Source organism: Lynx rufus, unplaced genomic scaffold (assembly GCF_022079265.1).
Source record: "Lynx rufus isolate CCGP_SWC_20201006 ecotype Redwood Valley unplaced genomic scaffold, mLynRuf1.p SCAF_5, whole genome shotgun sequence".
NCBI lineage: Eukaryota > Metazoa > Chordata > Mammalia > Carnivora > Felidae > Lynx > Lynx rufus.
Window position 1 is genome coordinate 85,304,377 of NW_025814867.1, and position 288,358 is coordinate 85,592,734.

Consider the following 288,358-nt stretch of genomic DNA (forward strand, 5'->3'; position numbering starts at 1 on the left):
CCAGCTAACAAGTCCAGAAGGAATTAGAGAAGTAGTCAATCACTGTGCCACCAGTGACAGAATGGGTGACACCAACAAGTCCATGGAGGCCACAGCCACTGGATGAGAGGCTATTGGGGAACAGGACATTTGCACAGTCTCAAGGACCTCCCCACACATTAATTATTATTCACAAAGGGAAAGGAGACCTTTCCATTAGAGATTTGGCTGATTCACCTTAACCAAGTTATTGAAGTCAGTACCACCAGAGTGGGACCGGATCACATCACTGGCCTCCAGATGTGATACGAAGGTAAGGACCCATCACCAGCTGTGTTCACATGGATCTAATCCGAAGGATCGAGACTGTGGGCCTCTACAAAACAGCTGGTCCAGGAGGCTGCATGTGAGGGAGGCGGTAAGTTCAAGGAGCAGGGCCTCGCACGGGCCCCCAGGACAGGACCGTGTAAGCCCTGAGGACTTGCAGAAGTCCTGGCGAGGGTACCGGGCCTCACGGGCTGTGGGCCAGGGGGTACAGGGCAGCTTTGTTTAGATCTGAGAAGACAGCTCTCAGCTGACCTCAGGGTTATTCCCAGGATGCCCTGGCTTCCTCTAAAAGGGTGTCTTAGAGCCCTCCAAGAGTGAGTGCTGAGGTTGTCGGTTCCGGTCGGGGCCTGCCTGCCCTCGGGGACAGGTGTGGACTCTGAGGCTGCTGGATGGGCCCTTGGTCGCCCCCTGAGCACCTCTTCAGCTGGAACAGCTGACACAACTCACATGAAAGCTCCACATGTGCCTCTAACCCACTTGCTCACCCCAGCCGTTGGCTAGCCGTGGAAGATGAAACTGGACCTAGAAGGCTTTCTAAGGTGACCCTTTGTTCCCAGCCCCATGTCCCCTCCCCCCACAATTCTGATGTCTGGAATTTGGAAGGAAAATCTGATGCACTCACATTCAGGCCCGCCAGCATTGGGCCTTTGCAAGCTTTGGGTTTTGTTCACATTCTTTCGGTCTTCTTAGGTCTCTTTCCTATGCTGACTCTATGATTATTCCTCTGCATGGAAACACGATAGACACAAGTCTTTTTCTGATGCAGGAGAGGATATGCTAGGACCCCATGTCATGGCTGAGGGCAGAGGTGCAGGGGAAAGGAGGCCAGTCTAATGGAGTCTCATGGAGGCTCTTGCAAGCAGCCGCCTTCACCAGTATCCAAGAAGCCTGGCCTCCCTTGCTGGCTCTCTGGGAGGCTCCTGGCTAGGGTGGGGAGATTGAGACACAGGGCCTGGACTATACTCTGGGGGTGCAGCAGCCTGCTCTGTAGAGAGGGCACTGGATTTGGAGTCAGGAGCTAGGGGTCCAATCCTGTCTCTGCTTCTGGCTCTCAGACCCTGAAGGGATCATTTCTCTCCTCTGCTCTCTCTGTTGGTGAGGCAAGAAGGTTGGGCTGGTAAGGTAATATATAGAATAGAATAATAGAATAGAATTATTATATTATATTATTTTATTTTATATTATTTTTATTAGGTATTTTATTACATATTTGTGTTTTTATTATATATTATATATAATCCTATGATTTATATCATATGACTTATATGATTATACATGATTACATGAATGTAATATATATTATTATATGATATATGATGTTATATCGGCGCTCTCTGGTTTTAAATTGTGTTTTTTATTCTATGTCAGTTTCTTCTGATGCCCTTGGCCCCAGCCCTGATTCTGATCTTGGGGAACAAGTCAAGCAGGGAGGCCCCCACCCACCACCTCAAACCTAGCTAGCCATCTTGCTGTCACCTGGGAGGCTGGGCACCTCTGAGGGAAACACGACTCCAAAGGCCCTGACAGGTCGTGCAGGTCTTTACTTTCTGGGTGGGTCAGGAGGTGACCACACATGACCTAGAAAACCACGTAAAGGCCCTTCTCACCCACCTACTTCCCAAGCCTCCTAAGGGGCAGGACCAGTGCCTCCCAGTCTCTCAGGCTCCCTCCCAGCTTAGCCCGCCAGACCTCTCCCACACCCCTCCCATGCGCCCCTCCCAACAACCCCGACACCGCACCTGCTCATCTTTCCCCTCTACCAGCTAGGTCTTTATTTATCCATGTGGCTACCCATCTTTCTTAGGTAAGGGGTCTTCCTGGGTTCCCCTGTCCCTAGAAAGCAGGGAAGGAGAAAGGCTGGGGACTTCAACACTTGCACTCACTCAGGTGCAAGGTGCAATCCCAGCGTGCACCTGCTCTGCCCGAAACCCCACCCCCTCCTCCATCCCCTTCAAAAGGGAGGAGCTCAGGGTTAGCCTGACTTTGTCATTTCAGCCCTGATTGCAAAGCTAGCAGTCAGCACACGGGGGTTCTGCACTGTCCCGGCTTCTGTGTGACCTGGGCAGGTCCTTTTCCAGAAGGCCGCATCTTTCCCATCTGCAGAATGTGAGGGCATTAAACTAGAGGAGTCATTCTCAGAATGTGCTCGCCAGAGCAGCCACAGCAGCACCTGGGAGCTTGTTAGAAATGCAGATTCTCAGGCCCCTCCTTGGAGCCACTGAATCAGAAACTGTAGGGGCTGGAGTTCCAGCAATCTGTTTGAACACACCCTCCAGGTGATACGAGTTTGAAAACCCCTGCACCAGAGGACATCTGATGAGTTGCTCAGACCTCCTTTGGAGAGGGACTGCTTCCCATCCCTGCTGCAGGGAGCACCCCAGAAGCCAGCCCCCCACTCTCAGCCCTCACGGGTTTGGCCTGGCCTGAAGAAAACTGTGTGGAGGAAGGTCTCGCCTCCTTCCGGGGGCATCCCACAGTAGGTGAGTGATCCACTTTAGGGGTGTAAGTGTTAGTTCCTCACCCCAACACGGGACAATGCTGCAGGGTGCCCCCTGGAGTCAGCTGAGGCCTCAGCTTCTTCCTTTATGCCATCCTGTGTCCTTCCTTTCCCTCCCACAGGTGTTGGTCCCAAGAACTCCCCAGTGTGCGTGTGCCCTTCGTGCTGATCCCGGGGTCCATCTCCCAGACAGCCCAACCCACAGCAGCCTCAAAGGGCCCCGACTCTGAGTCACCTTCAGCACCAGCATCTTTATCATGATGGCCGTGTGTTGGCACTCCCTGTGTGTAGAGCTCAGTGCTGAGAACCCCAGGTGCGTCCTTCCATTCGGTTCCTGAGACCGCCCTGGGATCTGTCTTACAGGTGAGGCTCAGAGAGGCAAAGGTGAGGGTCCTGGCTGCTCTGCCTGGTGCCAGTACCACTCTCCATCTACAGAGTTTCTATCTACCTCACCTCCTGTCTCCCAGGGATGCCCACACACACGAGGATCAGTAGGATCAAGTGGGGGTGCACAGAAAGAGGGGTGAGGAGCAGGGCCCCAGAAACTCCTTGAGACACTCAAGGAAGTGCTGAGCTGACCACAGGCTTCTCACAGTAACCCCAGAGCCAGCAGCCAGCTCAGGAGCCACAGCCGTTCTCCAAGAACAAACAATCTCTAATACAAGGCCGACTGTGATCGGTGCCAGGAACCAGAAAGGGGAGGGGCACAGAGAACCCGGTGGGGTGTGGAGGGATATCTTGGAGGACAGCAGACCCACCCCAGGGAAGAGCAACTACGTGGTGAGCCGGGAGTGTGGGGTGGCAAGGGAGGAAGGCCACAGCCAGCCCACAGAGCAGCCACGGCTCAGACGTGAGCCAGAGCTGGTCATGTGGCCGGAGCCCCCTAGCCCTCCAGGGGCAGCTGTGCCGGGTGGCTGAGTGGGGGAGCTCCATGGGTACGGAGGGCTTGCCCGGGGCCCAGAAGGCAGCAGGAACAGCGGCAGCTCTTACCCAAAAAAGGGAGAATGAACACAAGAGAAGCCCAGGCCTCCCTACCCTCCTGGGAGACGCACAGTGGAGAGGAAAGGGCAGAGGCCTCAGAATCAGGCATTCTGGGCCACATCTCTGTTCCACCACTCGCTGGCTATGTCATTTTGAGTGAGTAACATCTCTAAAACCTCATATTCCGTGTCTATTAAATGGGTGTAATATATCCTCCTTTCAGGGTTTTGCAGTAGGTTTGTTTGTTTATTTATAACATTTATTTCTTTTGGGGGGATGGGGAAGGGCAGTGAGACAGAGACACAGAATCCGAAGCAGGCTCCAGGCTCTGAGCTGTCAGCACAGAGCCTGATGCAATGCAGGACTCGAACCCACGAATCGTGAGATGATGACCTGAGCCAAAGTCAGACGCTTAACCGACTGAACCACTCAGGCACCCCTGTATTAGGTTTAAATACCATGATATATGTAAAAAGCACCTGGAACAGAGTAGGCCCATGATGTTTGTCATCAGGTTCCAGTTTACCCTGTGGCCAGTGGCTTAGAAATTAACATGAAATGACCACATATACCCCTAGAATCAGGAAGGGACCCTCCATGCACAATGTTCTTACCCATCCTTAAAGATACTCCAAAACAGCAATTTTTTTAATGTTTATTTATTTTGAAAGAGAAAGAGAGAGAGAGAGAGAGAGAGAGTGAGCGGGGGAGGAGCAGAGAGAGACGGAGGGGCAGAGAGAATGGGAGACAGAATCTTCCAAGCAGGCTCTGCACTGTCAGTGAAAAGCCTGAGGCGGGGCTCGAACCCACAAACCGTGACATCAAGACCTGAGCTGAAGTTGGACGCTCAACTGACTGAGCCACCCAGGCGCCCCCAAAACAGCAATTCTTTAAAAAGGAATCTGTAGTGAAATAAACTTGGGATGTCCTAGAATAAAAATAAAGCATGGTTCTCTCCTGCAGGACTTCTCAGGAGCATTAATACGCTGAGGAGCACTGTGAATCTCCAAGAAAGGGACTCAGTGTGGGAACCGGGTTTTCCAAACATTTGCCCAAGAAACCTTTTGACTTCTGACCACAAATCCTTCTTCTTCTTTTTAAATAGCTATTAACATGTTCTGAGAGATGCTGATCTAAGTTCATTCCATTCCTTTACAGATGGCAAATTGAGGCCCAGAGTGATAAATTAACATACTCAAGGTCACACAGAAATAGAGCTGGGTTCCTCACCAATTCAAGGAGTCCAGAAAATGGTGGGAAGTATTTCCTCCCAGCTGCCTGAGCCCGATGGGGGAGGATGCTAGCAAGTAAGAGGCGGCCTGCCGTGCTTCTGGGGTGCAACCAGCCCACACAATACCCCACTGCTCTCTCATTAGCTCCCGGTTAGGCTGGTCCCTTCATAACCTGTTGCACCGGTGTCTGCCTGAGTTTCTCACCAGCAACTTCTGTATGATCTGAGCTGGGTCCCTAGCTCCTCCCTCAGCCCAGCTGCCTGCAAAGTTTCCATGAGAAGGAAAAGTCATCAGGGAGGAGCAGTTGCTACCAGCCTGTACTGCTGGGGGTAGGGGTGGGGGGTGGCAGAGAAACGGGCAGGGGACAGCTTGACGCGAAGGCCACTTAGGGGCATGGACGGGAGAACGAAAGGTATCTTCTTCCCTCTGCATGGAATGCTTCTCTTGCCCCGGCCATAATTAGGTGGAGATGCCCCACTTCTCAAGCAAGCTGTTCGTTTTCCAGCTCAGGCAAGACCGAGCAGATGGATAATCCTGCTCAGCTAAGAACAGACATTTGGCAGCCCCGAGTCCGGCCGTCCTCATGCTGCTCTGCTGTTCATACACCAGGAACGCAGTCTTTAGGCTCCAGTGACTGTCAGAAAGGGAGGGGGCTTCCAACCATACAGCCAATTATCCAGCCAGCCAGCCAGCCAGCCATCCATCCATCCAAAAGAAATCTGCTCCCTTTATTACTCCCTCTCCCTTCCCAACCACACGTGTGGCTTCGTCTGAGGACTGACCAGCACATGGACCAGACCACGAATCAAGTCCCTGCACAGCCTGTGTTTCCACTAAGCCACTTGATGTCACCTCTGAGGCTGGCCTGCCGGTGCCCCTTCCCAGAATCTCTCCCTTCCTGGCACCTCCGCTCACACGTGGGAGGCCCAGTGCGGCCTCGGGCAGCACTTCTGACAGAACACTCGGATGAACCCTGGAAGGGGAGGACGACAGGGGGAAGGGTGCTTGTGGAAGGGTTTGCACAAGATCCTGGTCCTACAGTTGTTCATAGACAGGTCTCCTTCCTGGAAGAGGAACCTAATGGGTTCCTCTAGAACCGGGACCTGAAGATGCTCAGGTATAGAGAGTGAATGGTTCCCAGCGGGGTTAGTTGTAGAGAAGAGGGAGGGAAACGGGCTTGGGAATCCAGAACCTCAGGAACACGTAGGTCAGGCCATCACACCTCCTTTCATCTCGAGCCTTCTCCCAAGAAGCTGTGCAGCCTCTGCTGGCACACCTCCTGTGACGGGCAGCTCACTACCTTTCTAAGCAGCTCTTTCCCACTCCTTCTGTGCTTCAGCGTCCCCCACCCAGGTCCGACTCAGCAGGGCCATTAGAACATTTGAGGGCATCCCCCAACCAGACCCTGGAGATTTTATGCAAACCAATCATCACAGGAAGCGTCAAGTCCCTGGAATTCGTTAAGCTTGATGAGAGGAAGAACGTGAACGCCAGATATTCATTAAATGGGGACACAGAGGGAGCTTTCCTTCCATGAGTGTTTGCTTCTGGGCCTCCACCCATTTCCCCCAAATCTGCCCTAATGCTAAGCCCTCCCTGTTGCCCAGTGCTCTCCCATCCACCCCTCCCTTGGCCCTTACTAAGATTCTGTAAGATGGACAACGCTGGGCCTGTCTCCACCCTGCTGTCTTGTTCCCCAAACCCACTGGTGTCATTTTTTCTTCCCTGGGAAGGCGTGGCCTGGTTTCCATGTATTCATGCAGTCGAACAACAAAGATTCAACGAGCACCCACAACGTGTCGGGCACTGTGTCGGATGCTGGGACCACGAGGAGGCCAGAGACCCACCTTCAAGCAGTACAGAGGCTCCAGGCAGAGCCAGATGATGGAAGAGGCAGTAGGATTACAGGGGTGTCTATGCGACAAAGACCGGGGCCTCGTGTGACCCTGTCTCAGCCTTTGTGGCATCCGATGAAACATACCCTGGTCGTCACGACTACACAAAACAGCAAGGTCAGTCTGTATCTGTGTTACTTGAAAGAGTAAAGGTGATCCCATCCACAGCCCCAGCCACATTACGCTCTCTGCAAAATGCCCTCATGCCTGTACATTACAGCCCTTCCTGCTCGGAGACCCTCCCTCACGACTCTTCTTAAAACAGGCCCTCGCACTTCTCTTTCCTTGCCCCCTCCCCTGTCATCCAGCCTCACGGCCTCCGGCCAAGGGGCCCCTGCCTCCCTCGAAGGCCAAGCCAGGGGTTATCAGATGTTCCCAATCAGAGGCCCCAGGAGCCCAACACTCTGGACCCTTCCGGCCGCTCAGGAGACAGAGCTCCCTGCTCAGTGTGACTGCTTTCTCTGACAAGAAATGCTTGCCACACGAAACTCCACCGTGTTGCAGAGGGATGCACAAGTGTGGCCTGCGATAGGGGAGTCTTCCCAGAGGAGCAGGAGGTGGGAAAGGAGAGGGGAGGCCGTGGCAGGAAGGGTGGCCCAGACAGGGCTGCACGAGAGTCTGCGCTCGTTGCGGGAAAACACGAGGACCCAGTAGTTGCTCCTTCGTCCTTACAGCTTGTTGAAGAGGACGACTGGATCTGGATGGAAGAAGGTCTTCTCATGAAGGCCCATCACACAGACTCAAGTCAAGCGGCTGCTCTTTGCGCTTCATACAATTCCCACTTCCTGGTCTTTCGACACCCAAGTGGCTTCGACCACAAGTTTCTGACTCCCCTGCCTGAGAAGATCAAGGGCAATCACCCAGACCCCACTTGCTTCACCCAGACAACGCCTGGAAGGCTGCCGCTCCCCTCGGTGACTCCCTAGAACCTGATGATGCTGACTGGGCTTTTAAATGTTCATTTCTCCCTAGGCCTTGAATTTCAGACTCTGGCCTGCTTCCTTTCTGCTACAAAGGAGGCAAGTAAGGTCAAGAAACAGAAAGCAACTTGCTCAGGGTCACACAGCAGTGACAGGGCAAGGGTGAAAATCCTAGTGATCTGAGTCCCACCCAGATGCTGGATGGAACAGTAAGTGGTAGTTTATATTTACCCCCAGAGCTCAGGGAATCCCCTCATTTCCAGAAAATGGTAGTTCCCTGTATTTATCGTTGTGATAGCCTTCATGAGTTGGGACTGTAGTCCATGAACTGGGACCAGAGAATATGTTATCTCATTTAGTCCTCACGATGGCCAGCAGATGGGTGTGACTGGGAGGCTCAGAGAGGGCAAGTATGTTCCTCAAGGCCACACAGCCACATTCTCTCTCACCAGGGGCACATATCTTAGGGTTCTTGTTGCATTCTCCAGAAGGCATCGCTTACCTCTAACGTGGATCCCAGGGTACCCCTCTGGATGCAACCATGGCCCCTCTCAGAGTTCTTACCCACGGCAGTGAGAGACCACCTCACTGTGTGAGAACTTCTGTCGGAGTGGGAACTCACCCACCCTCTTCACCACTGTGGCCCCAGAATTCAGCCCAAGGCAAGGGTAAATATCTGTGACTTGCACAAATGAACAGCGTCACAACTGGGGTGTCAGCTCAGGTGCCCCTCCTCCAAAGCCCATGCTCTCTGCACAGAATTCCTATCTTTTCCCCTATAGTGGGCAGTAGGCAACCCCCGTGGAGACTCACAACCTCCACAGCTCTGCAAGGGCAGATGTCCCCTTATTTGGTGGGGCTCTTGACCTCTGGAGACCACCTAACCTGTCTGTCCAGGTGGCCAAGGTCCTGCTCCTTCCTGCTGAGTGGCGTCCCAACAGCCTGTCAGTGTGCCCCGGGATCTTATGTCCAGGATCTTATGCACAGATCCTGGAAAGGGCAGAGTCAGATCGGCCATGGGACTCGTGTGGGGATCTGAATCTAGAGGGAAGGGACAGAAGATAGGCCTGGCCCCCTATAAACAGATGACCTCGGGGCGCCTGGGTGGCGCAGTCGGTTAAGCGTCCGACTTCAGCCAGATCATGATCTCGCGGTCCGTGAGTTCGAGCCCCGTGTCGGGCTCTGGGCTGATGGCTCAGAGCCTGGAGCCTGCTTCCGATTCTGTGTCTCCCTCTCTCTCTGCGCCTCCCCCGTTCATGCTCTGTCTCTCTCTGTCCCAAAAATAAATAAACATTGAAAAAAAAAAATTTAAACAGATGACCTTCCCTGATGCAGGGCCAGTCCCAGTGGCAACACCAGTGTCATCATGGAGAGGTAGCACCCTGCACAGGGAGCCTTGGCTTGGGTTCTTGCTCAGGGAAGGGTGCCTGGAAATCTGGAAGAGGGCAGAGCTGATGCAGGAAATGCCCCTAGAGGAGAACTTTGAGAGAAAGAACAGAGAGTAGTTCAGAGAAGCCTGGAAAGCCAGGAAAGAAGATGCAGAGGACAGCAGTAAGTCCCTGGCCTTCCATGGCAGATGCTCTGATGTGCTGCCCAGACCCCCTTCAGGGGCCAGACCTTATTTTCCTCGGAGTGCTGCTGTGGGGGCCCAGAGCTGAGGACCTGCCCAGGAGCTACCCTGCCTGAAGGGAGCTGCCTCCTCCAAGGGCGCCCTCTCCCCAGGGAAGCCCATCCCCAGTGACTAGACAGGAGCTGGTTGAAGCCCCAGCTCCCAGGCTCCAGCCAGGGCTCCTGGGCAAGGCTGCCCCAGCTCTGGGACTCTGCGTGGGGCCGGCTGAAGCCTCTTGTCCTGACCGCCTCGCCTCGCAGCTTGGCTCCTCCTTGCTTGGTCCTGCTCCCCTCCTCCCCCACAGAACACCTCCCAGAAAGCCTCCTGCACATAAATCTCCATCTTGGAGCCTGCCTCCTGGAGACGACAGAAGCCCACGCAGGCACCAGAAAGGGATGCCCGGAGGGGATGGTTGTTGTGGCTTCCTGGATTAGAGGTCAGGTTAGTTCCCCTGACAGGTGGGATGGGATGAGAAGGACACGAGTTTGCCAAGAAGCTGCCCGCCTGTGACCGTACAAAAGGTCCTGCACTTTTCATAGCACGTGTGCACTTATCGTTAGAAGACTGTATTTCTGCCACCCCCCTCGCTCAGACTGTTGCATGAACAGGAGAGGAGCTGTACATCCCGACAGCATACCCCCAGAGCACAGAGACTCTGCACGTCCCTGGCCCCTGGCCCTGTGCCATCCTGTGCATTGGGAAGTGCCAGGCCCGGGCTGGACGAGGGTTAGAGGTATGGGAGAGGAAGACTCCAGAGAGAGGGCCAGATGCCTTCATGGAGGAGCACAGGATTCTACACGTGGGGAAGCCTGGGTGTGATCCCAGACGGCAGGACTCAGGTTGGCCACAAAGCCTCCCATGGCACAGCATAGGACTGGGGACCAGCTAACACGCAAGGGAGAAGGGTGTCTAGGGTCTCAGAAGGACTCTCCTCTGTGGGTTATCTCATCTACTGCTCACAGCCGTCCTGGGGGCCGCAAGGCCCGGAGCCAGCTGACCTCTCTCCACTTCACAGACACACCCCCCCACTGGCCAAGGCCAATGTCGTACCACTCACACAGAGAGCAGCCCCAACTCAGCCACACGTTTTGGAGGACCCCCATAGGATCACGGGTCCACGTGTGTGTCCATGCACAGAGACGTGAACATGAGCACAGTCATGCAGACAAAGTGAGGCCTCATTCTGGTGAGAGTGGGGAGGGCGCTCTGGGCCCCACTCAGGCAGAAACATGGGTATGTGTGCACCTTACGGTCCAGCAGCGTTATTCCTGGATATACCACACAAAGCAATGCCTACCAGGTCCACAAGGAATAGGACAAAGTTGCTCACAGCGGGGTCCTTTGTGTGGGGCTGGGGTGGAGTGAGGAGGCAGGTGGGGGGGGGTCATGTGGGTGCCCGTCAGTGTGGACGACGTTGGGTAACCTGGTGAGAACACGTGTGGGGCCGCAGGCAGCCCTCACGTGTGTACATGATAAGGAGGATGGATCTGAGAATCTTAGCGCCGAGTGGAAAAGAAAGAGCAAGAGAATCCCAAGTTACCCAAATTAAAACACATGTACACAAAACAATAACACCATTTTGCACAAACACAGAAGACACACAGAAAACACATGAGGATGTCTATCAGGGGCTGGGGGTAGGAGACGGTGATAAATGGGAATAAATGAAACGACAGGCCTCGTAGGCAGCAGTGGTGGGAATAGGTCACGTGCTGAGGGGTGTCATGAACTCACCCTCTATGCCTGAGGTGGGAAGTGATGGTGAGGAGGACATGGCAGAGCAGGTGAAAGGCACATATTGAGAACTTCCGGCCTCACTCACAATCCACACTGGACAGACCAGGCTCTCTGCACCTGGGGGACCTGTATGCCCCACCTCAGTGGGTGCTGGGGGACAGGCAGAGGTGATGGCACAGTCCCTGCCCTCGAGGGACTCACAAGTCAGTACAGAAACTGGTGGAGACTCTCAAGCTGAGACTGGGGCTTCTCTGCATGTTCTGGAAGCTGCCCAGAGTGAAACAGGAGGAAGGAAGAGGGTTGAGTGGGAGCATCTTGCTTCTTCCACAGACACCCAGGTCTCTGCTGTCTGCAAGGCCCTGTCAGGGAGGTGAGGCCACTGGCTCCGCACAGCCCAGAAACACCCCTGGCTCCCTGCTCCTGTGGTCCTGCTCAGGGCATGGGGCCAGGAGAGGGGACAATCGCAGCAAATCCTACCTGTCAGGGAAGGCATGCAAAGGCCCTTCCAGCTAAGAATGCATGGCACTTGGTGAGGTTGCTGACTGTCTGTAGGGGGCGGACACATTTCCAACAGACTGGGGGTACACCTGGAGACACTCTGGGAGCACAGCCAGCCCCAGTTAAAGAAGCCTTCACTCCAGAAGGTTTTTTGGCCTTTGCAAGTACCTCAGGGAGTGGCAGCTCCACCAGGCCTCCCGACTGGGGGCTCCAGACTCAGTACTGCCCAGGGTGAGGCCTGTGGGGGCATGGGACCATCTACAAAGTGGCTCTGTCTGGGAGGCTCTTTGGGAGACAAATAAGACAAAAGCTAAGACAAGGCTTCAGCTGTCATTGCTACCAGGGGGCTGTAGGCAGAGGCATGGGGCTCGTGGATGGCAATGAGTTTCTCTGGATTTAAATACCTCCCATAGTTTGTCTGCATCCCTCAGTTTGCCTGTTCAGACTCCGGGGTAAGTTGCACTAACTATAACTTGCGAGTGAGTCTCCCTTTGAATGGTCATAAATTCCAAGTTGGTAAATGATGAGATCTGGAGGTCTTGAGTTTGATTTAGACTCCCTGTCACATGCACGTGTGAACAGAGACGGATGCATACAAATGTGTGCCGGGGGCAGGGAGGCTGCTTGGAGATCTAGTCCAATCCTGTAGCCCCTTGTAGCCCAGTTGGGAAGGGTTTATCCAAGGACCCCTGACTTCCTGATCACGGGCCTCTCCAGAGTGGTATGGCCAACAAAAATATCAGACCGCCTACAAACAAGAGTCTGGTCATCCACTGGGCTGAGGGAGGTGCCACCAACACATTTAACGTGCCCCAAACGGCTGTCATTTGTTTTTTAAAAGGATATTTTAAGTGGTAAGAATCCTCTTGTGTCTACGTATTATTTATCTGCTTGCCAAGACCTTACCATCAACCTTCCTCCTACAACACTACTTTGAGGGAGCTCTTGTTACCAGTGTCTCAAAGTGGGGAAAGAGGTGAACTTGGATGTCCCAGACTGCCCAGGTGGTGACAACACAACATGGATTCAAAGCCAGGCCTCTGCCTTAGGTGTGAGGCTCTCTCTACCATATCACCCTGCCTGCTTGGAAATTTCTGCTTGCCCTGCCAAACTCCACCTTCAGCCAAACCTCTGGGCCCTGCATGTGGACACGAGCCAGGAAGTCTTAGTATGAGCAAGGGTTTGGCCTTTAGTCAAAGCAGGGGCTGCGGCACAGCTAACTTGCTCCCTTAGCCCGCAAACTCCTGGTGCACTCTGGCTGGGGGCCCACTGACCCAGCACGCTGCTCTTTGGGTTGATGAGATGCTATTGAAGGGGATGCTGTAGCGAGGCTTTGACACACATGTAAGAATAAATCTCTTCCACAAGCCCACGAGCTTTCCAAAGGCCAAAAGATAATAGAATCAGAAATGAAAGCAGAGGCTGGAGATGCTATTATTAGGTCACTTTTATTTAGAGAACTAGGGCATCCATAGGGAAAGTTGAAAACCCAGAGCCTACTTAGCCGAGATTATGTTTTCTTACGGTCAACGGTAACCAGGGCCAACCAGGAGTAGAATAGCCAGGGCGACACTTACCTGTAATTACCTGTGGCAGCGGCTACAATTTAATAGCATTTATTGTTTATTACAAAAGTAATTAACATTCAGAAATACAGAAATAAATAAAGATGAAGATAGAAAGCACCTTAATCCTTCCTAGTTCCCAGAAACGTTCTTTTCAGTCTTCTGTTTTACTCCTTCCTATAGGCATATATATGCTCTGCAGTGAAAGTTTTCATCACACAAATTAACCACAGCACAATTGGTTATGTCTGTACTACAATGATGATAACAGGATTCCAGTGATGAACCGGCCCTCCAAGATCTGTCCAAAAGTGGCTCATCGTACAGCACAGGAACGCCCGTTGGCTCTGCTGGGCTGGCTGGACTTCCCGCTGGGTGTTATTTTGCTGTTCACCAAGGCCACTGGTGACAGAGGAAGGGGGAGCTCCCGAGTAGGTGAGCTCAAAAGTAAATGAGGAGATTTGACTTGGCCTTTGCCCATTTTGATCAACCAGTTTACTTTTTCTTTGTAATAACAGAAGACTCTCATGGCTACAGAAACATGTGAATTATTGAAATTGATGTAGGAAAAATACCTTTGTTATTCTGAGTCTAAAATTCTTTAGCATTTTATCTTTTTCCCATTGAAATAATTTTTTTTTATGTGATGTTTGAAACATATGGGTTTTAATTAAATATAGCAGAACAGGTTCTCTTTTTACATGTACACATACACACACATATGTAATCTTACAATTAAAATGAGGATCACACTGTACATATAATCTTACATTTTGCATTCTTAACAGTACATTGTAAGCATTTCCCAAGGCATTAGATATTCTTTAAAGATATGATTTTAATGCCCACATTATTTTATTCCTTGGATATAGCATACATTATTTATCCCCTAGTCAACACTGGAGGTTGCTCCTGGTTGTTCTCTATTAAAAAAACTCAGTGTGATAAATAATGACTCTCTGTCCACATCTCTTGCTATTTTCTTACAATAAATTTTAGAATTTGAATTGCCTTCATGAGGTTTTCATGAGTATTATCAAGAGCATACATAAATCCCCCAATACGATGCACACAGCAGGCATTCAATAACTAGTAGCTATAAATAGGAAGTCGAGTACCTAAGAGAACAGACCAGTTCTGTCAGAGCAGAGTCAGGAGAGGGACACGCTCCACTTCGTCAGGGGATGATGTAACCGGGCAGTCTGGGCTAGGAAAGGTGAGAAGGGAAGGGACTGCCTTTGCTCCCGGGAGCAGACGGGCCCGCCTATACCCAGAATGCAATGGTTCTCGAGTGACACAGCACTGTTACCCTCCCTGCTCCCGCCTCAGACACGCTCCCCCGTGGTCCGTGGTCTGCAGTCCACAGTGAGCACGCTTAGCTTAATCATGTGGACTTGGGTGGAGGGGGGGGGAGGGCGGGCGGCTCTGAATGACACTGATTACACTCTTGATTCGGAACCTTCAGGTAGCAGTAAGCTGTGATCAGAGAACAAACAGCATAATCATTGTGTTCTCAAATGATTTATTAGCTGTTCTCACTCATGGTGAAAAGAAATAAAAAAGTAAATGAAATTGAAATAAAAGGAGATGAAAATCTAACAGCAGTTCCCCCATCCCGAGGACCTCTGCTAGAGTAGACAAAATGGACCACCAGGGGCTTCATGTCTGCATCTTACAAGGGAACTCATTCAGAGAAGAGCCTAATTTTTTCTAAGGTACAGGATCTGATATGATACAATAAGAAAGTCACAGGATGATTTTTTTAAGCAGAGACTGAATGCTTATCAGCCTATGAGCGGCACCCCTTCCGGGCCACACGTTTATGCACATACACTGCTGGGCTCCTCTTTGGAATGAGTCTTTCCCGTCCAGACAACTCTACTGCGTGTCCTTGGGGGTGGCCAAGCTCTGTTCTTTGATGGCGGATCTGATTTCTGAGCACAGTCTGGTCACCTGAAGCCGGCTTGGATGAATAAGGGATAATGAGGTTCTGTGATGTAGTTGGGAGAGAAAAGCTGTGGAGGCTGAAATAATGAGCCCAGTTTTCTCATGTGGGCCACTGCTGGCCATAAAGGCTCTCTCCCCGCAGAGGTGGTGACCTTTAAACCTATACGAGGTAATGTGGGCATCGCGGGAACAAGCACACAGCCTCCCAGGGTGCACATGTGGAAGGCTGATGTTGATTTGGATGCTTAAACTCTGGGCTGGCTGTTAAAACCCCGGCTCACTCGTTCAGAGCTCCCTGGGATCTACAGCAGTACTGTTTTGTTCTTTTCTGCAAAATGGAAGCTTGTTAATGTAAAATAAATGTATATTTGGTCTAAAAAAGTCCAGGCATTTCCATTCTTTGGGGGCTAAGGGCACAGAGCGCCATTTTCTTTCCTTTCTTCTCTTTAAATGCCCGCTTCCTAGCCCAACGGAAGATGTCTATGTGTTTGCCCTCCACGATGCCTGGTACCCTGGAGAGAAAAGGCCCAAGCACCAGCAATGTGTAGGCCAGGCCTCACCGGGTGGCCTCAGGACAACAACCTGTGGGGTGGGACAGCTGCAGCTGTCATCACAAAGGACATCCCCATGGAGAGTCAGACGCCACCCTGGGGCCTGTAACAGAGGCACCCCTTTGCTTCCAGGAGATCCAGAGATCCGAGGGCATGGCAGACGAGAATGTACCTAGGCCTCCGGGATAGGGGTGTTGCAGTTCCCATGGTAGATCTTGACGTGGCCCTCACACCGGAAGTAGGCTTCAAAGACGTCACTGTAGCCGTGGTCCCTCCACCAGGTGCAAAGCTGCCGGTTCCAGGTGCAGTCCAGCACGTGGAAGAGCTCGGGGTGCTCCATGCCGATCATGGTAAAGAAGTCCTGGTCCCCGAGGTGGCCGCGGAAGTGGTACTTGTCAGCCAGCTGCTGCACCTGCGAGGGTTCCAGCAGGCGGCCGTAGAGGGGGGACTGGCGCATGGCCTCCAGGTTCAGCAGCATCACTCCGCTGTTGAAGCCGGGGAGCCCCTCGGGGGGCGGGCTCCCAACCCGGGTCTTGGGGTTCTCATGGCGGAACTGCCAGAACGTGTGCCTGGGAAGGGGAAAGAGAGCAGATTTAACCTGGTTTGGGTGGGTGAAACAGTCTGCCGGCCCTATTTTCCTGGGGCTTCACAACCAGCCTGGAGGGAGAGGCCATTTTCACTCCAGTTTCACAGCTACGAAAACTGGGCAAGTCTGAGGTTCAGAATCAGCATCGTGCGGTGCACTCTCCTTACTGCAAGCCTCGTGGTCTTCCCATCAGCCTCTGCTACTCCAGGATGACGTCATCACGAGCGTTTGTATAGGACTTAGCAAGCAGCAGGCACTGCATGAAATCAGCTTATTTACTCCCCACCATAGGTGCTCTGTGGGATGGTATGGTACTTCACAGCTGAGGAAACTGATGCACAGAGAGCTCTATAGCTTGCCCAAAGTCACACAGCTAGTAAGCCGCTGCAGAACCAGGGACTAAATAAACCCAGGCATCTGTCTCTGAAGTCCACTTCTTAAGACAGAAATGACCCAGATAGAGCTAGCTTGCTTTCTTTCTTTCTTTCTTTCCTTCCTTTCTTCCCTTCCTTCCTTTCCTTTTTTTTTTATTTATTTATTTTGAGAGAGAGACAGAGACAACATGAGTGTCTCTCTCCATGAGGGGAGGAGCAGAGATCGAGAGAGAGAGAGACAGAGACAGAGAGAGAGAGAGAAAGGGGGATGCCAAGCAGGCTCTGCACTGTCAGCATGGAGTCTAATGTGGGGCTTGAACTCCCAAAACTGAGAGATTGTGACCTGAGCCAAAATCAAGAGCCAGACCCTTAACCAACTGAGCCACCCAGGCACCCCAGGCAGAACCTTCTAACCCCTTGTCTTTGACTGTGATCTTGAAAAGGAGAGGAGAGAAGTGGGGAGGAGTGCTTCTGAATCTGGCGAAGAGGTAGGAAGCTAACTGCAGGCTGAAACGAAATAGTTTTCTGCTTTAGAACAAGCCTCATTTATTGAGGCCCCAAGCCTAGCACTTCTGAAAGGGTGGACAGGGGTTGGAGGCTTGAAACAGCTCTGGGCACAAGGAAATGGCTTAGGATGAAAAGTGGCTACAGAATGGCCAGGTAGAATTGTGGCTATTTTAGAGAGAACATCACCTCGGTGTCCGTTTTTCTCAAGGCGGGTTTAGAAATCTGACCTAGGCCTACGGTTCATGGGGTGTTAGAGCCAGAGGGACCCTTCTAGGTCCTCTATCCAAATGCTTCCATTTGGAGAAGGGAAGACAGATCCAGACACCTCCTTGTGGGTGACAGGGTTAGAGTGCTGGCCACTCTGTTCTCCAACCCCCTGAAGTGCCTGTGCAAGTTCCCGTGCGCGCTGCAGGGGTGGGCGGAAGGGGGAGGCGGAGAGGGCCCAGGCTCCTGTCCCCAGATGCACAGTCAGCAGTGGAGCCCACGGCTGGCAGGAAGGAAGAGAGATGGCAGGCCCTGTGTCATGGGCAAGGGGCAGGGGAGCATTCCACATCAGACTACATCCCCCCTATTCTTACTAGCCCCACTCCTTCCCCTCAGAGTCCTCAGGATGGGGAACGTGTCAGGGAAAACCAAGTCTGCCCCCAGCCTGGAAATACCACCCCCGGGCCTGCCAGAGGTCACTCCCCCGACCACTCACAGGGCAGGATCTGTGTGGTGAAGCGGACGGCGCAGTGGAAAGAAAACCAGGGTCCCGGCCCACAGTGGCTGCAGCGATCCATTTTCCAGTTCCCACACATTTCTGCATGTCTGGGAATGGAGAGCCCTTCCTTGAGGTCTCGCATATCACAAAGGGCACCGAGAGTTTGATCCTGGTGAGGGGAAAGCGCTCCCCTTGGACATTCTTACAAGTGGAATAACAGGTCTATTGTTTGAATTTTGCCATAATTGGACTATGAGTGGAACAGAGGTCTGGCGCCTGCTTGATGATAACAACCTTGGCAAAAATAAGCTTCTAGAGCAAACGGAGATGCTGCAGCCCTTCTAGCCACAAAAGCCTACAGTGATGGGATCGCGGGGGCAGTGGAATGCAGTCTAGCAACTTTGTCCATTTTACCATATTTCTTCCAAATGGTTAACTTCAGGTCCAGGAGCAAGCCAGCTAAGCTTCTACCAAACGAAGCTTACATGAGGGGCTCTGGCCCCGTGTGAAACGGCCTAACGGGGTGGGATTGCCAATTCCTCACCTGCCACAGCACCATGAGGACGGCAGAGCCCTCTTACACTCCCCACCTCGGCTCCTAGGGACACAGGGACATTACTGCCTGCATTCCAACAGCGAGGGGAGAGAGGTTCTCAGGGCGTCAGGGGCAGGCCCGACTTGAATATGAGGCCTCGGATCCCTAAGGCCCCTTTCACTTTTGCCTCAGATTCCACAGGCTCGAGTTTCCAGGAGCAGCATTTGGAGCTCAATCTCATTTCTGAATTTGGCGGACATACCCAAGGCCACAGGCTCTGGGGACCAGGCCAACAGGTGATGCAGAGGTTGCTGGTGCTTCACTGACCGGAGGTCAGCCCCGAGAGCCTCTCTGAGGGGGGTCAGAGAGTGCCTCAGACACTCACCTTCCTCACAGGGCCTGGGGCTGGCCGCATATATTCACAGGCCACTGCCAGTGGTATGTGCTGAGGCTGCAGGAAACCTCTATATGAATGTAGGTATCTGGTTCCAAGTCCTGGAGCTTCCAGAAGTTTCTCAGATTAAGTTCTAAGCCCATAGTCCAGCCATGTTGCCCTGACTCGTCATCTGGACTTGGGCCTCTATGGAGGCTTGTTCCCATCCGCCACTGTCACCTGGAGACCCACATTAGAGGGGATAAGATTTCTTTCCCTTCAGGGACGGCTTCAAACTGCAAAACAAACCCCTGTGCAGATGGCCCATTGTAAATACTGAGTCTTTCTAGAAATCAACAAGCCTTGTTGGGGAAATGACAATTAAGAACCTTCAAGCACATTCTCCCAGTTATGGGCAATGAATTTCCTAAATTTTTTCTAGTGAGTATGTCCTAACTAACAATCATAAAAAACATTATTAAAAATGAGTAAACTAGTTTTCATGAAGAAAACCCGTATTGATGGAAAGAAGTATTTGAAATCATTTTGAAAACAAAGTCATTTCCTCTCTCAAGTCCTTCCCTGTTGATCACCGACAAAGTCACTCCAGCAAGTCTCTCAATAAGAGAGCCTGGCCGGAGAACCTAAAGTTCACATTCCCTGCAAAAGAAACACGTTCATTGTCACAAATAACCCTTTCTCCTCCCACCATCCCAAATCACAGACTCTCTTGCCCTGCCTATCTCTCCATGATTTTCTCCTGGGCTGGTCTTTCTTAGCTAAGGGTCAGAGCTTTCCACTTTCACTTTCAAGACGGGAGAAGCAAGGATGGGAACATACAACGAGCCTGGACAGTCTGCATAGAGCTCCCTAGGAAGGTTCTAGAAGACCCTGCTGACTCAGGCTGAGTTCAAGCTCTAGGTTCCCAGGTAAGGAAGGCTCCATTTTCTGAGATTTGTGAGGACAACAATGTCTATGGCACCTCTCCTCACTGTGGCTCACCCCTTGAGTGTTCATCAGAGTCAAGGGCAAAGTCACTAATGAGCAAGCAAGGCTGGGCCCCTTCCCGGAGGAAGCATACTGTCTGGATGCTGTCTAATCAGTGAAGGCTGGAATCAGGAAACACTACTCCCTTTATGCCCATGCTTGTGTACCAGGACCAATTAGCTTTTGTTTGACTTGGAAGGGGCCCTGTTTTCCAGTCCTCTGAGAGGAAAGGCCAGGAGTGAAAAGCAATGTTCAGTGATAGCCCAGGGTTCCATCCACCCCAGGTCCTGTGAGGTGACAATTCTGGGTGATGTGGGGATGATTTCAGAGCAAGGACAATGTCTCTCAGTCCTATCTTGGGCTGAAGTTCTGGGAGATGGGCACAGACTCTTCAGGGAGGGAGGGAGGGAGGGAGAGAGAGAGAGAGAGAGGATCCCAAGCAGGCAGAACAGTGCGGAACCTAGTGTGGGGCTCAAACTCATAAAGCGAGAGATCGTGATCTGAGTCAAAATCAAGAGTCGGATGCTTAACCGACCGAGCCACTCAGGCACCCCCACCATGAAGCTTTAAATGGCCATTTTCCTGGGGCATTCCTTACTGCCAGGAGTATAGCTGACCCTTATCAGGATCCCTTGCTAGCAAGTTAGGTCTCTAGCTTTGCTGTACAGAAATGTTCCCAAAGTCACACGGACTTTTAGCGGTAGGACCGAGACGAGAGGGACCCCTCCGGGAACCACCAGCCTACCCGAACCTGAAGACACATAAAGACTCTTAGCTCATGTTCCTTTTTTACAAAGGAGGATGCTGAAACTCAGAAATGACGCTGTCCATAGTCACACCGCTGAAAAGGCAACCCCACGATCCCAGGCTAATCATTTTCCTTTTCCACAAATGCCTCTGCTCAGAAAAGGCAACCGCTCCTTCCCAGCCCTAAATGAGCCCTGGGGCAGGTGGGGCGGTGCCACTTAGTGCCAGCCTTTCAAGAAGCGCAGAGTTCACGCTTTCCCACCTGGCAGGGACTACCTCTTCCAAGCTCAACACGCCTGCACCTGGAAGGGGAGCTGGGCACCTAAATGACTGACGGGCCTTGCTTGGGGCAGCAGGCTGGAAGGCATGTGTTCGCCCTTGTTTGCAGGACCTCACAAGAAACATATGTTTGCTTTCAAAGACCAGCCCTGTTTGTGGGCCAGCAACTGGGTTTCCAACCACAATATGCCCAGAACTGAGAGAGGAAGACAGGGCAGGGGTTGAGGCAGGCGGCACCTGGGCAAAGCCAGGAGTGTCGGAAGCAGACTGCCCGGCAGGAGAGCCACACGGCAGGGGTTTGCTGGGGGCCCTCCTCCAGAAGGCAGTGGCACTGGGGCCTTCCACTTGCCTCTCCCTGCACCAGAGGCATGAACACAGGCTCCTCTGCAAACTCCTGGCATTTCTGCAGCATCTGCCCCACTCTGAGAGAATGAGGGTTCACGGGAGTGAGATGAGCAGAGGATGGTCTGGGGGACAAGGGGAGAGCGACAGGGGTTCCTATCTGTTAAGCATACCTCCCCACCATCTGTGTGTTTCGGATGCCATTCTGGAGCCTTTCGCTGGGGGAGGAGGTCACAACAGCGCACTGGGGTAGGTATAACATGAGCCAAATTTTCTAGAGGGCAGACTCTTATGACCTGAACGACGGGCTCGTCAGTCTTAACTACAAGATGCCTGAGCTCTCTGCTGCAGTCTGCTAGGGCTGCCCTAACGAAGTGCCACAGACCAGGTGGCCTCAACATCAGCCGATCCTCTCCAGTTCTGGAAGCTGGAAATCCAAGATCCACATGTCAGTAGGGCTGGTTCCCTCTGAGGGTTGAGCAAGACCCTGTTCCACGCCTCTCCCCAGGCTTCTGGTGATGTGTTGGCAATCTCTGGCTTCCTTTAGAAGCATCGCCCCAATATCTGCCTTCATCTTGACATAGCATTCTTGCTGTTTGTGTGTCTGTGTCCAAATCTCCCTTTTTAAGATATTAGTCATACTGGGTTAGGGGCCTACCCACTCCAGTGTAACCTCATCTTAATTACATCTGTGACGACAACAAGGTCGCAGTCTGAGGCACTGGGAATTAGGACTTTGGCATATAAACTGGGGAAGGGGGCATACACTCCCCAACAGTGAAGATGAAGGAAAACAGTACGTCTTATTTTCAGCTGTGTTCTCACTGTCCGGACGAGGAGGGCGCCTGTGCAGTCTGGAGAAGCCCTCAGCAAATTCCCTGACTCCCGCTACTCCCAGTGAGCCGAGACAGGCCATCATGACAGGCTGGGTCACGTCTGTCCAGAAGGGTGAGAGAGGTAGGGAGGAGGTAGATGTCTGCAGCTGAACACACAGGTTGTAGGGAAGAGCAGAGCGATTCAGAAATGTGGGTGTGGGTATGGTGGTGGGGGGTGGGTAAGAGCTTATGTAACACCAGTTGGCCAGCAGAGAGATGCCCGAAAGTCCACAATGTCTCCTAGTTCTTAGGGAGCCGTGCAGGAACACCAGACAACACGCTGAGTTGAGAGAATAATCAATCAGCGATCATTAACGGAGCACCTAACGGACCCTGATACAATGGCCAGTAGATCATTCTTGCAAGGAAGAAACCAGTGGTCTATCAAGGAGATGAGACCCTGATGTGAATACACCAATACTGCAGTCGTGAAATGAAGTGAGATGAAGGGGTCTGCATCTGGAATCAGGAGGCCGGGTAAGGGCAAGCTCTACAGACCCCTGGGCCTCTCAGGGCTTTGGTTTGCTCAGCAAGGGCATGGAGATGGTGGGGGGTGAGACCCACAGGGCTATAAATGGGACTCTAGGAGCAAATGTGTGCACAAACCATGCCCAGCACCATGCCCCTGAGAAGTGGCCCTGACTGCCACACAAGGGCAGACACCCCACCCTGCCCAGGCTCCTCTCATGGTGTGATGATCCTTAGAGATCAACCCCCGTCCACCTCGCCAGCCAGAAACCATCTGGAGGCTTCTGTTGTGATATGGTGATATGGCTTCCTGCTTCATGAAGTCTAGAATAAAGGTGACTAACACTGTCTCATTCCCAAAGCTGCACCAGTTATGACCAGTCTTCACTGCAGGACGCAGCAGTGGAATCATGGAGGGCAGACATCCCTGCCAGGAAGGCCTCTAACTTGCCACAAGGTGGCCCTCCAAATGCCCACAGTCGTCCTTCCTCCCGGAGACCTCTGAAAGGGCTGCTGGTCAGCCAGAGGCCTCCCATGGCAGGGCAGAGCCAGAGTCCCAGGCTGCCCACTCCCCCATGCCCACAGGAGGGTGGGATGCCCTTCTCTGAAGGGCCAGTCTCTCCTCTCATACAGCCAAGGAGCATGCAAGGGCCCACCCACCACTGCCCAGGCCCAGTCTGCCTCAACATCCCGGCCACATGGGCTTCTTCCCACACTTGCTGCCCCAGAGCTGTGAACACAGGTGGGTGGGCTGGGGAATTCATGGTCACTCTCTCTGACAAATAGCTCCAGAGCACGATGTGCCAGAACTGGTTTAGGCCCTGGATGGCTGCATGGGGCGGGGGGGTGTGGAGGCTGGGGAGGGACAAGGGACAGACAATGGAGGAAGGGGCACTGGAGGGTTCAAGCAGGCAGAGGGAGCTCAGAGGGGCTTCATGCCTGGGCTATTTCATGCGTGATGGACACTAACAGCCAGGGCAAGGCTAAGAGGATAAAAGGGGAATGACCCATTCAGTCTTGAACAGATGCCAGCGGGACCTGGGGCTGGATACAGGTCACAAGCGCAGAGTGTGAAGCAAGCATGACAGAATTCTGGAGAGTTCCAACATTTTGGGGATGGAAGAGGAGGAGCCAGGAGAGATGTAGAACCTTGGAGTAGCCCAGCTACCTGTGCCCCACACTGATGGCCTGAGCAGCCCGTACCGACTCAGGCTGTGGGCCATCCATCTGCTGTGGGAATCCCCGAGGAGCCATGCAGACCTCCAGCTGGGCCTGTGGGCTCTCTGTGCTCATTCCAACCTCCCGTCCCCAGCCCTGTGACCTAGTCTGACTGTCCCCAAACTTGCTCCCCCTCCCACTCCTCCTCATCCCTAACCAATCCAGTGGGTCTCCAGGCCTTCTCTCCCTAGATGCAGCCCTCCAAACCCTTTTGCTGACATCAACTGCCCATTCTCTGCTTCTCATTCACTGATCTGGACAGAATGACACCTCAAACAGTACTAAGTATCTCAGCCCCCACCCTCCCCAAGCAGAAACCAATCATGCCGCCTCCTCCCAGGCCTCCTGGGAGCAATGCACACTGCCTCCCCACCCCACCTCCCACTTCCAGAGCAGTTGTCCCCTATCCATCACAGCCTGAATCCTCCTTGCCCCCTCGCTCGTCGCCATGCCCACCACCCAAACCCTCTTCCACTTGCTCCATCCTTAGGGGCACCCTCAATAATTTCAATGGTCATGATGATGGCCTCACCTTGGTGTCATGGTTCTTCAAACCCCACCTGAGCTACCTACTCAGTTCTCCCTCCGTGAACCTTGCCACCAGAAGGCACTCTGCTCCAGTGACAATGGGAAGCTGGGATAGGTCCCCTCTGACTGCATCACCCTGCACGTACCCCCACAGAACCAACTCGCCGGCTCCTTGGGAATTTCTGGGGCCCACCCCTCCTTATTCTCTAGATCATTAGTTTCCCTGGATCCTCCTGGCTCCCTTCCCACCCTAAACTGCTCCCATTACTGGGGTCATTCTCACTGCATATGAGAATATGGCAGTATTAAAAGCTGCAGAGGATGGGAACTTGGAAATGCTATAGGAGGCAACAGACTTTGACAGAGGTGGGTGATACACACCAAGGAGCTGGACACTTAGCACTGGGGAGAATGTGGACAGGATGGGAGTCTATACGCCGAGGGAAAGGAATGTGTATGCCAGACTAAAGAGGGAAGAAATGGGGGCGCCTGGGTGGCTCAGTCAGTTGAGCGTCCGACTTTAGCTCAGGTCACGATCTTGCAGTCCGCGAGTTCGAGCCCCGCGTCGGGCTCTGGGCTGATGGCTCGGAGCCTGGAGCCTGCTTCCGATTCTGTGTCTCCCTCTCTCTCTGCCCCTCCCCCGTTCATGCTCTGTCTCTCTCTGTCTCAAAAATAAATAAACGTTAAAAAAAAATTTAAAAAGAGGGAAGAAATGTAGGGGGAGTGGCAGTGTGGGTACTTTGAGGAATGATCATCATGATGATGGCTAATAGGGAGTACTTACTGTGTGTCAGCTCCTATTTTAAGTCCTCAAATGCATTGATTCATTTAATGTCTATGACACACAAATGAGGTAAGTAGTATGATCTCCATGTTATAGATGAGCAAAATATGGTAGGGAGATATGAAACATTTGCTTATGGTCATAGGAGCCAGGCAGAAGAGTTTACCAAGAAGTGGGAAAACCCAGGATACATCTGAGACTAGAGAAGGGACATAAATGAGAAGATGCAGGTTTTGAGTCAGGAATAGGGGATACTGAGAAAGCTCAGTTACGGCGAACTCTAAACCTTGGGAAGGTAGGAGGTGAAGTCACCTATGGAGACAGAGGGCCTTGGGTACAAATAAGGGTTTGAGAGAGAGAAATGGTTTACGAGGGCAATGAGGAATCAATAAAAGCTGGATAAGGGATTTGCCTGTGTATGGAAGGTACAAGTAGAGTCAGGAACCCTGGGATTGACAACCAGAATGTGTTATTCTTCTTTATGACTTTAGGGCCTGGTGTGGGTATTTGGTTCCTAGCAGGCCCTTGAGAACTGTTAAGTTTCAAATGGATGAATGGACAGATTAAAGAATGAGTGGACAAAGGAAATCAGATGGCAGAAATTTAAAAGAGGAGAATGGTGAGTGAAGGTGGAGGGACAATGGTTCAGAAAGGCAGCTGGGGGAGAGTGTGCCCCAGGCCCTGTGAGCTACAGCCACAGGGGTCTTCACTGGGGGTAGCCAGGTCTCAGTTGGGCAGAAAAAAATTTTCATCTGTCCTTCAAAGGTTCTTCCAGCTGGTAGGAGAATTAAAGCGACATGAAACAGATTAACAGGAGAAAATCAACATTAATTTTGTACAAACGGGAACTCTACATGCTTGAGAGGCTCAAAGACAGAAAGGTTAAATGAGGTATAGATGCCATCCTGAACTAAGGAATGGGATAGGGGCCTGGGGCTTCAAAGGGGAGGAGGGCAATTCATAGGGCAATAAAAAGAGCAGATGTTTGGTAATCAGATGTTTGCCCTGCCATACAGATGGATCATTCAGATAAAATTTATGTCCAGTAATAACTCTTATTCTGGGAAAGACTCCCAATTTAGATTCTTCTAGGTAGGTAAGAGAGGAGCAAAAGTTTCTCTTGAGCCTGCAGGGTCTCAATTGCCTTCAGCTCAAAACAGTCTACACACCAAAGTGGCACATTTGGAGAAGACTTGTTCTGAACCCTTGTATCTCTCTCAAGGGAAAGACAGAGAAAGTGATATTATACATGGAAAATCCGATAGACTCCACCAAAAGTCTGGTAGAACTGATACATGAATTCAGCAAAGTCGCAGGATACAAAATCAAGGTACAGAAATCAGTTGCATTCTTATACACTAATAATGAAGCAACAGAAAGACAAATAAAGAAGCTGATCCCATTCACCATTCCACCAAGAAGCATAAAATACCTAGGAATAAATCGAACCAAAGATGTAAAAGATCTGTATGCTGAAAACTATAGAAAGCTTATGAAGGAAATTGAAGAAGATACAAAGAAAAGGAAAAACATTCCGTGCTCATGGGTTGGAAGAATAAATATTGTCAAAATGTCAATACTACCCAAAGCTATCTACACATTCAATGCAATCTCAATCAAAATTGCACCAGCATTCTTCTCGAAGCTAGAGCAAGCACAAAAGGCCCCGAATAGCCAAAGTAATTTTGAAAGACCAAAGCAGGAGGCATCACAATCCCAGACTTTAGCCTCTACTACAAAGCTGTAATCATCAAGACAGCGTGGTATTGGCACAAAAACAGACACATAGACCAATGGAATAGAATAGAAACCCCAGAATTAGACCCACAAACGTATGGCCAACTAATCTTTGACAAAGCAGGAAAGAATATCCAATGGAAAAAAGACAGTCTCTTTAACAAATGGTGCTGGGAGAACTGGACAGCAACATGCAGAAGAATGAAACTAGACCACTTTCTCACACCATTCACAAAAATAAACTCAGAATGGATAAAGGACCTGAATGTGAGACAGGAAACCATCAAAATCCTAGAGGAGAAAGCAGGAAAAAACCTCTCTGACCTCAGCTGCAACAATTTCTTACTTGACACATCCCCAAAGGCAAGGGAATTACGAGCAAAAGTGTACTGGGACTTCATGAAGATGAAAAGCTTCTGCACTGCAAAGGAAACAATCAACAAAACTAAAAGGCAACCAACAGAATGGAAAAATATATTTGCAAATGACATATGGGACAAAGGGCTAGTATCCAAAATCTATAAAGAGCTCACCAAACTCCACACCCGAAAAACAAATAATCCAGTGAAGAAATGGGCAGAAAACATGAATAGACACTTCTCTAAAGAAGACCTCCAGATGGCCAACAGGCACATGAGAAGATGCTCAACGTCGCTCCTCATCAGGGAAATACAAATCAAAACCACACTCAGATACCACCTCACACCAGTCAGAGTGGCTAAAATGATCAAATCAGGAGACTATAGATGCTGGAGAGGATGTGGAGAAATGGGAACCCTCTTGCACTGTTGGTGGGAATGCAAACTGGTGCAGCTGCTCTGGAAAACAGTGTGGAGGTTCCTCAAAAAATTAAAAATACATCTACCCTATGACCCAGCAATAGCACTGCTAGGAATTTACCCAAGGGATACAGGAGTGCTGATACATAGGGGCACCTGTACCCCAATGTTTTTAGCAGCACTTTCAACAGTAGCCAAATTATGGAAAGAGCCTAAATGTCCATCAACTGATGAATGGATAAAGAAATTGTGGTTTATGTACACAATGGAATACTACGTGGCAATGAGAAAGAATGAAATATGGCCCTTTGTAGCAACATGGATGGAACTGGAGAGTGTGATGCTAAGTGAAATAAGCCATACAGAGAAAGACAGATACCATGTTTTCACTCTTATGTGGATCCTGAGAAACTTAACAGAAGACCATGAAGGAGGGGAAGGAAAAAGAAAGAAAGAAAGAAAGAAAGAAAGAAAGAAAGAAAGAAAGAAAGAAAGAAAGGTTAGAGAGGGAGAGAGCCAAAACATAAGAGACTCTTAAAAACTGAGAACAAACTAAGGGTTGATGGGGGGTGGGAGGCAGGGGAGGGTGGGTGATGGGCATTGAGGAGGGCACCTGTTGGAATGAGCACTGGGTGTCATATGGAAACCAATTTGACAATAAATTTCATATTAAAAAAAAAAAAAAAAAGAAATGCTGGCCCCAGGAGCCCAGGAATGTGTATCTGTGATGAGGTGCCAGTGTGACAAAGACTATCAATGAAGGGACCCAGATGGTAACCTGACCCAAAGTTGCCCACAGCCCTCTGGATAGTGCCCTTCCTGGTACTGGCCCTGGAGACCCCAGGCCTCCAAATATAAGGTCCTGTACATCACTGCTAGGATGAAGCTCAAATCTGTGGGAAGCCCTAAGACCTAACCAAGAATCTGTAGGGTCTGCAGCCAGCAGGCTGGGCTGCTGAGGACCCACGAGCAGTTGGCCTGGCATGGGTGGTCAGGCCCCAGCTTAGTTCCACAATCCTGCCCTTCCTCTGAGCTGAGGCAGAGGGAGGGACTTTCATCAGGATGAAGACAAAGCCAGAGAGTTATCTTCAGAATCGGCTCATTGCCCCCAGCAGGCCCACGGCACTAGGAACACAGGAGAGAAGTGCCCAGGACACATGCTGGGGTGCTTTCCAGGACAGTGAGCAGAATGCAGGCAGAATGTAGTAAGGAAAACAGAGAGCAGCATGTGCAGAATTTAACCTTGTGTCCGCAGTTAAGCTCAATCAATCCAGCTCAGCGCCCTTCACCCTCGCAGAGGGGGGCGTTCCAACCCAGGAGCTGGACGTTGGGGAGACTACGTAGGCATCGCTGACCCAGGCACAAAGGCAACTGAACTGCAGCAAAATGTGTTACTTCTCAAGCCAGAAAAAATCTGTGTGCCTTTCCATCTCATTTAAGCCAGCTCTACCTTGGCCTGCCCCTGTTTGCTGTCCCATACATTTGTGACACGGGTCTCGGTCAAAGGTAAAAACGATGCTTGGCTGGTTGGCAATTGACAAACATGGGGGACCTCCCACTTGTCAAGCAGAGAGCAAGGATACAGAGGGCAAGAGCCCTTCGCAGACTCATTGTGTGAGGGACTCACCAGGGATCTTGTTAAAATGCAGAGTCTCATTCAGAGGCTGCATTTCTGATAAGCTCCCAGGTAATGCTGAGGCTGCTGGCCCAAGGATCATACCCAGAAGGAAAAAAATGGTAATTTTGTTATTTTTATAAAGAGAAGAAAACCACGAGAGTAGCAATGATATCACTTTATCCTGTAACGGCCATAAAACAGGTACACAGATTGCCTCTTACGGATTTTATACAAACTTTATGCTGATACTTTTCTGTACCTTCTCACTTTACCACAGGGGGAGGGTGCAGGGAGGGTGAGGAACCACTAGGGAAATGTTTCCTGGACGCAGCATGTTTACTGTGTCAGGAGGGAGGGCCCAGTTCTGCCACCACCTTCTATCCCAGGGATTAGCAATCAGTCTGGAGTGGAGGGGGAGGCAGGGCAGGGAAACAGGTATACAGTAATTTTCCACTGCCTTGAAAATGGTACCTGTAGGTACACCATGGGGTTAAGAATGTAGGTTTTGGGAGCACACAGTCCAGGGTCAAATCCTGGTCCTCTGCTTACTAGTCCGGAAAAGGTACTAAAGCTCTCTGTGCTCCGGGCTTCCTGTATAGAAACAGGGTTGCTGGAAGGATTTTATGGGACAACACACGGGATGATGGAAGCCATGGACACACATCACACTCGGTGAGAAGCAATGTGGTTCTCTGCAGTGAACACACACCAGCTTTCCCCGCCTTGTCTGTGGCAGGCAAGGGGCCAACAACCAGTAGTGTGACCTTGGGCAAGTCACTTCCCCTCCCAAGGCTGCGGTTCCTGCATCTGCTTTTTTTTTTTTTAAGGTTTTATTTATCGTTGAGAGAGAGCATGAATAAGGGAAGGGCAGAGAGAGGGGGAGAGAGCATCCAAAGTGGGCTCTGCACTGACAGCAGCGAGCCCAATGTGGGGCTCAAACTCACAAACCAAACTGTGAGATCACGACCTGAGCGGAAGTCAGATGCTCGACGAACTGAGCTACCCAGGTGCCCCACTTCATCTGTCAAATTGATTAATTAGCCCTAGGGTCCTTTTCCATTCTGAAAGCCTATAGTTCTATGCCCAGGATGATCACCAAACTCCAATAATTAATCTTTCTTTAAATGTAGCACCAGTGTGTGAGTACAAGTGGATTTTTTTTTAGTTACCTGCTTTTGTTTCTAAAAGCCATTTCCATGTGTCAACAAAGCCCCATAATCTGGGTATGCTGACAGCCTGGCAGAGTCCGGGACTAATGTGCAAGACCACTCTGATCCTTGGGTACATTCTGACCTCTGCTTGAGGCTGGCTCAACATTTAGTTCTTGCTCTGAGACCCACCCTTGGCCATGGTGACGATGCAGCCGCTGGGAGCACGGGGCTTGTGAAAGAGGCACACAGAGAGCTGGCTGGGCTAGCCGTGTCCTCTAGCCCAGGGAGCCCTGAGGTGGCACCCCATCACCCTCTGCCTCCTGTGCCACTTGGACCCCCTACGACTCCATGATGCTCATGATGCACAAAGACTGTTCTTGACTTTTTTTTTAATTTTTTTTTTTAACGTTTATTTATTTTTGAGACAGAGAGAGACAGAGCATGAACGGGAGAGGGTCAGAGAGAGGGAGACACAGAATCTGAAACAGGCTCCAGGCTCTGAGCTGTCAGCACAGAGCCCGACGTGGGGCTCGAACTCACAGGCCCTGAGATCATGACCTGAGCTGAAGTCGGCCACTCAACCGACTGAGCCACCCAGGCGCCCCTGTTCTTGACTTTTTAAGCCTCTCCTCACCCAAGGGCAGTGTATTAGAGGTCATCTGTATAAACAGAGCACACCTGAGCAAAACATACCTGGCCTCCAGCCCACCCAAACATCCAGCTTGCTCCCAGCCTGCCCAGCGCCCGCGCACAGCTAGTGGCACCTCGTGCCCTGAAGCCTCGTTGCATGGCACTCCACTGCATTGCCTTCACTTTTTTTTTTTTTTTAAAGAAGGGGAAAAAAAGAAGGAAATCTACAAAACAATTTGTCCTCCCGACAGGCCAGCTTAGATCACAATCGTGCTGGGCTGGATCACGGAGCAAAAGTACCAGGGATTTATCTAGAACTGTCTGATTCAGAAAACAAGCAACGCCTCAAAGGTGGCTTGGAGGCTCAGCTGCTCCCCGTGCCTCAGTTGCTAGAACTGAGGGTCCCCTGGTCTCTCAGCATGCCGCAGGTTTCAGTCAAGATCACAGGCCTGCAGTCTATGCAATTCCAGGCAAGGGTCCAGTGGGTGAGCGCAAGGGAGTGAGGCCTGGGCTCCAATCCCAGCACTGCCCCTTCCTAGAGGTGGGGCCTACAACCGCTTAAGCTCTCCGACTGTGGCCATCTGTAAAACTGAGAGAATGAGACCTTTTCTAGGGCCCATTGGTTGAGGCTTTAACAAGTTAACGTATGCAGAGTGCCAGGGGAGAGCCTGGCACATTTATTACCTCAAGAAGTACTTACTGAACACCTACCAGTGCTAGATACGGCTGTAGGCCCTGGGAGACAGCACCAAGTAGGAAAGAAACTGACTCCTACCCTCATGAGCTCAATCAGGGAGGGGCTGGGGAAGCAAGATGCACACCAGCCAATAGGCGATAATGACTCCAGGGGACCAGAGATGGCACAAGAACACGGACCTCAAAAGAGAGACTCCTTACCCAGTCTTGGGGGGTTCAAGAAGGTTCTCTGGAGAAACCGGCATCTAAGCACAGACTTGAAGTGAAGAGGCAGGCAGGTGAAGACAGAGGTGGTAGTGAAAGGACACCGGCATCGTTGGGGGTGAGAGGGGCGGGGGTTGGGGGTGCGGGGCAGGGGCAGGGGCCAGACCAGGAGGGGCCCGTGAGGAAGGTCAGGGAGACGGACCTTGATGCCGAGGGGAACAAGGGGGTTGAAGCAAGGCAGTCTGTGTATGAGGATGGTCGCTGGCTGGGGTGGGGGTAGCTGGGAGGAGGCAACCAAGAAGCGGGAGCGGCTGCAGGGCCCCAGGGGAGCAAGGTGGTGGTGTCAAGGATGGGGAGGATTCAGGAGATGTTCGGCAGTGTCGGGTGTGTGGCTGCACCGGAGGACTGACCGATACAAGAGATGGAGGAGGGCAGGGAGTCCCGTGCCTGGGTTTCTGTCCTGAGCACTCTGGGTGTGGCATAAATGGCAACGGCTACTTTAATCATCATCACGGACTTTTGCATGGTGACGCTGGCCAGTCACTTCCCGTCTCCCACCTGTACAACGGAGAGACCTTCCCAGCTCAGAGAGGCTGTGGCTCTGGTTCCTGACATCACGCCACCCATAACCACCCCAGCACCAGCACCATGGAGCTCACTCTCGCCCTGGCGCATTTCTCCAAACGGAAGACAGGCTGGGAGGATGGGGAAGGGGACAGCTCTGAGATGCTGGCCAGTGTGGCTCTGTCACAAGCCACACTTCTTTCTAGATGGCTTGGAGCAAATGTGTCTTTCCCTTGCTCTTTCCAGACAACAGCCAACCTCGCCGTCACCCCGGGGCAGGTGAGCCCTTCTCTGCCCCTGCTGCATCACGCTTATTTCCTAGGGAGAATTTCTCCCCCGCTTCAAACTGAAAGTGATCCCCTTAGCCCCTCCTTTGGCCCCTTCTGCTTAAGTCTCTTTTCTATGCCTTCCAGACAGTTCGCCAGAATCTCTGCAGTGTCTGCAGTGCTCTTTATAAAGGCATTAAAGAATCAGAACAACCAGCCTACATATTTAGCACTCTCTTCAGGTGTCCATGCAGGCATGCCTGGGGCCGCCTGGACTTCTGTAACTTCTCAGCTTTCTCTGAGTACTGGGGCCTGGGCTTAACCAGAGCAGCCAACCTGGATTTGTATGAACGTGAGGAGTGGAATTTGTAAAAACCAGACAAAAGTTGGCATTCAAATTAGATGCTAGTCCGAGCCACTACCTGAGGAAAGTAATTAGGAGCCTCTGAAAAGAACAGCAGTTCTGTCAGACACTACTCCTGGAGCCATACTTCTTCTAGAATATTCTCTGACTGGTCAAGGGGTAGCCTCTCCTCCTTGAGGGTTCCCAACCACCCTCTCTTCTGCCTTTGTCCCCACGGCAGTGCCAGACCACTGACTGAGGAAGCTGTGTCCTGACCTGAACCACATCCGAACTACTTAGGCACTTATCGTCACCCACCCACGCCTCCAAGAGGCACCCACCCCCGAAATCCCGGAACCAGCAGAGAGGGGATGAGCTGCTCCACTCTTTGCTCCACATGGAACCTGCAGGGCTGGCTTAACGGGGAGGCTACAGTTTTCCAACTTGGTCCCAGCCTAAGAAAAAGCAAGAAGAAACTTCAGTGTGGACACACCCTAGGAAGGAAGCTCAGAAGAAAAGAAATGAACCAGCCCAGGAGAGCCAGGCCAGGCCAGGCCGCATGACAGCTGTGTCACCAGCCGGCTCTGCCAGCCTGTCAGCACTCTGCTTAAACCCACATCCATGTCCCTAGGCAGGCCGGCGTCCTCCGCACTCCCGTCCTGTCAAGGCCTCCTCCCTCACCACCTCTTGCCCGAGACTAACAGACACCTGCCCACATGTACACAGGCCCGGAGTGGCCCAACCAGGTCTCCTTGCCACTCACTCTGTTTAGACACAAACGTGCAGGGTTGCTGACACAGGAAATGACTACCTGGCTCAACCCCCACACCTCCTGCAGAGCCAGACCCCTCATGGGATCTTGGGAAACTCACCAAACCGAGCTCTGCAAGCTCCATGCCCTCCTCCTCAGAAGGGCATCCCAGAAGCAAATGTCTCACTGAGCACACTCTGAGTTGACTGCGTCTCCCGCAGCCCGTCTCTGGGCATGCAGGGACCTGAGGCCTGTGCAGGTGTCCACTCTCCCCATCTTCATGCGGTCTGCTTTTCCACACGGGCAGGAACCTCGAGGCTGCATCATCAGGGGCCCCTCTCTATCCAGACAGGGAAGGTGTCTGTCTGCTGATGCCATTCTGGCTAGAATATGCTGCTTCTCCTCCATGACAGTCCTGTGTCGCTCAGCTCAAGCCTGCCTCTAGGAAGGTTTTCTCAGCCACCCCACTCTTTTCCACTTCCCCTCGGGCTTCTCTCATACAGGAACTGTGCCACGGGTGGCAGTGCTTCTCGAACTTTCTTGTACACACCCAACTCACGTCTGGGATTCAGCAGATGCGGGAGTGGGACCCTGCGCTTCTGGAGAGCTCTCAGGCAATGCTGATGCCACGTTCCGCTGGACGCATTTTGGGTGGTGAGAAGGCAGAGGGAAGAGCGAGGACTTCTGAGTCAGTCAAAAGTCAGTCCAGCTCCACTGGAACCAGTCAACACAGCCCCAAAAACTGCCGTGAGGAGCACACGGCGTCACGCAGTGCCTGGCGGTCCCTGGAGTCCCAGGCGTTCACCAATGCACTTTCCCTTCCTTCTGCTTCAGTTCTCTTCCTGTGGTCGTAGGGAACGGGGTGCCTCAGGAGAGACAGATTGCTAGAGAAGTCCATGAAGTAACTTAGGAACACTGTCGCTCATGGCAGGTGACGGATGATGAGAGTTCTGTTCTTCCTCTCCTTCTGTGCCCGGTCCTGGGTCTGGCGCATAACCCGTGCCTGCATGATGGGGGAGGGGGTGGGAGGGCCCGAAATCCTGTCTCTTGGGCCAAGGGTCTCCACATCTAGTTCTGAGTGTTTGTGTGCATGATGCTGGGGAAGGGGTTGTTGGGCAATTCCTCGGGCGACTTTGTTAATCTGGATGTCTGTGCGTGAGCAAGGGCAGCTGCTCACACAAGGGACGGACCACAGTGGAGCAAGAGCCTGCAGGGGGCAGCCAGCCCCGAGCCCTGTGCATGCCCTTCAGTGAGTATGATTCCCACGGCAGGCCAGCAGCTCAAGAGAGGAAAGCTAGGTGCTTTCAGAAGCTGCACTAACCAGTCTGACTGGGAAAGAACCATTTAGCAAAACCCTTCCTCCCCAGTCCTTTGCCTGGCCTGTAGGTACTCAAGCAGCTTCAGAGAGGGTCTTGCTTGTTTCCAGGGAAAGGCTAGGGACTCAGGGAACCCCACTCAATACATAATATCTAGTAGTGTTGCTTCTAGGGTCTAAAAGCAAAGGCAAGAGAAAAAATGAGACCAAAGGCCAACCTGTCTTTAGCAAGGAGGTCTACATCCTGACGCCCCCACCCTCCCACCCCCACCCCCCATACAAAAGCAAATCCCTTTGGTCTTACTAAGAAAATTATGGTGTTTCAACATACTGTAGGGGATGCCTGTTGAGCCTGGGACCACCTAGGGGACACTGGGGAATCCCTCTGGCATGGTCCCAGGCCACATCCAGCATGGAGGGACATATGTGGCCACAGAGGCAGCACCATATGTGATGGTGGTACAAATGTGGAGCTCGGAGGGCTCTGTGTGGGAGAGGTGACACGTGATCCCCAGAAACCTTGCTCTGTTCCCAGAGCGCATCCCCAACACCCACACGTACACACATAGACACATACATCTTCTCTGCCTTTGGGAAACTGAAGTTCCACTTCCCAGCTAGTTCTGAGTCCTCCCTCCTTCAGAAAGAGGAAGGAATTTGTAAGGAGGCCATTCCCTTTTCAGCTCCAGCCCTTCCCCACGCCGTGGTAACATTTCACACACCTATTTAACAAGCAGGGTTGAGGTTTCTTTTAACCGGTACTTAAAATCAGAGCACAGAGACAAGTTTTGTAAAGCTTGGTTTTCATAGAGGATAGCTTTTCTTCTCTGGGTTAAAAAAAAAATGAGAATCTTGATGGAAACCGCAGGCACCCACATAAACAAGTAAAGCCCACTCAGCGTTCCGAATTCAGATGGAATGTGAGGCTCTTTCGCCTGAGGTTAAAAAGAATTCAAACTCGCACAATTTGTTTCCAAACTTAAGAAGAAAAAGCAGGTAAAGATGCCAAGACTGTGCTGTGAACTCCGAGGCTGCACTAATTTTTACCTCGCCAGGCTCCTGAGAACAACGTCTTCCTATTTCTCTGTTCTTGTCTTCAGAAGAACAGGAAGTACAGGTGAGTTAGTTTTTATCTGCCCCTAAGGTCCAGGCTCCTATAGCAGGACTGTCGTAACTTCGGGGTGGAGACAGCCCCTGGAACGAGTCTCAGAGCTGAGCTGATCATGATGTAAACATAAATACATATACACATAAACACACATCCGCACTCACACGTACACACATACATGCATACACTCATACATATGTTCGCACATATCTACACACATACCTACACCCACACACATACACAAACATGCATACACCTATACACACATACACTCACACACACATACACACTCATCACACACATACTTACACACACACATACATCCATACTGGTCGATGACATTTGCTGGATGCTTAGCGCATGCTGGCCGCTTCTAAAACTATTTACATGGATTATCTCATTTCATCCTCACAACTCTGATGCAGTTACAAAAAAGCACTAGTCACGGCGAACGCTTATAAGGCAGCTCACGCCAGCACACGTAAGCGCTGTTTTAAGCACTCTACACACTACACACCTTCACAAGCTTGTGAGAGAAGCACGTTATTATCCCCATTTTACAGACGAGGAACCCGAGGCATACGGAGGTGAAGGGATTTGGCCAAAGCCGCTCAGCCAGGAAGCGGGGAGGCCTGGGTTCAAATGCAGACAGCCTGGCTCCAGAGTTCCTCTTAGAACATCGTCTTCCACCGCCCCTGTGAGTACCCGGTGACCACCTGCTAAGACAAACACAGCCCAGGGCATCTGCTCTGCCAGGCGGTCCTGCAGCCCCTCCTGCTGCTCCTGAATCAGTGTGGGGGTACGGACGGAGAACAGACCCTCGCATATAACCTCACACGGAAAGGTCAGGTGGGCAGAAAGAGCGCTTTACCCCAAATGCTCCAGACAGAGGAAGATGGGGCTACTGAGGCAATCAGGAAGGGCAAATGGAGAGTACAACCTCACCACGAACGAGAAGAAAGGACCAGCAGAGCCCCAGAGGCCCTGCGGGAAGCGCAGTGGGGGAGGAAGAGCGTGCTCTGGGGCCTAGAGGCAGCAAAGCGGGCAGAGGGGTACACGTGTACGCCTGTAGCACAGGCAAATGCACAGGGACTGAAAGTATACTAGACGGTAGCAGGGGCTTGGGGGGCGGATGGGTACGGAGTTTCTGTTTGAGTGATAAAAATATCTGGGAAACAGAGAGTGGTAACGGGTGCATTTTGTGAATTAACAAATGGGTGAATTAATTAACGAGTGCAATGGAATTAACACCAGGGACCATACACTTAAAAACAGGGGCGCCTGGGTGGCTCAGTCGGTTAAGCGTCCGACTTCAGCTCAGGTCACGATCTCACGGTCCGTGAGTTCGAGCCCCGCGCCGGGCACTGGGCTGATGGCTCAGAGCCTGGAGCCTGCTTCCGATTCTGTGTCTCCCTCTCTCTCTGCCCCTCCCCCGTTCATGCTCTGTCTCTCTCTGTCTCAAAAATAAATAAATGTTAAAAAAAAAATTAAAAACAGTTAAAATGGCAAATTTTATGTTATATATATTCTACCACAATTTTTTAAAAAAGCGGTAGAGGAGAAGCCACTGGGCCCAGACCCTGACCTCCCGCTGAGCTCAGGTGACAGAAGTGAGTCCCTTCTTCCTTTAGGGAATCTGACAGTTGGAGCCCTCGTGCCTCGTGATAGAATCACATGGACAGAAAGTCTCGCGCTCTGCCTGCATTCCCAACGCCACCTGCTCTGGGGAGGCTCCCGGGGCCCCTCTGCTCCTGGGCTGGTGGTCTCCAAGCCACCTTGAGGCCTTCAGTCCCCACAGGGCTGTGGCTTCCAAGCTCAGACCACTCTGCAGTCACAATTTATCTGTTTTCCAAAGTTGTACATGCCAAAGGAAAAACCGTGGCCGCAGCATACTGTATAATTAACGTGGAATGTTCTGAGGGAGTCGAAGACATGTGGGACAGAGGTCAGGTTCTCAAGCAACATGGCTTTCTGTTTAGGAGGGACTGTTTTCTCCTTCTCCCTTCCCAAGAGACAGAAGTAATAAAACTCTGAGAGATAAAGAAAGAAACCTGTTCGGCTTCAAACATACAAAGCAGAGTCTGGTGCAGGTACACGGATTCACATCTGGGGCAACTGGACAGGCCGTGCTCTGCCCCCATTGTCGCCCCAGGCCTCGTGACGAGAGAGACACATTCAGCCCACACCACTGAAGCAAACCCCCGTCCAGTCCATCTGGGCTGCACTGGCCGTTTGGACACAGTCAAGCTGCTGAAATAAAAATCCGTTCCTTATAACAAACTGGTCCATAAGTCCCTTTCCTTGTGCAGTTTAGCAAAGACAGAACCACGTGATGAACTAAACGCAGTAACTGTAGTTGATATCTTGTTCAGTGTAGGGGTTCTTACGAAAAATTTATCTATTTTTAAGTTGTAGCTTTGTTAATACGGGGGGGGGGTCTGTTTCTCACTGAACACCAATGGAAGAGGGAAGAGAAAAAGTCTTCTGTCTATACTTAAGAAGAAGACAGACTAAATAAAGTACAGTAAATAATTCTGGGGAATCTGGAATTTACAAGTCCTACAAAAAGCCTTCTGAGATCTTACATTTGGAACGAATCTCCCCACTGCCTTCGTTCCTGCTGCTTCCTACAATAGGCTATCACTCCTTGCAATGAGTGCAGGTCATGCAATGACAGCCAGGTCTGTCCCCTTGTCTCTCCCACCAACCCACGGACATCTGATGGACAGGTGGACAGCGCTGGTTTCCTATGCATGTCTGGAACTCCTGCCTACACACTAGCGTGGGCTCTTGTCTCAGGAAGTGTGACCTACATGGGATGGAAGTCAGTTACAGCTTGGCATTTTGACTTCCAAGGTGACAAGACAGATTGATCCAGCTAGGACGAGCAGGTGTCCAGAGTCTCCCACCCTGACACTGAGGTGACACCATGCTCCTCATTGCCTACTGAATTAACTCCAACTCCTCAGCATAACACATGAGACACCTTGCGATTTGGCCCCTATCCCTGTCTAACTGCATTGTGGCTGTGAGATTTACAATCATCCCATGTGCCCCTCTGTGCTATTAACCATGAGCCCTTGGAGGACAGGGAACATGTCCTTCCATATCTGAGTCCCTGCTGCCCTGCCCAGTGCCTGGGACAAGTCAGGGACTCAGTTCACATCAACTAAAGTAAATTCTAGACAGGTATACCCTCACCACCAAATAGTGAGGATAAAACCTGCCTTTTCCAAGACACCTAGGCTCCACATTCGGCCAAACAGCCAAGGCCCTTGCCGGTGTCTCTGAAGGTTGCTGGGAGCAGCCCCTGCCTTGGTGGGGCAGCCCAAGGCACCTCGCAGCCCATGGCGGGGAGGCTACCACCAATAAACACCATGTTATCTTCAGAGCCTGCCTAGGCCACGTGCCAGTGCTGTGCCACTTTTTAGAGCTGGGACGTGCACCACCTGACTGAACATAATCTACTTAATTACTTTCCAGCACAGACATAAACACTGTAGCCACACTGCTGCCTTCACCAAAGCCACTCAAACCACATTAGGAAAAGACAGAACCTCCCTGGAAGGTTAGCATTTATATTCTCAGGGCACGGCCATGGTGAAAGTGGGTAAAGGAAAAACAAAAACGAAAACCCTTCTGCAAAACCATTCCCTTCCCATTTACTAATTTTTCCAGATCTGTATGCAACTTCCATCTGCTTTAAGTAGACATTTTAAAACATTAATTAGCCCCCGGCACACTCCTTTTGTACGCTATACATTTCAGTGAGATTTGGGCAAAACAAAGCGGCTGCTTATACGTGTACCTCTGATTAACATATTTTCTGAATGAAAATGAGAACACCTGGCTCTCTATGAAGATGAAATATATGAAATTGGGATATGTCGGACAACATGGCTGGCAGCTCTGAGTCCCTAATTTCCCAATAGTGAGGTTAGAAAGAATGTTTTCTGATTTTGCCTAAGTTCTTCATCTCTAAGGAACGAAAAAGCATGGCTCCACTCACAGCCAGCACCTGACGGGGAGGACAGGGGCTAGGCACTGTCAGTGTCGTGGGCAGTAGACGGAAGGTGTAGCTGGAATCCTATGTGGAAACGGGCATTTGAGGGGACAGAGCCTGGGATTCGGGGACATGAGGCTGGGCCTCCCTTCTCAATGCTGGTCACCTAATGGTTTGGTCGCCAAGAAGAGGAGTGAAGACACACAGCGCCACCCCAGCGGAAGTATGCGTCATTTCCGGAATCGTTAGAGGTTGCGTGGGCCTATGTCATACTTGCTCAGGGCTCAGAAAGAACCGGTCCAGGTGAGGCGAGAAGGGAGTTGAATTTAAAAGGGAAGATGTTCTATGCCTTTTAAAGGCTGTTGACATTCACCGTCTCTGTGCCTTTACCTAGACCCGATAAATGGGGGGAGAGGCAATGCTCTGAGACTTTGGGGATCCATCAAGGGGAAGTTGCTACAAGGGAATGGTGATTCAGGCCTTGGGCAACTAGGGAAAAGAAAGTGACCAATCCAAAAGGCATCCTCTGACCTCACAGAATAAAAGCCCCCCATAATATCTCAGGAGAAAACCAGAGGGGGGTCGAACAGGGCCCGCACGGGATGACAGCCCCTGATGTTCCTGCCCAAACGTGTGCGCTCACCGGCCTCCCAACAGAGTACAGAGGTCTGACGCTCGAACAGCTCACCGTCCCAAGTCTGTTGCTTGGAATTCGGAGCACATTTTCCTGTAACTATCCCCTAACGCCGTCTCAGCTTCCTTCTATACATTCAACACAAATGGACCTAGGGTTTAGAAGGGGACCCGTAGTGAAAGGAAGAGGGGCACACACACCTGTGAAGCTGACTGGCCAGAGCAGGGGTGCTCAGGGCCCATCCCAAGAGGACGGCCCCCCGGAGAGGAAACCGGAGCTCTGGAAACAAACAGAAGCACAGGGAAGCGACTGAAAGACAAAGGAAGTACTAAGCCGAGGGGACGGTTCTGTCCCAAAAGCTCCTTCGCTGAAGTCCCTTCTTCTCACCAGATGAGTCTTCTCTAAAATGAGTCACTTCTCAGGTGGGAACAAAGGCAAGCTGTTCCCTTGAGGCCAGCAGAGGGGGTGTGGACACAGTGGCCGGCTCCCACCGCTCGTCGCAAAAGGACATTTGTGACTCAGCTGTTCAAGAACATAATGCACAACCGCGTGCTCACCGAGCAGGATCAAAACCTCGAGTGTCTGGGCGGCCTGGCAGTGATGTGAGCGCGGGAAGCTGGCTGGGGGAGGCCCGGGTCACACAGACCCGGGGAGCACGGAACGCCAAAACAGGCTGCTCAGCTCGGGCTGTGGGCCTCGGACAGAAGGCAGGCCTAACACTGTCCTGACTTCTGCATTGTAAAGAAAAGCTGTGGAGTATCCTGGTTTTAAATGGTGGCAACTAGTACACATTAAACAAAAAGTGCTACAGGAAAAATAAGCCATTCTTCGACCTGGTCTGTTGGATGCCAGTCTGCAGCCCCTTTTCCAGAGTCTTTTACAGTCATAAAAGCTGTTTGGTTCTTTGGTCCCCAAATCTAGCTGCAGGCCAGAATCCCTTTGGACTTAGGTTCAAAACACACATTTGGAGGCCCCATCCTAGAGCAACTGACTCCTCCTGGGAGTAGATCTGCATTTGGAGAGATGCCCTGGGTGGTCACAGTGTGGCTGCACAGACATTTGGGGACCACTGGCTACTTTGTAGTTCTAACCTCCTTGTATTCACAAGTTTAACCATACTCGCTTTTGTCTCCTACTTCTAGTTCATAATGATGAAATAAGATTACAAGAATGATAAAACGGTAACACCTGGGGCGCCTGGGCGCTCAGCAGGTTAAGCCACCGACTCTTTATTTCGGCTCAGGTCACATTCTCATGATTCGTGGGTTTGAGCCCAGCACTGGGCTCTGTGCTGACAGCGTGAAGCCTGCTTGGGATTCTCCCTCTCTCTCTCTCTGCCCCTCCCCTCCTCATGCTCTCTCTCAAAATAAATAAACTTAAAAAACACCAAAATTAGAATATCACAAAAGTATTAACCAAGGCATCTAAAACTTCCCCATGGGGAAAAAACAAAAGCCAGTATGGAGGGTCTTGGGACACAGCTGGTGTCAAGTGTATAAAATTGTGTCTTATCTAAAAGATTTATAAAGGGGTGCCTGGGTGGCTCAGTCGGTTGAGCATCCAACTTCAGCTCAGATTATGATCTCACGGTTCACAGGTTTGAGCCCTGCATTGGGCTCTGTGCTGACAGCTCAGAGCCTGGAGCCTGCTTCAGATTCTGTGTCTCCCTCTCTCTCTGCCCCTCCCCTGCTCACACTCTGTCTCTCAAAAATAAACAAACATTTAAAAAATTTAAAAAATAAAAGATTTATAAAGCTTTAATATTCTACTCTATAATATAGCCATATGTGTTTTAACATACCAATTTCCCTGCTACTAAATCTTTGAGGGAAATGGACTCTTCAGGGAGATGCAGTACGTTATTCCTGTGATTTGGAGGGTCCCAAGGACTCCCCAAATACAAGTGTCCCCAGGATATTTACCAAAGCTTGGGAAGCACAGACTTATACCTAGATACCATATTATTTCATTTGATCCAAGCCCAATGGCAAAATGCCACATGAAGTTCACAGGAAGAAGGGTATAGCAGACTTCTATTTAAATTCCTTTTCTTTAAAAAAAAAAAAAAGGCATTGAGTGTGTGTTATAAATGTGTTAGGTGGGGAAGAAAAATAGGACATAATAACAAGAAATCATTCTCTAACACAAAGCTTTAAAAGGTTAATGGCTCTAGAGTGGTTTGTTTATATTTTTTATAAAAAGAAGTAGTCAAAGAATATTAAGCACTTAAATTACTCTAAAGGCCCTGCTCCTCAAGGCAGCGAGGGCCACAGCTGGAGGATTTGCTCTCTGTGCTGCTCTGTGGTAGGGGCAGCTCAGACAGCTCCAGAAACCACAGTCCATCCCTGGAAGCTCCAGCCAAGTGTATGCATCCATGTGCACACCCAGGCCTCAGAGCAGTGACAGGGGGACCCGTTTCAGCCATCACCTGGAGTCAGAGGATCAGTGAGTGCCATATACACACTGCACTCAGAGTTCTGAATGCAGAGACCCTGAATGCACCTGCGGGTCATTCTGCCACTGTCGGTGAAGTTTGAGGAAACCAAGATATTCCAGTCTTGCTGGGCTTATCCTATCCTTCCTTGGTGACATCGTCAACTGTCACCAGCATTTAAAATCAAATGGCTTTTAACCTAATACCATTACTTCTTAATGAGCTTAAAGTCTTACCTTTTCCTGGAGTAATTACCTTTCAGTAAGTGTGAGAATGTCTGATTAATTTCAGGCAGCATTTCACTGATGTGTAGCATTTGACTATTCGAAAGCCATAGATGCTGACAGCTACAGAAAAGGAACTTTTAAATTAAATGTGGGCTCTCTTTGTCAAGTGTCCAACTTGTTGTCATTAATAAAGTGATAAACAGTCAATAAAATTACTTTATATTATCACTGTGAGAAAAATAATAAAATCTCCTTGTAGAAGTCAAATATACACTCATTCCATCATTCATTAATGTTAAGGGCAGAGAAGTGCTCTTGCTGTATTCTGCACCCCCATCCTTCCCCCAAGAAGGTCTGGCCCCAGCTTGGCTTCAAACACACCCTATCTCAAGGGATGAGCCACTTCCCCTCTCGGATCCTCAAAATGGTGTCTAAATCTCATCGGGTGGAACGTTCCAGAGCTCAGTGATTCTAAGACGTTGAGGGGAAGGAGCCCAGAGAAGATTCTCCCACCTGCATGCAGCCCTGGATGTGACCCAGGTGAGACCCCTGCTGGCGAGGTGTGAAACTGCACCCACCCAGGAGGAGAGGATAGGCCAGCACCGGAGGGGTCTAGGATCCTCTCAGCAGAAAACTTCAGAGGGTGGCCACCCAAAGGAGTCAACAAGTGCCAAGTCCTCTTTCTACTCTTTCACCACTGTCTTCCCACTGCCACCTCCGCCTCAGGTTACAATGCACTATCCATGGGCAACCGAGGGGCTGGGCAGCCTCCATCCTGAGAGGGGAGACAAACCATCAGCGCTCCTAGGCCACAACTAAAGTCTCCAAAGTGTCCCCTAGGAGGGAGGGGAGGGAGAGGAGGGAGGGAGAGGAGGGAGGGGAGGGAGAGAGGAAGGAAGAAGACACTTGGAGCCCTGGACATCTGGCCAGGGATCCCACAGACGACAGATAAACTGCTCCTGGTGATAATAAAATCAGAGGCTCCTTAGAGTCTTTTTCTGTTGCTAACAGGATTAAAAAATAAAAATAAATCCCAAACGCACAGAGGCTCCCTCCCCCGCGTTGTGCAGAGAGCATTTGTTTTGTTTTGCCTAGACCGACCTTCCATTTACAACTTTTATTCAATGAGACTAAAAGCTGCCTCCAAACTCCTTTCAAAAGGAAAAGGGGGTCCACAAAGTGCCAGGGGGCAGCACTAACAAAAGCAACCAGTATCCTCCCCACCACTAACCCCTTCTCAGTGTCTCCCACCTCCAGCAAATGATCGAGGTCTAGCAGCATGTTACCCTCTCAGCCTCAGGAAACAGGAAAATGGAAATGTGAGCAAAGAGAAACCACAGAGGGACGCCCACTTCCACCGCCAGCTGCCCACCAGAGACAATTCTATGTAGGTCACAAGCCACTGTAACACCACTCACCTCTCACACGGGGCGGAGCTATGTCACGCTGGACGGGAGGTGAAGATGCCCCTCCCCCAGCTCACCTGGTTTCAGCAGACCTCCACACACCGCTCCCCAGCTCCCCACGTTGGGGGGGGGGGGGGGCGCGGGCGGCCCTGTAGAAGGAGGTGGCGGCCTGCAGAGGGCCCCAGTCCCAGTTCTGGGCAGGGCCAACCACATTATTTTGCTCTTCCGTCCATTCTTGTTTTTCTTCATTAAATATAACTGCACATATTAAAACCAACCAAATACAAACACTAATTAGAAATGCAAAGCGCTACATTTACAAAAGCATACCCACCTCGCAAGATATAAAAAGAATCTTAAGAACTAGGTATATCGGAACCTTTCTCAAGAACCCTCCACTGTTATCAAACTGCTGACTCTAACTCCTGTTTTACTTAATTGAGATTAGTAAAATACTTCCCCCTTTAAAAAAAAATCAATTTCTTATTCCGAAATACATGTTCAAAGTGAAAAGGCTGAAAAATTTTACACAAACCATAAAGAAAAAACAGCACCTCCATACAGTTTAATCAGTCTCTCACACACACGGAGCTGGAACTTGGGTAGTTGGGTATTTCAGCTTAGGAAAGCCAACTGGAGACTGTCCTCTACAACGTGCTACTATTCAAGTCATTTCCTGGTGTTGACTGATAATAACAGTTAAGGCAGCTACCACCCTGGGAGCCAAGCACTGTGCTCAGAGCTTTACCTATATCTTCTTTACTTCTGACAACCACTCCAAAGGTACTATTATTATTTCCAAGACAGTGAAGTCTAAAGGGAGTGAAGCAACTAAAAAATGGCAGTCAGGATTTTAAATCACCCGTGTTCGTCTGCCCCTAAACTCATGCTCTCTGCATTACAACGGATCCTTTTCATTTTTTGCAGATCTCCACTCTAGAAGAGGAGCACAATTTTTAAGAGGAAGGCCCACGTGTAGTGCCTCTACACAAGAGGCCAACCCCAGGCAGTGCCCTTCACTATGTAAAGAGTTCCCATTCACCTGAGCACCTCAAGGAGCATGCTGTGAAAAGCTGGTAGGAACCAGGCCAGGCTCTCCCCGGCCAAAGGGTGTGGGTGGGCAGGGTTGAGTGGGAGCTCGCTAGACCTGCTTTAACACACTGGATGGCTTCGATGACAGAGATTTATTGTCTCACAGTTCTGGAGGCTGGGAGTCTGAGAGCAAGGTGCTGGTAGGGTAGATTCCTTCCGGGGGCTACAGAGGAGAATCTGCCGTACATCTCTTGCCAGCTTCTGATAGTTTGCTGGCAATCATTGATGCCCCTCAGCCTGTAGAAGCAAAGCCTGAGCTCTGCCTTCATCTTCTCATGGTGTTCTCCCCAGGGGTCTGTCTGTGTCCAAGTTCCCCCTTTTTATAAAGATACCAGTCATAATGGATTAGGGTCCACCCCACTGAACTCACTTAACTAATTATATCTGTAATGACCCTATTTCTCAGTAAGGTCACATTCTGAGGTGCTAGTGGTTAGGACTTCAATACATGAATTTGTGGGGGACATAATTCAACCCATAATAGTGAGTGAGAGAAGAAGTGAGGGTAGGGAGAGAGGAAAGGGAAAGAGAGAGGGAGGGGAAATGGAGGAAGAGATTAGAGAAGGGGGCAGGCTGGGCTACTTTTGGATGGGGTGTATGTACTCCCTCCAGGTAGGACAGTTTTCCAGGTGTGGGTGGGGCCCAGTGATGCTTATAAAGAGGCACCTGTCACTGTGAACATCTGTAAGCAGTAGGTAAGGGACATGCTAATCGTGACCAAGTTTGAATACCACGGTGCCAACTCTGGCCTGCCCACCCACCCACCACCACTGGTAGTGACTCCCAAATCATACAGATTTATACAACAGAATTCGGCTGCCTTCAAGCTGGTAAGGCTATGAGACAGGCTTCTAATACATGCTGTCCTCAGAGAGCCCTGGGGCAATATTACCTGTTACAACAGAATAGGGTTTTTGTTTTTTTTTTTTTTAAATATAAACTCAGCTTAAATACTTAAAATAGAGGTAAGGTGTCCTCATTCCAGGCTTCCTAGGGGAAAATATGTAAATATAAGACATCATTTGCTTGCCCCAGTGGTGGAAGCTTGCTTCAAATAGAGCGTGCATGTTATATATGCAAAATGTACATTAAGATGGGCTGTAAATGCCTTAGGAACTCATTTCTTCTACAGTTTACTTGGCATTACTGTCACTGCGTAAATCTGCTGTTATGCAAATGATGTGGGTGCTAATATCAATCAGTAAATTGGCACACCAAATCAGCTCAAGTGAGAAAAGGATGGTTTTAATTATTCTTAAAAAATTTTTTTTTTAATTTTTAATGTTTATTTATTTTGAGAGAAAGAGAGACAGAGAGAGAGTGAGTGGAGGAGGGGCAGAGAGAGAAGGAGACACAGAATCCGAAGCAGGCTCCAGGCTCTGAGTGGTCAGCACAGAGCCCAACGTGGGGCTCAAACTCATGAGCTGTGAGATCATGACCTGAGCCGAAGTTGGACATTCAACCGACTGAGCAACCCAGGTGCCCCAAAGATGGTTATAATTATTCTTAAAGCCAACAAGGGGCGCCTGGGCGGCTCAGTCGGTTGAGTGTCCAACTTCGGCTCAGGTCATGATCTCACAGTTTATGAGTTCGAGCCCCACGTCGGGCTCTGTGCTGACAGCTCGGAGCCTGGAGCCTGCTTCCGATTCTGTGTCTCCTTCTCTCTCTGCCTCTAACCCACTCGCATTTTGTCTCTGTCTCTCTCAAAAATAAATAAACATTAAAAAAAAAAAACCAACAAGACCATTTCTGACAAAGAAGATAACCCATGGGGACACAGACCTCGGCTGGGAGGGAGACCTGCAGAGCACCCACAGGACCAATGGGCGGAAAGCGGGAAAAGCCAGGAGAAAGGGACAGAAAAGGGCTCTGGGAATCAGATAGGGCAAGAGGGAGCCCTGCAGCTGGTGGGCAAGGAATGCTATGAGGAAGGCATGACTGAGTTGGCCGTGAGAGACAGAGAGGATCTCTCCAGGTGGAGAGGGGTGAAGAGACATCCCCTGGTGGCCGAGACAGCACAAGCAAAGATAAGAAGGTAAAAGCGTGGCATAGCCTCAGGGGACCGTGAGCGTCCAAATTGGCTAGAGCACACTGAGATAGTCACAAGGGCCCTGAGTGCCAGGCCCCAGGGATTGAAATTCAGAATACAGTCCAAGATTCAATTAAGCAATCAGGATGATGATCTGTTGTAGAACCATCTCCGCGTTCTGCTCCATAATGGTGGCAACTTATCATCCTGCAAAAATGGTGCCCCATTCTGAATGCTCTCCAGGAAAGCTGCAGGGGACGGTTACCTTCTCTCTCGTCCACATGGAGCCCTGAATACAGCTGCTCTAACTGGTTTCCCCAAAACTGAGGGTCCAGGGACTGACAACTTCCTGGAGAGCTGGGAGATGCTGAGAATCACGTCTCCTAACTCCTGCCCACCTTGAATCTCTTCTTATTTCACTCCACATAATATGTAAACCGTTTTGAGTACCCCCTCTGCTGAGCCAGGCTGAGAGGACTCTGTTCAGGACACCCAGAAGACGTGCATGGCCCAGGGCCTGCGACAACTCCTGAATTCCATTTCATCCCATTACAAATGAACACACGCCTTACAGGCACTAAATGCCTGGCCAGGTGAGCAGCCACAAACTAATCGCCCCACCCTGACCAACAGCCTCCCACACCCACAAAACTGAGAGTGCTCCCGTGGGCCCCTTGAGGCCCAAATCACTGTCATTTCCCTAACACCTGAAACACATTCCCCCCTCAACGCCCACAGACAGTCTTATTAAGCAACCATGTCATGAGCAAGAAAAAGTTCTTGCTAAAAACAGTGCTGGGAGAAATCCCTTTAACATGTTTAACCACAAAGACCAAGATTGGACAAGGAATCCTAATGACCCAAAATAAATACCATCCAAGGTTGAGGCGAACATGACTTAGTACGGTCATATTTCCTGCACTCTACCAAGCTTGTCACTCTCGAATCAGGTAAAACTAAGTGAACATAAAAATAAAAAGCTTTCAGAGCATTCAGGAAGGGAGCAGTATCTTATGTGCTTAGAGAAGCAGGAAGACACGAAGGGACACCGTGGTCTCCTTGCTAGCCTGGTGCAACCACATCTGCTGGGAGGGGGGAACCTACTCCAGAGAGGGGCTGCTCCCTGCAGAAGGCACAGAATCCCAGTCTGGAGAGAAACCGAGGTCTGGCCTCCAGGCAGTCATTCTCTTGGGCTGGGTGGAGGCTGAATTTTGCCAGCCAAAGGTACCTGGGGTGGAAAGAGGGAATGTCACTGCCCGTTCAGAAGTCACAGTCACCCTGCACCCAGATGTCTTGCTGCAGCTTCCTGGGTATCAGAAAAGCAAGGCAACGCCAGCAGCATCTCATCCAGCTCTATAAGCCCTGGACCTCCACTTAGGGTGTCCACCCTTCAGCTTCCTGGAGATTCCAGAAGCAGCTGTGAGGTAGCAGCAGCTGCTCCTGTATGATCTAGGAGTCATTCAAAAGGCCCAGCCTAAAACCTGCCCCTTCAGCTCCTTCAATAATACTATAAGCACCTAATCCCAACATTCAACCCCTTCTGCTGAAAATACCTGGAGTGGTTTCTGTTTCCCGCACTAACCTCTGGTTCATAAACTACCCCATAAACCAAGGAAGCTCAAATGCCACAGGAACTGCAGTAGAAGTGCTCCTAGGAGCACTGCTATTTAAAGGAGCACCACACAACTCACTTTGTCAAGTGGGGACCAGTAAGTCCACAGTGAGGCTCTGGAAGAAGGTTCTGCATGTGTCAACTTAGAGCTGAAGCAGAGGGGAGGCGGCAAGAGGGGCATGTCTGAGTGGCAGAAGAGGTGGAGGTGGGATGGCAGAAGGTGCATCCAAGTGGGCCAGGACCAGGGTGCAGTTACCCACAGGGTGACTGGTAGTGTTTCCTCAGAGCGTGGGAGAAGGTCCCATGGGGGAAGTGTGGTGGAAAACCGGAGAAGTTGAGGTGGTGGCCAGGCTCAAGAGAGAAAGGTTGAAGCCAGGTGACAGAACCAGGGACAAGGAACTGGGGCACAGGAGGTGGTGGGGAGCTGAGAGTCATGGCAGCTGAAGCATTTGTATGAAGCCACAAATGGAACTGGGGTAGATGGAGCAGGTCGTTCACTGCTGTGGGCCTGCTGGGACCATAAGGCTTGGGGAGAACCAGCTGGATCTGGGGATACTGACTGTTCTTAAACTGAGGTGTCCCCATCACAGGGAGGGGGTGCAGTATTCTCTTAGGTGACACGCACGAAGAGACCCAGGATCAAGGGACAAGAACTCACCTTACTGTGAGCTGACTAGATCCACTGGACTGATCTATCGACACACCTAAAACATTCACAACTGCAGTGCGACTTCTAGGCAAGTTCTACTAGATACTTTCTCTCCCAGCTCTAATCAGAGTGCTTTAGGCCAGTGCTTCTCAAACTTCAGTGTGCAGACCAATCACCTGGGGGTCTTCTGATTTAGTAGGTGTGGGGTGGGGTCTAAGATCCGGCAGACCATGCCATGAGTAGCCTGACTTTAAGCTTCATAAACATCGGTCAAGATCTGACCTACTTACAGATGCGTTACTAAGTGCCACTCTTGCCAAGCGTCTGCTCCCTACTACACAGATGCAGACTTCACATCAGTAAGAAGTAACTTGCCCAGGGCCAACAGCGGAGATGTCACAACTAACCCACAGGCCAGCCTGTCAGCTCTCACCTGCTTACAGCTTCATTTTCTGCTTTCCCCTCACCACTACCCTGGGATCCCTGGGGGAATATGACATAATATCTCATTTCCACGGGCTCTCAAAACAGTGCTGCAGGGAGGGGCGAGGGGAGGGGAACAGAAAACCAACCATCACCAGGACCAGGTGAAGTCTGTTATGGAAACACCCTTGCTTGCTGGCTGAACCAGCAGACGAGAACAACAAGGGTCCTGTTGGTCCCATCCCCCGGGATCCTGGAAGAAAAACAGGCAAAGGATAAACGGGTGACTCATGGAAGAGCAATGCAAATGGCAGACAGTCATACAAGAGGACGCCTGGACTCAACGGGAGTCAGAGAAACAAAAATCAAAGCAACAATGAGGTATCACGGTCTACCCATCAGACTGACTAGCACCAACGAGGGAGTAACAATGCTGTGGGTATGCGGGAATGGGTACTCTCATCAGCTAACAGGAATTGGAAACATCTACCAAAACTAAAAAATACCATACCCTTCAGCACTGCACTCTTACTCTTGGGAATCTGTCTCTAGGAAATAAAAGTGGTAGGTCACAAGGAGGTTTATAGAAGCTTATGGAGGTCCTTCTCTACAAGTAAAAAAACCTGAGACAAAGTGAATGCGTATCAGTATGAGTGAATAAAATATGGACCGTCCCTTCCATGGAATAAAGAGAATGAGTAAGAGGCATTTGAGTTGACTTGGAGGGACTTTTCCATGAAGTATGGATGAACAAGAAAAGCACTATGTAGTAAACATGACTAACATCCCACTTTTATAAAACTGTGTCTTATTTTAAAAAGCATGTACACATATTAATGTTTATGTGTGTGGTAGAACTGTATAATTCTTACAGAGCATAAACAGAAGTATGGAAGGGTTCCAAGTGATCACAATGAGTTATTTAGCGTGGTGCTCAGCCAGGAAGCAAGGGAAACAAAGAAAACAAAACCCACGCAGGCAGCCCCACGCACACGCAAACACACACCCCCATCCCTGCGCTGACGAATGATGAGAAGGTCACAGTGTGGGGAGTCCTCACTCTCCTCCAGTCCACACTTCCAACTCACAAGGCTGCTGGAAGGGAAGACTACCACTCTGCCAGTCTGCTGTTTTCAGCAAATGGCTCCCATTGCCCACAAAGTATGAATCTGGACGTTTGATGTCATACATTCTTTCCTCTATCAGGAATCCACCGGAAGTGCCACCAGTCATGACGGCCAAACTGCACTGAAACTCAGTTCTTCTCTACAGAAATCACTGAGGGGCCCTTTTTGCTACCATCATCATCACTACGCAGGAAAACTAAGGCTGAGACCAAAAGCATGGGTCCCACATGGCAAGGGTGGTCAGGGGCCTCCTCTTTCCCTGGTCCTTTCATCTTTTGGAGTGCCTCCCCAGGACCCCGTTCTGGATTGGCTCAGAAATTCTCATTTCTCCCTGGGGGCAGCTGTCTCTAAAGGACACTGGGGGTGGGCGCGATCACAGGCCAAAAATATAAAAGGAAATGATCATCTCATTCCCCACTCAGGACTAGAGTTACCATTCCCTGAACCCCATGTCACAGCCTGCCCATCAGAGGAATGGAACTTTGCAGAGAAAATTCACTCTGCTCAGGACAACATACTCTATTTTCTGTTTCTTTTACTGGATTCCTTTTTTTACATTGTGCTGAACTTCAGCCCCTTAGAGCGTCTACTCTCAGGTGTAAGTCCTACCCTCCGGAGCCACAAGGAACAAGTGTATTTCCTCTCTCACATGAGGACAGCGATAATGCCCCCTGCTCCCCCATGTTTTTTTCTTATCTTGACTAAACATCCCCATTTCCTTTGACTGGTGCTGAGCATACATCTCAGGAATTTCCTGACGGCAGGTCAAGTTGTTACTCCTCCAGCGCAACACGATGATCTTGAGAGGATACGTAGGGAAAGACCCCAAATGTCCAAACCCTTCGAAGGAACAACTCTGTATCATCTCTAACAGGAGAAACCTGAAGGAGAATCGGGCAGCATGGGGAGGAAGGCACTTCCAAAGCCCTCCCCATTTGCCCAAGAGCCCTGCTCTAAAGGATGTGAAAAGAAGCCCGCCACTGGTGTTCTGACACAGAGTAGGGCCCAGCTTCCACGCCCAGCTCCAGACACTTGTCTGGCCGTGACTTACATAAGAAGGGCCGTGTAGATTAAAGACGTGGCAGGAGGAGTGGGGAGATGCAACTGAGTCGTGTGTCCTCGAGAAGGCAAGTGAACATCTTGGCTCCCCTACAAACATCTCTGAAGGGCGATGGGCTGTGGTGGGGCACAGTTCCGAATGAACCCATTCAGAATTAGAGAGACCTGGGCCTGGAGTGTTAGAGCCCCAGTCCTGGAAATAGCTTTTGAGGGCGAAGGCAGTAGTGGGTCCACAGTGTTTTACAATTTCCAAAGAAGTTGAGGTAGTATGCTTTCAAATTTAGTGCCTTGAAAAAAGAGTCTTAGTAGGGTTCTAAGGAGGCCCTGTCAGTTGTCAGCTGAGCAACACTGGATAGGTCATTTCTCTGCTTCGAACCTGGGTTTTGTCTCTGAGAGCATGGAGATAACATCTATATAATGAAACAGAAATAAAGGTCCGATAAGGGACATTACTACCTACGTGATGGATTGCCACACAGAGAGGACTTCACTAATCCCCCTGAGGGTAGGCAACTTAAGGTGGATCTGGAAAGAGAGTTGCGTAGCTAATAACAAGGAGGCAACTTCGCTATCACTGGGTCATAGCCACTGAGCCACTTTTCCCAACCAGATGAAAAGAACGGTTTCGGCCTAGAAACCGAGTGAGAACTAAAGGCTATTACCAGTGTAAATACGCCCCACACGGAGGAGGAGGGGGAGCCTGACGCTGGGGAGAAGGCTCCAGAGACATTCCACAACAATCAGCTGGAGGCTCCCAAAGGAGGGGAGGCCAGCTCCCCCGCTCCCCGGAACAATGCTGAGTCTCCCGAATGCCTCTTTGTTCCATACGGCACAAAGATCACAAACATTTTTTAACCACCCTGTGTTTTCCTAGCTGTTTTGTTCTTTTCTCAAAGGTCCTAAGATCACAGAAAGGCTTCCAAGCACAATAGCAGATAAACCTCCTCTGTGCAGTTGAAGCAACAACACTGAGGGTTTCTGGCTGAGGGAGGGAAGGCCGGGAGAGGGGCCAGGGGCTCTGTCCCCATGCTCCCCCTGGGACGGGAAGTTCCCACTGCGCCCGTAGGATTCCTGTGGGATGACTGGGGCACTTGCTGCATTTCCCCAGGATCAGATTCCAGTCACCGCTCACGTGGTCTCTCTTTTCCCTTCAAAAACGAGGAGCTTAGATTTCTACCTTCTAAGGCCTACCCCAAGGCCTCCGGGAGGGATGGTCTGATTGAAGACGGGCACAGCCCAGATGGACAGCGCAGGGCCTCACCCCTCCCGCTCTGACGCCATAGCTGTCCCATCATCCTGGGGTGTCTTCCCTCCAAACGCCACTACTGCCCCTCTGTTGCTCAGATGCCCCCCCCCCCACCAGGGGCCACAGGGAGGGTGGGCTTGGGAAAGAGTTTCACACTGTGTGTGGAATCCTAGTTCCACCACTTCCTGGCTTGGAGGCTGGTATTGGGTGAGTGTGCAACCAATCTGTGCTGCAGTTTTCTCATCTGGAAAATGGGGGCGATACTAATAATGACTTCACAGAATTGTGGTGACGATTAAAGAACATTCCACACAAAGTCCGTAGCAGGGTGCCTGGCACAGGATGCACCCCAACAGGCGTTACCATTAGTACCGACAGAGGCTCAGATATCTCCGCATTGCTATTAGCACGAGCATCACTGTTACTTCATCGTTCTCAGAGGAGTCGGGGTCCACGAAAAGCACTTAGTAATTGCTAAAGCCAAAGCTAGCACCTGCTTTCATCGCTCTGGTCTCTTTCAGGATTTCTATTCTCTGTGGCTCAGTAAGTGAGTGCCTACTAGGTGGGGTCCTGGAGGGGAGGACAAGGTGAACCCTCTGCCAGCCTTCAGGGTGCTCATGGTACTAAAAGGCTGCAGAGAAGGGGGAGGAGTGAAGCCCCGGGATGGCACAGCTCCTCACACCATGTCCTTTCTCCAGCCTGTGTTCCAGAGTCAGGGCCCTCGGGACTTGCTTCCCAGAGCCACCCCCCTCCCCCATGGGGCCTGGGCGGTGCTCCCCTGTTTTGTGGCTTACAGGCAGGGTTGTGTGCTTTGCCAGGGGGTGGCCAAGGCTGAAGCTGGCCTACTGCCGCCTCCTCCCTTGAGCCCCTCCCCTGTGGCCTGAACACCAGGCCACCAAGCACTCTTAGCTCAGCTAGCACCTGTCCTTACAGACACTGCACTTACTGGAAGTCTCAGTGTTACATACAGGCCTTGGGAGTCACCCAGAGGATCTAAGACCACCAGGACAACACGGGACTGTCTTTCCACCTAAGGGAATGGGCAACCCTCCTCTCAGGCCAGCCTGGGCCCAGTCTAGCTGCATCTCCCTAAGACCCTGGGCGGAAATGTGGACAAGCACTACCCCAGCTTGATACTTAAAATACAAAGTTAGGAGAAAAGAGGCTCCCTCTAGTGCAGGGAAGAGGCACAGAAAGCCTGGGTCCCTGCGTCCAGCACAGATGAAGCGACATTCGGGACTGCCTACCTTGCCCCGTCTCTGCTCCTTCACCTCCCCTGGGCCCTCACGCCCCCGAGACCCCATGCAGCACAGTTGCTCTGGGCTTTAGTTCCTCTGCTGAAGAGCCCCTGAAGGCTGCTTGGCTACACAGCCTCCACTCACTTCCCCATCTTATCTGTTCCTACACACCTCACCGTAAAACTTCCATCGGCCACACTGGAATGTTCTCTGCCCCTTAAACCTACTCCATACTTTTCTAACCACTGGGGTTTGGAGCTATAAGACACACTGGTCCTGCACTGGAGAATGACACCCCAGACCAGGACGGCTGAAGGCTCTGCAGGAAAAACGGGGAAGGGGTGCCCGGCAGCCTGTGCTTCATCCTAGCTCTACCATCAGCCGGCCCTGTGACCTTGGACAAGGGCCACCCCCTCTCCAGGCCTTCATGTCATCATCTATAAATAGTGGGTGCTGGGCCCAGTCATCTCTAAAAGGACTGGTAGCACTGAGACTCCATGAGGAACCCCAGCCTCCAGGGCCTTAGACTGCCATCGCCCCACTCCACACAGATGGGAAGTGGGCTGACCCCTGCCCCTGCCCCTTCTCTCCAGGCTCCGGGGGAAGGTAGAAAAGCCATCTCGTATCTAGCCAGAAAGTGCCCTACGTCCGAGCACCCCATAGCCAGACCCAGCAGAGTCTACGACAGGGTGTGAAGGGCTGGTTCCAGTGGAGCGTAGTCAGTCCAAGGGGAGAGGGAACTAAACAGATGACAGCCAGCACTAATCACCACAAATCAGCAGAGAGGCTGAGAGAAAGAGGGAGGAGGCCCCGGCCCTTTCACTTCCACCTTATCGATGGCACACGACAAACCGCAGGTCTAGCAGCCAGGACAGATGTGCTACCCCTGGCATCACAGAGCCACAGAAAATGCATCTGGTGTCCGAACCTCACGGTGCCTGGGACCGTTTGCAGCACTCCCAGAAGGACGCGTGCTCGCTGTGCTCTGAGTGCACCGTGACAGGTTAGAAAGGACATAGGGCTGTGAGCCAGGAGGCCTGGGTACTGGGCCAGCTCAGCCTCGGACCAGCTGGGTGACCTTGAAAGAGTCACTTTTCTCTGGTCTCATTTTCCTACGCTGAAGAATGATGGAGTTGGATGAGATGATTTCTATGTTCCCGGGCAGCTGTGACATTCTGTAATTCTACTAAATGGGAATGAGAATCAGATCTAATCAGCTAGAACTAATTCAACCAATATTTTTAGGTACCTCTAACTTGCAAAAAAAAAAAAAATCCTCTATTTTTTTCTGAATGGCTGGGATGATACAGAGCAGCCTTGGAGAGAAAAGAGTGGAGGGGGCCCACCGACCTATCACAGCAGGCGAGAGCTCCGTCACCCCAGCACAAAGGGCTTGCCAGCAACCTGCTGTCGGTAGCCATTCCCTAGAGCCTCGCTGCTGGCAAGCCCACCGCCTCTGAGCTGACAGAATTAGAGTGGGATTAACCTGTATCAATCTTCCCTCTTCCAACTGATGAGGCTTTGGGGATTCTGGGAAAGCACAGAGATACCACTGCCTGAGTCATTAACATCTGTAACGTATCAGAGAACTCTCCCTGGGACATCTCCGGAGGCAGAAGACAAGTGAGTCCCAAGGGCTGGAGGGCCAGGGTCTGAAGAAGCTCGCCAGCTGAATTATTAATGGGACTCTGAATACGGCTCAAGTTTCCCATGACAGATGGTTTTGCGAGCTGATCGTTCTGAGGCCAATTAAGAATGATTGTGGATTCTGAGGCAGTGGCACCACCAGTGAGCGTCTTAAAATGTCTCCAGAACCTGCTGCAGGAAGTGCAGTCAGCCGTCTCCCTGGACACTGGTGTGATAATCACAAAGGAGGAAGGAGAGCTGAATGCCGCAGGGTCTGAGGCCACCGCCCCACACAAACTTCTGTCTCCCAGCCCAGAGCATCACCAGAGCCCTGATGACAGAGGGCTAGAAAAGGTCTCTGGCCCAGCTGGTTCCATGGGGTCTCAGAGCCTCAGGAAAATGGGTACCATGTGAAAAAAGGGATCTGGGTTCAACAAGGCTAGGCCAGATTGTGTACTTTAGGACTTCTGAGGACCTTTAATGTGCTCCGGGAACCTAGAAGAGGAAAATAAAATTTATATATTTATATAAAATAATCAGTTCCCCAAACTTATTTCATCATGACATCCTTTTCTCCAGGACATCTCCTGGGATTGGTATTCCATGGAACTCACCTTAAGAAGTATGGCCCTAGACCACAGCCCTTGTTTTATAGATGAAGAGACAGAGGGCCAGAGTGGTCCCATAGTGAGACAGAGCACACAGTCCTTCATACTAATCAGTAATGTTCCAGGTGCTTTAGGGCAAACTCCAAGGCTTTCTCCAGGAACTGACAAGATAGCTGGGGACTGAAATGCTTCTGGGAAAAGAATGGGTATGGGTCCAGGCCCTAGGACCCACCTGGAGGGCAATGGTTTGCAATAACAGCAGGAGAGAGCCCTGAGACCTTCTGGCTTGGCACAGAATAACACTTTTGTTTTCCTGATAATTATTTGCTTAATGTTTTTATTTCTCCCCTGCTAGACTATGAACTCCACGGTGCAGGGACCACATCTGTTTTATTCATGAATGTGTCCCCAGCCCCTGGCACAGGGCCTGCCAAACAGACAGCACTTGGCAACTATCTGCTGACTGATAGACTAACAAGCACATGCCTTAATATCTACTTCCAGGAATCCAAAACACCTTCAAAATGAGCCCTCTTGTTTCCAGATGCAAGAGCCCTGTGGAGAAACAGACACAAAGCATTCCTCGGCACTGTGGGGCCGTCCCTGTCACTTGGGGATGTGGTGAGCCAGGCTCTAGGGGTCTCGGCTCATACCAGAGCTGACCAAAGTATGGAAGCGGCTGACTCCAGAAAGGCTGGAGTCTGAGCCAGCACTGGAACCACTTTTTCTGGATGTAAGTCACATCTGCATTTCCTATCAATGATGTAGGGTGAGCAAGGCAGCCATGAGTTCTGTGAAGTATGGAGGAGAAAAACAGATGCAGTATGAATAAATGGTATCTCAGCTTATTTTAGGCCAACCCGGGATCCATTCACTCATTACACATTTACTAAGTAGTTACTCACTAGGGGGGTTAAAAGAAAAAAGAAAAACCTGGTGCCTGCCTTCAAGAAGCTAATAGCCTAGAGTGAGATAAAAGATGGGTAGAGAAATAACCACATAACAAGGAAGGCAGTGTTATCAGAGATACACGGATCAACTCTTCCTCAAGAACAGGATACACAGCATGATTTTGACAGAAAGTTGCAGAAGTATTAAATTTGGGTCCTGAAAAACGATGCTTTTGGCCTCCATTTCTCCCGAAACTTTGACCAGAACAGTCCCAGAAAGGTGAGGGACAAGGTGAAGGGGAGGACCGCACAGACCCGGGCTCCTTTCATTCCCAACTCTTTCCTCTGGGGCTCAGGAGTGAGTCAGGAAGCAGCCCGTGGAATGGGAGCGTCTTAAGCAGGAGTGTCCACAGAAGGCAGGTGGGGGGCGGGGGGGACATGCAAGCTGGGGTGGGGTGGAGGACGAGGGGCAGAGCTCAGGATGAGAAGCAGAGGACTGCAACCGCCATCCTCCCGGCCACCTGATTCAAACCTCTTGAGGTGGGTGTGATCCCCAGGCAGGGCCCCAGCAGTCAAACCCTGGGTAGTGCCAGATGGCCCCCAAGCTTCTCCATGCAAGTCTTTCCAACAAAGTGAAGAAACCACACTGCTGTGCAGCTGAAATCTCGCCTGAAATAAACTAAGGTGTCCATGATCAGAATCTGCAGCCGGGAGTGGGATCAGACCAAAAGGCCCTGGGTGGTACCCATCTTGTTGGGGGGGGGGGGCAAGCCCCAGCATGAGGAAAGTTCCAGGAGTCACAGCAGATTCTGTCCACACGCCCCAGTCAGACGACAGCGTGACTAACCAGGAAAGTGGGCAGAGGGCGGTGTGGGCAAGACAAAGGGAGAGCCCAGTCCGTGAGTTTTTTTCTTTCAGTCCCCACCACAACAGTGTCTTCTGAGAAGGGATACCAAATATAGGAGAGTTGCTTGCTTCAGCTTGGAAGGATGTCTGGAGATAGAAATGGAAATATGGGGGCTCCTGCTCCTTGAAAGTTTAAAATAATCACTGGGGCCCCTTAGGCTAAACCAAGGGTGGCCTTTATTATGCATATGAACACTGAGCACCCCTGAATGGGACAGACCCAGGGGAAAACAGGCCTGAGGGGGGCCAGGTGTATAGGTCAAAGGGACACTTTGACCTTGGTTTTCAAGAACTGAGTACACTTTCTTGGCCAAGTGGAACCCTAGGCTGGACAGGGAAGAGAAGGGCCCTTCCTAGAACAAAGTGCTCTTAAGCAGGGGCACGTCCACGGTCCCAGCCAGCCCTGTGGTGGTGGGAGGGTTGGATTCACAGTTCTCTGTGGTTTGGTTTCTGCCTGTATCTGACCAAAGTACTATGGGATGTGGGTGGGGGCATGATTTGGAGCAGAGCCTGAGAAAAGATAGCTTGTGAGGTGATCCTAAAAAGGAGAAGAAGGGAGAAAGAGACAAAAAAGAAGGAGAAGGCGACCTAAGAGTGCGTTATCAAGAGCTGCTGTGAGGCATGGGCGCTCACTCCAGCCAGGACCCAGACAGATGGGCAGATGCCTCCCGGAACGGCCCTCCAAACCAAATGGATGCAAGGTTGGATAGAGCACTCACCCCCAGTTCCCGTGCCCCACAGGTGAGGGCTGCCTGGAGGCGGCTGCATTCAACACCCCTTCCCACTTCTGGGCTGGTGGTTGGGAGGGGTCCCCAGGGCAAGTCAGCAGCTCTCACAGGACTCACCCCAACTGCAGCTGAAATGGGAGCTGCCCGAGGGTCTCTGACTCGGGCACCACAGGCTTCTGCCACAATCCGTATCACACGTTTCACTACATATATATATATAATATAAATATATATTATATATAATATATATATTATATTTATATATTATATTTTATATATATTTATATTATATAAATTGTATATATATTACACATATTATATATACATTTATATTATATATTTATATATGTTTATATATATATATATTTTCTCTTTCCTGGCCTCAAAGAAGCTAACTGCTGAGCTAAATCTTCAAGCAAAGCAATTAAAATCTCTTCCTTTTTACTTGCGCTTCCTACGTCTTTTAAACCTTTTATTCATTTATTTTTTTATTTTTAACATTGCCTAGCTCTCCTTTGTTAGATGCTGCCTTAAAAATCTTTGCCGAGTACATGGGGGCTGAGGTAAAATAAATATATACACAAATGAACAAATCAATCAATACATACAATTTAAATATAAACAAACAAATCAATAAACACAATTTAAATGAATCAACTAAAGCATGTGAATTAAAATTTTGATTCAAGCAAGTTCACGACAACCCTTGAGACCACTGAGAAAGCCACCGGGGAGCACCACAAAACCACATCTAGGGATCATTGCTCAGCAAATGAAAAATCCCAACAGTGACAGACAGCCACATCTCTCACTCACACACACACATTCAGACACTCCATAAGGTTACTTTTGAATTCCTCTTTGTCACACACCTTCCCTGAGCAGGCCATGTGCTTTTCTTTTTCTTTTCTGTCTTTCAAGCGAGGCGTGTTCTACTCCTAATTCACGACGTGCAGCCTGAGGCGGGGCAGGGCCCACAGGAAGCCACAGTAGCAAGGCAGCAAAGAGGTCAGGTGTTTATCCATCCACCCACCCCCATGGCACTGGGCTGGCCTGTGGATGCAGACACGGAGAGAACTGAGTGCCCTTGCTAAAAGCGGGACAGAGGTCATCTCCTCGTTGGAAAACGAGCTGGGTCATTCTGCTCTTCGTTCACTCCGTGAACATCCACGGAGACCATGTGGCAAGCGTTGTGTCGAGTGCTGGAGGCATAAAGGTGACGAAAGACACAATTCCCGCTCTCCAGGAAGGAGCTCATGGGTTTGGACTGGACCCACCAACTCTGACATTCCTCAGTGCTGTGATGGCCTTGGCAAAGACCCCACAGGACAGAGCGAGTACCAGGGAAGGAAGCACGCGGGGACGGAATGTCCATGCTTGAGAAGGAGGGCAGACAGGGAAGCAGCAGCCCCCTGCAGCATCCCTCCTCCTGCCCTCAGTCGGATGCCACACTGTCCTCGCTGGAGAAACACAGTTCAACGACAACACCGTGCCATCTGCTGCCGCGGCCCCTCAGAAACCCTCATTCTGTCCTGGTCGCCCAGTGGAAAAAAACGCTGTATATCTGGTGGGAGGGGACTTGATTTTCCTGTTTGGATGTGACGCAGTGAACATGCCTTACAGCTCAGGGGCCGAAAACCCTGACAGAGCGGCAGAAAGCGCCCTTTCAGCTTCCTGTGCACCACTCTGCAACTCAGGTGTGACAGCCAGCAGCGGGGCCACGTTACAGAAAGTTCTCCCTGTGGATCTTCTGAACTAGGCTAAGAAATTAAATGAAGATGGCACCTGGGTGGCTCAGTTGTTAAGCATCTGACTTCGGTTCAGGTCACGACCTCACAGTTCGTGAGTTCAAGTCCCAAATCGGGTGAGCTCGAGCCCTGCTTTGGGTAAAACACGAGCCCCGGGTGAGCCCCACTTATTTCTTTCTCTTTCTTTCTCTCTCTCTCTCTCTCTCTCTCTCTCTCTCTCTCTCTCTCTCTCTCTCTCCCCCCCTTGTGGGATTCTCCCTCTCTCTTTGCCCCTTGCTGACTTGCGCTCTCTCTCTCTCTCAAAAAATTAAAATTAAATGAAGAGGGCCTGAGAAGTACAGGTGGGGAGAAATGTGAAGTACCGGGATGGGCATCGCCTTCTGGAAGAGCCTCTGATTCAGAAAAAGCCTTTTCCAACACGGCTCCCCAGTAAACGCAAATGTTCAGAGATTCGTGCTCGAAAGAAAGGCTGTGGGAAGGCGGCCACAACACCAAAACCGAAAGCTATGCTCCTAGAATTCTCTAACGGCGGACAGATGACCAGAAACAAATTCTGAAGCCCCTCTGAAATGACCGCGTGTAAATCATTGAAAGGAGTGACCATGCAGATGTGTCATCTCCCACCATGAAGGACGTTAGAGCATCAGAGCTGGAAGGGAGCTTGAAGAGCAGTAAACCCAGCCCCTCGTACAGACAGTTAGTGAACCTGGAGTTCAGAGGAGTGAAACAGTCTGGCGTGCAGGAGCCCAGGGCCCACGAGGACCTGTGAGCTGTGACAGGGCCAGTGAAGGCAGACTGCGTGTGGCCACGCTGCTGGGTGGTGGCTGATTCAGGAACACCTGTCACTTTCTAGCACGTGGTCCAGGAATGGTCGCTCGCTGTGGCTCCCCCCCGGAGGTAAAGGGCCAACCAACACCCCTGTATCTGCCAGTGCCTCCTAGCTCACAAACAGGCATCCCTGCCCACTAGGGTCTCCAAGCCAGAACCCTGAGTGGCATCCTTGACCTATAGTGCCCTCATCCTCCTGCCACTTCCCCCTCCTTAAACCTCATCCCCACCCCAGGCATTCATGTCTTCACTCCTCTGCAATCTGATCTCCATCATGCAGCTAACTTGACCTTACAAAAGGGAAAGTGAAACCAAGCCTCCCCACCCACTACAAGATAAGTCCAGATGCTTTGTGTGGCTTACGAGGTGCTCTGTGCCTGATTCGCACCCTGCCCACCCTTGGCACCCTGGATTAAACTCTCACAGTTCCCCGAAGCACCCCAATACTGACCATGCAGCTCTCCTGACCAAATGTTCTTTCTTCCTGGCCAACTCCTGCTTGTCTTCTGCTAAGTCACCTCTTTCTGAACCCTTCCCTGATTACCCCTGTTTGAGTTCAGGGCCTCTCCAATGGGTCAGCCGAACCCCCATTATAATACGGTTCTATTACTTCTTACTTGAATGTTTTCCCCACTGCACTGTAAGTTCCTTGACAGGAGAAACTTTTATTTCTGTCTCTTCGGAACCTAAAACACTGGTACACAACACATGTTTGCTATGAAAGAATGACTGACTGACTGACTGACCGACTGAAGGAAGGAAAGCAACCACCAACACTAAAAGATGAGTGAGCTGTCTTGTCCCGGTGGCCAACAAAGAAATACAAATGCAGGCTGAGTCATTTTAATTCTCTGGGAAAGTAAAAGGGCAACTAAATCATAAAAATGAAATAAAATTCTTCATCCTTAAAAAAAAATGACTTTATACAGATCTGTCAGTACTTACGCTTCTTCCATTCTGGAAAAACTACCATGCGGGGGGAAGGTGGCGGGCTACCGGCAGATAGGGATAGCATTAAAAGATGTCTCCTTCTGTGAAAAACAGACTTTAGCACACACGTTGAAGTGTATACTTACACCGCAGCAATATAACTTCTCTTGCCCTTATTTTTTTGGATAACAGCTTTATCGACATATAACTCACCTACCATACAATTCACCTATTCAATGGTTTTTAGTATTTCAGAGTTATGCAGCTATCACCACAATCAATTTTAGGACATTGTCATCACCTCAAAAGAAACCCCATGCCTTTCAGCCATCACACTCACGAGCCTCCCAAACCCAACTGCCCAGTGCTAAGCAACCACCTGGGCCTGTTCTGGACATTTCATATAAACGGAAGCATAGACTATGTGGTCTTTTGTGACTGGCTTCTCTCACTTAGAATAACATTTTTAGGTTCGTCCAGGTTGTAGCACGTGTCAGAACCTCACTCCTTTTTATAACCAAATAATATTCCATTATATGGATATACCACATTGTATCTATCCATTCGTCAGTAGACACGTGGGTTGTTTCCACTTGTTGGCTGTTGTGACTAACGTTACCATGAACGTTCTCGTTACCATGAACATTCTCGTACAAGTTTTTGGGCAGGCATGTATTTTCAGTTCTGCTTGGTGTATACCTAGGAGTAGAATGGCTGCATTGTATAGTAACTTGTGTTTAACTTTCTGAGGAACAGCCAGACTGTTTTCCAGAGGGACCGTACCATTTTACGTTCCCACCAGCAGTGCGTGAGGGCTCCCACTCCTCCACATCCTCGCCATCACCGTTACCACCTGTCCCTTGTTACAGCCGTGCCAGTAGGTTGTACCATCTTACTGTGGTGGTGAGCTGCATTTCCCTGCTGACGGAGGAGGTCGGGCATCTTTTCGTGTGCTTTTTGGCCATTTGTACACCTCTCCTGCCTTTCTTCCAGCCCCAGCAAGTACTCAGTATAATGCACTCAATTCCCAGGCGCTCCAGGTAGGTCTCTGGGTCCCTCTATGAGGACTGCTGGGTACAGCTCCAGCATTCCCACCAACAGGTAGGACTCGCCCACTAGCACCTTCGGAGAGGATTCTGGAGCTGACTTTGAGGTGACAATGATTCTACGCAATAGACAGGGACTGTGCAGCCTGTCATCTTCGAGAAACTGCTAGGTGAGGAGGGGCTGGGAGTGTGAAAGGTACAGAGATGAATGAGGATGGACCTTGCGTGCCTTCAAGGACTTTGCAATCAAGCTGTGGAGACACCAGAGCAAGAGTAAATAAATGCTTGAACGGGGCATAAGCAAGGAGCTCTGAGAACAAAGGCAAAGGGAGATGTGATTCCAGCTTAGGGGGTGGAGTGAGGATCGGGGAAGGGCTCCTGGAAGTAGCTGTGCTTGAGCTCAGCTTATAAAACAGGAGGATTTCAAACAGCAGGAGTTGGGGAAAGGCATCCAAGCTAAGGAATCAGCATGCGCAAAGCTTTGGAGGCAGGAAGAGGGGGGTGGAAGCAAGAGGCAATCTGGGGCACCAAGCTCAAGGCCAGCACCTTTGAGACTCTGAGCAAATGCACCAATGTCCACACGTGGTTCAATGTGCATACAGTTTCAGGGTGTGGGGAGGGAGGGGAATGGAGAGAAATGGGTCTGAAAGATTGGGTTGGAGCCAGATCAAAGGGGGCCTTCACAGCACACTAAGTGTGGCTTTGTCTCCCAAGCTACAAGGAAGGAAGGAGGGCAGGGCTCAAAGGCTGCAGGATCCCCAAGGGTCTGCACAGCTCGGGACCTGCAAATGCAATACCACAGCCAGGCCTGCAAGTTCTGCAGCTGGCAACATTTGGGTGCCACCCTTCAGATATGCCACCCGGCCCCCTTCCCTGCGGCCCACGCTCAGAAATGGACACAGAAAGTGTTCTTCCTTATGCTGACCTGTCCCACCAGCCTGTCCTTCTCCACTACTGAGAGGAGCAGCCTCTCTGTCCCGGGCAACCAAAGTACCAAAGAGCCAACCCTCGCACTGCTCAATCACCCTACAAGCAGCATCTGAACCAGCTGTAGGTCTCTTCTGCCCCTCCTTCCCCACCCCCATTCATTTCCAAACACACAGTCTTTACCCATGAAAGGGACACACAGGCCACTGTCAGCAGGGCCTGAGCTCTGACTCACTGTCTGCAAGGCAGGTGGAGTTTTCAGTCCCAGTCCCACGTTTCCTCAACATGTTGCAGGCAAGAGCAGGCCTTGGCTTTGCAGCTAGCTGTCCCAGAGCAAGCTTAGACGTATAGCACTTGGCTGGCTACAGCATGGCTATTTTTGCACCTACAGCAAAATGTACACATCAACAGTCACAAAGAATGGCTTTGAATCTGCTGCAGCAAGAACACGCGTCTTCAGAAAGCTCTACTCCACCTGTAAGAAGACATTTTCCCCACTCTCTTTCCTCCGCTGTGGCCACAGGTCAATGGTGCAGCAGTGGTCTGAACTGAGAAATGAGAACCTCCTTCCAAGGAGACCGTTCCCTGAGCACGAGGTGGTTAGGGCTCGGGTGGCAGAGCAGGATGTGGAGGACAAAACTCTACAGTAAGTGTTTACCAAGGGCCCCAACACACGCAGGCTATTTTCACCACAAGGGATACAACACTGCAACACAGTAAAGAGAATACTGGACTATGTTTGAGGCCTGGCTCCTCCATTTTCTAGTTTTGTGACCTTGGGCAAATTCTGTAAAATGGGGACACTATCCCTCCCGGCTCTCCCCTAAGGGGCTCAGTGAGCGGATGCGGCAATAAAGCAGCAGCCCAGGCAGGCCGGTCAGCATCTGGGAGGGCCATCAGGAAGATGCTGGAAGCCGGCCGGTGAGACTGGGGGAAGCCTGGCAGGGCCTCACTCTTAAGCAACTAAGGAACCCAATGGAGCCAGGGCAGCAGAAACTCAGGAATGGAGGCCAAGGCCAGAGCCCGGCTGTTGGGCCAGGAGGCTAGAGGCTGAGGTCCTTCCTGGTGCTGCTGTGGGGGCCATGTCTGTACCCTGAGTCTGTAGGGCCTGGGTGTGAAGGGGGTCAGAGAAAGGTTGGAAAGGGCCAAACATGCACGAGGCCCCTGGGCCAGCTCACACTGAGAGGAGAATGCAGATGTGGGGAGCTGAGGTTTTAAAAGCAGCTGGCTTCAACTTCTCTCTCCAGGCTCACTCCCCACCCCCACCTCGTGCAGCCCTGCTCCAGCCAAACTGCCCCCTTTCTCCGTCCTAAACCCAGCCCTCTCCGGCCTCTGCCTCACTCCAGCTGTTCCTTCTGCACAGAATGGCCTTCCTACAATCTCAGCTTCAGGATGCCCCGTTCTCTCCCGCCCCAATCCTTCACGGTCTTCACCTCAGTAGCCCTACGGGGCAGCAGGTCTGTGTCTGATTCTTTCTGAATCCCCAATGCCCAGCGGTGCCTCAACAGAGCGGGCCCCCACCAGGATTTGCTAACTAACACACACCGGCAATTCAACTGTAAGGAAGAGATAGTAAATGAGTCACACAGGTCCTTGGCACCTGTCATGTGACCACATATTCCAGGTCAGAGCATCAGCCCTGAGCTGGGCTGAGCCGTGGCTCAACACTGGGGCCCCCCAGGGAATGGGGCGGCATCCCCTACAGGTTAGTGAAGAGGATGCCTGTACACCCTGAAATGCCGAGCGGCTGACTCTCAGGGGCTATGCTGCCAATGTGTGCCCTCAATCCTGTGTTTGAACAGCTCCCATGTCACCAGACCCAATGCTTCCTTATCCTCTGAGAAATGCTGACCCCTCTCTGCGCCCCCCCCCCCCCACAGCCCTCAGGAGACAGATTGAGAGTCTCACAGGTGACTATGTCAAGTCGTGTCAGGAGAGTGTTCCTTCTGTAGGGGCTGGACAGTCACAGAGAAGGACAAGCCTGGAGCCTGTCAGCACCAACATGCACAGCCAGGGACAGGGCAGCACAGTGATCGGGAGTGGGTTTGAACCCAGGTTTGAACTCAGGCTCCCCATTTACAGGCTGTGACACCCTGGGCATGAGTTTTTGCCTTTCTGTGTCTCTGCTTCCTCACCTGTAAAATGGGCATGAAAACAGTATTAACTTCATGGAGCCAGAATTAAACATCAAGCACTATGACGACTGCTTGGCACATGATATATAGTCATTAAGTATAAATTCTTATTATTCTTCTTATTATTACAAAGTATATTTCTGTTCTCCATTAATTTAAACTGCAACAGAGGAGGGGCGCCTGGGTGGCTCAGTCGGTTGAGCGTCCGACTTCAGCTCAGGTCACGATCTCACGGTTCATGAGTTCAAGCCCCGCGTTGGGCTCTGTGCTGACAGCTCAGAGCCTGGAGCCTGCTTCAGATTCTGTGTCTCCTCTCTCTGCCCCTCCCCTGCTCACGCTCTGTCTCTCTCTCTCTCTCAAAAATAAAGATTTTTAAAAAATAAAAAATAAATAAACTGCAACAGAGGAAAACAAAATTTTGGAGGCACTAACAACATCAGCCTTCACTGGGGAGATGACACATGAGCCTTCCTGATGCACCATGTCAGAACTTGAAGAGTCAAGAAATGATGTCACATCTCCCCACTATTTGTTCACTTGGGAGATTTGCAGCTGACTCCCACCATCCAGGAGAGCCTGATGAAGTTGAATGCTTCAAGCCTAGTAATAAACATGATCTTCTAGAAATGTATGCAGCACTTTAAGGTTTACTCAGATCTTTTTTTTTTTTTTAATTTTTTTTTCAACGTTTTTTATTTATTTTTGGGACAGAGAGAGACAGAGCATGAACGGGGGAGGAGCAGAGAGAGAGGGAGACACAGAATCTGAAACAGGCTCCAGGCTCCGAGCCATCAGCCCAGAGCCCGACGCGGGGCTCGAACTCACAGACCGCGAGATCGTGACCTGGCTGAAGTCGGACGCTTAACCGACTGCGCCACCCAGGCGCCCCTAGGTTTACTCAGATCTTTAAACATCTCTCTGAGACACACGAAAAAACTAAAGGAAGATTTTAATTCAGTTTGCTTAATTCCATGCATAATTCTGTTTCTCTCAAACTGGATACTCTGATGAATGGGATTTTCTAGCCAATAAGGACACAAGCAGCCACTTTCTATAACCCAAGCCTTCTGTTTGAGTTCTAGAGAAACAGGCGGCCGCCAGGCTGTAAAGCTCTGATGAGGAGCACAAAATTCATGAATGACACTAGTGTCACAGCAGCCGCATCTGCAGGTGGACAGCTTTGCCAGCTCTGTGGAAGGAAAACAAGGGTAGGACTTTTCTCCCAAAGTAGGAAGTAGTAAGAAGGAAAAACGCTGGCACATCCAACAGGTGTCCAAGAGTTAGGAAGGAAACGTAGGCAAACATGGAAAAGTTGTCCCAGAAGCATCGGCATCTATCGGACCCTAAAAGAACGTGCCTGCATCAGGCCAATTCGGGTTCAGCCTCACATGATAATGTTCCATATTTCAATCACCTTGGCTAGGAAAAACAAGCACAGGCAGGAAAAACAAGGGCTCTCAGATGCATATTCTTGGTGGACAGTTACTAGGATGCATTGTACCTTTTGGCACAACTGTTTTACGTATTTTGCAAATACTCATACACAGCATTCGTGCCAGATGCTGTGCCAGGCACTTGACAAATACTAACTTATTCAATCCTCACAACCCCCAACCTCGTGAGGAAGTTTCTGTTTTACAGAGAAAGCCAGCACACAGTAAGATCAAGCAGGCAGCCCAAGGTCATGCAGGCAGTAAGTGCCGAGCAGGCATTCAAACCCAGGCAGTCTGACTCCAGCTCGTGCTCGCAACCTCGTCACTCTGCTGCCTCGTCTCGTCAGTCACCCTCAGCCCAGTTCGGAGAGACAGGAAGGAAGTGACCCAGCTTCCCCCGGCCAAGAGGCTGGGCCCTTCCTCTTGGCAAGTGCTAGGACCCCTGCTCCCCAGAACCTCCCAGCAGGCCAGGCTCTAAGGGCCCTGAAAGCCATCACAGAACGGTAAGTTCCAGTTTTTCAAAACCCCTGGAGATCATCCTAGGTATACACTGGAGACATCTAGGGTTTTAATTCATTTTTATTCCAATAAAAAGCTTAATTTTTAGGTGACAATAGAAGCAGTATGTTCTCAAAGCAGCCATAGAGAAATCCACCCAAAGCTGTGATCGATGCCCCATGGTCATGAACTCCAGCTGTCAGGAAGCTCCAGGCAGCAGAGACCCTTAGAGCCACCAGATGTGAAAACGCACTGCCTACACTTGGCAGGAAACCCAGAAGGTACAGGCCACCACCTGGGTTGTCGGGAAGAGGGAAAGGGCAGCTCTTCGGTGCACCGTGGTTTGGAAAAGACTGACACATCTTCTGTGTCCCTCTTAGAAGTGCTAACACCCATCTTACAGTGGTTCTGCGGTCTGAGATGGCCAAGCCATCCCATCAGCCAGGAGCAATGACAGAGCCACAAAGAACATCCTGTTTTTCCTTCCTATGGAGATGGGAGAAGACAAACGAGGAGGGAAAGCAGGAGCATGTGGTCTGTGTGGCCACATCCTGGGCAGTCACTGCCTTCGAGGATTCGCCAGGTGGCTCCCAACACACTCCAACATTTCCTACAGATACTGGCTGTCCAGAAGCTTTCCTCTTCTGTCTCTTTCTTCTTCTCACAGCCCCAGACACCCTGAAGACTGGGCTGGTCCCTGTGCCCTGAACATGACCCCTGCTGATCACTGCATTTCACTTCTGAGCTGTGTGCCCAGGGCAAGGCTGGGGACTGGGTTCTGCTGTGAGTTTGCACGCGCTGTGTCTCTGCACTGGACAAGGTCAGCCCTCAGGAGGCTGGATGGGACTCAGGGAAAGCTATGAACTAGGACCCTGGCTCCCCAGGTAAGAAATGTGCGTATGCACAGCCTTGCTCCATAGAGGCCTCTTCTTCCTGCCTCTTGGTGCCTGCACCGAGAGGGAAGCCTTCCACCCAGATTTCCAACTTGCTGACGTTCAGAAGTGGAATGCCCTTCCTTGGGGGAAGGAGAAGGGGTGTGTGTGAGGAAAGGGCTATTAGCCCACACAAAAGATGACTCAAAGGAAATGAGAGCCTCTCTGCAAATCTCAGTATCTGAAGGACTTTTGTGGGGGAAGAGTACATACACATATTCCATGTGGCCCCAGAGTACAAATGTGGGGGAAATGGATAAAAACCACAGAGAAGCTGATTGTTCAAATTTTTAAAAAATTTTTAAATGTTTGTTATTTTTGAGAGAGAGAGAGAGACAGACAGACAGACAGAGACAGAGCGTCGGCAGGGGAGGGGTAGAGAGAGAGGGAGACACACAATCTGAAGCAGGCTCCAGGCTATGAGCTGTCAGCACAGAGCCTGACGCGGGGCTCAAACTGATGAACCGTGAGATCATGACCTGAGTTGAAGTCGGATGCTTAAACGACTGAGCCCCCCAGGTGTCCCTAGTTGTTTAAACTTGATATACAGAAAAACATTTCAATGAACCTGTCCAAAAATAAAATAATGGGCTTCTTTGGAAGTGACAAGTTCCCCATTGCAAGAGGTGATCAAGCTGAGACCTTGAAAGTCAGGGATGCCCTTAAATGAGAAAAGATGCCCCTAGATGTCTCTCCTATCTCTGGTATTCTGCAATTATTTTCACAGAATCTGTAACTGTCTGTTAAGGTTAGGAAAGATATTCCAATCCATCCTTCTCATTTTATAAAGGAGGAAACCAAGGCTGACAGAGAGATTGTGACTTGACTGAAGCCAGCCAGCTCTGTCTCTCCATCTCCGCACTGAACAAAACTATTCAGAAAGATGAGGAATGCTTGTCCAGGATTCCCGTAAGAGGACAGAGGCAAAGGGCAGATGGTTCTTATTTCCAAGAGCTGATAACACACTGCCCATCTCCATACAACCCTGGGGACCCCAGACTGGCCCTGAACCCAGCCCTGAGGCTCAGCACCAGGAGGCTGAGACTCATGGGAAAGACACTGTGGTAGAAATAGGCTGCTTCCGCAATAAACGGCAGGATAGGATTTCTGTAAGTTAAGGGGTAGATACCAAAACTCATCAGATTCAAAGAAATCCATTGTATATGTTTCCTATCATCTCAGGGGGATGTTGGATGGACAGACGGATGGATGGATGGATGGCAGGGAAGGAAGGAAGGAAGGAAGGAAGGAAGGAAGGAAGGAAGGAAGGAAGGAAGGAAGGAAGGAAGGAAACCATTACTTTAACACTTCTATGACCATAAGAGAAATTTTAATCCAAGTCAGGCTGCAGACCTATGAGAAAAAAAAAAAAAAAAAAAGGAAGCCCATGCCCTCTAATAACTAAAACTATTCCCCCTCTGGCATACAAGCCCTGAATAGCCTGGCTGGACACAATTCACACTAAAACCTACACAACTAAGGTTCCCCAGTGATCAAAAACCTGAAGAAACAGTCTGATAACAGACACTCACAAGTCTGTTTCATTACACACTCATCACAGCCTCCAGGGACGTCACTGTGCTATGAGGAAAAGTGATAAAACCATTCCGCTGGAGGGACCTGCACACGTTGGAGATGAAATCCAGCCTTTCCCAAATGTGACTGTGGACTGGGAGGTAGGAGGGCAGTTTGCATGGGAGTCAAACCCCAAGGCAGGAACTCAAGTGCTCTTCAATGTCTTAACGGAAAGACTGGGATTGCCTGTAACACGCAAGCATATTCTATGAATCCCCAGAAAAGGGGGACTAAGTGACCTGGGCTGTGAGGTGGCAGAGCATGAAGCCGCAAAACCTCTCCGGGCTGACTGTTTCATAACTCAGGAACTATAAAGGCAAGGGCTAGGAACCATCCAGTTAGGATCGCAGGTGCTTGGAGGACAGGCAGGGCACTAGGGCCAGGGACCCAGTCCTAGTCCTGACCATGTGACCCTGGGCAAATCTAACCTACGAGTACAGACTCTTTAGCAAAATGGGGATAACACTACCTGCCTTCCTCCTTTACTGAATTAGTAGGTTGAGCAAATGTAAAAGTTTGTCAACAGTTGAGCACTGTTCAAGCCTAAGGGAATGCAGTACCGTTCAAACCGCTGGCAAGAGCAAAGACGCTAAAATGGGAAATAATGGCCCACAGCCTGCAAGGCACACCTGAGATGCTCAGGTATCAGCCATCAGCACGTCTGTCAAAGGGTGTGGAGACGTCACGCTGGGACAAGAAAGACCAAGCGGAGGCCCAAGAAAGTAAATAACTTATTCTTTGCCTCTGCAACAAAGTGGCAGATCTTAATCACAACAGTCTGGATTCGGAAGACAGGTTCGCAAAACGAGAAAAGACCCTAGAGAGCAAGTCATTAGACTTCAAGTCGGTCAAGTCGCATGAGGCCGTCCATAAGCTTAGGCTCAGTTGCGGCAGCCCCGGGTCATCCCGCACAATTACCGCACGCTGTGGTGCCCATGTGCTGCGGAGAAAGTGCTCTCATCGACGGCTTGGAGAAGGTGGGGCACAGAAGGGGCCCCAAAGTGGCAAGAGCAAGTGGACAGAGACAGATGGAGGGGTGTAGCACTTCTGTGGCATGCCATGGACTGACACACAGGGACAGGCCCATTACAAGGAGAAGCCTGAAACGCTTTAAAACTGGTGCTTCAAAAAATCCTTGACGCCATATCCCTGTAAACTGTTTTCAGTTTGCAAAATCTATAAAACACTACTCACAGTCGGCTCCTATCTGGCCACTTTCTACACCTTTGCCATTGGGCTTTCCACATTGGTCTTCTGCACCACAGAATAGAAAAGCAAAGTCATGTTTTTCATCACGGCCAAGGGCATGCACTGGCCTATAAACTGTGAAGAGGAAAGCCAGTGGCAGCTTCATATAAGGCAGGATGCGGCCTCTTCCTGCACGGCACACTCCCTTTCCAAGTCAGGACAAATTCCTTCTGGTTTCTAAAGCTGCCCCCCCACCCCACCCCTCACCAATGCTCTATGGCAACCTCTCTGTGTTCTGGGAATATTTTCCACAACTGACCAGCACCATGGGAAGATATGGGTTGTAGAGGACAGGGAGAAAGGGAAAGGGCAGAAAACTCTCATGAAGCCCCTCTGTACCTGGTGTTGTGCAATGTGTATATGACAGCATTTCATTCCCAGCCATTTACTGAGGACCCACAAGGACTTAGGCCAGTGATTCTCAAACAGGGGAAAGAGAGAAGGCACAAACTCCAGCTTCAGAATCACCAGGCAGGCAAATGCATCCTTTCTGCCTGCATTGTGACATGTGAGTTACGTACCTCGAATATGCCATGAAGGGGGCAACAGAGGTCACTTTATAACCAATATGCTGGAGGCAACCTCCATTCCACAGATGAGGAAACTAAAGCTTTAAAAGGTTTAAATATGTTATGCAAAATAATATGGCCAGTAAGTGGTGGAACCAGGAGTCAACCCACCTTCGATTTCAAGATTAATTTCCCAACATTCTAGTCTACCTGCAGGGTGCAATAAGGGCATGTATATTCCCAGAAAACTAAATGACTGGGCTTTATCCCTATGGGTACAGGCCAGTTCCCCCTACTTCCTCTTGATCCTTCATGCCATTATTTAAAAATAACCATGCCTTAAAATCCCAAGCTGTTCTTAGAAAACTAGAGCTTGGTGACAGCTGGAGGAAGGGCTCCAGTTCAAGGCTCCAGGCTTCACTTGTGAGGCTGGGATGGAAAAGACAATATTTTATTGTCTCTTATTGTCTTTTATTGTCTTTATTGTCAAAAGCCCTGTCCCCAAAGGATGCAGAACCCTGCTGGGGAGAAACACACACATAGGAAGCATCTGTCCTCTAAGTCACGACCTATTGAATGATCTCAGGGCAGTCAGTGCTGAGGAGCAGGGGTTATGGCTAGGAACAAGGAAGCCCTCAGAGGCTTTCTAGAAATGGTGGCCTCTCACTGGGCCTCAAAGGATGAGTAGGGCAAACGGAAGGGCAGGATGGAGGGAGAGCACCCTAGGCAGAAGGGACAGCATACCCCCAGGCCACATGTGTGAATGAGCACCTGTCTGGGAGACAGCTGGGGGTTCGGTGCAGCTGAAACAAAAGGTACAGGGGAGCTGGTGGGAGAAGGTGAAAGGTGGGAGCCGAGGGAGGGCAGATTGCAGAGGTCCCTGAGTGGTGCGCTAAGCAGCAGGTGGTCTTTAGAACTGGCACAATGCCTGGCATAGAGTAAGTGCTCAAAAAAGTATGAGAGAGTGAAGTCTCGTCAGTTAATTTGAGGATGCGGACAGGGTAGGGTGTGCCTTGACTGTGGAAAACGCATTGCTGAGGGGCGCCTGGGTGGCTCAGTCAATTAAGCGTCCGACTTTGGTTCCAATCTTTGATCTCGCAGTTCATGATTGCGTTCTAGCCCTGCGTCAGGCTCTATGCTGACAGCTCAGAGCCTGGAGCTTGCTTCAGATTCTGGGTCTCCCTCTCTCTGTCCCTGCCCCTGCCCTGCTCATGCTCTCTCTCTCAAAAATAAATAAACCTTTAAAAAAAAAGAACTTATGTATGTATGTAGGTGTGTGTGTGTGTATTTTTTCTTTTTAAAAGAACACATTGCTGAGACTGTGTCCAACACGAAATGAAACAAAGCCAAGTGAACAGTCTGAGGACAAGATGAGGAGCTTCTGAGAGGCAGAAAATGGTGTGAAGTGTGGAGGGCCCCTGTGTCAGAATGAGCAATGAAAAGGAAGCAAGGTCTGGAGGTACCTCTAAGTTAAGGAAGTGCAGCCACAGACAATTTTATAGGGGCTTCTATAGGGTGCTCCGGCCCTCAGCTGCAGTGGGGACAGCTCTCCAGACTCTTGAGAGCAGACCCCATGGCTTACCAACCGAGACTGGCATGGAGTAGAAGGGCCCTCAACAAATGCCTGTAGAATTCTTAAGAGTGGAGCTGTTAGTCACCAAGTTAGCTTGGATAAGCTCAGATGTGCTAAGGTAAGGGGACAAGGGCCACCTCCCCCCAAAACACCCCAAACTGAGGCCCAGCTCATGTTAACTGTCTTCTTCATCTTGCCAATTCCAGGGCCAGGCCACAGGGGCAAATCCTCAATGGGGGTCTGAGTTTCCAATTCCATTCCCCTCCCAGAGGTGGGCTGGGCTGGGCTGGGCTGCCTCCACCTACAGGTGTAGGCTGATTTCTCCCAGACAGGCCCCCCGCCAGCTTCTGGAGGTTCTTCTCCAGACGTAAGCATAGGTAACATTTCCTGGAGCCCCACACCCTTGCCCGGGGAGGAGAGCCCTCCCTGCAGAAGGTGGCTTTAGGCCCTCTGGAGCGCACAAAAGCACACGAGTCAGCCTCTTCCAGTCACAGGCTGAAGGGGCGCAGCCCTGGTCAAGCTCTGACGTGCAGTTAATGGCCACTAAAGGCAGCTCTTGGGAATTTCTGAGACCAGCCAGAAATCAATGGTGAAAACAAAGCATTTACACTTCCGAGAGGCAGTGGCCTCACCTCCACTTCTTTCCCTTGATTCCTTCTGCATGGAATTATGGCCAAATCCCACTGGTGAGCTCTCAAAAGTAGCAAATTAGTCCCTACATGGTGTTAACACCACCCCGCAGAGAAAGCCTAATCTCCCCATTTGACGCGGGGCCAAATTACAGCTCGTGGGCTACCACGGATCACCAGGAGATGTGGGGGGCAGGCGTGGTAAGATGCATTTATAGTCACGGGGTGCTTTACTCTTCACCTTGAAAGTCCAGTCGAAGGCCAGATGGCAGCCCGATAAACCTTTTTTTAAAGGTTTATTTATTTTTGAGAGAGAGAGCATGAGCAGGGAAGGGGCAGGGACAGAGAGAGGGAGACACAGAATCTGAAGCAAGCTCCAGGCTCTGGAGGCTTTGGGCTCCAGGCAGCCCAAGAATGATTCGACAGCCCCCTTCCTGGTTCTAACAGATGACAGGCCCAGATACACTGCCCACCCAGCAGTATCTCAGGCCCCAGGGACCTCAGCCTTTCAGAGCCGCCTTGCCCTGCCCCAGCCCCTGCCAGTCCTCTGCCCTCCACCCTTCCCTGCTCTGTGCCTCCAGCTCAGGGTGATGACATGTCCTCGGGTGGCCCAGGACACTGCTGGTTTACACTTGTCCTAGTGTGACTGTTAACAGCATCCCCTTTCTACACTCCAAGTGTTCTCGTTTAAACAATAACCTGATGGTGAAATTAAATGGTCACCCCACCCGTACTTCCTCCCAGGACTACTTCTCATGATGTTTACCTTTACTTACCACAGTCAGGCAGATCTAGAAAATGGAATCTTAAGTGGTAGGGCCTAATTCAGACTGCACACATCTCCCTTCCCTCCTTCTCTTCCTTCCTTTAAATTTCATCCCCAATTTTCTTCCAGAAGGAATTTCTCTTAGCTCGCAAAGATGCCAAAATGCATCCTATAAAGAGCCACAGGCTTGACACAGGTATACCGCAAATTTGGCTCTCAATTTTCTATTAATCAAATGAAGAAAAGGGCATCTAATTCGTTGTACAGAAGGAAACGCCATTAATCATCCAGGAGAAATACAACTGTTTGTGCCTTGCAGAGCAGGGAGAAGGGTCTCCAGATGGGCCGTCAAAGAGGCCGCTCTGCACGTCATTCGCAATGTCCTTACTACCACGCCTGAGCAGAGAGCAAGGGTGGGGGGTTGGTATCTCCGTGGGTCCAGCCCTCCCCTGGCTCGTTCACGAGGCAGCACTGAACAAACAGAAGGTGAGGTGAGGCAGTGAATGTATGGCAGCCAGGCCTCTCCTGTCTCCTTGCCTCTTCCCTTTGGTTTCTCTCCCTCCTTTCCACCCTGTCTAGACCTTCAATCTCCTAAAAGCATCTTCAGACACTGAGAGTAGTTTAAAGATGTTCTAATACACAGTAAAGTTAAAAGTAGTTGCTAGTTCTGATAAATGCTAAGTCTGGGAATCTTTTTATTTTCTTCCAAAATTATATTTCTGGACCAGAATTATGCTTGGCCTTGACACTTTACTATTCAGTAAGTCTGAGGCTAGTGAGAGAAAAACATCTGATGGAATTTTGAATTACCAATAAAAATTAACTACTTCAAGTGATAGGAGAAAACCCTTGATAAAAACAAAGTTTAAGTACCCAAAACTCGCCATCAGCATCCAAGGACCAGTAACCAAAGTCTTTGGAAGATCCAGGCCAAACTTGTAGAAGCATTTGGTCAGTTTTTGCCTCAGTGAACTTCTTTCCTTTTCTTTCACAATCCGTTTTTAAATCTTCAAATACTTGTATTATCTCCTGGAGGCATTTACCTGAAATTAAACTGCTACAGCCTGTATCCTGAGTTTCAGATGGCCTCTTCTTGTGCCTGTGACAATATACTGCATTCACTGAATGATCCCCTTTTGAGAGCCTACCTGATATCTTCTCATTTTACACTTTTTAATAAAACTCTTCACCTCCATATGGTCTTGAATATGATACGGTGTGTGGACTGGAGACTGAGGCTCCTCTGGTCTGTTCTGTGCAGGTGATGGGGGTGGGGGGGGCACCTGTATATGCAGCTGGTCACATGCAATCCAGATACAGCATTTCACCCACAAATGCCTCCCAGGTTCTGGCAAGCCATTTCTGTCTCCTGGGGACTCAGAGACCATGACTGTCTCCACTCCGTTTATACAAAAGCGTATGGCCTGCTCATCTGTAGGATGCCTTTAACCTTTGACAGCAGCTGAAAGAATGTGAGGCACGAGTGAGTAGAGAGGTGGCCTGAATGACCACGATAACACCATTATCTTCTCAAACCCTGATGACATTTTGGCAGGAAGGAACAAGCAGAAAAAATGGCGATGCCTCTCCTCTGCTCTAGTTATTCCTTCTAAAAAACGATTCATCTTTATGTCCTTACCTTGCTTAGAAACTATTTCCCAGGCTCCCTGAAAGCTGAAAACGAAGGAACTACAGTTACATGAAGAACATGAAAATCTCATTCGCTGCCAAGCCACGTAGAGTGCTAGGATTATATTGCCTTCTTTACGGTTCCAAATTCATGATACTTGGGTCAAACCAGGTAAGATGGTCCTAGAGTCAGGGGAAGGGTTTCCCCTGCTTATACGCTGTGCAGATACTAGGTGTCATTTTATTAAGGGTGGCAGTGTTTCCTTACAGGGAATCAAGTGGAACCAGAGAAGTAGTCAAGTGCACCAGGACCTTACACCACACTGACTGACAGTAATGAGGCCCCATGAGCATCTCGAGGACTTCATATTTCTGAAAGTCCGTCAGGACCAGCAGCTTCATAATGAGTGCTCATCTACAGCAGCCAGGACCAAAAGGCAAATTATTATACAAAAAGCAATTCTGGTTCCTAAAAAGCTTCCTCTTTTACAAATGATAGAAAATTCTCAAAGACAGAGACATTTAGGAAACCTGGGTCCCTGGATCATAAGTGTTCCTATGGGCAGCTCCTTGATACTAGGGTCGATTCTGCTACTTCTAAACGGAAGATCATAGGGGTTCTCTACGGTCAACAGTAAATGACGCATTTAAAGAAATCACCCAATGCAGGAGCAGGAGGTAAGGTGTTCATTTCAAATCCAGTAAAAACTTGACATTTCTGTAATGGCTAATTCTGCAGCTAACCGGAGGCAGGGGAATAGGGGCTGAATATCCGTTTCACTTCGGTCACCTGCAGGAAGGCAGGCATGCAACTGACACGTGTACCCAAAGTGGCCATGGAGCCATACTGTAATTCCCCTCACACACAGCCAGTCATGCCTAAGTCAGTCCTTTCCACATTTTCCACATGCTGCCTGTCACAGAAAGTCCCTCTTCTACATATGCCACTGTGATTCAACTATGCTATTTTGCTTTTTTCCCCCCAAGAAGATGCTTACAGATCAGTCTTTTTTGCTGCCTGGATTGCAAATGAGGATCTCTCAATGAGATGTTTATGTGGCAAAAAGGAACAAGTTCTGGTAATGCAAAAAAAAAAAAAAAAAAAACCTGAGAAAGCGGGTGTGCTTTCAGAGAAGGGAAGCCCCTCCCATGTTCAACCAGGACGTCATCTTAGCCTGAACACAACATCTTTGGCAGCCTGTCTCCCACGGCCTTCAGCGGGCATTGGACACTCACAGCTCACCCAGCAGGGCACAGCCGTCACAGAGGAAACACAATTCCGCTTCAGTGCTTCTGCATGCGTCTTCTTCCCTTTAAAACACATGTTCCCAATGGTGTGATTAAAAAATAACCGCCTCAGAGTAGGTATTTTTATCTCTAGCATGGGGCAGGTATCTCCCTCCCCTTTTATTAGGAATTCCGGGCCTCCAGATCCCATGGGCTATGCCAAAGAGTCCAGCCTGCCGACTCCCAGGGAGTGAAGAAACACTCAGCTTCTTTATCAGGCACTGCTGTATAAGGTGGCAGCTTTTTTTCTCTGTTACTCAGATTGAACCGTAATAGAAACTGACAGGTTCAATCTTGGTTACTTAAAAAAAAAAACAACACACACACACACAAGAACAAGAACCAAGAAATTCATTTTCAGGTGTCTGAGGGAAGAAGAGAGGCTACTACCTGCAGTGATGGTGGTGGTGGCACTCTCTTACAAAGCAGAGCTTGACGCCTACTGAACAGAGGACCTGGATTTATTTATATCAGCGTAAACCCTTCCAGACAGAAGTAGTACAGTAACATCCTGACACAAGACAATCTGGAGAGAGATGGAAAACGCTGGGTGGCTAGATGTGAGAGACGGGTCTGTCCATCTCCCTCCCTCATACAAACTGATTTCAGACTGAGGAACCTGAAGACAAAATGCCACTATGAGTTCACACAACCCTCCTCAGCTCCAGACCCAGCAATGGCAGATAGGATGCTTTAAAAAAAAAAAAATAGATTAAAAATAAATAGATTTAATCTATTTTAATAGATTAAAAATACAGATGCAATGGTAGGCTGTCTGGGATTTGTTTCAAAATAACAGAGAAAGCAAGGAAGGCAGAAGTGAAGAGGTGGCTGGGAGTAGAGATGAAACAAGACTGGCTGAGGGCTAATAATTATTGAGGCTCCTTGAATGTTGTAACATTGAAGCACCCAGCATCCTACATGATTCTGTCTACTTTTGTATATGTTGGAAGTTTTCCTAAGTGAAAAGCAAAAGCAAAAACACAAACGCGCGCACACACACACACACACACACACACACACACACACACACACATATACACCTATATACGTATGCATATGTACATACATACATACATACGTATGTATATATGCATACGTATATAGGCATATATGCATATATGCTGGGAGACTAGCAACGCTTCATATAGGAATACCGAGTTAGGTATAAGGATGGCCAAGATATACTGGTAAGTGAACAAAAAAATAAAAACGATGCACAAGGGTATATAAAGTATGAGTCCACGGATACACACACACATAGATGTTGATAAATTTGTAGAAAATCTCTGGAAAAATAATCCTCACATACTTCTTGGATTTTTAATGAAAATATTTTTATATAATGATTTTTTTTCTAATTCGAGGAGTGCAGCATGGGAAAAGACGTAGTAGGGTTAAAAAACAAGATGAATATCTCCAGGAGAAGAAACGGAACCCAAACCTTGTTAGCGCTCAGGGCTAGAGGCGTGGGCTGAGTTCAGAAACAGGGGGTGTGGCCAGCAGTTCGCCCTCTGCAGGGCACTGAAATACCCGGGCAGGGGAAAGAGGCCGCCAGGCTCACACTGGGAAGCAGGGACTGGGGTACCTGCCCTGCTTCCCCGCTGCAACCACAGCTGCATCTTCTGTGTGCATACCTCCCCGTCTGAGCTCTCGGATTCCCACAGAGGCATACTAAAACTTCCCTCCTTCGTTGTGGACTAGTTGACTTCTTGCAACACTGTTCTGTTTTGCAAATCGCCTGTATTGTTTAGAGTATACGGCAGAAGTATAAAGACGTGCCTGCACAGATACTAAATTCATAGGACTGATTTCCTCAGGGGAGGCAGGGAAGGAGGGGAAGCCAGTACCAACATCCCAGCTAGGAGTCCAGGAAATAAAGTATCAGCCCCTTTGTCTTCCAGAAAGGTGGGGATGACTTACACGGCAGGGAATTCCTCAAACACAGGAAGGGAGTTTAGATGCTGAGAAGCCAAAATATTAGCACTAATTATGCTAAGTTATCAGCTGCTCCAATTTTACGCATAAGGATACTGAAGCTCAGAAGTTAAGGGACTTCCTTTGGGTCACACAACTAGTAAGTGGCTAAGCTAGAACTGGATAAAACGCCCAGGACCACTAGGGAGTGCTACTCCATGCCAGGCACTATAAATATACTGACTGATTTAATCTGCCATTCAACTCCACCATATGTAGTATTATACAGTGCTATAATCCCCATTTCTCAGCTATAGAAACTGAAGCTCAGAGAGGCCAAGAGACTTGCCCAAGGTCACACAGCTGTGAGTGGCACAGGTGGGGCCATTCCACATCCTCCTCTCCTACCTCTGTGCTACCTCTGTGCTAAGTCTTCACTTCCTCCCCACTCCCCTGAGAGCCCTTCACCAGTCCTAGGAATGGGATAAGGCAGCCTGCAGATTAACTGGACATTTCCACTCCAGCATCTGGAAGGAGGCGAGGCTGGCACAGATGCTATCAATTAAAACCATGTGACCTAAAAAGGTGAAAGAGTGGACACTATTAAAATACTTAACACAAAAGCAAATTCCTGCCTGGTGGTGCCTTATCAGCAGCTGACAGGATTAGCCTGCTGCTTCCATCTCATGGTGGGTTTGGGCTCAAACAAGCACACAGCTGGCCTGTGGAGCCAACAGAGAATGAACCGGAAGCCAGTGGCCCCCACCAACAAAGCTCCCATTCATCAGCTCCTCAGGTGGCCAGCTCCAAGACAGAAAGACCATAACCAAGGGCTGTGACCCCAGCTACACACACACACACACACACACACACACACACACACTCTCTCTCTCTCTCTCTCTCTCTCTCTCTCTCTCTCTGTCGTACACATTCTCTCTCACACACACATTCTGTCAGACACATTCTCTCTCTCACACACATATTATTTGTCTCTCTCTCTCTCACACCACACACACATTCTCTCTCACACACATTCTCTGTGTCTCTCTCTCTCATACACTCATTCCAAGCTCAGCAGGAACCCTGTGGCCTGAAGCTAAACCACTGCCAGGCCTCCTAGCTCCAGCGACCTCCCCAAAGGGCCCAAATCACAAGCAGGCCTCTAACTCCTGTGGAGTGGTGACCTCAGGCCTGGTGCCTCATGGAGACTTTGAGAGCTGCCTCCTTCCATCCCTCACTTACTCACCCTGTTTTCCTCACAAGCTCCCACTCCTGTAACACTTTGTTCCTGCTCACTCGAGGATTTTGTAGAAAAGCCAGATCACCCCCTTCTGCTAAAAAGAGAAGGTTCTCACTCTTGGGTAGGGGTAGAGCCGCCAGGTTTAGCGAAACAAACAAGCAAGCAAACAAAAAACAGGGCATCCAGTTAATTTAAATTTCATATAAACAACAAATAGTTGTCTTGTGTACATATGTCCCCATGCAATATTTGGGGCATACGTACACAAGACAATTATTTGTTTATCCGAAATCCAACTTAAGTGAGTGTCGTGTGTTTTAACTAGTATCCCTGCACGGTAGGGGTGGGGTAGAGCGAGGGTATCCCGTAGAAGAAATCGCCTTGAAAAGAAAACACACAAAGGCGTGGTGAGGACTGAGGGAGGAGGGTAAGCAAGTGCCCTTGACTGAGGGCCTCTCTCACTCCAGAAACTTTCATGCATGTTGTTCCATTTGAGTTTTTGGTAATTCTGGAGATATACGTATCCCTACTTACAGATTGAAAACAAAACAGAGGGCCAGAGCATCCAGTAGCTTGCAAAGCATCACGTGGGTAATTCATGAAAGGCAGGGACTATATATAATCCAGAGCTTCTGAGTATAACCCGAATGCTTTTTCTTCCACGTCAAGCGGCTCTGCCTGCTGATACCCACTTGTAATTTGTACGGGCTGTACATAAAGAGGGTCCAACAGTTTTCTTTACTCTTCGAATACATTCATCAGGAAGCAAATTCAAAATGGCATCCTGGACTAACACATATTTGCAAAATACAGTGGTCTATTTACAGAGACCATTCTGTTGACAGAGAAAGCAAAAGCCTCTTCCCTCCTTTTGGCCATGTATCCCAACTAAACACATCACCCATGAGGACCTGTCCGGCAGTCTAGTTCTCTTGACAACGAGGCAGAGAAAGGGTCAGGGCAGGACTGTTCCACCCAAAATGGCCACGACTCCCCAACTTTCAGGTGAGAAGGGTCATGGAACATCTGACTCAACAGAATCCTGACGGGGACCCCGGAGGAAAAGGTTCCTCTATCGCCATCCTAGCATCCCACAATCCATCATTTTCCAGAACACATGGTGGGGTTAATGTATATTTGGGGCAGCGGGAGAACTGAAAAACAAAACAAAACAAAACAGCTATTTGTCAAATGAATAGTGAGAAATACATTTCCCTCCCCTCTCCTCCAAGCTTCTAACGTTCATGGCACACAATAGAGGGGAAACAACCATAAAAATGACTTAAGATGTGCCCTTTTGAAGTACAGTAACTGTCAGACAAGTGACTATAAAAACAACACAGTTGAGGAGATCCAAATTTATTTCTGCTTAGTGAATTTCCAGATCAAAAACATACTTGGTTAATCAGTCCAGTTTTGCTTTTGTGCTGTTTCGTTTCTAAATTTTCCTTTCTTTTCATAGACGCTAGCTGATTTTGCTTATGGCAAAAACCTTGCCCACCTCACACTCTGCCACTTGGGGAGGCCACGTGGTTGTGGGAACTCCCACCACCTCCTGGTTTCTGGAGGAGGGCTAGGGAAGTGGCAAGTGCCCACAGGGGTGGGTGACGGCCAAGTCCAGACAAGTGAGGCTGAGGCTGCCTGCCCAGGGGAAGGGCCCAGTTCCATCCGTCCTTGTGTGGACGCGGTTCACTCGCCGCCCTTCCATTCCCCCCTTTCTTCTCCCACTCCCTCCCCACAAGCACACACACCCAGGCACAGGCTCCAAAGGTGCAAACAACTAACACTTGCTCTTTGGGGGCAGTGGAGTCTCCAGTTTTCTTGTGGAAGACAGCAAAAAAAAAAAAAAAAAAATCCACACTCCACCCCCCACCCCTCACACCCAGCCAGCACCAAGCCATTCCCAGCCCCAGCACGAGACTGCAAATATTCAGAGGCAATTACCCAGAGCCAGTAGGGCGCACATTCGTGCAGGACAGCCGTTTGCAGACTTAATTATTAGAGGCTTTACAAACATTTCAGCTGGGGAGGAATGGAAGGGGAAGGTGGGAGCACCAAAAGGAGTTTTCATTTCTGCTGATTTGAGTGCACGAGCCCTAAGGACAGGGCAGTTTGGGCCTCTTTCAGCAGCCCAGCCACAGAGGTCTGATTTTCCTCAGATAATTAAAGACTCCGAAGGTGAGAAAAATTCAATTTCATTTTGGATCTAAAATCTCTCAGAGATTTCTTTTGAGAAGTCCAGACAATTAAATTGATTTAAGTTTCACGGTTAATAAAATCCTAGATCTACAAAAAACATAAATTCTGGCCAAAACGATATAAATGCGATCACGTTTCCATGTATATTACATGAGAAGATTCCAGATCAGGCCTTGAAGGTATCACTGCTCTGACTGCATTTAAAAATGAGCCTGGTACAAGTATCCAGGAGACCCTGGCCCCAACTGAGCAGTGAGGAGCCCCCCCCCCCCCGACCCCCGCAGCAGACAGGCAGCCTCAGGACTGAGGAAAGACACTGAGGAAATGGTGAGGGGCAGGAGAGAGGGATCACAGTGCCAGAGCCAGGGGCGGGAAGTCTAGGAGCACAACTGCTCCTGTTCTCAGATGGGGGAACCCAGGCCCTGTGCACAGGGATGAGCACACAGGACTTTGGACTCAGTCCAGTGCTCCTTTCCAGCGCCTCCAGTTGTGAAATGGAGAACCACTGACATAAGATACACCTTGCGTGAAGGTGAGGGAATGAGGCCCGGAGGCTGCTAGGAGCTGGAAGTGGCAAGTGTTTGCCCAAAGCCTCCCCGAGTACTAGGCCCTGCTTTGTGATGGGGCGGGGGCGGGGGGCACCGTGGGAGAGGATGACGTCAGGGCGAACAGCCCACAAGGCCCAGGGGTTATCAGCCCTCTCAGAGGCCTCGCAGGAATTTCCTGTTATGTGATCTGCGTGTTGCAAATAACCACAAGCAAGCAGGCTGTCACTCTTCCCCTCTCTTTTAGGGGAAGCACGGGCTCTTGGGTCACCAGTCGCCTGTGCTCTGCAGCTCTCCAAAGGCGGCATGGCTCCAAGAATGTCCACAGGGAGCCAGCGGGAGGGGATGCGCAGAGAACAAAGAGCGGGCCAGCCCAGGGACGGTGAAATCCCAGCTCCAAGCAGCTCGGTTCTGGGGGTGCTCTGGCTCTGCCCAGAGGAGGATCAGTCAGTGACCTGGAACTCTCTGGATCCAGAACCACGGGTCTAGTTTTTAACGAAAACTTGTACGTGCTTTTGCCTCTCCTCTCCTTTGTTTCAACTGTAAGATGTATAGTACACACACAGGACGACGCGCAACCCCGCGCACGGCCCCCGTGGCAGAGGACTGACACCACACTGAGGCACTCCAGAGGCAACCTCCACCCACGTCCTGCTCCCCACCCCTCCCCCACCCCACCCTCTCCAGAGGGAATGCCGTGCTGGCTTTGGGGATCAGCATTTCCTTGGTTTTCCTTATAATTTGGGCCACATGGTACGCATCCCTGAAGATTACAGTTTAGTTTTGCCTAGCAGTGTGCGTAGGTACCACGTGCTCATTTTTCGTTTTGTGTAGGACTCACTCGGATGAAGGTATTTTATTTATCCATTCTGCTATCTACGGCATTTAAGTCATTCTCAGTTTTTGGCTACCACACACAATGCTGCAATGGATATTCTTGAACATGTCTCCCGGTTCGCAGACGCTGGGGTTTCTCTATGACGCGTGCTTGACAATGAAGCCGGGCACAACACAGAATGCGTTCTTCACCGTGAGCGGGGAACGCCAACCTGTGTTCCAGAGCTGTGCTGCCTTTGCCTCCTTACAAGACACTGAGACTCTGCTTCAACAGAGGAGCGGTCACTGGTAACCGAGAGGCCAAGAAAACCTAGTTCATCATCAGACTGGCAAGTTAAAGCCATATCCTGATACCTCCCTCTGTAAGGCAAAGCCCAAGATTTTAAAATTCTGAGCTTAACCACAACCAACAACCAAAACAGCTCCCCTTTCTACAAGAAAAATGTCACACACTCCCCAAAAAGAACGAGGCAGCATCTACGGCTTTGGAGCGGACCCACCTGCCCGCACTGTTGACGACAGGCAGTAAGTACAAATGTGTCTCTAAGAGATTAAGTGTAGAAAGACTGTCTACCAATAAATCCCAGTCTGAAGTGGGTAGCAGGAGAGGGGAAGGGGACAAGGGGTGGAGAGGGTCCTGGAGGCCACGTCCCCTACAACTGCCACATACCTGTATACTGGCTGCATCTCTCTTGCTATGCCAATGACGGCGCCTGGCAGGAAATTGTCAAACTCCTCAAACAATTCCCGGATGTTGGTCTTGTACTTCAGGTCTAGGTCCAGCTGAATTATCCGCAGGATCTCTGGAGGAAAGAAAAAGAAAACAATAAGACACAGACACACATCCTGGGAGGCTCAGCCACTGACAGAAAATGAGTGGAAATTGCAGAAACAGGTAGTGGATCATTCTTACAGTCACTGAATGATGCAAAGTTATGGCTGGAAACAGAGGCGCTTCATCCACCAGCAACCCACTCCGCATGAGAAGCCTTCGTAAACAACCACTCCACCTTTCCTTCCAATCGCAGGCAGGCATCTTGTCTATAACTCGGTGACCATGTGCCCTACTTCAGGCCCACTGTCCTGGTGTCATTGTCAACAGCACACCACTTCATTCTCAAAAGATCTAGCACGGAGCATACAGGTGTTTCTCTTTGGGGCGCAGCTGGTAAACGACCCACAGGAGAGAGAGCTGAAAACCCGCCCTTATTAGCACGTTCTGCAAACGTAGTGTGTCAGGCTGGGATGCTGACCCAAAGGGGAACAGCTGAAAGACTTCAGATACTGTTTTTATTCCACTGGCTGAAAGACAAAGTGAACTATAATTAGACAAACTGAGTCTCACAATTACCTGGCACATAAGCTCTGTTTGTTTCTGTTGCCTCCAGATGACTCAGGGCGAGAGGGGAGGAGGGAGGCACTGGCTAAGTTCTCTCCTCCTTCCCCTACCAAGCCTGACTCAGCGCCTGTGCCAGCAGGGGACCGGACCCAGCTGATGGGCCTCTGCCCCCCACCCCAGGAGTGATAGCAGGTGACTGAAACCAAGAGGGGAGGAACCAGTGCAGACATGAAATGGGAGGGGCTGCAGGGGCTCCAGAGAGGGGGCGCTCAGGGTCAGATGATGGAGGAGAGAAAGTGCTCTGCACTGAGGAGGAGGCCTGAGGTGGGAATTGGACACGAAGTGCAAGTTCCAGCTTTGCTGCTGATTAACTCTGTGACCCTGGGAAAATGACTTGTTTAAATCCTAGCTGTCTCATTTGTTAATGTGGGGGTGATACACGGGCCTCGGGAGGCTGTGGTGCCGGGAAGAGGAGAGGACAGATGGGAAACATCTTGTATTCAGGCTGCAGAGGACTGCAGGAATCCAGGGTCTGGAGAGTAGGGAACTCACTGATGCCTGATGCAGTCAAGGGAGACTTCATGGAGGAGGGAGACTTGGGCTGGGCTGTGAACTATGGGCATGCCTGGGCAGCCGAGGCACACTAACACCCATCCGGAACATGAGGCTCCCCCCAGGACATGACAGCTGTCTGAGCACAGGCTTCCCGAGGAAGCCCTCTGAAGACAGGGACCCTATCTTTGGCATCTCGGCCTCCACCCCTTCATAGGGCAGGCCTTGGTGGTCAGTAAACACTCAGGAATGTTTGTGGAATTCAATAGCCATTCTCGAAATTAGTTTATGAAGAAATCACAGCTTATGATTCCAGAAAAACTGATTCATTTGTTCTTGTTCTCTTTTCCTTTGTGGCACAGGAAAAAAAAAAAAAAGACAAAACAAAACAAACAACACATCAGTTGACGTTTGACGTGAGCGTTCTGAAAAAAATAAGTTACACTAGGTGAGACCCCAGCTGCCCAGGCCGGAGGAAAGTAAGGGGGCACCAAAGCCACGCCTCTCTGGCCCTGTGGGAAGGGGATGCAGGAAAATGAGCTCACCCAGCCATGGAACACGGCTGCCTGCCTGGCTTCACACTGCCCATCCCCACACGCCAGTGAGTAAAACTGCTGCTCTCCCTCCTGCACTAAAAACAGCAATAACAACAACAACAACAGAGAAACCAGGAAAGGTGACGACTCGGGGCCTGCGGTCGGGAGGCCCTTGTGTTGACGTCGCTGTCTCCCAGAAAGCTGCCTTAAACTAGGAGTGGAGAAGAGAGACAGACCACGGGGCAGAGCCTCAGGGCACCCGTTGCTTTCAGAGGTGGCCCTGGGGAACAAAGACACAGTACCTGATGGGGACCTTAGGGAAGGACACTGTGTCCCAGGAGAGAACATCTAGGAATGAGAATCGTAGCCATCAAGAAGTCATGGTGAGGGGGTGCACACACACCCCGTCCAGCCACTTTTCTTCCTCCCTCCCTCCCTCCCTCCCTTCCTTTCCACTTCCTGTGCCCCAAGCTCCTACATCCAGGGTCTCAGGTGGTTCTTACACACAGTAGAGCAGAGCACTTAATGAGACAGGGACAGGAGGGCACCATCATTCTGAGGAGAGAAACCACATCATGACAGGTTCTGCCGAGGAAGGTGGTGGAAGGGAACAAGGGCGTTTGGCCGAAAGATGGGGAGGCCTCAAGGATATATGGTGGAACTTCTGTGTGGTATTGACAGGGCTATGCAAGAAGGGGAAATGTCATCCTCATGGCTCCAGGGTGTACTTCCAATGACACCAGTGACAGTCACATGGAAGCACCCACCCTTTCTGCGAGTGGTTTTTAAGTACCCAATATTGCACAGGCACTTAGCTTACTTCTCATAACCACCCAACGTGTTGAGTTATTCCTATGTTCACATGAAGAAACAGCCTTAGGAAAGTTAAAAACAACAGCCCAAGGTCCCACAATAAACAAGTGCTGGAGCTGGGGTCTGGCCTTTGGTCAGCTTCACATGAAAGCCCAGCACGCTCTTTCCAGTTGACCCTGATTCCCCTCTGATCAGAGAGAAGCTCCAGGGAGGCAGATCTGGCACCCCCTGCCACCATAGAGGGGCACAGCGAAGTGCCAAGGACCTTGACAGACAAAAAGCGGAGCAACAAGCTGGCCAAATGTAGAACGTAAGGGAAGTCCTCTACATGCAAATAGTTCCGCTATAATTAAAGAAACTCCCAGTGGTGGAGAGGCCAGTCAGCTGGTCTTCCTTGAGAGTCTACCACGTGCTATGTGTACCCCTTGGTCTTTCAAGGCCACCTAAATCCAACCTATTCTGCGAAGTGCAGCCCGAATGCCTCCTTCCCTCCCCTGCCTGGACAGGCCCCGGTCAAAGTCATGGGCATTGCCACCTGGGTACCTGCCTCCCCATCTTTGCCAGAGTGAGTGTTCCTTGAAGGTGGGAATGTGCTGGGAGAGTGGAGTTCAGGGGCATCAGATGTCTCCTGAAGAGACCCAGCTCCTTCATTTTGGCAGAGCCCTGGCCTTGTCTTAAGAAGCCCATCAAAAAATCTAAGTACTTTCCCTGCCCTTTAGGGACTGGCTGGGGTAAAGCTGGAAAAGGCCATGTGCGGCCCTGAGACATAGGAATTTGAGATGTTTTTATGGTTTTATAACTCCTCACTTGTAAGGTACCTTATTTTACTATAAGTTGCTAATACTTCTTCCAAGAGGGACTTCACCAAATAAGTTAACTGGTTAGGAAGGGAAGAGGCAGCACGAACGGACTTCTTCACACTGATGTGAAAGGACTGACCCAGTTACTACTCTTTGGGCTGAGGCAGGAGGACACTCCCTTCTGTTCTGAGAGCCGACAGCCCTCAGAGCAACCTGCAATGTCATGCGGGCATCTATCCAGACGGTTATTCTTTTATGTGATTTTGAAATAAGATGCCAAGTTGCAAATGTCACTGCTGGAAAGAGGAAGATGCTTACTAGGAAGGCTGGAATGGACTGGGGTGAGATTCTCTTAAAGGGCCCTGCTCCTCTGGCCTCTGGTCCTTGGTGTCGTCCTCTCTCTGTGGGAACTGCATGGCTGGGGCAGGGGAGGTGGTATCTATAATGATGAAAGGCTCTTCTAAGGATGAAATAAGATGGATACATGGCAGTGGCAGCAATGGTGACGGCCCAGAGGGGATGCTGGCTGGAGGACGGCTGTAATGACAGCAGTTATGACCACTGAGATTTAAGTAATAAATGGGTGAGATAACTGACTCCAAAACAAAAAGGAGATGAAATCTATAAAGCATGGGAAAAAGCGTCTCAGAAAAGGGACTAGACATCTACAAAACTCAAAACAATGGCCAGCGTCCAGGCTGGGTGAATGTCTGCCATGTCAGAATCCTGTGAGAAAATGGTTAAAAAAAAAAAAGGGCAGAATAATCTAGGATAACAGATCTGAAAGAAGAGCAAATCTACCCATTATACAGATGGAGAAACTGAGGACCAAGGATGACACGGGACTTGTCAGGGGTCACACAGTTGAGCTAAGTGGCAAAGCTGGTCCCAGAACTCAGGTCTTCTGATTGCCTAGCCGATGCTCTCATGTCAGTTAGTGCCCCCCACCCTCTACCCACTCCCAATTTGGGCCATAAACTCAAGAGCAGAAAACACTGTGGCCAAAATAATATGGCCCAAAGGGCTGTGTGCAAGACTTGCCAGGCACCCAATACAAGCAGCTCATGGAGGACGTGCATACCATACCATGAAAACGGAAACCTGAAGATAAATAGTCGCAGCTAAAGAAAGAAGAGACCTCCATGATCCACATACTTTATAGCCAGCTTTTGGAAAACTGCTCTCCATATTCTCACATTAACATCAGGCAGGGATGTCAGAAAACAACCAAAGCCAACAAATCTTTAAATTTCTCTAAGAACACACCTTGAGTCGCACATTCAAAGGGAGGCAGAAGCCTGACTTAACAACAGGAGTCACCCATGGAGACACAAGCTCGGTGCCTGGTGTGAGAACTACAACAGCCAGTAGTAAAACACTGTCCCCCCACCTCCGCTGGTCCACCACCCAGTCATCTTCTGTTCTAGCTGGACCTGTTCACTCCTGGAAACATGTTTGCTGCGACATCCAGTTAGTTGGAAGATGAGCCATCCAACCAGCCCCTCAAACTTGCCAATCTTGTCATGTATGTGTTTAATCACAAAACCAAGAACTGAAGTGCATCATTTTCTCAGATAGAAGGAAGCTTGCCCATGTGTCAGGAAAAGTCCTGTGTGGCATGAGGGATTTGAGGAACATGATCCTCAGATGAGCACCAGGGCCGAGGCAGGCTGGCCAGACCCCTCAGTAGATGACAGAATGCAGAGGAACTCCCAGCAGTGTCCCTTCATGGATCAGCATTCAGGACTTTGAACACTGGTTTCCATGGGGGACGGTTGTTGGCAAGAGATCAGACAGGCTGACCCGGGCCATTTCAGGAAATGGAAGAATTGCTGTATCCTGGGTATAGAAGGCGGTTCAGGGGTCCTGGCTGAAACCCCCAACCACAGGACTGATAAACATCTGACAATAAGACAGGAGACATTAGTATATGTCAACTCAAAGTGGGAAAGGATGCTAAGGATCTAGGTGGGGTTTTTGGTCTGAGACCTTTTTCCACTTGAACTGCAAGGGGGTAAAGTAGTGGTATCATCTTCACAAGGGGCCACATCCACTCACCTCACTCTCTCATGCTCCCATTGCAGGCTAACAAAATGGTGCCACTCGTTTCTAACAGGTTAGAAAAGGAAAGATGGGACTAGAAGTGCTGGCTACAAATGCAGCTTTCAAGACCTAGACCATTACCATCACGACCACCCTGGCCCTGGAGAGCACGGAGGAAGTAATTGACTGCCCAGGTGACTGTACTCAGGGTTCAGGAGGCCCAACCCGGCTGCTGGCGCCTGAGGCCCCGAGCACAGCCTGGCTGAGCCAGAGGGTCCATTCCTCTGCTCCAGTGCACGGCAGAAGACAACATGCGCGGCCTTAGAACCAGCTGGGCGCTTCCCAAGTCAACATTCCCCCGTGGAAAGGCTTGAGACAGCTCATCATCAGCCTTCAATTAAACCAGTCACAAGGCATGTCATCTGACCATGGATGGAATTACAACCCAGAGTGAGTAATTAATGATACCCAAAAACAAACAAAAGGGGAAAAGAAGCCTCTTTTCCACTCCCCTCCCTTCTCCTAGCCCCAGAAGTAATTCCTGTTAGATGCATCCTAACACACACAGAACAACACACGACAAAACAGATCAGGGAATTATGAAAAGACAGACATGCTTGGGTAAGCACTGGGCCTACCATCCTGCACAACGAACGGGCCTTCTCCGAGGGGGCAGATTGACTGTGCAAGTGCCTCCTTTCTCCTTCTGTCTTGAAAAAGCTTCAGAGCTTTCCAGAGATAAATATTTATAACACATCAGAAGGCTTTCACCTCAGAACACTACCCCTAGCTTTCCATTAGCCAGGAGAGGGTTCAGGGAGAAGGGGACACTGTGGCAACCCGAGTCTGTGAGGTGTCATGAGGCGGAGAATCTGGAAGCAGCTGCTTGGAAAGGAAGCTTGATTTCTCACTGTCTACTTGGAAACACTGCAACAATTTGCCACCTGTTTTATCCTCCTCTGGTGCTTCGTAATGGCTCCTCGGAGGCACATCTGGCCTGCAGGAGCCAAAGGCCGCTGAGAGGGGTAGGGACCCCCCCCCCCCCCCCCCCGCCAACGGTAAGAGGCCCACGGCCCAGGCCCAATCCTGATGTGCCGCACCAGCCACGCCAGACTGGCTGCTCCTGCTGTACAGGGTCTCGGGCTGTGATGGAAGACTGGCCACCACAATGCACAGACCCCAGCGGCGCCCCTGAGGGCGTCTGTAGTTGACAGTGGCTGTGGTGATTCTCAGACCCAACAGAGAACTTGGGTCTCTTCCCAGCTGGGCCTTTCCCTGTCCCTCAAAGCCCCCCTCTCCACTCCTTTCGCGGCATAAGGCCCAGCTGCAGGATGGCAGGCTAACTATGGGAAGAGCTGCCACCAACGAAGGTGGGACATGCCAAGCGTCCAAGGCCTTGGGTACAGACTCCTGGGGCTCCTCCAGCCTGGTCACACGGTCCCTCCTGAGGAGCAGAGAGATGGTATCCGTGTGCCAGGCCATGACGAGGGCTTTACACTTACTGAGCCAGTTCATGAACCTCTGCTTCACTTCTGCCAGGCGGCCATTAGGACCTCCTGTGTTCAGATGAGAAACCAGAGGCAGAGAGAGTATGGGCGACTTGTCTAAGGCAACCTAGTGAGGAAGCGTCAGAGTTGAGATCACAGACTTCCTCACCCAACAGTGCGTTTGATCCATCACACACGGGTTTCCGTGTGTGTCTTCACACACAGATGTCTGAAAAGCCTTCAGACGTCCCTGAGGCCCTTTTAAAATCTCCCTATCTTTAAACATATGAAATGCTGCCACATCAAGGATGAAAACATCAGACAGCTCCAGAGCACCCCGGTACAGTGGCTGGGGCTTCTGTGGACAGAGAAGGGGTTCCCACCTTCCACAACCACCTCCCTCAAGACCCTTACCCTCAGTGAGCTGAAAAACTATTGGAGTTCCCTTCCATTGAGCAGAGGCCAACGGAGAAACTTCGGTGGGGGGGGGGGGGGGGAGAGTTTCACGCCACAAAAGTTGAAAGGAAGTTTTCAATGACAATAGCCAACAGGCAGAAAATGTATTATAATCATTTAATCATCCAAATGCTCTGAGATTGGTATTATGATTTCTGCTTGACAAATGAGGAAATGAAGAAGTATGGTAATCAAGATCACACAGCTGGAAAGTGGCAGGGCTGAGACTCACAAGGGAATGCTGGGCTCTAAAGCCCATCTTGCTCTTCACCACCCCCCCCACCCCTCCCCCCCCCCCCCCCCCCCCCCCCGCCCAGGGTGGCCAGGACACAACAGGCTGGACCCTGCAGACGCTGCTCAGCCAGGAAGTCCCTGACTCTCCCCAGGCTGATCTCTGTTTTCCACATCAGCAGCCTGCACCTACCTCTGGGGGAGGAGCGAAGGGAGGAAATGGAGTTCCTGCGAGTGATTTATACAACCTGTTAGCAGCTCTGGTAAAAGGTTTGGGGGCCAAGAGGTTGAAATTAATGGCCACAGTCAGTTTTATGCATTAGCTATACAACAAATTCTTTCTTCCAGCCCTACTCACCCCCTCTCAAAATTAAGCATGGAAAAGTGAGTGTGAGCTATGGCTCCGTGCTCACATTTTTTATAACTATCAGCTCCTGTTTTGTGGACAAAACAAATTATTATGAAAAGGCACAGTTTTTGCTTTAGCAACAGTGTAACATGAGCCTCCTCCCTCACCCCTAGTGCCTTCGGTGACTAGGTATATAAATCATATCCTTTAGGATAGGACAGAATTTATTTCCAACTTGGCTGAAAAACTTTAGGGACGTATGTAATATACGACAACACATATAACACCTGGTCTCAATTTTCCTCTCACTTCTACTGCCAATATGAAATTATAGCTCATGTATCTTTACGAATTTTAATCTACAGAGGAAACTGAATTTTGGATTTGGAAAGCAGAACATCCGCCTTTCTTTCCTTTCTATGGCATGGATGTCCGTGGCCCCCGCTGGCCTCTCCACAGCTTCTAGCTCTCTGGGGTCTGCTAGAAACTTGATTTTTTATCTGCAAAAGCTTAAGCCCTGCTTCCTATTTGGGGCACGACCACATTCTGGCTTTGTTCACCAACACGGAGACTGACGCCAGGTCTCTGCTCTTCACCAGGAGCCTTTTTTCAAAGAGCCCTGGGGATGGCAGCTGGAGAAAACAGTCCTCTTTGGGCAGAAGTCACAGGTGTTTTCTGAAAATAGTGATACACTGACCACTAGTCTACCCGAACGCTCTCACGGCTCAACTTTCCAAACTGCTCACTCTGAGGTTCTTCACCGGAATTGTGGGGGCCCCTGTTTCTAATCTCATCTGCCCTCACTCTTTACCTCCCCCAACCACTCTCTCCCTCTTTCTCGCATTTGAGCCCAGGCCACACCTATGGATTCAGTGTAAAATTAGGAAAACTAGGGGCATCTGGGTGGCTCGGTCAACTGAGCGTCTGACTTTTGCTCAGGTCACAATCTCATGGTTCATGAGTTTGAGTCGCGCATCAGACTCACTGCTGTCAGCCTGTCAGCACAGAGCCCACTTTGGATCCTCTGTCCCCCTCTCTGCCCCTCCCCCGCTTGCACTCCCCCAAAGGAAAAGTAACAAAGGTTTTATTCCACTGCCTGCAGCCCCCATCCCCATGCCAAGCTCTGACACACACTGGTGCCTCTGGCCCAGCCAGCTTGTCTGGGCCTGGTCACCGCAGCCTGCCCCTTAGGTTTATGCAAATGACAATGGCAATAACAGGACTGATTCCTTGTATTTTTATGGCACATAGCAACATGCAAAGTGCTTTCCCAACTCACAAAACTCTTTGCTATGCTTTAGCTTGTTTAAACCTTACAACAACCCTAGGGGGCAGGGGCATCCATGTGGGTTGGGTCCAGCTGCATAGAACAGAAGATGTAAAGTAACAATGGTTTGAACACACAGAAGACTAAAGCTAAGTCATCCAGGTGTGGTAGGGCCACTTCATGAAGCTGTCAAAGGTCCTGGCTCCTTCTACCTTTCCGTTCTATTATCCTAGACCTGGTTTCCATTCTCAAGGTCACTGCATGGTGCCAGAGAGCTACTGGGGCTCCAGGCAACAAGGGGGAAGAAAGGGAAAGGTTCCCTCCCCTTACCCCCTGCAATGAGGCAGACCCTTTGAACAACTTTCCTGGAAGTCCCTAATTTAGTCACATGGCCACACCTAGCTGCAAGGGAAGCTATGAAATTATTTTACGGGGCATAATGCTGCACCCAAATAAATGGGATTCGCTTATAAATGAAAAAGAAGGGGCACCTCAGTGGCTCAGTCAGTTGAGCGTCTGACTTTGGCTCAGGTCATGATCTCGTGGTTCGTGGGTTCGAGCCCCGCGTCGGGCTCTGTGCTGACAGCTCGGAGCCTGGAGCCTGCTTCGGATTCTCTGTCTCCCTCTCTCTCTGCCCCTCCCCCACTTTTGCTCTGTCTCTCTCAAAAATAAACATTAAAAAATAATAAACAAACAAACAAACAAACAACTGAAAAGGAAGAGAATGGACACAGAGCAGCAACTAGCAGTACTTCCACAGCTGGCACACAGTAATTCCACTCACTTGACAGGTGAAGAAATACAGGCCCAAAGGATTAGGCTTTGCTAAGCTCACATCATCAATAATGGCAAAACAGGAACCAAGCCCGTGTCCTCTGACCCATGTGCACACACCTCTTCCCTGTTCAGGAAGCCCTCTCGCCGCTGGTGAGCTCCGGCCGCACTCCCGTCCGCCCACCTTCCAGACCTCCGATCGGCCCTCACCGGCTCCTTGCTGGCCACCCCTGAGAGTGTGCCCGCCAGGGCAGGGCTCCTCCATCACTGGCTTCACTCGTCACATCCAGGCCGGCTCTCCACCCTGTGTCCCAATGTGTCTCTCGGAATCCAGACACAGTCACGAGAAAGGTGAACCACGCCAGAGACAGTCAGACCCCAGACAGCAGGGCAGGCCCTCCAAACGGTCTCCAGGACGCCACAGGAGTTCTGTGAGCACGACACCTCGCTTGGGGGGCACCACGCGGGGGTGGCTGCCACCTCCTCACCCTGTTTCTGGCGGCAGGCCTCTCAGGCGCCCATTCTGGCACTGAGAGCACACTTGACACGCACTGCCTGGTTGTGTGCTGGGCCAGAAGGCTGACCAAGGGTCCCTGGTGACGACACCCACGTGAGCACAGACCATCCTGCTGTCAGCGTCCTAGCACTGCGGCCATCTCTTCCACGTCACTAATGAAACGGTTTCTGTATTTTGGCAGTTCCTCCCAGGATGGATGATGAACCCATTACTCCTTCCTGGGCCTGAACGTCCTGAGCCCTTTTCACCCAGTGGACTCACCCTCCTCTCTGTGGGGTCCTGCAGCCTACCGCTACCCAGGTCTCCCCCACCCCCTCTGCAGCGAACGCAGCAGAAGGACCTGCAACCACGGCTGAGACGCCGCACGAGGAGGGTAAGTGCGATCAGGGGAAGAGCCAGCTGCCCCTCTCGGAGAAGCAGCAGCCCGGCCGCGGGCACACGAGCAAGTTCTCCCAGGACCGCAGGGCAGCCGAGGAGAGAGCGGCCCCACGTCATTCCTTGTGCCCAGAAATCCACATCGCGGCAACTGTTGAAGGGAAAAACCAGTTTCTCTGTGTTAGGAGCCCAGAAATACCTTTTTGAGGCTTATATGCAAAGAACTACCCATTCCCTTACTTTTTGCAGCAGGAGAAAAAAAATATGGTTTTAATTTTGGGGGGAGCAACACCTGTGGGCCCGTGACAGTTTGCAAACTGACTTGGCCAGTGGTCAGATAGCTTTTCAGGTTTCTTGTCTCCTGAGCCAGGCCTCTTGCCAAAATGTCATGTTATTTTATTGATTCTTATGCTACGTTAAAAAAAATGATCTATCATCACCTATAAAATGAGGTTCCAAATGCCACATACTGTGCTAAGCATTTTTATGTATTTTACCTCATTTAATCTTTACATGTAAGGATTACTGTCCCTATTTTATAGACTCTCCCACCAACACAGTGGTGTTTCAATGCTTTCACCCCTGTTTACCAAGGTTAAGGGGAGCCTCGCAGGAGCCTAAGTCTGCTAAGAATTACCCGAGAACCTGAGGAAGCCACAAGACTCCATTCTAACTTCCATTTAAAACACAAATCTGGGGCCACCTGGGTGGGTCAGGCAGTTAAACATCCGACTCTGAGTTCGAGCCCCGCATCAGGCTGTAAGCTGACAAGTGGAGCTTCTTTGGGATTCTCTTTCTCCCTCTCTCTGCCCCTCCCCCGCTGCACTGTCTCGCTCTCTCAAAATAAATAAGCTTTTAAAAAATTAAAAAAAATAAAACACAAATCTGCCTTCCTATGGAGCAAGGGTGCCTGAGAAAACCCCCTTCCTAACCTGTTCCCATCCCAGACTCTATAACCAAAAAGATTCTGTCTTCCAAACTGTACCTAAGCACTAATTAATTCATTTCTGTTTTAATTAAATCTTAATTTCATTTAATTACCTAGTTTCTATTTTATAATTAAAATTTAAGTCATTTGTTTTAATTTTTAATTAAAGACATAAAATATAATGCCGAACTGACATAATTGTAGATGAAATTAAAAAAAAAAAAAATTAGGCCTAAATATTTCAGTGTGTATTTCCTAAGAAACTTCATGACAGCACAACTATCAGGACCGGGAAATTAACATTAATGCATCACTACCGTTTAATTTATAGTCCCATTCAAAATCTGTCAATTGTCCAAAAACAAAAACAAAACTTCTGGTCTAGGATGGAATATAGTTGTCACATCTCTTCCGCCTGACGTAGTCCCTCGGTCTTTCCTCATCTTGTGTGACCAGGGACGATTTGAGGAGTACAGCCCAATTATTTAGTAAAATCTCCCTCAACGTGCATTTGTCTAATGTTTCCTCGTGATTAGATTCAGGTTATGCATCTCTGTCAAGAACACCACAGACGCAGTGCAGTGTTCTTCTTGCTGTCACATCAGGAGGCACAGCATGTCAATTTGTCCCATTACTGATGACGTTAATTTCAATCGTAAAGTTACCGTTTGTTCTTTGTAACAACAGCATTATGTGGGGAAACGTTTTGAGACGGTGAAAATATCCTATTCCCGAACAAATTTTTGCCTGCTCTGGTTCAGTATCCATTGATTCGCCTCACCTGAATAAATTATTACTATAATGGTTATCACCAAATGGTGACTTTCCAACGCCTTCATTCCCTCTACGTTTATTAGCTGACATTCTACTGTAAAGAAGAACTTTCTGGCATCCCTGCTTACAACAGGTCGTGCCGGGAAAATTCTTCCCTGACTGGAAGGCTTCGGGGTCGCCCGCCACAGGGGCACTGGACAGGGGAGCATCAGGATTGCTGGCGGTGTGACTTCAGATCCATCCTCCAAGAACCCAGTGGGAGGTGGGAGGGGCGGGAGGGATGGAAAATGACCCTCTTGGAAAACCTCCAGCGGTACCACGCTAGAGGGCCCTTGTGCATTCTTACAAAAATAAGTAAGTGAATAGACAGACTAGTTGGACATGACTGCATATTGCAGATAGTTTCAGAAGGCGACACCACCCCACCCTGGCTTTCCTCTATTTCGTAAAACAAGTAATGCATGGGCTCTACCTTATTTAATGAAACGTGAATTTAAGGACTTAAGGCAAGTGTGAGTAGACAGGGCACTGGAGTAGAGGCCTGGCTCACAGGTCTGACTCTGCCGCTATGTCCAGCCTTGGGCAAGCCACCTCCCATGTGGGCATCAGTTCTCCCAGACTGTAAAGATGAGCGGGTTAGGACACACATCCTCCAAGACCCCCACCCCGGCCCTACCACCCATGATTCTGAACAGAGGTGGCCCTTTTCCCTCACTCATAACCCATCGGCTGTTCTCAGAATAGCACATTTATCAGGCACAGGAGATAGGCCTCTCTGTGTTGACCTCAGCCATGCCAAGCCAAACAAGCCATAAAGTCCCTACTGCGTGCCGATGTACTATGACAGTGTGGAGGAGGTTCAGAAATGAATGCCATTGTTACTAGCCTCAAAAACTGCAAATCTAGTAGCATTTTCATTATATATTCTCTGCTGCCGCCACTACTGCTTCCAATCCTCCTTACGAGCATTCTTCACGGTGATAAGTATTACCATATGAAACTAACATTTATGTAGTACCTACTGTGTGCCACACACTGGATTACTTAAAAAAAATTTTTTTAATGTGTATTTCTTTTTGAGAGAGACAGGGACAGAATGTGAGTGGGTTAGGGGCAAAGAGAGGGAGACACAGTATCCAAAGCAGGCTCCAGGCTCCGAGCTGTCAGTACAGAGCCCGACGCAGGGCTTAAACTCACGAGCTGTGAGATCATGACCTGAGCCAAAGTCGGACGCTCAACCGACTGAGCCACCCGGGCGCCCCACACTGGATAACTTTTAAATCTCCCAGTTCCCATTTAACAAAGGTGGAAAACTCAGGTTTATAGTAGCCACAGAACTTGCCCAAGGTCACTCAGCTGGTGAGTGACAAAGCAGGAATGCACATCGGGCCTAAGTGGTTCCAGAGTCTGAGTTCTTTCGCCTCCACAGGCTCCCTTTAAACACGTTTGCTTCGAAATCCACGCATACCCCATGCCAGTTTATCTGTTGCTGATAACAAACCACCCCAAGAGTTAGCATCTTCAAATACTGTATGCTTATCCCTCATGGATCTGTGGGTCAACTATGCTTGGCTGGACGGTCCTCACGTGGGGTCTCCCTTGTGGAGACAGTAAAATAGCAGCTGAGGCTGCAGCGTCAGCCAAAAGGCTGGATGACCACATGACTCATGCTGCTTATCGGCAAAGAGCTCAGCTGGGGCTGTCAACCAAAGCGCTTTCCTGTGGGCTCTCCCTAGGGTATTGGCTTTGCCCGGCGTGGCAGCTGGATTCCCAAAGGGGAGCCTGCCAAGAACAAGTGTTCCGAGAGACCCAGGCTGATAGTGCACGGCTCCTAGGGACCGAGCCTCAGAAGTCATGCTACGTCACTTCCACAATATCCTATTTGTCAAAAACAGGTCACCGAGCCAGCCCAAATTCAAGGGAGGGAACTGCACTAAGCTGTGACTACTGGGAGGCATGGCTGCTTTGCCTCATCCCACCGTGGCATTACAGATTATTTAAATTTCTTTATGGTAGTCTACATCTCTACAGTACATATGTATTCTTTTGTAATCACTGAAATGAATTAATATTCTAAGACATATAATATTATAATATATAACATGATTATCAGTATGTCAAATATACACAAAGTATTATTGATGTATTTATATGTGTATACACTGGAAGAACTGGAAGAAAATGTGCATTAAAAAAGTTTTTTTTTTAATGTTTATTTTTGAGAGAGAGAGAGAGAACGACCAGGGGAGGGGCAGAAAGAGAGGGAGACACAGAATCCAAAGCAGGCTCCAGGCTCTGAGCTGTCAGCACAGAGTCTGATGCAGGGCTTGAACCCATGAACCGCCAGATCGTGACCTGAGCCCAAGTCGGAGGCTTAATGGCCTGAGCCAACCCAGACGCCCCAGAAAATGTGCATTTTTTAAAGTACTTTTCATCTTCTCAAAATGGACATGTATTGCTTTTAAATTAAAAACATTTTTTCAATTAAAAACATTCATTAAGGGATTAACTAATCCCTAATTAACTACCTCATAGAATATACCCATTTTATGGCAACACATATCAGATTTAAGGTATTTGCCATGACCTTTAGTTTTTTTTAGGATTCCTTCTCAAGGTGGCTAGAGCTACCCATTTTTATAATCTGTATCCTATAATCAAGTCTATCTAGAGATATCTGCCTCCCTCTTACTTCACCACAAGGTAGCTTTCTGGATTTCCAAATGCATTTTTTTTTTTAAGAAAAAGGAAAGAACAAGCTGGGAGTTACTCTCATTTGATGTTTTTTCCTGTCATTTATGTAAGTGTACTTGTGCTACATTTTCCACATCTCCTCTTGCCAAACACCTCTTCGAAGTTCAAGGCAAATGCAGGCACTTTGGAGATCTCAGCAGCTGAGAAAAAACCCTCGAGTCTACTATGAGGAGTCTTTCTCTCAGTCTTTTTCTCAGCTCCAGGCGTGAGGAATCCAAAAAAAGACAGACCAGCCTTAGAGATATACAAAGACACAGGACCACAACCTGGGATGTACAGTCAACCTTCTGCAGCAAAGGGGATAGCCTGAGGGGGTAGGCAGAGCAAGTCCCTCCAGTCAGGTAAGTGACGGTAAGAACCTCCCTGTGGAAAATGGTGGCTGAAGGCAATAAAGCTAGGGCATCTGAACCCAACTCCAAAAGCAGGCAAGGGGCTTCCGTCTGAGTCACAGCACCAAAAGACAGTGGTGAGCGTGCACTGAAAACTTCTGGAATTGAGTACAGAGAAAGAAGGAAACACGGGCAAGAGGTGTCAGGAGTGGGACTGAGTTCTGACAGCCCCGCCTTCCCAAAGGAAGGCAAGTTCTGACCAGCCAAGCCCTGGGATCTGCTACCAAGCCCACAAGCATTAGCAGCTCTGGGAGCCTAAGAGGCTGATTTGTTGAGTCACTCAGCACTATTTTTACCCAGCCACTTTCCAACCATAAACCCACATTTCAAATTTCATTGTTTGGGTGGATTAAGAAATTTTGACTTGGCCTTTCTTGTGGTTTAATTTCCTGCGTGCCTGTATGAGGGAAAAACTTGAGCATTCCTATGGAAACATGATATTTGGACCTTTTCTTGGCAGGATAGTGTCCACAGTTTTGGTGTCTCGACTGTTCTCCAAACCTACATTGCTCAGCAGAGAGGCCTTGACCTGTCCCGTTCTCCCCTCTATTGAGGCAGATAGTTTCCCACATGGCAGTGTAGATCGTCTGGCTACCGGAATACTAGGTCAGGGCAAATTTGTTTATGAATATTCCACTCCAATATTAAGAGACAAAGCCGTCTCTGTGCAATTCACATAACAGTCAATCGTGACCTTATTAGTCATTAGTGATAAACACCCAGGTACTGAGTTCGATAACTGTCAGTGACAGAAGAATTGAACAAGCTTAAAACGATCGCCAAATGATTTCAATTATAAAGTGAGGCGTGACTGTGTGGTCATAGGAACAAGAAACACATACCAGAAGAAAAAGGAATGTTCCTTTTCTGTGGAAGCCAGGATGAGCCCTGTTTTCTTTTTAAAACACTTTCACCTCCACTCACATCTGAAGTACAGTTGTGATGCCTGGTAACTTCCATTCCTTTGATATAAACAGTCTCTAAAACCTCAGGGTCTTCCTGAAGACCAAAACTGCCAAAAACACTTTAGCTCAGGCAGAGCTGTGACTTTCTGTTCAAAGATGGAGCCCCCTTTCCAACAGGAAAATCTGGAACTGCACCAAATTTGCCTTCTGCATCTAATGAGAGCCTTGACGTGCTATAGTAAAAGCAAAAAAAAAGTCAATGTTGCTGGAAGTAAACCACTCAGGAGTAGACACGCCCCCTGAAGCTGGCAGTGTGAGCAGAACCCTGCGTTCTCTCCTAAGTCCAAGGGCAGCACCACAGTAGGCACAGCAACCACACACGAGCCAGCAACGCACTGCACAGTTCTGAGACACAGGACACCTTTCCTGTTCATGACGGACAGCTGTGCATTCTTTTGATCATCCAACAGATATTTATCAGCCCCCTGCTATGTGGCCGGTGTTCTGACCACTGCAGATAGAGCAGGGAAGACAGCCCAGGGACCTGCTTCCATGTCACTCACAGTCTGGTCTGGACAAGATGACTTCACACAGCAGGAAATGCCGGGGGGGAGAAGAAGCAAGCTGAGCAAGGGGGTGCAACAGGATATGGTGAGGGGCAAGTGAAGTTGGGAAGACCGAGAACACCTTTAAAACAAGCAGCATTTGAGCTGAGACGTGAACGATGGGGAAAGAGAAATGCCAAGATACAGGGGAACACAGAGCAAAGGGAGCCACTGGTGAAAACCCAGAGCTGGCCTTGAGCCGAGTGAAAGAGGAGAGGGAGGTGTAAAAGTCATGGCCGGAGCATTCAGTGGGCAGACCTGCCACAGGACTTGAGCAGGGCAGGAGGGTGAGCTGATTAGGCAACCTCCCCCCACCGCAGATGGCACCTCTCTCCCCAACCAGGTGTCCTGGTATCTGATGTGATGTGCCCCTCAGGCACCCTGGCTCTCGGGGCTGTGCTCTTAGTGGTGACGATGTTCAACTTGAGAGACATAACAGAGCTCCCATCTAGGGAGCTGCTTCTCTCCGTCACCTAAGTTTTGGGAGGCTGGGGTCCAAAGACAGAGGATGTGGCCGCTGCTCCTCAAGGAAAACCATACCAGGAAGGCATAGGGACATAGGCCTGCTCTCCTTCCCCAACACCTCCCTGTCATTATGGCCCGGTTCTGGTCCTGGCCTCAGCTCTCCTTTGTGCCATCACCAAAACAGTTCCTTTCCTCCCACCAGCTGGGCTGGGAAAGCCACACCAATCAGGGCATAAAAGGGTAAAAAAGAACACTCTGGGGCCCCTCCCCCCACCCCTGCTCAGCCGCATGTTAATACACAAGAGGAACCGGGTTAACGATCATCCAGTGCAGGGACAGCAGAAAAGTGGCCATAAAAGTACTCTGTGCAGCCTCGCGGCCAGCTGTAAAGATGCAGGGTGGGAAGGTGGGGCTGGGGGTTAATTAATTCAATTTTCATTCAATTATTAGTTGAATAAACATATAATATCTGACTCTCTGATTAGGTGAAGCAAAACAAGGTCTCTGCCAATCAAAGTGCTTACAGACTAATGATGGAGATTAAATACAAGCCACCATCACTCGAGGAAGCCCGTGGTGCATTTCCGGGGTGCAGGGGCAGTGCTGTGGGCGCAGCGAGCAGGCAGACCTGGAGGAGACTTGGTATTCGCTCGGGCCTTGTCTCCGTTAGCTCAGGCCACCATAACCAAATATCGCAGACTGGCTACCTTACACAAAAGAGGGTGATTTTCCCACAGTTCAAGAGGCTGGAAGTCCACAATCAAGGTGCTGACAAATCCACTTTCCCCCGAGGGGTTTTTTCCTGGCTTGTAGACCGCGGCCTTTTCACAGTGTCCCGCAGGCCTTTCCTCTACGCTCGCTCAGAGAGAGCACTCTGGCATCTCTCCCTCTTCGATACAGGGCATCAGTCCCATCTGACGAGGACCCCACCTTTATGACTTCATTTAACCCTAAGATCCTCCCAAAGGCCCATCTCCAAAGACCACCATCTTGGAAGTTAGGCTTCCACATCTGAACCTGGGGGGGGGATATGCAATTCAGTCCATGTCAGGCTTTGAAAACCTGATATACACCAGCATTTTTTCTCTGTGGGAAATGGAATTACAGGAGAGCCTGGCATCAGCAAAGGCAGGGCCATGTGAGCCTAGGAGAGCAGAAAGCTCTGGGAGAGCAGACAGCAAGCCAGGTTGGCTGTGGTAAAGGACTTATAAGGGGCTCAGGGGGCAGGGGGTGAGGCTGGAAAGGTGGTCTGGGGGCAAATTATGGCAGGGAATCAGGGAGCTGCTGAGTGCCCTGTGAAGCCCTCCCAAGTTGTGTGGAGGGGCCAGGCTGAGGGGGGAGACAAAGGGCAGTCGTAATAGTCGGGACAAGAGAGGAGGAGGCTCTGAATTAAAGCCATGGTTCAGACAGAGAAGCTCAAGCTTTTCTGGGACTGGCTGACCAGAGCCCAGCCTGGGTGGTGGGGAACAAAGCTGAGGTCCCCATATGCAGGGCTGCTCTGGGCACCAAGAATGTGCCTGAGTCCCATGGACAAAAACACTCCCATGTTCTCCTGCTGCCCGGCGAGGAGGTCTGGGCACAGCACGGCATGGCACTGCCCTGCTAGGAGCTGGGGCCACATACGGTCACTTGTGGCTACAAAGGGCTGGGGCCCCAAAGGGAGTATCCACAGGTCAAAAGTGTGGGCTCTCTCTGGGTGCACTCAAGTCAACTGCCCCTCATCTGATCGGCCTCCCCATGGGCTGCCCTGCTCCCTCTGACTCCCGGGATAGAGAAACCAAACAAAGAATAGAACCAATGCTTCCGAAGCCGCCCCCGGCCCCACCATCCACGGGCCCCACAGAAGGGCAGCTCCTTTGCCCATGCTTGGACGGGAAAACAAGAGGAGCTGCCGGAGGTTTTGGAACTGGACACACTCTGGTGACCCCACAGACCACATTCCTAATTCCTCATCAGCATTTCTGGCGAGGCCAAGAAGCCGGTGTGGCTCGCAGGGTCCCTGGCACACGTGGTCAGCCTCACTGAGTCCCCTGAGTCCACTTCCTCGTCTGTGGAACAAGGGGCCAGGCCTGGGGGTCCCTCAGACCCCTTCCGGTTCTAATCGGAACCAACCACCAACACAGTACATACACGGGGGGGGGGGGGGGGGGGCCCACTGGCCTTGGTGGTACCCAATGCCAAATGACTGTGAGTCTTCTAAGACCTGGCAAACAACAACAACAACAACAACAAAAACCCACTTCCCAGGGTACATCTGACATGTGTCTAAAAAACTGGCATGAAACTATATTTTTATTAGCTGAATCCTATTTTCTCAGTGACTAAAAGCATCATTTCAAAGCTCTTTCATTTTCCTTTCTGATTTTCAAAGGGCCAGAGCTTCCTATTTCCCCAAAGTTCCTTCCTCCCACCATCCCCACCACGGCAGTCAAGCAACAGGGTAAAAATTCGGGCTTCAGGGAATCAAATTTAAAGGAATCTCTTTGGATGAAGTGAGCTTGCATTTGCAAAGCAGGCACTGCCCTGCTCCCCACCAAGCCCCTGCTCCTGCCACAGAGTCACTCCTGTTCTCTATCGGAGGCCACAACCCCCCTTTCCCTGGAGGACAGTCACCAGATGTCACTCCTGAAATGCCTCTCACAGGTGACGAGCCCACAGAACCTGTGTCAGCGGAAGCACTGCTGGGCACAGCCTTTGGCTTCCTCACTCTGCAAGGGTATAGTCACTGAGCTGGTGGCTGGACAGGAAGCCCACTGCACAAGGAGGTCATGAGGACATGCAGACATTTCTCTGGTGATTTTTTCTTTTTTTTTTTGAGAGAGAGAGAGCCAGTGGGGGAGAGGGGTAAAAGGAGAGAGAGGAGAGAGCGAGCAAGAGAGAGACAGAGAGAGAGAGAGAGAGAGACAGACAGACAGACAGAGAGAATCTTAAGCAGGCTCCATGCTCAGTGAGGAGCCCGAAGCAGAGCTCAGTCCCACAACCCTGGGATCGTGACCTGAGCCGAAATCAAGAGTCAGATACTCAACCAACTGAGCCCCACAGGCACCCCAATCATCTTTTTTTAATGAAGACTATGGATCATCCCATGTCAGTGTCATATAAGCCAAGTCTCACAGCAGCCAGGAAATCCAGCCATGCCATCAGACGTCAAGAAACCATCACACTCTCCACCCCATTTTGTATCAAGTCCCCAAACCCTCAGCAGATGCGCCTTTCACTTCCCTCCACAAGGGGCTAAGGAGAGGGATCGTGGCATGAGGACCCTATGGACCAAGTCCAAGGACTTGCTAGGCACCCCATTGTTTTCTTCTTAGGACTTCTCACAATTTTTAATTATACATTTATTTGTTTATTTACTTATGGTCGGTCTCTATGAGACTGTAGGCTCTATGAGGGCTTATAATGTTAGCACCCAGTACCAGGCCTGGCACATTCCACAAGTATTATTGTTTTGTGTTTTTTTTTTTTTTAACGTTTATTTATTTATTTTGAGAGAGAGAGAGAGGGAGGGGCAGAGAGAGAGGGAGAGAGACAATCCCAAGAAGGATCCACACTGTCAGTATAGAGCCCAACTCAGGGCTCGATCCCATGAACTATGAGATCATGACCTGAGCTGAAATCAAGAGTGTGATGCTTAACTGAAAGAGCCACGCAGGTGCCCCCCCAACTACTGTTTTTAAAAGGAGGAAATACAAGACTCTCCCAGAACCAGATTCACTTGGAAGGACGCTATCTAGTTAAGGAACTGAGTGTCTCATGGGGGCAACTAGAAAAACAGCTATTTCACAGAGCAATCAGGGCTGTGCTCTCAGGGACACAGAGACAGACAGAAAATGCTGCTGGAGAGAAGGGTGAGGCAAGGAAACCTAGGAGCTAATCTTCAACCTAAGTACTTAGGAGACAAGTGGCAGGACCTTATACGTAAAAAGAGGGCCCACGAGTCAACAGAGCACAAGGCAAAGCCCACCAAAGGGAAGAGTGGCCTGGAATGCTGGAGCAGGATCCTGGAGGCCTGGCCAGACCAGTGGTGCTGGGTGGTAGGAGCTGCGTCAACTTACCAACCAGAATGTCAGCATTTCAAATTTTTACAAGCAGAGTAGCCACGCGGTGCGCATGGACTGAGCACCAGCCCTGTGGGCAGGAACAGAAGGCACAGCCATCAGGATACGTGTGGGAACTGGTGAGACTATCTGACAATCCGGGGGAAAGTGGGGGAGGAAGAGAAGTCCAAGGTGGGCTCTTTGCTTCTGGCTCAGGCAACCTATGATTTGTCAAGCTAGGGAAAAGGCAAACTTAGGAGAGGAAGACAATTGGTTTCCTGATGCACGTTGACTTTGAGGTACCTATGGGGCATTCAGATGGAGATTTCTAGGACCGGTCCTAACAGAGACTTTCTTTTCTCTTTTTTTTTTTTTTTTTAATGTTTTATTTATTTTTGAGACAGAGAGAGACAGAGCATGAGCAGGGGAGGGGCAGAGAGAGAGGGAGACACAGAATGCGAAGCAGGCTCCAGGCTCCGAGCCGTCAGCACAGAGCCCGACGCGGGGCTCGAACTCCCGGACCGTGAGATCATGACCTGAGCCGAAGTCGGACGCTTAACCGACTGAGCCACCCAGGCGCCCCAAGAGACTTTCTAAAAAGTAGGTGTCAGGCCGACTTGGAGGTAAGAACACTGCTAGTGCTCACCTATGCCCCGTTCTCCTGGCTCCTTGTGGTCAGGTGGCCACTAGCCAGTTCCTGGATAGTGGACTGCGATGGGTGTAACTTCTGTGCTGTAACAGTAAAAAGCCACTGCACAACCCCATCCGCTCTTCCCCTGTGAGCCATGAGTCCCAAGTGGTGTACAGGATGGAAGCGGCCTGGACCCCTGGGATGTTGCTTGAAAGGAAGCCACCCTAGAGCGCCATATACCCGAAGTGAAATTTGCTTAGAGGGGGGAAAACAGGTATGAAAGCACTGATATTTCAGGGCGTGTTTGTTACCGCAGCCCAGTCCAGCCTAGCCTTACTGATGCAGATGCTGTCAGCACATAGGTAGTAGCTCAGTCAAGGCCCAGATAAGGCGAGCATGCAGAATCTTTTATCTACCCCCACACCTGAAAGATAGGACATCATTATAACAATGGGACCACACTCCAGTAATGACCCGTAATGGAAGAAAGGCACTCTTGCCCCACCCTGGGGTGCATTTCACAATCTTGGTTAGAGGGGGGCTACACAGGATGTTTAAATCTCCTCCAGGTAACTCTGGTATCTGCTCGATCTTCCACCTCCCTTGATCTGAGAGTAACTGAGACGAAATGTGGAGAAGCAGATCTTGAAGATGAATCTCAGTTCTGATACTCAGTCTCAAACACCACAATCCACGCATGGGAACCATCAATGCGTACCACCTCGGACACCGTGGGATTATTCGATTAGTTCATCACGTCTGTCAAGCTCCCTCAGGGTCTCCAGTTGCTCGCGTTTGGAGATACACCAATGTCGGAGAGGCTAGAGAAGCGGAGTATGACATTAGTCTGTGTCACACAACAGCCTACGTGCACAGACTCCCTTATGCTTACCTAGGGACTCTGAACAGGCGAAAGGCAGAAGTTTGCAGCTGGAATCGACAATGTGAATAATAACGTAGTCAAAAGACGCAGAAGTCACTGTTCCCATAGCAACACTCCCTACCTCAGAGAACACATACCCACAGAGTCTGCTGAAATGGGATTTGAGTCATAGGACACGGCCACTCAGGAGCAACGGGAGGGAACTCCGGAACCCCTGCGTGGGAACTGATCCCCCAGGCCTGCTGACACGGCCAACGTCCCTGTGCAGCACACGCACAGCGCATCAGCACATCCAGCTCTGGGTCCCGCTCATGAAAGCTCTGTCCCTTCCTCAGGCCGCAGGGGGTGTCCTCCTGCCAGACCCCTCATCCTCATAGGCTTTCCTGGCTGCCCATGCAGAATTACTCGCTCCCTCCCACTATTTTTTACATATTTCTACCGTGTCCACAACAGAATCCCATCAGTAGTTTCTCTGTCTGTGCCGCTCGCCAGGTGGTCTTACCTTCCTTTTATCTCCAGCCCTGGGAACAGGATCTGAAGAAGGACCTCAATGGCAAGATGAACTCAAATGAATGAATCCGGGACTCTCTCTTCAGAGTTGTTCTGTTAACTGTTTCCACTGAGGATGCATTAGAAGATGCAGAAACTCACTGACCAGCTTGCCAAGGTCATGCAGCAGAGACACAGAACAGCAGCGTGATACCATTTTTCGACATTTCACTACTGACAGCTTTCAGGCCCCATGCCTCCCTCTTCTCCTTCTGTCCTGAAACCTGGGCAAGCTGCTGAGAAAGCCTAGGTGCTCCCCTCTTGGGTGCCAGCAGGAAGTCCAAGCCAGGGAGCCCCAGCCTACACAAACCCTGACCCTGACCCCACCCCTAATCACCATAAGAGCCCCAGGCTGGTCTCACTTCCCTACTCTCACAAGTCATTTCCAGACCAGTTTAGGAAGCTTGCCCTGCTGGCCCCAGGAAGTCTCATTATGTGATCTATCACCCACAGGTGGGGGGCAGGGGCAAGGATTGCTGTAACCGCAAGCATCTCCACCGGGATGCAGGCATCAACTACAAACTGACATGCAGCCACATCAACAGAGGTATGGTACCTCATTCGTGGAGGGGAGAATATCGCCGTACACCCTACACTCCAGCTTGCACCTGTCCCTCTCAGGACACCCAGCTCAGAAGTATTACCGTGTTCAAATCTGAGCCCCGTACATTAAGGGGAACAGAGATGGACAGTGGCACACCCAAAAACAGGCATCTGGATCGTGTGCAGTCTAGAAGTATTTCCTGTGGGGAACACATGAGGAAACTGGGGCTCTTCCCCCTGACTGAAAGCTGCCTTTGAGTTTCTGAAAGGAAGGAACTAGCCTTCTTCACTGAGGTTAAGAGTTGGCACAAGCATCAACAGATAAAAGCAGGTTTGGGACAATGTAAGAAAGAAGTTTCTGGAATCAAAACATGTCCGAAGATGAAAGAGGCTGCTTCATGGCGGCGGCAGCTCCCTGCCATAAGGAGTCCCAGTGGGTTGCACTGGATAATCTCCCTCTCCGGGGTCGCCACAGAGGAGATTCGAGAACTGACGAAGGGGTTGCGCCTTCGAGTTTTCCCCTACCCTGAAATTCTCTGACCCAATTCAACAGCTCCAACAACTCCCTCATCTCCACTAAAAACTGTGGTGTTCAATAGTTGGACCAGAAAAGGATATGGAAGTTTAAGGATGGGTTCGCAGTCACGTTCTATTTAAGCTGAACCTGAATGCCGGCCAAAGAACCAGGGAGCTGAAGAGATCTGTGTGTGCGGCCACGTGTGGAGAGTTGGGGTATGGGGACGGTGATGAGACACAAACTCCAGAAGGGGCACTGTTAGGTTACAAATTTGTAATCAGTCCCAAGAAGCAGAAACGAACTAGTCTGGCACACCCAGAGGAAAGCAGTTGCTAACTGGGGACTCAATTTCATCCTTCCTGTGAGGGAAACATTTAAAGGTGATTTCCCAAATTTCACTTAGAGTAGTAAAAATGTGGCACAAATTGAAAAGCAAGCCACAGTTACCAAATGATTTCCTGAGTGTGGCTTCTGCCCAGGAAGCCCCGTGTCTACACCTCCGTGCTGTGTGACTGGAGTGTGCACCTCTGAGAATACCTTCTCTGTGCTCCCCACGTTGCACCCCACTTCCCCTCTCCCCCCTGTTTTGTCTCCCTCACACACAGACCAGGACTCCACGCTGCAGACAGAGCCAGACTGGGTGAGGTGGAGTGACAGAGCCACTGGCGAGGGACAGTGACCTCTGAGCGGCATCGCAGAGTGATCTGGGGCTCCAGGGGTCCCCGGGAGAGCAATCTTGACCTTGCAGTGGCAGGGGGGCAGCAGAAGAGGTGCAGAGAGGAGAGGTGGCCATGCAGCACCTGGGAGGGTCTGGGCCTGATGGGCACACATTCACCTCTAACTCTAGATCCCCAGGCCTGCACACTGAAGCCAGGGCATGGGAGTGACACAGACAGTCCCTCAGTAACCGTTTAGGACACTTCCACCCTGCAGACCTGGCTGGTCAGGGCCAAGAAGGAAGGCGTCCCAAAGATCCGCAGATGATTTATCCCTCTAGTCTATCCCTCTGGCCTGCCCAGTCCCCAAGACTTATTTCCTTTGGCTGCAGCCTCCCCCGATTCCTGAGCTGTTTCCTGCTGCTTTTCTCATCTCATCATCCCCTTGAACAGTTTCCTGTTCCTTTTTCTTTCTAAGGGGGCTGCTCCTCTTCCTGGCTCTGTAGTCCTTGGAAATAAGCAAACAAACAGATAAGAGTCAGCCTCTGGGACCAGCCCCGGCAGCCCCTCCCGGCCCCAGTGCACAATATGGCCCCGTCTGGCCAACAGGACCAGGTGGCAGTGATGACCAGCGGCCGGAGCAGCAAGCGCCACGGCAAACGTGACTGGGCTCACACGCCGACAGCTCCACCCACACTGAGAGCAGACTGGAAAGGCATCCACTGCTCCCTCGCCCCACAACTGCACATCTGCTCACCAGGAACAACGGCAAAACAGGATTTCTCTTTAGGAGCAACTACGAGAACCCTATTGCTATCATAGGACTCTGGTCCTAAGAGGTTTCCAAAGATGAGGTGGTCTAAGACCTGTAGCTGTAAAAAAGTCAGTGACATGCTTCATCCCTGCTTGGCTAAGGAGGATTGACCACAAATCAAGATATGAAATGCCCAATTGATTGCAAAGAGTTCAATTTGGACAAAAGATGTGGAGGCAGAGAGTATGGGGCGGGGAGAGAAAGACATGGTTAAGCTGGGGTAGAGGCTTCCCCAGTGGGCCACAGGCAGTGAACAGAGTCTGGCTATGAGCCAGCCATTTAGAACTTAGAGCCTATTTTTCTCCACCAGAAGAGAAATAAAGGTGTTAGTATATTTCAGAAAGCAATGCTTGAGAAAGCTTTGTTTTTGCTTCCCCCTCTCTGGTAATGATGGCTAAGTAAATGATAGCTCACTCACCCTTTCTGTGCCGGCTGCCAGGCTGAGGGGCTCCTTCCACAACCATGCGTGTCTTTACGTTTTTTTTCTGAGGCCTATGCTTTCATTTGCTATATATTTAGCCATGGTCCAAAGTCTCTGTTTGTTTGGGTTTTTTTTTTTTTTTTTTTACTATTTATTTTTGAGAGAGAGAGAGAGAGAGAGAGAGAGAGGCGAGGCATGAGTGAGGGAGGGGCAGAGAGAGAGGGAGACACAGAATCTGAAGAGGCTCCAGGCTCCGAGCTGTCAGCACAGAGCCTAATTCAGGGCTCAAACCCACAAACTGCAAGATCACGACCTGAGCTGAAGTCGGACACTTAACCGACTGAGCCACCCAGGCGCCCCTCTGTTTGTTTTTATTTTTCTAACTTTGTGTTTTTAATGAACACCTCAGATTGTATGAGGAAGTAGGAATGAGGCAGAAAAATAATAAATATCAACAGTAATAGTACACTAACATCATTTGAATATTTACCAAGGGCCAGATACCGTTTTAAACTCCTCCTGTATAGAAACTCATCTGGTTGTCACAACAACCTTGGGGAGAGGGATTTTATTATCATCCTCACTTCACAAAGGGGGAAACTTGGGGCCTGGAGTGGGGAAGTGCCCACAGGCAGAGCTAGGGTTTAAACCAGTGTGGCTCTCCTCCACAGGCTGTACCCTTACCTGTGCCAGTGTACTTGGAAACGGGAGGGAAAGACGAATGAGTTACCTAATTACCTCACAGATTAAACTCTGGCAAAATTCTGAGGTTAGCACCAAATGAGTTGCAGTGTTTTTCTCGGTAGCCCTGGTCCTCCAAGCTCTCCAGCGAAACACGCTATTCCAAACCCACTTTCTAAGAGACACCCTACTTCTCCAGTCCAACTCCAGACTGATATGACTAAGAACGGCCACTGGCAGACTTCCCACCTTGTGCCAGATGCTGTGAAGGGCACGTTCACCCATTAATCCAAATCCTCGGATTCCTAATCATCCTCTTTCCAAGTACCGTGTAGCGACTCAACCAGGTGTATGCCCATGGGCAAGTCGCTTAACCTCTTTGTGCTGGATTTTTTTCACACTTAAGACAGGAAAACTATGGTACCCACTTTCCTACCTTACGCAGTGGCTGTGTGGATTAGGGGTTAGCATCGCAAAGCACTCAGAGTGGTGGCCGGCATCCAGTAAGAGCACGGCTAGTGTCAGCCATTGCTGCTGCTCGGTTAGTGTCACCGGACAGTGAAGCAGCCTGTTTACTGAGGCAGTTCAGGTACAGTAGCTTCTACCATGCAAAGGACTGGAGGGGCTCCTGGGTGGCTCAGTCAGCTGAGCGTCAGACTTAGGCTCAGGTCACCATCTTACTGCTTGTACGTTTGAGCCCCGCGTCGGGCTCTGTGCTGACAGCTCAGAGCCTGGAGCCTGCTTCTGATTCTGTGTCTCCCTCTCTCTCTGCCCCTCCCCTACTCACGCTCTGTCTCTCTCTCTCTCTCTCAATGATAAATAAACATAAAAAAAAAAAAAGGACTGGAACGTAGCATCTCATCTCCGTTCTAAAGGTTTTAAATCTCAAACCACTCTCCAAATCAATCAATTAGCCCTCTACTCTCCTGGCCACCTCACTGGATGAGCGGGATGTGTTCCTCCCGCTGCCAAAAGCTTGTAAACAGTTCTGCAGAGAAAACATCCTGCTTGGTTTGCACTCTCCTTCCCCCTCCTGGAAGCCTAGTGATAAGCCAAGGTCTGCTTTCACCATCAAGAGGCAAAGATCTTAATACAAAAAGTCACTGGTAGAAGGAAGGAAATTAAAAAAAAAAAACAAAAACCCAAAAGACCTCGCATTTTTCATCCCTTTATGTGAAATTTATTTTTTCCTCCCCACAATAACAACAACTACTTCCCTATAAAAGGTCAGAATTTAAACTCTTAGGTTGGGGCTGCCAAAGCAACTCCCGAAACCCAAAAAGATTTCCTGAGAACCTTCTAATGTGCCTGGTGCTAAAGCCTGTATCAAAGACAAAAGAATTTCAAAATCTAGAGAGAGAATAGACAAAATGAACTACATTCCTAAAGCTTCTGTCATGTTCTCATGTACTTCATCTCCTTTATTTTCTATAAAATCCTGTGAGGTACAAACTATTATCCTCACTTTATAAATCAAGAAACTGAGGCTCAGGCATGATAAATAAATGAAGTTCACACAACCAGTCCACGGCTGGGATGTGGTTCAGGCTCGGGAATTCCAACTTCATCACTATTCCCACTGAACTCTTGGGACTCTGGCTAGGACTGGTCTGCTCCTGGGCTCTCAGAGAAATTGGCTTCCATCTGTTGTTGTAGCCACTGGAAGAAGGTCAAGTCATTTCCAGGAATCCAGGGGACTCAAGTCCCTCCAGACTGGGGTCAAGGCTTTGCTATGGTTGTGAACGAGAAGAAAGTGAAATTACCACAGGGCCCAGAACCCAACTACTATTCACCCTGGTCCCCAGGAAAGGGGTAATTTGAAACCACCTTCAACCCCATCCCTCAACACTCCAAGGCTTGAAGGGAACTAGTATGAAGGTTGAATGGCCAGAAAAATCTTGAAGGCCTGAGACTTCCCAGGGTGAAAGAGCTCTGTAAGACATCTGATTTGGGGAAAGGAACACTGTCCCAAATTCCAGAATGAAAATCTGTTGGAAGACAGGCTGAGTTATCTTCTAAAGAGGAGTGGGGCACCTGGGTGGCTCCTTCAGTTAAGTGTCTGACTTCGGCTCAGATCACGATCTCGCAGTTTGCGGGTTCAAGCCCCCGCATTGGGCTCTGTGCTGACAGCTCAGAGCCCGGAGCCTGCTTCCGATTCTGTCTCCCTCTCTCTGACCCTCCCCCATTCACACTCCGTGTGTGTGTGTGTATGTGTGTGTGTGTGTCTAAAATAAATATTAAAAAAAATTTTTTTTAATAAAGAGAAAGAGAAACAAAAATAAAAACGCATGTGGCCTAGTTTGTGCCTAGTTTCCTGGTATATACGAATTCATTTAATTCCCTTAATTGCCCTATCAGGTCCACCAGCAACAGTCAGACCAAGATACACAGATGAGCCCTGCACTAAAGCCACCTGTGTAGATCTCTGCCTACGTTCTTCCATTCCCAGTGAGTTAATTCAGTGCAATGGACAAGCATGGTCATTGCTTCACCTTTACAATGACAGACTGCATGAGGTTTTCAGACAACACCTTCCAAAACACGTTAAGTGCAGAATGAAGAATGGTCCTTAGCACAATGTGTGGAGCCCTCCGTATTTCTGATTTCTTTCTGGATTTCAAACTGTCAAACACCATCGGATCATAGCAAGGGGCTAACAAAATGGTATCCATTTTCCCTGCCTTTGCCTTTAAATTAAAACATGATTAAAATCCCAACATTCCTGGGGCGCCTGGGTGGCTCAGTCGGTTAAGCATCCAACTTCAGCTCAGGTCACGATCTCGCGGTCCGTGAGTTCAAGCCCCACATCGGGCTCTGGGCTGATGGCCCGGAGCCTGGAGCCTGCTCCCGATTCTGTGTCTCCCTCTCTCTCTGCCCCTCCCCCGTTCATACTCTGTCTCTCTCTGTCTCAAAAATAAATAAACGTTAAAAAAAAATTTTTTTTTTAAATAAAAAAATTAAAAAAAAATCCCAACATTCCTCACTATCATCATACCCTCAGACCAGCTTAAGAAATGGCCTCTTAATTCTGGAGGTTAGGAAAACCCTCAAAATGATTCGGAAGAACTCCTACTCCCCATCCCCAGGAAACCTGATGAGTGTGTCTGATCCAGGTCTACTTAACCAGAAATAAGGTCACTCCCTCTTCGTGTCCCACTGGACAATTAACACAACCCCCTCCCCATTCCCACACAGCCCGTAAAACTTCCAATATTCAAATTAGCACAGACACTGTGGGTTGAGAAAACATTCTGGGAAATTACTGATCCTCTAGGAAGTGCCTTCATTTAATCAGTCAAGGAAAAAATCTGAAGTTCCTCCATCATGTAAGATCATTCTTATCTCCACCAATAAAATGGGCTACATGAAAAAGAAGACTTTTATAGTTTATCCCTATGTCTTAATCCTTTCAGTTTCAATCTCCCCCAGTGATGGCATTTTATATGGGTCACTTTACAGACAGCACAAGTCAGAAGTCGTAGCAAGGAGGGCTTGGCATCCTGGAGGTCTACTCTTTCGCAGGGCAGTGACAGCCCCACAGATGACTTCCCTCCAGTTAAACAAAAAAGGTGGGCAAAAAGGAAGAAAGGATGAGGTGCGCTGGAGTATTGAGAAGAAAGGTCTGTTTTGTGAAACAGAGAACAATCAGGGTTTGGGAATGCTCAGTGTCTTTGAGCTTAAATAAAGAAAGAATGGAAAAAGCAGCTTGGCTGGGGAATGTTCCATCATGATAATCTGATTAGCGGAACATGAACGCTGAGCACATCTGCAGTGAAATGGGGGAGGAATAACGATGCCAAAGGGACACACCCCAGAACCGACACCACAAAGACAGAAAGACAAACAGAAAACAAGCTGCTGGTATCTTCTGGTCCTGCTTCTGGAGCAAAACTGTGGGCTGGACAGGTTTTTGATCCACGTTTGTTTTTTCACTTTGACTTCTGAAGTCCCTGAATGAGCATGGGTAATGAGGTCAATTTGTGCTGATTTATAAAATTAGTTTTCTGACTTTACAGCTGTGGCACAAATTATATTAGCCCTCTACTCTGAGGTCCTGTGGTTTCTGGAATTGGACTGACCTGGCCAAGGTGACAAGTCAACCCACCCTCTGGATGCCAAGGACCCAGTGGAGATGTGGCTTCACTTTATTCCTTCAGGTCCTTCCTGGCTGTTGAAAGTGAGCCCGAACTCTTATTCTTCTAAAAGGGTTTCGCATACCCATCCCTACACCTGGAAACCCACCCCTGCTTCCACGATAAGCCGTGACCCACCCTTCTCCCCGTACCTCTTCCCAACCACTTCCACTCATGACCTCCTGACTTCCCAGTGAAGGCCTTCTCCTCCTTCAGCACTCTGGCTCTGAAGATTTGGCTAGAGCCTCCCCACTCCACCTCTACACCTGCCACGGTGTTCAACCTCTCCTCTCACTGAAAAATCCTAACCACTTCTCTCCTAGAGTCCTCGGCTGCCTTCTGGTACATATTAAGTTGAAAACCACCGCTGCTTCCCAGACTGTCAATCTCCTCTTCAAAACCTTCCAGAGCTGGCTCCCCCACCACAACCCCAGAAACACAACTCTTTGCTGGGCTTCGGTGCCCTCTGTGGGGATCCCTCAAGTCCAGGCCACACTCTTGGGACCATCCCACAAAAGCATGCAGGAAGAAACACTTGAATCACTAGATGAAAATGCAAACCAATGTACTCCCTTGCTTCAAACTCCATCAGCAGATGCGAATCCCACTGTCCCCAGGAGAAAGTCCCTAGTCCACTGCACAGCCCTTGATCTAGCCTGGCCTCACCGTGCCCGCCCCAAATCCCTAGTAACACAGCATCTGTGGTTCCCAGGCGCTGCCCTTATCACAACTGTTATTAATTAACTGCTTGTTCAATCATCTGATTAATGTCTGTCTTCACTATACAGTCCATGAGGACTAAAACCGCATCTGCTTTCCTAACCCCATATCCCTAGCACTTGGGGCAGGGTTTGATTCACTGGTGGAATTCAGTAAATCTTTGCTGAATGAATGAGGGAATGAGGTGCTGATGACAACTCTCCGTCTACCTGAGTCCTCTTACTGGCAATATAGGCTGAAGCTTGGCTCTTGGCCCCCTCCCCCAACTCTCTCTTCTGTGTTCCTTCTATAGATAGCTGCCTCCACAGCCATTACCTCCATTCAATATTTTCAGGAAATTGAAATGTAGTGCCATGAGGAACCGTAAGAATATAGTCAATCAATCAGAGAGGCAATCTCCCCCTAATATCTCGCTCTAACATTTACGGGAATGACTTAACCAAGAACTGCAACATATAGAAGGAGAAAGAAATGGGATTCTGCCTCTGGAAACCATTCCTCTAAGCTCCTTTGATTTTAATTGCTTTGCGTGCAAATGGAAGTAGAGCCCCAGTTGATTGAAACTTTTTTCATTTGCAGCCAGAAGTGAATGATGCAGGCTGCATTCCAGTGAACATGCTCTTAATATTATAGGAAGACTTGGGGCTAAGGACATGCCTAGACATGATTAACAAAGTTGTGCACTTGCAAATTAGATGAATGCCAGGAAATATTTAAAACTTTCCTTTCTTACTAAATACATCAAAGACATGTCCTTGTTTATGTCAACCTTTTCCCCCAATTTAAAACAAAAACAAATCCTTTCCCTCTGAGAAAGGCTCTACTAAAGAAAGTCACTAGGATATGAAATGCATCCCAAGGACAGAAGTTTAATGCCTTATGTTCCCTTGGCTCCAAATTCAAATGTAAGAGTAAACACCTGAATCTCGGAAAGGTCTGATCCCAGAGATACCACTTCTAGACAGAAAAAAGTCTAAGGGACTGAATAAATTAGTTTACCTCCCAAAGGTATGGTCAATAGGAATAGTCTCTAGTCAGCTAACCACACATGTATGACTTGACCTTTACTCCTTGGGCAAGGAAATCCAGGAAGCAAGGCTGAAGCAATCCTCTGTGCTGGCTGGAGTAGGCTGTGGAGCAATCGCGACCACAGACAGGGCTTGTGTATTCCAGCCAACAGCTATCTCTGATCTGTGAACCGTCTTCTGTAGTTTCCTCTCATTTCCTGAGCTGGGCAGACCATGACGTAAGGTATGCTGGCCCTAGGGAGCTCTCCAGAAACCCAGACTCCGGTAAAGGCCCTGGTGAGATGAGCTATGCCAGGTACTTTCCAGACCAAGAGCCAAAGGTGCCTCCTGGGTGCACATGATCTCCCCCATTTTAGATTCTCAAGAATCTGAAATGCTGATCAGCAGCGCTAGGGCCCATCCAGCTCAAGGTTCAACAGCTAAAAATCCTTGCTGTCGTTTCTGTCCATTGAGTACTATCAGAATCATTGAATCTTGGGGTTGAAGGGGAAAAATCTCATTCAATCCCCACTCCAATTGTTGATTTCCTTCCACAATCAAGCTTGCGTAAGCATCAAGCATTACTCAAACATCTTGGGATTTAACTTGACAGGGACATCTCAGAACCAGGAGGTGCCATTGCACTAGGCTGCATCAGGCTGGCCCGAGTCCAAGCTCTGCTCTAGCTTTCAGATGGGAGATCTTGAGTCACAACTTCTCCCTGAGCCTTGCTTCCCTCACACAATGAGACTAAACAGTCATGATCCTCACACCCATTAAGCATTGCTACATACCAGTCAACATGCTGAGTACTTTACATTGATTAGGAAATTAAAGCTTCCCCAAAACCTTATGAGTTGTGTGCTGTTAGTCCCATTTTACATAAGAAAACCAAGATCTAGAACATATGTGACTTGTCTGCTAAGCTACACAGACAAAGGAGCAATCTCTGGGAATCCAGTCTTAAAAATAAACAAATTAAATTAAAAATACTAAGCAAAGACAAAAGTGGCCACACGCTGGAGTTGAGACATTTCACAGATTTATCCCAGGCAACTCACTCAACAAAGAAATAAACAAAATATAAACAACAACCATAATGGGAGAAATAACAAAAACCAGAGTTGCTGCAATATCAACATGTTCAGTTTCCAAAAAAAAAAAACCATGAGATATGCAAAGAAAGCGTGACCCATACTCAGGGAATCTAACAATTAATAGAAATTATTTTTTAATGCACCCAGATGTTGGATTTGGCAAACAAAAACTTCAAAGCAGATATTATAAATATGTCCAAAGAACTAGGAAAAAATCATGTAGAAAGAATTTAAAAGTATGATAACAATGAATCAACAAATATTTTCAATAAGGATAAAACAATTTTTTAAGAACCAAATGAAAAGGGGTGCCTGTGTGGCTGAGTCAGTTAAGTATCTGACTTTGACTCAGGTCATGATCTCACAGCTCATGAGTTTGAGCCCCGCGTCAGGCTCTGTGCTGACAGCTCAGAGCCTGGAGCCTACTTCGGATTCTGTGTCTCCCTCTCTCTCTGCCCCTCCCCTGCTCATGCTCTGTCTCTCTCTCTCTCAAAAATAATAAATAAAACATAAAAAAAAAAAGAAGAACCAGATGAAAACTCTAGAGTTAAAGAGCTCAATAATGAAAATGAAAAGCTACCAGAGGAGCTAACAGAAGATTCAAGATGGCAAAAGAAAAATCCTGTGAACTTGTATATAGAAAAATAGAAACTATCCAATTTGAAGAATAGACAGAAAAAAATTGCATACAAATGAACAGAGTCTCAGAGACCTGTAGGACAATATCAAACATACCACATATGTACAATGAGAGTCCCAGAAGAAGTGGACAAGGAAAGACAGAAGGAAAAAAATATTTGTAGAAATAATGACTAAAAATTCCTTGAATTTGATTAAAGAAAAATCTACACTTGCAACAAGCTCAACAAACTCTAAGTATGATGAATACAAAGAGATCTACACCTAGAAAAAGCATAATTGAACTCTCAAAAGACAAAGAGAAAATCTTGAAGGCAACGAGAAAAAAAACTCATGTACAAAAGAGCCTCAACATACTAGTTCACAAAACAAATCTCAAAAAAAACCTCAATAAATTTAGAAAGTCTGGAATCATATCCAGTATGTTCTTTTAAACAAAGTAGAGATTAACAATACAAAGAAACTTAGGAAATCTCCAAACATTTAGAAATTAAACTACATACCTCTAAATAACCCACTGGTCAAAAAGAAATGAGAAGGGAAATTAGAAAATATTTTGAACTCAATGAAAACAAAAACATTCTATATCAAAATAAGTGGGATACAGCTCAAGCAATGTTTAGAGGAAAATATATAGCTTTAAAAGCCCATATCAGAAAGGAAGGCTCCCAAAAAATAACCATATCTTCACCTTAAGAAACTAGAAATAGAAGGGCACCTGGGTGGCTCAGTTGCTTAAGCGTCCAACTCTCGATCTCAGCTCAGGTCATGACTGCACAGTTTGTGAGATTGAGCCCCTACTTGGGATTCTCTCTCTCCCTCTCTCTCTGCCCTTCCCTTGCTCACTTGCTCTCAAAATAAATAAATACACTTACAAAATTAAAAAAAAAAAGAAACTAGAAACAAAAACAACTAAAGCAATCAGAAGAAAGGAAATAAAAAAGATTAGAACAGAAATCAATTAGAGAAAACAGAAAAACACTAGAGAAAGCAAAACAAAAAAAAAGTTGATTCTTTGAAAAGATCAACCAAACTGACAAATCTAGCTAGACTGATGAGAGAGGCGCCGGTGGGGGGAGGGGGGGAGGGAGGGAGGGAGAGAGAGACACAAAGGAGACACACATTAAAAAATAATGAATGAAAGAAGGGACACCATTACCAATCCTACAGAACTTTATGTCACTAAATTACACAACTTAAATAAAATGGAAATAAATGTATAGAAAGACATAAATTACTAAAACTGACCCAAGAAGAAATAGATCTATAACAAGAAACTGAATTCATAATTTAAAATGTTCCCACAAAGAAAAGCAGAGGTCCAGATGATTTCACAGGTGATTTTTTTTTTTGAAAGAGAGAGAAAGGAGCAGGAGAGGGAGAGAGAGAATCTTAAGCAGGCCCCACGCCCAGCACAGAGCCCAACCTCACGACCATGAAAGCATGACCTAAGCCGAAATCAAGAGTCAGATGCTTAACCAACTGAGCTACCCAGGTGCCCCCTCACAGGTGAATCTTATCAAATATTTAAAGGAAAGAGAAATAAAATCAATCCTTCACAAAATCTTTCAGAAAACACCAGGAAGGAACACTACACAACTCATTGTATGAGACCAAAAATAATACAAAAAAAGAAAAAAGAAAATTCTAATCCTTTAAATTTTTTTTTTTTTTACTTTTGAGAGACAGAGAGAGAGAAGGAGAGAGAGAGAGAGAGAGAACAAGCAGGGGAGGGACAGAGAGAGAGAGAGGGGGAGACACAGAATCCAAAATAAGGTCCAGGCTCTGAGCTTTCAGCACAGAGCCTGATAAAACACAGCCAAGTGCGGATTTAGCCCAGGAATGCAGGGTTGGTATACCATACAAAATTAAGTAATGCCGTATTAATAAAGGACAAAAACCACTGATCATCTCAATAGATAAGACAAAAACTCTCAATAAACTAGGAAAATATAGAAATTTCTTCAACCATAAGGTTATCACAGTTTCTTAAAACCTGTAGCCAACCTTCATTCTCCTAATACTGGGAACCAGGGCAAGGATGTCTGCTTCAGCCACCCCCATTTGACACTATATTATACTTATAGCTAGTGAACACTGAATTTAGACCTAGACAATACAGTAAAAAATATTTGTCATCATCATCTAATGAAAGGCATCCAGATTGGAAAGGAAGAATTAAAACTGTTTTTATTCACAGATTACATGAACCTGTATGGTAAAAACCCCAAGGAATCCACACAGAACAAGTGTTAGAACTGGTCACCTCCCAGGCACCTCTAAATACCACATTTGGAGGTTAGAATTTCAACATAAGAATTTTGGACAGACACAAACATTCGGTTCACTGCACCTGAGAATCTACTCGAGACATATGAAAACATATGTTCACACAGAAACCTACACATGAATGTTCATAACAGCATTATTCATAATAATCCCAAACTGGAAACAATCAAAATGTCCATCAACTTGTGAAGACATGAACAAAATGTGGTATATCCCTACAATGGAATACTGCTTAACAATGAAAAGGAATGAACGTGCTACAATCTGAACAAACCTTAAAAAGATGATGCTAAGTAAAAAAAATCCAAAGGGAAAAGATTATATATTATAGGATTCAATTCATATGAAATTTTCAGAAAAGGCAAATTAATGGAGAAAGAAAGCAGATCAATGATTGCCGATGGCTAAGGGTGGGAGCAGGGATTAACTGAAAACAAGCACAAACAAGGATCACTTTCCAGAGTGATGGAAAGGTTCCAAAACTGGATTGTGGTGAGAGTTGCATAACCCTATTAATTTACCAAAACCATGAAACTGTGCATTTGTAATGGGTAAATTTTATGATATGTAAATTGTACCTCAACAAAGCTGTTTGGGGAAAAAAAAACAATGAATATAAAAATTATTTTAAAAAATTGTTTTAATGTTTATTTATTTTTGAGAGCGAGAGAGACAAAGCATGAGCAGGGGAGGGGCAGAGAGAGAGGGAGACACAGAAGCTAAAGTAGGCTCCAGGCTCTGAGCTGTCAGCACAGAGCCTGATGCAGGGCTCAAACTCACGTACTACAAGATCATGACCCGAGCTGAAGTCGGATGCTTAACTGACTGAGCCACCCACGTGCCCCAAAAAACTATTTTTAAATCATAAACTGTAGCAGCTGCTATCACATTGGTTATTGATGCTGTGGTCCTGGGCCTTTCCCATTGGGAACTCTCCATTGATAAACTTTGCTACGGTTCTCATAAATGTTCTCTAAAATGAATTTATATAAATCACTTAGAATAGTGTCTATATCTTAGTAAACATATAAATGTTGGCGGGGTGGGGGGGGAGGTGGTGACTGGATGGCTCAGTTGGTTAAGCATCTGACTTCAGCTCAAGTCATGATCTCATGGTTCGTTGAGTTGTAGCCCCGTGTCGGGTTCTGTGCTAATAACTCAGACCCTAGAGCCTGCTTTAGATTCTGCGTCTCCCTCTCTCTCTCTCTGCCCCTCCCCTGCTCATGCTCTCTGTCTCGCTCTCTCTCTCTCTCAAAAATAAACATTAAAATAAATAAATATTATTGTCATTATTATTATTATTAATGTCACAGGGCCTTGACGTGCCCTGAGAAGGTGGTCCTGGGTCTTCTAGAGGTGGCCATTATGGACTCCTTCCCCAGAGGTCTCAGCCAGCCAGAACTGCTTCTAGAAAGGACCCCACTGAAAAGTGGCTATGCACTTCTTCCACTGGAGAGAGGCTCTTTCAGCTTAAAAAAAGAAAAAGACCCTCTTTGTCTTATTTGTTCCTTTGTTCTTGGAACCATCCAGATACCTGGGGGAAAGGCTACTCCTAGTATATTATTAATGAAAGAGGTTTAAGAATGACAAGACTTTTGGGTCCTGGTCCCTCAACTCCTGAAGTATCCTTTCTCCCACCCCACCATCTCCACTCACATGGCTCTCTGGAACAGCTGTGAGGGGCAGGGTGGTGCTCTGCTGAGAATCCTGCCTTCCCTGCACCGCAGATGGAACCTCCCCCCGAGCAGGCTCAACCCCTCTGGTAGGCAGGATTTCAGCAACCCCAGCCCCTGCTGCAGGGGTCTAGACTCCGTCTTCAAAGGTATCTAGGCTACTTCAGTGGGTCAGGGTCTTGACATGACTTCAGAGTTACAGTCCTCTTTCCTCCTCACTGAGCTGAGCAGCGTGTGGCTGAGGCTATGCCTCAATTTCCTCACCTGGCACTTACTGGTCCCTCCAGCCTGCTTTCCCTTCCTCAGGAAGCTGAACCCCATTCCCTATAAAAGGGGCTTGGCCAAAAAGGACCCTAAATGCTGGCCTCTCAAGCCACTCAGGAGGCTGCCACACCCTCCAGAGCAGTGTGAACAGAACTTTCTACAATGCAGTGTGGTAGCTACTAATCACATTTGGCTATTGAGCACTTAAAATATGGTTACTGGGACCAAGGAATTGAATGTTTAACTGTATTTACTTTTAATTAATTTAAATCTAAATGGCCATATGTGACCCACTGGATATGGTATCAGACAACAGAGCTCGGGAGCTGCTGGCAGCTGGGGTGGGTGCTCCCTAACCTCATGCCACTCACCCAGTCCCATTCTCCCACAGCACACAAGGGCCCCACTCCCTCTGCATCCCTGCCAGCAACCCCTGCTGTACAAATACTCCCCCTGGGGCAACGCGTGTGCTCACAAGAGGTCTGAGGACCACTCCTGCCATCTTTCAGCAACACAACCCATGGAAAATTAACACAGAGGGAGAGACCACAGAGACGAGCCAGGCCTGTGAACCTGCAAACATCTACACAAACGTGAAGGATGGGAGAAGCCTCTGCTTTGTCTTTTTAAGTCTGAATAAGTAACCTGCTCCGAATTTGGTCATAAGTTCACCACTACGGTAAGAGTCAGGCCCAAATTACGTAAAACAAAATTTAAGAGTCTCATCAGACAGGTGTAAAGGGAGATTATCATAAAACGTTTGTAGGAACTAAGGTAACGAGGAATATCTGAGGAGATGAAACTAAGGTGGCTATAGTTTCAAGTCACTAATAGTCACTTCATGGGAAAGATTTTTAAAAGAAATAGCCCATTTGAAGACAGACAGGGGAGCTAGTGGAAGAAAAATCCTTTGCTTTGGGACTGGTATGTCCTTTTAAAAGCCAGGGCTGGTCAATTATCTCACAGCATAACCACCTTGGATTGAAAAAAAAAAAAAATCAATACATATCCAGGCAATTACTTTCTGCACCTCTTGCTGCTGAACTGGCAGCAAGTTTTCACAGCTCAATTAGCTTTTAACTTAAAACACTAGCCAGTCTCTATTTTTATTTGGGATATTTATTCATAACAAAACACGATACTATTTCAAATTGTTTTAGAGAATCTGCAAAGAACAGACTGAGAGGCAAATATAAATGGCATAGTATTAAATGCTTTAATTCTTTGATCCAGTAATCTTACCATGATGGTTATCCCTGGGAAACAGTATTCAAAAGGAAAAAACTATGCACCTAAAGATGTTCAAAAGCATAACTTAAAATGGCTAAAATTTGGGGCGCCTGGGTGGTTAAGTCGGTTAAGCATCCAACTTCAGCTCAGGTCGTGATCTTGTGGTTCGTGGGTTCGAGCCCCACATCGGGCTCTGTGCTGACAGCTTGGAGCCTGGAGCCTGATTCGGGATTCTGTGTCTCCCTCTCTCTCTATTCCTCCCCTGCTCACACTCTGTCTCTCTCTCTCAAAAATAAATAAACATTAAAAAAAAAAGTTTAATGGCAAAAATTGAAACAATCTACACAAATTACATGTTCTACAAAAAAGGAAGTGATTATATATCAACTTTACTCAGGTTCACACTTAGGTTCACACTCCAGAGAAGCTACTCGTCAAGGTCACTGATGACTTTCCACATTGCTAAATCCAGCCCTCACTGTACTTACTTACATCAGCATTTGACCCAGATGATCACTCTCCTCTCCCTCTCTAGAAATGTTCTGCTCACTTGGCCTGGCTTACTCCCCTCCTAACCAGGAGCTTATAGAAAAGCAAACCCAGAGGCTTCCTCCAAGGGCCCTGAAGGCACTAGACTCAGGAGGAGCTTATACTAACCCCACCCACCCATTACCTGCCACTCAAGTTGGAGAGAGAAACCAAGCTGAGCAGTGCTTGGCTCCTGTGCTAATCACAGGCTTCACCCTCAGCTTTCCCTTGTCCGTAAAATGAGATGAACCAAAGTGTGACTAATTCATAATGGCAGGTAATCCAATAAACATTCAACCGGGGGCTTGGAGATATCCAATATATATGTCAGGTTCACCCAACTGTGTCTGGCCTGGATTATGAAAACGAGTTGCATTTCCTGACTGTGGCACAATTGTTGAGGAAAACATCCCAAACTAAGGAGGTAGTATTTGGTAAAGGTGATTCACAAAAAGGATGAGTAATATGAAGGAGGAAGTAGGCTCAAAGAGAGAAATCATCCAACATGAAACTTCTGTTCCCACCTGGAGTTTTAGAAACGAGTCAATAAGGAGCAAGCCACCCAGGTGCTTCATCCTGGGAAAGCCAAGTGCTTGAAGAAGGTGTTCTAGGCCATGATGACCCCACAGTAAGAAAAGGTTATCAAGTGCTGGGCCAGGGCCTGGGTGTCCGGAGATCTGGGTTATAGGGATGCCCCAACCTAAGCCACACTAACAAGCACAGTGACAGCAAGCACTTAAGTTTTAACACTTGTTACAAGTGCCTGGTATCATCTGAGCACATTACTTATATGAACTCAATTAACTCTCACAAGCAGATACGGTTATTTTCAGTTACTAAGTGGCAGAACGACATTCAAACCAAGGCAGTGTTGTTCCAGGGCTCTCAATCATTATGCGATACATAATAAAATCTTGAAGCACAAACACCCCCGTCATCAGAGAAAAGTTCCATGGTGTTCACAAGGGCACAGCATCCTCAGTTCATGAAAGCCAGTTCGTGGAAGTGACTCTTCCATCACGGGAAGCAAAATATCCTGTTCCATCTCCACTGAGTACATTGATCACCACAGAAATTTGGACAAAAGCTGCAGAGTCCTCAGATGGAAGTGCAAAAACCAATTATCAAGTTAATGAGTAAATACTGGCAGGCATTTTGCAAGGCACACTGGAAAAAACAAATCTCGATAAAAATCAACAGATGTGGGCTTGCTGCTTGGAAATAAATTTTGATCAGCTGCATTACCAGGGACTGAAATTCATCTGCAAAGTGAATGAAGAGCTGGGATCCGTGGCTGCTACTGGGGTGGGAGCAGCGTGGGATGGGAAGAGCAGGGCCCCCAGAAGAGGCCTCAGCAGCACGGGAAGAGGAATCCAGATCAAACAAGCATAGCACCTGCTCTCTTACCAGTCTGCTCAGGGTTCCCATCACCACCTTGGAACTCTATGTACCTGGAGAGAGAACTTATCGTTTCTTTCTTTTTTTTTTTTAATGTTTTATTTTTATTTATTTTTGAGAGAGAGAACAAGCGGAGAAGGAGCAGAGAGAGAGAGGGGGACAGAGGAAGAATCCGAAGCAGGCTCCGCACTGACGGCAGCAAGCCAAACGCAGGGCTCGAACTCACAAACTGTGAGATCATTACCCGAGCGGAAGTCGGACACTCAACCGACTGAGCCACCCAGGTGCCCCAAGAGAGCTAATCATTTCTTTTTTTTTTTTTTTAACGTTTATTTATTTTTGAGACAGAGAGAGACAGAGCATGAACGGGGGAGGGGCAGAGAGAGAGGGAGACACAGAATCGGAAGCAGGCTCCAGGCTCCGAGCCATCTGCCCAGAGCCCAACGCGGGGCTCTAACTTGCAGACCGCGAGATCGTGACCTGAGCCGAAGTCGGACACTTAACCGACTGAGCCACCCAGGCGCCCCGTGAGAGCTAATCATTTCTAACAAATCTTTAGGAATGCATCCAACAAAATCCTGCATATGTGTAAGATCACTTATGACAAGAAAGTAATTGTAGCATTGTTTCTAAGCACTAAATTTGGAAATAATCTAAAGGTACATCAACAAGGGACTAGTTAAATTAAATACTCTGCAGCTTTAAAAAAAAAATGAGTCACCCCTAAACACACGGATTTGAAAGTACCAGTGGACTTATTGTGAAGTGAAAAGTAAATAAATAAGGTGCAGAACTTTCCCATCGAGTTGAGAACTTAATCGCAGGGGATGAGGGTAAGAAGACTTATTTCCTCTGTATATCCTTTTGTGTTTTCTGAATTTTGTACCATGTGGAGGTGGTTGCAAATAAGACAAAAAAATAAATAAATTTTAATGAGTTTCATCAATGTGGTAAACCTATATGTACCGAGAGCTAAATGTCTATCATTTATTAAGTGGGAGGAAAAAACAAGTTGCAAGTCAAACTGTAGAGTTTAATCCCATTTATAATAAAAGAATTTGTTGTATGCTGGCATATGTTTGTTCATAAATGCATAGAAAAAGGCCTAAAATTAAACATAATCTATTTACAGTGCTGAACCTTGAAGAGGGGAGTAGAATTGGGGTAGGAAAGAAGGAATGAAGGAATTTGTTCACTGATTACCATTACACATCTGCATTTTTAAGATTTTTCTAATTGACCACCCATTACTTTTTATTTTGATTACTATGTTCCTTATTTCTAAAAGTTGTACTTGGTCATTTTTCAAATATGCTAGATCACTTTTTACAGTTTCCTGAAGGTATTTTCAGACTTGTCTTTTGTTTCTTTAAACATGGTTACCATACATTTAAAAAAAAATGTTTTTTTTTTCTTAATATTTGAGAGAGACAGAGAGCAAGTAGGGGAGGGGCAGAGAAACAGAGACAGAATCTGAAGCAGGTTCCAGGCTCTGAGCTGTCAGCACAGAGCCTTAGGCAGGGCTCGAACTCACGAACCCATGAGATCATGACCTGAGCCGAAGTCGGACGTTTAAACAACTGAGCCACCCAGGCGCCCACCATACATTTTTTATGATCAGTATCTGATAAGTCCAAACCAGTTTTTGCTGGTTCTCACTCATTGCCCCATTTTTCTTTGTGCTTCGTTATTTTTGGTTGCGCAACCATTCATTGTCCTTGAAAGTTATTTATGAGAACATTTAACTAAGTTCCTGCAAGATTTGTGAATCACCTGACCCCCTTACCCTGGTAGAGAGTGCGGGCCCTGAGTCAGGCAGTCCAAGTTCTGGTCCAGCTCCTCAGTCAGGGCTGTGCCTTGGGAAATCTACCTGATGCCTCTAGGCCCAGTTTTCCCCACCTGTAAGGTATGGAATTATACCTCCCTCTGGGCTTACAGGGGATAAGACAGTACATACAGTAAGGCACTCAGCAAATGCCTGGCACAAGGTGAGTCTTCTCTAACTCGTGGCACTATCACAATAACATTTTACAATAAGGATATGACCAAAGGAGATGGCAGTGAAGCTATGGAAAGAGGGAGGGCAGGCGAGAGAGAAAAACTGGGAACAGGGGGGTCTCTCCCAAAGGAGCCAGTAAGCTCTGTAGGGCCCAGAGCCATGGAAGGTACACCTAAGCACTTCTCATAGGTGACCTAGTCCATGGCCAGTGTTAGTAAAGGAGTTACAGGATATAAGAAATGAGTTAAAGGGACTGCGTGATGAAGAATGTGCCCCCCTGGGCCCTCAGAACCTCCATGCTTGATACACTGATGGTGACTGCCCACAGAAAGGCTACTGCTCAATTACAGGGGCCCAACTTTGCCACCAGAGTGAGAGCCTCACTCCCTGAAATTCACTAGTGCCCCACCCCAAAGGGTAGAGACATGTCAGGGACAATGAGACAGACACAGCTAGCAGGCTCCAGGTAGAACAGCCCAAAAGATACCTCTGGCTGACCTCTGGCCACAGTTCTTGCTCATGCATAGGTCTTGCATTAACATGAACACATATGCCAGGGTCCAACCACTCCTGAGCCTTCTCCTACCTGTTACTGATTAACTGAGTGGCTTGTATCCACCCCTGCACCTCCCTGAAAACCCTTCTGGGGTCCACGTATCCTTCACAAGAGCATTAGACACAATCCCAATCCCAGGCCTGTGATTGACAGCAATGCAAAAAGGGAGCATGCTGACACTAGAGAAACCCCACAGAAGTAAATCTAACAAAATAAAAATCTCATTTTCTATAACACGAAGAACAGAGCTCTAGCAACCACTCAGCATTTAAAGTCAGGTGCAAACAGCCTAACATCCATTCTCTTTGCTGTGTTGGTGTCTCCCCAGCATGATTCCTCTGCATAGCGTCTGGGTTTGTTTTTTTTTTTTCCTTTAAGTCTATTACCTATCCCCCCAGCTCCCCTCTGCAGTATGCTGGGACTGTTATTCTTAATGCTGATGAGGCTGGGAGGCCAGGTAACTGCTGTGCTTCTTGTCTGAGGTCACCAACGAACCTGGGGACATCTGTTTCAGTCCCTGGAACACAGGCTGCCACCAATGTCGGGGGCATCAGTCAACAGCTCAGCAAGGGAGAGGGGAGGATGACGACAACTGAGGGAATTACTGTCGTGTTAGACACAGCACAAGGGAGGAGACAAGGAAAGTGCTTTTAAAAAGCCTCACATTGTTATTTCTAATAGAACTTGGAATTTGCTGCACGCAGTGAGTGCTCTAGAAAAATGTCATCATCTGGAGTAAGTGTGATAGGGACCTGTGGTTAAACGGCCAAGCACACACACACATGCTCTCATACCACACATGCTGGCCTCTCCCCGTTCTGGTCAGAACTGCCTGCTGGCCAGGAGAAGGAAGAATGAGCAGGTCCTAGCAGCCAGTGTGGTCATGTGGGAACCTGCCTGGGGGTGGGCAGAGACTAGGGTCTCCCGGGTTGCTTAGGTACCTGAGTATCCCAGTCCTGCCCTTTTAAAAGCCAAGCTGGGCCAGCCTGACCTGCGGCTACCCTGGTGACCCAGCCGCCTTGAGTGACCCAGCCAGGCTAGAAAACACAGGGGCAGACAGTCAATAAACATCTCCAGGACTTCCCTAAGGTGCTATGATGCCACTATCAGATACCCTCGCCAAAGAGTAGCACCGATAGTCCCAATTAGGGACAATTTATAAAGCAGCTTCACGTCTATCATCTCAATCGTGCAAGACAATCTGAGCACAAGTTTTTATCCCCACTTAGTAGATCAGGAAACAGAAGCAAAGGGAGAGGGGACCCACGGATTTAAGAGAGACTCAGGAAACACACCTCGCTGGTGGGCATGTAAAACGGTACAGCCACTCTAGAAAACCTCGGCAATTTCTTATAAAACTGAACATGGAACTTTAAGACCCAGCTACTGTACTTTCAGGCATTTACTCCAGAAAAATAAAAATTTATGTTCATACAAAAACTGGTACACAAATGTCATAGCAGCTTTAATCAAAAGAAACAAAAACCAGAAACAACCCAGATGTCCTTAAATGGGTGAATGATTAAACTGTGGTATATCCAGACCACAAAATACTACTCAGCAATAAAAAAAGAATAAATTATTGATACGTGCAACTTGAATGATCCTACAGAGAACTATATTGAGTGAAAAAAACCTAATCCCAAAAGATTATATACTTTATGATTCCATCTATATAACATTCTTGAAATGACTAAAGTATAGAAGTGGAAAACAGATTAGTGGCTGCCAAGAGTTGGTAGGGGTGTGGCTATAAAAGGGCCACATGATAGATCCTTGTGATGGACATGTTCCATACCTTGACTGTATCAATGTCAATATCATGGTTGTCATGTTGTATTATAGTCTTGCAAGATGGTACCATTGGGATAAAGTGGGTAAAGGATCTCTATATTATTTCTTACAACTATGTGTTAATCTATCTCAACATCAAAGTTTAATTTACAAAGAGAGAGAGAGACTTCAGAGACATATAGCCTTTCTCTGGATCCTGATTTGAACAAACCAATCAAAACACATTTCTAAGACAACTGAAGAAGAACGTGAACACTGCTTGGATATTAGATGACAATAAGGAATTACTGTTAATTTTGTTCAACATAATAAAGATACTGTGTTTATGTTAAGAGTACTTACCTGTCTAAAATACTTATCAAAGTATTTACGAATAAAATAATAATATCATAAATGGTAATTGCATTGAAAAACGCAGGGTTGAGGGAGAAAGGGGGTGGATGGGAGTAGAGATAAAATTTGAGCTGATAATTATTGACGCTGGGTGATGGGTACGCAAGAGTTCATTACACTAGTCTCTCTACTTGTGTATATATTTGAAATTAATAAAACGTGGGAGAATAATTTTTAAAAAGTCCCATACAGGATACTCAGTACCTTGCTTAAGGCCACAACATCAGTAAGAGAAATGGGATTTTAACCCAGGTCTTCAGACTCATTTGTCAGAGGCTGAGGCAACCTCTTTCTGGAAGGGCCATTGAAGGCAGGGCCCATGATTAAGCTTGTGAGAAGCTGGCCCAGCAGACTTTCAGACAGCACAGCTCTCAGGAACACAGGGCCAGGCCTGTGACCCCCGAGTTGTCATTCTCTAACCAGTATATCTGATGCTCAGCCTCACACACAGGTGACAGTGCTGTTGTAGAGGCCACCAGGGCCTTAAGAGACCCAGTCTTCCTCAGAGACACTACACGTGAAACTGAGCAGGAGGCTCGAGCAAATAACAAATCCTGCCCTTCTTCAACTGAAGATATGGAGGTTCTCAGAGGCCATCCAAAATGAGTGCCAAATCTATTCCACTCTATGGAAAAAAGACAGGCCTTGCTCAAATACACATCCTTCTCAAAGCAGTCCCCAAGTCCCTTAGCCAAAAATGTGCCCTCCTTTGTACTCCCACAGCTCTGTGCTTATATGCCCCCTATATCAGTTATCTATTGCTGAATAACAAGTTAACCCCAAACTTAGCAGCTGAAAACAACAAACATTTATTATCTCCCAGTTTCGGAGACACAGCTTAACCAGATGCTGCTGGCTCACAGGCTGCGATCACCTCACAGTTCATTCATGGGGCAGCTGATAGGCCTCAGGTCCTCTTGGCAGCTGGCCAGAGATGTCAATTCTTTCCCAGGCAGGCCTCTCCACACGGCAGCTCCTAACCCAGCAGCTGGCTTCCTTCAGAGCATGGGACCAGAGAGAGAAAAAAGGTATCCAAGGTGGAAGCCATAGTCTCTTAGGACATAATCTCAGAATTGTTAATGCCACCCCTTTGCCATATTCTGTTCAATAGAAGCAAGTCAATAAGCCCAGCCCACAGTCAAGCGAAGGGCATGAACGCCAGAAGGTGGGGACCATAAGATGGCCCTGAGCCACCTTAGAGGCTGTCTACAACACCCTCCATGATGGATAGTAGTTGTAGGACAGGAATTTCTAATTCTTCCACTAGAAAATGAAGTCATGAGAGCAACACCCACATCAGATCTACTTTTTTTCCCCCCCTGTCGGATGGGAGGTGGAGATGACTGCACCTGAGAGCACAATCACATGCTGGTCCACGTCCCACACGCTTCCTGAAGAAGCAGGCCCAAGTGGCCGGGTTGGTACCACATGGTCCCACCTGCTGTGGTCCCAGCTGAATGGATCAACAACAACAAAATCAATAATTTATGGCCTATGGACAGGCCAGAAGAGCCTCTTTCAGGATTTGAAATGGAAAATACTAAGAGATGATGCCTGATATGGGGAATTCATAACAAACCAAAGCCCAATGCAAGCTTCAGTTCCATGGGAACAGAAAAAAACACGTTTTTAAAAAGCAGCTATAGAAAGGAGAACATGGAGAAGCACAGACAGAAACAAAGATACCAACAGAAAGAGGGAAGGAGAAAGAATCACCAAAACGGACAGGTCCCCAGAGCTGCCCCAGGTTTCATGCCTCTTGTCCCCAACCCTTCCATAATAATCCCTTCTCTTGTGTTGACTCGAAAGAGTCTCACTTTCTCATAAGGGAAGAGAAGGGAAAGAAGAGACAGGGGAGGAAGAAAAGCAGGGAAGGAGGGCATCCAGAGGTCACATCAAGTCAGGGCCAGGAGGCTTGCAAAAGAAGGAATTCACTTAAGGTCAGCCACCAGACTGGCCCAGTCAGAAGCTCACGGCTGCCCCAGCATTATGAGTTCCCCAAACTTCACTGCTCTGTGACTAATGACTATAACGGACAAATTTTATTACGTGTAGATGGTGCTTTAAAAAAAAAAAAATCAACATTGTATGTGACTGTCCCAACTCAACGCAGAAGGAAGACTGTGACCCACCACACCCCATGTCCCACTCACCTCAGGAAGCAGTTATGTCCCAGAGCTTCAGACATGAGTGAGATTAGGGTAAGAACCGGCTAAGCCTGGTTAAGGAGTCAGTCCTGAACAAAGGCAAGAAGGTGTGAAGGAGAGAAGTCGAAAAGCCAAGCCGAGGCTGAAAGCAAGGAGGCCCATGACAGCTCCCCTGGAGACAAGCAGCTCCTAAAAGAGCATTTTGTCACCAGAACACCAACCCCTCGGGGCTGAGTCTATTCACTTAGTGGAATCACTTGGCTGCTTAGAGTTTGTATCCACATCTGATGGGAATCCTCCTCACCCATCCCCCAAGCCACTGAGATTTTATAAGAAGTTAGGGTTCACATCAGATCACATGCCCGACTTAGGACTCTCATGGGGTTTTCACACCCCCAAAGGACCAAGCAGAGGCCACCCCGCTGACACTCTGGTGCTTGCAGAGCCTGCCCTCCGGGGGCCCTGTGATCAGGTGCAGGGGGGAGGCCTTCCAGGCCAAAGGAAGCACTAAGCAAGCCCGGGAAGTAGGACAGCAGAGTGTGCGCATTTGACCGAGAACAGTTAAGGCAGCCACTTAGGCTGGAGCACAAGGTAGACGTGCAGAGCAGCAAGAAACGATGCTAAAGGAGGGAAAACAGGCCAGGCAAGAGGAGTAAGGTGTCAATCTCTGCAGCTCTCCCTCTGGAGGTGCAGGCAGAGCCAGGAACATCCCCCCAAAGGATCTCCAGAGCCACAGTAAGGGGTGGGGAAAAGAAAGGAAGAGCAGGCCCAAGACTCAATTCAAGGTGGTTAACCAATAGGCCCTGGTCCTCATTAAGTACACACATGGCTTGAGGAGAGAAATAGAGTACTCTCCTGCCAGGGAACCATGGGCAAAGGCAGGACAAAGAAAAGATGCACGCTTCGTGTCAACCCCAGAGGTGCTTGGTGAGCACACTGGACTGAGGGATTGGGGATCTCACACTGTTGAAGAGGCCTCCGCCCAGGCTGAGACCCAGGATGCCAGCAAACCCCTCGCCCAGGAGGCTGATTTCCTGGTATAGCAGATGATGCCCTTCTCCTCCCTGACCCTCAACTCCTCGGCCTTCAAGGCTGGCATGAACCGGACTCATCCTCCTCAATGAAGCTTCCTCTCTGAATTGACGGAACTGACAGTATCTGGTCCATTCTCCATGCAAACAACCCCACACGATCTCCCTTAAGTCCAGGCCCAGGGCGATAGACCGGGACCTCTGGCTCTGTGAGCGTCCTCTCACTTGGGCTCTCCCCCAAACCAGAAGGTGAGCTCCCCGAGGGCAAGGCAGCAGCACCCACCCCGGTGTGGTTCATGCGGCGGGAGAGCAGCCAACCCTTTGCAGGTGACGAAATGCCTAAAGTAAAGGCTGCCTCACCTCCTGACAACACTAAATGCTGGCTGGTGCCTTTGACCGGTAGCCAGGAATTTCAAAGAGGATCTTGAAAAGGTTTAAAAAAGAATCTAACGGAGGGGACCAAAATGGAAGACATTACTGTTCAATCAGTTTGGCAACTATTTTCATTAGCTTACAAAGAGCTTCTGGCATCAGTAGAAAGTGGTCTACGCCACGTTACTATTTTTAGCATTTTATGACAAACTTGCTCAGCTGTCCCTCTTCAGAATAAGGGTGGGGGTGGGGGGGTGGGCAGGACTCAAATGCCTCAAATTTGCTCCATGGAGCTGCCGGAAAATAGTTTTTATGAAAATCACTGGACACATGTTTATAACCTTTGTTCAATATTTGCTCAGATGTTTTCACTCAGGCAAGTTCCTGGATATCTGTTTCTCCGTTTGCTTTCTTCCACACAAGAACTCCTGCATGTCACACCACACTGAGCCCTGGCAAGTGGGGCACCATCTGATAGACCGAGAAATCAGCATCCGCCATGTCTCCTCAAGGCTTTGGGGACCCGCCAAGAAATGGTTGTCTGGAAAATTCAAGCTCTTGGTAGTGACTGCTAATCCACAAGAAACATCCAGTTTCTGTGTAGTTTATCAGAAGGGGCTGGAGTTCACCCCCAGAGGGGGTGAAATGGGTAAAAGCGCTGAGGCAGTCAGGTCGGCTCCAGCATACTCGTGAAACAGACTCGTTCAAGACACATGCCTAAAAATTCCCTCATTTAATTCAATTGACAAATATTTATTGAATGCCTATTATGTGCTTGGCATTTTCTAGGGAATTCCTGGGAGCACAACAGTGAACACAGGGTTCTTTAATCATTACTCTTAATTGAGAGCAGCACTTCTTAAAGTGAGTTCTGTGAAACAACCCTGTCTCAGAATGTGAATATGTGTTCTTCAGAAAGGTGTTCTGTGATAAGTTGTATTTGAGAAATGCTGGGCTGAACAAAGTTACACTTTTTTTACTTCAGTACTTAGAGCTTTTGATTTTGCTGATGCGTACTTTGGGCCCTCAAGAGGGGAAGCACTAATACCATCTAACAGTTACGAGGCACTACGACCCTTCACATGCGGTCTCCACCAACCTTCGTCACAACCCCACGATGTGTGCACAATCATTACCCCCCATTTTCTAAACAAAGCTTTGGCAGCTCAGACAAGTTACCACCTGTACTGGGTATGCCTCTGAGCCAGAGAACTCAGGGACAGTCCGGTGATGCCCGCTCCTGAGGAGGTTTCTGAGACATGGATAGACAGCAGGAGTAACAGCAGGTGGGCAAAGTCAAAGACCACTTTGTTGTTAGCTGGGTGTGATGGAGAACTCTCTGGCAAGCCAGGCTGGAGAAAATGGCCGAGGCCCAAAGTCTCAGCAGGACCTCGCTCTCCTCCAGCTAAGAAAGCGTGAGGGGCCTCCCCCACCCCATCCTGCTGAGGCAGCCCTGCCTCAAGAGTGGGAGGAAAACTCCAGAGGGAAGGAAGGCCAAACTCGTATATGTGACCTTTCACACAGTGACTGAGTCCACTAGTAAACAGGGTCCTGGAATCAGATTCTATTTTGCCTTCCTTTGGGGAAGAGTCAGGGAAAGGGGGCAGGTCTCTCTCTCCCCTACATCTGACGGCTAGGATAGCAAGGGTCAGAGCAAGAACAACTCCCAGGGTGGCTGACCCCACACTAAACCATCCCCCCTCTGTCCTCAGGCCACTTTACCCCTGAAGCAAAGAGGCCACAGGACTAACTGTGGGTACAGGCACATGCTGGCCAGTATGTGGATTGAGGATTTCAGAGACTAGAAAACCATTTAAAACAGTGTCAATGAGTTTAAGGACCCCTTGTTTCTGCTTTCTCCTGATATTGAGGCTGATGGGGTTAGGGGTAGAGAAGAGGCCAAAATCCTCACTCCTCCACCACACCCCAGGGTCCAGAATGCACATTCATGTCCCTATAGGACCCTTCTCGTTAGATGCGTGTCTGCTCACTGATGGATAACTAAACATTGATTATAGATTTCTCATCTGGTTTTGAACTGAACAAAAGTATGAAGTTCCACAAACCAGCCTTTAAAAGGCTTCTCTATTTTAGAAAACTGCCATGTAAGAACAGTAGAGAACATTACAGACCTCCCATGGTAGTAAGTAAAAATACAAAGAGCACAGAATAAAGAAACCTAAACGGAATATGGCTTTTACCACATTTGTCAAATTTCACTTAAGGAGAAAAAACTGGAATTTGAAAGGCTTTCTTCTAAAGTTTGTATGCTGACCTCAGTGTTTCAAAGTATGAATGAATGAAAAAATGAATGAATAGATGAATGAATGGAGAGCTGCCAGTCTGGATTTCCCCACTTTGGCTCTGGCCCGCCTACAGGCTTTTTGGCCCTGCCTCCATTCTTTCTCACATGGGCCTGTGAACCTGGGCTAAGATGCACCTGGACATAAATTACCCAAGACCCACACCAGCCTTTCCTATCCAGTGACACTGACCCAAAGTGGACCCAACACTGTCCTCAAAAGAGTCCAGCTATCTGCCTCCAGCCTTAGAACAAGGTCCCAGCCACAGATTGCTGAAATAAGGACACTTGGGGCGATGGCACCCATGATGCCAGAAAAACGGGGGCTAGGAGGTCTGAGCCAACCCCGATTCAAAACCCAAACCAGTCAGCTTTGGGGCACCTGGATGGTTCAGTCGACTTCAGCTCCGGTCATTATCTTGTGATCTGTGAGTTCGAGCCCGACATCAGGCTCTGTGCTAACAGCTCAGACCTTGGCGCCTCCTTCGGATTCTATGTCTCCCTCACTCTCTGCCTCTCTCTCTGTCTCTCTCTCTCTCTCCCCTTCTCTCTCAAAAATAAATAAACATGAGGGGCGCCTGGGTGGCTCAGTCGGTTGAGTGTCCGACTTCAGCTCAGGTCATGATCTTGCGGTCCGTGAGTTCGAGACCTGCGTTGGGCTCTGTGCTGACAGCTCAGAGCCTGGAGCCTGTTTCAGATTCTGTGTCTCCCTCTCCCTCTGACCCTCCCCGGTTCATGTTCTGTCTCTGTCTCAAAAATAAATAAACATTGAAAAAAAAATTTTTTAATAAATAAATAAATAAACATACATTAAAAAAAAAAATCAAAACCCGCCAGCTTTTTCATTCTTTTCTACTACAGCAAGCATCACTGGGCTTCATGAAGGTGACTCCAGGGCAGAGGAGGCTCAGGCCCTGAGCCTTACCTTTTCAGGGAATTTGCAACATCTTGCACTTCCCTGGGCTTTCTGCACACATAGATCTTCTTAGGAAACATGAACAGGATGGGGCTCTGGTGGTAATAATGTGTTATGACCATTCAGATTCCAGGTAACCAGGTTCTGGGAACCAGTGGAAAAGGTCTTCCAGAAGGTGAGGGAGATGAAGCATTTTCAGCTGCATTACTCAATGTCCAGCTCACAGTAACCCTGAGAGGAAGGCGAGTCAGACACAGCAGTCCTCACCTGGGCGACAAGAGGTGACATGACTTGTCCGGGGTCATCCAGAAAATGTCCATACCCCAGATCAGAAGCTCTTTCCAGAAGGCAAAAGCGTGTGGTCTAGAAGCCTGAGAGTAACTCCAGCCCCACACCCTTGGTGCTGTATTTGGAGGCAGGACTCCTCATGGTCACTCCAACAGCCGACAATTACTGGGCACCCGCCAAGGGCCAGGCGCAGTGCGAAGGGTTGACAAGTACCATCCTGGCAATCATTCCCATTTTACAGACACAGAAACCGAAACCCAGAGAGAAGGCAAGCTAACTGTTCTCAGCCCATTGCATATACGATACTCACTTAACTGTCATAACAGCCCCATGAGATGTGGACTGTTACCTCCATTTTATAGAGGAGAAAACCAAGACAGAGACAGGTTGGGCAACTTGGCCAGAATCACACAACAAGCCAGTGACGGGGCTGCTGGGAACACAGGTACAGTGGCTCCTGGCCCATGTTTTTAACCACTATACCATATGGCTTCTTTTAAGCAGTAGCGAATCTGGTGGGTCACAGAGCAGTAGTTTGCACCCACCTCGCTCCGACCCTCAGCCCGCACTCCTTTTCTCTGTGATGTGCCAACTCCCCTTCAGCCTGCTTCAGACCTGCCTGGCTCAGTGTTCCCTGCAAACAGTGACACTGGAAGTCGAGAAAGTTCTGGCACGGTCATCTCTTGACAACACAGTGGAATGGGGCCTACCCTCGGGAATGGTGAAGCAGTCTTTCAGAATCTCTGGGCTCCCACAGACCACGGCCGGCATCGTGAGGAGGCCGACGTCACCAGCAGGATGTGCAGGGTGGGGTCTGGGCAATGGACACACACGCTTTGAAAAGTGGCCATTCATAGTCTGTAAGCATGGGCAGGGGGAAATGAGAGGAACTTTACAGTGGAGAAATCTAACCAACACTAGCTCAGCCAGGAGATCAAGGCCAACATCAACAATAATCAACCACGTGCCCGTGATATGCTGCGATGTGTCACTAATACAATGGGGTGAAAAATGCCACTTTACCGCTATGTTGTTCTTCCCCCAAACCCATAACTCCAGTCTAATGATGAGAAAAACATCAGAGAAATCCCAACTGAGGGACGCTTATAAAATATCTGACCAGTACTCCTCAAAACTGTTAAGGTCATCAAAAACAATGAGGCAAGTTGGGAGAAAATTCCACCGCCAAGGGAAGTCTAAGGAGACGTGACGACTGAATGTGATATGGTATCCTGGATGGGATCCCAGAACAGGAAAGGACATTAGGTTAAACCTAAGGAAAACTGAATAAAGTGTGGGCTTTGGTTAATAATAACAGATCGATATTGGTTTATTAACCACAATGTCCCATATTAAGATATTATGTTAATAATAGGGGAAACCGGGTATGGAGTATATACCAACTCTCTGTTCTATCTTCATAATTTTTCTATAAATCTAAAACTCTTGAAAACAATCCAGCACTTGGATAAAAACAGTGATACAGATGTAAAGGATATACAAAGGCCCAAAGTCCCAAGGGCCAAAGGGGCCTCTATGAAGTCAGGGTGAAGATATGCACAAAAGCACACACATGTGCGCACACGCATGAAGATATCTAGAAGGGTGGACATAAAACTGAAAACTCTGGAACTTCAGAAAACACGCACGACCTACAGGGCCAGCGTGCTCCTGTTATGTATTCAGAGGAGCATGTGCCCCAGCAATACGCAGGATACCTGGCTCGGGAGGACAGAGGAGATGATGGAGTCCAATACCTGCATTACTAGCTGGGAAAACTGAGGCCAGGAGAGAAGTGGAGTTGGACAGCCTACATCCTAATCTCTTAGTCACTAGGTGACTTTGCTCTAATGACCTCCCCTCTCCGGGCTTCATGTTGTCCATTTGCAAAACTCACACATTTGACTCCTGCTCGTGCATGGAACTGTTGGGGGGCTAGACAGGTAATGGATCTGCTCGACCGTTCAACAATCCCTGCTCCCTGCAACCCAGTGTCATTCATTATCCAGGGGTAGACATAACCCCTGTGGTATGTGTGTCACACAGCAACGGGACAATGTGATGTCCCGCTCCAGTTCTGAGATGACAACTGGCCGGACCACCTCTGGGGTCAGGTCATAACTTCCCACAGTAGCCAGCGTAATGCCATCGTAATAACCTCTGTAGCCCTGGGACTCTCGTGGAAAGGGGGGAGGGGCTATGCACAGGTGGGGGATGCCTGCCAGGTCTTGCCTTCCATATGTGTATATGCTCGGTACACGTAGGCATGGTGCACCCCACCCCGCACAGTCCTCTCCACCTAACTAGGCACCGGGTTTCTCCTGCCGGCAAGTGGGGGAGATAGCCGTTGGCGACCAGGACAGCTGGAGGTGTTTCTAGATGGCCTAGCCTGGGAATCACTGCCTTAGGGGCACTGATCGGGCATCCACACTTCACAGATGAGGTAAGCCAGGTGGGAGAGGGGTACGAGGTGGGGCAGCTGAGCTCTGATGCCTCCACTCTGCCCACTAGCCCTTCCTCACAATGAGGGCAAAAGCTCTGCTATTTCTCCTGAACTGTGTGGCTTACATCAGGCTTCTCACTTTGATTGAGCTTAGCCTCACTTGAGGCAAAACTGAGTATTCTCTACTCACCCCAAAGCCCCAGGCACAGGGCTAGGTCCCCCCAAAGTGCCAGCACAGGGCTAGGGGCAGAGCTGGCCCTCGGTTTTTGGTTGATGGACCCACAGGCCAACAGAGAGAGGCTTCCACAAATGCTTCAGAGGCCAGGCCTGAATGGGAAGCCTGGAAACATGAACACAGATGGGCCAGCATCTAGCCTGAGCCCGGGAAGTGCAGGGATGCCCTCGGTGCACATGGGGGCGGGAACCGTGGACTGTAGGCAGCACTGGCTGGGAGTCAGGGAGCCTGTCCTGCCCTTGCTCGGGTAGCCACTGTGACCCTGGAAAGTCTCTCCCTCTCTCTGTGCCTCAATTCCCTTCAGGTGGACATGAACACCCTTTATAAAGATGGGGGCATTGCAACTGAGGGGTGTTTTGTGCACAGACAGGCAGAGACACCCTCTTCCTCACCTCAGATGCCCCCTCCTCAGTGTGCCCTAAACAGAGCCGGTCAGAGTGCCAGTCCTCATGCCCCAAGGATGACCCCACCTGACTCCTCCCAGGCACATAGAGAAGTCCAGACACCAGTGCTGCTGAAGTCTAGACACTACAGCCAACGCCTGTAGGAACCCTGACCCCAAAGATGCCAATCTGCACCACAGGCCAAGTCAGGAGAGTTCTCCATGCCTCAACCTGCTAGGAGGCAAACCAGCAGAAAGGGGGCACAGACCCGAGGGAGCAGTGGCCCCAGGCTCCACTAGGACCCAAGATGTGTAAACCATCTATGTCATATGGAGCTGGTTTTGTCCAAAGCTCATCAGAAAATCAATCAACTGGAATTTTTTATACTCCCTACTCGAACAGAAACCAGGGTTAAAAATGGCCAAGGGCCCAGGCTAGTCTACAGAGTCCAAGTGGAGGCACAGCATGGCTAAAGCAGAGCGCTATTGCTCAGGCCTGGGCTCCAGGGCCCCTAGGGGAAAGAACATGAGGCCTAGGAGAAAAACAGAGTTTCGTGACCTTTCCAGGGCTGAGATCTCACCAAGGTCTGAATGAGACAGTTGGTCTCCCTCCTCCCCACTTCTTTCTGCCTGGACTCAGGGGTTTGTCAACATAAGCCTGAGCCTACCTCCAAAAGGCTGAGGAGCATACAAGGCTCCAAAATACCTTTTCTTCTTCCCTTGCACCTTTCCGTCAACCTCATTTATATATTCAACAAATATATTATTCATCTCATTCCCTTGGAGCATCTATCTCAATTCAGTGCGCAGAGGAAAGCAATCAGATGGGGCTAATTCACACTAAAGTGAAAAGGACTGGCAGGCAAGTGGTTCCATGACAGGAATAACTGCATGATTTGGCAGGAGTTTACGACCCCTAATTGGAGCTCCAAATGGAAGGCTATTTGCTCTGCCTACTCTCATAATTCTACATCCTCTTGTTCTGGCCCCACAGAGCTGCTAAAAGCTGCAAGTTAGGTCATAACTTCCCACAGTAGCCAGCGTAATGCCACCGTAATAACCTCTGTAGACCTGGGACTCTCGTGGAAAGGGGGGAGGGGCTATGCACAGGTGGGGGATGCCTGCCAGGTCTTGCCTTCCATATGTGTACATGCTCGGTACACGTAGGCATGGTGCACACTCACATATACAAAGGCACGCTCTAGATGAGCTGCTGCTTGAGGCCAGGGAGTCCACCCGCGGGTCTCTCATGGCCCATCCATAATGCCCAGCCCAGCCAACTCTCGGCGTACGTGTGCAGCCGGGCACACTATCTCCCACAGTGATCCACTCCCCATCTCAGACACATCAGCCTTCCTAAAGCACAAGTCTGGTCAGGTACCTCCAAGTCAAAAATGCCCACAAAGACCCTGTCTCCTATGGACAAGGGCCAGCCCCTCAGCCTGGCATCCAAACCTCCATGACACATGCCAACATTTCTTCGCCCACCTTCTCTCCCACTACTTTCCAGCATGTGCTCTGATATGTTCATCACAACAGGCAGGGCGCTATTTCCCAAACACACGCCGTAACTTCCCAGTTGCCTCAGCTGCTCGCTACCCATTTCAAACAACGAACCTTTACCCACCCTTCAAAGTTCAACTCAAGGATCACCTCCTCCACGAAGCTCTCCTCTTTCATGCCAAATGCCTGAGACTCATCCTTTTCTGAAACCCTCAGCACTGTGTGGCTCTCCCTTGTGGTTTTCTTCACATCCCACCCTAACTGCCAGACCACGCCACCCACCCCACTGCCATGAGCCCATGAAGCGGCAACCTGGCAAACATATCCGAGACACCCAGAGTGGCCAGCACTGCATCACGCACACACTAGACCCTTGGCAAAGAATGTCTACTGGCAAAGGATTAAGCACAGGACAGGAGAGCCTTCCAAGAGAGACTCCTGGGGCCTCTGGCCAGCCTTACACACTGCTGATTGTCTGGGCACCCGCCCTCCCTGCCCAGGGAGCACACCACAACCACGAACCAGGCATCATGGCTCAGCCTCAGTGACGCCTGTTTTTATGGCCCATGTTGCTCAGCTGGAGCCAGCGGCTCCTCGGAGCCATGTGACACAGGGGAGGGAAGCCGGCAGTCCCCGAGGACCTATTCTTCACTCCCTGTAGCTCCAGCTGGGTAAAAACTGTTTTCTTTTCCATTACATAAAGATGTTTCCAATGGTGACAAACCTACCAACAGATAAAAGCCCTGTGGGTGTGATTGAGGAGCGGAGGGAGGCTGCAGGTCAGTGGCAGGACTGGCCAGCCAGCCACACGTGACCCCTCCAACAGGCAACGGAAAGGGAGACCAGCTCTGACCTAAATCAGAGCCAGCACGTTCTGCTAGCAGGGCGCCTCAGTCCTCGCTCTGCAGACACGGACTGGGGGGTACTGCTCCAAAGGCGGACAATCAGAGCAAAAACACATGGGGTTAAATGCACCCCACCCAGCCAGGGCCTCTGCACAAGGCTGCAGTGAGGAAACCAGGTTTCGTAAGCTTTATGGGGCTGCAGGGGTGCAAGAGGCTGGACATTCAGGTCTGGCCATGAGAATAAGCATGGGACGGTCACCAGAACCCAGGCTGAGAGGCCCAACTTGCCCTACAACTCAGAGCAGTGCCCTGACCTCAGTTCCTTGCTTCCTGTCCTGTTGGTATGCAGCTACCCAAGGTCCCTCTGAGAGGGCAGACATCAATGGGCATAGAAAACCATGCAGACCCTCATATGTACAGGCTGATGACATGGGGCAGGGGGTAGTTGACACAGGCTGGCTTTGTAAGGATCACCTTTGGCCCAGTAACTCCACCCATGGGGAGTGATCATAAGGAAATAATCCTAATTAGAGAAAATAATCTTTATGTATGTGTATATTAATCACAGTGTAACTTGTGATTGTAGAAAAAAATAGAAAGTGTCAGATAGCTGAGAACAGGGAAATGATAAAGTAAACTAAGTTTCACCTACTCAATGGAGCCATTCAAAAATTTTTTCAAAGACTATGATTACACAGATAATAGTGATGAGTGACGTAATTGAAAATGTCACAATACAGCTACACTTGTACCATTTCTTACATTTTTTGAGTTTAAATGTTCAATTGTACATTTTGATATGTACAAAAAGACTGAGAATGTTTGAAATATATGCATAACTCCCACTTTGCCTAAGTTTTTAAAAAGCTATGTGCTGGGGCACTTACGTGGCTCAGTCGGTTGAGCATCCAACTTCAGCTCAGGTCTGGATCTCACAGTTCATGAGTTCGAGCCCCGCGTCAGGCTCTGTGCTGACAGCTTGGAGGCTGGAGCCTGTTTTGGAGTCTGTGTCTCCCTCTCTCTCTCTGCCCCTACCCCGCTCATGTTCTGTCTCTTTCTCTCTCAAAAATAAATAAACATTAAAAAAATATATAAAAAGCTACATGTTGGGAAAATATTAGAAGATAGTCTGTTTATGTAGTAAACGGGTAACTTTTTCTATTTTAATGTAGTTTTCAGGTATTCTTTTATGAATAAAAGAATGAAAGAATATGAATAAAAGAATCTAGTTTCTTTTAAACTAGAAAAAGAAGTAAACATATTTTAAAGGTAGCTCAGGAACAAAAGGGTGACCCTTAGGCTCCAGGAAGGGGAGGATGACGAGAGGCTTCAACACAGAGAAATAACCCGCATGTCTAGGGCAAGCACCAGACAGGACCTCCTGAGACAGAACTCAGAAGAACACAAGCTTTTCTGACCCAGCCTTCCTGGGTGGGACCAAGTGCTTATGACCCACCGCACTCCCTTTCTCATTATCCCAGAGGAAAAAGAACTCTGTGAAAGAAACAAAATAACCAAAGTAGCCAAAATGCACTAATTACACAAGAACAAAACCAACAACAAAGCACAAAACAGCAGTAACTTCTATGATTAAAAAAAAAAAAAAAAAAACGAATTTCAAAAAGGCAGCAATAAGGAGCCATGACAAACTCAAGACAGCACTAACGGTGCTGGAAAACAAAGCATCCTTCCAAAAATTGCAGGATGTGCCGAAGGATCTGGCCGGCAGGGGTTCCGCGACACCGCCAAGTGCTGTGCGGCAGCCAGACTGCTCAGCAGAGACGCCCGGACTCCGCAGGAACTCCCAAGACTGCTCGTTCCGTTCTACGACTATCAGATTTTAGTAACTCCCAGTAACTCTCTTCTTAGGAAGTGGACTCTGGGCAGATGTAAAAGCGAATCTCTGGCAACACACTACCATCCACCTAAAGAAGGGACTCCCTGTTTGGGCACATCAACTCCTTCCCCACCTGACACCGGCCCCTCAGAGGCGTGATCCCACTTGGACGGAAACTGAAATCTGATCTATTGCAGACACAGCAAAGCTCTGGCCACAGCCTTGTCCCTGCAGACATCGCCCCCCTGGGCAAGGCCAGGCTTTAGGGCAGGGCCAAGTCAGAGAGCAGAGGGGTGGCAGCCTGGGGCTCCCAAACTCTCCTCATCTCCCTGGTCCTGCCTAGCGCTGTGAGGCACATCTAGCGTTGCTTTGACCATCCCCAAGGAGCTGTGTTTCCCCTACCTCTGGGTGGCCCACAGCATGACCTGGCCTAGAGTTCAGCACATGCTGGGTAGTGACCTACCAGCTGATGAGGGAGTGGGGGTGTGGGGGATGGGATGGAGGGAGGGGAAAGTCAGGCAGGCCTCCTCCCAGATCTCCTGCTGTCCTTTGTCAGTTCTTCCCTCACAGCATCTCGCTGAGCCAATCACACATGCAGGACAAAAGGGCTGGGGCCAGGCCCTAACGGCCCATCTAGCCAAGACATTTCAAATTAGTTTAATCACGGAATCCTTTACCAAACAGAATCCTGCTCCAAAGCTTCACCTATGCAGCAATCAGGATGGACTGTGGAGGTAGAAGAGAGAGGTAGGCTAGGGTAGAACCCCTCTGCCCTCAGCCTCCAGAACCGCAGAAACCCACAGAGGGATGCCTGTAAGCCTGGACTCCTCTGAATGCAAGCCGAAAGAGCTCACCAGATCAGCCCCCTCATTTTGCAGGTGGGGAGCCTGAGGCCTAGAGAGGCAAAGTGGCTCAGCAAAGGCACACAAGTGGCTGGTGGCAGGGCTGGACTAGCACTTATGTCTGTGTCCTCCCAGAATCCAGGACAGCAGGAACCACACCTTCCTCCCATGTGCATCACCCATGGCACCAGCACTGGTCCTGCCCAGAGGGATGCGATAGAAAGAGCTGCTATTTGGAGAAGCAGCCCTCCAAGTCAGACTGACCGGGGCCCAAATCCCAGTTCTGCCACTTAAATGGCTGTCTAACCCTGGGCAAGTCAACTCCTCGGTCTCCCAGCTATGACAGCACAGGGCGGGTGGGAGGACTTGGTGGGCTCACAGAGCTGCACTGGCTTCTGTGAAGAATTACAAATGTTACCTCTTCCTCCACGCCCTCCTCTCTCCATCAGACTCTTGCTCAGTGACGCTTCCTGAGCCCTTGCCTTCCAGCTAAGAGAACACTCAGAGGCCTCTGTGTGTGCAGGGATTTGCCTTGTGGAGACAAAGTCACAGCCACAGTGGGTGGGCTAGAATTGCCTGTGGAGTCCAAGGACACCACACTGCCAAGGGGAACCCAGCTTCAACCTGCAACTCCTGAGCTCCTGGCCAACAGGCCCCTTCAAACACTGGTGGCTCCTGACCCCGCCTTCACATCTGGTTTGCTGGGCCAGAGCAGCGGGCCTCCACCAAATGGCCTGGCTGTCCCCTGGGGGATCAGGTTCTGCCTGGTCTGATTGTTGGAAACCAATCCAGTCACAGATCAGGTCGCAGCTACCCCAAGAACCAGGAACTCCTCTCCCCATCCCAAAAACCTCAGGCCACGGTTCACCAGCCCAGAAACTGGAGGGAATATTCAGGGCTCCAGAATCAATCAGGGACCACTGGGAGGAGGAGAACCCAGCAGCCTGGGACCCTCCACCAACAAGAACCCTCCAAGGGTTCTAATCCAAGGATGACCAGACCTGCCAGTATTTCCACACAAGCCCAACCTATCACAGACCAGACAATCAATCTCTTCTGTCCCAGAGGGACCAAAGCCCAGAAAATCCTTTGATTGTGCATCGAAGTTTCAGAAAAATCTTAGTTATAATTTGCACCTCTCACATCTAGATTGGATTTTTTTTTAATTTTTTTAAATGTTTATTTTCGAGAAAGAGACAGAGAGAGAGAGTGAAAGCAGGGGAGGAATAGAGAGAGAGGGAGACACAGAATCCGAAGCAGGCTCCAGGCTCTGAGCTGTCAGCACAGGGCCTGACGCAGGGTTCCAACCCACAAACCGTGAGTTAACGACCTGAGCTGAAGTAGGACGCTCAACCAACTGAGCCCCAAGACTGGATATTTTAAAGTCAGATAAGTACAGGTAAAAACTAGAGAGAACAGGATCACACATTTGGATGGAGGATTCTCCAGTCCAACCTGCCATTTTACAGATGAACAAACATAGTCCCAGAGGAGAGTGTGTGTGCAGGGAGAGAGTCAGGCCTGGAGCCCAGAGGTCCTGCCTGAGTCTGGGGATACTACACCGCACAACTCCCACTGTCCTCGTGAATGGGCCCCAGCGTCTGTGCAACCCAGGGCCCTGCCCTTGAGTCTCTGGGCAGGAAGCTCTCTCACACAAAAGGCGTGCCTGGCACCCTTGTCTTCTCCCTCGTGCCTCAGCAGAGCTCTCCTCTCTGAAACTGGAGAAGCACTGGAGCCAGGGGAATAGGCGCAAAAGTCAAAACCCAGGGTTGCCGCCCTGCAGTCCAAGTTACCTTTGGGCATAATCTGATGCATGGCGACCGAGAGGAAGAAGATAGAGTCGCTGTAGTAGGTCCCTGAGCCAGCACTGAAGTGCTTCTGCATGGCCTCCACCACCGGGAAGAGCTTGTCCGTCAGCACGCCAACATCATGGAAGACAACCTGCGGCAGGACACGAGGAAACCACAGGAGTGAGCAAACCGGTTGTAGACACCCGGCACGCACTGCTTCCCCTCCAGGGGCCACGAGCAGGGCGTCCCAAGCGAGAGTTAAGAAAACGAGGAATGACAGCCAGTCGGCAAAGAGTTAGCTGTGAGGATCAGGACACCACGTGTCAGAGTTGCGCAGGCACGCATGTTGGGGGGCACGCAGTAGAGGAGTGGGAGCAGTCCCCAGTCTGATCTCTGCTTCTGAACTCCAAGCTAGGCCACCCTGAAACTGGAACCTGTGTTAAAACGTCCGGTCTCGAGATCCCGGACCTGCAGCGAGTCTGGGCTTTGCCGCCGCCGGTGGCCGCTACAGGTGTCGGATGCTCTACCTCCCTGTCCCACAGTGTGAATGGGGACAGGGCCACTGGAAAACGGCCCCGGGAAATGCCTAGTGCTGCAGCAGACTCATCCATAAATGCGACCAGCATTTCCTAAGGGTCCCCGACACTTTGGAGGCACAGCAAGAGGTACAAGGAATAACCAGGCACCGCTTTCTTAGGGTCTAGAAAGGTCACCAGCTGCTGAACCGAGCTCTGCAATTTATGGAGCACACACAGCAATGCCTGTGACAACCCAGGACTTCAGCGAGGCAGATGTCCCTATTATAGCTCTATTATAATTACAAATTATTGTAGTTACAAATGAGAAAGAAGATGCTCAGAGAGGGGACACTTGCCCAAGGTCACATAGCTACTAAGTGGCAGGGCAGAACTTGAACTCTGAATCTGGTCTCTAGATTCCACCAAGTTTCACGATCTTTCCACCATAAATGCATCCTTTGTCTCAATAGTGACGGCATCAGCATGACCAGGACCCTAAGGAGTTGGCTTTTCCTTGTTTGACATCATTCCAGATTATAAATCCATCCCACCTGGAGCCTAGCCTCACACAAGCTACCAAATTACCACACACTCCGCTCACACAGGCCTTGCACGGTCTCCCTGTTGCTCCATGTGTTCCCCAACCTATAGAAGACTTCACCGCAGACCAGTAGCACTCAATGCGGCCCACGCCAGAAGCCTGGATGTTCCTCCTCCTCTCTGCTCAGCCCTCACAAGAGATCTGCTGAAGGCCCCTTTCCCCTGGTAACAGGACAGGACAAGCCTGCCGGGTTGCCACTTGCCACTCAGCCACCTCTATACCGACTCCAGGGCACCATGAGCTGAAGGAGAGGCCCGGCGAGTCCCCCGACTGGCTCACTCACCTGGTCAGCAGCTCTGCCAGCAGGAGAAAAGACAGGAGGAGAAAAGGTGTGGGTGGTGCCCCAGAAGTCCTCAAGGGGGTGGGCTCCATCCCGTCAACTACCTCTGCCCCTCCCTTTGCTCTCCCAGGCTCAGTTTGTCACCTGCCCAGCGTGCATCTCCAGAGCCTTCAGGTGCCAGATGGCTACAATGACCACCTCTCATGGCCCTGCGGTAGTCGGCGAACCGCCCTGTCCCCTTCTCCCTACTTTAGGTTGAGCTCTGGGCCAGAAACCTGTTTTCGTCTTAACTCCCTTAAGTGTTTGCTTTTGTCTGTAAGTCTGCTTAAATCTCGGAACACCATTAAACTTAGAAACACTTTCAGATTGTGTTAGCTTCGTCATTCCTGAATCTCTTTGCAAGCCTTTTAAAAATGTATTCACGTTTCTCCCCTAATGAGCTATTTTCCTTTATCCTTTTCCTGGCTCCTTTTTCTTTTTCATGACTTCTCAACCTGAGATGGGGAATCCTGACCAGTTCTGCTGTTCCCCAACACAGATGGCAAATGATGCCTTTCACCTCCTACACCAGCACCCCCACGCTCACCTCACCCCACCCGTGACTTCCAGGCTGCATGAGCAACCACAGACCCTAGGTTTCCCCACCTCCTGCCTTGTCCCCTCCAAACCAGCCTCTGTTGTGCCTCTTGAGCAACTTTCCAAATACCCAAATTCACTTTCCTCTCTCCTTGGCTTCAAAACCTCCAGTGGCTCACTGCCATCGGTTACTGTCTAACTCCTCAGCAAGGCATCAGAGATCCTGCACTGGTGATTCTGGATGCCCATGACACCCTCCCTCCTCTGGAGACTGGGCAGAACTGAACCAGACTGTCCCCACCATGTCCTACATCCTTGTATATCTGCATCCTTGTATATCTGGAACTCTTCCCAGCCCCCATGTGTCCAGTAAACTCTTACCCAGTCTCCCAACCTTGATCAGACATCAGCTCTGGCCTTGGCTCAGCCTCCCACGATTCATCACGCCCTCCTCTGCACTCTCCATCACACAGAGAGAGGTTCCACTTCCCATTCTGACTCTTCTACAGGCCTCTGCTTCTGTGTCTGGTAGATGAGGGGCTGGGGCCAGAGGCTATGACTGCTCTGTGCCCCGTGCCCAGCCCCTAGCCATAGGACAGGCCATCATAGAGTTTTGTCAAACTAAATGAACTTACTAATTTAGTAATGAAGGCGCTAAACCAACCTGAGATGATACAGAATATCTGTTATATGGAAATAATAACACCTACCTCCTAGGATGGCTTTTAGGACTGCCTGGGACAAGTAGATAAAGCACCTAGCTCAGGGGCTGCTACATTGCACTTACTCCTAAGTATTAGCATTCTGCCCCCTGTCCACATCCTCGGTCCCCTGAATCCCCTCTCCTCACAGATCAGTCTTAACTCAGAAGCCAGCTTTTCCCTCGGAGCCTCATTACACCACCAAACCATGGCTGGAAGGAGGAATTTGACAAGAAGCTAGAAGCTGACAAGAGGGCTCTCTCAGAAATGGAAGCCTCTGTATTCATTAAAAAGGAAGACAGAGAACGGATATATACAACCAAACACACACACACATACACGCACAGAGGAGAGCCTGCCAGAGCTAGGCTGGGAGAGACAGGTTTCAGCAGCCAGCTTCTTCCCCCTCCCCGGGCCCCCACTTCACCCCAAAGCTTCACGGGAGACAATTACCTCCTATCAGCATTAATAGATTTATGAGGACAAACTGTACTCAGCACATTGTTCCAAATGCTGCACAGTGAAGCAGCCCGCTCCAGTGAATATTTCATATAATAAATCTACTTAAAGACAAATTAATATGTTCCATGGACACGTAGCAAGAAGCAAACCACAGACACTACAAGTGTGAATCAAAACACCCAGGCCTACTAGGGTCTAAAACCAGTTTGCAAACTGTGATCTTCCAAGGGCAGGGGCAGGGTCTGGCACACTCTAAAGTCCCCAGTCCAGCCCCAGGTCTGGTGCCTGGCACCGGGGGGGGAGGGGGGGATGCAGTGAGACAAGAGGGGTGCAGTGAGGCAAGGGTGAACCGAGGGAGAGGGGCAGAAAAAATGTCACCCCTTCCTCTCTTCCTTCAAATCCCCAACCTCAGGGGCTGCGGGAAGAATCACCATACAACTTAGAAAACCAGGAGGAATATAAAGTGACTCCCATATTGAAGGCAATTGGCCAATGAGATCTCAAACAATGGATTGCACAAACTTGACTCTATAGTTTGGGGAAATTTAGATTAAAAAGTCAGGGGTGCCTGGGTGGCTCAGTCGGTTAAGCGTCCGACTTCGGCTCAGGTCATGATCTCACGGTCCATGAGTTCGAGCCCCGCATCAGGTTCTGTGCTGACTGCTCAGAGCCTGGAGCCTGTTTCAGATTCTGTTTCTCCCTCTCTCTCTCTCTCTGCCCCTCCCCTGTTCATGCTCTGTCTCTCTCTGTCTCAAAAATAAGTAAACGTTAAAAAAAAAAATTAAAAAAAAAAGATTAGATTAAAAAATCAATCACTATTTGTAACTTTTATTTATTTATATATACACACTTAAAATTAAAATCCCATTACTTATAAAATACTGTTTTTCCCACACCCAACTTACAAAATGATTTCTTTAAGCTTTTCATGGGCCTCAATATTAGTGCCTTTATCAACCTGAGTTGAGTCATCCAGAGCCATTTTCCAGAACACATCATTCTTGTCATCCATTTAAGATGTTGAATACAGGGGCGCCCGGGTGGCTCAGTCAGTTAAGCAACCGACTTCCGCTCAGGTCATGATCTCGCAGTTTATGAGTTTGATCCCCGCGTCGGGCTCTGTGCTGACAGCTCAGAGCCTGGAGCCTACTTCAGATTCTGTGTCTCCCCCTCTTTCTACCCCTCCCCTGCTCATGATCTGTGTCTCTCAATAATAAATAAACGTTAAAAAAAAAAAAGATGTCGAATACAGCTTCTTGTGATTTTACGTGGGATGGTGTCATTGGAAATGGTATCCCAACCCACAAGGATCCATGTTCATATCACCAAGGCAGTTGGGTTTTTTATCAGCCTATAATTACCTATCTCTAGCCACTTACTATCTTCCTTTTATTAGTGATCTTAAAGGCTCACTCGTATCAATATTCTACACTTGTAATTATGAAATCAAAACCCCAGGAATAATGACTAAATCTGTGTTAAATGTATTTGCCTCCTTTTATTTTTAATTAATTCTGTCAAGTGACTTCTAGAAGCACTTAAATTCAGTAATGACTGAGGTTGTTTCAGGCTAAGGTGTTCTCAAGCTGTACTTTATTGTTCAAATAAAGCATGTAATTGAGAGAGCACTGTGTAATACAAGAGACTCTGGAAACACCCAACTCTTTTGAAAAGGGCAATTTGGGGATGCGAGAAGAGGGGAAGCTTGCCTCGTATCTACCACGCACAACATGTTCTCGACATTTCCAACGTGAGGAGACCAAGGCAAACAGGATGGCTGGTGCCAGGCAGAGGTCGGCGTCTCTGCCAGCCTGGTCCCGGGCTTGCAGGCATAGACAGGCCTGAAGAGCCAGGTCACTGCTCCCCTAATCGTTCATGGAAGACATAGAGCAATGCCACGCCTTAGCGCAACTTGGTGGAGAAAAGTCATTTACCACTTGGCATGCCCTACTGGGAGTCACGTCACACCGTGATCCTGGAGCCAAGAAACGAGGTAACAGCGGCTGGCTCTGCATACAGACACCGGGCTTCCAGGAAACACCAAGGCAAGGTCTGCCTGAAGAACAGCACCTCCTCCAGCCGCAGACACGGTGCCACAGGATGGTGACATTGCCTCCCCGCGCTCAGCCAGAGACTGTCCCCAGAAGAGATGCTGGAGGGAAGAATGACAACACAAAGCTCTGGGAAACCACCCAAATCTAACATTCCTGGTGCACCTGCCACAGGCTGGAATCCATGTCCCGCAGGAACAGCAAATGGGTGTCTGCTTGCCCCAAGGGGCAGCCCAGAGCACTGGGTAGGAAGCCTTCAGCCCCTACGTCTGGACTCATGCCACCACCAGCACCGATGTCCAGCAGTGGGTAGGCAAACTCACCCCCCAAGAGCTATACCCCAGTGCTATGGGAGCCCAGTTCCAGCCCCTCCCTAATGTGACTTTTATCACTTCTGCAAGATGTCCTAGATGTAATTTAATTTCGCCAGGCAGAAGCACAAACAGCTGAAGAGGAAAAAAAGAAGCCTGCTCATCTAATTTCCAAAGAATCCCCAACATCCATTCTCATGACCCACTTTACTACCGGCTCAAAAGCTACAGCCCCTCCTGCCATCCTCACGACAAGGTGTCCAGTTGCTACAAAACATTGTGTCTGGCTCCCTCCCCACCCTCATCTCCACCCCACACTTACTGCACCATCGGAAGTTTCCAGATAACCAGATCTGCAGTTAACGTGCTGGGACTCCTAGAAGATTCCCAACATTTCAGCAGAGTCCATTTCCCCAAAACCTCGATCCAGCTAGGGAAGGAGGGACAAGGAGGAAACACGCTGTAAGAGAAACAGGTCCAGCAACTACAGAAGAGACCCCTGGACAGTAGGTGACTCAGGGCCGAACAACATCAACCAGCAAGCGGCAGCCCCACTATCAGGAGGGGATCCAAGGCTCTCCAACTCCAGTGTGCAGACTCCTGGGTCCTCGCCCCAGACACCGCAAGTCAGTTTGCAGGAAAGCTCAGGAATCATTTCGAGACTGCCCCAAAGTGATTGTACTGCAGGTGGTCCTCAGACAGTGTGAGCAGCGCCCCACTGGACTCAGTGCCAATCACATGGCCTCGGGGTACTGGTTGGGCTCAGCTCTGGAAATCACACTGCAGGAAGGCTGTGGGCAAACTCCCAGAGCATGTCCAAAGGAGAAGACCCAGGTGGCAAGAGGTCCTGAACCTCTTCACCTGAGGTGCAGCTGGAGGACCCGTGGGTATGTGCCCCGGTGGGTAGGGAGGAGAGGACTATACAGTCTCACACACGTGCCAGGTCACTCTCCAGCTCCTCCGTCTCTCCTCACTCATGTTTCCACCGTGTTTTATTTTCTTGCCTGTAATGGAGAGGGGGTAAATGTCAAAGGTAAACCCCTACCTGCTTTCAAACCTCAATTCTCTGTTGACTCAAGAGCCCCTAACAAGGGAATCAAGCATCAGCCCTGAGGAAGAGCAGGCCACCATGACAGGAGGAGAGAAGAACCCAGAATAAGGAACTGGACACAGTGCCTTCTGTGTGCCCAGTGTGGCTGCACCAACATGTCTTACCCTTTGCCCTGTGACGTCCTCCTCACCTCCAGTGGTAAGGGGGTCTCTGGCAAGCAGGTAAGGAGATAAAGACCTTATAGCATAGCAATGTACACAGATTGTGAGGTTGACAATAACAAGGAAAAGGTTGGAGTGTCTTATAGGTGCTTTGCTCTGTAGACCTTCAAACACCCGGGCCCTCCCAGGGAATTTCCAGGATGACCCCAAGGAACTACAGCAAACCACCGGAAAAGAGCCACGTCCTTGGAAGGCGAACACACGGAGAGGAGTGAAGAGAGACAGAAGGAGTGGCCCAAACACTCCTCCGTGGCTGACTATGAATGAACCATAAGGTGGTTCCAAAAGAAAAATGGAAGCATGAAAAAAATAAAAATAAAAAGGTCAATGCCATCTTCTGGACTCTGTGTTCATGACCACCTAATAGTGACATTAGACCGTGGCTTCTCGACCTTCCAGATATTCTTGACACGGCTGAGGGGCTCCATAACCAGAAATCTGTAATTTCTACAGCACAATACATCCAGCCAGTTTCACCTTGCCACTCATCACCTGCCACCCGGCCTCCAGGCCCCAGTTCCCTCCTGTCAACACTTAGCAGTCAAAAACAAATGCCCTAGTCACTCCCCACTTTTTCCAGCACTCACTAAAGAATACATTTAGTGATCTCTTTAAAGCAGTCCCTACATAGTGGTTATAATCATTCCTTAATTTACCTCTTTTACAAAAGAGGAGGTTTTGTTTTGTTTTTGTTTTTTTTTTCACATTTAATGCTAAATTTTCTGGCAGTACGAGCCAATTTTCTACAGTATAATGTTTTCCACCTCAAAAGATAAGAGAAGGTAGGAGACAGAAGGAAAACAGCCAAAGGATGGAAGAGATAGGAGAGAGGAAACTACAGCATCAGGAATTGTGCTGTGAAGTCTTAGGATGTGCTGTCTGGTCTATCTACTCACCGAGAAGTCCACTAACTGTAGACCAGTTGGGTCTTCTTCACCAGATTCCTTCATCTGTTCTGTTTGTGTGGTAATCTCCCATGACTTTTGACCTCCCAAAAGAACACCGCAGTCTTACCAAGAGTGGCACCCAAAGGGACGCACTTAGCCAGCTCCAGCTTCAATCTGACAGGCAGGAAGTGGCCCCAGGCAGGGGGCCTGCCCCACAAGGTCCCCACTCCCCTCTTGGCTCTCTGGCAGGGGACACAGCTGGAGCCCAAGCAGGGATCCATGGTACCCTTCTAGCTCGGACCAGTCAGACTCCAGGATGGCCTCCACCACTGGCCACCTTTTCTAGGTTTCATGAAACCCCTTGCCCAGAGCTTCCCTAGATGTGGCAAACCCCTTGGGTGGGAGGGAAGGGGGCAGGGGAGTACAAAAGATACTTCTAAGGGGCACGCAGACTACTCACTTAAATACTTATGGACTGATTTTGATATGTAAAATACTAGAAAATTAGCGAAAACACTTCAGAACTATGATTTCACAGATAACAGCTAAAGAGAGGAAAAGGAAAAAGATGTAAAGAGGAGGAGCCGGTTTAAAATACACATTAAGTAGGTAACGCGGCAGGCAGTTATGGGATTTGGGCAAAAACCGTGAAGGAAACATTCCAATGACCTGACTCTGGAGACACTGCTCCGTGTGCATCACCTCTTTTCGTGGGTGAGATGATGTGTTTAAAATGCCAAGCACAGCACCGACAGCCCGGAGGCGTTCACAGCCTGAGCGCCTGCCTTCCCCAAGGTCGGCCTGGCTGGCGTCAGAAGTGGATCTCCTGGCTCCTCCAGGGCCCCTCCACCAATCCCTCCTGCAACCTCCAGCCAAGAGCCCCGCCCCCACCCCAGGCACGTCAGGGCACCACACTCCTCTAACCCGCCAGCCAGGCGCTGGCACCTGCACATCGTGGCACCACGAGGAAATGAGACGAAACATGTGTCAGCAGCAACGTGGACAAATAGGAGCTCATCCCACCCTTGCCGTGACCGTGCCCTCCATAAAGGGGACGTCGCCTGTTCAAGGCCACCTGCTGGATGGCTGAGGCCCAGATCTGAGCCCAGGCCTTTTTGATCCTAGAATGCGAGCAACCTGCCAGTCAAGGGGGACTGCCCTCACTCCAGCTTTCTTCTTGTATTCCCTCACTGGGGGCAGAGCCCCACTGACTTTCCAGCCTTCTGGAAGCCACAAGGCCGTGCCTGAATGACGTCTAGCGTAGAGGCCCTCGTGCCCCTAAGCAGCCTTTCCCTGGAGGGTCCCGAATCCTGCACTCCCCCCAACCCCACTGCTTGTGCCTGTTCAGGCCACCGTCCTCTCTCCTCTGGGCCAGGACACCAGCCTTGTAACGGATCTCCCCTTCATTGTGTCCTCCACGCAGTGGCCAGAGTGGCTCTTCTCCACTGAAAACCCAGCCACAGCCCCTCCCATCACTAGTCAAAGCCAGCATCCTCACCGGCCCTTCTGTGTTCCTCCCGTAGGGCCCCCAGGCTGCTCCCCCGCTGCCACACCAGGTGACCTGCCACCCTGGCCTACACTCTTCCTCATGGCTGTGTGACCAGCTCCACTTCTTCAGGCCTCTGCTCAAATGCCACCTTCTCAGTGACAGTGTCCCTGCCTATCAACTAGAAATTATGACTGCCCCACACTCCTGAGGCCTCTCATCCTGCTAATGTACTGTGTAACTTACCTCCTAGAACATGGCACAATTTCCTCATTTGCTTATCATGGAACAAGAAACAGATGAAATGGAACCCAGCCCTTTTTGAGCCTCTGTCCAGGCAGCAATGTAGACAAATGTTACTAGCTCATTTAATCCTCTTCCTGCCAGAATGTGAGTTCCACAAAGGCAGGACATTTGACTTGTTCTGCCTCTTCTGTTCATTGATACACCCAGCATGGTTCAATGTCCTGGGGCACTGCTGGCACCTATCGGACTCGCAGTAAGTATGGCTCAGTGAAGGTTTCACAGAGCAGCCACATTGCAGCTATATGGAACTTAAGCATGCTCATCACCATGAAAGCAGCGTTCCTTTGCTCTGGCTTTCCTGAGTGTCCCCCAAGGACCAGCAGCAGCCCTCGGCTTCCCCTCTGTTGGTATTAATCTGCTTTGGCCCTAAGCCCCCGGGATCCAAGGATCTTCCCTCAAACTGTATAAGAAAACAGACCATTTCACTGAGGGGATGGATTCACAGCACAGGGAAAAGACCGGTCACCAAGGAGCACCAGGCCACTGCCACCCTGCAACGGCAGGCCCCCAACCTCCACTCAGAACCCTCCCCCCCACTCAGCTGCCGGAGGCTCAAGCCTAGCGGCCCGTGGCTAGGAAAGTGGAGACCACTTTGCTAATCGCGAAAGTACAAGTGGGAGGGCAACGTGTGTGGAGCCAAGAGGCCACATGGGTCACTGATGCAACCCTCACATTTCAGACAGGGAAACTGAAGCCCAGGGAGGGGAAAGAGGCTCTCCCCAGGTTACACGGCAGGTCACTGCCCCACCGCCAGGCCCTGTGCCATCTCAGACAGCACTGCAGCAGTGGAGGTGAGACTCAGGAAAAGGGTACTCCACCTCTAGCCGGAGGCACCCTCCTCTCTACGCTCTGCCACAGGGATTCTGGAGATGCTGGGGAACACTGGTCCAAGTCTCATCGTGACCAGAACACTCGGGGTGGTGCTAAGGAACACTCAAGTTTGCCCTCAAAGTGTCCCTCCTATCCTATTCCGAAAGTGGCCCTCAAGGCTCTACCTCCTGACACAAAGACAGCAGGACCCACACCAGGAAAAGGAGTCTGCGCACCAAATGCTCGGGAGAACGTGGAGCGGGCAGGGAGCCCCGCCCAGGGCAGGAGCTTACCAGACCTCGGAAAGACACGCGGACTCCTGACCAGGAGATGCCGGTCCACACGTGGGCCCTGGAGAAACTCGAGCACATCTGTACACGCGGACACGTACCTGATGTTCACTGCGGCGAGGTCTGGGGTGACAAAAAGGGAAGAAGCCAGCCACCTCTAGCAGGAAGATGGAGAAACGGGTCTGCCCATAAGGAAATCCTACATGGCAGTCAAAGTGCATGAACAAGACCCATGCGTATCAACTTGGATAAATCCCAAAACCATACACTGAATGAAAAAGTATCAAAAGGATATATAGAAAGTATGTTTATAAATGTTTAAAATATAGAAAGCAATAAAAAATACACATACACATTTTTGGGGACACATATATATGTGGCAAAAGTACAAAATCACAAATTCCACAAAGCTCACCACCTTCTCATGTATGCTAATGAACACCTCTGGAGGGGTAGGATGGGGAAGAAATAGGAGTGGGCTTTAAACTAGAGCTATATTTTATTTCTTAATAAAAAAGAATCTGAAGCAAATACAGCAAAATGTTAGCACCTATTTAACCCATATAGTATAAATATAATCTGTTACATTTTTTCTGGATTTTTCTCTGTTTTGATGTGTCATAAATTTTCAATGTATGAAAAAATGAAATACTAAAAAATAGAAGATAGAATACAAAGAGGAAAGAAAGCAGGGTTGCAAAATGTAAATTAGCTGAAAAACTCTGTAGGATAGAAAGCCAACAGAGTGGGCAACTGAGGAACGTTACTGCTGGGTCCTGATTTTCAGACAGAACTTGTGCACACAGGACCCACTCTGGGCCATGAGGTATTCCTTACAGAGAGTCAAGGAAGAGCTCCAGGGAACGATTCAAAAGAAGGAAAACACCACACACACAGAGATGTTCTCTGTGGCATATTTAGAGTGTGAAAAATCAGAAACTCCCAAAACAGTTTACAAGAGAAATATAATAATGCACTACAACCAAACAATAAACATGAGATAAGACAGAAAGATGGGAAAACATTCTTGAGCTGCACCATCACGTGTGTGTCCCACAGTAAGTGAACCGAGCAGACAACCAAATGTCCCAGCTGTACCAAAAGTATGCCTGTGGGTGGGCAAGACTCAAAGGCAACATGGAAGAATAGAGATGGTTTATTAGAATTAGAGGCATAGTTTTATACTCTCACAGAAGCAGGTCATGAAGGGCTCTCAGTGGGGTCAGCTCCTTGCTCCCACCTGCCCACTCTCCGCCTCCCCAACCCACCCACTCTCTCCCCCCAACCCACCTACTCTCTCCCCCCCCAACACATCCACTCTCTCCCCCCAACCCGCCCACTCTCTCCCCCCAACCCGCCCACTCTGTCCCCCCAACCCACCCACTCTCTCCCCCCAACCCACTTACTCTCCCCCCCCAACCCGCCCACTCTGTCCCCCCCAACCTGCCCACTCTCTCCCCCCAACCCACCCACTCTGTCCCCCAACCCACCCACTCTCTCCCCCACAACCCACCCACTCTGTCCCCCCCAACCCACCCACTCTCTCCCCCCAACCCGCCTACTCTCTCCCCCCGAACCCATCCACTCTGTCCCCCCAACCCACCCTCTCTCCCCCGCAACTCACCCACTCTGTCCCCCCAACCCACCTTCTCTCCCCCCAACCCACCCACTCTCTCCCCCACAACCCACCCACTCTGTCCCCCCAACCCGCCTACTCTCTCCCCCCCAACCCGCCCACTCTCTCCCCCCCAACCCACCCACTCTGTCCCCCCAACCCACCCTCTCTCCCCTGCAACTCACCCATTCTGTCCCCCCAACCCACCTTCTCTCTCCCCCCCCAACCCACTTACTCTCTCCCCCGCAACTCACCCACTCTGTCCCCGCAACCCACCCACTCTCTCCCCCCAACCCGCCTACTCTCACCCCTGCAACTCACCCACTCTGTCCCAACCCACCTACTCTCTCCCCCCCAACCCACCCACTCTGTCCCCCCAACCCACCTACTCTCTCCCCCCAACCCTCCCACTCTCTCCCCCCAACCCGCCCACTCTCTCCCCCGCAACCCACCCACTCTGTCCCCCCAACCCACCCACTCTCTCCCCCCAACCCGCCTACTCTCACCCCTGCAACTCACCCACTCTGTCCCAACCCACCTACTCTCTCCCCCCCAACCCACCCACTCTGTCCCCCCAACCCACCTACTCTCTCCCCCCAACCCACCCACTCTCTCCCCCCAACCCGCCCACTCTCTCCCCGCCAACCCACCCACTCTGTCCCCCCAACCCACCCACTCTCTCCCCCCAACCCGCCTACTCTCACCCCTGCAACTCACCCACTCTGTCCCAACCCACCTACTCTCTCCCCCCCAACCCACCCACTCTGTCCCCCCAACCCACCTACTCTCTCCCCCCAACCCGCCCACTCTCTCCCCCCAACCCGCCCACTCTCTCCCCCGCAACCCACCCACTCTGTCCCCCCAACCCACCCACTCTCTCCCCCCAACCCGCCTACTCTCACCCCTGCAACTCACCCACTCTGTCCCCCCAACCCACCTACTCTCTCCCCCCCAACCCACTCTCTCCCCGCCAACCCACCCACTCTCTCCCCACAACCCGCCTACTCTCTCCCCCTAACCCGCTTACTCTCTCCCCCCACAACCCACAGCCCAGGAACCAGGCAGATTCCTTGAACAGAATGCTCTCGTGGGGCGGTAAGAATCCTCTCCCATAATTCCAGGCTATAGCAAGCCCCGCAAAGATTTCCATAAATCCATTCCAGATGCTACACATGTCACAGAAAAGGGCTCGGGAGTCAACAGCTCTGGAAACCAAGAGGTTAAGCAGTAGGGTCATCGTATTTCATCTCCCAGAGCCAGCTGCTTGAGACACAGCTTTTGCTTTAGGTAAAGAGAAATGTTTTCATATTGCATTTGTTCTCACAGTCTAACAACTTTCTGAGCGAGCCAGATTAGTTCATAACTTCAGTTGTGCACGTTTCTGATCAAAGCAAAAGCTGTTCCATGAGTCTGAAGAAGTAAACGGAATCAACCTCCAGAAACATCTTCTGTCCTCCGCAAATACTGCTCACTAACCTCAATTAACTGTTTAGCTGTTTGCTCTTCACTAATGAAGGGAGTCACCAGCTGAGTTGAGTTTTAAACCGGCACACTTAGAAATGATGCTCTCAGACAACTCACAGTGGTGCCTGCCATCAGCTCACACCAGGAGACTCCATGGTAGACCGCAGGGTGACCAGTGACCCTGAGGCTGGGCACTGTGTGACCACGCTGCCAGGGGGCAGCCCACATGCCCAGCCATTGCCCCTCGCCTTTCCACAGGCACAGCTGGACCCCAGTGGGTGATCAGGGACCTGAGATTTTGGCTATGACTCAGATGTCAGCAGTGGCTGACCAAGGATTGCCAGTTCTCCAGCGCTCCATTCCCAGGGACCCAAGACCAAAGTCCCACCAAAATAACAATCACAGGGCACTGGTCCACTTCCCTCCTGGGGTATTTCCAAATCACTGTCTCCTCTCCAGGAGCCATTCTCTTGAGCAGAAAGCTTGTTCCTTTTCCACTAGGAGGAAACTGGGGACCGCAGGGTGTGACCCCACTGGGCTCAGTGACCATCCTGCTCTTACTTGGCATGTACACAGGATACAATAAAGTACGTGGGCCAGAGGATCTCTGTGCCAAACTTGCCCTTTTAGGAGACAAACCTGAGCATCCATGCAGCCAACTTGGGCGTGGCCACCTACAGCGGGATCTGACCTGTGACACTGGCTGAGCAGAGCAGGTGCAGACCAGCAGTGCAGGCTCATGAGATGGCATTCGGGGGGTGGACCCAGGCAGGGTCTGGCTGCTGGAGGTCAGGACACAGACCTGGACAGGACTCATGGGGAATAGGGCAGCTATGCCCAAGGTCCACAGAAGACACCTCGTATGTGCTGGGCACAGACAGATCCTTTAATTCCATCCCCACAACATTTTGAGGCAGGTACAGGTAAGGAAGGAGCTCAGAGAAGGCAAACAGCTACCCACTGCCTCCTGGAGGGAGGAAATGCATCCTGACCCAGACCCATCCACAGTCAGCAACATACTCATTCGAGAAACGCATGCCCGCCCAACCCCCCCCCCAGGCTGTATTGGGAGGGGGAGCAGACATGCACTGCACCCTTGAGGCTTCCCATGTGGCAGCTTCACCAGCACTGCACACGAGGCCTTCAGAGAGAATGGGCTCTGCAGGTGGGGTGCTTGAGCTGCACCTTAAAGGCAAGGTGGGCAGCAAAAGAGCGGAAAAAGAAGTACCCTGAGTGCCTACTGTGTGCCATGCGGATCAGCTTACGTAATGGAGAGCCTGCTCCCTGACCCCCAGAGATCCTCATGACAGACACAGCAGGACTGGGGTTGACGGGATGCAGACCCCGCAGGAGACGGCAGTGGGATTCCTTACACCAGCCCCCCGGCTCTGGGGCCTGCACCCAAGGAGACCCACTCAGCTTCACCACGGAGCGGCTGCTCAGTGGGGTGTGAAGCAAAGCCAGTCTGTGTAAACGACACACAGACGTGTGCAGGGCAGGATGGGCGAGGCCTGAAAAATCGGTCGGGCTACGAACAAAAACAGAAGACAAACAGGCATACGGAGACCAGCACAATCCAGGACTGGCTTCAGAAACACAAAAAAGGGAAGGCAGGGGCAGGAGACCTGGGTTCCGGCCCTGAGCAAGTCGCTTGGCCGCTCTGAGCCCCAGTTTCCTCATAGGTTACATGAAGGGACAGGACTACACAACCTGTCTAGTTCTCTCCAGCGCTGACCTCCGCTGACTTGCGGCCAAACCAGGGAGGTGGGGTTCCAAGCATCATGGTCCTCTGATGTGACCTACATGCTCACAGAGGCTCCCAGCTGGTTCTATAGGCAGAACCTGGAGGAGGGAGGAGATCTGCCCCACACAGGCTCTGAGGTTCCCCTGCCCTTCGCAAGCCACCCAGCGGGCCCCCGACCTACTGACAAGGGGAAGAGGCCCCAGCGGGCAGCAAGCACGGGGCACCAGGCCTCCTGGGATCCCCAGCCCTCACGGAGCACTCCCTTTCAGAGATAGAATGACCCCCAAAATAAACAGACATCACAGGCACTAAGGCAGAGTGCTTAAGAGGCAGAAAGACTGCTCAGCCCCTTTAGCTGTATGGCTCTGAGCAAGCTACTAAACCCTCTTCGGGCTCAGGATCTGTGAAACCTCTGCCTAGGGGAGAGTACCTCCCTCCTCACAGGTCTGATCACTCTGAGGATTAAATAGAGGGAGGGGAGAATTTGGCACGGCCCCTGTCACTTAAATGGTGGCAACAGCTGCTGTCAACCAATGACAATGGTAAATGTCTGAGAGAGCTTGCATGACTCCATACTCCAAGCCAGGGGTAGAGGCCGAGATATGAATCAGTGTCTCCCAGAGAGGGAGGGAAGAGTCAGCAAGGTGGACCTGGTCAGAGCCATTCCAGGAACTACCCCAGAAAGAGGTGAACTGTGGCTTTAAGACCCACCCCCGATCTCTTACCCTCGCACTCAGGAAAGGTCTAGGAAGGACCTTGTTCCTTTATAATTTCTAGCACCCAGTTTCCACATGCCAGTAAGAGAGCCATGGAACATTATTCAGGGCTGAAACGTCCCTCCCCATCTTACAGATGAGAAACTGGGGCCCAGAGACACTGAAAGGCCTTGTCAATGGCATCCAGGGTCAGAGAGAGCACTAGAACCCAGGAACAGGATACCTGGGCAGGACTCTGCCCACCACACCTCAGCTCAAAGTGTCGGCCCCAGGTACCACCTACCAGCTGGGGGCTCTGGGCAGATCAAGAGGCCACAGCAGCCCTACCCTCTCTACCTGCATAAGGTGCAAGAGGTAAGCAAAACCCCAGGACAGAAACACAAGCCAAGCCCCTTCCACCTCCCCTGGACCAGCATCAGTATCTCTTCTTAGTAATACAAGGGAGATAGTTCTGAAACCCAAAAAGAATCTCCAACACACACCTGGCTCTTCCCAGCTGGTCTCAGGTTGGACAACTTCCTGTCTGAAGAACTTATAATAAAAGGCACAAGGAAGGCTTCTTTAAATCAAGAGGCTTCCACAGATGGCCAAGGACTCCAAATTTTGGCCAGACACGTGCTGACAGAATGTTGGAGAGGAACACGGACGCCCAGCAGCCCACTCCTCACTTCCCAGAGGCCCCAGGAGACAGCCTCACAGCCTGCATTTGTACTTCGGTGCACAAGTATGCCGGCAAATTACCTCCTCCAGTTCAACAAACTTGTGCAGCCTCACTCTACCCTGAGCCCTGGGCTATACTACATACTGGAAACACAGAATGAAGGAAGACACAGCCCTGGCCTCCAGGAGCTTGCAGAGGGGCCGATTTCAGCACAGTGGGAGCTCAGAGGAGAAGGGCCAACATAGAGATGGTCAGGACTGGCTTCCCACACGGCTGGAATCCACCAGAGCTTAATCTTGAAGAGTAAAAAGCTAAGCAGATAAAGAAGGGAGGGGTGGGCGTTCCAGGAGGGGAAGTGACTGAGCAGAGTCTCAGGGGCATGAACGGCTCAGGGTGGACCAAAACTCTGGACAACTGAGTAAGGTAGAGAAGGCCAGGCCAGGCACTGTCAGAGAAGGCCAGGCCAGGCTCTGTGGCTCCTTCGGTTCTGGAGTCCTGATTGCCGACACTATGTCTGACCACCGCCAACCAGCCAGAAAGCCAAGCACTCACTCAGCCAGATGGCCCTTCTCCTTCTGGTCATGACTCTCCTGCCAGGTACAAGAGACAAGGCCAGTCTATTGCCCCAGCTGCCTCAGTTTCCCCCTCTGTAAGATGGGGAACTTACTATGCATGCCCATCCCCAAAGCTCCCTGACTGCCACAGACAGACCCTATATCCTCACAAGGCCAGTCTCAGGCACACCAGGAGTCCCCTGCCCTGTGTCTTCCTGCCCCCCAGACATCAGGTGGTCTGGGGCACCCTGAGCAAAGCTTGCACTATGCCTAATCCTGCACAGGTTTTTCAAACAATGACTAATCCACTTGTCCATCTGCCAAAGCCTACAAAGCCCCTCAGACTCCCACACTGACCAGGACTCAAAGAGCCTGGCCATCTGGGCAGGTTTCACAGAACTACATCCCAGACTACCATGATGATCTGGCAAGAGCAAGGGCCCCGCACAACACTCAATGGAGTATGAGCCACAAACGGTAAGGCCCAAGACCCTGCTAGGAGGGATGGGTGGGAACGAGGGATATGAGCAAGTTCTGGGGATAGGTAGGTCTCTCCAGTAGCCTGGCTTTTCAAAATCACTTAGGGGCGCCTGGCTTTTCAAAATCACTTAGGGGCGCCCGGGTGGCTCAGTCGGTTAAGCGTCCAACTTCAGCTCAGGTCACGATCTCACGGTCCGTGAGTTCGAGCCCCGCGTCGGGCTCTGGGCTGATGGCCCGGAGCCTGGAGCCTGCTTCCGATTCTGTGTCTCCCTCTCTCTCTGCCCCTCCCCCGTTCATGCTCTGTCTCTCTCTGTCTCAAAAATAAACGTTAAAAAAAATTTTTTTAAATAAAATAAAATCACTTATACTTATTTGACAGAATTCTCAAAAACTTTATGAACAATTACTGTCTGCAATCAGACCATGAAAACAAATCAAACACCATTAAAAAGAGATAAATCTGAATAATGCTTGTTTATAGTCTACTATAAACAAGTTTGAGATGGAACCTTCTAGAAACTTCTAGAAAGGAACATTCACAGAGAAGACTCCATCCCTCAAAAGACACAGGAGGATCATCCATGTTGCCTACACAAAGACTATAAAGGGCAGGCTCCAGCTTCATCATCGTAACAGGAAACAACAGCACCCACTCCAGAACACAGGCCAAATCAAGCTGGCATTTGCTGAGCCTCTGCCCAGAGCCAGGCATGTGCTAGGCACGCTGGGGAAGGGAAAGATGAAGACTGGGGCCTCATCCTCCCAGCAGAAAAGAGAAAGCAAGGGCACAACTGAACACCAAATGAGGCAAGTATCCAGTGTTTTCAGTGGGGCATACACAGTGCATTGTTAAGAGCAGTTGGGGGTTGGAGGGGAGGATCAGAGAAGAAGAGAACACTGTAGTCTGGGAAACTGAAGAAGACTCAAAAGAACATGAGGACACCCTGTGCTATAGTCTGAATGTTTATGCCCCTGCCCCAAATTCCTATGTTGAAATCCTAAATCCCAGTGTGATGGTGGTTGAAGGTGGGGCCTTGGGGGAGTTGCTTAGGTCATGGAGGTGGAGCCCTCACGAATGGGATTAGTGCTCTTATAAAACAGACCCCATGTGAGGGCACAGCAAGAAGCTGGCAGTCTACAACCCAGAGGAAGGCCTTTGCTGGCACCTTGCTGGTACCCTGGTCTTGGACTTCCAGCCTCCAAAACTGTGAGAAATAAATATCTCCTTTGTTTTTAAGCCACCCAATCTGTAATATTTTGCTACAGCAGCCCCAACAGACTAAGACATCATGAAATAAACATGGGCAGAATGCGGTTTTGCAAGCCAGTTCCACTGCCCTCCAACTGAATCAGTAAGCATTGGGCCTTCTAAAGTGATGAGGGAAGAGTCCCTCCTCCCAACACGCTACTTAGGAACCATTAGTAGCAGTCACCATTTATTACCCAGCCACCTGCTGCAGGCCAGGCCTCCAGCTGCCTCATTTTATCTCACAGCCACCTGTAAGATCATGTCTGAGGGGAAAGAGGTCAGGGGATTATATCTGGGGCCCCGCTGTTCCCAAATGTCACAGACTCCGTTGGAACACAGGTCTTGGGCTCCAAGCCATGTGCTCCTGCCCTGGCTGGCACAGTACAGACTCTGCTGGGGGCAGAAGTGGTGATGAGCTCCAGTGAGGAGAGGAAGAGGAGGCCAGAGGCGGAAAGTGTGCTCCCAGGCTGGCCGGACCAGTGCAGGGCAACAGAGGCCAGCCTCCAGGCTCCCTCCAGCCTCTGTCCCACCAGCAGGAGGATCACTTCATGAGGCTGCTTAACAGTAATCACCCCAATAAATAAAATAAATGGCTTCAATTTAAAGCACATTATGTTAACAGCAGGCTTTGTGCCAGCTGACGGGGCCTGGCTCCGCTGCTCAGAACAAGCACCTAAAACAGGGATGGGTACACAGCGCTGCCTCCAGTGAAAAGCCCTGCTCCACACAGTCAAGCAATAGGGACACAGTGACCGCCCCACCAGGAGGATCATGCCCCTCACCCCACCAAGTCTGCGTGGCAAGACTGGAGACTCCCACCACTCCCCCAACTTTCCACCACGGGCCAAGCAGGATACCTGGGCACAGACAGAGCACAAGGATCTCTCAGGAGCTCCAGGTGGGGAAGAGGGACTGCTCTTTCCCCTAAGGGGCAGGCCGCCCCCCTTCTCCCAGAGGGCCCATCCATGCTAGGTGTGATGTGGATCCCGGGTGGATGCACCCCGGGAAGCTGAGAGGCTGTGGGCAGGGCCCAGCTGAGGGTCACTTGGTGGGGACAAGGGCAGGCCGGAGGAGGCTCGTGATGCGCAGACACCCGGCCGCCACCGCCCCCATCCACACGGGTCCCTCGGACTGCGACGCCAGGAAGCACTGATGTCTTCTCCATCCGGATGCAACCATCCAGCTTCTGTTTCATCTACCTTTTTCAAACGGCCTCATCAAAGCTGGTTTACACAGGGCACAGGAAGGAAATGACTGCCCACGATCGCCAGGCAGACTCCCTTTCATTTCAATCTTCCTTTCTAAAACCTGGGGGGAGAGGGCGGGACGCTTGTGGTGAAAGAACAAAAACAGCTCTGCGTGCGCCCCAGGCTTCCGTGGTGGGAGAGCAGTGCGGGCGGGCGGCTCCGGCGCGGCACCGGGCCCAGCCAAGCAAACACGAGGCAGGGGCGCCCTCCAGTGGCCACACGGAGAGCCACACGCGGCTCCTCGGGCCTGGGAGGGGACCCTGCTGGGCAGGCGAGCAGCTGCCCCCTTACTGGGTCTCAGGAACAGGGCCAGGACAGGCAGGGGTGGCCGGGGGCCCAGTGTGGGCTGCACTCCTGTAGCTACTCCAGCCTCCTGACCTCCTGGCCTGGAGACCTACGCACTTATTCTAGCGCCGGAGCTCCCTCCATCCAGCACATACCCCAAAGCAATGCACACACCACATGGGTTCACTCCAGGGATACAGCTCCCCTAGGACTGACCCCTTAGTCCCTCTCAGGTACAAGGCTGCTGGAAAGCTAGCCCCCAACAACCAGCAGGACTCTGGCCTCCCCTCCCCAGCCAGAAAGATCCGTGGGGACACAGTGCAGGGAGGCCCATTTGGAATGGGTGAACACAGGCCCAGCACCTGGCAAGCTCTGCCGGGGGTGGGGGTTAGGGTGAGCTGGCTCTCAACCCGCTCCCAAAAGGGAGCAGAGGCTGCTGATTACACTGATGCCCAAACAGAAGACGGAAGGGCCGGGGCTGATTCTAACCCCAGCTCTGTGTGGCACTGAATAAGTCATTGCCTGCTCCACCCCAGGTCTGCCAGCTCACTGGGAGGGCACCGTACCCAGAGGTTCGGAGTTTCCTTCCAGTTCCAAAACTTGGTGGTTCTGCAGTGTTCTGGGAAGGCAAGGGAGAGTTATAAGCTCGGTCTTTGTTCAGTTTGATGTAATTGGGGCCTCCGGGCGGGGGGACGATACAGATTTCAAGGTGGGCTATGGCCCAGCCCTCACTGGCTCCCACTCTTGTGGGCATCAACCCCTCCCTAAAGCATGTCACACAGTCCAGCCCCAAGACTTTGTTTGAGACCTCAGGTAAGTCAGCTGACCTATCAGCCTCGGGGGCTCCTCCCCTGTCACAGTAAGGCTCAAGTGAGACGTTTGTAAAAGCATTTTTATATACGCTAAAGCGCTGAACAAATGTTACAATTATTCTCCTAATCAAGTCTTCATACGAGTAACACCACCTCATTGATTTTAGGGACAACATTACTATACACATTGGAAATTTCTAAACTGTATGCTTCAGAATATAAGCATTTCCAGAGATGCTATAACATCTTTCCAGGTGGGGAGGGGAGAGTCAAGACACCTGGTCTTTCTTGTAAAATGCATTTTGGTAAACACACAGGAAAAATACCAAATACATTTACACAGTTGTCCTTATCAATACATAATCATCTCACCATTAGTCATTAGGAAAATGCAAATCAAAACCAAAACGGGATGCTACTTAACAACATTGAGAATGGCTATGATCAGAAAGACAGACGAGGGGCGCCTGGGTAGCTCATTTGGTTGAGTTCTGACTCTTGATTTTGGCTCAGGTCATGATCTCCCCGTTCGTGAGATCGAGCCCCATGTCAGGCTCCACACTGTGAATGTGGAGCCTGCTTGGGATTCTCTCCTCTCTCTCTGCCTCTCCCAACTCATGCACCCCCACGCTACTCTCAAAATAAATAAATATTAACCAAAAAAAGAAAGCAAGTGCTGGTGAGGATGTGGAGAAACTGGAACCCTCATACCCTGCTGGTAGGAATGAAGAATGGTGTAGCCGCTTTGGAAAACAGTCTAGCATTTCCTCAAAGGTTAACATATGACCTAGGCATTCCATGCCTGAGTATATACTCATACATACACATAAAAACTCATAAACAAATGTTCACAGCAGAATTATTCACAATAGCCAAAAAGGGGAAACCACCCAAATGTCCCTCAATTAATGAACGCTTAAATGTGGCCTGTCCATACAACGGAATATTATTCAACCATAAAAAAGGATGGCGTACTGATACGTGCTAAGTGAAAGAAGCCAGATACAGAAGGTCACACACCGAATGAGCCCATTATCATGAAATGTTCAGAACAGGCAAATTTATAGAACTAGAAAGCGGTTTCATGCTTGCCAGTGCGAGATAAAAAGGGGAACGGGGAGTGACTGTTAATTGGTACAGGGCTTCTTTTGGGGGTGATGAAAATGTTCTGGAATTAGTGGTCATGGCTGAACAATCTTATGAATATTAAAAACCACTGAACTATTTTAAAGGGGTAAGGTTTATGGCATGTAAATTCTATCTCCATTTAATTGCAAAAAAAAAAAAATGTGGTTATCTGTCTTTTGAGAAATGATCTATGGGAACAGAAAACAGAACACAGTGAGGAATTACTGATGTCCAAAGCCTGAACGTTCCATTTGCACACTGAGGCCCTCAGAGCATTTACCAATCACCCATGTATCAGTGTGATTCATCTAGAGGATGATCCCTGACCTATGTTATGGGTTTTGCCTTCTCATTTTAACACATTATCAATGTTATTATCTGTGAAATTATCAGAGTCTATTGTATAGGATACGATAATACCACATTCCTTACAGATCAATGACTGAAGTTTTTCATGAGAAGCATGCATTGATACACAAAATACTAGTTATTTCATGAACATATTCTAATTTAAAAGACTTCCACTAGTAAGTGTGTTTGGTAGATAACATTGTTCTCTAAATTCTACAGTATAAAATGTCAGCCAATCTTTGTTTGTTTTGAGAGAAAGAGAAAGTGCTCGTGCTCACACCCACACGTGAGCAGGGGAGAGGCAGAGACAGAATCCCATGCAGGCTCTGCACTGTCAGCACAGAGCCCAACGGGGGGCTCCAACTCATGAACTGTGAGGTCATGACCTGAGCCAAAATCAAGAATTGGACACTTAACTGACTGAGCCACCAGGTGCCCCTTATCCTACCTTTCCAAAGAGCCTCTCATTTCAGGATGCGTTTTTCCAATCACCTCCTTCCCAGACTGTCTAACTTATTCACGTTTCATTCCAATGCAAGGTGCCCACTACTCTGGCAGGCCAGAGAAGCTGCATTTCAGTGTCACCTGTTTGTCAACAGCTTCCTCAGTAAGACAGCCAGCATGGAGGTCTTAACGCTTCTTTCCAGCCCCGGCTAGGGGCTGAGGTGCTCATCTTTTCAAAGCCACTCAGTTTTGCTCATGCAGAAACCCTGGAAATGCCCCAATGTGTGCAAAGAGCCTCTGTCCAGACACCCTAGTCCTCAACATTCGCTCCTCCTGGAATCCAACAAGTGCTTTAAGTGCGGAAAGCACGTGGCTTCTTATTCCTAACTTGTCATCTGGGGACTGAGCAACCCAGCCTCATGCTGAGGAAGACGGGATTTACAGGAGAGGGGCAGATCACGGAGAACTCTGGTAGGATTTCCTGGGTTTGACTAACACAGCCATCAGTCCATCAACTGTGAATATTTACTGAGCGCTTTGAATGTGCCAGGAGCTGTGCTAAGAAAATAACGGTGATGGGGGACAGAGGGAGCACCTCTGTTCCCACTGTTTCGTGTCTTCTGCACTCCTGGCCTCTTGCTCTCCACTGTGAACACGAACACCTCCTTTCAGGCAAGAGAAGAAACTGATCTGATGGGTGAGTTTGGAAGGCATGCCTGCCCTGGCCCCTTCCTCTCCCCTCTTCTGGAATTACCTGCGGAGAGCCTGCCCATCCCCGCAGGGAGGCCAGTGGCTGTCCAGGGATGCCTGTCCCTCCAGAAGTTTGTCTGATTCTTGTGTTGCAGGTTAGCAGGCTGCCTGTTCAAGTCTATCACCTCCAACTTGGACCAGAAGCAGGCAGGAGTGGCACTGACGGGGTTCCTGCCAACCTCCGTCAATGAAGAAGGTAAGTGATGTCCCTGCCCTCCTGGAGATTATATTCTAGTAGGGAGAGGTAGCCTGCGAATAAGTGAGGATTGTTATTTTCTCAAACATGAGGAGCACACTCCCACGTGCAGTTTTCCCTGCCTAGAGTTCTCCCTTCTAAATGTCCAAAGGTCTACATGCTCACTTCCCTCAGTCCCTGCTCAAACGTCACCTCATTGGCAGGGCCCTTCCTGACCACCTATACCAAACAGCCATCTGCCCACCCCCGACACGTACACTCCCCATGCCCTTTACCTTCTCTAAACTTCTCACTGACCGGGTCTGTATGTACTTGATTTTTTGTTTCAAGTCTCTCTCCCACACCTCCCCCACAACCCCCGAATGTAAGCTCCACCAGGGCAGAAACTCTGTTCCGTTCCCACTGGTCACAGGCACAGGATAAGCGCTCAGCATCTGTTGAGTGAATGAACAAATGAGGATGTGCTACAAAGCAGGTGACGGGAAAGATAATGAGGGCTCAGGTGAGGATGCGTTAGAAAAGGGGTTTTGGGAAGGCCTTCCTGGGCGGCTACCATCTGAGTGATGACACAGTGACAGAACAGGAGAAACACCACAAAGCAGCAGTACTGTGAGCAATACTGGTGAGCCCCGCCAGGCCTCTGCAGGGAGCTGGCCACCCCACAGAGAAAGGAGCGGATGACCATGGGTCCTGTCGGTGCTGAGTGATGCCAGGAGCTCTGGGGCCTGCTCACCGTGGTGATCTCCCCAGAAGTCAGCAGAGTGGGACCGTGCTAGGAGACTGCCCCCGTAGCAAGAGACAAAGCAGTACTGGGCTAAGTGCTCTACAGAATGGCAGCATCTCATCCTCACTGCTACATGGGAGGTGGGTGTGTGAGCCTCACTTACAGAGGAAGCTTCGGGGGATTACCCACCGTCACCCAGCTAGTAACTGGCCAGCTGGGGCTGGAACTCAGCGCTCACTCCCTCAGGACCATCTCCTGTCCGACCTGCTGAGTTTTACAGCAAGATAAGCTGTATGTAAATGTGACACTAAGCGATGTGGGTTCCTGGATGGCAGGGGCTGTGCCTGACCCGTGTCTGTGTCCCCATAGCTGTGAACCCAGGGTCCCATGGATAACATGTGCTTGGTGATGCCCAAGGTGGGCTCCTGAGGGGTGGGACAGGGATGGCTGGTTGTCTACCCTGAAACCTGCTCTCCTCTCCTTCCTATTAACTGGACCCCTATTTTTATTTAAAAAAAAATTTTTTTTCAACGTTTATTTATTTTTGGGACAGAGAGAGACAGAGCATGAACGGGGGAGGGGCAGAGAGAGAGGGAGACACAGAATCGGAAACAGGCTCCAGGTGCCCAGCCATCAGCCCAGAGCCTGACGCGGGGCTCGAGCTCACGGACCGCGAGATTGTGACCTGGCTGAAGTCGGACGCTTAACCGACTGCGCCACCCAGGCGCCCCAAGGACCCCTATTTTTAACTGAGCACTCTTTGATTCTCCCTCCATCCTGCTACCACAATACAGATGTGATGGCTAAAGCGGTAGCAGCCATCCTGGCCCAAAAGGACAAGGACCACTCCCCAGTGACAGTGAAACAGGGAGCTGCAAGGAGCCTAGGACACTGATGACTTCACGAAGCCCCCACGCCACCAGGAAAGGCTAGCTCTGAACTTCCATTCAGATGAGAAATAAGGCTCAATCTTGCTGAAGCCGGAACAATTTGGGGTTTCTGGCATATTCTATCAAACTCAATATAGCAAGGAAGGCTTATGAGAAAGGTAAGTCTTGACCTAAGTTTTAGAAGAGCAGGATTCCTCCTGACAAACAGAATGAGGCAACAGATGGCTCAGAAGCAGAGTGAGCAAAACCCCATGTGAAGGGACAGCTTTTCCCCCAGCCTAGGGAGGAAAGGCTGGGCAAGGAAGCCGAAGTCAGCTGCAGTAGGTCTAGAATTTGGAGAAGCCTGAGATGACAGTGCGCCAGGAGTCAGGAGGTTCTGAGGGGAAGTCACACCATAAAAGCATTTTCACAAGATGAATGTAGCAGTCTTTCCCAGGCCAGCAGAACTAGGACAGCCTGGATGACAGAGAGCTATTCAGCCAAATGTTTCCTGAATGCCTATGTGCCAGGCGTCGTAGAGAACATACCTGACCTGGGTAAGAAAGCTGGACAGGACGGCCCAGGCGCTCCTCCATCCCTTACAGCAGTGACACCCGTGCCTGCCTCTACAGCTCTATACAAACTCGGATTCCCAGGCCCCACCCAGGAGATTCTGACCCACAGGCTGGGACAGGGCCCAGGCTTCTGAACCTTTCTTTTTCTTATTTATTTTGAGAGAAAGAGAGAGAGACCACGAGTGGGGAGGGGCAGAGAGAGAGGGAAAGAGAGAGAGTCCTAAGCATGCTCCATGCCCAACGCAGGGCTCAAACTCACAAACCGTGAGATCATGACCTGAGCAGAAATTAAGAGTCAAGACACTTAGCCAACGGAGCCACCCAGCCCGCCCCCCCAGGATCCTGAATTTTTAATAAGCATGCCCAGGTTGACTGTGATGCAGTCAGTCCATGGAGCTGTTACATAGGCCAGAAACAGCAACTAACCTGACCTTGGAACACAGTGGGTTTGGATGCTTATTAAATACGTGAACAGATGACGGACTTCCATACTGTTAGGAGACAAACTAGATTTAGAAAGACTTTCAGTAATAATCGAAACAAGGGGACAGCTGGGTGGCTCAGTCAGTTTAGCATCTGACTCTTGACTTTGGCTCAGGTCATGATCCCAGGATCATGGAATTGAGCCCCGCATCAGGCTCCACACTGAGAGTAAAGCCTGCTTAAAATTCTCTCTCTCTCTCTCTCTCTCTCTCTCTCTCTCTCTCTCCCCCCCCCCTGCCCCTCTCCCCAACTTGTGCTCTCTCTAAAATAAAATAATAATCATCGACACAAGATTTTTCTGGTTAAGTGAATGATTTTTTAGCTAATATTTAATTAACCAAAATATAAGGCCACTAGTAATGTTCTGTGATCTATTTCTGCAACCATCTCAGCTAAAAGGTATTTTTGTTTCACTTGAAAATGGCCTTAGAAGAGACCTCCGGGTGTGAGAACATTTCCATGCTGGCTCACTGTACCTCTGCTCTGCATCTTACAGACGTGGTGGAGTCCAAGAGCCCACCCTGAGGGTGGAGGCTGTCTCCAGATAGTTGGGTAGGCAAGGAGCTGCCTTCCTGTCCCCAAGATGTTCTAACATACTTCAAGGCAACTCTCCCTGGGAGTGAACTGTCCTTATCACCTTACCTGCTAGAAGATAAAGTGCTACTTAAAGAGGAAACATGGCACAAAGGGAAAGACAGTGGCCCAGGACATGGGTCTAGTCCTAGCCAGGTCAGTAACCCCCCAAGTGGCCTTGGGCAAGTCTCCTCACCCATTACGTTATATGCTCTTAAAGGTCCCAGGCCTGATGCAGCCAGGGTGAGAATTTCTACAGTTTCCTTCTTCTTAATTAATACCAAAAGGACAATTCTCAGTATAAAATGCACTCCCAGAGGCACCTAGGTAGCTCAATCGGTTGGGTGTCTGATTATTGATTCCGGCTCCAGTCATGATCCCACAGTTTGTGAGATTGAGCCCCAAGTTGGGCTCTGTGCTGACAGTGTGGGGCCTGCTTGGGATTCTCTGTCTCCCTCACTCTCTGTTCCTCCCATGCACACACGCATGTGTGCACACTCACTCTCTCTCTCTCTAATATAAATGTTTTTTTAAAAGAGCACTCCAGGGCGCCTGGGTGGCTCAGTCGGTTAAGCGTATGACTTTGGCTCAGGTCATGATCTCATGGTTCACAAGTTCGAGCCCCACATTGGGCTCTTTGTCAGCACAGAGCCTGCTTTGGATCCTCTGCCTCCCTCTCTCTGCCCCTCCACTGCTTGCTCTTTCTCTCTCGCTCTCAAAACAATAAATAAAAATTAAAAAAAAAACTGCACTCCCATATGTAAGGCATGATGTTCAGTGCTGGGGATACAACACTTAAGTCAGCGTCCATGCCCTTTGTCTACTTTGTCTTGAAAGGTAGACAAATAATTCATTCAATAATTATATAATTACAACAATGATAAATGTTACCAAGTAAAAGTACTTGGTGCTATGAGAGTGTGTAACGGGTGCTCAGGAAGGTTTACCGAGGAAATAACATTTACACTGAGACCTGAAAGCAGGATTTAGGGATAGGGGTCAGGGTGGGGGTGGGGGCAGGGGTACTTCAGGAAGAGGGAAAAGCATATGTGAAATGATGCCAGAAGAAGCATTCCTTTCAGGAATATTCCAAACCTGAGGAAGAACTAAGATGCCCAATAAAATGAAGCAAACCTTTTAGGACCATACATTTAAAGAAAAAAAAGAGCACCTTTTATCACAAACAGAAAACAGACTCATAAAATGTGAACTCAAAAGTAACAGGAACAATTTTACGCTGACACTGATAAACTCTTACCTGACCACAGCCATCTGGCTACAAAGCCCCCCCGACCCTCATTTGTGATGCCTCAACACAGGTGGGATCAATTCCCTCAGGTCATCCGCAGCTGCTTCCAGGCCTTGAGGACCTGTGGCTGTCAGAACTGAGCACAGCAGAGGGAGGGAGAATGAAACGCAGACACCACGATGGGAGCCTGGCCCTAAAGCCAGTATTTCTGGCGCTGAGTATGCACCAGGCATCATGCATGGGGATGGGAGAGAAGACCTGATACACTCATAGCACCAGGGTATGCGAGGAAGACGTGCCTTGCAGATGGGGGTTCCCCGGGAGGCTCCAAAGAGGGAATGACATCTGAAGATGGCCAAACAGTGTGAACTACCTCTGTGCACCCAAACGCGCCTCTGTGCACAGACCGCAGCACAACATAGCAAAGGCCTGGAAGCTGGAAAGCCCTGAGTGCACAAGAAGCTGTGGCTGGAGCTCGAGATAAGGGACAGGTAAAGATCTGGAAGTCTGCTTCCTCTGACTCCGTAAAGTGAAAAGATGACAATGCTGGCCTTCAGGGTGGGGTTTGGAGACACGGTCAAATCCCAGCTCTGCCCAGAACAGCCCTTTGATCACAGGCTTTTGGCTTTCTCCCTTGAACCAACACAGTTTCTCAAGCATTAAAGTCCTAGGGATCACGTGGGACAAGTTGCCAGGTGTCACCCTGAGATCCCAATTAGGTAAATCAGGATGGGCCCCAGAGTGAAAAACCCCAGATCAGACAGTAGGTCCCAAGGACCTGAATTCTTGGCCTCCTACAGCATGAAGTCCATGGCCCAAGTGCCCTTCCCTGATTACGGTGAGCTCCAGATAGGCTCATTTGTTCTGGGCAGGACATAGACCTTGTATGCCATGGGGGGGAAGCAGGAACAAAAAGCTGTGGAGGGCTGGGCACAGATTGTCCCCAAGTCTAGGGACATTCCTGGGGGGGGGCGGTGAAAGCTAAGTAAAGAGTGGCCAAGGGTCCAGGAGGAAAGGAAGGACATCCTGGGCAGAGAGCTTGTGTAAAGGCACATTCAGCACAGTCAAGATCTAAGGTGCACACAGGAGGACAAGAAGCCAGGTTGGAGAGGAGGGCTAGGCCCACAACACAGCCCTCCTAGAAGCTGGGGCTTGATTCTGCAGGTAACGAAGAGCTACCAAAGACCCCAGAACCCTACAGGATCCTGGCAGCAGCTCCCCTTGTCGCTCACTGGGCACAAACACATGGAACATTATTACTCTTGCCTCACTGCTCCTTCTCCCACCATCAGACTTCATCCTTTAGGATCACCTACTAGTCCTACCCAAAAATCAGAATTTGGATCCCCTCTGTGCAACCATTAGGTCAAAATGAGGCTAGCAATGTGACCGAAGTAATTAACACTAAGTCAGGAACAGTATCTCTGACAAGCAGAGCCAGGAGATCAAGGGAGATGATGCGGAGATGTGGGAGCTGCCACGGAGGCAGTTTGGTCCCGCCTGGGACAAGGTGGCCAGCTCTGTTGTGCTCTCCCCAGATCATACATATCTGTACCTTTTAGGGCTTTCTCTTCCTCCCTGAGAGGAACTGGTGGCTTCTCTAAATGGGTTTGTGACCCTCGAGAGTAGGGAAGAAGACAGAGAGGGGATGAGGTAGTTTACACTGTTTGGGTTTGGGCTTAGACAGTTCTGACTGAAATAGCATAAGAGCTATGAGAATGTCACTGCGATTTCAGCAATTCAAGCGACCTAAGACCTGTCCAGCAGACTCTGCACAGAATGACTACTGGTGCCTTCAAATGACCTGGTCCAACCTAAAAAGTCAAAGACTGAGTAGAATAAAAAGAAGTGTAGTGAAGACAGTGCTGAATCCTGCAAGGCTACCAGAGAGGGGGGCGAGCCAATTCTAGAGGGAACAGGGACTTAATGGGGGGAGACCGGGTCAGGGGTAGTCGGTTGACACCCCGGCTCCACGGCTCCACTCCAGCACCAGCCGAGTGCACCGGACTCCCGGACACGCCCCCCCGGACGTCGCCCCCGGCGTACAGCAAACACCCATTTCGGGCAAAGCGAGAAGAATGGCGGGGGGAGGGGGCGGTGGTGGGCATCCACCGGGAGCCCTCAGCCGCGGCCCCGCTCACCTTGCACTTGAAGCCGGCGGCGGGCGGCAGCAGCTCTCGAAGCAGGGCCTTGGCCACCTCGCGGCTGGCCTCCTCGCTCACGAAGTGCAGGTTAAGCACCTCGTGCGCCTCGAACTTAGCGAGGCGCAGCAGGGAGCGGAGCGCGACGCGGGCCTTGGCCTGCAGCGCGGCATTGTGTTCCGCCTTGGTGAACATCATCAGCAGGTGATAGTCCACCGGTCCGGCCACGCCGCCCTCCAGGCTCTTGGCCTTGGCGCCCGGGGCCGGCGCCACGGAGCCCCGCGCCACCTCCGGCGCGGGCGGCGTGGGCGCGGCAGGGGCCCCGGCGCGGGCCTCCTTCAGCCTCTTGGTGGCGCTGGAGAAGGTCTCCCGGCCCGAGCCGAGGTAGTAGAAGGCACAGACGGCCAGCGCTGCGGCCAGCAGAAGCGCGCAGTAGTGGGAGCGCACAGCGCCCAGGCGCGCCATGGCCCGAGCGCATGGGGGCCCGCCTCGCCGACCCATGCGCCACGGGCCGGCGGACCGAGCAGCCGGGTAGGGAGAGCCGAGACCAGCACCCTGGCAGCCACTTAGTAGCCTAGGCGGCGGACAGCGGCCATAACGGGGGCGGTGCCGCGCTGCCCGGAGCCAATCCTCGGGCGCTGATGCGCGGAGAGGCGGAGCCAGGGCCGCCGGGCAGCCGCTGGGTCCTAGATTTAGAGGGATTCGAGCTGGGAAGGACCGAGCCGGCGGGTAAGTATTCAGACTTGGAGAAAGCCAGCCGGCTGTAAGGTCTGTTAAAACTGGCCGTCCTAAATATCTAGCCCCAGACGCTAGATATCGAAGCTGAGCCTTGAAAGGCATAGAGGCGCCCCAACGCAGGACCTTCGGTTAGCAAAACCACAAAACTGGACGCAGAAAGAGGAGAACATTTTATCTCTATACCTTTCTGCCCCGAATGTTTGCAGGCTTTGAGCCCTCTCCCCGACTCCCTCCCTTCACACCTGGGAGACTGGCTGGGGCTAGGGAATTTAAACTCGCCAGCTCCTTCCTCATTCACGGTAAATGAGGAATTTCCTTGGGATGGAAATGGCCTGCCCAGGGCACGGGCATCTGAGGCCGAACGAAGGCTATGTGAAGGATGTGGCCAGCAGGGGGCCCCCGCTGCCCACGACTTCGGGAGAGACTCCTGAGCCCCAGGCGTGTAACGCCAGAGATGAAGTCTTTTTTTTTTTTTTTTTTTTTTTAACAGACTTGAAAAGAGCCTTAAGATGTACCAGGTAGTCTTTCAAAATTTTAACTGAGGCATACTGAGGTAACTTGCCCAAGGTCACAGAGTGGCGGTTTTGACCATAGATAGTTGGACACTGACAACTACCCCATAAAAAACTCATTAACTTCAGTCTTCTAAGGACTGACGATAATACCATAGCATTTAAACATGTACAAATGATCTGCATGCTTGATAGACGTGGAAGCGAATGCACATGCACTGGAGAATTATCACTCAGCAGTTTATTGTGCCATGCCGTTATTGGTCAAAGCATGGTACCCAGAACCACAATTCATCTCATTTTTAACTCTTGTTCGTTTCAATCAGGATAACACTTTTCTGAAAAAATACTGGAGCTCTGAAGCAAGGTTAGCAACAAATTCAATACATACTAGTCATCTTGTGTGTTGAGCGGAGCCCTGATACCTGAATTAACTCACTTGCATGATAGGCTCTTACTTGAATTCATTTAATCTACACAACCCTAAGAAGAGGTATTATTTGCACTTTACAACTGAGGAAATTGAGATTCAGAGAAGTATATTACCCAAAGCTTGTTGGCTAGTAAGCAATGGAATCGGATCTCAACCCAAGTCTTAACTGCTTCTCATGCCCAGGTTTTCAGCCAAGATTAGCACTGAAAGCAATAATTGGAGCTCTGAATTGTATTTTACCACAGCTTTTAGCAGACACTGTGGTTACAAGAGCAAGCTCTCCAAGTTAAGAGAGCTGGAAGTCCAGCTCTAGCAATGCAAATTATTAGACGTCAGGCAAACTACGTAATCTGAGCTGCAGTTACACCCATTCATAAAACAGGGCTAATATGAGCACCTATGCCGCCTAGGGTTATGAGAGAAAATACACAAGAAGTAGTTAAAACTGTGCCTGACACTTAGCAAACAATATAAACTATGCTAGAAACACCAAACTCTACAAGAAGTCTAAATATCCAACAAGTGCCAAAATACAATTCAGTGACCATAGCTTTACTAGGGTAATTACAAATGCCAAACCATAAATCTCCATTAAGACTTTAGTATATGCTCCACAGAACCCCCACAGCAGTGTGCTACAGCTATATTATTACGTCGTAATTGTTGTTCATTAATAAGAGAAAAATAATTCCTCTTGGTGCCTTTTAGCCCCACCTCCCCCACCTACACCATCAATAACACGGCTTTTCCTTCCACCACTTATTCTAGAATTTATTCAACAAATATTTTATTTTTCAGACCTTTATAAGATCACTACTCCCGGAATTCATGGATAAGAAATGAATAACAAGACAGTTTAAATTTTACATACAAATTCTGTAAACACAGGAAAATACTCGAGACTAGTCTCATCTCCATGTTGTAGCTTCTTCATTCCAATTATTTAACCATAAAAAAAATCAACATTGCAGCTTCCTGAAATATATTGCTGACTGGAAACTAAATCAATTGGTTGAATGAAGGTAGACAGTTGTTTATTCAAGAGGTAGCAAGTGACGACTATATGTCAAGCACAGTAGCATCTGAGAATACAGCAGTGAAAAGAAACAGAAGTCTCCGCCCTCACAGAGCTTATATTCTAGCAGGGGAAAACAGAGAGATTAGAAATGTGTAGTGTGTCAGATGGTGACATGGGCTGTTTTCTAAGCCCATAGCTGGGTATATAATGACATGGCTATATACACAAAGAACTTTGGTAACCACAGGAACTCTTCAGTTCTAACTGTAACTTCGGTCAAGTTCTCAGACTTCTCACCAGAGATTAGAATTGTTTTTTTCATCGGTAATGTTGGATTATCATATTTTTTTCATATTGACTAGTACCCAAAATTGTCAAGGATACAGAGAAACAGACATTGTCCTCTACAGCAGATGGAGGGAGGGGACCTTTCTGGAGGGCACTCTGGCAATGCTAAAATCTTTTTGGCCTCTAAGAAGACTCTCAGTTCTCTCCTACCCAGATGAGTGTATCTCTTAGAGACAGTGGTTCTTGATTTGGTGTGGCACTGGAAGCACCCGAGAAACTTAGTAAAAACACAAAGGTTCAGGACCTATGTATTTTCAATGAGCCCAGGCCTCGATAGTGAATCTTTTACAGACCAAAGTTTGGAAAGCACTGCATTAGATCTTCACCCAGCCAAACTCTCTTTCTGCATACACTCTTGACTTACATGTCACTGCCTTGATGAGTGGTCTCTGAACACCAACCCATCCAGTGTCCAGGTGAGGCACTATCATCCAACAATCCCATGAAAACCACCTATAAACTATTCGGTCCCATCTTCCTCCACTGCAGGTGGAGAAAGGCAAGATCCCAAGAAGACAAGATCCCAAGAAAATAGGAAGTACATCTTTTTTTTTTTTTTCACCATAATATCCCCAATACCTAACACAGTGCCTGACTCATTGATATATACTGACTCAAAAATATACCCACCCAGGGGCGCCTGGCTGGCGCAGTCGGCTAAGCGTCCGACTTCAGCCAGGTCACGATCTCGCGGTCCGTGAGTTCGAGCCCCACGTCGGGCTCTGGGCTGATGGCTCAGAGCCTGGAGCCTGTTTCTGATTCTGTGTCTCCCTCTCTCTCTGCCCCTCCACCATTCATGCTCTGTCTCTCTCTGTCCCAAAAATAAATAAACGTTGAAAAAAAAACTAAAAAAAAAATATACCCACCCATTGTGAGTCAGCCAACTCCAGCCAACTTCTAGGAATCTGTCCTGAGGAAATAACTAAGAATGTATGCAAAAAGCCGTAAGGATAAGCAGAGCTAGATTTATGATGGCAAGAAATTGGAATCAAATGTTCATCAATGAAGCGGTTAAACAAAAATGATGCTGTCATTAAGTGATGTATTCACAAACTGCAAATAGAAATGTTTAATAATAAATGGAAGAAAATTTGTAGATTTAGAGACTCAAGAGACATACTAGCCAACTGCAATGAATGGAACTTCTATGAGTTGTGATTTGAAGAGTCTACTTTTAAAAAGTATATTTGATACATTTGGGATAATATGAATACTGACTGTAGTTTTATAGTTAAAGAAGTGTGATATTGTGATTGCCTTTTTCTCTTTTAGAGATACATACTGAATGACTTGTTAGTGAAATGTGTGAGGCTTGATTCAAAATAAAATCTGGGGAAGAGAAAAAATGGGTGAGAGTATTAATAAAACAATGTTAGCCCTGAGTTACTAGCTATTATAATTATTCTATGTTGTATATGTTTGAAATTTTCCATTCTAAAAAAATGTTTTAATCCTTCCCAAAGTGATATAGAACATTTGAGGATTTAGAAATCTGCTCCCCATTTATTAAGTGAAAGAAGCAGGTAACAAAATAGTATGATCCCATTGTATATCAACGTAAATACACACACCCAAAGTTCTGAAAAGATAAATACCGAGGAAGGAACAGCTTCCCCCTAAGGACTATTCAACAGAACTTCCTACAATGATGGGCATGTTTTATAATCTGTCCTTTTCAAAACAGTAGTCACTAGGCATACAGCTGAGCTCTTAAAATGTAGCAGTGCCACAGATGAACTGAACTCTTAATTTTGTCTAATTAATTTCAGTAGCCACATGTGGCTAGTAGAGACCATATTGGAGAGCACAGGCAGATGATGGAATTGTGGAGGATTATCTTTTTTACTTACTATTAAACATTTGTCTACAATGAAAAAGCATTGTTTTTGCAATAGGAAAAAGTAGGTTGCTTATTTTCATTTAAAAATTTTATTGACTATAGGTGCGGGTTCTCTTCTTCACAGAACTATTCTGAAAATGAAATGAAGTGGAATAAAGCAAGTCACATTGAAATGTTTTATGTGTCTGCTTTTAATTAACTTAAGGCAATAGTAGGCAATTCACTTCCAGGTCTATTCTTTCAACCCTCCCTTCCTTCTATGTCAATTCATATAAAAACATGCTTTTGTTTACTAAAAGGATGAGTACAAATGTGTTGCCTAGACTGGGAACTTCAATGGATGTCAATCATAATGGAAAATAATTAGAATTAGGGCTCCCCTACACACACACACACACACACACACACACACACACAAGCCTTTGTCATTTTTAGCTGTGAATTGAGAGCATACAGCTCTGTGAACAGGAAGAAAATACTTGAAAGATCAAAATGGGGACACCTAGGTGGCTCAGTCAGTTAAGCCTCTGACTCTTGATTTCAGCTCAAGTCAATGCTCTCAAGATTCCCTCTCTCCCTTTCCCACTGCCCTTCCCCTGCTCTCATGCACTGTGAAATAAATAAATAAGCAAACAAACAAACAAAACAGATTTCCTGATTGAAGCAATCAGCAAATAGAATCAACTGGATCAATCTGACAAAGTTGGAAAGGAATAGAAGACTTTAAACATGTCGGTGGGGCACCTGGATGGCTCAGTCAGTTGGGCATCTGACTTTGGCTCAGGTCATGATCTCACAGTTCGTGGGTTTGAGCCCCTCATCAGGCTCTGTGCTGACAGCTCAGAGCCTGGAGCCTGCTTCAGATTCTGTGTTTCTTTCTCTCTCTCTCTCAGAAATAAGAATAAACATTAAAAAGTGGCTTTAAAAAACAAATAAACGTGACAGTTGTTAACAGATATGTCTGCAGTTGTAGTTCATAGTAAAGTTCAAGTCTGAACATAAAAGAACTATGCCAGAGGTGAGATTTTTATTGACTTATTATCATAATTCTTCAGCATACAAAGTATTTAATCAAGTATAATATTTACAATTCTTACATAATGTACATTTTAGAATAACTATAAAGATAATGTACTTTTGTTCCATTTACAATGACAAACTACAGTAAAACTACATTCATGAATTAGATACAAATCCTCTACATACTAATAAAAAGTAAATGGAGTGTTGGTTATACATTCTTTAAAATATTCCTTTTCACAGGTAGCAAGAAATATTACATGTAATAAGTCTTTATGACTGGAATGATCCAGAAATATCACAAAGCACAAGTAAACACATATAGAAAGGTAGCTCATCATTTCCAGAAGTTAACCTTTAGGCCTTTGTGTAAAATAAATGTTGCCAGCAATATTTATAATGTAGCAAGCTTTCCCTGTTTAAAATTAACAGCCAAAGCAGGGGGTTGTTGAGGAAAAATAAGAAAATCTAGAACACAAGTCAGTGAAAAGACCAATGCAGAGAAAAGTTTATTTAATCAAACCTTGCTTCCTTCTCCTTATTTAAGTGGATAAACGTATGTAAATGGAAAAAGATGTCCACAGAATCGTATTTATAGATGTTAGGATTCAGCCAAACTGAATCCAAGCCCTAGGTTACCTTTCATTTGGAAACATCAAGACTTTGGTAAGTATATGGTGAATTAAAATGACCTTACCATGTTTTGCTTTTATTAATGTTTGTCATTACAAAAATGTAATATTTCCTATAATTTAATGGCTTCAAAACCTAATCTATTCCTTCAAGATAATTTTATATCCAGGTTCTTCAGAATATTTGCAGTCTTTGTTATCAAAACACAAGGAAAGCTGGCAGGCATTATCAGATTTTGCAGCTTTATAATGATTTCAATTTATTTCATGATACAAGTAAAGTGCCTCTGACTAGTAGTCAGACAGGGGTTCTGGTGTCAGCCGTGCCACCGATGAGAAAATCAATGGCTCCCCTCTGTAAAACAAGAGGAGCAGCCCAGGATCAAAGAAGAGAAACGACGGCATTCTTCAGAAGTCCTAGTGTAAGAATCGGGTGAGACAGAGTAGTATCAAAGTACACTGCGAGCAGAAGAGAAGACAAAGGGATGCTGCGATAGTTTTACCATGTTTCATCCACTCATTTTATTTGTGAGAAGCTCTGAATCCAAAAAGGAGAGTAACTACTAGTCAGTGCTCTTTGCACTGTATCATGCAGGTCTGAAGTCATTCTGGACATAATAATTCTATAAAAATATATCCTTTTTCCTGCTCCTGTCCATGGTCAAAAGTGCTATCAAACAGAAAAGTTAATATGGCAATATAAGAGTGGTATGGGAATCTCTTATTATCCAAAATGGGTAGTAAATTTAGTCTTAAATACAATTTGGTTTATTGTCATGTCTATACTTTACATGTGTAGAATTATATTTTTAAAATACTGCTTAACACATCACAAACTGAAGTTGTCCAGCCTGCGAAGGTATAATTTTTTTTTTCCAAAATGCACTCATGAAGAACCAAAGTACATATTCCAAATTAAATTATGTTTTGGAAAGTAAACATCAAAGTTCATTAAAATCAATAGTGAAGACCAGTATAAATTAGGCAAACACTGTAAAGTAGTGAATCCCTGGAAATTTCTGTATTTCTAAGGATTGTAACAAAGGTAATTTTTAAATACCTTAGAAATCTTAAACATATATAGGTGTTACAAGGAAACACTGCAAATAACGACTCAATTACTTTAGTCTAGTTCTAGCGTGTGAGACTGCATTCTATGAGCTCTTCGTAGTTAGTACTGCTATTGTTATTTTGATGTTAATCTAGCTTTTAAGTTATTGCGCTAATGATAATGAACTAATAGAATACTGACTAGGAATCAGAAACTAATATAAGCAGATCAGTTAGGGAAAGAAAACAAAGGGCAAGCACATTGACTTATGAAGCCCAAAAGTATGATTAACATTGTTTACACTATAATTTCTCATAATGCATTGAATAATTCACAGCATAATAAAACTCAGATTTGTTATATACTATATAAAAGCTATTAGTTGACACAGCTAAATTCACCTTGGTAAGAGCCAATCTACTTTGTGACTATGTAACACTAGTAATTGACTTTAAAGCCTTGCTATATTTACTGCATCATTTCTGCCAAATTTCATCCAAACTGAGTCTTGGCATGTTCAAGAAATCAAGCCACAGGAATGTATTTTCGTATTGCCAGGCTCAGTATACTGTTAAAAGATTTAGCTTTCTCTGAAGATATTCAGAACTACGATCATCTTTAAAGTGAGTATCCTTCAAATACATCTCTAACCATTAAATTTAGGTAGACACTAATTACTACCACATTAACAACTCATGATTCAAGCCACAGGAGTTAAGAGTGTCATAAGGAACTGCCGTCACAAGGAGAGATCCGGAGGTGATCTGAAGCACCCAACGGCTGGATCCAAAAGCCAAACTGTCCAGGCTCCCCAGATAAAGGTTAGGAGCTTCAGAAGTGAAGCCCTACGATTAAACAGGAAGTCTATATTCTAATTCTACCAGGCTTAGGAATAATTTCACATATTATTACTTATTATTCAGGAATAGGCACTACAAAGGAAAGGTGAGGCCCTCTTTTTCTTTTGGTTTGTTTTAAACATATTTCCTTATCCTTGAACTTTTTGGACAATTTCAAAGTACACTCTAATAAAAAGGTTTACAAACCAGACTTTTGCAAAGCCAGATGACCTGTGACTATGAGGTGAAACAGGGAAGATTTCATAATGTTCCTGTTATTGTTGCAATTAAAATACAGGCTGTGGTAGTATTTTCTTAGAAATATTTCATAAATATATTTTACCCTTATCTAATACACTGTGATTATTACTAAATAAGCATTATATGCACACAATTTGGAAACAAATATGGAAACTTTTCTGTGACATGAATTTACTTCAGTGTAATTCCTATTTAAACAAATCCTCATTTGACATTCAATCAACTTATAAAACTCTAGCTATTGGGGGGAAGAATGTTAGAAAACTTATTATCTGCCAAATTAAATGTAATCTTTCTACTTGTTTGATAACCCAAATTTTTAAAATTCTTATTTAGAATTTGGGTATCAATAATATTACTTACATGTAACTTGTAAAAGATTAAATTTAATTGTTGACAATTATTAGAAACCATAAGGCAAATTACTTATTTTATACTCCTGACAAGATATGTTAATCAAAGATGGAATCAGACGAATTTATAGCATTTACATGATAAATTAGTAGATCTGTAAGGTTTCGGAATTCAAGGGTCTCTGTTTCATGTAAGCCAACCACTATATCTATATATAGATGGTATTAATTTAAAATCATATACACTGTGTATAAAAGTACACAGGATAGATGTTGAAAAAAATTAAAAACTATCATTATATAGTTCAGTATAACCTAAGAAAAACATGAGTTTTTTCTTTTTCAGAGATTTTTCTTTCACTCAGTGCAACAGCAAAAATCTATCTTGAAAAGGGCAAATTTCAAATATAAAAATGTTCTACATTATTTTATAAATCAACTTTTCCTTTAAAAATTACAATTTGATGAAAGCATAATTTTGCAACATTCAAGTAACCTTTGAAACATAGTTTTATTACATCAATAAATTTGTCAAGGTTTTAGGAAATCAACCGAACAATGAAGGACTACAATTTCTTTAAGTAAGAATTCGTTTGGTGATTTAAAAAAAAAAAAAAAATGTTAAGGGTTCTTTTCCTTCAAAAAATGGAGTAACTCTAAAGGACTTGAGTTCTGTCTACTTTGTACAGCCATTACATGTATGTTAAAGTACACAACAATAACCAGACGTCTAAGGAGTATCACTACATTAATGAGCAAACGGGGGAAACATATTCTCTAGTTCTGATAATGAAATTACGTATTGTGAGTATGACAGCTAGGCTACCAAAACCACACATGAACCACCAAAAATCATCAGGGAGGCTAAAGACAAGACATATTCTTCAGGCAGGCAGGACAGTTGGCTCCCACTTGATGCAGACATGCTTGACTGAATGATCCTGGGCACGATGCATGGAAAACAAAAACCAATACTACCAACCATTGGAAAAAACAGAAATTTTGTCTAACCTTAGCATCTTGTAACCTAGAGATGGCCTAGGTCTAGATTTAACTTTATCTATAAAAAAATAGCCTTTTAAACAGGCTTTTTTTTTTTTTTTAAATAAAAGCGGTCCTTAGGTTCTTCTCCCAACTACTAGAACTCTATGTTTTCATTTATAAAAATATCAATGAATGGGTACCTTTTTTCCAAACCACTCAATACCTACTAAAATTAAGTAGATTTAAGGCAGTAAAAATTTGTGAGTTTTCAGACGTACACATTAGTACATTAGGGGATCATTCAATTTAATCTTTTCCCCTTCTTTAAAAAAAACTCAGAATTTCTGTGAATCTTGTTGGAAACGATTTAGTTTCTCTGGATTATTGGATGCCATTTGGGAAAAATCACGAAAAATATCCTGGTAGGTTTCATCACCTGCATGAAAGTAAAATAAAGACACTTTTAAAATTTATACAGTGAAAGTGTTAATAGACAACATTCATTTTATGGCTAGTAACTATATTATAATTAACCATACTCAAATTTTACTCATATGAGCATATTGGGGAGAAAAAAAGACCCACTAAATATAAATGCTAGAAAAGCACATAGTGAAAGAAAAGAAACAGCTATACCTGAGAAAAGCACCTCAGAGGCAGCCACAGAGGAAAGCTCAGAGTTAGAAAAGAGCAAAGATGCAAGTGTTTTAGAGCAATATAAAGAAATACATTTATTTACATAGAAATAAAAGTCATTCTAAGTGAGGTATAGTAAACAAGGCATTCTTTAAATAAATATTTCCCTTGATCAAGGCCAAAAGAAAAGACCAATAACAAATACTAATGCTTCTGATGGATGCAAGTTATTAATAAGACAAAACTGATAACCAGGTGAGCAAAAAAAAAAAATCCTATTTTAATAATTATCTTTGAGCTAAAAGGCATTTTAATTTAAATAGCATGTGAAAAAGAAATTCTTTACTCAAACTTAACTAAAAGTAATACACCTAATCCACTGCTTACGGAGCTTATAGAATAATAAAGCCTAGAAAAGGACTGTAAGATCAGTTTCCTATTTTGTCAGAAGTGTTTTGCTTACTGTAGGTCATATGAGCAAGAATGCTATGACAAAGGGGAATAAACACCAAAGATGTCGGTTAAATTAGCATAAGGCATGTATGTACGTACATACAAATAGGCTCGGAGAGAAGTAGATTGTAGATACTGATACTATAGCCAACTGAATACTATTTTTCTTGCCATGACAAACTAGTTATATGCACACATAAAGATTAATTCCTCAGACCAAGGATTTGTATAAAGTAAAATCTCATTTTCAAGATCAATCTTTCATCATATATACTTCTGACAGACGTTAGGTTTACACAGAAGCTTAGCATAGCTCTGTTTTCAAGATTTAAACCGTCAAAAGTGTTTTAAATGATTATTGTTGCAGCATGGTTTTATAATTATTTCCCATAAGATATCTTGCATCCATCTTATTACAAACTCATTGCTACAATTGTTAATAGTGCAGTTGATTTTATCAGCTTTTAAAAAGCAAGATTTTTGAGGCAATAGGTGTCATACCAAAAGCTAGAGAATCAGAAAAAAGGTGGGGGAGGGGGCTAAAGATCTAGTATAAAGGTCTAACAGCATAATTCAAGATTTTCAATAAAAAAAGTTAATACTTTTAACCTTTAGTCACTTTTAACATTTAGTCTATGTAAAAAGCAAGTTATTAAAATCTCTATATAGTTTTCATTTAGTCCTGGAAATTTTCTCATGACCTGAATCAATCTACTTTAAAAAGAAAAAATACAGTAAGAAGAAAATCTTGATAGTTGGTTAAGAGTACCATCTAACTCATATTCTGTTATTGAAACAATAAAAATGAAATTTGATATACTGGAACAACTGTTAAGACAATCCAATTACACCCATGATTTTTTAAAAGGTAAACTCCCATGTTAAAAGACAAACTACAAACCTATTCCCATTTTTAGCCATTCTAAAAGATATAAAATAAACTGAGAAGAGACCAACATTAAATATTAACAAACCATACAAAATATTTAAAAATTCGTATTCTTAGATGTTGAATTAAAATATTGAAAATATTTATTGTAAACATTATAAATATTTTTAAAATACTATTTAAACTTGAGAGTCTGGAATTTTACTTTCCAAGGAAGTGTAAAGTGCAGGTTATAATACAAAAATAACACACTGATCTTACCATTCAACACCAGAAGTAACTTAAAAGGCACACATTATACATTCAATAAGAAATAGGAAGGAGGATCTAGCAGATGCTAATGCCAAATACTTTACAGATAGCACCAGATGAGCATTCTTAAGTATTACAACAGTACAATGGCAATATATGGCTTCTACTATTAGCAATGCATATTTTGTATAACAAACTGTAGGGTTTTTTCTTTTTTGTGGTTTTCCAGCTTTTGTTCTTAAATCATCTAGTACCTATTACACAAGTACATTTTAGTAGAACCATTGTACCATGCAAAACAAATTATAAGATCTTTTATTCACTGAATTAAATACTTCCTTGAAGGAAAGTGTTGGTGCTACACTAATCATTGGTTTCACGAATACATTTTAGAGCTAATACAAGACAAAAGGAAGTCTCACCTTCCACGCACACAAAACTTTCTGTTAACATTCAGTTTCTAACAAAACATTAATTAATGGACTATCAATAAAATACCTTTCTTAGGCCTCAAAATATATTATCAAAAAACAAACATTACAATAACAATAGTGACTAAGATATTTAATATAGTTAACATAAATTGAGCTTCAATGTGATTCCTTGAAATTTAAATATAATTCTAATCATTTAGAATTTTTCCCAAGGCAATATAACTTGTCTACACTAGCATACATAAACAATAACCCATAATTCGCTGCCCTGGAAAGCTCACGTAAGCACATTTAACAGTTTATTACAAACGATAAGCAACTAATCACCCAATATTTGTAATGCTAAGTTATATCCTTTAAATTACTTAATCATATTCTATTTCTCTTCAGAAAGTTAACTTTTCCATGTGCCCAGACAGTTCAGAATTTTTAAAATGTGGACTTCTGTATGTCACTGATAGTTCAAAATAGTTTTTGATTTTTGGTATTCAGAATATCCATTGTAACAGCAATGATGATGATCCAAGACTTGTTGATTTTGCTCTCGAAATGCACTCCCCTCAAAGAGACAGCAGCATGTGAGACCCCACCTCTAGGTGATCAAGTATATGATCCCGCCCTTCCTGGGTTGATTACAGCTTCCTTTATACAAATAATTAGATCAGGGACCAACCTTTGCTAGCGACATACTTGCATAACCAGTAGTGGCTCACTAAAGTGGTGATTTTCAACTAGCTGAGAAACTCTGCCAACAATCAAGGGGAGTCATGGAACCAGAGACTGTGGGAACCACCAAAGCGGTTTCCAACGACTGAGGGCGGGGCGTGATATTTCACTCACTCACCCAGTCCTCTTAAGAGTTGTAGGAACTGATAAAGAGGGATAGATCTTCCCTTCAGGAAACGTGTGCTCTTATATCGCCTTGCAAAAAATAGAAAGTTTCAGGTCCTTAGGGTTGTATATAGAAGGTTCAGAAGTGTGGTTTCTTAGAAATAAATCCACAATTCCCAAAGATTATATCTGAGTCTTTTAAATAATAGGGCTCTTCATTATCAAAAGATTGAAAATACCTGCATTTTAAAATTACCCAAATTTCTGAGGTATTGCTAGGCAACAACAACAAAAGGATCTAGATAAGACAATCAACCAAAATCAATGAGAGAAAAATAACAGTGACAAGTGGAAGGGAAAGAAAGACCCTACTGCCTGAGCTAACATATCTGCTCTCCAAAGACTTGTGAAGGAAAAGAAAAGTAGCCAGGGAGCAACTGCTGTGCCATTTCACCACGTCACCTTAAGTATAAAGTTGCTCTGCTTTGCATGTGAGACCTTCTAAATGGGTTGAAAATCTATCATCAAGATCATCCCCAAATAGATCAAAGTCCCATTTTATTCTTCTGATACACCATTTCCAGAATTCTGATCTATTTTTAATCTCTAAAATTTGAGAGTGGTGGAAAAGCCTGTTTTTTTTTTTTGAGGCTTTTTTAATGTTTATTTATTTTTGAGAGAGAGAGCACATGAGAATTGGGGGGCAGAGAGGGGGGGACAGAGGATCCAAAGCGGGCTCTGCGCTGACAGCAGCGAGCCCGACATGGGGCTTGAACCCACAAACTGTGAGATGGTGACCTGAGCAGAAGTCAGACACTTAACCGACTGAGCCACCCAGGCACCCCAAAATGAGGCCTTTAAAACATTTTTCGGTCAAATAAATTGGAAAAATTCATTTTTCTACTGGGGAATGGAAGATGCATACCCATAAACGTATACATAAAACGGCAGTGAAAGAGACATTCGAATGCTCCTAAATGGTGGCAGAAGAAGCCCAAGCAATCTGGGTGGAACTAGAAGTCACAAGAACATAGAGGCCCTGTCCTTTCAAGTTTCCCAACTCCGAAGGAAAGTTGACCACTGACCTTATGACTAATCAGTTGGGTGTAACTTCATCAGCAAACTGCTCAAGGAAAGAACAGCTGACCAAACATTTAAGTTTCAAATGTCAGGAAAAAGAATTGTTTAACTTAAAATCTTGAAGTTCACTCTTACCTCACAAATATCAGGTCGTATCCTTTGAATAATTTTTATTTTTAAAGTGCTTAAACACAAAGGCCTTAAAAATGGCCTAGTAATACCCTCACTTAAGTATATCTGTTACAAAATTATAACTTATTTAAAATCTAACATTCAAGTTTAAAACAAATGGGTGAAATTCAGAATTAATGCTGAGACTTCACCCTTAATCAGCACTCTTACATCTTGGTGTATCATGAGTCAGTAGTATTGTCTGATCCATAGGATTAAAGTGGGACACCCTAGATTAGAAGTATCTAGCTGAAGTGTCTCTGTTCTCAAAGTTCTTACTTGCTCCCTATTAAACTAGACCAACAAGAAGTAGTAAATACAGTCCTCCGAGAAAAGAATGGCCCCATATTAATTATATACTAATCCAGTTATGTAAAGGTTAATGGCTGAAGCTAGCATAAAATACAGAAATCTCAAAACATATTTAAACAGGAAGAATAGATGATATTACCAAGCCACTTTTAAAATAATACATTAATATTCATTTTTAAAAGTTAAATATACTTATTAAAAACTAACATTACAATTATTTTAGTCATGAATTCCTGAAATCTTTTACTAATACTTATATGAATTTAAAACAGATAAATTAGGAATTCATATATTCAAATTCATGAAACTGGAGATGCAATGATTACTCTTTTCTTCGTGAAGAATGTCTAATTAGGATGTGTTCCTCAAAGAAAGGAATCTGATTAGCAACATTTCTTCCTTTTCTTGACATCCTGACTCAAAAGTGAAAATTACACAAAATGAGACTTGGGCTGATCCTGAGTTGAGATTTCTCTAACAAGTTTACTTTACCATCAGGTTCATGAAATACTGTTCTAAATACTTACATTTACCCAACAGATAATGTACAATTGCTCGGGGCAAAGCTACAAGGTAAAGTGAGACCTTTTCTCTATACCTTTTAAACTAACTCCATTCCCATTCCGGGCTTCTTAAACTACTAGTAGATTTTATTTTTAACTCTAAAACTTATCTTTAGATCAGAGTACAAAACTCTTAATTCAATAAACTTTTTTCTAGGCATTTTCCATACTGACTTTTTATATGCCAAACACATGGTGATTTGTATTTTTCCCTGAACGCAATTCATAGAAATTCCCTGAATAACAAAAAGAAAACAATTCTGTTGTATTCACTTGACAGCTAAAGAGAATTCCAAAATGAAAATGACCATTGTGCTGCTGTGAGGGTATAAATATAGGTCACCATTCCATCCGCGTCACTGGAATGTATATGGAAGACATCTGTACAGCAGGTAAAGAAGTCAGCAGCCAAAGTTGAACACAGCAAGTAAATGTGTACTGGAATAGGAATAGTTACGGACTTCTAAAGGCTCGGGAGTTAGCCGCTCCCGAGAATTCAGTAAGTACAATACATAACAACTCACAATTTACAAGTAAGTTATAAAAACTCCAGAATATTAAGCCAGTCTGCTAAAGAACTATGAATCTTCCAATTGTAAACTAATAAATTCCTGAATGCATTTCTTATACTGCATTTCAGTATGGTTATTAGTAGAATATTGACCTGGCTGTCCATAAAGTCCTTCTGATTCCCGCATCTCTTCATTCATTCTTGCTAAACGTAACCTAAAATCAAAGGAAAGGATTTTTAGATGAAGTATGTAATGAAACCACAAACCAATGAAATGTATAAGCAGATAAAACACACTTTTTTCTCTCTTTTTTCTCTTCCTAGTGTTTACCACTATAATAGATGGGGTTTTAGTTTTAGTTTCCCTTTATACAATTCTCATGAGAGAATATAATAAAGATTTCTTTTTTTAACTATTTTTAAGTAATCTCTACACCAAAACTGGGGCTCAGATGTACAACCCCAGGATCAAGAATCGCATGCTTGCCCACCAACTGAGCCAGCTGGGTTGGCCAGCTGGGTGCCCTGACAATAAAAGATTTCTAACAAATACATTTCATCACTGTTTAAGCAGGACCTTTGGAGCACCTCCAGGAGCTTACTTCCTGACTTCAGAGACTCCCCGGCTTCTCCAGCAACTGTTCAAAGTATTGCTTCTACAGTATGGAATGTCCTACTGTATGGTTTAAGTTTATTCGGCTTCACCCTGAGGTGAGGTAGTTCCAAAAATGTAAATGGCATGTGTTATGTCTAAATAGTGGAAACGTATTTTGATGTATTAAATGACCATAGGTTGCTAAGATTTTATCAAGGTTACCATTCGGTTAGACACTCTTTCGTGGGGTTTTCATCCTGGCAGCAGGAAGATATACAGCACTGGATTAAGAAGACAAGAATTTCCTTCCATTTTTGTACTAACTTTAAACAATTTTGAAACAGGCAAATGTCACCTTCAGTGCCCCTTCCTACTTTTCACTATTTGTCTGTCCTTCGGGCCACCCACCTTCAGGCAGTGGGTGCACTGCCCACCGAGACTTAGATCACCCTCTTCTAACGTGCACTTCTGGCAACTGCAGCATCTGACATGAGCTTTCCCTCTCTCCAAAATACTACCACTCCCTTCCATCTCTTTTCATAACCACTGTGTGAATTAATAGCGCCTTAGGTCTCTCTTTGGTATTTGGACTTTTCAGAGAGGACCATTACTTTAAAAAATTATTAAATGAAACTGAAGTCTTCACACAAAGTAAAATGAGAAAATTTAGACAATTTGGGAACAGAGATTTCTGAGGTAAAGGGGCCATTATTGTAAGAACTGCCTAGGAAGCTGCATCCAGGGTTCCTTTCTCTATGCTATTCCTATCTTTTAATAACTTCTCTTTCTCCAATTGTGAATCTATAATAATTTAATAGTTCTAAATTTTCCTCCAGTAGTCTCCACAATTATAATAACCTCTCCAGTGGGGAAAGGACACTGAGTGCAGAGAAAGCATGTTTTACTGTTTTGCCTTGTGTTTTAATTTGGCAGGGATCAGGGAGGAGTGATATATGACAAGTCAAGAATTCTCAGTGGCAGCTCAGGAGTTCAAGGCAGTTGGGAAAGTTTCCCTTTGTAGGTGACTGAGACTCAGTAGTGTGAATGAAACTATCAATACTCATATAACAGGGGATCAGTAATTCTGGGTTTCAGGCAACACAGAACAGAACGAGTAAGTGACTTCATACAACATATTTCCTACATCACAATAAAGTGTAAGTGGCAATCACTTTTTTAGATTCCAGTGTAAACAAACAACTTTGATCTGAGATGAAAATCAAATTAAGATCTCAAAAGTCTTTCTTTAACAGATCATATTCAATTGTATTCAAACATTAAAAAACAGGTATTTTTATCTTAAGATAGAGTATTCATGTAAACAACTCCTTAAAAAAAATAAGCACAAACGGATCCCTAAGCATCACTGCCCAAAGGCAATGCAACTGCAAAAGTTGCTAACATCAGTGCAGCTGTCCTCCCTACTTATAATCCTCTAACTCTTAAGGTAGAATAAATGCAGATTTTTGAACAGAATAATTGCCTGTTACTGTACCAATCCACCCCCTGCCCTAGTACTGTAGTGAAAATTAAAGAATCCATTTTAGAGAAGACATGGGTTTTCTGTTCCTACTGGTCATGCAGGATTTAAAAAGTGGCTAAGGACATGGGTTTTAGAGCCAAAATTCTTAGTTTCAAATCCCAGCTCCATGAGCTACCGGTTTCTCAAATTATCTGCGGTGTGGTATCGTTATAAAATAAGGCTAATAATATGTTCCTCATAGGGTTGCTGTGAGAGCCAAATAAGTTCCTATATGTAATACATTAAATGTGCTTAAAAAGGTACGTGGTACACATTAAACAATCAAGTTTATAGTTCATACCTATGCATGAAACTATGTTCGAACCTATGTACTACACTGAAACTAAGTACTACAACTGTCTGAAAAATAATCAAGGAAAAAGAAGACACTTACAAGGTCACTATATCAGCATTGGCTGCTTCCACAGCTATAGTCAAAGGGTCTTTCCCTTCTTCATCAGTGGCATGTTGATTGGCACCTCGTTTTAGGAATAAACATACCTGCCTGTTTAAGGAAACAGTATTTTTAATATATGGCCAGTAAGAAAAAAATACTAGTATTCACCATAAAAAAATTAAAAGCACCATCTCACTTAAAGAAATAGCATTTCATTAGGAAATTCTTGACTCATTCTATAACTATTTATTGAACAATAAAAATTTACCATGATCACCATTTTACAAATCTCAAGGTGTTTTCCCCTTTTAACTTGGTGCTACGTAGGATGGTGAGATGTATAAATTATGGTCTCTAACCTCAAATAATATCAGAAAAAGATGTACATATATTTCCATGAACTTAAACAAAACAGCATCACTTAAGGTCATTATTTGGGAAAGAAGGAAGCCAAGGCAACGTTAACATTATACCAACAATAATTTAACAGCAAAGAGGGTAATCCTCCACAAATATTGATAACTTGAAGAAATTGACAAAAATGAAAAAATATGACAGAATGAGTAAATGGAGTCTATGAAGTAAAATGGGAAGAATGATTGTTTAAGAAGAAAATACACAGATGAATCAAATACAATCACTTTTAAGTATCCAAAAGTTTGTATGATGAAGTCATTGAACTCAGCATCTCTTTGCTGACAGAAGGAAAGCAAACTATGATAAGAATAGAAAATGCTTTAAAAAATACAAGATGCTTCAAATAAACATAAAAAAAAGAATACCCAGCTTCTTGTTTATTGGGGTAATAAGAATTGGATATCCTGAGATATTTTATTTAAAAACAATCATCTATGACACAAATTTTTCATTTAAGGTCAACATTTTGACTTCATTTGTACCTTCTATTAGAAAGTCCATTTTCAAAAAACAACAACAACAACAACAACAAAAGTAATTTTCAAGGCTTTATTGTTCTGTGAGTCTAAATACTGCTTCAGAAGCCTCCATGTTAATAGCACAAGCTAAAAGTTAAAGTCAGACTTTAGGTACCCTGTGAGAAAACTAAAATGTCCAAAGTTATAAAATTCTCCCCAACTGCACATGCTATGTATATAAATATGTGAACATGCATAAATACATACATAGACTTAGTTGTCTGAAAAAAATCACCATAATTTCAGTAACAGTTTTAAATACTAACACTGATCTACATAAATGGCAAGTAAAGTTCAAAATAAGCTTTGCAATGTTCTTTTCTGAAAAGTAACAGCAGCTTTTTTCTGCAGGAGATTTTTAAAATTTGAAATTCCATCATGACAATATAAGTCACAGGAAGGTATCATTTTATAAACTCTACTTAATGACCTTAGCCTAAGAAAAAGCAAAATGATATTTCAAAATAATTTTTCAAATAAAATCTAGTTAAATATGCAAGCTCAACAGCTTACCCTGTGTGCCCCAAGACAGTGGCATGGTGCAGTGGGCCCCGCCCTTGCACATCTCTTTGGTTCACATTAGCACCATTCTGTAGAAGAAACTCGCAAGTCACCAAAGAACCCTTAGGAGAAAAAAAGAAGATAACAATGTACAAAAAGCAAACAATAATATATTTCTATTAAAAACAGGTCTTTACTCTAATAGCCTTTCTGTTTTATTTTCTCCCAAAAGAGAAAATACTCCCCAGTGAAAGCAGAGAAATGATAAATTATTTTCTTCCGAAGAATGACTTCTTTTTTAACATTTATTTATTATTGAGAGACAGAGAGACACAGAGCGTGAGCAGTGGAGGGGTAGAGAGAGGGGGAGACACAGAATCTGAAGTAGGCTCCAGGCTCTGAGCTGTCAGCACAGAGCCCGACACGGGGCTCGAACTCACAAACTGTGAGATCATGACCTGAGCGGAAGTCGGTCGGTTAACCACCCAGGCGCCCCGCCAAGAATGACTTCTAACAGGGATTCAATTTGCAGTGTAATCTAGCAAAAGACACTACTTTCATTACCAAAATTCTCTTCCACTGAGAAAAAAACCTGACCTTACATAATCACAGTGATACTCAGAAATCACTACTAGCATTTTCTTCTACTTTCCAACCCATCTCTTAAAGCAAAAAATAATGCTAAAGCTGTGTTCAGAATGAATTATGATTTTTTTTACAATGTATGAATTCATACCCCTAATACAGCCTGAATAAGTGGTGTTGCTTTATTTTCCTCTGAATTAGCCCAGTTCACATCTGCACCATGAGCCAAAGCCTCAGCCATTTTAGGAAGATTTTTTTCATATGAAGCCCTATAAAGCTGGAGTCCCGGATTAAGATGTTTAGAGTCGAGAAACACAGAAGAATCTTGCCTTTCTCCTTCTGTAAAGCAAACAAATACATCAGTAAAAATGAGCAGGAAGGGAGAGAATGGGAAGTTATTGTTTCAGAGGTACAGGGTTTCAGTTTTGTGAGATGAAGACAGTTCTGTGGCTGCATTGCGGTTAACGGCAGCACAAGGGTTAAGAAATTCAATGCCATGCAGCTGTCCGTTTAAAAATGGTGAAGATGTAAATTTCATGTTATGTATGTCTTACCACATACATAACAAAATGTTTTTAAATTTTTTATTTTTAATTTTATTTTTTTTAGTTTACATCCAAATTAGTTAGCATATAGTGCAACAATGATTTCAGTACTAGATTCCTTAATGCCCCTTACCCGTTTAGCCCATCCCCCCCTCCCACAACCCCTCCAGTAACCCTCTGGTTGTTCTCCATATTTAAGAGTCTCTTATGTTTTGTCCCCCTCCCTGTTTTTATATTATTTTTATTTCCCTTCCCTTATGTTCACCTGTTTTGTCTCTTAAAGTCCTCATATGAGTGGAGTCATATGATATTTGTCTTTCTCTATTTACCACATTTTTTTAAATGAGCCCTTACTACAATGTAGCACAATGTAAAAGATGTAAAAGTAACCACTAATTTAACAAAATGAGCTAATGGGAGGTTTTCACAAAAATATATTATTCCCTGATGACTCCCCAAACAGTCAAACTTCTCTTATAAAGACATCCATTGGTATACTAGGCCTTTGTGGTCCTGCCGATATGCAATGGGAGGTTAATTACACTGTACTAGATTAAAATTAGGTATATTCCTATATGCCTGGATTTAAAAAGGATGGTAAAAATCCATGAAGAATTTTACTACTAGACCAAACCTCACTTTATGCCTAGGATGGTCCAATATCATCATAAGTTATAGTACAAGCAATTCAAGTAATTCAGAAAATGCTCACTACCCTGAATATTCTGTAAGACCAAAATTATGGGAATCATGAAGGAGAAAATATAGGAAGAAAGCACAGATCCAAAGAAAAATATAATGGGGAGAGAGTTGTTAATCTCTTTCTCCTGATAAGATAGCCACATTAGATAAATAAATATAAATATATAAATATAAAATAAATAAAACATATAGTTCATGTGGACTAAAAAGTATACTTAGCAACTGAGTAGGCACTTTTAGCCCGTATCATGAGGCTTAGAAGAATGTACAGCTAGGAGAGAACTTCCAAATCCACTTTCTCATTTAACAATACCTTCTAAAAGGCTAACCACTTCCTTTAAAAACTATTTAATCAAGATTAAGCACTAACCACATGCATTTTTCAGCAAACAATACTAATTAACACTGAATTTCACCAAAACTCACCAGTCTCATATAAACTATTGGCAGACACTGTCGAGGGTAAAGATTCTCTTCCATCATCAGAAATCTGCTGGATTCCACTATCATTACTTTTAACTGTTTTAAAGAAAAATCAGCTAGTGATTAAAGTTCACACCATTAGAAAACAATCTACTCCAAACAACAAGGTTTTAAAATGAGTTCTGATAATACATCAACATGAACTCAGCCACCATCAGAATACATTTAACACAATTTTAATCCTTTTGAACACTTAGCTTATCAAAATATGAATCAATCACAAAGCCTGAAAATAAACTTATCTTCAGAGTCGCAACACATCTCATTACCCCATATGTCAGGGGTGGTGAAGAGCTTAATTTATTATGACTGTAAGTAATGTGTAATTCTGAGACAATGGGTAACATCTAGAGAAATGGCCACACCGCACAATGACCACTGGCACAGACTTGGAATGCTCCACAAGAGTAGTACTTACTACTACGTAGTTTTGAAGAAGTATCAAAGTAGGAGAAGAGTGAATCTAGCTCATCAGGACAGAACAGAGACTCCCGCCTGGCCTCGTCGCTATTTACAGCAACCACTGAGGACATGCAAGTTAGCAAAGCACAAAGCAGGCCATAAGAAGGGAAAAGGGCAGGAAAAAAACGTTACTGGGAAAAATTTAGGAGGAAAAAAATAGGAAGGATATTAGGTAGTTAATCAGATATTTAGGGCTTGTTGCCATGATAGATTTATAATTCCCATCTCCCCTTGCACTCTAAACAGTTTTATTCCCTAGAATATACACATTACCTAGAAATGTGAGTTACCAAGATGCTATTTAAATTTAACCATTTTAAAGACATAGAAATCCAATTTTTCCTTACAATATGCAGAAGGAAACAGGTCTTTTAGCATTTAAATAATCTACAGTGGCTACTAATTCAGAGATGAAGAAAGCGACTCCAGTTTAACAAGTAAGCTGTAATACCTGAACTTGGGGGAGGTACTCTGACTTGGTCACCTGGCCCAAGTTTAGAAATGCTCAGCCTCTTTTCTTCGCAACTTTTGGAGACAATCCTTTTTTCCTGCTCAGGAGGTGATGATGATATAGAATATTTATCCACAAATTTCCTCTCCACATATTTTGCTTTGATATATGTCTCTTTCTCCTGTCTGGTATACATAAAAATGTCATGATGTTCTGCTTAATCTCTTAGTATGGCTGAAAAGAAGCCATTATATATTGAATATCTCAAAAAAAGTCACTAAATGTATTACAAGTTAAAACTAAATTTGTGACATTATGCAACATATTTCCCTTCCAAGTATTTAATAACTTACGATCTCATGTTCAAATGAAATACAAACAATAGACTAAACGAAAAATCACAAGTATAAACATGGCACTCTCTATTCTCTTAATTTCTGTGCTCATTCATTTCTATACATGTTCCCTTGTGCTTTTGACAAAATGAAAACCATTACCAAGAAAACTATAAAAATTTATGGAAATTAATTTCATTTTACTGCAATAGATAATGTCACATACTGAACTACCACTATTGATGGCCATAATTTTTCCTAAGACAACTACTTTAAAACAACAGCATTCCTAACTAAGGAGGAAGCAAATATGTCACATTTTAAACTTTATGATACAATCATAAAATACCAAGTCTGTTTTATACCTTTTCTTACTTATATCCTTTTGAAATGGTTAAGTCTTTGGCTGAAATAGAAGGATATTTCAAGGTCTGAAATAACTCAGCCATGCTTTACCAAATAATCTCATTTAAATGATATTAGTGCAGACAACAATAACTTTAAAATAGTATTGATTATACATACAGATTTAGTCAAACATAAAATCCCAAGATAGGATTATGGCAAATAAAATTTTAGTGCTAAAAATAAAGAACCATGAAAACTAAAAGCAACATCAACAATAAAAATTAATTATGTACCTTGAAGGCACTCTTAGCCACTTCATTCAAAGAGCCTCCACATATAGAATTGGAAGTATAATTCAAACATAGCAACTAAGTACTCTCCCCTACCAGAAGCTACCCTTTCACCTTTAATTCTTTAACATCATAATGCCATTTATTAAGTATGTGTTTCACAGATATTTACTGTACTAAGTTAAACAATGTAAAATTATTCACTGTTGGTAATAGAAACTTGATCCTTAGAGACATTAATGAACAGATTATCTCTTTTTAAACCCCTGCCAATAACAGAATTGGTCTACTTTAACTGCTAAGAGCTTTTATAGTCTATGTAGAGACTTAATTTTTGAGATTGTCATCTGGAGACTATAGTTTATTATCTAATCAATAACAAATAATTATATAACACATACCCAAGAAAGAGATAGCCATCTTCTTAAAAAAATTTTTTTTAATTCTTTACTTTATGTTGAGAGAAACAGGCAGACAAACAGACAGCAGGGGAGGGGCAGAAAGAGAGAATCCCAAGCAGGCTCCATGCTGTCAGTGCAGAGCCCAACATGGGGCTTAAACTCACAAAGCATGAGATCAGGACCTGAGCCGAAACCAAGAGTCGGACACTTACCCAACTGAGCCACCCATGTGCCCCAAGATTGCCGTATTTTAACAGAAGCAGTAATGCTCTCTTCTAAACAGTCTGTCTCAATATTACGTATCAGTTATAGTGAAATAAAATCATAGCTATATTCCTGCTTACGAAAAATAAAAGGGTAACACATGGAGACAACTGAAATTAGTACCTTTGTCCTGGTTGTGGTTTCTTTATTCCCATTTTTTCCACTTTAGCTTCATAAACTCGGTTTATAACATCATTTCCCAATTCACACATAAGCTGTTTGGCAGGAAAATAGGAAAATAAGGTACAAATTCCTAAAAATACTGTAACAGTCCTTAAAGCAAATACAGCTAACTCATTCCTTTTGCTGTTCTGCAAATGCTGATCCCACAAAGTTTGAAGTTAAAACAAAATGAGACAAGGAACTAAGAGCAATATCATCATTTTGCTATTACCAGAATACCTCCCCCTAGAAGACTGCCACTAATACAGGAAAAGGTCTCTCCTCACTCATCGTCCCTCAACTATGGCTAGCACAATGCTGCAGATTATTCACAATGCTTGGTAAATTAAATGAAAAAAGAAGATTGAGGCCAAACAGGTTTAGTTTTAAACACCTCAAAATGGAAGTACACTATTTTCTCTTTATATTTTATATATAAGAATTGCAAAATGGGGCACCAAGGTGGCTCAGTCGGTTAAGCATCTGCTACTTGATCTCGGCTCAGGTCATGATCTCAGGATTTGTGAGATCAAGCCCCACCTCGTCTGGCTCTGTGCTGATAGCGCAGAGCCTGCTTGGGATTCTCTCTCTCCTCCCACCCCCCCACCTCAAAATAAATAAATGGAGTTCAAAAAAAAAAAAAAAGAATTGCAAAATATTTTGTTTAAAATTTTCAATTATTTTTTAAAAATTTTTAATGTTTTTTTTAAATTTATTTTTGAGACACAGAGAGGCAGAGCACGAGTGGGGGAGGAGCAGAGAGAGAGGGAGACACAGAATCCGAAGCAGGCTCCAGGCTCTGAGCTGTCAGCACAGAGCCCGACGCGGGGCTCAAACTCACGCACTATGAGATCATGACCTGAGCCAAAGTCGGACACCCAACTGCCTAACCCACTCAGGTGCCCCTCAATTATTTTTTTAATGTACCAGACAGCTAGCTATGTTTCAGCCAAATTTTAAAAATTGAACTTATTAATAAGTTCACATCTACAAAACTGATGCAGAAATTAGATTTCTACCTCTCATTCCCCCACTTTCTTCTCCTTTGCATTCATAACAATTAATACAATCTATCTAATTAGGGCTCTACCTTAGCAACTAATTTATCACTTTCATCCAGATGTTTACACAATAATTCCACAAAGCAGATTTTTTTTGTACTTTACATAATTGAGAGGATCACCAGTTTATCTATGTATTAAAATAAAAATACAAGTACATTGAGAACACAATTTTCGGGGCGCCTGGGTGGCTCAGTCGGTTAAGTGTCCAACTTCAGCTAAGGTCATGATTTCGTGGTTTGTGAGTTCCAGGCCCGAATCGGGCTCTGTGCTGACAGCTCAGAGCCTGGAGCCTGCTTCAGATTCTGTGTCTCCCTCTCTCTCTGCCCCTCCCCCGCTCCCACTGTCTCTCTGTCTCTCTCAAAAATAAAACAAACATTAAAAAAAAGAACACAATTTTCAGACAGAAGTAAATGCAGAATATACCATAATCTCTAAATGAATATATATTTTTCTACAATATGGTAAACCAAATGATGGGAATTAAAAGGAATATATCATTAACCAATATATGAGTTTTATAAGTCTTACCAGAAACCCAGTTGTGATTTAAATTACTTATGGCATTTCCATAGATATGAGTCCTTACACAAGGATAAAGGATGTCTTAGTTGGACCACTTATCTTGAGAAATGTAAATTTGTAAAAGGTCCTATGCTAAAATGGCTCAATGATAACAACATGCTATACCAAACCATTAGGGAGTGCACTAGTACATCTTATACTTTTAACAAAAATTTATATAATTATAAAGGATTAAAATTAAGGCACATAATTGAAGATCATTCTTTGAGAAAACATAAAAACGTAGGAATGTGTTTTCCTTAAAAGATGAAGTGATTTGCAGTTAAGAGCGTTACGTAAACTTAGCGATTTTTAAAAAAAACCCAAAAGAAAACACCAGATTTGCTAAAATAGCCTCAGATGCGTTCCAATACAATTTATTGTTAGCATGGAGAAACTCATACATTTTATTTATTTATTTGTTTTTAAAACAAATATTTACTTATTTTGAGAGTGTGCACACACAGGCCTGCCAGCCAGGAAGGGGCAGAGACAGGGAGAGAAAATCTCAAACAGGTTCCGCTCAGTTAGCACAGAGCCCAAAGTGGGGCTCAAGAACTCACAAACTATGAGATCGTGACCCAAGCCAAAATCAAGGGTCAGACGCTTAACTGATTGAAACACCCAGGCACCCCTATTTATTTCTTTTTTGAGTAGGCTCCATATCCAGTGGAGCCCAACACAGAATTGAACTCATGACCTGAGCTGAGATCAAGAGAGGGATGGTTAACCAACTAAGCCACCTAAGCCATCCCTAGAAACTCATACATTTCGTAAATCAAGATTCTAAAATCCTGTCATTTTATGTGAAAATCTGAAATATTTTTAAGCAAGTATTTTATTTTACCTTCAAAAGTTCAGGCTCCCAGGTATCTAAAGTTAAAGATCGTACTTTTGAAAAATGAACTCCAAGACTCCTAAGTAGGGGGAAAAAAAGACTATATTAATATACAAAACCATCAAGTCTCTATTTGCATAATATGCAAATTACTTTTCTCTTTTAATGGGATATAGTCGCTAATACAGCCCTCAACATGTATGTAAATAAGGAGAGTTCTTAAATGGTAAATGGTGAAACAAAATCCTCTAAAGCACTCCGCAAACCAGAATTTTATCCACTCTACAAAAGGTACAAATATACAAACGGCAGTCAAATTAAGGCAAGTGGAAAAGGCCCCCTAGCCAATGGGACACAATAATTTACTATGTGTTTATCCAAAAGAAGTCTCTCACCCTGTGTAGGCCTACCCACCGGTGAATCCCAGAACACTCGATACACAGGGTGATGCCCAGGTTGATGCTGGCCCACCGTGGGTCCGCCAGACCACAGTCACAACAGCTGGCATTGCCAGGGATACACTGGACTCGCTGCAGTGCACTTTCTCCTTTCAACGATTTATCTTTTGACTCATTTCCAGAATCCAGGCTTCCTGTGGATGGAGATGATTTCTTATCCAGCTTCTAAAAGAATTAAGAATTATTTGTTTAAAAAAAAAAAGATTAATACTATGCTGCACATTACATGCTCCAAACAAAACCTTCCAATCAATAAATTGAGGGCTTATTATGAGCCTAAGCCAGGCACTATTCTAGGCATTACAGATTTAATGATAAAAAGATACAGCTAGCTCCATCAATTGGCATTTAGTCTTGTCAGAAGAAACACAAACATCGGAAATAATATATATATATATTTATATAAATAAATATTTACATTTATTTTCTATTTAATATACATATATATGTATTATATATAAAATAAGTGACAAATGAACATGTGTATAAGATATGAGGGCAAAGAGAAAGGGAAACACTTATTTAACATGCAGGACCAGAGACGGATGGAATAAACACAAAACTATTAATACTCAAGAATAAAATTAATATTATTTTGTACCAGAATTTTCCAAGGTATTCAATGAACTGCAAGCAAGTTGTTTCAATTACTGCAGTGAATAACTGGAAATCGTATGTCGTTTTACTAAAGAACAAATCAATTAAATAATTATTTTTTTAATGTTTATTTTTGAGAGAGAGTGAGTGGGGGAGGGGCAGAAAGAGGGAGACAGATGATCTGAAGCAGGCTCTGTGCGGATAGCAGACAGCCCAATGCTGGGTTCACACTCATGAACCACAAGATCATGACTTGAGCTGAAGTCAGATGCTTAACTGACTGAGCCACCCAGGTGCTCCCAAATCAATTACATAATTATAATTATATTCCCAGCAAGGGAAGTGAGAGCCTGAGGAGGGAGAAGAAGGCACTGGTGTGAGGGTCCAGAGCCTGAGTAGGGGCAGGTGGCAGCAAAGAAAGGATGTTGGTTACATACAGGGGGACTGATCATATAAGTAAACATGTTAAAAATAAAAGTGAGCCATATTTTTCTCACTGCAGAATAAGGGTTATTTATATGGAAAGGGAGAGAATTAGAACAAAGCCTGTTGTGTGTGATTAGAACTGGAGAAAACAAGAGGCATACTAATGGTTTTCAGTATAAACAGATATATAAAGAAATACAGATGTAAACGTGTATATGTGTACATACATACATATATTGCTTTATCTTGGTTTCTAAAAGCCATTCACCACCAAAAGGAACTAGGACTCTCTGGAGAATTAGCACTGGTGCAGAGAAAGTGCAAGATGAACCTGGAACGTCTCATCATGCTAGAAAGTAAGGAGGAACTCAGACTGAACTAAGACATGATAAGAACATACCAAAAGGATATAGAAGCCAGCGTTCCACTGGCCCAGTTTGGGCCAATTCAAACAATAAAACAAATAATGATAGTAATGGATTACAATACGTTGAAAAAACTATACTGACATAATTAAATTAAAAAAAATTAAAGCTTAAAAAAAGCTTAAAAAAATAAATAAATAATAAATAAATAAATAATTAAAGTTTAATGAGGAAAAAATATTCACATAGTCTCAAAGAACCTCCCCTTACAAATACTTCTTACCTACCAAGCGAATGTTACAGTACAGAAGCCTAGCAGACACCACCTTAATCAAGTGATCAAAGTTAACATCACCAATAACGGGACAAAGTTATGTGTCACCTGAGAATGCAGTGAGAAGAACACAGCATCATTTATATAATACACCTCCAAAGATGCATAATCTTGCGAGCAAGCATCGGATAAACTCACATTAAAGGACATTCTACAAAATAACTAGCTTGTTACCTTCAAAACTACCAAGGTCAAGAAGGTCAAAGTAAGATTGAGGGACTATTCCTGAAGGAAGGAAACTAAAGAGCTGTGACAACTAATATTACCTGTGCTTCTGGACTGGATCTTTCTGCTGTAAAAAAACATTACTGGGACAATTGTTAAAGACGTCTGGAATTAAATGGTAGCCATATTTCAATGTTCATTTCCTGATTATGATGGCAGTACCATGGTTTTTATAGGACAATGTCCTAGGGTGTGGGAAATAGCACTAAAGTAATAATGGGTGATGGGGCACCAAGTTAGAAACTCACTCTGAAATAGTTTGGGGGTAAAGTTATTGTACAACATTTGGAACTTCTCTGTAAGTTTGAAATTATTTCAAAAATTTTTAAAAATCTGCATTAGAACATGTTCAAGAATGTGAATTATCTCATAAGCAATTATCACATAGGAAAAAGATGTCAATACAATACAGAAACCTTTTTGGCTCATTCCCAATTTTCCTCTATAAGCTAATTTTTTGCACCAAATTAGAGAAGCTGAGAGCAAAGTACACTGCACAGCAGAACCTGGGGCAGCTACCTCCAGGAACACAAGAATAAACATGACACCCATCCCCCTATTCTCCTTCTTGGATCATTTTGTCCATGTGCTTGGACTCAAAAGTGTGTATTATACTCATTCTCTCTGATCTTTATGTGTTTTGCCTTTGTCACCAAAACTCAGTAGTCTCAACCCTTCTGTACCCTTCCATTCAGTTATCTTCATCAATTTTTTTAAGTTTATTTATTTTGAAAGAGAGAGAGAGAGAGAGCACATGCATGAGCAAGGGAAGGGCAGAGAGAGAGAGGGAGAGAGAGAATCCCAAGCAGGCTCCGCACTGTCAGCACAGAGCCTGATGCGGAGCTCAGTCCAACATACCGTGACATCATGACCTGAGCCAAAATCAAAACTCGGACGTCTAACCAACTGACCCACCCAGGTGCCCCTATCTTCATTAATTTTTAAAGTTAACTCCTATCTATACTGTAGTATTAATTTATTATGAATTTAATTGTTCTAATATTTTTTACTGAGATTCTAAAGTTCCTGAAAGTATTCTAGTTATGAATTTACACAGATTTTTAGGGCAGCCCTAGCCCTGTTTTTCCTGTAATCCTTAGAATTTATAGTGTATGATTTTTCATAACACAGGTATTTCAGCAATGCCACTAGCTTCTCCATCAGGATGATATGGATATACATGTAATTTTGTCCCCTCTCAAAACTTCGCTAAAAGCCAGAAAGGATAATAAAAGGCATTATCCTCAGCCCTTATTGGACAAAGTTGTGGTAATCTGAACATTAAAAAGAGTAAATACTGATATTGGCCATCTGTATGCCTTCTTTGGAAAAAAAGTCTATTCAAGTCCTCGGCCCATTTTTAATCGTATTATTTGTGGGGTTTTGTTTTTGTTTTTGTTTTTTTTGGGGGGGTTGGTGTCAAATTGTATAAATTCTTTATATTTTTTAGACATTAATCCCTGATTGGATATATCATTTACAAATATCTTTTCCCATTCAGTAGGTTGCCTTTTTATTTTGCTGATGGTTTCCTTCAATTGTGATGGTTTCCTTCAATTTTGATGTAGTTTCAGTTAGCTTCTGCTTTTCTTTTCCTTGCCTTAGGATATATGTCCTATCTAGAAAAATGTTGCTATGGCCAATGTCAAAGAAATTTCTGTTTATGTTCTCTTTTAGGAGTTTTATTATTTCAGGTCTCACATTTAGGTCTTTAACCCATTTTGAGTTTATTTTTGTGTATGGTGTAAGAAAATGGTCCAGTTTCATTCTTTTTTGCATGTAGCTGTCCAGTTTTACCAGCACAATTTATTGGAGACTGTATTTTCCCCATTGTATATTTTCTTGTCTCCTTTGTCATAGATTAATTGACCATAGAAGCATAAGTTTATCTCTGGGCTCTTTATTCTGTTCCACTGATGCATTGTCTATTTTTCTGCCAGTACCATACTGTTTTGATTACTACAGCTTTGTAGTATATCTTGAAATCTGGAATTGATAACCTCTACCTTTGTTGTTCTTTCACAAGATTGCTTTGGTTATTCAGGATCTCTTACGATTCCACACAAATTTTAGTATTATTTGTTATAGTTCCATGAAAACTGCTGTTGGTATTTTGACTGTTGGGACTGTACTGAATCTGTAGCTTGCCTTGGGTAGTATGAACATTTTGACAATATTAATTCTTCCAATTCCATGCTCATGGAATTGGAAGAATTAATATTGTCAAAATGTTCCATTTGTCTTCTCTTCTAGTTCTTTTATCAGTGTTTTATAGTTTTCAGAATACAGATCTTTCACCTTCTTGGTTAAATTTATTCCTGAGTGTGGTGCCTGGGTGGGTCAGCTGAGTGTCCAACTCTCAGTTTTGGCTCTGGTCACAATCTCATGGTTCATAAGTTTGAGCCCTGCTTCAAGCTATGCTCTGACAGCGTGGAGCCTGCTTGGGATTATCCCTCTCTCCATCTCTCCCTCTCTCTCTCTCAAAATAAATGAATTAACATTTTTTTTTAAAGTTTATTCCTGGATATTTTATTCTTTTTCATACATTTGTAAATGAAATTGTTTCCTTAATTTCTCTTTCTGCCATTTCTTTATTAGTATATTGAAACACAACAAATTTCTGCACATTAACTTTGTATCTAAAACTTTACTGAATTCATTACTTCTAATAATTTTTTGGTGAAATCTTTAGGGCTTTCTAAGTATAATACCATGTCATCTGCAAATAGTGACAGTTTAACTTCTTCCTTACCAATATGGATGCCTCATCAGGGAAATGCAAATCAAAACCACAATGAGGTTATCACCTTACACCTGTCAGAGTAGCTAAAATCAAAGAGACAAGAAATAGTAAGTGTTGGTAAGGATACGGAGAAAAAAGAATCCTTGTGCATGGTTGGTAGGAATGTAAATGGTACAGCCACTGTAGAAAACAGTATGGAAGTTCCTCAAAAAATTAAGAATAGAATACTATATGATCTAATAATCCCACTACTGGGTATTTACCCCAAAGAAAATGAAAGCACTAATTCTAAGAGATATATGCAGCTCTACATTTACCACAGCATTATTTACAACAGCCAAGATATGGAAGCAACCCATCTATCTACTGATAGATGAATGGATAAAAATATGTATACGTGTGTACACACACACACACACACACACACACACACACACACACACACAGGAATATTATGCAGCCATAAAAAGGGATGGGATCCTGCCATTTGTAACTACATGGATGGACCTAGAGGGTATTATGCTAGGTGAAATAGGTCAGACAGAGAAAAATACACATGATTTCATATATATGTAGAATCTAAAAAACAAAACAAATGGATAAACAAGTAAAGAAACAGACCTATAAATAGACAACAAACTGATGGTTGCCAGAAGGATGGTGGGTGAGGAATGGGCAAAATAGTAAGGGGAGTGGGAGATAAAGGCTTCCAGTTATAGAACGAGTAAGTCACAGGGATGCAGGGTACAGCACAGGTAATACAGTCAATGGTGTGGGAATAACGCCGTACAATGAAGATGGTTAATGGATAATGGATAGAGGTACTGATTACTGTGTTCTATACCTGAAGCTAATATAACAATGTGTGTCAACTATACCCAAATAACTTTGTAAAAAAAGAGTAATTACTGTAATTGGGACCGATTGTACCTACAAATTTCAATGAGTTTATGATACCCAAGAAATTAGTTATCTGTCCCCACCTAAGATAGCTAATAAACTAACCAAATGTGGTAATTAAAAGAAAAAAATCAAGCATTTTATTACAGTAACTAAATAACTCCAGCTGATAAATAAAAGCTGTATGTAACATAAGAATTCAAGTTAACCAATATAGATGGGATGACAGAATTAGAAAATTATAATTTTGCAATTCCTAATGAAATCACAAATTCATCTGTAAAACCATTACATGAGTGGTTGATGGGGGACTAGATCTTATGAGGCCAATGTAACACAAAATAGATTTACTACACAAAGTAACAAAGACTAGGGAAAAGGGAATGTAACTTTACAGTGGAGGAGTTATATTGTCATCTCTCTAATCCAATGTGTCCACTTCATTTTCACACAGAAGACTGATCTTAGCATTAGTAATGGTTGGATAACCAAGTATTGTGTCTTTCCTTTTACAACGTGAAGTATACACATCACCTATTATGTAACTGTATCAGTGGGAATTCTATAGGAACTAACCTCCTCTCTTCAGCAAGTTACTGTCATGAAAAAAAAGGCCTTGTTCTAGACTGAAAGACTTTAGGGACATAACAACCAGATGCAATGCCCAGTCATAGATAAGATCATACTTTGTAAATAGGTTGCAAAAGGCATTTTTAGGACAACTGGGAACATCTGAATATAGACTGGGTAATAGAAGATATTAAGAAATTACTACTAGGTATGAAGTGAAATAAGGACTGTAGTCTACTTTAGAAAGCTATTGTGTTTTTAGTTAAAAAAAAAAGGGGGGGGGGGGGCGGGGGAAAGACATTTGCCCACAAGAACAGGGAGAATAGAAAAGCAAATAATAGCAACAAAATTCTGAAAGCTGGAAGACAGTTGGATGAACAGTAACTGAGCAGACCAAGGCCAAATCTTACGATGGTTGTAAGAAAAAATCTGAGTTCATCAATTTACATTACACGATACTCAAAGGGCTCAAGGATTTATACCAGTTAACCAGGCAAACGGGAATCAAAGAGGGAGAAATGACTGTTTAAGGAATAGTCAGATCCCAAGGTGTTTTCCCCAACTCTATGCCATTATGGGAAACAAATTTAGAGGTTTCTATTTAAATTACTTCAAGCTAACATAAACACAAATGACTAGGAGTTTATTTTATTCTCTGAGGAAGTAAAGAAAAGAGTCTCTAGATGGGATTTACCTGAAAGGTGAAAGGCAGAGGATTAAATGAACATATACACACTGAATACTGAGATCCCTAGCAACTAGCTCCCAGGAACCCCTGACTCCTAGGAAGCAGACTGGTGAGTCTTTTGTGGGAAATCATACCAGCTGAAAAGATTCCAAAGACCCTAACGCTGGTTGTTCTTCAACAAACGGTCCAGACTTCAGAGAGGCTTATAGTCAACACACTCCTAACTACATTCTTAGAGCATCCAAAGGGGTTTTTAGTCCTTCACTTGTAACCAGAAGGGATTACCAAATAGCCAAGAAAAACCTCTGACACAATGGTTCTCAACATTGCCTGTACATGGAAATCATTTAGGAAGCTTTTCAAAATATTGATGCCTGGATCCCAACTCCATTTAATTGTTCTGGGGTGGGACCTATGTATTGGGATTTTTTAAAAATCCGTGTGTTATCATCCTGTGCAGCCAAGTTTAAGAACCACAGCTCTAACCCTGCATCAATGAAAACAAGACAGCTTTACATGTATAAACATTCAGCAAACAAAAAGAAACTCCTGGAAAGTTAATATGTGCTGACTGAACTAAAATATTCAATAGAAGGTTTTGGAGATTAACTGAGAAAATCTCCCAGAATGTAGAGCAAAAACACACACAAAAATAAGAAAATCATAAGATCAGTCCAGAAATTCCAGAAAAAGAAAACAGGAAAATTGGAGAGGTCAGTAATACAAAAGACTTCAACAGCAATGTTGGAAACTAGAAAAACAATGCTGTTAAAATTATTAAGAAAAAATTTAATTTTTTTTTAAATGTTGATTTATTTTTTAGAGAGAGAAAGCCAGAGTGTGAGTGGGGGAGGGGCACAGAGAGAGGGAGACACAGACTTTGAAGCAGGCTCCAGGCTCCGAGCCATCGGCACAGAGCCTGATGCGGAGCTCGAACTCACGAACCATGAGATCATGACCTGAGCCAAAGTTGGATGCTTGACTGACTCAGCCACCCAGGCGCCCCTGAATTATTATTTTCAACCTAAAAATTTCACACTCAACGAAACTATCAAACAAATGTGAGGATAAAATAAAGACATTTTCAGACATGGATGGATTCACAAATACCTCATTTTCAAGAAGTTACTAGAGGAATTGGTGAATTCCATTTCTCAAGACTTACTCGTGTTCTTGCTCATAAGAATCTGTAAAATCACTGGGAAGCTGAAACCAGACTATGTGGACCCAAGACTCTACATTCAGCTTATCTTCTCCAGGGAGACTTCAACCCAGAGACAGTCAGAGCTTTCCTTTTTTGACTTTTACTAATTACTATTCTTTCATTTTTTACTAATTTTTATTAATTAGAATAATAAAATATTTTGGGGAAAAATACTTATCTTAGAATACCTTATGTCAATCTAGAACACATATTCAAATATTGAATTAAACATATGTTGAAATAAACTGATAAAGTGAAGAGAAACAAAGAGAAATTGAAACTAGATTTTAATAGTAAAACCCCATTCACTTATAAAATTCAACCTCCATAAGAAAGAATGTTATAATCATATAATGTTGCAATGAAAATTAAAAGTTTATGGCAATGTATCATTTTGTATTGCAGTATTGTTTACTAACCTCTGATTCATCACCCTTCTCTCTATAAGCAGTAGCAATACTGGTCTGAACAGCCTTAATCCATGCCTGGCGCAGTTTTTCAGAATCTGCCTGAAGCATACAACTTCTAAAAGGAAATAACATTGTTTTCTCAGACACTAAATTAACCCCCCAAAATAATAATAAGATTTATTTCACTATTTAATAATCTTCTAACAAAAAGTAATTCCACTGAAATATTTTATTTCATTTATCTTTAGGACAGAGTATATTCATGAAGAAATCAAGGTACCAATAAAATATAAAATAAACCGCCTATTAAAAAAAAATGACAAATTCCTGTACATTAAAAAAAAAAAAAACTTTAAATTTACCAAATATAACACCAAGGCTAGAAATATGAAATAATTATCAAAGAAACTGATCTGACATATGACTTCAGTTCATCATCCTGACAGCTAAAAAGTTTTCATATGGCTACATCAATAATCATTATGGAATTTAAAGAAAATGATACTGGGTAGAGGTTACATAAACATCTGACTGTAATACTTGTAATCACTAATTATGAAAATTTACCTTTAAAGCACTTTGTTCCTCTTTAGCACAGATAACATCTCAAGTAAAACCCAAATCTTTCTCTACTCAGTAAAGTTCTTTAAGACAAACTATACAAACACAAAAGGAACTCTCATTCTTTAGAACCACTTACTTTGTTGGAGAGACTACCTCAAAGCAGAAACGTCGTTCTATGTCTTCACAGTGTTTCACTGTGCACAGCCTTAGATCTTCCACTACCACGGTGGGGTTATCCTACAATAAGGAAATAAAACTCCCAGGTTTATCAACTTAGTTTTTAAACACAACTACCGATAATAACATACTTAAAAATATTACTTGGAATAAATGGGTCGTCAAATTTTAAAGATTTATATTTCATCTTATTTAAGATTAAAAATAGGAGTTATCAACAGAGATACAACTAATAAAGGTAACTCTGTCCTGTTCATAATTTTATGAGTTTCATAAAATGGCTGTACAAGGATTAAGTGAAAATATATATAAAGAGCTTAATTTAAAACTTGGTAATTAATTAATAGGTGCTCAATAAATGTTAGCATCCTATAAATTTTAAATTTCTTCCTTTTTCTTTCATATCCATTACTTTCCTGGTCCCCCCTCACATATAATAAAAGCTACTTTCCTCAAAAAAGAAGACTTTAATAGGCAAGTCTTAAGTAACTAAAAAAAAAAAAAAAAAAAAAAAAAGCCTATTTACATTCTTCTTTAAATACCTAAGAAAATGAGAAAGAATCTATCATTTTTCTAGTACTTAACAAAAATATAAACTCAAAATCAAGTTTATCAGACCAGAAGAAACCATGAACTAATGAGTTAGAACAAAGGGCTTGTGTGGAATAAGCCTGAAAGCACAAAACCGAGCAAACAAAATGTCAGATTGTGTATCTCTAGAGTAAAGTGAGTATTTAAAATGTACAGTTGTATACTTCATTCACAAAGACTCACAGGTAAAATTCAGGTCATCAATTAACTAATGGAGTTTTTTTCTTAATTAGTTTTAACATTCTCAAGTCTCATGTAATCTTAGTATGTCTTTCTGATAAACAAAAATTCCTTGCCCTTAAAATAAGGTTCAAGAAAAGAAATGTATAAAAATAACATTAACAAATTTAGAGGTTTCTATTTCAATTACTTCAAGCTAACATTTTAATGTCATTTTTTATCATTTCCATATTATCACCTTTGGCCCTAAGGTGATATTTATTAAAAGGCATCTTTTCCTTCGGCATCAAAATAGTACTATGGAATGGCAGTATTGCTCCTGTCATACTGCTGGTCAAAGAAACGTGAAGAAACAAAAGTAATAATCCTGGGACACAGAAACACCCATCTCAAAACTGTAAGTTAAGAATTCAGCATTCAAAACCACTCTGCTGTTAAGGAGATACTGATACTTTCCACTTTTGAGTCCTCTTACACACACCTAAACATAAGACTAATGAACGATAATTTTGCATGCAGGAGTATTTACAAGATGAACAGACAGAGAACTAAAACTGAAGACTCACTGGGCTTTCACTTCATTAACAAAGCACCTACCTTAAACTTTTTCTGGTATACCAGCTGATTGTTCTGTATTGAAAACCAGCGTCTAAATAAATAAAAATAGATTAGGTTTTCATAAACATAATTTATGTCAGTTGTTAGAAATAAAATATTTGGGAAAGCACTAGAAAATCAGTTTATGTTAATTATGTTTTGAGAAGTACATTGTTTTGTTTTGTTTTATATAGACTGATGTCAATGAGATAATTATGGAAAGTAAAGAACAATTTTAAATAATTTTAAAACCACAGATTAGGAAAATAAGATTACTGTATTTTGATTCATTTTATCTCAGAAATTTATATCCTAATAACAGCAGTTATCCTTTATGCTATCACGAAAAAATAATTGTTTTAAAGTAAAATTTTAGTTTGAGGTTACTCAAAAAGAACTAAAATCTTTCCCCCAAAAGAACTGCTTCTATTATAAAGTAGAAAGAAATTTATGTTGTAAATAAGACTATCCATTTGTACACAGTAAAACACTGAAATAAATGGTGCTTTGTTTTCAACCTTTCTGCAGCTAATTCAGCAAGCATTTGATTTGTTAACCAAAACAAGAAATTGAATCAATTTAGAAGTGATATCCAACAAGAGATAATCGCCAATTCACTTGACCTCACTTTAATATAAAATATTTCTAAGCAGAATAATCACAGTTATTACTAAAAATGATTCACCTATTTATACTGTTCTGCTCATTCTTATAAATTATTACACAAACAATTTACTTGCAATCTTCTTTAGAAGAAAAAGCTAAGCTATATATGGCATACTAATTCTAATTTATTAAAACAGTAAAAGATCCTAAAGACTTACAAAAAAAAAAAATCACAGCCAAAGCCATTCATAAAAGGAAGCAAAAATTCTCATCAAGCATGAAAGGTAAAACTATTTGAGTCATTGTTTTAAAATTAGTTTCAATGTGAGATGATTTCTATTGTAAACATTAGTTATTAATCTATTAGCAGATAGAGATTCTACCTTTTCATTGATACTAATGCAAAGCACTGGAAATTGTATTTAGACACATTGAGAATTTCTATTTTAAAAAATTAATTCTCCAAAGCTGAGAAAATGATTAGATGCTTTTCTATTTTTAAGCTAGACAGATAGTTAGGTTTTCTTTCTTGCTACTTAAAAAAGGTTATCACCTTTACCATTAAAATAGAGATCTGTTAAATAAGCATCTAGTTAAAACCAAGTGAGTTGCCTCTAAATGCAAATCATCAAGAGGCAGGCCAGAAAAGGAAGAACTTCAGGGTTTCTTTGCTTTGGGACACAAGGTTAGTTAGAAATGTTAAAAGGAAATACCTGTAAATAAACAACATGGTGCAGCCCTGCCATGTGGGATGACATGCAATGGAAACAGTCTGTGACAGTGACTAAAGTGTTCTGTGAGAAATCATTCGAAGTAGGGTGACCTATACTAATAATAATTCTTACGGTTTATAGTATAGTGATCATATTATAGAATTTGATAAAAAACTAATTTTACTGCACAATGGAAAAACACCCATATAGCCACTGAAACTTTTCATGCTTCTGAGGTCTTTAAAAAAGGAATTTCTTTTCAACTGCTGTATCTTAGGATAATAACCTCTAAAAATAACAAAACAGCACATAAAAACTTTTTTGGTCAGAGACCACTTCCTCTGGTCATTAACTGTTCAGATCATGTGTATTACTGAAACTCAGTTCCCCTGCTATCTATCTTTTGCTGGGGGACTTGCTCACATAAGCATTTTTTTGTACACTCAGGGAAGACACTATAAATTCATCTTAATTTTGACATTTCCTAAGGAACAAAATCATAATGTACCTCACTAGAAAAAAAATTCAATTACTAAGATCTGTATGTCGTATGACACTGTCTCTCCTCCTCTGCCATTAAAAAAAAAAGACAAAAGAGCTAACTTACACTCATTTACATTGATCAAAACTTTAATCAACTAAAATGGAATATAATTTTTAATTGCTCCTATAGATTAATCCTAGTTATTATTAACATCTCTAATAAAAGGAAAAATGAGACAGTTCATAGCCAGTGAATAGAATAAAATACTTAATATTTCAAGCTCATACTATCTGTAATTTGGAGGCACCTCAAAAGACAAACTATAAAAAAGACAAACTTTAGAAAGCACTGTGCTGACACTTACACTATATTCTACAAAATTCAAATGCGGACCACAAAGCCAAAAAACTATTTGTATACAGGAAATTTTCTTGGGGCACCTGGGTGGCTCAGTCAGTTAAGCATCTGACTCTTAATTTCAACTCAGGCTGTAATCTCACGTTTTGTGGGATTGAGCCCCATGTCAGGCTCCGTGCTGACAGCATGGAGCCTGCTTGGGATAGTCACTCTCTCTGTCTCTCTCTCTCTCAATAAATAAATAAACAAACAAAAAAACAATGAAAAAGGAAAATTTACTTGGTTCATTAAGAAATAATACACCACTTTATATCCATTCCAAATTGAACTAACTCAATAAAGATCTTAGACCAAAGTACTAAATTCATGAACAATTTGATATTATTGATTTTCAAATATCTATGAGAGCTTCCAGATAACAAAACAGGGGGTAAAGGAAAAAATATATTAAAAAATAAATCCAGTGTCTTTTACCATGTTTGATCACTAGTCCTCAAACTGTATTTGAAACCAGGAATATAATGTAAAAGTCAAACTTCTAAATCTGTATAAGCTTTCTCACTAAAACTGTAAAAATGACAGATTTATGCACATATTCATATATGTGTCAAATAGGTGAATATTTAACACAATTTAAAGCTTGAGCATGTAAGGTTACTGTCTTTCAAATGCAATCTAATTTTTCCCAAGGGAAAAGACCAAAATGTTAAATCTCTAAAAACTGACAATGGTTCCTTTCAATAAAACTGATATGAGGGGCACCTGGGTGGCTCAGTCAGTTAAGCATCTAACTTCAGCTCAGGTCATGATCTCATGGTTCCTGGGTTCGAGGTCCGCATTGGGCTCTGTGCTGACAGCTCAGAGCCTAGAGCCTGCTTCAGATTGTGTCTCCTTCTCTCTCTGCCCTTCCCCACTTATGTCTGTCTCTCTCTCAAAAATAAACATCAAAAAAATTTTTTTCTAACTAATATGACTATTACCAAAAAGACTAATTCCTAGTTATTGTTTAAAAATTTGGAAAGTATTTACTAGCTTATTTCCCTTAAAAAAAAAAAAAAGATATGAAGGCGTTCATATTACTAATCTATTATCTTCATTGGGTATCTATAAATATATCAAATGTTCTTTTCCAGATTAAAACAAATTGAGAAGATGGGCATTGAAAGGATAATTCCACTTCTCAAATATGTTTATGTTTCCTTCCCAATTTAAAACATGAGACATTATATCCATTGCAAGTAATCCAACTGAAATGCAGGTTAATTATGAGCTTTCTCGTGCCAAAGAGGAAACTGGAGTAAGGCAGGAATGAGGGGAAGGAAGCCATTTGGTACCTGATATGATCGGGCTTTTTCCTGTCATGTGAAAAAATGGGGTAGGATTAAAACATAAAGGAAAGGTGGTAAAAGAATGAAAACGCAAATGTGCAAAATAAGCAAAGGACTGGCATGATATGAAAATAAAGCAAGAATTAAAGAAACAAGCTTAAGCTCATAACCTAACAAAACAGTCAAAAATATCTGTTGCATTTTGTTCTCAATTCATACATGTATGCATTTACACAGGTAATTCCAACTCTTATGACTCTGAAATGCTAACATTTCAGAAATATTCAAAAATTTTCTTCAATTATTATGGTATAAATAGTTCTGGTAGGACTTAGTACACTTGGGCATATGTCTACTATTATTTTTATGCCTCTATGGTGATAGCTATAAAATATAAACAGTACTTTTCCTCATCTTAATAAGTTGCTCCTAAAAAATTAAGGAAAATAATCACTATATATATACATATATATATCTATATATATATATATATATACATATATATATATATATATATATATCTTCATAAACCTGGAGCAAATGAAAACTTTTCATAAGGAAAACTGGATCACTAATTAAGAATTTCAAAGATTATAAAATATTATTAGCCAACTAAACCTACCTCCCACCTGTTCTCCCCCTTTTCATCAATGATAGCAGAGACTCAAAGGCCACATATATGAGTATCTTTATTTTTTTAAGAGTATCTTTAATACACACATACAATTCTTATTTTGTAACAAAAAGCCAATAAAAATAAAACATGTATCTGTGCCTGCAGTATCTAGAGTACTTTAAGACACTGCATAATACATCTTATACTTTTAGTTATATTTTCTATCTCATTCAACAAAGACTGAGCATAGTTTGTAATTATTCAGCTTCTTTATTCATTTTACTAGCTTACTACTAAATAATCTTAGTATTTCATTATTTTCCTACTTCATTCTTCTTTTCAGAATTTATCATAAAAAGCAACAGACATATAGGTACGAGTAATCCATCTGGCACTGATTTGAGCCTAAGGTGAAGCTGCCACATTGAGAAGATGGCCTGATATGGAAAGATAATTTTGGTACGTCTTACATGTCTTCAGAAAAATATATATTGTAGACATATAAAAATCTTAGGAGACACTACAAACTAGAAACCTGAAACCAACCAGAAACAAACACAACAATTCACATAAGACATAAAACCCCTCACTGCTTACACTCTTTCAATCACATCACACAAAATATGATTTCTTCAGTTAAATTTCAAATTATAGAATGATGTTTAGATTTTATGAAGCACAAGGACAGGTTTTAAAACTACCTGGGAATTCCTAATCAAATGCATTTACCTCAGGAAGGAAGTCTTTTTTAAAAGTTGGCTTAAAGAAAAAAATAAATAAATAAACAAACAAATAAATAAATAAATAAATGAAAGTTGGCTTAAAGAAAAAAAAGTTAGCTTAAACAGATGATGGGAATTATTAAGGAGGGCACTTGTGATGAGCACTGGGTGTTGTATGAAGCGTGGAATCACTAAATTGTACATCTGAAATTAATACTACACCGTATGTTAACTAACTGGAATTTAAATAAAAACTAACCTATTAACTAACTAAATAAATAAATGTTGGCTCTGAAAATATTACATGCCTCTATTCCATGAACAATAGATGATGGCAAATTTGCCATCATATAATTAGTACCCTACAGTGACTACAAAGAAAATGTTCCCTAAAACTAATCCAGAGACAATGTAAAGAAGATACTTAAACAGTAGGTAGAAAAATCTTTATGCTTGAATAGCTGGAATCCTAGATTTTTAAAGTTAAGGCACAAATATCACAAATGCAGTCTTTTATTCCAAGTCTAATAGAATATATTAACAAGCTAGATCGAGCACTAATTAGAGAAGCAGGGCAGACTCCAAAGTCATATATAAGTAAAGAGAAAGTATTTGCAAATATTTCCTGAAATTAGATTTTTTGTAAATTTCATGTAAGAAATTTAAGATATATTCCAAGCTTTTAAAATGAAAAGCATTAGAATATTCTAAATAACATTTAATAGAGTTCTTTCTTCTCTCTTTCACAGTTACTGAACTATAACCTAGAAAATATCTAAAACTTCTGTTACAAGATTTAGATTCTTGTTTTTGTGAAGACTTTTATATAATGTTTATATGCTATATTCCTTAGAAGACTGCTTTTTACTAGTATTTTCATGAAAATGATCTTTTAAAAGGCATATGAAAATGAAATAATTTGCTATCCATAATTTTTCCTAATAATGTAAATAGACTAGGAAGTTTTTTTAAAAGTTTTTAAGCTATTTTTAAAATATTTGACATATTGTTTCATCAAAACACAAATTTATATGGAATTTCCATAGCAAATTTTTTTTTTTAAATGCCAGGTTTCGGGCCTCGGTCTTGTCACAAACCAGCTGCGTAATCAATGAACAACCATCTCTCTGCACCTTCATTTCTTTACTAAAACTTAGGGTGTTGAAATACGATCCATGATTCTCATCAGTAATGTCATCCCACTACAATTAGATGGTAGCTCCTTTAAAAAGCAGCTTCATTTCCAAAGGCATGGTCTCTTTCACTTTACACGTGGAAGATAACAGGTCTACAATTCAGAATTTAATAGTTATTCCCTACTTGATTTTAGTTAGTTACATTTTATTATCTATGCCAATTAATAGAATTCATGAAACAAAAAATTAAAAACGAAAGGTCCGTGCTTATGGGATGCCTGGGTGGCTCAGTCAGTTAAGCATCCAACTTGGGCTCAGGTCATGATCTCAATGGTTTGTGAGTTTGAGCCCACGTCGGGCTCTGTGCTGACAGCTCAGAGCCTGGAGCCTGCTTGGATTGTGTGTCTCCCTCTCTCTCTGCCCCTCCCCTGCTTGCTCTCTGTCTCTGTCTGTCTGTCTGTCTGTCTGTCTCTCTCTCTCTCTCTCTCAAAAATAAATAAATATTAAGATTTTTTTTTAAAAAATGAAAGGTCCATGCTTAAATCAGTATTAATTTTCTCCTATTGCCCTAAATGGCAATACAATTTTCCACTAACACTTACTGTGCTTCATTTTGAAGTCTGAGATCATTTCTCATTGGAGTAGTCCATGGAACATCATTTCATTTCTTCTTAACATAATGGTATAGGTTCTATGGATTTATTGTATTTTCACTGTGTTAAACTTTAAGTAGGTTGTTTTGAAATCTGAAGGTTAAAATTCAATTCTACCATTACCTCATGAAACCGTACTGGTTGAGAAATCTTTCTTTATTACAAAAATTTGACACACTATTTTTTACTTTAATTTCCTATTCTAGCTATGGAAATTTGTCAGGAAAAACTTAAAAGATTATTGTCTTAATTTTTACACCTTAGAAAACAGAATTTTAATTTCTTATTTTCACTTTATAATAGTTAAAAATATTATTTCTAACCAAACCACTTAGTTGGTCCTTCTGGTTCAGACATTATTTTAGAAGTTCTACATAATTCAAAATGGCTTAATATCAAATATAATCACTTTCCAGTTTATATTCATTCTCAGATAAAGAAAAATTATTTCAAATAAAACACACCCCATTCATTTAAATATCTGGCAATATCAAATGCTAGGGAAAGGCTCAACGAATCACTGACATTTGAAAATACCAGTGAATGTTTTTCCACATAACCTCATCACCAAGAAATCAAAGTAAGTGGGAGCCCATTTTAATATTTTAAATATGCAAGAATAATAGTTTTCCATTTAAATTAGCAAAGATGTATACTACATTAAACTTACCAAGAAAATTCTATTATTTTGCTAATGTCCATTTTTTTTAAGAAAAGAAAATAATATTCTCTATCATCAAATGAATTTACATCTTGTTCAAGTAGCAAATAAAATAAACACATTCAGCCAATAATATAATAGTAAATCAATTCACCAGAGCCTAATGTTACTCTCAATTATTACAAAATAGTTCTATTTTGGGGGAGTTTTTTGCAAAAACAAAAACAAAAACAAAAACAAAAAGGAGGCATCCTTGAATAAAAGACAAATCACTACTGTTTGGAAGTATAATCCTGAGTCAACACAATCTTTTTTTATTCTTTAATGTCTGAAATTATTTTACTTTATTAGATTAATACACAGAAAAATATAATTAAATATTTAATATATATATTTAACAGATATTTGCTGGATTAATATCTTTTAAAAATCAGTTTAGCAGAAAAAGAAAAAGAAAGCCAAGTTTTTGGTCATTGTCAAGTTTAGAATACAGGAGCCCTGACTGCCACACACACCATACCAAGTATATGTGCTGCCAAAGTGAGCACCACACTTCACATTTAAAAACAAGCCCATTTCTTAAAAGTCCTGGTTAAAGTTATTACAAAGATCAAAAACTCAGGATCATCTGGCTTAAAAATTCATAAGCAAACACTAAATTAAAATGTATATAAACATCTTACAGAGAGGAACCCAAAGGAGAAAACAATTTGTGCTTCCTGGTTTAAACTTTGCTTAATTTTAGATTTTAGAATTAGTGCTATCATTTTTCACTTGCTTCTTAGGGTCCCCTTTCTTAGAAGGGAGACTTATCTTTAATGGACTGGGTTCAAGAATGCTACTGTAGACTGTGAATTTAAAGAATTAGGAAAGAAAGAGTTGGCCAAATCACAGGGAAGGTCAGAAAACTGAGACTATGGAAATCAAGACTAGTTTTTGAAATATATTACCTGTTCCAAGTTTTGAAGGCATTGCTGGCTCGTTTGAACAGATATCCTTCCATAACAATGCCATTTGCAGCATCTACATTATATTCTAACTTAGAATCATCACTGGAGAAATCCTAAACAAAATAAAAAAGTTCATACGATTACCAAATTTATCATAGAGAAACAGCACAAATCATAGAAAAGTTTTGTATTAAGATAGTATATTAGCAGTATTCATAACAAAAGAGGAGAATTATTATAATGACAATGTAAAAACACAGATGATTATATAAAATACACTCTGAAAGAGAAAACAATAGAACTTGATTTATACACTGATTAAAGGCACAAAATAATATGCATACAAATAGACAAAAGGGACAACTAAATACTATATGTGATGTCTTGTTTAAAATGTTTTCATTTTAGAGGTGCATGGGTGGCTCAGTCGGTTGAGCATCCAACTTTGGCTCAGGTCACAATCTCATATTTCATGGGTTCAAGCCCCGCGTTGAGCTCTGTGCTGATAGCTCAGAGCCTGGAGCCTACTTAGGATTCCTGTCTCCCTCTCCCTGTGCCTGTTCCCTGTTTGTGCTCTCTCTCTCTCTCAAAAATAAATAAAAATTAAGAAAAAATAAAATGGTTTCATTTTATCCTAACATTGTATTGTGATGTGTGTAACAATTTCTTTTTAAAGTAATATAAGGGCAGGGCGCCTGGGTGGCTCAGTCGGTTAAGAGTTCGACTTCGGCTCAGGTCACGATCTCACGGTCCGTGAGTTCGAGCCCCGCGTCGGGCTCTGTTCTGATGGCTCAGAGCCTGGAGCCTGCTTCCGATTCTGTGTCTCCCTCTCTCTCTGCCCCTCCCCCGTTCATACTCTGTCTCTCTCTGTCTCAAAAATAAATAAAAATGTTAAAAAAAAATTAAAAAAAATAAAATAAAATAAAGTAATATAAGGGCTCCTGGGTGGCTCAGTCAGATGGGCGTCCAACTTCTGCTTAGGTCATGATCTCACACTTTGTGAGTCTGAGCCCCACATCAGGCTCCGAGCTGACAGCCTGGAGCCTGCTTCAGATTCTGTGTCTCCCTCTCTCTCTCTCTGTCCCTTCCCCACTCGTGCGCTCTCCCTCTCTCAGAAACAAATAAATAGAATGAATGAATGAATGAATAAATAAATAAATAAATAAATAAATAAATAAATAATAAAAATTAAAAAGTAGTATAGATATATTTAAATTGGGACACTCAAATCTATCTCTATTCTCTAAGTATATTACTATTACGGTATTTTTTAATCTGATAGTAGTAATAACTCCACTATTAGGGAGTTCAGAAGTAGAATAAAGGCTTTTTTCCCTAAAATAAAATTTTGTTTTGCAAAGAAGACCTACAGTTTGAAGTGCTGTACAGTACAGTTTAAGTTTGAAGTGCTGAGCTCACTTTTTCATGAGGATTATGGAATCCCTCATAATCTTCTGTCATTCTACTCTTCACTTGAATGCAATTCAAACTTACAATTTTCCTCTAAGGATTCATGAAGTTTTGAAATCAGAAGTGTTATATTTAAAATATTTCCTGATGAACTTACAAAGTCATTTGTATAAAACTGCAAGACTGCTGTTACCCGTTTTAAAACTTTAAAAAATCAGTCTCAGAACTTTCAAAATTACAGCTGGACCAATAATCAAAGTTAGAGTGCTATCCTTTTAGGGAATAGTAAACTTTCTGTCTTGAAAAAGATTCTGGCAGAAGCTAGATGACCACCTGCCAAAAATGCTGGGATGTGAGGGTCCTCCACTGGAGGGGAGGCAGAGGGAGAATTACCCAGGGTTCTTCCAAATTTAAGAGTCTACAAAGGTGGAAAATGGAAATAGACTAAATTCAGGAAAACAAAATTCATTAAAAACAAAAACTCTGCTGACATCTTTCAAAATTTAACCATAAAAAGACATGATAATCTCGGGTGCCTGGCTGGCTCAGTTGGTAGAGCAAGCAGCTCTTCATCTCAAGGTTGTGAGTTCAAGCCCCACAGTGGGCATGGAAGGAAGGAAGGAAGGAAGGAAGGAAGGAAGGAAGGAAGGAAAGAAGGAAGGAAAGAAGGGAAGAAGGAAGGAAAGAAGGAGGGAGGGAAGGAAGGAAGGAGGGAAGGAGGAAAGGAAGGAAAGAGGGAAGGAGGGAAGGAAGGAAGGAAGAAAGAAAAATTAAAAAGACATGATAATCCAAAATAATCAAATGAAACAGAATCTGGGAGTGCCTGGGTGGCTCAGTAGGTTAAGTGTCCAACTCTGGATTTCAGCTCAGGTCATGATCTCATGGTTTGTGGAACTGAGCTCTGTGTTGGGCTCTGGGCTAACAGAGCTGAGCCTGCTTGGGATTCTCTCTCTCTCTCTCTCTGCCCTCCCCTCCCACATGCAATCTTTGTCTCTAAAATAAATAAACTTAAAAAAATTGAAACAGAATCTGTAAGTGAATTGCTACACTTTCTCCTACATTGTCTTTGAAAAAAAATTTAGGAAAACTTTAATGCCCTCATTTAAAATTTATTTGAGGGGCGCCTGGGTGGCGCAGTCGATTAAGCGTCTGACTTCAGCCAGGTCACGATCTCGCGGTCCGTGAGTTCGAGCCCCGCGTCAGGCTCTGGGCTGATGGCTCAGAGCCTGGAGCCTGTTTCCGATTCTGTGTCTCCCTCTCTCTCTGCCCCTCCCCCGTTCATGCTCTGTCTCTCTCTGTCCCAAAAAAAATAAACGTTGAAAAAAAAATTTTTTTTTTAAATAAAATAAAATAAAATTTATTTGAGGTGGGAGTGCCTGGGTGGCTCAGTCAGTTAAGCATCCAACTCGGTTTCGGCTCAGGTCACGATCTCACAGTTAATGGGTTCAAGCCCCACATGGGGCTCTGCGCTGTCGGTGCAGAGCCTGCTTAGGATTCTCTCTTTCTCCTTCTCTCTGCATGTCCCTTGCTCACTCACTCACTCTCTCTCAAGGTAAATAAACATTTTTTAAAATTATAAATAAATAATATTTGAGGCTATAATTTAATTAGACAAGCAGGATGCCAGCAATAGATACAACTGAGTTTGGCAACATTCTAAAGGTTTCATTTGTAATGCTGGCAGTTTTTTAATAACCTTGATGCTACTTAAAACATTAAAATATGACCTCCTTGATATATAGAGCATTATAAGTATTTTTCTAATTTTCAACTATATTTCTTGAGGTAAGTCTTCAATTTAATTACTATTAAATCAATTAATATTGTATAGTGTTAAAATGTGACAGATCATAATTTTATAATGAAGCAACTAATAACACTGTATAAATTATATACTATAATTTAAATATATTGATGAACTGTCAAAATAGAAAGGAATACTCAAAAGCAAAAGATTAAGTGAAAATTGGAAGCCGAAGAGGTAAGCAGATCAAAGAAGCCAGATTTCACCTTAAGGGCATTTGCTTCATCAAAACTTGAAGCTTTGGTGTGGGGAAGAGAAGGCAAGACCAAGATTGGCCATAAAGGGAATCTAACTGAAGCTTTTGCTTTTGAAATTGCAAGCAAGAAAGACCATTGTCACTTCAACTCAAGATTATGTTAGAAGTCCTAGCCACAAGGTAATAAACAAAAAGAATAGGAAAGGAAGAAACTACCATTATTTGCAGATGGCTCTGTACACAGAACATCAAACGGAATCCAGAGATAAATTAGCATTTAAAGAGAGCTTAACAAGATAACTGGTTTCAAAATCAATACAGAAAAGTCAACTTTATTCTAGTATGTAACAAAAGTAAACAGTGAGAAAAGAAATTTTTAAAAGATAGCATTTACAAGAACATATGCCATATAAGTATCTAGGAATAAATTTGACAAAAGATGTACAAGAAAATATCAAACTTTACGAAGGACATTAAAGAAAACTTCACTTTTAATATTTCAAGCTCAGAGATTAGAAGACACTGTAAAATAAAGATACCAATTCTCCCCCATATTGATTCATAGACCCAATGCAATCGATCAAAATCTCCAAAGCTACTGTTAAGCAAACTGAAAGTCTGCTCTTGAAATTTGTAAAAGAATGCAAAATTTAGTCAATTCACTTTTGAAACAGAGAAGATAGGAGGTTTGCTTTGTCAGATATCAAGATATACCATTAAGCTACAATACTTAAAGGCAGCATAGTATTGCCACAATTAAGACAAAAAGGCCAATGAAAAGAATTAAGAGCTCAAAATAGAACTCACATGTATGCAAACATAATGTAAAACAGAGGATATAACAGAGTAATAGGAAAAGAACAAATTTTTTAATAACTGATTCTCGATTATCTAGCTATCAGATTGTGAATACAAGGAAACTGGATCTCTACTCACACCACACGTAAACACCCAATTACAGATGGATTTAAGGTCTAAACATAAAAGGCAAATCTATAAACACTTAGGTTATACAGGAGATATACACCAACAGACACAGGGGAAGGTGCCTGAGTTCATTAATGACTAAAGCATAAATTAAAACCACAATGAGATGTCAGTATCTACCCACCAAAATTAGCAAAAATTAAAAACTCTCACAATACCATGGGGTGGCAAGGAGCCCTGAGAACTCTCACACAGTGCTGCCTGCCAAGAATAGTAACAGCATTTTGAAAAGTGATTTAGCATTACCTACTAATGCTGAACATATATATGCCCTCTGAACCAGCAGTTCTACTCCTAGGTATAAATCCATCAGGAATATGTACAGATAACCAAAAGGCATGTACATGAATGTGCATAGAATCATTGTTTCTTTAATTGATCAATTTCAATTCTTGAAAAATCTAAATAGCTACATTAGATACACTTTTCCCTTAATTTTTAGGTGACTGAATCTTTTTCCCTTTTTTTTTTTTTTTTTTACCTGTAATGCAGCCTTGTGTCAGCATTTAATGGCAGAAAAAAGCAAAAATATCATTACTTTCTTCAAAGTAAAGCAGCAATTGACTATTATTTGAAATCAAGCAAATTAATCTTAGATTAAATAATCTATTGCTTTTGTACATCACTGAGCTATGTGCACAGGGAGAGATATTAAAAGATATGTAATATTCATTAAATAATTCTGTTTAACCAAATAGTCACAAGTTTCTACAAGTATCATGACCTCTCATTTTAATTAGACACGACTGGTTCCAATTTTTAATAATCTTTCCATGGTAATACCATTAAAACAAGTTACACAACCCAAAGTGAGTCTAACTTTACACAAAACACAGAGTTAGCCTTACCTGAGTATAACTGGAAGGAACTAAGTTAAACATGGTTTGGTAGAAAATCTTTCCCTTAATAAATAATGTTTCTCTCTGAATGAATATTAATAACCCATCACCAAAATATTTTCCTTACTTATATTACTGACATCACTTTAATTTTTTTCCACTGACATCTTTTATGTCAAATCTAGTTCACTGGTATTTTAAATTCTAAAGAAACCATAACAAAAGTTGATTTGACTTAATATCATAGGAACATATTTCTTAAAGCAATGCTAGAAGGCATATTTTTTTTAGGGGAACGTACAAACACAGTGTCCCTCACCACAAATTATACAGTAGAGTTTCCCACATTAGGGGAAATAGCAAGGGTCAGCCCATCTGGAGTCAATGGAAAAGCCTTGCCCTAGAAAAACCACCTTTGTGATCATGATATCTCCCCTGCCAGGTAAGTACAGAAGGCATCTTGTCATATACTTGTATTATTAGATTCAACCTCCAATTCTCTCCTTTTATTTTCAGATTACCACACAAAAATATCACTGACTATATAAGATAAAATTATTGAGTTCCAAGTTAGTTGTATCCAAAGTTCTCCACACACAAAAATAAAAATGTGTCATATTTAAATTTTCATTTTTAAAAACATTTTTTTCAAGTATTAATTTAGCTAAGCTTAGGCATATTAACAAGAAATGCATGTAAAATTCCAATATCACCTGAGGGAGGGCAAGTGCTGCCTTAGAGTAACTACAGCTGTAAAGTCTACAACACCAAACATACATGTTGATACAAAGATGTTCTCCATCCCCACCCCACCCCCAACTCCCTCCATCCCCCACCCCACTCATTCTCACTCACAGGCTTTACAGGGATTGGTGATATCCTAACTGAAATTGTAAATATCAGTTTAAATTCTAAGGGCCATTTTTTAGTTAAGGTCCTAAGAGATTGATGTTTTTGCAAACTGGTTCAAGAGCACAGCTTTCAAATATTTTAAAAGAATAATAAAATACATGCCTGACCATCTAAAAACTTTTTACTTTTCCCCAAAAAATGAGGAATTTACCCATTTAATTACTACAGCAACTCATAAGATTTGTTGCAACATGATAGTATCTTGCTGAAACCAATAACTGAACAGTTGTACAAAATAGGAATTCCTCTCCTTGAACTTTTCTCTTCAAGTACCTTTTGTTGAATGGTGGAATGTTTTTGCTCCATCTCTCTTTTCTCCTTTGCTGCATCTACAACCAGTCGATCCAACTATAAAGGGGGAAAGAGAGAAAATTATAGAGACTTAAAAATTAAAAAAAAAAAAAGGCATGATCATTTTTCAAAAACATACTCTAAGTCAGTCCATTTAAATTTCTTTAAAAAAGCATTTTGGCTGCAACTTTAAAATGGAACTTCTTTCTTTTCTGGTATCAAATCCTTTTTGAGAAGGTCTATAACTCCTCCAGGAAAAACATTTCTAAGAACAGTTGTGGTGCTAAGCAAACGTGACAGGCGGCCTTGCCGAGGGCACAACAGGGATAACATGAACTCCCGGAATAAGGAAGAGGACTCTAGCTGAAGTTGCCTGCGGACCCACTCAGCAATTGCAGTAGTCAGAATCAAAGAAAGAAAGAAGACGCAGTGGTGATTTGTTTTCCCCGAACAGCAAAGAGTAGCAGCTAAGCTAGGGTGGGCCAACTCTCACAAGTTCAACAGAACACATACTTCCAATCACTCAAAACGCTTCATGTTTTCAAGTTGGCTTCTTAATGTTATCATCAAATCTAAAAGGCTTAAAAAACAAACAAACAAAAATCTCACCAGATAAAAGAGAAAGCTAAATAATAATTTTTAAAAATAGTAATAATAATAAAATAGTAATCACTCATATGGTCAGGGCATAAAATCACCATTGTTTAACATTCTTTTTTAAAAGCCCAAAAAACTTATGAAATCATAAAATCTCATTTCCTTCTTGTTCCTCTCCATCAGAAAAGATGATTTTCCAGTATCATGACAAATGCCCTGGCTTCTTGAACTACTCTGCTGGAATAACAAACAACTGGGTCATAAAATATTATGTGAGTTTACTCTCCTAGACTGTGATGTATGTCATTTCATCTTCAAACCCCCATACCTCTAACTGATTCATGTGGGGTAAATGAAAAAATAAAAATGTAAATATCAACAGCAATAAGGAGAAAGATAAAGTATTAAATGTCCAAATGTTTTCATTGATATCCTTTAGAAACAAAATTGAAAAAAGCCTTTGTAAAAAAAAAAAAAAACTACTTGATTCTTTATTCACTCTCTATTACACATGATTTTTATTTTCCTGCCAGAGAATGATTCTGACCACACAATTTTTTTTAATTAAAAAAAAATACTTTTTTAAAGTTTTTCTTTAAATCCCAGTTAACATACAGTGGAATACTAGTTTCAGGTGTACAACTGGCCATAGAATCTTTTTTTTTTTTTAATTTGAGAAAGGGAGAGCACACACAAGCAGGGGAGAGAGGTGGAGGGAGAGAGAATCTTTCAAAAAAAAAATTTTTTTTAACGTTTTATTTATTTTTGAGACAGAGAGAGACAGAACATGAACGGGGGAGGGGCAGAGAGAGAGGGAGACACAGAATCGGAAACAGGCTCCAGGCTCTGAGCCATCGGCCCAGAGCCCGACGCGGGGCTCGAACTCACAGACCGCGAGATCGTGACCTGAGCTGAAGTCGGACACTTAACCAACTAAGCCACCCAGGCGCCCCAAGAGAGAGAATCTTAAACAGGCTCCACGCTCTGCACAAAGCCCAATGTGGGCCTCAATCCCACGACCGTGGGGTCATGACTTGAGCCGAAATCAAGAGTTGGACACTCGACTGACTGAGCCACTCAGACGCCCCCATACAATCTTAATTATCACTGAATATTAATAAAAACCAAAAGAAAACACACTGAAACAGAACTATCACTACTATACATATTTGATTTAGATGGCAACTATACTACTGCACTTGAGGATCTAATGCATACACGCCTTGGTGACATGTAACATTGATTCGACGCGTAAGGCTGGTACATGTTGCACTAGTCAAATGCCCTCAACATTTTCTTATACTGAGTGAATAAAATAACCATTATACCATGGTTTTATAGACTTTAATTGATGGCATATAATATTATTCATTCACTCAGACTGAAGTGAGGTACAAAGTAGACCCTAAGATTCAACTAATACTTGTAAACTTGTGTGAGTGTAACTTCCACAATAGTACTGCAATGCAAGTGATGGTTTTCTGCCCGTCAGACTGGCAGTAAATACCTCTGCTACAACCCACCCCACTGCTATTACAGCAGAAAGGGGAAAAATTCACCTCTCTCTGTTGGAGGAGAAATATAAAGGAAAAAAAAAAATCTTCTCACATGGTGGAGGGTTGGAGGAAGTACGAGCTGAGGAGATGTGAAGACTGACAGTCCTGTCTCCTACGTGCTCAGACTGTATCAGGAAGAGAGAGTTTGGAGCACAGCAGATGTGTCCCATGCTTCTATTAGTGATGGACATTAGAAGTTTCACAGGTGCCTATTACTAGCCAGGTGCTCCCAATCCTGTGTCTGGAATCCCTTCTACTCCTACCACATCAGATATCATCACTTCTCTTTCTACTTTTCAACTTCTTCCATTTCCATCTGCTTGTATATAGGTGGAAATCCTACTACCTTAAAATAAAACCTTCCTCCAACTTACAGTCCCCTCTAGCTACTACCTTCTCCCTCCTTTTCCTTCACAACACAACTTCTGGAAAAATATTCCGTTCTTCACTTGTCCATTTCATATTCATAACTACTACCCACTGTAGTTTAGTTCTGCCACTCAGACCCTCTACTCTCGCAGAGGTAACAAATAACCTTCTTGCTGCTAGACGCAATAGCCCTAGGTTTACTGGACCTTTTTTCCAATATTTGTACTGACAACCACCCCCTCCTTTTAGAGATGTTCTTTACTTGGCCTGTGCTACCACCGTCTCCTGGGTTCCCACCTCCTCTCTCATCTATGTTCTCATGGAGCTCTCATACTTAACTATCCCTTAAAAATATGCCATTCTTGGGGCACCTGGGTGGCTCAGTCAATTAGGCATCCAACTTTGGCTCAGGTCATGATCTCATGGTTCGTGGGTTCGAGCCTCATGTCGGGCTCTGTGCTGACAGCTCGGAGCCTGGAGCCTACTTCAGATTCTATGTCTCCCTCTCTCTCTGCCCCTGCCCAGCTTGCACTCTGTCTCTTTATCTCTCTCAAAAATAAATTAAGACATAAAAAATAAAATAAAATAAATATGTCATTCTTAGGGCCCTGTTTGAAGCCAGATTCTCTTTTCACTCTATACTAGCAGCCCTTGACCGTAACATCTTTAAGCATACTGTTCTAGCACTTACATTTTTCAAAACTATCTTTTGAAATACAAAAAGGATTTTGAGATACTTATTAACTCTCCTTGGGTCAATTCACCCACTATTGTGGTTACAATTAGCAATTATATGCTACTGCCTCCTTTAATCTAGGTTTTGGTACTTTGTTTTTTTGTTTTTTTTGTTTTTATGAGCTCCAGATATATTCACTTAGATGTCCTATCCTCAAAATTCAACACATTTAAACCTCACCTCATCATGTCCCTCTACCTTCAAATTGGCTGTATCTTAAATATCCCTCAAGTCTATTTATTTCTATTAATACATGTTCCTAGTTCCAGATACAGTCATCTCATAACTGAATTATAAAAAGAAAATCCTAACTGACCACCTCCAACCAGGCTATATTTTCCACTAGACTCCATATAGACACCAAAGCTACATGAAAAGTCATGTGAGAACTGAGAGGGGGAAACAGCAAAACTGAAATTAATAAATGTCTAAAATATATAATTATTTAAACTATTCAACTGCAATCCAACTTAATTTTTTTATAAATTATATTTCATGTAGAATGAGGGTGCAACATAAAATTTGACAGAATGTGGGAAGTACCTAGCCTAGGAAACTCTTGCCTTTCTCCCAAGTCTGGGTTACATGTTCCATCTGTATGTTCCTATAACTCTTTCATCCTTTGCTATGTATAGAGACAGCTAGCTGTTTCCCAATAACCATTCTCTCTTTCTTTCTTAATACAACCCCCAAATTCTAGTAGGTCACATGATTATCTGGCATTAAATCTGTATCCCCCATCTTTCCTTGCAGCTAGTGTGACATTAGGATGTACACAGAAGTGACCTCTACAATTTCCAGGAGATATTCATAAAAAGAGAGAATGCATCTTTCTTTCTCCTCTCCTCTTTCCCGTTAGCTAGAATGTAGGTATGGTGACTAAAGCTTGATCAGCCACTTTGAACCATGAGATAGGATCAAAAAATATAATAAGCCTGCATCCCTGCAAATCAAGCGACCACCATACCAGGACTCTGACTTGACATGGGAGAAATAATACTCCATGCTGTTGAAGCTACCATTATTTTCAGGCTTCTAACACATGCAAACAAGCCTAGTCTCAATGTATATTCCCACACAGGGCACTTAGTACAAAAAGTAATAATAGTCTGGTGACATGTTGGTTTCCTCCAATAGATTAAGTTCTACTTAAGTCTACGTAAGTCTACTTAGAGTTAGGGAACAGTATGGCAACTCATGGCATATACTCTGCATACCATCCCAACACACACACACACACACACACACACACACACACACACACACACACAGAGTATTTACTTTTGGTCCATGAATGCAATTCTCGTTATGCTCTTACCTTTTCCTCATTTCCCTAAATTCTATTTTTCATCCTTAACCCCCTGTCCTCAAAAGGTAATACGAACCTATGGGGGGGGGGGGGAATCACCCAAAAGTTGGTATTAATGAATCCAGAAAGCTCACCAATCAACAAAAAAGAATGTCCCAGAACAAATTAATATAAAGTTCTGCTCAGTTATCAAAAATAATTTGAATACAATGAAATTTCTATATAATACTGTTATACATATATACAATTCACACGTGTGTATGTATAAAATGAAAAAGTTCCCAAGAGTTCCTTAATCTTAAGATTCTAAAAATTTTATTATTCAAAATAGCAAAATATACATTTTTTGCAAAATAAAAAAGGAGCTCTAACTTCAAATGAAAAATCAGTAGGATTTTTTAATTATCCAAATGTAAGATATGAAAAATAAACTGAGCCACATATACTATGAAACACTTTGTTTTTAAATTTTCTTTTCAACACCCTCATATACTATCTGTAACACTTTTTAAAAATTTTTTTATGTTTCTTTTTTTTGAGAGAAAGAGAGAGAGAGAGAGCAAGGGAGGGACAGAGAGAGAGAGAGGGAGAGAAAAATCCCAAGCAGGTTTCACATTATCAGCGCAGAGCCCAATGTGGGGTTCGAACCCACGAACCATGAGATAACCTGAGATGAAATCAAGAGTCAGATGCTTAACCCACTGAGCCACCCAGGTGCCCCAATAGCATAGTTTTAACTTTAATCTTATTTTTGGTTATACACATTTAACCCACACATAAATCATCTGTAGCATCAAACTTCTTTATTAAATAAATGTCATATTTCCCAAAATGCTAAATTTCTTTAAAAGTACAGATCTCAGAGCAAAGGCATCAAAAGAAAAGAAAAAAGAAAAAAAAAGTGGGACTTTATCAAACCAAAAAACTTCTGCAAAGGAAACTATCAACAAAATGAAAAGACAACCTACTGAATGGCAAAATATATTTGCAAATCATATATCTGATATAAATGTCCAAGATATATAAAGAATCCATACAACACAATAGCAAAAAGACAAAAACTCTGATTTAAAAATGGGCAGAGGATCTGAGGGGACATTTCTCCAAAGGAGACATACAGATGGCCAAAAGGTACATGAAAAGGTGCTCAACATCACTAATCATCATGAAAATGCCAATCAAAACCACAATAAGCTAGCACCTCATGCCTGTCAAAATGGCTGTCATCAAAAAGACAAGAAATAAAAAGTGTCGATAAGGATGAAGAGAAAAGTGCACTGCTGGTGGGAATATAAACTGGTGCAGCCACTATGGAAAACAGTATGGAGGTTCCTCAAAAAATTAAAAGCAGAACTACCATATGTAGAAGAAGCAATGCCTCTTCTGGATATGTACCCAAAGTAAACAAAGACACTCATTTGAAAAAATATCTGCATCACTATGTTCGCCACAGCATTATTTACAATAGCCAAGAAATGGACACCCCCTAAGTGTCCATCAATAGAAGAATAAGGGAAATGTGGTGTATATATACACAAGGGAATACTATTCAGCCATTTTTTTAAAAAAAGGAAATTCTGTCATTTGCAACAACACAGATGGACCTTGAGGGCATTATGCTAAGTGAAGTCAACAGAGAAAGATAAATACCATATGATCCTACTTATATATGAATCTAAAAAAAAAAAAAAAAACTCACAAGATACAACAGACTGGCAGAGGTTGGGGAGGGGGCCGAGTAGACAAAATGGGTGAATGGGGTCAAAAGGTAGTCCTGGAAATGTAATGTACAGCATGGTGACTATAGTTAACACTACTGTATTGTATGTTGAAAGTTGCTTAAGAGTAATCTAAAAGTTCTGATCACAAGAAAAAAAAAATTGTAACTAACTGGAGTTATAGATGTTAACTAGACTTTTGAGATGGTCGTTTGACCTATATGTATATGTATACATACATACACACACACACACACACACCTCAAATTATTTTATATAGCTGAAACTAATGCAATATTGTATGTCAATTATATCTCAATTAAAAAAAAAATACACAGATATCAGGGGTCCCTGGGTGGCTCAGTCATTTGAGCGTCCAACTTCGGCACAGATCATGATCTTATTCTTCCTGAGCCCAGGTCAGGTTTGCTGCTGTCAGTGCAGAGCCTGCTTTGGATCCTCTGTCCTCCTCTCTCTGCCCCTCCCCAACTCTCATGTACACAGGTGCTGTCTCTCTCTCTCTCAAAAATAATAAACATTTTTTAAAAATATAAGTATCAATGTATAATACAGAATCAAGCAATACAGTACAATATTACCTGTGCACCAAGATCCTTCATGTAGGGCCCGAGTTCACTGAATAGATCATATCCTTGATGGAAGAAGGCCAAATGGGCATACATAAAAGATAACATCTAATAAAAGAAAAAAAAGATTAGCATTTTAAAATCAATTCTTAGATAAATACTCTGAATTTTTTTAAAAATCTTGATCTTATCTAATGTTTAAAAATTATTCCTTTAGGGCCCAAAATATCAAACCTATTTAAAATTGAAATTGGGTCATTTTTCTTAAGAGTATTTCAGAAATATATGTGAAGTGAGAATAAATTTTATTTAAAAGAAATCTCCAAGTGGTTTAAAAATTTAACAATGCCCCAAATTTTAGTTGTTTAGATTATATCCAGATGATCAAGATTCATATAATAATAATTTAAAGAATCAAGTATTCAATACTTTCACCATCTTCCCAGGTGCATTATAAAATATCTATGTGCCTTTCAACCAAATTCACTGGCAAAACTTTAAATTGCAAATAAAACATTAAAAGATTAGAATGGGAAATATGAAGCTCTCAAAATAAAACAATCACACTTTATAACCTGCTAGGATCACTAAGCACAACCCAAAGCAGGGAATGCTAATTTTTTTTCTCAAGATGCTTAAAGGAGTCAACAGACTTTGCCAATATGGAGGTTTCTGAATATTCATTCCCAATATACAAATATGTTGCTAATGGGTTAAGATTTTTTTCCAGGTTTTCCTATATTTTACCTATTTGTGAAAGAAAAATCATCTTTATTTTTATTTATTGTTTTTATATGGGAAGAAATTTAATTCAATTACAATACTGAAAGAATCCTTCAAGCATCCCTCTATGTTAGCAAGATGAGGCATCTATTTAATTTTCTGAAACCTAAAATAGGTCATAAGGTCTTTAACATTCAAGAATGCTTCAAAAGAATTTTTTTTAAGAGAAAAATCAATTAAATAAAACAAACACAAAAGGACAAAGCTCAATAAAAGATTATTTTGGAATTAGGTAACAGTAGTTGTGCAACTTTATGAATATAATAAAAAACAATTATATAAAAAAGAGGGTGAAAGATTAATAGCTACAACTACATAAAACATGCCTACACAGCAAAACACATAAGCCTATTGAAAGATTAGTGATAAAACTAGAAAAATACAATGGCAAAGAGTAAATAGTCTTAAAATATAAGACATGTTACAAATCAGTATGAAAAAGATGAACACTCCAACAACAACAACAACAAAAGAGAAAACATAAAAGGCCAAAAAATATACAGAAAAAAATTCAAACTCATACACATTTAATACAAACTCATTTGTAGTAAAGAAATGCAAAACTGAGGGGCGCCTGGGTGGCGCAGTCGGTTAAGCGTCCGACTTCATCCAGGTCACGATCTCGCGGTCCGTGAGTTCGAGCCCCGCGTCAGGCTCTGGGCTGATGGCTCAGAGCCTGGAGCCTGTTTCCGATTCTGTGTCTCCCTCTCTCTCTGCCCCTCCCCCGTTCATGCTCTGTCTCTCTCTGTCCCAAAAATAAATAAAAAACGTTGAAAAAAAAAAATTTAAAAAAAAAAAAGAAATGCAAAACTGAACAATGACATGACATTTTCTATCTACCAAATTATAGGTAGAGTGGAAGAAACTAATACCCAGTGTTAGTAATATAGTTCACTTTCACACACTACTAGTGGAAATGTTGTGTAAGTCTTAAAATTTAACATTATTTTTTAAAAGTTTTAATAAATGCTTAAACCCTTGACTCTTAGCCAAATCTCTTGTCATAATATATCCTAAGGAAATTACGATAATAAGTCATATTGTTTATCAGAATGACCACTAGAATATTTTTAAAGTCAAAAACATGGAAATTACTTTAAAATCCATTAATGGATAAAATTAATTTATGGCATATTCAAGATCAGCAAACTATGACCTGCAAACTATATCCAGCCCCATCATATGTTCTTGGATGGCCTATGAGCTAATGTGGTATTTACATTTATTAATGGTTGAAAGAAAATGAAAAGATGGCATGAAATTCATTACAGGTGAAAATTGTATGAAATTCAAATTTCCATGTCTATAAGAAAAATGTTTTATTAAAACACAGCCATTCTATTCATTTACATATTATCTATGGCTGCTTTGACTCTCTCTCTCTCTCTCTCTATTTCAGAGAGCACACCGCAGGGGAGAGGGTTTGGGGCAGGGTGGGGAGAGGGAGAGGGAGAGGGAGAGGGAGAGGGAGAGGGAGAGGGAGAGGGAGAGAGAGAGACAGAGAGACAGAGAGACAGAGAGACAGAGAGAGAATCTTAAGCAGACTCCACACTCAGCATGGAGGGCTCGATCCCAAGACCCTGGGATCATGACCTGAGCCAAAATCAAGAGTCGAACACTCAACTGACTGAGCCACCCTGGCGCCCTTATGGTTACTTTCTCATTACAGCATACAGTTAAGTAATTACAACACAGACCACATGGCCCACAAGACCTAACATAGTCACTACCTGGCCCTTCACAAAAAAAGGTTGCCTACCCCTAATATATCCACATGGTGGAATTCTATTTCGCCACAAAAGTCATCGTTAAATAAAAAATATTTAATGACACCTGATGACTTTAGTGTTACTATTGAGAAAAGAAAGTTACAAAACATATGTAGCAATGATTCTTATTTTGTTTAAAAAAAAAATTAAAAGCCATTTTGGGGGCGCCTAGGTGGCTCAGCCAGTTGAGCATCCGACTTCAGCTCAGGTCATAGTCTCACAGTTCGTGAGTTCAAGCTCCGCATCAGGCTCTGTGTTAACAGCTCAGAGCCTGGAGTCTGCTTCAGATTCTGTATATCTCTCTCTCTCCCACTCCCCTGCTCATGCTCTGCCTCTCTCTGTCTCTCAAAAATAAGTAAATGTTGGGGCACCTGGGTGGCTCAGTCGGTTAAGCAGCCGACTTCGGCTCAGGTCATGATCTCACGGTCCGTGAGTTCGAGCCCTGCGTCAGGCTCTGTGCTGACAGCTCAGAGCCTGGAGCCTGTTTTGGATTCTGTGTCTCCCTCTCTCTGACCCTCCCCCGTTCATGCTCTGTCTCTCTGTCTCAAAAATAAATAAACGTTAAAAAAAAAAATTAAAAAAAAAATAAGTAAATGTTTAAAAAAAAATTTTTTTAATTAAAAGCCATTTTAGAATACACATATACACATTCACATACATACATGCACACAGAAAGAGAGGAAAAAAGATACAGATATACGCCAAGATAATAACAGTGGTTCTCCCTTGGTAGTAAGATTTATAAGTATTTTAATTCTTTTCTTCATACATTTCAGTTTTCAATTTTCTACAATTAACATACATTACTCTCAGTCTGGAAAAGGAAGTGGAAGTAAAGAGCAAGTACAATGTACTTACCTGTAAGCACTATCATAAATATAGAATTTAGGAAAAAGCTTGGTGGGGACAAGGATCAAAGCAATTTAAGTATACCCTTTCAGGGGAAAAGAAAAATAAAACACTTCAGTGAACAAAGAGAGGAAAAATTATTTCTAAGATTCTCGAAATATGAAAAAGTTCATTGCCATACCACTACCACCCCCTGCCCACTTCCTTGATAGCTTTAAGACCAAAAATGGTCACATAAAAAAAAAAAGTCACTTTCTCTATGGGTATAGTGGCTCAGGGAAAAAAATTATTCTCAAATTTCATCCCATTTATTTTCCAACTGCACTCCAAAGAACAAACCAAAAGGCTGATACATCATCAATAATCCTAAGGAAAAATTCTCCAAATGATACTATTTATGCATGCCCTGAATCTGAAATATTTAAACATCTACACTAAGGAGCTCGCAGTGTGTTAATAGAGGAGATACACATAAATAACTGTAACGTGAAGAAGACAAAAAAGTGGTTAAGTGGCATATGAGAAATACAAAAAGATCTGTAAAGATTAATTATGAACCTGGAATAAATATATTTACATATATATACACACAAACATATGATGCTGCTTAAATGCTTACATATGTGCATTCAGATCATACCAAAATATTTAAAATATCATTTCAATAAATATCTTACTGATTTTAGGATTTCTGATCTTCGTTTTGATTGAAGGACATTAATCTGAGGGAAAATACAGTTGGTTAATCACCCAGTTTTTACTTTAAAAACTAATCTACAGTGCAATATTGTAAAATTTGCTTATTCTGAAGTTTAATACTTTTCCAGAAAAGTAAATAAAAACAAAGTTCAAGGTTTTTACCCTTTGACCTGCGTTTTGCAAGAACAGTTAAGACAAACATACCAATGAAACTGTCATCCATTTCAGTTCAAAGAAAAACTGGTCATGCTTAAGCCATAAATACTGTAATGATAAAACTATCACTTTGATAGACCTTTGAATTTCTCAGAATTCCATCTTTTCCCCGTCCTCCTCATCTAACTGTCCATCCAGACCCTTCAACATGTATCTGTAATACAAATCCTCACTACTTTTACCACCACTACCAACCATCATCCTATCTTTTCTAGACTGTTGCAATGGCCTATGAACTAGTCTCTCTATACTTGACTCTACAATCCATTCTCCACACAGCAAGCAGAGTGATCTTTTCAAAATATAAATAAGATTATGCTATGTCCAACGTAAAACCTTCCAACTTCCTTCTATCACCTAAGTGGCCCTTTGTGATGATTGCCTCTCTAACCTAGCTTTCTACTACTTTCCCCTTTCTGTGCTCCAATTACAATCCAAAACTACTTCCATCTCAACACCTTCAAACTAGCTGCTCTGTCTTCATGTCATGATTTTCTGCCCAGACACAAGGATACCTCTTACTAATCAGGCCCCAGCTTAAATACTATCTCCTCAAAAACGTCCAAGGTAGGCCCTATATACTAGAGTTGGTATACTCTCTAGTATATCAACCTATTTATTTTCTTCATAGCATTCATAACTACCTTATATTTTCTTATTTACCTATGTCTTACTCCCAGCTGCATTCCCCAAGTAGTACGTAGTGAGGACTCAATAAATATTTGTTAAATAAATTAATAGACCTTAAATATTTTACGTAGACTAAACTTACTAAAAGACCAGTAAATTATGAAAGTTACCTTTGTAGTATCTCTCCCAACTCTAGAAAATTCTTAACAAGTATTTTATTTTTATCTGTTACATATCAGCTTAATGAAATTAAATGTTTATACAAAAAAAGAATCATTCATTTTTTGCTATCATTGTCAAAAGATTTACAGAATATCTTCCTTTTTAATATGTTCTTCCGCCTGTTGTCTTACAAGATAATTTTAAAGCACTGATCGCAAAACAAAACCACACCAAGAAAAATCCAAATAACTACACTTAACTAACCACTAATTTCCTTTGTATGTGTTTCAAGGCCCATTCAGTTTTGAGAACTAAAATATTAACTTTCAAATGCTCTAAATAAAAGCAGGGGCTGCAGATAACCTATTATTCAAACTTTGAAAAATACCAAACAAAAGTGCCTCTCTTCTATGTATTTTTTTCTGTTTGGCAACAAAAAACAGCATTTACTTGAAAAAAAGTAAAATCACGTATTTAAGGAAGCTAAAGCATGACAAACTTTATAAATTTGGATATTTATTACTTACTATGCCCTAAAATCGCCACTTAGGCCATATAATTAAATGACACAACAGTTCTCATAAGAAAAATCAAATAATGCAATAGCTATAGAGGAAGCAGGGGTCCTAATGTGAAACTATTTGGATGAACACCACAGAAAATGGAAAATTTATTTTCCAACCACTGGACTAGAGGGAAGGAACACAACCTAGGAATAAAAGACACAGAAATAAATAATTACAATAAATGCAAGTAAGTGCTCTAACAGCAATGTGCATGACAATATTATGGCAGCACAGTGGAAGCAGAGGCAAGAATGATTCATTTTGCCTGGACAGTTTTGAGTAACTGACCACAGAACAGAGAATAAACTAGTAATGGAGCACGTAAAAGCAATGCAAGCAAGACCAGTTTTATGAGAACATCTTAATAGTCTAGATAAGAAATAATAAAGTGCTACAGCAAGGGTCAGAAAGAACAGACTTTAGAGATTCACAGAACTTTATAAGGCAGTTTTGGCTGTTAGGTATAGCAGCTGAGAATGAGAATATCTGGTGTAACAACTCTCCACAGGAACTTCTAGGATTGAGCAAAAGGGTGTCGCCATTCAAGTTAGGTAAGGGCAAAAAGACGCCATCTGGAAGAAGACAGTTTTCAGTTGGGAATACAAAAAGAAAGAGGGGCGTCTGAGAAAAATAAATTTTGTCATCTGTACTTAGTGGTAATTCAAGCAAAGAGCATGAGATTATCAGGAAAATCAAAAGGTCAGAAAAGAACAGAACCAAAGATGTAAACCTGAAAAAGAGGTTGAAAAGGTAGGCAAAGGAGAGAACCTCAACATGGAAACTGAAAAGCAACAGAAGCTGGGAAGATGACCTAAAGTTATTTGAAATAAATTAAGACAAAAGTATATTTCAAGAAAGAGTGTGGTCTACCATTTCAGTGAAACGCGAGAGTCAAGTTGGTTAAAAATTAAATTCTATCTAATGAGTAAGACCTTAGCATAAGCCATTTCAGTGGAATCGGATAGGAAGACAGTATTCGTATTACTGCAGAAGTGGGGTGAATGTGAGGTAGGTAATGGGAAATAGGAAATTACAGACCATGCCATTCTAGAGACTTTCATTAATAAACAGAATTCACTTCATTTTTTAAAATGTAACTTCCCACTTACTGAATAGAAAATTTTTAAAAATCTTGGTCTTTTTCTACTGTTTTGCAAAGTTATCTAAGGAGGGTTTTTTTAATGTTTTATTTTTGAAAGAGTGTAAGTGCAAGGGGGGGAAGAGGAGGGGTAGAGAGAAAGAGGGACAGATAATCTAAAGCGGGCTCCGTGCTGACATCAGAAAGCTGGATGTAAGGCTTGAAACCACGAATGGAGAGATCATGACCTGAGCTGAAGTCCGACACTCAACTGACCGGGCCACCTAGGCACCCCATCTAAGTAGTTTTTAAGCACTAATTTGTATATGGTTACTTATGTATTTTTTTAAAGAAATGCCCTGTGATCACTATTAAGTCAACAATCTCTGAGGACTCTATTACTGTTTTGTAAAAGGAGATTTAGACAAAATAATCCCCTAAGCTTTAGAGCTTTCAACTCATGATACATGGGAAAATACCAAGTACATGTGAAACAATGTATATGTGCCTTCACTTTTCACATCTCTTGAATCCCTTTGGAGACCTATCAAATCCAAATAGATTTCAATTATACATAGGACCAGAAGATCACCAGGCAACTTACCAAACACTGATCTCTAGTTTTAAAAAACACCACATTTTGGGGGCGCCTGGGTGGCTCAGTCGGTTGAGCATCTGACTTCAGCTCAGGTCATGATCCCACAGCTCGTGAGTCCGAGCCCCGCATCGGGCTTTGTGCTGACAGCTCGGAGCCTGGAACCTGTTTCAGATTCTGTCTCCCTCTCTCTCTGCCCCTAACCCACTCACATTCTGTCTCTGTCTCTCTCAAAAATAAATAACCATTAAAAAAAAATTTTAAACACCATATTTTTTCTCATATTTACATTATGGTAAATATGAGAACAGTGTTTCTAGAAATATTTTTCATTTGGCAACAAAGTAAGCCTTAGTACTTCTAGGAGTCTACTCTAAAGAAATAATCAGAAATGTGGCAAAAGATTTATATACAAAGATGTTATTATTATTTATAATTATTGAAAGCTACATTTTCACTATTTCCAGTAAAAACTGGCAACACTATATCTGATCATCAGATACTAACTAAATTGACACAGTAATTCCACAGAATAAAATATAGCAATTAAAAATGCTTTTTACAACATTTAAAAATGAGAGAAGTATCATGTTAAGTGAAAAGGTGAAGAAATCCAAACCAAAGGTGTACACATGTACACACATAAATATATGCACAGAGATATACAGACAAGTGCAAAGTTTTCACAAAAGATCATGGTTTGATTTTAAACTCAAAGAAACATTATTAATTGTTCTTTCAATGCCATCATTCAAAAGTAAGGACGTGTTTAGTAAGCGTTTTTTGAAAACACATAATAAATATACCTGAAGTACGTAGTCGAGGGCTATATGTCGAAAACATTTTCTTGTTGCTGTCAAAATGTTTGTGGCTTCCTCAACTTCGTGCTGTTTGTTTCTTTGTACTTGAGCATTTTTTACTAATGCATTTTCTTTTTCTTCACTGACTTTTTCAAATTGCTTCTTGGCATCTTTGAATTTTCTAAGATCTCTAAAAAATAAAAATAGTGAAACTTTCATAAATCCAATTATGGGTGGTCTGCAAACCACACTTTAAGAAATATCATTCATTTCTTGTTGAGGGAAATTACTGGGTCAAGGGCATGAATATATTCTTAAAACACACACTGATACAATCCTTTGTAAAACAACTGTGTACCCGTAAAGAGTAACAGTTTCCATTCAGTATTCCAAAAATCCAAAACCCTTGATTAATGATCTTAGATAAATACATGATATCCCTTCATTTTTTCCTACCAGAGAACTAGGCAAAATGACTTGAAGACAAATAATTTAAAAATGATAATAAAGTGTATGTGAAAAAGGCTTTAAACTCTTTGTTAAGAAGCCATAAATTTTCATGTATACGTTCTATAAGGACATTCTGAACATCAGTCTATTATTTGCAAAGAATCTGCAAGACGTCACTAACGAAACAATAAATTCCAACCTACTAAATGGCAGTGCACTATGTTCATGTGAGCTGCCACTATCTGCAGCTTATAACATCTGCCATTTATCCTGAATACTATATTGTAACCAACGTTATCTGTAATTTTATATACTCTCAGTCAGGAATTAAAAGAGAAAAACTGATTAATGTGGGAAAGGAAAATGTTCCTATCTAGAAAATTTGGATGTCTTTTATTTCTAGTTTCATTTTATTTCACATATAGAACGGGATGAATGTGACATAAAAGGCTCACATGTGGCAAAAAACATGCACTTTCCTGACTCATTTTCATATATTCCATTATCTTCTCTTCAAAAGAAATACCATATTGAGACAAAGGAAAACTTAGTCTCAACTATAATAACTAATAGCATTTCAATCACTTTTGGGGTCTGCTTTGATTTTGAAAGGCCATTAAATTATTTCTTTTATTTTTTAATCTTTAACAATCCTAGTTATGTATCCTGAATATAAATTTCATAATATAAATGATTCACTGAAAGGCATAAAGTCTGATTCCTTTACAGAGTAACTCAGGAAAAAATGCAATATATATTTCACAAAGCAAAAAAGCAAACAAAAACTCCAAAATTTTCAATAAATCATGGTCCATAAAATTCCTCTCAAAAGATACCAACTCCCAGATGTGATCATTCACTGGTTACTTTTCTTTTCACTGTAATTGACTTACTCTTTAACAAAGTTCTGAAGCTGTGCTTTAATTGATCTCTGAGTTTGGTCAAATAGGATCTAAAATAAAATGTAACATTAAACAATTAGAAAAGTAAACAAAAAAATAATTTTCACGTAGATGGATAAATAATACATCTTTCCACTATTACTCCAATTCTAATAACACCTATATTTCTTATTGAAGACCAACTAAAAAAGTAAGGATTTAAAAAAGAAACTGAAACTGATTTTTAAGCCAGTTTCATCTAAAAAATAAAATTATTTTTATTTACAGAAAAAAATCACATCTGCATTAACATTTAAATACAATGTTGAAATAATAGAGTGATTTATTTCCTTGATTTTAATTCAAGCTTTGACAAATAACCTAAAAAGTAATATGAAGTCTACTTTATTTACTACAGGAATTTCTTACTTTAACATATCAAAACATACTAAGTAAAAACAACTCCAGAACTGCTTCATATCATCTTAGTTAGAGGTTATTCAACAGGGAAAATGTAGGGATTTCAATGTTTTACATTCTTAATTCAAGTAAACATTATATGGTCCTTTGGGTTCAATGATTGCTAAGATTAGAGACAAGAATAAAATTTTACTCCTCATGACAATATTTTGCCCCATTTAAATGATACCACATATTAAACTCTAGTAGCTCCATGTGTGGGCAATTTCACTGGGCTTGTCATGGAAACTCCAAATACTTCTATAATTAACAGATACATTTCATTCAATAATTAACAGATACACTTCATTCAGAGTTGGAAACAGATGTCAGATGAACAGACACAAAAATCAATATTCAAAACAAAAAGAAAATCCTGTGTTCTCCTACTTATTAAAAACAATACCAATTTCACTCTCTCTGAAATCTTGCTACTAGCAAAGTCTCATGTTCTTGCCTAAATACCAAACACCACACACACACACACACACACACACACACACACACACCTGGATTGAGTACTAAAGGGTTTTAAAATCTGACAATTTACTTCCAGAGAGAAAAATTATTTTCTGTACTATGTTAAACTATTAAACCCATATTAAGCAGAAGAAAGGAAATAATAAAGGTAAGACTGGAAGTCAGCTACATAGAAAACAGAAACTCAACAGCCAAAACTCAATGAAAGCAAAAGCTAGTTCTTTCAGAAGATCTATAAAGTTGATAAATCTCCCATCAAAGTGATCAAGAAAAAATTTTAAAACACAAATTTCAAATGTCAAGAAGGAGAAAGATGACATTACCACAGATTCTACAGCTATTAAAAAAGGATAATCAGGGCGCCTGGGTGGCGCAGTCAGTTAAGTGTCCGACTTCAGCCAGGTCACGATCTCACGGTCTGTGAGTTCGAGCCCCGTGTCAGGCTCTGGGCTGATGGCTCAGAGCCTGGAGCCTGTTTCCGATTCTGTGTCTCCCTCTCTCTCTGCCCCTCCCCCGTTCATGCTCTGTCTCTCTCTGTCCCAAAAATAAAATAAAGGTTGAAAAAAAAAAAATTAAAAAAAAAAAAAAAAGGATAATCAGGAGAATTGGGGAACAATTTTGGGCCTATAAATTCAATAGAGATGGGTTAATTCTTTGAAAGACAAAACTACCAAAGTTCACTCAATAAGAAATCAATAACCTAAACAGAAACAAAGAAATAGAATCTATAGTTAAAAACCTCCCATAGCCTATAAAGTTAAAGCTATATTTACACAAAACCTAGCAATCCCATTCCTAGGTATTTGCCCAAGAAAAAAGAAAACTTAGAGTTACACCAAAACCTGTATGCAAATGTTTATAGCAGTGCAATTCCTAAGTGCCTCAAACTAGAAACAATCTAAATGTCCTTGAAGAAGTAAGCTATGGTACATCACACAATAGAATACTACTCAGCAATAAAAAGGAGCAACTATTAATACATACAACAACATAGATGAATTTCAATGGATTTTGCTAAGTAAAATAAGTCATATTCAAAAGGCTACAAGCTATATGATATGATTTACAGGACACCCAGGAAAAGATATAACTATAGGGATGGAGAACAAATCAGTAATTACTAGTGGTAAGGGGTAGGAGGAAGGGTACTACAAAGGCATAACATAAGGCTATTTTTAGGGTTATTGGAACAGTCATGCATATAGATTGTGGTATGGAGATCCAACTGTATGCATGTGTCAAAATTCATAAAACTAACTATATTAGTTAGTATCCTTCCAGAACTAGAACAAATGATCCTATTGTATGGAACCACAAAAGACCCCAGAGAGCCAAAGTAATCTTGCAAAACAAAAACAAAAACAAACAAAAAACAGAAAACTGGAGGCATCATACTATACTACAAAGCTATAGTACTCAAAACAGTATGGTACTAGCATGGAAACAGACACCTAGATCATGGAACAGAATAAAGAGCCCAGAAATAACTTCACACTTATATAGTCAACTAATCTACGACAAAGGAGGCAAGAACATACAATGGGGAAAATACAGTCTCTTTAATACATGATTGGGAAAACTGGACAGCTACATGCAAAAGAATGAAACTGGACCACTTTCTTGCACCATACACAAAAATAAAATCAAAACAGATTAAAGACCTAAATGTGAGACCTGAAACCTTATGTATCCTAAAAGAATACATAGGCAGTAAATTCTTGGACATTGGCCTTAGTATTCTTCCTAATCTATCTCCCCAGGCAAGGGAAACAAAAGAAAAATAAACAATTGGGACTACATCAAACTAAAAAGGTTTTGCACGGTGAAAGAAACCATCAATAAAATAAAAAGGCAATATACTGAATGGGAGAAGATACTTGCAAATGATATATTTGATAAAGGGTTAATACCCCAAATATATAAAGAACTCATACACCAAACAATCTGATTTAAAAATTGGCAGAGGACTTGGGTAGACTTTTTTCCAAAGAAAAGATACAAATGGCCAAGAGACACATGAAAAGATGCTCAACATCATTTATCATCAGGGAAATGCAAATCAAAACCACAATGAGATATCACCTCACACAACTCAGAATGGCTAGTATCAAAAAGACAAAAAAGAGTAAGTGTTAGTGAGGATGTGGAAACAAGAGAATTCTCAATATCCCTCATGACCACATATGTAAAAATTCTTAATATGTAATAATGATATACAATAACAACATATAAAAAGAACAATATACGATGACAATTGGGATTTATTCTGGGAATGCAAGATGGATTTAACATTAAAAAGTCAATGAATATAATTTACCATGATAACAAACTAAAACAGAAAAACTGTATGAGCATCTCAATAGAGACCAAAAAGCATTTGACAAAATTCAACACCCATTCCTGATAAAAACTCTCAGGAATCCAGGAATAAAAGGGAACTTCCTCAAACTAATAAAGAGCACATACAAAAAATGTACAGCTAACATATTCGGTGGTGAAAGGCTTCTTAATGGCAACACTCAAGAACGAGGCCTTAAGAATATCTGCTCTCATCACTTCTATTCAACATTCTACTAGAGATCCTAGCAAGGCAATCAAGCAAGAAAAATGAAAAAAGGGGAACATATTAGAATGGAAGAATACAAAGCTATCTTTATCTACAGATGATATGATTGAGATAATACTATGGAATTTACAGAAAAGTCTACCAGAACTAACAAGCATATTTAGCAAGGCCACAGGAACAAAGTCAATATACAAAAATCAGTGATATTTCTATATACCAGCAACAACTTAGCAAGTGAACTTTAAAAAGGCCTGGGTGGGTGGCTCAGTCGGTTAAGTGTCCAACTTTGGCTCAGGTCATGATCTTGCGGTTTGAGCTCGAGCCCCACGCTGGGCTCCCTGCTGTCAGCACGGAGCCCGCTTCAGATCCTCTGTCCCCCTCTCTCTGCCTCTCCCCTGCATACACTCTGTCTTTCAAAAATAAACACGACAAAAAAATACATCATTTACAGTAGCATCAAAAAATAGGAAATGCTGGGGTACCCAGGTGGCCCAGTCAGTTAAGCATCGGACTCTTGATCTCAGCTCAGGTCATGATCTCATGGTTTGTGAGTTCAAGCCCCACATCAGGCTCTGTGCTCTCCCTCTCTCTCTGCCTCTACCCCACTCATGCTCACTCTCTCTCTCTCTCAAAATAAACAAATTAAAAAAAAATTTAATAGGAAATGCTTAGGGATACATACGTAAGACTTGTACAGTGAAGACTACAAAACATTACCAAGAGAAATTAAGGAAAACTTAAGTAAATAGAGAGATATACTGTGTTCATGGATTCAAAGACTGATTATTAGTAAGATGTCCATTCTCACCAAATGGATCTATACATTCAATACAATCCCACTCCAAATCCCAGTAAGGCTTTCTGTAGAAGTTAAAAATTTGACTCTAAAATTTATATGAAAATGTAAAAGACCTAGAATAGCCAATTTTGAAAAAAAGGAAGAAAGCTGGAATACCTATACTACCTGATTTCAAGACTTACTATGAAAGCTACAGTAATTAAGGCTATTGTGGTATTAGAATAAAGACAGGCAAAAAGATCAATGAAATAAGACAGAGCCCAAAACTGACCCACACATTTTTTTAGACAAAAAGTACCAATGGTGCAGTACCAACTGGTGGTATAGTGGTGAACACAGCTGCCTTCAAAAAGGTGCCAATAGGGAAAAACCATTTTGAGCAAATGGTGTTACAACAAACAAGTGAAGAGCCATAGCCTGAAAAAAAAAAAGGAACTTTCACCCTTACCATGCAAACATATAGAAAAAGTAACTCAGAGTGGATCACAAATCTAAACATAAACCAGGCAAACATTTCTTGGTAGAATACAAAAAGAAAACATAAAATAAAAAAGTGAATAAACTGATTTAATCAAAATTAAAAGCTATAGCTTTTCAGAAGATACTCATAAAAATGGAAAAGACAAGCCAAAGCCTCAGAGAAAGTATCTGCCAAACATTTATCTGGCAAAAGACATTTCTGGAATACAGAAAGAACTCTTATAACTAAGTAATAATAAGATAAGCAATCCAAAAAAGTTTAATGGGCAAAAGAGCTGACATTTCACCAAAGAAGATACATTGACAGAAAAACACACAAAAACACACTGAGCATCATTAACTATTAAGAAAATACAAATTAGGGGCACCTGGGTGGATCAGTCAGTTGGGCCTCCAACTCTTGATTCTGGCTCAAGTCATGATCTCACAGTTTGTTAGATCAAGCCCCACATTGTGCTCTGTGCTAAAAGCACAGAGCCTGCTTGGGATTCTCTCTCTGCCCTTCCCTTGCTCGCACGCACTCTCTCAAAATAAATAAACTTAAAAAAAAACTCCCTATCTTGGAATTGGATCTCTCTCAAAATAAATAAACTTAAAAAAAAAAAAAAACAGAAAATGCAAATTAAAACCATGATGAATTTAAAAAGAGTGGCCATACCAAGTGTTGTTGATCATGTGAAGCATCTAGAACTCTTGTACATGGCTGCTGTAAAATGATACAGTCAACTTTGGAAAATAATTTCTAAATTTTGGGAGGTTTTCTTTAATTTCTTTGAAGAAGTTAAATATTTTTAGAAATTTAAAGGTTATGGGTACTCTGTACTGTAACTATTCAGTAAGTCTAAGAGTATCTGAAAATAAAGATTTTTAAAAATTTTTAGAAATTTAATATATGAATATTAACATTATTATTATTATAAACAGTAAGTTCTTTTTCTTTCCTTAATTTTCTTTGCAATATTTTATAGTCTTCACTATACACACAGTTTTGTAAAAAGTTAAATATAATCCTACCTTATGTATGAACTAGCCACTCCTGGCTATTCACACAAGAGAAATAAATGCATATATGTATACAAACTTTTACATATATTTTTGTAAGCAACTTTATTTGTAATAGCCAAAGCCCAGAAACAACTCAAATGTTCATTGTGGTGGCTTTAAAATATGTCCACAAATTCTTTGACACTCCTCCCTTCAAAAATGGGGCCTGATCACCTTGAGAGCAGGCTGGTCATAGCGACTTACTTCTAACAAATGGTAATATGGAGGACGTGACAATGTATGCCTTCTAAGACTAAGTCATGAAAAGCAATGTAGCTTTTTCTTTGCCCTTGCTCTTGTGCTCTTGGATCCCCTGTTTGGGGAGTAACCAGATTCCATGTACTAAGGACACTCAAGCAGCCGAGGGACAAGGCTCCCTGGCGAGGAACTGAGGCCTGGATCCAACAGCCACACACACTTCCTATCTCGGAATTGGATCCTCCAGCCCCAGTAAAGCTTTCAACTGACTGTGGCCCAGCCAATATCTTAATAGCAATCTCATACAAGACTCTGAGCCAGAGCCACCCAGCTAAATCTAAAGTCTAAGAACTCCTGGCCCAGAAACCAGATAATGTTTATTGTTTTAAGCCACTATATTTTGGGGTAATCCACTCTATGGTAATAGATAACTAATACATCCATCAACAGGTGAATGGATAAACAAATTATGATATATCCATACAATGCAATACTATTAAGCAATAAAAAAGGAATAAATTATTGTTTTTCTTTTTTTAATATTTATTTTTTTGGGGGAGAGCATAAGTAGGGGAGGGGCAGAGAGAGGGACAGAGGATTCAAAGTGGACTCCACGCTGACAGGCTGACAGCAGAGAGCCAAAGTGGGGCTCAAACTCACAAACTGCGAGATCATGACCTGAGCCGAAGTCAGATGCTCAACCGACTGGGCCACCCAGATGCCCCTAGAAAGAATTATTGTTAAACACAACACAATTGAGTCTCAAAATAATTACACTGATTCAATTTACATGTAAGTATAGAAAATCGAAACTAACCAATAATGACAGAAAGCAGATCGGTGAATGTCTAGAAATAAGAAGGCAGCAAATAGAATTACAAAGTAGCAAAGGAAAACTTTTGGGGTGTAACTGTTATGTTCATTAAATTAATTAAGGTGACAGTTTTATTCAGGTTTACATACGTCAACGCTCACCAAATTGTATGCTTTGATATGCTGTTTATACCAATTATCCCTCAGTAACGTTTAAAAATAAGTATATTCCAGAGAGAAAAACACAATGTTTTCCTGTGTAGTGTTTCATTGTTTTAAAACTATACAAACATTACGTAGTATCTACATCCTCCAAGATAAAACATTACCTAAACTAAATTTTATATATGTTTGACTAGAATAGGAAGTACTTTAGGAAATTGCCAATAATCGAGGCTACACATTTTCAACACTTCGATTACAGTGAAAATTATATTGTTAATGCAAAAGCAACTGAGTAAAAAGCTGTCTCCTAGTTGCCAATCTCAAGCCATCCAGCCACAGAACAGCTCGCTAACACTTTTCTGTGGTGAACCGCTGCACAGAACTGCCTCATTTAGTCTCATTTCCTAAGTCACTAATCTATACTCTGCTTGAGAGAGAATTCACATCATTTATTTTCATATGCTGCAAGTAAAAAGCTATAGAAGACTTGAAAGAAACAGGGACTAAAGTAAAAGTAGCCTTGTCAGGACCAATCTCAAGTAGCACTGGTACCTAGAAGCCAGGTACCAAATGAAGTCTGCAAGACTCTTTCCTTAAGTTTGATTTGATTTCCCCATTTTCCTTGTGTTGCGTTCTACTATCTTCACTAGTTGAGGATTCTGATCCAGATCTTATCCAAAGTGTCCAGTGACCACCCAAAAACTTTACCTAGGTTTTAGACCAAAAAAATTGTTTTACCCTTGGAATTAAGTATATCTCAGGTCTTCTGTTTCTACACCAGAAAACGTGGAATGGTACAATAAAACCACAATGACAGACTCGGGGGTGGTGGGGGGAGGTACCAACACAAAAGCTAAGGTTCAGTTCCATTTCTAAAATTAGCAGTATTATTCCTACCAACATATACATAATAATCAAGAATATGTCATTTGACCTATGCGTGGGCTAATTACAAAAGGATCTGACTTAAGTGCACAGATAATGGTTGTTTTAAACCAATGGCTTACACTCAGGTTATCCCCCATTCATGTCTGGACACAGTTAAAGCAACACTATCTCAGCTGTTTTCAGAAAACGATGAAAACTGAGATGCAGTTTACGTATGGCAAACAGTACTCTACAAAGTTTAGTACAAGATAGGCTACACATCCACAGTTGGCACTGAAGATTTTCCAGTTCTTACCATTTAGGCCCCATTGGCTCAAAGCATAAATTTTGTAGTTTAAAGTCTTTGTCGCCCATTTAAATATTATTCAGCTACCACAGCATTCTCTTCTATGATTCCTTCCATAGGACATAATCATCCCTCTCCTTTCCAAAATCTATAGAAGAGTACAGGGCTATGGCTGTGAACGCCCTGAATCTTTTATTTAGTTAAGCTCATTAGGCCTGTAATAAATAGGTCAATAACAAATCAAGAGGACTCTTCTTTGCTATCATCAGGAACAGAGCCCAATATGCAAATTATTGTTTATTATGCATTCCTCTTTTTCTATATTCTTTGCCTGTCCTAGCCTATCCATTTCTCTAAATTCTTCTTTCTCCCTTTCTCGAGTCCTCTACAGCAGTGGTTCTTCACTAGCTTTAGTGTGAAAATCACCTGCAAAGCTAACAGAAACTACCAAGGTCCAAGCTTGTTAAAGAAAGATAAAATCCTTCTGTATTTTTATTACATTTGCTAGGTGATTCCATTACTCAGAGATTGAGACAGGCTGCTCTAACCTAGGGGTTCTTACATTGGTTGCACATTAGAATAACCTGGGGAACTTTTAAATACCCTGATGCTGAGATAATTAGAAACACTGGTGAGACTCAGGAATCAGCACATTTTAAGCTCCCCAGGTGTGAACCAAAATTATTCGTATCACCTGGGTGCTTGTTAGAAAAGAATTTCCAAAACCAGGCCAGACTTACAGAATCAGAGTCTGCGTTTATTAAGAATTCCAAGTAGCTTATTTGGAAGAAGCAATACACTGCTTCTCAAACTGGGCTGAACTCTGGAATGACCTGGGGACCTTTGAAAATTACTGATGCCTACTCACAGAGACTCTGATTTTAACTAGTCTGGGTTACAGCCTTGGTTCATCCACTACCACTCCACTGATAAGAATTCAAGGTAGCTAAAATCACTAAATCACTTTCACTAAAGCAGAAAGAGGCCTCTCTTCAGTGGGTGTTACGACACATACAGTCCTGGGAACTGGGCAAAAATAAAGTAGTCCTTTAGTGCACAGGTCAGCACATTTTTCTGTAAAGGACTAGACGGTATTTTAGGTTTGTGGGCCATGTGGTCCCTGTCACAACTACTCTGTTGTAGTGCAAAAGCAGCCATAGACAATACAGAAACAAATGAATATGTGTTCCAATGAAACTTTATATGCAAAGCAAGGGAGGGATGGGTTAGATTTGGCCTTTAAGCCAAAGTCTGCCAACCCCTGCTCTAGAACAGTGGTTCTCAAACTTTAGAGTACCTTAGAACTGCCTAGAAGGCTTTGTTCAAACACAGATTGCTGGCTCCTGGCCTCAGAGTTGCTGATTCAGTAGATCTGGGTAAACTCTGAGAAGCTGAAATTCTAACAAGTCCCGGGGTGATGCTGATACTATTGGTCCATGGGCCACAATTTGAGAACCGCTGGGTTATTTTTTTTTTTTAATGTTTATTTATTTTTGAGAGAAAAAGAAAGAGAGCGAGTGCAGGCTCACGTGCACATGAGTGGGGGAGGGACAGAGAGAGGGAGACAGAGAATCCCAAGCAGGCTCCCTGCTATCAACGCAGAGCCCAATGCAGGGTTCAATATCACAAACCACGAGATCATGAGCTGAGCTGAAATCAAGAGTCAGATGCTTAACCAACTGAGCCAACCAGGAGCCCCGAGAATCACTGATTTATTTTTTTAATTTTTTTTTCAACATTTATTTATTTTTGGGACAGAGAGAGACAGAGCATGAACGGGGGAGGGGCAGAGAGAGAGGGAGACACAGAATCGGAAACAGGCTCCAGGCTCTGAGCCATCAGCCCAGAGCCCGACGCGGGGCTCGAACTCACGGACCGCGAGATCGTGACCTGGCTGAAGTCGGACGCTCAACCGACTGCGCCACCCAGGCACCCCTAGAATCACTGATTTAAAGTAGTGGTTCTCAAACTTCACTACATGTCAGAATCACCTAGAGAAATTTTTTAAATTCTGATGCTATACTCCAGATGACATAAATCAAAATCTGTTTCTACTGTAAAGGCTCCTAACACTTATGGAACACATTATTGGTGTGTTGAAAGATACAGTAGACTGTTTATATAGAGGGCCACCAATAATTCCTCTCATCACTCCATGTGCATGGTACTCTCCCACCAAGAGGTAGAGTTTATTACCCTTTACCTTAAATCTGGCATAGCCCTGTATCTTGCTTTGATCAAAAGAATGTAGCAAAAGTGATCCTATGTGACTTCCAGGCCAAGCCCATAAGAAGTCTTAACACCTACTGATTTCACTCACTTGAAAGCCAGCTATCACATTAAGAAGACTGACTACCTGGGGCACCTGTGTGGCTCAGTCAGTTGAGCGACAGACTCTTGATTTCAGCTCAGGTCATGATCCCAGGGTTGTGGCATTGATTGAGGCCCACATCAGGGTAAATGCCGAGTGAGGAGCCTTGGGATATATTCTCTCTCTCTCTCTCTCTCTCTCTCTCTCTCTCTCCCTCTCCCTCTCTCTCTCCCTCTCTCTCTCTCTCCCTCCCTCCCTCCCCTCCACCCCCATCTGCCCATCTCTCCTAGTCATGCTCTCTCTTCTAAAATAAAAAAACATTTTAAGTCTGACTACCCTCCTGTAGAGAGACCACATTATAAGAGTGAAGTCCTAGAGAATGACGGACTCCAAAGGGCAGGAGAAACCTGGCCAACCTCACCCATTCTAGCCACCCCAGCTGAGGCACCAGACAAATTGGATCCTCCAGCCATATACAAGCCACTCAGCCAACACCAACTGGAGTAGAGACTAGCTGGCCTCCCCAAACCCTGCCCAAACACATGATAGTTGTTGTTTTAAGTCACTAAATTTTGGGGTGGTTGTTAAACAGAGATAAATAAGATGTCAACAGTCATACAGAAGATATTAGTGTCGTGTTTATATAAGTTTTTACAGTGATTTAAGAAGTTGTAAACTATTTGGTACAACCATTCCAAAATTAACAACTGCTGGGGTGCCTGTGTGGCTCAGTAGGTTAGGCATCCAAATCTTCTGACTCTTGATTTCGGCCCAGGTCATAATCTTGTGGTTTGTGGGTTCAAACCCCAAGTCCGGCTCCGAACTGACAGTGCAGAGCTTGCCTGGGATTCTCTCTCTCTCTCTGCTCTGCTCACTCTCTCTCTTTCTCTCTCTCTCAAAATAAATAAATAAACTTAAAACATTTTAATTAAAAAAGAAATTAACTGCTAAAATGAATCTTTTTTGCTAAAATTATATTTTAATACTATTTGTCCGACTTGCTCTATAAAGTATTTAAATGCAGTAATTATTGCTTTGACAAAACTATATAATGTTCCCCCTGGCATTACCATTTGAATCACCCAAAACTACTGCAGTCACAATTTGTTTGTCATCACTTCTTTGCTTAGTACCCGTTGTCAAATATTTCATCTTTCTTTGGCTCTTTCACAAATTTTTGCTATTAATTTGTTCTTACTTTTCACATTTCTTCTACTAATAAGATACATATGGTTGTTTTGTTAGCATCATCATTTCTTTTTTTTTTCTTTTTCAACGTTTATTTATTTTTGGGACAGAGAGAGACAGAGCATGAACGGGGGAGGGGCAGAGAGAGAGGGAGACACAGAATCGGAAACAGGCTCCAGGCTCCGAGCCGTCAGCACAGAGCCCGATGCGGGGCTCGAACTCACGGACCGCGAGATCGTGACCTGGCTGAAGTCGGACGCTTAACCGACTGCGCCACCCAGGCGCCCCAGCATCATCATTTCTTAAGAGGTGTTCCTACTAGAATGCAATTGGAGGCACCTGGGTGGCTCAGTCAGTTAAGCGTCCAACTTCAGCTCAGGTCATGATCTCACGGTTCATGAGTTCAAAACCTGCGTCGGGCTCTATGCTGACAGCTCAGAGCCTGGAGCCTGCTTCGAATTCTGTGTCTCCCTCTTTCACTGCCCCTTCCCTGTTCACACTCTGTCCTCCCTCTCTCTCTCAAAAATAAACATTAAAAAAAAAAAAAAAAGAACGCAATTGATTCTTTTTTGATTCTTACACTTTTCAGTAGTTATTTATTATTGGCTTTTGATGTTAATTAGCCAAATTCTGATTCTTGATGAAATTTTGCTGTTTTATCTTTAATTATTAAAAAAATTTATTTCTGGGAATGCAAGCTGGTGCAGCCACTCTGGAAAACAGTATGGAGGTTCCTCAAAAAACTAAAAATAGAACTACCCAACAACCCAGCAATTGCACTACTAGGCATTTATCCACAGGATACAGGTGTGCTGTTTCAAAGGGACACATGCACCTCAGTGTTTATAGCAGCACTATCAACAATAGCCAAAGAATGGAAAGAGCCCAAAAATGTCCATCAATGGATGAATGGATAAAGAAGATGTGGTATATATATACAATGGAGTATTACTCAGCAATCATAAAGAATGAAATCTTGCCAGTTCCAACTATGTAGATGGAACTGGAGGCTATTATGCTAAGTGAAATGAGTCAGAGAAAGACAAATATCATATGACTTCACTCATATGAGGACTTTAAGAGAAAAAACAGATGAACATAAGGGAAGGGAAACAATAATAATATAGAAAACAGGGAGGGGGACAAAACAAAAGAGACTCATAAATATGGAGAACAAACAGAGGGTTACTGAAAGGGGGGTGGGCTAAATGGGTAAGGGGCACTAAGGAATCTACTCCTGAAATCATTGTTGCACTATATGCTAACTAATTTGGATGTAAATTAAAAAATAAAATTAAATTAAAAAATATTTTGGTGTATCTTCCATAAAATAAATGTATTTGACTCAAAGGACTATCCTTAAAAAAATAAAATAAAAAACAAAAAAACATTTATTTCTGAAGATGAAATTAAATGTACATAATCTATTGTGATAAGCACTGGGTGTTCCATGTAAGTGATGAACCACTACATTTTACTCCTGAAACTAATATTACATTATATGTTAACTAACTGGAATTTAAATAAAAACTCGAGGGCCCCTGGGTGGCTCAGCTGTGAAGCATCTGACTTCAGCTCAGGTCATGATCTCATGATTCATGAGTTAGAGTCCCACATCAGGTGAGCCCAAGCCCCACTTTGGGTGAGCCCATCTCTCTCTCTCTCTCTCGCTCTCGCTCTCGCTCTCGCTCTCACTCTCGCTCTTGCTCTCTCGCTCTCTCTCGCTCACTTTCATCCTCTTTCTCTCTCTCTCTCAAAAACAAATAAAAACTTGAAACCAATATAAATAAATAAATGCACATAATCATTTAAATGGAACTGTAGGCATTTGCTGATTTCAAAAAACATTTTGAAAATTTTATTTTGTGATCATACATAAGAGTAACATTTATTGAATTAACTACAACGAATTAGTATTTCCTATTTATGAAATGTTTCATTTTATTATCTTTCAATATTTATTTTAAAACATTTTAAGTATGCAGAAAATTATACACACATCAATTTCTGAACCTTAAGACATATGTTTCATTTTCGTACTTAAATACATTTGCTTTCTACTGATTGTTGTTTCCCCACTATAATGGACAAATTTTTCATTAAATACTGCCAGAAAATCATTACATTCAGAATACAATCACAGTGGTCCAAATTCTCTTCTTTGACCTATCTTTTTGTATCAAAGTTATTAAATGAAGCTATAAATAACTATGAAGTTATTAAATGAAGCAAATCATAAAGGACTTCAACATGAAATGTCAATTTCATACAGAAAAAGATCTGTAGTCTAAACTTCTGCAAACACAAAATAAGAAAAAAAGTTCTCGGGGCTCCTGGGTGGCTCAGTCAGTTAAGCGTCCAACTTTGGCTCAGGTCATGATTTCACAGTTTGTGGGTTTGGGCCCTGCATCAGGCTCTCTGAAGACAGTTTGGAGCCTGAAGCCTGCTTTGGATTCTGTGTCTCCCTCTCTGCCCCTCATCTACTAGTGCTCTCTCTCTCAAAAATGAAAAACATTAAAAAAAATTTTTTAAGTAAAATTCAGGAAGTTTAGGAGGAATAAATCTCAACTTATGGATTTAATACTAGCTATTGACTTCAAGATATGGCTAAAGTAACATTCTGCTATCTGATTAATTTATTTCAAGCAATGCTTAATATTTCTGACCATTCACATACACTGACAAACTGTGTGGATTCGCTGTATTGGAATGGAGAGGCTGAGAATGAGTCACTAGGGAGTCAGTGCTATAATCTAGATCCACAAAGACAATTATTAGAAGTGAATTAAAGGAAGAAAAAAGTAGAAGACCAACTTCTGTGTATACCCGCAGGAAAGGTTTATCATTATTTTATTCAAAATCTATTCAGTTTATCTCAGAAAATTTAAGCATTACTTTTGTCAATGAAAGAAAAAAAGGATAAAAAATGAATGACTGCTCCTTTAAAGTACAACTTAAAGAGACAGAATTATCTGAATTCTAATTACACGGGATAAAGAAGCTCCTGCCAATCAGGAGGAAGGAGTAATAACCAAGCTCCTGTCAATCAGGAGGAAAGGGCAATAAATACTCACCTGCTTTTCACTAATATGACTACTTATGCAGACAACATTCTTATCAATGACAATGACCAAGAATTTGAAAAGATCAACAATTTTAAAATCTTGGCCAGGAATTGCTTGAAATCATTTCATGGTAAGACCTATTTTGAGAAAAAGTTATGTTCATGGAAACTAGCTCAAGTTTCTCATTAAAATACTTTTTAGATATTTAGAAGTATTGTACTCATTCAATATGTAATATCTCCCCCAATAGTATGTTTTATTTTAACATAATTCTATTAAAAAGAAATGATTTATTTATTAAATACTTATTATTTTAACATAATTCCATTTTAAACTTTTAAAAATTTTCCACCAACACCCAGATAGGACATGACATTTTCATGAAACCATCCACTGAGTGAATGAGTGGACAGCTGTAATATGGAAAATCAAACTCAGAAAAAAATAAAACAAAAAGGGTTACGCATTTTATAGAATTTATGCAGCAATTCAACCTTAAAGCTTCATTCAGCAAAAATAATAATCAAATAAAAATTCCAACTTCCTTACACCAACAGCAAATTAGAATCCAAAAGAGTCATCAGTGAAGTTACAGAAATCTCTATGTTCCAGAAAAGTCAGTGTTCAAGCCAACTCCAGTATGTAATAGAATGCAGCACGCCTGACCATTCCATTTAAAAAATTTAAAAATCAGCACGCCTGACCTGCTCTGAAAAAGCCATGAATTGGTGCCTTATAAAGACATATGGGTTAGAGAACAACCCTAGGAAATTCTCATTCTATAAGGAATAAGGGACAATAATATCCATTCTTACAGAAGAAATAAATCACAAAAGAATCCAAATAATTTTTAAATGACCAGATAAACTAATCCCAATCTATGTTTAATCTTGGCTAAAAACCCAAATGGCTCTATTATTTTAAACCTTTATGTAAACCCATTTATTAAGTTATTCATAAATGACATCTGCAGAATATCAAGCTTTTTACTGTGACACAGATACACCAAAATCTAAGTATTACAAAATCTGCTACAGAATTTAAGCAGATTGCCGCGTTTATTACATTTTAGAAAGCAGTTTGTCTTGTCCTATAAAGCCTCCTTTGCCCTGTAATGCTATGTAATTAAATTTTCATTGTAGAAAATGCTACTAAAATAAAGCATTTTATGTAACTAGGCTTTTCCCACATTTTAACAAATGGCTCTGAGATCATATTGAAATCTTATAATAAATAATGCTGTGTAATCATAGAATGTTTATAACTAAAAGTCATTTAGTAAAACCCATTCATTTTACAAAGGAGGAGCACAAAGCTTAGTAACATCAAATGACCTCCCCAGGAAAAGAATTATGCAAGTACTAGGGATGTAACAGTAAACAAGAGATCTGTCATCCCTGGTCATATTTTAGCTAAAGCAAAGTATGCAGTATTATGATGAAGGAAGAATCTTTGCCTCCAATATAAGAATTCTGATTCAAGTACACATGAGTCACTCCTACTGGGAACAATTTAAAGTATTTGTTAACAAGAAACAAAAAGGCCAGGTAAAGCAGACAACATAGCAACTACAAAAGGAAAGGAAATTAAAAGGTAGTAAAGCAAGGTCTTACAATTCCATACTTCTATCTATTAGGAAAATTTCTGAGATGCTAAAAAAAATATGGGATAAAATTAGAAAGGCACTGGACATCTAGATATAGTATAAAACAAAGAGTTCTCTATAGATACATGTATAGTATATATATCAACACACACAAGCTCACCAACCTACAGCCTTAAGTCCTCTATGCAGACAGGCAGGCAAAGAGTAATCTATCGGTTTGCAAATCATCTTTTTAAAGCAACATAAATTTTAGTGAAAATAGAGATCCTGAAGTTTTCAAGTGCCAGAAACAATAAAAGAAAAATGTTTAAAACATTAAATACTTTTAATTATCTATTTGGTATGTGCTGTCACTGATTTAACAAATTTTTTTCATTTAATGACTATAAAAAAAACACTTAAGAATTTTCTTAAGTTCATAACCTTGGTCTCCTTAACTCTGCAAAAGTACTTTCTACCAGGAATCTTCTAGGTGGTAGTAGCAGAAATGAATATAACACAGTGCCTGCAGTCATGGAACTTAGACAATAAATTAAGTACATACATACATTTAAGAATCAGATGATATATGTGTATATTGTGTGTGCATGTGCCTGTGTGTGTGTAAAAGGCAGAGTAAGGTAACCTAAGTGATGACAGGGTGGTCAAGGAAGGCTTATCTGAGAGGTAGTGACCTAAATAAAGTGAGGGAGACGTGTAGAAAGAGAAAGAATACTTTAAGGAAAATAGCCACACATGGACATGAACAAAGACCATTCTGCACAGAATAGATAGCAAGTGCAAAGGCCCTAAGATGAGAATTACTTTGATATGTTAAAGAACAACAAAGAGTCCATGTGGCTACAGCCAGGCAGAAAACAGAGATGAGATCAGGGAGTTATCAGCAGAAGTCTGGTCATAGGGCTGGGGTATGCCATGTTTGGGTTTTATTCTGAGTGTGATGGGAAGCTACAATAGTGGAATGCTATAAATTAATTTATATTTTTAAGTTCTTTCTGGCTCCTGTATACAGAACTCATTGTAGAAGGGCAAGAAGAGAAGCAGAAACACAAGTTGGAAGGCTATGATATAATCCTAAACAAGAGGTGGTAGTATTGTAGACTTGGAGGTGGCAGAGAAACTACTGTTAGTTGGATTTGGGGTGTAATTTTGCTAATATGTTGGATATGGAGAATATGGAAAAAAGAAAAGTCATATAAAAAGCTTTAATGAAAAAACTCATTAAGCTTCACAATAATTTGCCTGCCAAAAATATTTTGAAATTATAAGCTTTATGGCTGATGTGTTGGTTAATTGTTGGCTTTCACCACCACATCACCCTTTCATGGGCTCCTCCTCTGTATTGCCAGATGCTAGAAATCTGCAAAGTATATTTCCTAGGCCTCCTTGCAAACAGAGAGGTTAGGTTCTGCCAATGTAAGCCAATGACAGCAGGACATAGAGGAAGCCACGGTTTTTTCTGCTTCTGTTCTGACATAGCCATCAGGGAGCATCTGTGAGCCACACCAACTTTGAGCAGCCATCTATGACCAATCTGGGCAGTTTCAGTGGGACTACAGGCTCCTTGGCTCTGCAGCAACCACAGGGAGGCAAGCTCCTGGCTTCCTGGCCAGGTTACATTGGCTGTATTCTCAACAGTGCAATACTTAGGAGCTCTGGGGAACAGTTTCCCATTTCCTCCAGCCCCAGGGGCAATAGCTACTTCCCATATTTACTAATCTCTAGATGGCACCACCTTAACTCTTTTTATTCCTCCAGCCCTTCCAACACTTTTGTAACCAATTCACTGTATTAAAATCTTTCTGTCAGAAATATCCTAAGTGGCTTGTTTTCCTGAACGTATGCCAACTGATATAGTAAAGAAAGAAGTATCACTCTCCAGAGTCTACTTTCACATATTGTTGTTCCTCGCAACACTCTTAGATATAGGCATAGCAAATTCTATTACTCCCTTCATATAAAGCAACAAACTGAAAACTGAAAGTGATTATTAAAATACTTTGAAGATTTGTTGACAAGAAATCTACCAATACACATTTAAACAATTTATTTGCCAAGTGTTTATCTTAACCATAAATTTTCACATTTAAAGTTATAACAAAGAGCCAAGGTATTCTTATGTAAAGTAATAATGCAAGACTTACTGATTTAAAGAAAATATCAGAAATAAGACTATTACAAAAGATAATATATTATGGAGAAAACATTTAACTTTTTATGTTAATTTCAATCAATAGCTTTTATCCCCCCCAAAATTAGTTCTTACTATATTACATTTTTTAGGAAGTTTAAATCCAAATGATCACTTGATTTAAAAACAAATCAAACATACTATATACTGGCATCTAAATCCTCTAGAAGGTAGAAAGAGAATAAGAAGACATTAAGAAAACAAACTGGTGCAAAATATTAGAGATAAAACCATAAAATGCTAAGAAGAGGGGTGCCAGGCTGGCTCAGTCAATGGAGCATGCAACTCTTCAACTTGGGGTTATAAGTTTGAGCCCCATGATGTGTGTAGAGACTACTTTTTAAAAAACTAAAAAAACCTCTTAGAAGAAAACAAAGGGATAAATCTTCATGATCCGGGATTTGGCGATGGATTTTTGGATATGACCCCAAAAGCAGGAGCAACAAAAAAAATAAACTGAATTTCATCAAAATTAACTTTTGTGCATCAGAGGATATTATCAAGAAACTGAAAAGACAACCTATACAGAATGGGAGAAAATATTTACATATTTATCTGATAAGAATTAATATCCAAAATATACAAAGAATTCAATTTTTAAAATTCCAATTTAAAAACAGGCAAAGGACTCAAATGGCCACAATGGTAACACTGGCAGAAAATACACAATGGCCAATAAACACATGAAAACATGCTCAGCTGTATTAAGCATCGGAGAAGTGCAGATCAAAACCACAGTGAGACCTACTTCACACCTACTAGGACAGCTATGATCCAAAAAATGGAAAATAATAAACGTTGACAAGGATGTGAAAAACCAGAACACTCACACATTGCTGCTGGAAGTGTAAAATGGTGCAGGCTCTGTGAAAAACAGTTCAGTGTTTCCTTAAGAAGGAAGTAGTATAGAAGGATCGTATGCACCAGTAATTCCACACCTGGATCTATACTCAAAAGAACTGAAACCCGGAAATGAAGCAATACTTGTACATGCTAATTTCAGAACAGCTAAAATTTGAAGTACAATTAAAATAAATATAACCAGATAACTTTACCCTTAATTTGACCAAAAAAACCCAAAAAGTAAGAAAATCAAATAAACTAAGAACCAAAAACTGGCAGATTTTTATAAAGAGTATGTGTTGATAATTTTGAAGCACCAAATAATTATATGACAGTCATATATGTTAAGCTTTTTAAAATTTTTTAAGAAGCACATAACACAAAAATTAACTCAAAATAGATTAAAGACTTGAAAATAAGACCAGAACCCTCTGTACTGCCAGGTGCTAGAATAAAACTCCTAGAAGAAAACACAGGCAGTAACCTCCTTGACATCAGTCCTGGCAATGATTTTTTTGATACCAAAACAAAGGCAACAAAAGGAAAAATAAACAAGTGGGACTACATCAAACTAAAAAGTCTCTGCACTGCAAAGGAAACCAACAACAAAGTGAAAAAGCAACTACTGAATGGCAGAAAATATTTGCAAATCATATATTTGATAAGGGGTTAATATCAAGAAGGAAGGAAGGAAGGAAGGAAGGAAGGAAGGAAGGAAGGAAGGACCTCATACAGCTCAATAGGAAAAAAAAAATCCGATTAAAAAATGGGCATATGGTCTGAACACACATGTTTCCAAAGAAAACATACAACTGGCTAACAAATACATGAAAAGATGTTCTACACCACTAATCATCAGGGAAATGTAAATCAAAATGCAATGAGACATCACCTCATACCTGTTAGAATGGCTATTATCAAACAGACAAGAAAAAAAAAAACCCAAAAGGACTAGAAATAAATGTTGGCAAGGACACAGAGAAAAGGAAACACTTGTACACTGTTGGTGCCAATGCAAATTGGTGCAGCCACTGTGGAAAACAGTATGGAAATTCCTCAAAAAATTAAAATTAGAACTACCATATGATCCAGCAATTCCACTTCTAGGTATGATCAGAAAAAAGTGAAAGATATATGCACCTCCATGTTCACTGCAGCATTATTTACAATAGTCAAGATATGGAAACACCCTAAATATCCATCAATGGATGAGTGGATAAAGATGTAATACACATACACACGCACGCGCGCACACACACACACACACACACATACACACACTGAAATACTACTCGTCTATAAAAAATAATGAACTCCTGACATTTGCAACAACACAGATGGATCCTGCAGGCATTATGCTAAGCAAAATAAGTCAGACAGAAAAAGAAAAATAGTGTCTGCACTCAGATGTAAAATTTTAAAAATAAGGGTGTCTGGGTGGCTCAGTCATTTAAGCATCCGACTCTTGATTTCAGCTCAGGTCATGATCAAGTAGTGAGATCAAGCCCCACGTCAGGCTCCACACTGAGCGCAGAGCCTGCTAAGGTTTTCTCTGTCTCCCTCTGCCCCTGTCCTGCTCCCACTCTCTCTCTAAAAAAAAAAGAAAAGAAACAAGAAAAAAATCTTTGAAAAATAACAACAACAACAAAAAATGAGCTCAAGCATATAGAGAACAGACTGGTGGCTGCCTGAGGCAGGGGGTAGCAGGTGAAAGGGTTCAAAGGGTGTAAATTTCTATAAAATATTCAATGAATATGTTGTAGGGAGGTAACAAACAGCATGGTGACTACAGTTAATAATACTGTACTGCATATTTGAAAGTAGGTAGGAGAGTGAGTCTTAAAAATTCTCATCACAAGAAAAATAAATTTTAACTATGTACTGGTACACGTGTTAACTGAACTTACTGCAGTAATCATTTTGTAGTATATACAAATACAGAATCGTTACTTGGAATCGCTGTATACATAAAACATAATGTCAATTATATCTCAATAAAAATTAAAAAAAAGAATGTATAACTCATAAGCTACCATGTTTTCAGTAAAGTTTTACAAAATTTATAAAGGAATTTCTTGACATTCTAAAAGTATCCCTCATTCTTGAAGGCTAAATGCCCTCATCTTAAAGACACATATAAATTGCCCAAAGAATACAGCAGTCTTTAATACTCGCAACTGATAAGACAAAGAGGATATATTTGTAAGTATTTAAAAGAAATAGCTAAATTTAGAATGATGACTTTTACTTCGTCATTCTTAAAATAATTCCGTAAGAACTCCCAAAGGCACAACTTAAACAAAAAAATAGCTCTTATGGGTATATATTTCAGTGATATTAAGTTCACCTTACTAGAACGAGAAATAAAATCTCTCTCTGTCTCATACACACACACGTTAGATCCACCCAACTAAAAAGCTGACAATTTAAAGTTATTGAATTACAACTTAAGTACTTTTGTAAAATACTGCCACTCAAGGAATATACTAAATATTAACATGGTCATAGTAACACCTACTTGCTGACACTTACTGTGTGAAAATTTATCATTTCTTGAAGACTGTCAGAAAACTTGGTTAAACTTGTCTATGAAAGAAACCAAAAGAAAACCAAGTCATTTAAAAGCCACTAAAATAGGTCACAAAAATGTTACTTCAGCATTTCTGACGGAAAGATCAAGTTACATTGTAAACAATGACATTTACTTGCAAGGGCAATTTCATGGCATTGCCTCATGGGCATACTCTGCAAAGAGGACAAGTCTACATGTGGTGAGTGACATAAAACCCCAGAACAGTCAAAGAATTAATATTGTCATATCAGTAGGAGTATGCTAACAAATAGTAATGGCACATATAAACCTAAAGGTAAAATTCAGTGTATCAAGACTGCACATTTAGACATCCCGGAGTCAAATAATCATGAAAGCACATCCATTACCTAACCAGGTATTATTCCTCCTGGAAGAAATAACATAATACCACAGAGTACAGCAAGGGTCTAAGTTAACCAAGCATAGCGAGCTGACAAGAACTTTCCTATACAGCCCCATACATACAGTTAAATACTATTCTTAAGGTTTAATGCTCTCTGCTTGCCCCTATAAGCTCCTACTAGGGAGCATAATCCTCCTCTGCCTGCTCAGGACCTCTTGTAGAGGATTCAGCTCACCTACCAGAAGTAAGCTAACATTCACAATGCAAATCATCCATCAACTTCCAACTATGCTAGAAAACAGAATTATAGAAAATAAGACCAATAGGTGATAGCTTTTCTATTCCACTATTTTACCACTATAGCCACTAATACGTTTAATAAATGAATGCATAATTCTTTAATATCCTGTTGCATTTAACATATTAACTAATTTTAATAATACTAACCTCAACTACAGCATCATTACTAGAATATTGTGCCAGGTCTCGAATCCCATTCATGAATTGTTTATTTGCAACACAAAAGGCCTTTCCGGTATCAATCATTGCGATACAAAGTTTCACAAGCTGAAAAAGAAAAACATTACATCAGGTTGAAAATAATTATACAAATTACTTAGTTGAACAAGTGTTAGTAGTAGCTTCATGAGTTAGCCTAGTTTAGATAAATTATGGTTCATCAATAAATCCAAAATAGACCAATTGAAAATTGCTCTTTTCCCCTCTGACTTATAAAGTAAATTCATAGGAGGGTTGTACCAAAACAGTTGACCTTTTAGGACCCAGAAGCTGTGTTGAAACAACAACAAATCATTTTATCAAGTCAAATTCAAGCCCATAAATTAATTCTATAAAAATTTGTTTAGGAAGAACAGGGAACTTGAGGCAGAACAACCAGTATGTTAAAAAATATTTTAAATTAAAAAAAAAAACTCAAAACCTGTGGTATGTTGGAGAAAAGGGGAATAAGCTGACATGTTGAGTTAGTCATGCTGGGCATTTCAGTGTCAATCTATCAAAGCAGATGTCAGAATTGATTAATCAACCATATTTCTCCAATGCCTACTGTCCTAGGCACTGTGCTAGTGTTAAAATTGAGACTTTCTTTCATCTTTCTTTCTCTTTAATTCCTTTCCTCCCTCCCTTTCTTTTTTTCCATTCCTTATTTTTCTCCTTTCATTCAAACATAGAACATTTTCTTTAATCAAGCAGTATCTTGGGTGAATACATATATATACATATATTTTTTTTTTCTTCTTTTTAAAGTGGAGAAGGAAAGGATACTGAGGGGGTAATGCAGGGGTGGGAGGGCACCACGAAGAGCCCCCCCCCCCAAAAAAAAAACCTTTAAAAAACATCTAAAGGATCTCAGGAGTATATTTTAAAACTGTTATACCCTAGGGCCTAGAAGAACAGAAATTAAAGATATAATCTCTCACAAAACAGATGAACATAAGGGAAGGGAAACATAAATAATATAAAAACAGGGAGAAGGACAAAACATAAGAGACTCTTAAAAATGGAGAACAAACAGAGGGTTAGTGGAGGGGTTGTGGGAGGGGGGATGGGCTAAATGGGTAAGGGGCATTAAGTCCCTGTTGCACTATATGCTAACTAACTTGCATGTAAATTTAAAAAATAAATTAAGTTAAAAAATTTTTAAAAAAACATAATCTCTCTCTCAGAAGCTCTAATTCTAACCAACAGACAAGCAGATACATTCCCTACAGCAAAAACACGACTGCTATGCATGACAAAACCAAGCGTGATGGAACAAAGGAAGAACATCTAACCAGAACTATGGGCTTAAATAAGGGAAGGATTCCTGGAAAAGGTAACACTTGAGAAAAGCCCTGAAGACCAACAGGAATTAGCCAATCAGACAAAAGTAATGGGAAGACACTACTCTAGGAAGAACATGTGCTAAGGCCCAGAAGCTCAGTGGGCAGGACAGAGGCAGTGTGCAGTGTGAAAATGTGTGGCATTAAAAGTATGATGTTAGAAATATATACAAGGACCAGATCAGGACAAGCCTTGTGTACAATGCTAAGATGTTCGCATTTTGTGTGAAGGGAAAAGTGAAGACAATGATTGGTGAGTTCACCTGAGTTCCATCTTAGAATGATGATCTAAAAGGAGAAAAAATAAAAACATGGAAAGAAATAATAAAGATAAGGAGATTGGACCAAAAACCACGAGCGTCTAAATTAAGGTAGTAAGCAGGGAGAGAAAAGGGGAGACAAATTCAAGAACTATAGTCAAGTACTCTGGTACACTTATGCAGACGACTGTGTCCCACCAAGGGGAAAGTTGGAGCTGAAATTCAGCCTGAGTTTGGCCTGCCATGGACTACTAATTCACACATTAAACTGGCCAGCAAAAAACTTGTTTTCACTGTGTTGAGCCTGTGAGATAAGCCAAGTGGAAAGCTGATCAAACACAAATGAACACAGATGTTTGCAACTCAAAAAAGACTGTAGATACAGATACAGAAGGCATCAAAAAATATACAATATCAGTGCTACAGTGTTATGTCCTAGAGAGAGAGCTGAGGACAGATGCAGAGTGAAAATTACACAAAGGAGACTAAAGAGGAAGAGGGAAAGTAGGAGAAAAAGCAAGAGAATAATTTCACCAAAGTAGAAAAAAGAACAATGTATCAAAAGATGGATGATGAATGGTTCGAAAACTCATAAAAGTCAAGTTTTAAAAAGACTTAAAAAACGTCTATTGAGTTTGGTGGCAAAGTCACCAGCATCCCCGGCAAGAATATTTTAAGAGAAACTGACTGGGGGGCTGTTAGTCAGGTTACAGTAAATTATGAACTATAGATGAAGACGACAAAATGATAGCTCAATATATGCATATAAATTCTACAGAATACCCACAAGAACATCCTATACTAAAATAAGGATTCTGTGATAAAACAAATCTGGCAAACTCTAGGGTTTTTTTTTAATTTTTTTTAACGTTTATTTATTTTTGAGAGACAGATCGTGAGCAGGAGAAGGACAGAGAGAGGGGGGACACAGAATCCGAGGCAGTCTCCAGGCCCGAGCTGTCAGCACAGAGCCTGACGCGGGGCTCGAACCCACAAACTGCAAGATCATGACCTGAGCTGAAGTCGGACGCTCAACCGACTAAGCGACCCAGGCACCCCTGGCAAACTCTAGGTTTAAAAAGCTAAACAGATTTCTTTATTGCTGAACTTTAAAGAGCTTCTGATATATATTCATGCGTACTGTGAATCCTAGAAGAGTATAATATGTAACATTTCTCAAAAATATTTGATGTGGAATTCTCTTCACAGGGAGCATTCTCATAGAAACAACATCTCATAAAACTCACTATGAGAAATGCTGGCAGAAATTAGTCTTTTAAACAGTTTGAAAATTACAAACAAACAAATAGAAAATTACAAAAAAATAGAGATGCCTGGCTGGCTCAGTCAGTTAAGTGTCCAACTCTTGATTTGGGCTCAGGTCATGATCTCACAGTTTGTGAGATTAAGCCCCGCATCAGACTCCACACTGACAGTTTGGGATTCTCTCTACCCTCTCTTTCTGCTCCTCCCTCTGCTCATGCAAATGTGCACGTGGTCTCTCTCTCTCAAACACACACAAAAAAGAAAATTACAAAAAATAATGTCTTAAAAACCAGAAAAACTAATTCTAAAATTCATATGGAGTAAACATTAACATGCAAGAAGACGGAAAAAAATCGAAAAGAATAATGAGATGCGGACATAAGCCTTATATTTTTTTTAATTTTTTTAACGTTTATTCATTTTTTGAGAGACAAAGAGAACACAAGAGGGGCAGAGAGAGAGGGAGACACAGAATCTGAAGCAGGCTCCAGGCTCTGAGCTGTCATCATAGAGCCCAATGTGGGGCTTGAACTCACAAACTGGGAGATCATGACCTGAGCCCGTGAGACACTTAATCAACTGAGTCACCCAGGCACCCCAGCCTTATATATTATTAAAATGTATTATAGAAGTGCAGCAGTTAAAAGTCTGGTAATGGATGTGAATAGACAAACTGTTCAATGAAATAGAACAGAGTCAAGAAACAGATACAAATATGCAGTACTTCCAGCCAGTGGGGGGGGGGGGGGGAGGTTGGGAAGGGGGAGCTTAGAGATCCAATAAATGACATACAGATCCTAGATAGCCATCTAATGGGAAAGAAAGAAAACAAAAAACCAAGTTAAATTCCAAATGCTCAAATTAATTTCAGATGGAATAAAGATTTAAGCATGAAACATTAAATGAGAAAACTAAGAGAAAACAGGAGGTAATATTTTTTATAATCTCAAAGTAACAGAAGTCTTTTTGAGAAAGATGCAAACCTCAAAAATCATAGCAGAAACATCAATTCAACTATAAAAACATAAAACATTTCTATAAGAAAAAAACAATAAACTTAGTCAAAAGAAAAACAATAAAATGGGAAAACAATATTAGTAACAATCACAAGGGACTAATTTCCCTGCTATAAGAAAGGGTATACAATCATCTTTGAAAAGCAAACCAGCCACTAGAAAAAAAGAAAAAAGAAAAAAGGTCGACAGATATGTACAGATAATTCCCAGAAAATTCAAATACATCCTATACCCATAAAAAAAAAAATCAATCTCACTCATAATTTTTTCAAAAATTGCAAAATACTGTTTTTTACAGAACAGCAAAGATCAAAAGTTTGGTAATTTGCTATTGTAGAGTGGGTAGGTATGGGGAAAAAGGCACTCTCACACATTTTGGGGGGAGGGGATGTAAATTGGTACAATTTCCATGTAAGGCAGTTTAGCAAGAGCTATCAAAATTTTAAACAATTACCCTCTAACCTAGCAATTTCACTTTTAGAAAAGTATTATACACATAACATTTTCACATAAGCTACATGACACACATGTGAAGTCATTCACTGCAGCCACAGTAAAATACAGGCAACAATCTAAGTATCCATCAGTAGGCAACTGGATAAATTATGATATATCCATTAATGAAATACAATTCACCCTTTAAAAAGAATGAGGCAGCTCTATAATTAATAACAAAAACCAAAATCCAAGATATATGTTTTCCAAAAGTAAAATGTAGAACAGTGTTAATATTTTTGTTGGAGTGGGGAGAGGAGAAACACAAATACTTAAAATCTTTTATATGGTCAGAAAACTTCTGGAAGGACACACAAGTGTTCTCTAGGAAAGAGATTACAGGAGGACTAATTTCTGATTTCTCTACCTTTGAGTTTTGTGTCACACAGGTGGTATTCAACAAATTAAATACTTATTTAACAAATTAAATAGTTAAAAAATAATTAAATTAAAATGTTCTATAAAAACTGAAAGAGAGGTTGGTAGTATAACAATACGGATAAAAACACAAGGGTTCTGGGTTCAGTCAGCTTAGGTTCAAATTCTGCTGTCATTAACCATCTAAATGATCCTGAATGACCTTAACCTCTGCAAACTTAAGTTTCTTCTGTCTGATATGATCACAATGGTACCAAACCATATCAGGTTACTATAAAAGAGTTAAGATGGTGTGAGAAGTAACTGAAATGATTCTTTTTCAGAATTACCAAATAGGTACGCCTGGGTGGCTCAGCCAGTTAAGCATCTGACTTCGGCTCAGGTCATGATCTCAAAGGTTTGTGAGTTCGAGCCCCATGTCAAGCTCTGTGCTGACAGGTCAGAGCCTGGAGTCTGCTTTGGATTCTGTGCCTCCCTCTCTCTCTGCCCCTCCCCTACTCGTGCTCTGTCTCTCTCTCTCAAAAATAAATAAACATTAAAAAAAATTTTTTAAAGAAATACCAAATAAAAACTATGCTTCTAATTAACAATAGGTTTACAACCTATTGGAAACATGTACCAACTCCACACACAATGGAGTCCCAAACCCTGAGACACTTCACTTCCTGGTTCTTCCAGGCTTTGCAATGAGCATGCACCAAAGAACTGAAGTCTCTGAGTCACCTCAAGGAATGTGCATTTGTTCCAATCAGACAACTTTTTGCCTTACATGGGCATAGGTGACTTCCAGGTAAGGTTGTAACCTCTGTAGTACTCAGCCAAAGAGCAATCAGGGGAGGGACTTGTACCCTAGGAGATAAATTGCCTGCTGCAACTGCCCCAAGTGTGCCTATCAGACACACTTGCAAGAACATCGATTACAGCCTCTCTTCACTTGCTCCGAGTCTCCGCATCCTCCTTTGAATGGGTCAGTGGGTTTATTTCTCACAATAGTGCACATAAAGCTCTTAGAACATTACTGGCACATGGTAATTACTAAACATTTATGTTTCCTTGTCAGAGTTTTCTTGTTTGCTTTTGGTTTGTGTGTCCTGTTTTGTTTTGTTTTTGTTCAAGGGAAACTTGAACACTTTCTACTTAAAGAGGTGATAGAGGAAAAAAAAAGAGAAAAGTGGCTAAAGCAAAGTCCTAAGAAATTAAGAGTTTGGAATTACATAGGAAAAGGAATACTTTTATCATTCAAATGGGAGGCAAAGTGGGAAAAGAGAAGAACAGATTCTAAATTTCTAGATTAGGGGCACCTGGGTGACTCAGTCGGTTAAGTGTCCGACTTCAGCTCAGATCATGATCTCACGGTTTGTGGGTTTGAGCCCCGCTGGGGCTCTGTGTTGACAGCTCAGGGCCTAGAGCCTGCTTCAGATCCTGTGATTCCCCTCTCTCTGCCCCTCCCCCGCTCACACTGTGTCTCTCTCTGTCTCCCAAAAATGAATGAAGACTTTAAAAAATTTTTTAAATAAATAAATTTCTAGATTAGGAGCAAGAAATAAGTGTGTTCCCACCAAAAAGAAGACAGAGTCAAAGTCATCTACTAAGAAAGAAGAACACAGTGCTAAATGTTGAGAAAACAGGGAAGTAAAATAGCTGTTAAAGATAATAAGATAACCTGAATGAGTCTTGGAAAATTTGCTTTGCATCAAGAATTCCAGGAATGTGTAGCTCCACCAGTTGGTTTCACGAAATAGTTGTGTAACTTCTCCTGTAGGGCTTTATAGCCCAGATATGACACAGAGAATATAAATTGTTAGACTAATATAGTAAGAATTCTGTAGAGTAGGTGTTATGGAAGGATAATGAACGCCTCCAGAAGAAAAATAACGACGGAATAAAATTAAGAACAGACTGAAAGTGTTCATAGCAGTATTATTCATATTAGCTAAAAAATGGAAACAACCCAAATGTCCATCAAATAATGAATAAACAAAATGTGGTATACCCATACAAAGGCATAGTATTCAGTCATAAAAAGGAAATATCGGAGGGGCGCCTGGGTGGCTCAGTCGGTTGAGTGTCCGACTTTGGCTCAGGTCAGGATCTCGCAGTTTGTGAGTTCAAGCCCCGCGTTGGGCTCTGTGCTGACAGCTCAGAGCCTGGAGCCTGTTTCAGATTCTGTGTCTCCCTCTCTCTGCCCCTTCCCTGCTCATGTTCTGTCTCTCAAAAATGAATAAATGTTAAAAAAAAAAATTAAAAAAAAAAAAAAAGAAATACTGGAACAGGTTACAACCTGGGCAGATGAACCTTAAAAACACATGGTAAGTGAAAAGATGCCAGTCATAAAAGGCCAAATTATGATTCCACTTATATGAAATGTTCAAAATATGCAAATCCATAGTGACAGAATGTAGATTAGTGGCTGCCAGAGGATGTACGGAGAGGAAAATTGGGAGTGACTGCTAACAGGCACAGGATTTCTCTCTAGGGTAATGGAAATGCTCCGGAGTTAGACACTGGTGAGGGTAGCACAATACTGTGAATACACTGAAAACACTGAATCGTACACTTTAAAAGATGAATTTTATGTTAAGTGAATTTTATCTCCAAAAATTACCCCCCCCCAAATGCACTGAAAGGGCAGTAAGTTTAAAAGGGGTCTAAAATATCAGAAGTTTATAACCTGAAAGACAAGAGGGCTGGCTAAGCTTGAAGAACAGAAGCAGGAGTGAAATGAGAACTGGAAGGACTGGAGACTCCAGTAAGAAAGTAAGAGATCAGCATTCCAGATTTCCAAGATGAGAACTCTGAAAGGTAAGGCATAGCTATGGCCATGAAAACAGGTATCAGAATTAGAATAGAGGTCACTATCACAGGAGCTGGAAAGACTATGGAATTGTCATACTGCTGAACCATACTTACACTGCAGCCACTGAGGAAGAAGGACTGACTTGACACTTTGCCTTAGCAGAGGACCCTGATGACAGGTATAAATGAATAATCTAAGTCTACAAAGAGGGAAGATTTTACTAAGTGATAAGTATGTCATAGGTGCTTTTCCAAATGATGAGAATATAAACAACTTATTTGCTGACTGTCCTGGAGTAAGTAACAGCCTAAGTCTCATTTTTTTTCATGTGCAAATTGGGTATAATGCTAACTGTGCAACATTGTTGTGACAGTTGGAGATACAAGTAAAATCTAGCACTTGATACACAGTAAATGCACATCAAATGAAGGGTTTTTTTTTATCCTTCAAAGACAATCTGTCTTCAAGAAGCTAATGATTTGTTGAAGAGATACCATCATTAACATTTATTTAGAATTTACCATGTTCTAAGAACCATACTAAGCATTTAACATATATTAAAACATTTTACCTATATAACCTTACTAATAACTCTATGAGACAGATACTCCAATTTTATCCGTTTTGGAGATGAAGAAACTGAGGCCTAGTAAGGTTGAGGAACTTGCCCAAGGTCATATAGCTTAGTAAGTGGTAAAGCCAGATTCAAACGCAGGCAGCCTTATTCTAGGCTTTGTGTTCTTAACTATTAAACTATGCTACAATCCAAAGACTATGATAATATTATAATAATTTCAATGGAAATGTGTGAAAGAAAGAATGCAACACAAGAAAAAGAAACTAAGTTTGGTAGTACTTAAGCTGTGATTTAAAAAGTATCTGCTTGGGGTTTCTGGGTGGCTCAGTCGGTTAAGCATCCGACTTTGGCTCAGGTCATGATCTCGTGGTCTGTGGGTTTGAGCCCTGCGTCAGGTTCTGTTGACAGCTCAGAGCCTGGAGCTGCTTCAGATTCTGTTTCTCCCTCTCTTTCTGCCCCTCCCCTGCTCATTCATATTCTCTCTCTCTCTCTCTCTCTCTCTCTCTCTCTCCCTCCCTCCCTCCCTCCCTCTCTCTCAAAAACAAATAGACATTAACAAATTTTTAAATAAAATAAAAAATAAAAAGTATCTGCTTAACAAAAAGGGAGCAAGCATTCCAGTGAAAAGATGCAACAGATACAGAGATTACATCTAGATGGCCACTGTGATACTCCACAGTTCTGTCAATGCCAGAATACCTGGCAAAATGGATAAATAATTGGACCCAGCAGAACAATGCCATTCATGAAGCATTATTTTCCACAAGGAGTATTAACTCTTGGTAACATATATTACAAACAAAATAAATATAAGCTAAGTCATCAAGCTAGTTTAACCTGTTGATGGCATGATTTACAATGATATTACAGGTGGAACTTGCCCTGCACAAAGTTATGAAATCACTGAACTAATCTTGGGCAACCCCTCCCCTCCACAAGTCGTTCAATGCCACCACCTTCAATAACACCATTTCTTGCTCTCTCAGGTTCTCTTCTCTATGCTAACACCTCAAAATTCTAAAGTAAAATGATAGATAATAGCTTAAGAATTTGGGAGAAGTACATTTTACAAGAAATCAAGATCTTAAGCTAGAGAAATATAAAAGTAACTATAGAACGTCTATTCAGATGAAAGATAATAGTTTTTAAAATGTCAAAATTTCTATGATGCTCTTATTAGCCCTTTGGGTAATGAATACTCTAGAAAGGGCTTAGAGACCTTAGTACTAATTGCCAATACTTTGATAACTTGTTTTAAATTTGAATCTTTTTGTTTTAAGGTTCTACCAGTCTCTCAACCCGAACCAAATTTGGTAAAAGGCAGGAAAGAGCTGCTCATAAAAGCAAAATCAGTAACAAAAATGCTGTTAGTGGATTCTGTTTAGATGCTTTAAATTTTGAGGATACCCCCAAACATACAAATGTTTCATATGATTTACACGTAGTTCTACCCAAAAAGAATAGATACCCAGAATAATCTACTCTGGGATTCTTTACAAAGCCTCGCCTTTCTACATACTCTTTCATAAATCTACCAGAAAATCAAGACTACATCTTTTGTTGCCTACCCGAAAGGTGTGAAAACTTTGTTTCAGAGAGTGCTTAAAATACATGTAATACCTCTGGGTAAAATAATAATAACAATGATAATCCCATACATATAATTTTAAGGAGAAAATAAAATTTTTGAAAATATCCTCACCAAGAATTGTAACAGTAATTTTTTAAAAAAAACACTTGCCTAGACACTTGTGTTCCTTAAAATAAATATCCAAGTGGCATGGGCTATCCCAACACAGACCCAGAAGTACAGTGGTGCACAAAAAGAGCACTGAACAAAAAGAGCACTAAACATGTGGGTGCATGTGTCCCTTCGAAACAGCACACCTGTAGCCCGTGGATAAATGCTTAGTAGTGCAAATGCTGGCCTTTAAGAGACAAAAGAGACAAACATAAGGGAAGGGAAACAAAAATGATATAAAAACAGGGAGGGGGACAAAACAGAAGAGACTCTTAAATATGGAGAACAAACTGAGGGTTACTGGAAGGGTTGCGGGAGGGGGCATGAGCTAAATGGGTAAGGGGCACTGAGGAATCTAGTCCTGAAATTATTGTTGCACTATATGCTAACTAATTTGGATGTAATTTTAAAAAGTAAAAAAATTTAAAAGAAAAAAAAAAAGGCAGTGAACTAAGAATAAAAACATATGAATCCTAACCCTGGTTCTGCCTCTTCTAACTCTGATTTGAAGCAAGTCCCCTTCACTTTCTGGGCTTTGGTATCCTCATCTATAAAATAAGAATAGTAGCACTTGTCTTACCTAACTCACAGAATTATTGTAAAAATCAAAAAACATATTGGGGCACCTGGGTGGCTCTGGTTAAGCATCAGACTCGGGCTCACAGTTCATGAGTTCAAGCCCTACGTCAGGCTCTGCTGACAGCTCAGAGCCTGGAGCCTACTTGGGATTCTGTGTCTCCCTCTCTCTCTCTGCCCCTCTCCCACTCGTGCTCTCTCTCTCAAAAATAAATAAATAAACATTAAAAAAAATAAATATACTGCATATCAAAGTGTTTTGAAAACTATAGAGTAGTACACAAAAATAAGCTATTAGTAAACATTTTCTAAACTTTTGGTTTTAAATACATAACTAATACTATTACTTTATATGGTTTCTATACTGTTTACATTATATACATACATTTCATGATTTCAAAACATTGGAAAACCTTTAGTTTAACTAGTATGTGTTTTATATCCTTGCTATAAAAGTGCAGTCCATGGGACAACAACAGCATTGGCATCACCTGGAATCTCATTAGAAACACAGAATCTCAGATACCCCAGACTTACTGAATCAGGATCTGTATTTTTACAAGATCCCCAGGTAATCCCTATGCACAGTGAAGTTTGAGAAGCACTGCTTTATGTAGTAATACAATTTACAATAACAAACAAGTAGGAAGTTATTTTCAGAAAAAGTATTTCGAGTATGTGCATCTGATTTAACTCCATAAATTTTAAGAGATTATTTCACTAAACAATGGTTACTTGAAATCAGATGCCATGTCTTACTCATTCTCCTATTGCTGCCTGCTATATAGCAATATTGCTTGGGTAGAGACAAAAAAGATTATCAATAATTAATACAGAAGATAGAAATCAATATACATTTTACCCTTACATAGAATATAACCATTTAATATCAATTATTAAATATACACTAAATATTTATGGGATTAGCTTTAAAAATGGAATCAATATTTTAAATTTTATTTATGTTTAATGTGTCCAAACCCACATTTATAAACAAGAATGGTCAGGTTATGTATGAAAACCATTAAGCATCAAAAAGATACATGCAATCTTTTTGATGGAAAAGAAGAAAACAAAGGTCCAACAATATAAAGGATATCTAGTTAGCTTTGCAGTCAGCTACTGGTCAAAGTCTTGCTCTGGCACTCAGATTTTCAGCAAGCTATTTGATGTCTATAGCCTCAATTTCCTCATGTGTAAAACTGGAATAATGACACTTACCGTCAAAGAGATAAAAGAAGTAACATGAACCACCTAGCATTAAAGGCACAAATCATTATTTACAGAAAACAAGATTAATGCTTTAAAAAAAATTTTTACGTAAAATTCACCTTATCAAGTTTTAGTTCCAATTCTGCCACGTCTCCTTCTACTTCTTCCAAAGCAGCCCTAGAAAAAGTAAATATGAAGTAAGTTATCATGTGTTCATTATTTTTTAAGTGCCCTCCACCTCCCACCAGTCCTTCCCCACAACCACCTTCCAGGTTTCCCCTCCCCCCTAAGTTATCATTTGTTTAAATATATACTTTATTGCTGAAAAATAACTCTAAATGACAAAAGATATAAATGCTTAAAAATTACACTTCACATTGATAATAATTACCTTAGGATGAAGTATAAACATTTCATAAACATAGAATAGATAATACAGTTATTGTTTAAGGTAATGAGAGAAAACATTAGGCTGACTGACTCAAAGCATTCATATTATTCATATTAATAACACTAATTAGAAGTATTTAGCATGTGTTTTGATTTTTTTTTAATGAGGAAGAAATTCTAAAAGTTGAGCTTTAACAAAGACTCAGACTTCTTTTTTTTTTATTTAATTTTTAATTTTTTTAAATTTACATCCAAATTAGTTACCATATAGTGCAATAATGATTTCAGGACTAGATTCCTTAGTGCCCCTTACCCATTCAGCCCACCCCCCCCCCACAACCCCTCCAGTAACCCTCAGTTTGTTCTCCATATTTATGAGTCTCTTCTGTTTTGTTCCCCTCCCTGTTTTTATATTATTTTTGTTTCCCTTCCCTTATGGTCATTTGTTTTGTCTCTTAAAGTCCTCATATGAGTGAAGTCATAGGATTTTTGTCTTTCTCTGACTGACTAATTTCACTTAGCACAATAGCCTCCAATTCCATCCACATAGTTGCAAATGGCAAGATTTCGTTCTTTTTGATTGCCGAGTAATACTCCATTGTATATATACACCACATCTTCTTTATCCATTCATCCATCGATGGACATTTGGGCTCTTTCCATACTTTGGCTATTGTTGATAGTGCTTCTATAAACATGGGGTACATGTGTCCCTTCAAAACAGCACACCTGTATCCCTCGGATAATGCCTAGTGGTGCAATTGCTGGGTCGTAAGGTAGTTCTATTTTTAGTGTTTTGAAGACTCAGATTTCTATTTAACAAAACACATCTAACCACAACAGAGCATCCCTGACAACCAGAAAAGAAAAATTTTTACTTTTATAAATAGTTCAGAAAGACGTCAGCCTTGTTTAATGAACAATTTTGTTTCCAATGTATTTTTAAGAAATCTACTGATTTCTATAAAACTTAGTTAGTACTTGATACCACACACTATAAGCAACTTCCAAAAATGGAAATTTGGAACAAAACAACAGCAACTAAAACTTTTTAAGGGTAATAAGAATTTACACTTAAGAGTTAAGATATAACAAAACACAAGTCATCTACTTTAAGCCATCTATCACATTGTCAGATACCTACTTGAAAAACTAGCAACTTCCCAGCAGTTATTTTATGGATTAACCTAAATGTATTTCAAATGGACAGCGGTGGGGGACTAACCACCCAGAAAGTTATTTCGAACTCTGCGTAAGAAATTCTCAATTAGACACCAGGACTAAGAAAAAGATAGCTAAGATAAAAGTTCTATTTCCAGAACTACTCACTTAAACTCTGTGTAACATCCAAATAATCATTTTTTTTTTACTGTTTATTTATTTTTGAGAGAGAGAGACAGAGACAGAGCACAAGTGGAGAAGGGGTAGGGAGGAAGACACAGAATCCGAAGCAGGCTCCAGGCTCTGAGCTGTCAGCACAGAGCCCGAAGCAGGGCTCAAACTCATGAATTGTGAGATCATGACCTGAGCTGAATAATTCGGATACTTAACCGACTAAGCTACCCAGATGCCCCCCGCCCCCGGAAATAACCATTTTTATCAGCTTGTGATTCTACTTCTCCATCTGGTAACATTTACTGGAAAATAGTTTTTAATCTCCAAA

The 288,358-nt window shown here is 44.5% G+C and overlaps 2 protein-coding genes and 1 non-coding gene across 3 annotated transcripts in view; all 3 read right to left on the reverse strand.

Annotated features, from left to right (window-relative positions):
- Positions 1-13,111: 13,111 nt before the first annotated feature.
- XXYLT1 (xyloside xylosyltransferase 1) lies at positions 13,112-182,715 on the reverse strand. The gene is made up of 4 exons (XM_047099726.1): positions 182,183-182,715; positions 151,325-151,472; positions 87,245-87,377; positions 13,112-16,307 (listed from the first exon to the last, which is right to left on the reverse strand). The coding sequence occupies exons 1-4, from the start codon at positions 182,681-182,683 to the stop codon at positions 15,911-15,913; spliced, it is 1,179 nt and encodes a 392-aa protein (XP_046955682.1). The 5' UTR covers positions 182,684-182,715; the 3' UTR covers positions 13,112-15,910.
- Positions 182,716-188,079: 5,364 nt separating this feature from the next.
- ACAP2 (ArfGAP with coiled-coil, ankyrin repeat and PH domains 2) overlaps positions 188,080-288,358 on the reverse strand; it is a 155,202-nt gene continuing 54,923 nt past the window's right edge. Inside the window, exons 2-23 of the mRNA XM_047099315.1 lie at positions 286,425-286,482; positions 274,594-274,713; positions 273,743-273,796; positions 251,841-251,899; positions 250,504-250,687; positions 246,429-246,473; positions 242,363-242,458; positions 235,461-235,535; positions 229,040-229,152; positions 220,814-220,865; positions 219,405-219,505; positions 218,714-218,819; positions 210,199-210,407; positions 209,794-209,863; positions 207,283-207,374; positions 205,522-205,706; positions 204,552-204,644; positions 203,030-203,217; positions 202,306-202,415; positions 200,855-200,965; positions 198,497-198,558; positions 188,080-192,647 (exon numbers count right to left, since the gene is read on the reverse strand). Of these exons, the coding sequence (XP_046955271.1) occupies positions 192,547-192,647; positions 198,497-198,558; positions 200,855-200,965; positions 202,306-202,415; positions 203,030-203,217; positions 204,552-204,644; positions 205,522-205,706; positions 207,283-207,374; positions 209,794-209,863; positions 210,199-210,407; positions 218,714-218,819; positions 219,405-219,505; positions 220,814-220,865; positions 229,040-229,152; positions 235,461-235,535; positions 242,363-242,458; positions 246,429-246,473; positions 250,504-250,687; positions 251,841-251,899; positions 273,743-273,796; positions 274,594-274,713; positions 286,425-286,482 (2,284 nt within the window). The 3' untranslated portion in view covers positions 188,080-192,546. The remainder of the gene's footprint in view (positions 192,648-198,496; positions 198,559-200,854; positions 200,966-202,305; positions 202,416-203,029; positions 203,218-204,551; positions 204,645-205,521; positions 205,707-207,282; positions 207,375-209,793; positions 209,864-210,198; positions 210,408-218,713; positions 218,820-219,404; positions 219,506-220,813; positions 220,866-229,039; positions 229,153-235,460; positions 235,536-242,362; positions 242,459-246,428; positions 246,474-250,503; positions 250,688-251,840; positions 251,900-273,742; positions 273,797-274,593; positions 274,714-286,424; positions 286,483-288,358) is intronic.
- LOC124527451 (U1 spliceosomal RNA) lies at positions 234,564-234,725 on the reverse strand. Its single transcript, XR_006965900.1, has one exon. It is a non-coding gene; the product is annotated as a U1 spliceosomal RNA (small nuclear RNA).

Excerpts from the sequence above, each read along its gene's own strand:
- XXYLT1 (XM_047099726.1), bottom strand. The coding sequence starts at position 182,683 with ATGGGTCGGCGAGGCGGGCCCCCATGCGCTCGGGCCATGGCGCGCCTG. Across the intron at positions 151,473-182,182 it reads CCGCCGGCTTCAAGTGCAAG|GTTGTCTTCCATGATGTTGG; the intron begins GTGAGCGGGGCC and ends GTCCTGCCGCAG. Across the intron at positions 87,378-151,324 it reads GCATCAGATTATGCCCAAAG|AGATCCTGCGGATAATTCAG; the intron begins GTAACTTGGACT and ends TCTTTCCTCCAG.